We start from the raw sequence: 288,358 nt of genomic DNA, 5'->3' as shown, positions 1-288,358 counted from the left end.
ATAGGTGCCATAGCTAGCCTCTTAGTATCATCTTGGAGAGAAACAGTTGTGGTACCATCTTTTAAAAAAGGGTCATAAATCACCCAGGTTGCTATCAACCAGTATCTTTATTAGATATTACCCTCAACATACTGGGAAGAATACTAGTCGCTAAGACGGAAGACCTGGGCAGAGGGGAATCATTTATGATCTGATGTTGGTTTCTGCCCAAGTGTAGGTAGAGTTCAGCAATGCCTCAACCTCCATATCATAATAGGTAAATGCATCAAGACCAGAAAAGAGATCATTCAGATGGTATTTATGGACCTCTTCTGTGCGTTTGACACAGTGTAGCACTCTAGTTTATGAGATATTATGGAGGGGATGGGAATTGACAAAGCCCTGGCAGATCTGTTCTGTCATATACACTGGGTCACTTTGTCTAGAGTTAGTTATGGCAGCAATAGAGAACACTTCATTAAAATAAAATCTATCTTGGGTGTTCGCAAGGGGTGTGTGATGGCCCTCGTGCTGTTTTAGCTTCCTATAAATGGTTTTGATAAGCATCTGTGCCTGATGGGTAAGATTATGTCCCAACTGACAAATTGATCATTTCAGTGCTTTCACATGTGGATGACACAACATTAATAGCAAGACCTGCGGATGGGCTTCAAATGTTATTAGATGCATTCTGTACCTTTATGAAAGGTCTGGGCCATAAAACCAATTTAAACAAAATGTTCATTATGAAATGCGAACCCAAAAAATGATAAGATAAAGGGCCATATGTAGGTAATCTCTATTTACCGATTCTTAAATACCGAATTTTACCGATTCGGTATTTAAGAATCGGTAAATAGTATGTAGGTAAAAATTCGGTAAATTTTACCGAATCGGTAATATTTGGTATTTAAGAATCGGTATTTACCGATTCGGTAATTCCCATTTATTCCTATGGGCCTGGAGGCCCATAGGAATGAATGGGAAGACATTCACCATTACCGATTCGGTATTAGGGGGAACATATTCAAGGGTGGCAGGGTGTCACATTGACACCCTGTTGCACCCCTGAAACGTGCATGTGTGCACATGTGGCACCCATACATGTATGTCTGCCACATGACACTTTTAAAAAAGCACAAAATTGCTTTTTGAAAGGTTTTCAATATTTACCACCAACTTGTAGTGGTGGTAAATAACGAATCCTTAAATAAAAAATGCACTCACTTGAGTGCTCCCTACATAGGATTTTAGGATTCGGTAGTTTACCGATTAGGTATTCTAAGGAATCGGTAATTTACCAAATCCTTAAATTACCGAATCGGTAAATTATCAAATCCTAAAACCAAGCCACCTACATTAGAAAAAGCTAAATACCAGTCGGTAACGGCAAATTTACCGATTTTGGGCCGTTACCGACCGGTATTAAGCTACCTACATATGGCCGCTAGTCCTTTTTAATTGGTGGAGCTGAGGTTGCCAAAGGCCAAACATTTGCTCTTTTGGGCATTCCGTTTGACTCTGCTTAGGGAAAATCATTTGCATAAATGGGCTACAAACCAATAAGGTAAATTTTCTGTATTTACAAGAGCAACTATGTAGCAATTGGGAGTTATGGTGGAGATGTTTGGGGTATACAAATGTTGCAAGTCTGAAGATGGTGGAAAACAAGTTTTTTCACAGACTGTTCCACAGTCCTCCCACACTTTCATATGTCATCTAGAAGGCGGATGGTCTACTTGAAAGATGTAATCAAAATGAATCCCTTGCTGTTATGGTTGATAGTCCTGGGGGACTCCAGGAGCAAGTCTATTGTGGATAAATATAACTGACTGTGCATCCCTGGACAATGCGCTTGCCCATACCATGCATACGGTATGTGAAGTCAGCTTTCATTAGTCTAGGAGTCCTTCAGCTTTTTTTCTACCCAGATTGTATAACAAGATTTGCCTGGGGAAGTCAAGAAACCTTAAGACAGGTAGCCATTATTGGCTGATAAACTCAACACTGGGACTGGAGTTTTATCTTTCAGCCATTTATAATTCTTAGTAAAGAATTGATCTCACTCGTTTCTGATTCAACTGTATTCATCACTTAGGACCTGGTTATAAGTTGGTCAATATATATCGACCCATGTAAACCTCTGTTTACGTGCGGGTCAGAATTATGAGTTGTAAGGTACTTAACGCATTTTATATTTATTGGATCCATTAAATAACTCAGGGGCATATTATCAAAGGATTTATCTCCACTTTTTTGGCTTTAATAGCCAAGAAAGCGGAGATAAAATTATCTCCCTATTACCTAGCTGTCGCTAACACCAGTTAGCGACAGCTAGTAGGAAATAGCGACCATCTTGGGCCCCGCTTTGCATGTCAGAGAAATGTATCACTAATGACATGCAAAGTGTGCGTGCCAAGATGTTAGCGACTGGAAACAGTCGCTAACATCGCTATCTCCTATTACCAACTTTTGGAGATATTCGCGCTAAGCGTGAATATCTCCAAAAGCTAACACCTGACCTGAGCAGTTCTTAGCCATGTTATCCAATGGGAGGTGGATAACATGGCTAAGAGCATTTGCTCGGTAATGCATGAATATCGCTAACTTTTCAGCGATATTCATGCATTTCGGCCGATTTTTATCGCTTAGGAGATAAACCTTGATAATATCAAGGCTCCTAAGCGATAAAAATCGTCGCTACACGGCGATAAAATTATAGCCGCTAAGCCAACATAGCGATAATTATCGCTAGTTGTTGGTAATATGCCCCTCACTTTTTTTAAATTTCAGCATGCCAAGCCTGGTGAAATTGAATTGCGGAAAACTATACAGTAATTACTGTATCATGAGGTTTTTCGTGCGTTGAACATAAAAATCTACATGTTATTCCACAACAACTCGTAATAGGTGGTGTGATCCCACTCAATAAATAACATACCCGTTGGTATTGTTTTTTATCAAGTGCCACAAATGCCATATATACTCCTAATAAGGGCCTTATTGGTGTTACACTTATACCTTTCTTGGTTTTCCTTGCAACAGTGTCTCGGAACAAAGCACAGTTCACGTTATGCTCTTTTGCACATTATATACACACCTCAGAAACACTTCTTAGCCCCAATATTGCGGGATGAAAATGTTAGACAGTACAAATTAGCACGGTTTTTCTTACACCCCTAAATCCTTTGCGTACGTGACTGGCTGTAGTGAACTATATTAGATGTTCATTGTCTATCTGGAAGAGATGTGGAGTGACTCGTGTGCTAAAAAAACCTTGTTATGGTTGTTGGGGAGAACGTATCTTTTTTAGTTTGCCCTTTCATTTTTATATTGTATAGGAAATGATTTTAATTGAATCTATGAATTTTATGTTCTGTGCTTTTTTGTTTTTCTTCTTAAAAAAAAGCTAAGGAAAGATATTTGATTGATTGATTGATTGATTGACTGCCCAGCTTCCATGCCGAATTGTTTAATGTGGGAACAGCAGGATTGACCCGCAAGAAAGAGGCACCACTCACGGCTAGGCATTTAAGTGAAAGCAATGCAATGCGGTGAGCAACTGAGTCTAGAAATGGAAGTCAGTATAGCAAGATTGATATTATAAACATTTCCAGAGAACAAAAGACATTTGGTAACGTCCTTTAGTAGAATGCTATTGTCAGTGAAATCCTCCCCGCACCATTAGATCCAGTACAATGTAGTCGAACAAGGTCTACAGACTTTTCAATAGGTTTTATTCTCATTTGTTTTACTAAACACATTGATATTTTTCAGTGGTGGTTGCTTGGGAACGTTAGTGGAGGAAGGGAAGGGGTTAAAAAAAATCAAGAAAAAAAAGATCAAAGAAATCTTACCTTCGGAATGCCGGCCCCAATCTCTCTTCCATTATCCCTCGCGCCTGGCTCCCATAAGCACCCAGGCTACCCTGACCAATCACAATGCTGCCTTACAGCAGCGTTGTGATTGGTCAGAGCGTCGTGGTTCGGCGCTCAAAGATGGACTGGGGCCCGGGCATATTCTCTCATCCAGGCAGTAGTACAGCCTGTGTTAGAGAACATGCAAAGTGCGCATGACGGGTTGGCCGACCCAAGACAGCTGGCAAAAGCATTATGTGCACTTAAGGTGCCCACCACTCCTCCCATTGTTGGCTGTGATGACAGCCTAGCCCCGCCCGCCCCGTAACCAGAAAACTAAAACGATAACATAAAGTTATTATCATTTTATTTTTCCTTTTTCCACTGCTCGAAGAGCAGTGAGGCGATGCTTCACTGCCTTGGCGGAGGAGCTGCTGCTGATATTTTTACCGCATAGTGTTCAGCTACAGGAGAATACAGTACTTTTCCTTTTAAGACAAAGGACTTGCTTTACATTGATATATTAGGTGTTATACTTTGTGCTTAGTCCTAAGTCTCTAGCCCACACCACCTACTTCATAAGCCTTGAATCTGTCTGCCTAGCTACCTCGAGGGCCATGTTATAATACTGGACCCTTGGCGCTCATTTGTAGGAGAAATAGTAAGTATGGCAAATGCAAAAGAAACAAAAGTTGTCACAGGTGGAGTCATGTGACTTGTTACTACCTAATTACCTCTCACACTCCAAACCATTTCACACAATAGGCAATTGCCAAACAAGGTTTTGGTCCTGAAACACGCACCAGTGTCTTGTCTAATGATATGAGGTCCATGTAGACGAACCTTCTTCCTTCACTGCAGAGCACTCAACATCTTTGGGACTATCAACAAGGCTGGTTTGAGATCAGTGGGTAAACCTCTTTTTCAGCTTAGCTCCTTGTAAGCAAAATAAGATTGGTCCAGAACCCAACATTCCATTAGTGTTGATATTGATTTTGACTTCTTATCACTTTCTTGAGTCCTCCTAGACGGAGCTTCAAACACCAAGCGAGCTCTACCCGCAGTTTGAAGATCTGAAGACCTAAGAGCTACCGCTTGCAATATTAATCAGATAGACCCTACAAACAACATGTGCACCCCAATGTGCAGTCCATGGGCAAACATAACATCTTGGACTGGGACACAAAATGATGCTTAGCAAAAATCGCTATCTATAGTACAGAGCCAGTCGGCAAGCCTGTTTTCCTTCAGTTAGGTTTGGTGGTTCCCCACTCTAAGAAAACATTGGAAACAATTAGGTGAAACTCTGCCTTACAGAGCACAATTTTTCAAATATATTATCTAGAAATCCAAAGGTCTAGCAGGCAGTTTTTATGAGCAGCTAATACAATGTTCCATTCCTTTTGAGACTATCACAGAGGGTAGGGTAAATTGCGTAATTATTTCCTGCGAAAGTTTACAAATACGTTTTGCAGAATTATGCCTTTAGGGCAAATTAAGGTTTGTCGGTATCCCCCTTGATTTTTTCACACAAGTGTACACTTCCGGTAAAAACATCTTGCGAGGTAGCAGCTGGAAAATGAATCGAGCAAAAAATATCTCCTAATAAGAAATTTTCTGCACAAATAAGTCTCTTGTTTGCAAACATTTCTCAAAATAGCGCATGTGAAATTTTAAGCAATTTTTAGAATTTTACATAAGGCAAAATTCAGGAAGTATGTGAATTTCGAGAGCTTAATTACAATATGTCTCCCACAGCGATCTATGACTGTATACCCAGAAGTACCTTTTCTCCATAGCAGCAAATCATGCATATGCATGTGGGCAGTGCTTTAAATTGGAAAAAATAAGTGCAGGTACTCATTAAATTGAGCTAGGGGCATGGCTAGTGGACGGGGTTAGACATGATACAATAACACTTCTATTGATTTTTTATGTTGTCCTTGCATTGTCCTGGATAGTGATCTCAAACTTACAATATGTGCAGATTAAAAACTAAAACCCTGAATGAGCCAGGCCATCAACAGTACTTTTAGCTTCTCAGGCTAAATAATCAATGTGATCCAGGACGAGAGAGACTCTGGCACATACACCGGTTGCACAACAGAACAAAACATGTGACCAATGTATCAATCCAAACAAAATGTGTTAGTTAACTTGTTATACAAAATGAAGGTGAAACACCAAATGTTCATGTTTTCTTGTTTTGTCATATTTGCATCTTCTTAATATCATAATATTTCTAATGCTCCTACTTGGCAGCATTTGGCACAATCCTTAAATATTCAAGGGTATCCACACACAAACAAGCATTCCACGCATTTCTTTTCAAATACCTCCTGATTCTGTTCCTCTCAAAACACACTCTATCACATCTCTAAGCTCCAGATCCCTCCTACACTCACCTCTCTCCCGTTAGTAGGCGATTCTGTCCCACTCTCGTTACCCCAATTGTATCCTATCACTCTCTCTCATTACTCTTTCTATTTTTTATCTGCCCTCTCAGCATCTCTCTACCTCTTTCTATTATCGTCTGGATGCCTTCCATGCCTCTGTCTGCGCTTACCCCTTCTGCCTCTCTACCTTATCCTACTTTAAACTCTCTGCTCCTTCCCCCTCACTCTTCACCTTCACTCACCCCCATTTCCCCTCCTCTCCCCTCGGCAGAAGGCCCCACGGCTGGAGAGCTTGCCCTGGCAGGCAGTGAACACTGCAGGGTCCCGAGTATGTGCAGAGTCCAGCTGGGTAGAGGTCAGGGGAAGAACAGTAGCATCCAAAGGAAAGGTCAGTTGTACTCCTCCCACCTCACCTGGGCACCAGGAAGGCTGCTTAAGCCATCTTCACCACCTCATCCCCGCCCAGTATGGACTCAATGTCCCAGTGGGCAGGGTAGAATCGCAGGGACAAGTGACTCATTAGAAAGACAGTCAGACTCCAGTGGGAGGCCAAGGGGTGAAAATGGCCCTGTGTGCCTGCGTTCCTCCACGGACCTAGCATCGATGCCTTGCAGCCAGGTGATGAGGACAATGAGAGCCTCCATCTGGGTAGGAAGGGAGCAGAGACCCTATTGCCCCTGCGCAGGCCTCCAATAGGCCATACAGGCCCCATCGGGCTGCTTGCCACACCCTAATAATACATACAGCAACATCCAACATGCTACCAAACAAAAGCAGCTGACCCTCGGGTACCAGTCCAGTGCCCATCTTATTAATCCGACCCTGAGTACCGGTACTCTCCTTGGCAGTGGAGAAGTGCTGGTACTTGGCTCAGTAAATTTAAGACGTGCCGGTACTCAGTACACTGGAGTACCGGCCTATTTAAAACATTGCATGTGAGAAACCTGTGCACCTAAAACAAAACAATGCATGAACTGCGGGCATATATACATGAGCCACTGGCAAAGCAGGCCCTATCTGATACACTGTGGCCCAGTAGAAAAAACACAAAAGCAAAAATGTTGCATTAGTGGAAAAAATACAAGGCATAAATGCTGTGTCAGAACATAATGCCACTTCATCTAAGAGCAAACCATTATACCAATGGTAACCTGGGCAAATGCAAATAAGGAAACTGCAAACATTAGCTAGTTATGTGTTGTAAGTTAAGGTGATGAGGTCTGAAAGTGGACAGATGTCTGTTTCATCATTCCATCAGGGTATAGCATAGACTGAGAGTGATGAAGGTCAGCAGCATGTACCATCACTGTCACAGTATCAGAGGATAGACCATGTCCTGTTAACTTAAGGCACAAAAATAGCCAACGAGTTTGGTGAGTGAATCAATATTCGAGCCAATGCCTTGAGACATGTTACATTGGTTTCCTGTCCTTGCTACAAAAAGATGTCCCTCACAGTTATAGTTCTGACAATAACTCTCAAATAGCTATAGAGTTCAAAACGCTACCAACACTGTGCTAACGCGGGATTACTGGTTACTAATTATCTTACCAAATCCCATTTCCTGTCGACTGAATCGTTGGTACCTGTCTTGAGTAAAAGGTAATCTTGCAGTAAACAATCAATTTAAGAACTTACACCACTCTAAATGACCACTGACCAAAATTAAGTTTAAAAGATTTAATATAAAGTCAAAGATAACTGAAGATACAAACTTCTCAAGATGAGATTCAAAAGGTATATCGGAATCACTATGAACATGAACTTCTTGAATAGTCTGAGTCTGAAGAACAAAATAATAAGTACAAGTTCGAATACCATCAGGGTTGCTAAAATGGATACAAGTTGCAACCTCAAAGTCATTACAGAAAAGAAAATTAAGGTTAGTCTGTCCCTACACTGTACTAAATGACATCCCTACTTAGCAAGATCTTAACCCTCTAGGTGTCAGCCGTGGTGATTTCCTAAGAAGATCACGCACTTCTCTTTGTCTCTTCTCTGATAATGGGTCTCTCCTGATCAGCCTATCTGCCTACCCATCCGCTTCCTTAGGCTCCCAAAATCATCTGCTCTGCTCTTCTCCCGGGTCACTTTCCCTAATACCAAATCACATTTCCAATAGAAACGCCCCTTGGGACGCCCCTCACGTGGTACATCTTTCCGCGGCAAACTCCATGATGGTACTCTTGAAGACCCTCGTTAAAGTTGACCTTGGTTCCCAGGCAGCTTCTTCAGTGCGCTGATACCCCCTGAAATTCCTGGAAACTCCTACAGGCCTGCGCAAGGCGCCACTGAACAAAGTCCCTTTCATTCGAGCTGATTAGGACCCTCGCACCTGCATACAGCTCGTCCTGCAGTGGGCCTCAAATTCCAGACTTCACCATATCTTAGGCCATAAAACACTCTCAGAGCTCCATACTGGACACCTCACGACCTCTCCTCTAACGAGCACATGACGATTTAAACTACATGACATTATCGGCTCTGGCCTACTTGATTTACATGCAGCAGGTTCCTGCACTCTTAAAACGTTGACTTGATTTAAACAGCAAACATTCTTAACTAGCATACGTTTCTAAAATAACACATCTATAAAGCATATACTTTTAACCCTAAGTTCAATAGTACATTTTGAAAGAACCATGTCAACCTTGTCTCACATTATTTTAGCAGCACGTTTAGATTTGCTTGTGAATTGCCATGAGGCCTACACAAAATACTGGGTTTTAGAGTTACATTCAACTCTTACATTATTCCTTTAACATGAGAACGTGAGGTTTCCATATTCATCCCAAACATTTCTACATTAGTCTCACACAGTTATGATTATCGTTACTCTACTTAAACATTCTATGCATTTCACCACTGAATATAAGACACTCGGTGTATTTCACTTCTAAATATAAACACTCTGGTGCAAAGTACATGTTAACTAACTACGTGCTTGTAAATATGGCGTACTTATACATTTTTTTCAAACTTGTGCTCTCTCAGTCCCCCCTTTGATGACCTTCAGGGGTCATCATCACCATGACATCAAAAATGTAGAACCTTTAAAGTGAAGACAGGGCAGTACCACTTCTTTTCATACTCTCTAATGCTTTCAGACTCTTATATTGAGTGTCCTGCATCGCTGTCAACTCTTCTTCCTGTTTCTTCATAGCTCTCTGTAACCTATTTGCTCTATACCATTGATACAAACGCACCAATCCCCACAAAGTGATTACACAAATCACTACTATGATGATGGGTTTCAATATGTACCAAACGATACCCTTTCCTAAGTTGGCAAACCAACTTCCAACTTTACCCATTCCATGGCCTACTTTTTCCCACACATTTACCTTTGCCAGGTCCTCAATTTCGTAGTGTATGGCAGTAATGTTTTGTATATACTTCTCTAGGGGCTTTGAATTGTCTGGAATGTAAGTACAGCATTCCTGTACCTTCAAGGCCCTACAGACTCCTCCCTCTTTTGCTAACAGAACATCTAAAGCAAGTCGGTTCTGAAGAACCATTGCCCTAATCGATTGCATCTCCCCCTCTATCAGCATCAAGGATCTCGCAGTACTGGCAGACAGTCTATCTACGACTGTAGCTAACCTCCTGATCTTAATGTCATTCATTATCAATCCTAAGAAAGGGAATGCAGCACCTATTACATCTCCAACTACTTCTGCTGCACCCAGCCCTCGCTTCCATCTAGTTGATATTTCTTTCTTAGGCGTGTCTAAATTCTCAACATGATATATTTTAGGGAAAACAACAGCCAGATAGCATGATCCGTACCAATTATCTGGTAACTTCACATAGGCATATCTTCCACATACAAAATATACATTTGGTATTGCTTGCATCCCTTTCATGAAGTTCTTAGAGTAGTACTCCAATTGAAAAGCATGTTCGCAATTGACTTGTCCTACATAAACGTTTTCATAGTAGGAGTAACTCCTGTGAATGCACAGTTTCCCCCGTTTCTCCTTATCCAAAGCAATTGGACCAATACTACCTTTTCGTTGTTGTGCCCTTTCTTCCTTGGTCCAATCTGTTTCCCCTTGTCCTGATGCCTTCAATACCTTCTGCTTCCTGTATCTAGTATCTACCTGTGCTATAAACTTTTTCTCAACTTCTGATATTTGACAAGTCAGATTGTTTATTCGAGCATGTGAAGTATCTAACGTTCTCCATGGAATAAACCATTTGTGTAACCTGTCTTCGCTTTTGTAGTAGTCCCATTTGTTCAAATGCTTGAAATTCGGAACCTCTGGCAATGTCGAGTCGAAATTCGAGAAGTAATACTCAAATCCGTCTCGTCCATAAAACATACTTAACAATAAACTGCACGTTATTCCATATGTCAACGGGAGATGATGGTATTTGATACCCTCCTCCACCGAAATTGGTAATTGCATACATACATAGCAGTCCTTTACCTCCATGGCATCAACATATTCATAAAGCAACTTAGCATAAGCATTTGACTTGTAATTCCCCTGTGATTCATCCATGTGTAACCTTTTTACTTCTGCATCTAACAACGCTTTGTCTTTCTCATTGATGTTTCCCTTCTCCTTAATAATGGTAGTTCTCGGTGTTGACACTCCCTTATCCTCCTTAACTGTGGTTCCATCCCCTTCGTGTCCCGCTAGGAATGAAACAGTTACCACTAAAATTATAAGAGAAACCACTACTCCTAAAAATGTAACAGCTATACATTTTGCCCTGCGGTTCGGGTTGCCAGCCTCCATGTTCTCAAACAGTGTAGTTTTCTTTCTTCTAGCATTCACTTCCTCTTCTTTTCAAACAAAGTCTTTCTCTCTTGCAATGTCTTTCTTGGAACGCTTGGAAGCTTGACAATTGGTTTCCGCAAAACAGTTCAAAGTCCAGTAGAAAATAGACAACCCTAGCCCTTCTCCATCCACTAAAATGAAACCCCTATCACTTTTCTTCTTCCACTCGGCGCTAGGTTATCTTGCAACAATTCACAATTTCTTTTCAAAAGTCTTATTTTCGTCTGAAGTTATGTATGACTCAAGGAGTGACACTACTTCTTCATAAATGTCCATCCGAAGTATCATTCCCTCAGGTTCTGGACAATTCGTACCACACCATGGAAAGTCAACCTTTTCTAGGATTATTCTCCTTATTTCGCTCAAGACAAGTGGACGGACGAAATTGAGAGTTAGCGTTTTTTCAATTTCTAATCCTGGTACTATCAGTTCTATATCCACAATTACAAAGGGGTCCGTTCTAATCAAGATCACTTTCTTCACTTTTCCAGATCTGCACCCCCTTGAAGACATTTGCAATATGATCTTAGTCCACAACAATAAGCACTCCTAGCAATTCTACTACTCGTTCAAGCATTTCCAAACGAAGAAGAGTTCCCTCCAATATTGGATATCGTGAACAGCAAACTGGAAACTCAACTGTCTCTAAAAGCAATTTTCTTATTCCACTCAGGAGAGCAGGATGAACGATGTTGAGTGTCAGCAACCTTTCGGTCTCCGCTCCTGGCAGTAGAAACTTTATTTGCACTGTGATGATCGGGTCAGTTCTGATCAGTTCCACTTCCCTGATCCTCCCTGTTCTGTGTCTCCCAGACATCTGCAACAAGGTAGGTCCAGTCGGGAGTAGAGTATCTTCTGCTAGGCACTCGCACCCTACTTGATCTTCTAAGACCCTCCTCGGCTTGATCCTGGATATCTTCTTCTGGATCTGAGTCTTCGGATATAGGAGTAAGCGTTTCTTCCTGGGCCGACCTCAAACTTAGCCTTCTTCTTCTTGTTGGCCAAGTGGCAGCTCCAAGCCTTATTCTCCTATTCCTTGTCCTCTCACTTGGTTCTTGATCGCTCCGATACGGATCTGAGTCTGAGTCGTATTCACTTCTGCTCTCTCCTTCAGTTGCGTCTTCTGTCTCACTGCCGTCCTGCCTTCGCTCTTCTCCTGAATCCGATGCGTTCCCAACTTCCTCCGACACCTCCTCAGCTGCCTCAATCCCTTCTTGCGACTCTTCTTCCACTTCCGGGCTTTCGTCTGGGATGGGAGCTGTTCCTTCTAGAGGTGCTGGAACTCTTCTAGTATGGGATGCATGGATCCAATTTGGCAGCCCCCCGCACTTCACCGCGGTGTTCGTGATCAGGATTACCTGAAAGGGCCCACGCCAGCGAACATCTAGGCAGTTCTTCCGGACGTGTTTTTTAACCAGGACCCAGTCCCCTGGGTTCAGGTCATGACACAGGTTCCTCGCTGTTGGAACTTCAGCCGCATGCACCTGAAGGGACACAGAATGGATGGCGTCAGACAGTCCTTTACAATAATCCAAGATCAGATCATCTGTAATATTCAATAGAGCAGTAGTTGGAACTGTAGGAAGTCTCATGGCCCTCCCCATCAGGATCTCGTGGGGAGAGAGACCTGTCCTCCTATCAGGTGTGCTGCGCATGCTCATGAGCACCAATGGAAGAGCATCTGGCCAACTCAAAGATGTGGATGCCACTACTTTAGCCAATCTATTCTTCAAAGTGCCATTCACTTGTTCCACAATTCCTGAAGCTTCTGGTCGATAACTACAATGCAGCTTTTGATCGATATTCAGTGTGGAGCACAACATCTTCACTATTTCGCTGTTAAAATGTTTTCCTCTGTCCGATTCCAAAGAGGCAGGCACCCCGAAGCGCGGTATCAACTCCCTGAGCAACAATTTAGCCACTGTGAGTGTATCGCACCTACGTGTAGGGTACGCCTCAACCCATCTGGAAAATACGCATACAATCACCAACACATACCGAAGGCGATTGACTCTTGGCATTTCAATGAAATCTAGTTGCATTCTATTGAAAGGCCCCCATGACCTCCCAATGTGACTCAGTGTGACTGGTGTTCGTTTGCCTACGTTCAGTTGTTGGCAGGTAACACATCGCTTACATACTGATTCTGCTGCTATTCTGAATTTCGGGCAATACCAAGTCTGCCTAAAAACTCTCATCATAGCATCCCTTCCTAGATGTACTGGACCATGTATTTCTCTCGCCATGGGATTAGCTAATTCTTCAGGTAACACAGCTCTCCCATCTGCTGAAACCCAAAAATCCATTTCACTTCGCACACAGCCTGCTATTTCCCATGCCTTTTTCTCTTTTTCAGGTGCGTTCTCCTGCATTATTCTTAAATCCTCCCAAGTGTCTACAGTTTCTAACATCATACTTAATTCAGTCTTTTCTTCTGCACCTTCTATTTCCACCTTTGAGAAAGAATAACTTTGTTCCGCACAATAGCGTGCGACTTCATCAGCATATCTATTACCTTGTGACACAAAATCTGTATTCTTAGTATGAGCTACACACTTCACCACTGCAATATCAACAGGACCTTGTAATGCTTCTATCAGCAATCTCACAAATTCTCCATTTCGAATGGGCGAACCAGAGGAGGTCATGTAACCCCTCTGAGACCACAACTGCCCGAAATCATGAACCACACCGAAACCATATTGGCTGTCCGTGTAGATGGTGACTCTCTTTCCATTTCCTGCTATGCAGGCACGAGTTAGGGCAATAATCTCTGCTACCTGTGCGGAATGTACTCCTTCCAGGCAAGCGGCTTCCACAACTCCAGTAATGGTACAAACAGCATAAGCTGCTCTCAACCGACCAGTATCGTCTCTTAAACATGAGCCATCAACAAAGTAAATTTCATCGGGGTCAGACAATGGCTCATCCACAATATCTGGTCTGGGTTTCGTGCATAGTTCAGTCACATCAAGGCAATCGTGGTCTTCACATCCTTTGCCTTCTATTACCGTAGGTAATGGCATCAAAGTAGCAGGATTCAAGACAGAGCATCTCCTGAGAGTCACGTTTTCTGCGGCAAGTATAACTTGCTCATAACGCGTGAGCCTGCTATTGGTCAGATGCTGCGTCTTCGTCCTGGTCATTAACAATTCAACTGAATGTGGTACATACACCACTACTGGATGTCCCATTACAATACTTTCGCTCCTTTCAATGCTGACACCCGTTGCAGCAACGGATTTGAGACATCCGGGCAACGCTGCGGCTACTGGATCTAATGTAGCCGAAAAATATGCAACTGGTCTACGGGCATTACCGTGGGTCTGTGCCAAGACTGACAAAGCACATCCCTCTCTCTCACAGCAATAGAGTGAAAACGACTTTTCATAATCTGGCATTCCCAGAGCCGGAGCACGACATAAATCGTCTCTCAGCTGTAAAAACGCCACCAGACATTCTTCATCCCATGGTACCGGATCACTCACCTCCTTGTGCGTCAGTTTCTGTAAGGGCTTTGCTTTCAGTGAAAAGTTAACTATCCACTGTCGGCAGTAACCCACCATTCCTAAGAACATTCTAACTTCTCTCTGAGTTGTAGGCGCATTCATTTTCATTATCGCCTCAATCCTCTCTGGGGACACCTTACGTTTCCCTTTTTCTAACCTGTGCCCTAGATACTGTACTTCTGTCAGACAATACTGTAACTTGCTCGGAGATACCTTATGTCCATTTTCAGCTAAATGATTCAGTAAGGCAATTGAATCTACTTTACACGCTTCCTCTGTTTCTGACGCAACAAGTAGGTCATCTATGTACTGTACCAGAACCGAGTTCTGTGGCAGTACTAGATTCTCAAGATTCTTCTTCAACAACTGATTAAAGATGGATGGACTGTCTGTGAATCCTTGTGGAATTCGACACCATGTTAAAACGCGATCTTCCATTTTAAACGCAAAAAGGTACCTGCTCTCTTCATCCAATGGGATTGAAAAGAAAGCCTGACAAAGATCTATCACTGTGAACCATTCTGCTTGACATGGTATTTGAAACAATATTACTGATGGATTCGGTACCACGGGACAACATGAAACGACTATGTTGTTAATTTTTCGTAAATCCTGAACTATCCTAAACTTCCCGCTAGGTTTCTGCAAACCCATAATCGGGGAGTTACAAGGACTGCCCACGATTTCCTTCAGTATTCCCTGCTGTATCATTGACTCGATCACAGGCTTTATTCCCGCAATCGTTTCCTGGGACAATTTGTATTGAGGCGTTCTTGGAAACTCAACATTTGGTTTTACCAGAATTTTTACCGGTTCTACCCCTTTAATCAATCCTATATCTTCTCCTGTGAAATCCCACACCTCTGACGCCACTGCATCTCTTAAGTCTTGTGGAAGATCTTCTACAGTCAGAGTAGGATATAGTTCTACACAGAATTTTGAATTGGCCACCTTAAAGGTAGCATCATCGTCGGTAGTCTGTACCTCCACTCCTTGTGGGGTGCAGTATATGGTGCAATTCAATTTGCATAACAAATCCCTACCTAACAGACATACCGGACTCGAGTCACAAACCACAAACTGATGTTCGTTCATGTGGTTTCCAATTTTCACAGACACTGGTTCTGTCAAGGGACTAGTCATTCTTTTATTTGCGACTCCTACCACTTGAATTGTTTCCCCTGACATTGGCAAGTCTGGAACTACCGCTGATCTCAGAGTCGAACGAGTAGCCCCAGTGTCCACTAAGAACGTAGTGGGACACCCTGCCACTTCTGCCTCAACAAATGGCCCTCTCTGATCCACTTCTAGAACTGCCCCGAGGGTACAGTCTTCTTCACTGCTCACCCGTTGTCCTGTCAATGGATCAATGTAATAACATTTTTCTTCCTCGATAAACAGAGGCATTTGTTTAAAGACCTTTCCTCCAGCTGCTATCTTCGGTGGCTGTGGGAATTGGGCCCGTGGAGCCGAAGTCCCCCCTTTGGCCACCTTACTGCTTGGGACTGTCACTTTTTGCACTGGGTCTTCTTGGACCTGCTCTTCTACTTCTTGCTCTCCGTTTTCAGGGTTAAAGGGACACTCGCGTCGCCAATGCCCCACCTGATGACACAGATGACACTTTGTCGTTTTCTTTAAAGTGGCAAAGTCTATCCTAGGTCTCTGCCCTTCTTCATTATCTTTGTTCTGACCATTTGGTTTTCGTCCCATCCCCTGCTTCTGCTTGCCACCCTTCCCAGCGGACTGCATTTGCACCACCATCAATTTCTCCTTTAGATTCTTGGCTTTAGAATCTATCTCGTCACTGCAGTACCTCGCATATCGTAAAATCTCATCTAGTGGTTTGTTCTGCCAACAGATTAAATGTTGCTGTATCATCAAACAAATATCAGGTCTCAACCCCAATACAAACTTTGACACGAACTGCCCTATGTCTTTGGGATCCATTACATCTAGTCCACTGTATTGCTTGAATGTTTTCAACAATCTTTCATAAAACTCGTGAACTGTCTCCTTGGGTTCCTGCCTTGTTCGGTCTATTTTTACCCAATCTATATCCTGTGGTGGTACCTTATCTTTCAGCCATGCTATTACCCTTTCATACTTTCGCATGACTATCTCAGCTGGTCCATTAGTTCGAACATCCCTCAATGGTTCAGCATTTGGCCATTCGACACTAGTCTTACAAGGGGTCCACAAATCAGATGGGACCACGATGTCAAACAACGTGTTCAAATCTATCCACAGTACTTTCGAAATTTTAACAAACCTCTCTACCTGCTTATACCACTCGACTGGATTGTCCCGCAACTTCGGAAATGAGTTGGTAAATGCGGCTAAGTCTCCTCTACTCCAGGGCACATGTACATAATTTCCATTTGATATTTCTCGCAAAGGGAATGCCTCCATCTGCATTACCCTTCCCTCAGGGGTCATCACGTTTGTACTTCGCCTAACTGTACCCTTTTTCGACCACCTTTCTTCCCATTTATCCAGTTCTCTCCACACTCTTATCCCTGTTACCAGCTCTCTTATGTGTGTTTTTAATCCAGCAGTTCTCTTCTCATCTAGATCTTGGTCTGCGTACTGTAATCTGTGGTTGCTCTGCAATGCCCTTGTCCTAGACAAATCCACGGCATACTTGTCTGCCAAATCAGTCAGTTTTTCATGAACCGCTCTAGCTTTCCTAGTAATATCCTTTGCCATGAACAATAACTCATCCTGTTCATACAATTCTATCCTCTCCAAAGGCAATGTTCCATCTATTATCTCATCTACATCTGATTTTAAACTGGTAACATCAAGCCTTTTTGCCTTTATTTCAGCTTTCAAGACACTCAATTTAGCTCCTCCATCCGCATCTCTCCCATCCCAGCTCCGAGATCTACGTTTAGGTATTGGTGAATTATAGGGAGTCCTCCCCTGTTCCCATCTCTCTAAGTCCCATGCCTTTCCGTCTTCTCGGGGTGGGTGGTGAAACACTCCTTCATGCCTCCCAGCCTCTCTCTCTCCATCCTGGCTAGTTTCACGGGATTGAGGGTAAGATGTTCCCTTACTCCCTCTTTCTTCCCTACTTCCCTGTGATTCTTGATTACTTGAAGCATGACGGGACCTGTCATTATTCTCCTTCCTCCAATGTTGGACATCTTCCCCAAGCGTATGATGAAGGCACCTAAACCTATTCTGAAAATTCCGTACCGCCTCATCTCCTCCGTTCCCCCAGAGACGGGACATTTCCTCACATTCTACAATCCTAGTATTTTGTTCCGGCTGTTCTCTCTGATTTGTAGGACCTGCATCCCCTCTATTCTCTTGACTTTGGCCTTCCCGGCCCTGACTGCTTTCGCTGGCCCCACAATGAGATACAGTCCCGTTTCCCCTGCTTTCCCACTCTGGTTCCGTTCTTGTCCTGTTACTCGGAGATACTATGGACCCGTCCCATTCCCTCAAATCAGCTCTTAACTCTGAAAAAGATCTTGGCCGCGGTCCCCTTAGATCCATTGGTCCTCTCGGACCTCCCTGTTCTGAATTGGGACCGACAGTTGTGTCTAATGGGGTGTTCCACGTTACCGAACCTGGTAATTGTTTCCATGCATTCGTCACATTATTCCTCCTTTCCATCTCAATCCTTTCCCTATCCAATTGCCTTTGTTGTTCCCCTCTATCTCTCTCAGAATTATAGATCGAAACTATGGGTCCTATGGTAACAGGCACTTGAAGAGCGTCTGGCAATCCCACAGACTCAACCCTTTCTGTGGTTGGCGTTTTCTGCACCACAAACCTTCCCACTACACTCTGTACAGTGTTGTTTGGAGGTGTTTCTCCGCCTTTGCTAGGTGTCCATTCCGATATAGGGAGTGGTGTATATCCCTCTATCTCATTCCCATCTTCCCTTGCGAGCCCTCTATCTTCTATCAATCCCACTCTCGGAGGTGGTCTATCCATTAACAATCTGTTTATCAGATTGTCCTCCGACTCGCTTTCCTCGTCTTCTTCCATGAGGTTTCCTCCTCCTGACACCTCCCTCATCGGATACATTTTCTCCACCTCAATGGTCTGTACCCTCCAACGCTTTTCCTCCTCATCCCATTTGGAATCTCGCACTGCCCTTACCGATCGCGTCAGCCTTTGTTGACGCCTGTTCAAATTTCGGTCGTGTGCAGCCTTAATCCATGCATTAAGTGCCTCAAACTGTGTTGGTCTAGGTGAGGGTTTCAATGAGGACATGGTTGCTTTTAGCCGATGTAACACCTCTAATTTAAACGTCCCGTACTTCGGGAACTGCATTTCCTCATTTCCTTCCGTAAGCTTATTCCAAGCCCCAATCCACAATATCGTATGCAGCCCAACATTCGTCGCCATATAATGAGCTGGCGTACCCTCTGGGGGAGCCTCTTCCCCGTAATAATGTTCACTTCGTTTACGTTTAAAAATCCCTTTCAAACACTTAAAACACTTCATGATTTCTCTTTTCTCCGCGTTTGTTTACTTCCTGATGATATTCCACCAATCTCAGAGCCGTTCTCACTAACTGGCCTATCCGTACGCGGCTTTCCTCCGACGTCACTCTAGCCGCCCAACCAGAGCGCGGCTCTAGCTAACGTCACACCAACCGCTCAATCACAGCGCGGCTCTAGCCGACGTCACCCGTCCCCCTTCGCAGCAGTTCCCCTCTTTTCTCAGCTCGTCTCCTCGGTCATGCACGCATCCCATTCATACTCTGAAAAATGATTACTTCCGTCCAAGCGATCACCTTTCTTTGACTGTACGCCCACAGTCTTTCTGTAGTTGTCCCCCTAACTTGGCGAAATGTCTTTCCGTTTACTTCCAGACAATCGCCTTCTCCGATAGGTTACTCACACGCAGTAACTTTCGACCAGCGTCCGTTACTCATACACTCACTCTTACACTCCCCCTATCTTGGATCCACGGCGGTCAATGGTACCTCGTGACCTCCGTACTATGGTCGACAACTACCCTGGATGTTCGATACACCCAAAACCACTTAAGCTCTGGCCTGAACTTAAGATTTCACCAGTTCACCCGTTTACCAGGTTACCAGTTTACCAGGTTGCGCGCGCTCACAACCTTCTCTCTTTCACACTACAGGCATTCAACTCCGCAAGACATTACAATACAAATACAACACAAAACACCGCAATCTGTTCACGCATGACCCTTTTTATACTCACTCTCCGATACTGCTGCTTTTCTCGCACCGTCTGCACCTTTCGGCACACGATTCTTCCGCTGCTCGTCTCTTGACGTCTCGGGCCTTGGGGTAAACTAACCTCTCTAGATTACCTTCCTCAAGAAGATAACCATCCTCACTCTGCTACCAACTGCTAACGCGGGATTACTGGTTACTAATTATCTTACCAAATCCCATTTCCTGTCGACTGAATCGTTGGTACCTGTCTTGAGTAAAAGGTAATCTTGCAGTAAACAATCAATTTAAGAACTTACACCACTCTAAATGACCACTGACCAAAATTAAGTTTAAAAGATTTAATATAAAGTCAAAGATAACTGAAGATACAAACTTCTCAAGATGAGATTCAAAAGGTATATCGGAATCACTATGAACATGAACTTCTTGAATAGTCTGAGTCTGAAGAACAAAATAATAAGTACAAGTTCGAATACCATCAGGGTTGCTAAAATGGATACAAGTTGCAACCTCAAAGTCATTACAGAAAAGAAAATTAAGGTTAGTCTGTCCCTACACTGTACTAAATGACATCCCTACTTAGCAAGATCTTAACCCTCTAGGTGTCAGCCGTGGTGATTTCCTAAGAAGATCACGCACTTCTCTTTGTCTCTTCTCTGATAATGGGTCTCTCCTGATCAGCCTATCTGCCTACCCATCCGCTTCCTTAGGCTCCCAAAATCATCTGCTCTGCTCTTCTCCCGGGTCACTTTCCCTAATACCAAATCACATTTCCAATAGAAACGCCCCTTGGGACGCCCCTCACGTGGTACATCTTTCCGCGGCAAACTCCATGATGGTACTCTTGAAGACCCTCGTTAAAGTTGACCTTGGTTCCCAGGCAGCTTCTTCAGTGCGCTGATACCCCCTGAAATTCCTGGAAACTCCTACAGGCCTGCGCAAGGCGCCACTGAACAAAGTCCCTTTCATTCGAGCTGATTAGGACCCTCGCACCTGCATACAGCTCGTCCTGCAGTGGGCCTCAAATTCCAGACTTCACCATATCTTAGGCCATAAAACACTCTCAGAGCTCCATACTGGACACCTCACGACCTCTCCTCTAACGAGCACATGACGATTTAAACTACATGACATTATCGGCTCTGGCCTACTTGATTTACATGCAGCAGGTTCCTGCACTCTTAAAACGTTGACTTGATTTAAACAGCAAACATTCTTAACTAGCATACGTTTCTAAAATAACACATCTATAAAGCATATACTTTTAACCCTAAGTTCAATAGTACATTTTGAAAGAACCATGTCAACCTTGTCTCACATTATTTTAGCAGCACGTTTAGATTTGCTTGTGAATTGCCATGAGGCCTACACAAAATACTGGGTTTTAGAGTTACATTCAACTCTTACATTATTCCTTTAACATGAGAACGTGAGGTTTCCATATTCATCCCAAACATTTCTACATTAGTCTCACACAGTTATGATTATCGTTACTCTACTTAAACATTCTATGCATTTCACCACTGAATATAAGACACTCGGTGTATTTCACTTCTAAATATAAACACTCTGGTGCAAAGTACATGTTAACTAACTACGTGCTTGTAAATATGGCGTACTTATAAATTTTTTTCAAACTTGTGCTCTCTCAACTGTGACATGCAGACTTAGTGACCCTCTACCTCCTTTCACGCATAGCTGATAACAATGATCATATTCAGCTCCTCTGTATAAAACTTCACCTGTGTGTCTCTTGTATATAAACACTTCTATTCATGATCACTATGGGCCAGATGTATCAATGCTTTTTGCAAACAGGACGATACGCAGAATCTGCTTGTTTGCGAACGCAAACATGTGTTTGGCAATGTATGAAATATTTTGAAATCGCAATATGGGTAATCCCAATTAATTGTGATTACCTAAATTGCAAATGCATTTAGGGAATCGCAATTTGCGAATCCCTAAATGCAATTCTTGTAGCTATCGCAAATTGCAATTTAGCATTAAGGAATCGCAAATTACCACCGACTTCTAGTTGGTGGTAATTTGCACATTCCTAGAAAAATTCACTTTTTTGCATTTTTCTAAGTGCCATGTGGTGCACATACATGCCCTTAGGTCAAGTATGTGCGCCACAAGTGCACACATGCATATTTCAGGGGTGCAACACGGTGTCCTTTTGGCAACCTTGCTCCCTTGAAATTTGCGAGTACCTATTGGCTACTCGCAAATTGCGCATGAAATTCCTATTCATTCCTATGGGTCTCTAGGCCCATAGAAATGAATGGTAAGCCATTCCTTATTTGTGACTCACAATTTGCAACTCCCAATTGAGGAATGCATAGGAATCGCAAAATGTTTGGAAAAACCTACATACATTGCATTTTGCAAGTCTATAATAGCTGATCTGTAAAATTCGCTATTATAGACTCGCACAATTCAATGTTGATACACCTGGCCCTAAGTTCCTTGCTACAGTATGCTCATTGTGGACACTATTTCTGTACCATTTGCCTATGTGTTTATGATCATTCCCTATATCTGGTACAAAAATAAATCAAACATCTTTTCTATTACTTGAGAAGTTAGGTTACTGTTTATACTAAACTTATAGACTGATTGGCTATAGACATTGATTTGCTATTCACTGTACAGAAATTTCCAGCTAAATTATTCATTGAGGGAGGCTAATTTACCTGACGTGAAGTTGCCGCCAGTTGGTTTCTCGCCGCCACCACCGCCGGAGTCATTGGAGAAGACGCACTGGTCTAGTGAAGGGAGGGCAGAGACCACACCTCCCAGCACCCCAAGCGGCGCACACGCCGCCTACAGCACCAGTTAGCGCCGGGAGGCGCACAAAAGAAGCACAGGGCTCCTGCATCGCGCGAATGTGCGCGGGCGTGCCCGCCAGCGACTGACAGAGGCCGGGCCGGGCCACCCCGCTTATTTCTGGCCTGCTTTTATTTCTGGCCTGCTAACCAGGACATTGACGTTGACCGAGGAGAGTGTTATTAACTATAAAAGTCACCTTTGCGACAAGCCCCAAATATGGGTAAACGAAGTGGGACACTACCACCTTGACCAGTCATTATGAGCTAACTATAACTAAGTATAGATAGCATGCTGGAAAGGGCAGTAAACATAGTCACTAATGAAATTTAACTAACTGAAAGGCAGCTGGCACTTGGGATTGAATCATCTCAGGGTGGCACCTTGTTAGGGGAGGCCCAAGTGGATACAGCTGCTCCCCTTTTACCCCGCAATGCGCAGTCCACTAATCGAAATAACAACCCAAGCAAAACAACGTGCCCGTGCCCAGGGTCTACTTTCAGCAATAAGGGCCCTGCTATTGAGTCATCTAATATTTACACTGCCGCCCTCTGTACTAAATGAGGGTTCCTCTTCAACTTCTGGGGCTTTAGGGACTAAGCACAAAAGGAAGATAATCAAAGCCACCCCAACAAGGAGGAAACAACCACCCCATACGAGATCATCTCGCACTGTTATGAGCTCTTGGTTACAGGCGCCCTCAAACACTCAGACAGCAGAGACTGCAGAACTTGTTTCCTATGGAGACCCAAGGAGGTCTATTGGCACTCAGACTGACGCTACAGTCCTTTTCGTTTCCCATAGTACCCTGGGCGAAACTTTCATTGATACCCTTGTGGACACTGTCTTTGGTCGCATCAAAGGTTTATTTGATATGAACTTTACTAATTGGTGGAAATGGCTAAACAGATTGGACACTCTGTCAAGTAAACTAAGTTTACTACTCAAAAGTGCCAAGCATGCTACTTTAGAGGGGTCTGACCCAAATTTGATAATTGATGGCACTTCTTGCCTCCCACGTATTTCTGCTCCAATACCACTAGCTACGACTGGGCCCTGTACTACTTGTGCTAAAGCTAAAGAGTGTTTTTTCTCAAAGATCACTACTGCTCAGGGAAATCCATCTACTGTTGGTGGTAATAGTGGTTTGCCTGTTACCAGGGCCGGACTGGGAACCAAAACCGGCCCTGGAAAAGTGCTCGGCCGCCCCCCTCCCCCCCTCCGGGGGTTGGGGGTGCCGCCGAGCTATTTGCCAGGGCCAGTTTTCTGCCGATTTTGTTACAGGGCCTGTTTTGCAGCTAAGCTGCAAAAACTGCCCTGTAACAAAATCGGCCCCCAGGGGCCCAAAACCGGCCCCCACCCGTGCGGCGCACCGGGGCATTGCCCGGTGCCTGCTACAGCCAGTCCGGGCCTGCCTGTTACAGCCCTATGTATGCCATCAAATACTAGCAGAATGACACATGAAAACCCAGACAGATTAAATCCGTGGGGAGGCAAAATATGTGCGAAGATTCTAGATCATGGGAGAATTTAAACCCTTCATGCCAGCAAAGATATACTGAGCCTACCACCGGCTTGTTGCCCCTATGTCAGTCCTTGCAGGGATGCCTCCCCTCAGGAACATCCAAATAGAGACATGGCACCAGTTGTATAATAAAAGCGTTGATTGGTTGTCAAAACACAAGGGGTTTAGGGTGGCAGATGCAAACAACATCATTATGGTCCACATGGTAAGCTGGGTAGGGTCGTCCACAAAAAATGTTGAAGGGGATTGTATTCTTATTAACTTTAGAAACTCAGAGATGGTTAGACTCCTATTAATGGTGCAGGAAGAAATACCCACTGGTTCAAGTAATATTTGGTCACTGCCACTGGGTTATTTCTACAAACTAATCGTGGGTTAAAAAATAAATTATGCACCACCTTTAATGATGCATAAAAGGTTTTTACCAATGTCTTCCCTAGACAAACAAGATTGACTGTCAGCCGCTCAGACACTTAACAAGAGTATTCCTGTACCTAAGGAGTATTCGTCTCGTGGGCCGCATACTCCAACCAGGACTGATAGCGACCAAACTTTAAACATACTACGATGGAATGGCGCTGGTCTGGCATCTAAAATAAATGTATCTGACTTGATTGAAATGGTCCAAAACCAGAACATCCTGATGATGCAAAAAACCTGGGCTACGCCGGACTTTTATTTGGAAGGGTTTCAATGTTTTAATATTGGTGACCCCTCCCTAAGGTTGGCTGCCCATCTGGAAGGCTCTCAATTTGGGTGAACATCTTGACAGGTGGTACGTAAAGGCTCTGGACACAAAAAATGAAAAGTTTCAGGCTCCGATTTACACAAGGGGTGTCTCCAATTGCTTAATTAATTTTAATAACCCTGGGGCATATTATCAAGGACGGGCGATACATTATCGCCGCTTTTATCAGCAGATAACTGCCGATAAAGCGGCGATAATGGGCTTGATAATATGCTCTATGAATTCCTATCGAAGCCCATGTTAGGTGTCTTCACATCTAGCATGGGCTTCAATAGTAATTCATAGAGCATATTATCAAGCCCATTATCGCCGCTTTATCGGCAGTTTCCTGCCAATAAAAGCGGCGATAATGTATCGCCCGTCCTTGATAATATGCCCCAATGTCCTTTACACTGTTCCTAATATGAATTTTATTAATCTGTATAATGTTATCTCAACTATACAAAGCCTGAAGGCTTTTGCTAATGTAGTTGGCATTTGCTTAGGGAGCGGGGGGATTTTAATGCCAGGATTCCTGGGGGAATAAACGAACGATGTATCCACTCAACAATGCACCCCGATGCAATAGGGGGATAGAATTGTTGGAACATGTATGTAACCACAACTTAATTAATGCTATGGAAATCGCTGCAGCACTTGACGAGGATAATTTCATTGAACTGATATATAGAGGCTGGGGCTGCGCCCCAACTATTGATTATGGTTTTATTTCCTCTACTTTGGAAGATTGTTTGTTAAATGCTGAGGTTATACCGACAGTTCATGGTGACCACAATCTTATCAAAATAACACTGACAATCACCCCCAAGCCCATATACACTAAGGAGTGTGGTGCTAGGAATCTATCACCATCCACTGATAATCTAAGATTAGTTTGGCGGGGTATTGATAACAAAAATTTGTTCTGTAAAATGGTATGTGAATACTCATCACTTATTGATACCTGTTTGACACTAAAAGACTATAATTCTGAGGTAATGAGCGCCTTTGCTCAACTGTGTGAGGGTATCAAACATCTGCTATCTAGGCCCTTAATGGAAGTTCAATTCGGACCTAGATGGTTTAATAGAGATTGTTCCTTGACCAATAGAGAGCTTCACAAGGCACTTTTAATGACCCCAGAGATTTGGTACTCATCAGGTCTCTGAGGCGCCATTATAAGTCAGTTATTAGACTAAGAAAGCATGACATTTTAAAAGAGCGCTGGGATAACCTCGCATGTGCCGCTGCTCTAAAAAACGGGAATGGATTCTGGGTGGCAGTTAAAAATATGAGGTCAATTGGTCATTCAGTGACCCCTATAAGTTGCAATATAACTAGCAACTCCTGGGAGGCACATTTCTGAAAAATCTATTCAGCCCCAACTGAAAAAATTGATTCTTATGAACATCATGCTCCTACCAGGATCGAAGTAACCCTGTCAGAAGTGGAGGAAGCTGTTCAACAAAGCTTGGGCAATAAAGCTCCTGGTCCAGATGGGTTTGCCCAATGATCTTATTAAAAACAAAGCCGACTTTTGGGCACCTCTTCTTTGAAACATTTTTAATAGATTAACCAGTGCCACGATCCCAAGTACTTGTCCTACTTGTATCATTGTACCTATTTTTAAACAGGGCGACCGATCTAACCCCAGTTGCTATAGACCAATCTCCCTGATTGATAACACACTGAAAATTTTAGGGAGGATTCTTTATAACAAGATAAGGTCATGGGCCGAGGAAGATCAAGTCTTACACTCTTGTCAATTAGGGTTCAGAAGCAAAGTGAGCACAGTTGAACAGTGTCTGAACCTAAATTTTGATTCTTGGCACGTAAACTGTAGCTCAAAAATCTCCTATTTATCTTGATTTTATGGACCTTACATCGGCCTTTGACTATGTCAACAGGTAACGCTTATGGTCTATCCTTTTAGGATATGGCCTGGATGAGGTTTTAGTCCATTTCCTAGCTTATTAGCACAGGGATTTGAATGCCCGGGTGAGGATCAGTAAGGAGGAGGAGGTATCAAGAGACATCAAAATTGACAGACGTGTTAGACAGGGGTGCGTCCTCGCACCCCTTCTCTTTATTCTATACATTAATGACTTACACATCTCACTATCAAAACTTACTAATGACATCACCAGAATAAATGGCACCATACTCCTCAGCCTACTGTATGCCGACGATGCAGTTTTAATAGCCCGCTTCCAATGCACTACGCACTTTAGTACAAGGTTTTGTAGATTTTTTTGGCTGTTTTAGATTTAAAGACTAATTTAAAAAAATGTTTTTAATGTCCTGTGGCCCGAAAAAACACATTATCAATACAATCATTGTGAATTCTGAATGTTTACACAGCACTTGAACTTTCCCTTACCTTGGGCTGGTACATTTATTTATTTATTTTATTTATAAAGTGCAGCAAACGGCACCTGGATTGACCATGTGGCACACAGAAGAAGTAAGTTCTCTAGAAGTATTAACACAATCCTTGGTTTACCACAGCCTAAAAGGACAGAAGTGGTTTTAGCTATAAAGAACATTTTTAAATTACAGTGTATCCCTACCACAACATATGGTGCTTAAGTTTCGGGCTTTACAAAATGTAACAGTATCCAGGGTGAAGAAAACAGATTTTGTAGGAAACTCTGGGCAGCCCCGATTTCTTCCTCTGTGTGTGTCTGTCACAAAGGATTGAAACAGCCCTATGTTGAAGATTTACATTAGGCCCCCGCCGGCCCTATTCTGGCTGCCAATTTGGAAAAACTCGGCAGCAACCTTTACTAGAGGCATAATAATTGACTGTCTTAAATGCGAGAAGGGCAGGATATACCTTGGCTTGCTGCCGTAAGAGAGAGCTTAAAAAGTGTGAAACTTCTGCATATTATCCAAAATCCATCTGATTCTGAGGATATAAACCAAAAAGCGTTACAAGAAGCTTTGTACGAACACTATAGTGATGCCAGACATGAGAAAGACGCTCAGAAAATCTCAGTTGTCAGGTATATGACCATTGAGGACACCTCCTATTTGCCAGCCCGATACCTTTAAAACCCATATGTCGTTGGGAGAGAGGACTGTTCTTCCACCTAAGGGGTGGTACTCTGAAATTTCTATTATGTTTCCCTCTAGGATATAATGCTAACCTTGAAGAATTGTCCTGCCTGTGCGATGAACGAAGTAAACAAACATCGTCACACTTTTTATTCTTTTGTAGTTACTATTCTAAATTCACAAAAGGATTCTTGAAGCCATTTTTTAAGAAACATGCTCTTACTGATTGCAAAGTTTCTTTGAAGGAAATCCTTAGATTGGAAGAAGATTAATTAATTTTACGTGTCGGCTCATTTTTGAAAGCAGCAGTATGCATTCGTATATCTATGTGTATTCCATAACGGCTGACTGAATTGTATATTAATCACATCAAGGTAAATGTTTTTTTTTAACATTTGTATTTTTTCTTTTTTTTTATATTAATTGTATTTCTGATGGAAGATACCCCACATAACTCATGGCCTATATTATAGACTGTTTCTTTTAAGATATTGCACTACCCCTTATTGATCATGTATGGCTATGGCTTTATTGTTTTATTTTATCTGTGCTTTTATGGATATATCATATTCGGATAAAGATTTTTGATTGATTGATTGATTGAGTCATTGAGGAGTTACTGTTTTCCCTATTTGCAGGACATAACGCTTATTTGCAGTGCGAAATGCTTATTTTCATGGTGTAATGCTTATTTGCAGGGCGTAATGCTGAATCTTGCATCTATAGAGGCGTGGCTAGGATACCACTGAGAGCTGAATGAATGTATATTGAGGAGACTTACTTAAGCGGGCAAACTCCTGGAGTTGAGTGTGGCACCAATTTCTTATGTTTCGACAGTCCGCATTCACAAATTTATCTTGATGTTTCCCGCTCCTAATATCTGTCAAGGGAGCAGCGGCCATTTTAAGGGGTTTCAGTGTGACCTATGAAGAGTGCTAAGAGCCTGGAATGTGCTTTCCTGGCATGAATGTTGAGCACTCTTCTCCTTGGAGGATTAGGGAACATGCCTGTGCACCTCAATAATTTATGTTTCTAGAGACTGCTATAATTTTATAATTTTATGATCCTAAACTGTTCTTTTTTAACATGCTCCTCTTCAGAGAGACTTGGATTTCGTCTGCACAGGAACATATATAGGAGCAGATCAAGGAAACTGAAACTGTCCATGAATTCTTCCCTCTCTAAGTCTGTGACTTCAATTGTCTTACAATACTTCAATAATGTTTTTGCAGGTTACCAATAACATGATGCCTTTGGCCATTCCTAGACCTATGTCTTCGTCCTCTACTTCTATGAACAATGTGACTTTCTCCTCTACAAATAAAAGGCAAGAAACACAGTCCTCTTTCCCTGGAGAAGCCATTGTCACTTATCTCCATAGAAATGTCAGATGAAATAAGAGTTTTACAAACATTTGTGGATGAAACTAATAAGTGCATTCAGCTTTTAGATGACAAGTAGTCTGTTATTGAAGCAAGTTGTTTCTCCTGTAGAACAGAGAGTCGGTGACATTCGTGATGAAATGCATAAAATTGCCTCAATGTAAAAGGTGATAATACTTTTAAAGCAGCAGTCTGAGGATTTGCAAAATATAAATAGCACCAATAACCTATGTATTTATAGCCTTTCAGAAAAAATTGATGGTAAAGATCCAGTTTCCATCTTCACCTCCTGTTTACCGCGATTACTAGATTTACTGCTGCCTACATTATTGAAAATTCATACACCGCACAGTCTTGGGCAACACGCACCTTCCACTCCCTACTCACTAAACCTAGGGAAGTTACTATCACATTTATGCTATTCATAGACTTCTTTACAGTTCTTAATGCTGCTAAATCTAAAAAGCAGTTACTATTGTCAGGTAAGAAGATTTTCATAACACAAGATGTTTCTAAGGCTGCAACTTATAGACAAAAGGAGTTCCTTGATCTTTGTCCTGCTCTTCGTTCTCAATGAGCTCATTATGGAATACTACATCCGAGCTTATGCTGAGGGACATACCAAGACAAAACTGTCACTTATGATGAGTCTATGAATCTCAGGAAATTTCCACAAACTCATACGATGGATATCATGGATACAGCTGAACCTTCTTACTTGATACTTGTGGTAAATGTGGCCTATAACATGGTTGTTTGATTCAGCCTGGTTTTACAATACAGTTGATTACTTGAATTTGTTACTTGTTTTTCTCTGTTCTCACAATATTTTTCTTGTACACTAACTTTTTCCCCCTATCTGTCATTATGCTCCATCAGATGCTCTGCAATGTGCCTTCTTTCTTCTTTGTGGTCAACAAGCCCATTTCTTAGTTAGTCAACTTATTGAGGAATGTTATTTCAGTCATCACTTTTTTGATATGTTATTTCTCTTTTCTCTCTCTTCTGTATCTCTTACACTCTTTAATTGTATTTCCTTTACCTATGTATGCCTTCTTGCTGTTCTTCACTCCCCCTGATATTTCTTTCCCTTTTGGATGATTTCTTCTATGGAGTGTCTCCTCTTCATTCTATTATTCATGCCTATGTTTCCTGAAGACCACTTAAGTAATCTTTTTCTAAGTCTTCACAATTTCTTTGGATACTTTCATGGAATGTTAAATGTTTTATTAATCCCATAAAAGACCAAGAGTTTAAAAACACTAAGACAATTATTATCCTGATTTAGTTTTTATTACGAGAGACTCTCCACAAAGAACTTCAAGCTGTAAAGCGTAAGCGTGGTTGAGTGGGTTCTGCTTTGGCATCTTCAACATCTACTAAAACATTTGCAATCCAATAGGACTTGCATTTGGGAGAGTTAGAGCAATTGGTGTTGTAAATGACAATGCCATTTACTTGGTGAACAACCTTTACAACGAAACTTTTACAACGCACTACCATTACAACGCGGTCATTACAATGCAAACCATTACAACGCATTGCGCTGGGGGGCGCTCTAGGATAGGAAATAAGTTTAATTTACTATCCAACACCTTCCCTAGTGTCCACGGGGACTGGTGTTGGAATAGTAAATTAAACTTTTCACTATCCAGCACCCCAAAGCGCTATGCGTTGTAATGGATTGCGATGTAAAAACCGCGTTGTAAAGGCAGGCATTGTAATAGCCTGCGTTGTAACGTCATACATCCCATTTACTTATGTGTTTTGATTTGCAGTGCAGTGGCCTTCGGAACCTTATAGGTGTTTAGCAATACAGTAAATTTTCCTGGGTGCTGTGCTGCCTGGGATTGAATAGATATACAATTACTATACAGTGGATCATTAAGGTTGAATCAGGAATACATGCTTGCCCCTGGAAACATATAAAGACACATTGCAAGCAGTAGCAGCTGCCACTGAATGGGGGTGGTGAGGTCGGGTGGTGGTGAGGCGGAGGAAGAATGCAAAAAAAAGATGCACTTACATGTGTACGGCCAGCCACCGCCTCTCCGCCGTCCTTTTCTCCTTTCCGGCAGCAGGAAACACACAGCCTTCCAGAATCCCTTAGCCAATCTAGACGCTGCATGCCAGCAGCCTGGGATTGGTCTGAGCATCGTGATCTGGCGCTCAGAGAGGGCTGGGAGGTTGTGCATGTTCTCCGCCCGGGCTGTGCAATACAGCCTGGTGGAGAACATACAAAGTGTGCATGATTGTCATGCACAATACAAAGTGCGCATGACTGTCATGGGCACTTAGAAAGTGCCTACCACTCATCCCCAGTGATGAACAGCCCAGCCCCAACCCCTCATCAACTGAGCCAATACAGTAAAAAAAATTATAATAATGTTGCTTTATTATCAATTTAGTTTTCCGTTTAGAACTGCTCAGTGAGCAGTGGGGAGACACTCCTTCACCTTAGCGGAGGAGCCTCAGCTGAATTCTAGGCTTTTTTTTAAATGCACAAACAGAAAGGCAAGTGCCTTGAAGTAAGTGAACAGCACTACAACATTTTTTGTGCAACTGCGTAACAAGCGTATTGAACAGCCTGAAGAATGTGTGTGATGGGCAAGTTCTGCCTACCACAATAAGATGAGAGATTTGACACACCTCACGCTAAAAACTTTGCACTGAATTTAGAAGCACAATTGCTTTAGCAGTGCATGAACCTTCCTCTATTTCAGTTCATGGACTACCACCGTTTACTGTGTTGTATTGCATGTATTGCAGCCTTGAAATAAATGTAACTGCATTACCCTGTATCCATTTAAATAAAGGAACAGTGATGTTTAACTGAAATGCGACTCCTATGCCTCCATCCCCGACTGTAGAGGTTATGGAATAATGCAAGAATTGGCTTAACCAATAGGTCTTACCTTTGGGACCTTGTAAGTGTTTAGCTATGCAACACATTCTCCCACAGGGAAAATATCTGTAATGGAACTAGTGCTCACGTAAAGCACTTTAATAGTAATACCTTTATTTGCTCTATATAAAAATGCAAAAAACAAAAAGGAATGAAAGGAGACGTGCTTGCAGGATTTTGAGATGGGGGAGTAAAAAAGATGCACTCTGTAGAGTGATTAAGTAAAGCATATTTGTATGTGAGCGCGGTCCGGCTGAGATTGATCGGGGCGATGAAGTACAGAGGGAGTGTAAACGAAAGCATGAACACTTTGTGTAATGCTTAAAGCAACAATATTCACAGTCACTTTCCAGCGTAACTAAATACATACCAAAGATAAGCACAATGGCTTTGAAGAAGAAAAAAAGCTTTGAAGTGCTTGGCTCTGCGCACCCTACTGCTACATAATGACTAATTGGGAGCTGCCATAAAAGAGCAAAAATTGCTTTTTAAGGATGCTTTAATGTCCAGATGAGCTTCAAATATTTCGTGTTTAGATCACAATTACATATAGGTACCCTTTTTAATTGGTAATAAAGTGTCCGGTTATTACATTTTGTATATATGTTGCAATAAGCAGCTTTTCAAAAAGTATATTGCCATTAATGGCGTCAAACACATACCAACTCTTCCTCAAGAATAAAAATACCAAGCAGCACAAAGACATTAATTAAACAAATGTACAAAATGCATTATACGTGAAATCTGGAGTGTTCAGCTTGTTAATTTTCCTGAAAACTAGGCTACCAAAACCACACTTAGGGCCTTATTACGAGTCTGGTGGTCCAGGGACCGCCAGACTTGCTGGGATGTGGCGGTGGCAGTCCAGCCACTGCGGCACTGGCGATCGGACCGCCATATTATGAGTTTGGAATTTGGACCGCCATTTGACCGCTGCAACTACCATGGAATCGTGTTCCCTGGTGGTGGGGCAGCAGTCAGGGGCTCAGAGTATGCTGGTGGTGTTGCTGCAACACCGCCATGCATATTTTGAGTTTCCCAACTGCCAGCCTTACCTGGTGGTCAGCACCGCTTTGTAAAGCTGTCAGTGGGAAAACTTGCCCCATTCAGCAGGGTTACATGTTGTGCTCCAATGCGTGCAAGCACCCCCACCCGCCAGTTCCAGCATTACATGGACTTTACAGTGCATGCCGTGCTGGAATGCGCTGTGGCAGTCCCATGGTGGAAGAGTATTAAAGGCTCATTAAGCCTTTTTACTGCACAGCTGCTGGACTGCCACACTGCAACACATCAGACGATTTGTATCGTAATCTGGTCAGCTGGGAGTGTTTGGGTTTGTCAGTGCTGGAGCTGGACGGTGGTGAACTGCCCCACTCCTACACTGCCCTCAGAGGAAAGCAGAGGACAGAAGTTGTAGTATACTGAATGCATATATTTTTAAGTTCATACTTTTATTTTTAAAGCAAAATGCATGTCCCAGAATGCAATTTTCTTTTGGCTAAAAAGCTGTAGATCTATAAGAAAGGAGAGTGGCCCCACTACTCCAAGAGACATGGGGCCAGATGTAGGAGCCTAAATACCGGTCGGTAACGGCCGATTTCGGCCGTTACCGACCGGTATTTAAGAATCGGCATGTAGGGGCATTTATTTTACAGATTCGGTAAATTTACCGAAACGGTAAATTTACTGATTCTGTAAAATACCGAATCGGTAATTTTACCGATTCGGTAAATCCAAATGTAGGTGGGACTCTTCTGAGTCCCAAAGGCCATACAGATTCGGTATTTTACCACCCAATTCGATTGGGTGGTAAAATACCGAATCCAGGTGTGCATGCACATGTGTGCATGCACACCTATGCCATGTGACAGACAGACATGCCCTTAGGGCATGTCTGTGTGCCACATGGCACACATGCCTGTATTCGGGGTGCTAGAGGGTGTCAAAGTGACACTCCCTGCACCCTTGCAGAATTCGGTATTTACCGATTCGGTAATTACTGAATCGGTATTTCCCATTGATTCCTATGGGCTTCACAGCCCATAGAAATCAATAGGAAATACCGATTCGGTATTTACCGAATCGGTAAATACCGAATATTAACGATTCGGTATTTCAACATCTGGAAATACCTACATCTCCCCCCTTCATATTTACCGATTCATAAATACCGAATGGGTAAAATTCGGCATTTATGAATCGGTAAATGTATAAAACTAGCCCATGGTTCCTTGAACGAATAATATAATAAACAAAATAATTCTCTTGGAGAAGTGACCTGTCAGCTCAATCCCACTCCACTATATCAACTAACAGGAGTCACTCACTCTCAATCTTAAAAGGACCCAAAAGACAATTGAATAAAATAAGTTTAATGATACATAAATTGCAGAAACCATATCACAATAAATACAATTTATATAGTTAAAACAATTTTCCTAGACAAATATTACAGACTAAGTGCAAAACATCACAAATTGGAGAGACAACATTCCAGACATCAATGTTCATCGTTAATTTGAAGAAATCAATAAGAAAAAGTGCAAAGTGTCACAAATTATTCATTGTTTCTCAAATTTAACAAAATCAAAGGGCGTCAACGCTTTTCGGCGGGACAACAATATAAAACCACCTTGTTCAGCACAATAGTGTAAGTCTCTCTCTTATAAGGCAGTATTCACCTACATGAAAAGTAAAACAAATAAACATCAAACACAAAATTATTTTTATACAAACATAGTAAAAATTAGTTTAACAGCTTACTCATGTAGATTATGACAGATATTTTTACATAATATATTTCATTATGGAACCATAACATGTATTAGACACAACTGCTTTGGGTCCGATTTATAATTGCCAGAAGGGTCCATATCAAACCTGTGACCATTCATTCATTCATTTATTCATCATCAGACATAATGTCACATTCCTACTTAAATAATCATTGCACTCACCCGGATTCTATGGTTGTTGCTATGGGTGAGCGACCCTATTGACGGTCACAGATCTGGTCATCTGCATATAAAACTAGAGGTCAAATAAGAGACAATAAAATTATTAAGATGATGCCTCTGTTTTTTAGAACTCCTACAAATAGTCACCAAGAATGGTAGGATATGATTACCTTCTAATGAACTGGCAGCTCTCATTAATACTGGAGAGTTAAAGTTTCAGAGGTCCACAACGTGTTTCATGGGGATATTATGAGCAAGAGATTTTTATACCTGCATTCCCGGGAGCGATTCCTGAGGTCTGTGATATCCTCATGGAAGTGGGTTGAGTTTAAAAGACCTAGGGAAGGGGGAAGTGTATTTTAAATTCCTCTTCAAAAGTATATCCCCTACCTCAACCCATATTCTGTGTAACACGTACCTTAGTTAAGATCTCAATGTTTGAGTTAACAATCCAAGACGTGGTGATGGGGACTGATCAGTCCTCCACTAAGATAAAGGTCCAGGAGGTGACTACCTTCTCAGGAACATATCAATAAGCTATTGTAAGTCTAAAAGAATGTAAAAGAAATATATTGTTGGCAATAACCTAAACTAGTTCTCACAAATATAAGAAAAGATATTCATTGCCCATAATGCCTAACATATGAATAACGAGGGTGCCTACATGGGCATATTTGAAGAAGGCTTGAAGTACTTCAGGTATCTTTTCCTATAGTGGATAAAATCATAATAGACAAACAACACCGTCCAATACCAAGAACACCAAAAGTTGCCGCATTGGGTGTTAAAATATCACTATAACTTTGGTCACTAAGGGTCAGATGTACAACCACTTTGCATGCGCAAAATCGGTTGCAAAATGATTAGCGTATGCAAAAATGCCCATATACAATGTACGAAAGGCTGCGAGCAAAACCGACTAGCAAAAAAGTGACAGCTTTTTGCGTCCCCAAAATTGCGAGTCGCAAATTGCAACTTACAAAATCGCATGAACTAAGCAGTTGCAAATTTTGACTAAGTGCAAATATGCCCATTTGCGCGTGCAATTTACCACTAACCAGACGCAGGTGGTAATCAGGCCCAACCTATAACAAACAGTCCAAGAATGCATCAGAAACCTTTCCACAATGGCTGCCCTGTACTTGTTAGCGAGGAGGGGCACATCATGGCGGCCCTGCAGAGGAGTGTTGGATTCCAACCCACTTGTCCCACACCACAGAAGCGAGGATGGCCCCAGTCCTCTATCCCTATTCGGACCGCTATATGCTCTTTATCACACAGCGTAAATACAGCCAGAACAAGGGGAGAAGGTGGGAATAGTCCAACAAAGAGAGAGAGGTCCCAAGACTCTTTCGTGGCTCAGCTAAGCAGACCCAGAAGGTGTAAAAATATAGGTCTTCTATTCTGCAGAGGGGAAAAGAAAAGAAGAGACAAAGAGACCAGACTTAATCCCAAAAACAATGTCCTCTCATCTGTACCACTCACAGAACATACCCAATATGCCCAACACAACCCTGTTCCCCTCCTTACTTGTGGTGCCCAGCTGAATTGTCTGTGCAAGAGTCTTCTAGGATATCCTGGAGTTTCACAAACGACTCCTGAATCCAAATCGTGGAAAGAAGAATAACCAATGGACACCCCCTTACAAAAGATCCAGGTATAGGGGAAAAAAGTCTCCAGACTAAAAAAAACCCCGCTGTAGGTTATCATACAAAGAATCGTTATTCCTTCATAACGATTAGTTAAGATGTGGCCACAAAACTAAAGCAAAGGATTCTTAGAACAAACACGCCCGAAGCTCTGAGCTCCGTAATTGCGTCCAAATAACACACAATGAGGTGTACCGGCTACAAAAAGTCCGGAAACGGGTGATTCCGTGCGGATGTAACTACCCGCAAAACACAACACACACTCCCGTTTACTAGACAAGTTCCAAAGTAGCAACACGGTGCAGGTCAACACAGCATTCGTATGTCAGTATATTTTCCAGACAGCACACAATAGTCCGTGTGTATCCAAAAGTAGTCCGCCTCGAACCCGAGCAGAGCGAAGCCTCGCTCCGCCACAATCCAATCCAAGAATAAGCGCCCAAATCCACAGAAAGTCCTCCGTGGACCGCAATACCCAAAACCTGGAAGAACCCAACCAGGCTAGAAACCAAGCACTGATCCCGAGTGCTGGCTCCCCTGATAAGACAAGAAAAGAAGGAGGGGCTGCAAAGGGGAGGAGGCTACCTCCATGACTGAAACAGAGAGAGGACATCGCCAGCACACAAAACAGAGGAAAGGAAAAGGATGGAAAAAGCAGCTAACTCCCCTGATTCCCAACAAGGTGGAGGAGACAGGAGAGGATATTCAGTGTCAGGCTAACATTGTTGGATAAGACAGAGGAGGAGATTTATGAGCAGTTCAGTCTTAGTAGCAGTGTCATACTAGACCTTATAGACACCTTGAAGCCACAACTTGAGAGCAGAACCCTGCGCAACAATGCAATTCCCAAACATGTGCAGGTCTTGTCCTCCCTCCACCACTTGGCCACTGGTAGTTATCAGGATGTAATTGAAGTGGCTGGTGGTGTGTCTCAGAGTGTACTTTCAAGTTTTTTTCCATAATTTCCTATACGCCATGCTATATCATATCCATCAACACATATACATGCCCAGAGATGATGAGGAAGTATACCAAACAAAACTCGATTTTTACAGATTACCAAGGTTCCCACAGGTCATAGGCTGCATAGATGAGACCCATGTGTCCGTATGTCTCCATCCCGCATTGAATACGTCTTCCGTAAAGGAAAAGCAAACATTTCCTCAACGTCCAAGTTGTGTGTGACGGTAAAAACATCATCACAATCATTGTAGCCAAATTCCCTGGAAGCACCCATGATGCTTACATTTTCAGACACAGTGGTCTATACCTAAGGTTAGAAAGAGGTAAATTGATGATGGATACCTCCTAGATAATGTTGTTACCAGTCCCCAGATAAATGTGTATACACTTGTATGTCTGTAAGCATATAACCTCACCATCACATATCTCACAACAGGTGACAGTGTGTATGCCCTGCGTCCATGGATCCTCAAGACGTATCTGTCTCCCAACAATATAAATTAATGGCGGGTCAACACGGCTCACAGGTGCATAAGGACAATGATTGAGCATACTTTTGGAATCATGAAATCGCGCTCCAGGTGTTTAGGTGTGGCGCTGCGGCCAGGGCGACTGACGCTGGAATCTGGGGACCACGGTTCGATCCCTGGCTCCGGCGGCAGGTTAGCCCAGCACCATGTGACTCTGGGCAATAGCTCGCTTAATCTTCCCGACGGCCCCCAGCGCCTAGAGACCCTTACGGGTGATTGTGCGCTTTACAAATGTGGACTTTACTTACTTTACACAAGAGTCGGGGAGCTCTGAAGTATGCACCAGAGACAGTCTGTAAAATCGTGGCAACATGTGCCATGCTGCACAACATGGCCTGCAGGGGTGGAATGTCCATGGTTGTGTCTAACACAGATTTGGAGGATGAGGAGCCTGGAACACCGGAACTACATCAAAGGGATGGTAGCGCTGCAGCAGAGGGCAGAAGGCACAGGGACCAGATTGCCAACAACTATTTTTGAAAGGTATGTGCACATCAGTTAGACACTCACCTGTACATAGGACAGAACAATTTGTGACTATCAATTGGTACTTTATTGTGCAGGCATCCATAACCAAACTAAGACCAACATGTCCATAAAGTAAAAAATATAATCAGTTTGGGTCACCACAACATATGAAGGATATTGTAGAATAATATTGTGTAGTGAGCCAACACAGTTCATTTTTTGCTCCTCCGAGCAGCCTGGCCAGAGCTGCCACTGCCCAAACAAAGGTGCCGACTGCTGCTACAGCGCATCACAGGTGTCTCCATAGCTGACACGCTGCTGCTGTTTACATCAAAATGAATTTTCTACATATTAGTATGCCTTTTAAAAACAGTACTATATACCATGTAAAAAACGTGTTTTCTAAAAGGTGAAGGGTTATAAATGCAGAGAAGCATTGCCTAAGACCAAGTAATTTTAAAATTGGCTGGACCCATCTTCTTTTTTGCACAGAATACAATTTACAAAAATAAAACAACATGTAATGTATACTGTTCAGAGAAGTCATCACTGGGGCATTTTTTCATAACAATAGACCAATCATTCATTTCTGGAAAACGTTTTAGTCTCTTTAGGATTCCCAATCTGAATCTGGTCAAAGGAAATCTATCATACCCACCCTAAACAGTTTTCAAATAAGGCTGCATACTATAGGTTGTTAAAACAGACTGGTTTGCCATTATTGTGGGCTTCAAGATTTCTGTATCTACTCTGAGCTCATCTAGTAACATCAGGCATTTTTCCTTAAGAACTTTTCTTGTTACACCAGTCATTGTTTTAGGCTTATTATAAAATTCAGGGTGGCCACGATCACGATCAAGCATAAATTTATCAGCATACTTTATCCATGGTATGTTGGATACCTGTTCAATTTTAAAACAGTCTTTTAAAATGTGCCAATTAAGAAAGGTCTTTGCTGATGTCCAGATTCTATACCATAGCAAGATAGGCTCTATTTTTATAAGATCTGCTATATGTTAGACACCTAGGGGGTCATTATGATGACGGGCGGCCATAAGGGTGGGGGTCCCGATCAGGGCATTAGGATGCGCCCACCACACAGGCGGGCGCATCCTGTATATTTACCATTGCGGCGGGCGGGGCAGAAATCTCATCTCCGCCCGCCGCAATGGTAAAAGTGCAAGTTGTGCTTTTCTAAGCGCAACATGACAGGCACCGCGCGGTGCCTGCCATGTTGCACTTAGAAATGCGGGGGGTACCATAGGTACCCCACAAGAGCACCCCCCAAGCCACAGACTCCTAGGGGGCCCGCAAGCGTCCCCCGCAGGGAGTCTCCGCATGCCTTTCCGTGGCGGCATTGCCGCCACGGAAAAGCATCAGCAAAAGCCCATTGTAATATGGCGGACGGTGTCTAACAGACACCGCCTCCATATTAATCATTTTCCGCCATGGCCGCAAGGCGACCGCGGCGGAAAAAAGGCGGGTGGTATTTCACACCGCCACGGTCCCCTCCGCCAAGCCTAATATGGCGGGGGGGAACTGGGCAATAGATGTCTGGGCGGATTTCCTCCGCCAGGCTGGCGGTGGCCACCGCCAGCCTGGCGGAGGAAATCCGCCCGACATCGTAATGGAACCCCTAGTTCGGAGTGGCATACATATGATGAGGTACTGTTTGGGATTGCCAATAAAAATCCTAAAAAAGCATTCCCGACTACTTGTAATACAAGCGACTCAGAGAAACTCCAAACACCTGAGCCATATATGGCTGTGGAGACCACTTAGTCTGAAAAATATGAAATACCTCTGCTGGAGGATGTCTGCCCAGTTTTCTTGCAAAGTTAACTAAGGCCACAGTGATTTTCATAAACATTAGTTTCCTTGCTTGTATTGCCTGAGTCCAGGTTCCCTTTTGCTCAAATAAAATTCCTAAATACAAGAAGATTTTGTGAACTCAACCTTTTTCTTGTCAATAAAAATGTCCCTACATTTATAGCTGCCAGCACCACATCTCATGACATAGGTCTTTGATGTATTGACTCTAAGTCCAAGATTATGCATGAATGATGAAAAGCCACTATCCTTTGAAGGCCAAGCCAACCTGAGTTCATGACATCAAGACGGCATCGTCCGCATACAATAGGGCCGGTTTGGGCCGTCTGCTAATTTGCGGGAGGTCTTGGCACTGGTTCACCAGCGCTGGGCCTAATCCAATAATGTATCATGTAAATAGGAATGAGGCCAGCCCTCATCCATGCCTTACTCCTCTCTGCATCTTAAATGGTTCAGTGCACTCCCCCGACACCATGTTGCACCCTCGCCTTTGCGTCATTATATAATTGCCTCAAGAACTGTATTATTGGGGGTTCCACACTTAAGTCTTCCACAATCTTCCATATCTTATCCTGGATTACACAATCAAAGGCTGTTGTGAGCTCTACAAATACTAAGAACCAACTGCCCTGCTTTGCAAGTGTATATTTCCCTATGATAATATTAAAATTTAAACTCTGCTCAATAGTACCTACACCTTTGCGGAAACCGAACTGTAATTCTAAATATGATCTTGGTATCTTCAGACCAGTTCTGTAGTCTTATACGCAGGATACGCCCTACAACTTTAACCAAGCAATCTAACAAAGAAATGGGACGGTAGCAACCCGGATCATGGCGATCACCTTTTTTTTAAATTGGAACCAGAGTTGATTCTGAACAGCTATTTATAAAATGAGAAGAGCAGCTTCGTGATATTACCCGGTTCAAAGTGGGCCCCATAGCAGGAGGTTGTATTTATATAAATCTACGGGGACACCATCAGGCCCAGGAACTTCCTCCCCATACTAGCCGTTAAGGCACAGTTAACCTCATCCAGTGTAAACTGGAGATCGATGAAGCTGATGTGCAATGGAGCTGCATTATGGTGTAATGGTTGGGTTCCCGTAGATTTTTTATGTATGGGGCATTTATACATATTGGAGTAATGTTCCACCCACTGTTCTTCTTTTATTGCCATCTCAATTGAAGGGGCATCCTGGGTTGCCAAAAAAGGGACTTTAACTGCCTTCTAGCATTCTGTGCTATCTTTTGATTAGTAGGCTTTGTGCAGCGCTTTCCAACCTTCTTTTTTCATTGATTCTTTCTGCTCTCTAGGTGCATGTTTATATGCCCCCCTAGCTATTCTAATATCATTTTAATTTCTAGTGACTTTATGAATCTCACATTTTAATCTGAAGTATGCCTGAGTGCATTTAGTGTCAAACCACCCTTGTTTTTTATCATTCAGATTTTGTTTTTTCTCAAAATTTGGGCCTTTTTTACAGCTCTTGATATCTGCTGATATGAATCTAGGACATTATCATGAGCAGATTATTCATCTAAACAAGATATGAAGGGAGTTTTACATTTGGTAACTACTTGTTTTGTAATTTTGCTGGAATCTACCATCTACCATCGCAATGAGTATCCATTTGTTTTGCCTAAGGCTATCTCCTGTGACACATAAGAAGTTTTACTTTTAGAATGTAACTGTTTGTGTGGTAGAATGAATGAAATACTTAGTGGGAAGTGGTCACTTAAAGCATTTTTGTGGGTTACAAAAGACTTAATTCCATCTGAATGTCTATTTGACAACAATATGCAGTTAATAATCGTAAAGCAACCTCTTCCATTAAAGGTAGGCCTGAGGAGGACCAAGGGAGTACATACCTCATTGTCAAATCCCAAATCAGAGCCAAACATAACTTTATGTAAAAGTTCCCCATATTTGGTATGTCGAAAAAGCGGGACACTCGTCCCATCCTCAGATGTGAACCCACAACGTTCCACCCATCTCTTGGACATTGGGCAGAATTAAATTCCCTGCCTCAACCTATGAACACATCTTTTGCGGTATCATTTTGACAAATTTTTAGATCCTGATCCAATTTTTCCATTACAATTCCAATCTGTTCAGTTGGCACATTATTATAAAAATCTATCAGGACAATACAGTACAATCTATCAATGTGGAATGCAATTAATTGATAACATACCTCCTCTTTTTCATTTCAATTTTCCTCATATTCACAAGATTTGATATGTATGTCGATAGCCCATTCTTGGACCTTCCATTCTCCACTGAGATGTCTGCAGTATGATAGGTTTTATACTCATTTATATGAACACATTCTTCTGACCAGGTTTCTTGTGGCATATTATGTTAAATTATTTCAGAATAAAATCCACCCACAAAGAGTTGGTAAACTTTGAGCGAACACCTGAAATATTCAAAAAGAATAGATGACAAAAGTCTGCATTCTAATTGCCCATGGTATTTACCTCTATTATATTGTCCGGGGGATAAATAGAGAGTGTTACAGGGTTTACAGAATTGACTTGAATGGCTGTAGTATCCTCAGTTATGCCCGGGATTCCTACTATATGGTGAAGATTTGTTTGAGGTATTCTTGGGGATTCCATCTCATTTACTACATCAAAACTTATGCCTTGGTCAGTGGTGCATATACTTGGCTCAGTTGTCATTACACTGCTGCATTTTTTAGTCAGTCTACCTATTCTAAAGTATGAAGGGTGTCAAATCGATTACAAACTGGGACGTTATATTTATAGTGTGCCCTATCCATGTGATTCCTACCATTGAGTCTAAAAATAACCTAGGGGTAATGTATTAATACCCTGTGTTTCAATAGCACCGTTCCCTGCTCTCCTCAATATTGTTTGGACTAAGTATGGAGATTTTAATGTAAGAACCACACAGTCTCCTCGGAGCGTTTTACCCAGCTGAATCTTCTGGCCATCTTGAATTCTGCAAACAGTGCTTCAGTTAACCCGGTTTTTGCACCCAGCCAATGTAGAGGTTTATTCCTCAGCACATCCCAAGTTTCATAAGCCGGTCCCGGTCCTGACAATACTGGAATATTAGTCAGGATTATCGTATAGGGAGTAGCTTCTGGTGGTAAATCTAGGCGAGCCAACTCTGGTAATTGTCTAACTTCAGTTGGAGACATAATGGTAGAGACATTAGTTGGTGGTATAAGTGACTGATTCCGACCATCAGATCCCTTCACCTGTTTTTTTTGTCATTATGTACAGGAGAGGGACCAGAAGGAAATCTAGTCAGTCCAATTAAAGTATTTGTGCTGGGGTTGGTTGTACAATCCACTTGGTTAGGCCTTAATGGTGGTTTAGAGGTCTGTCTCAAAGATATCCCTTTATCCCTATTTACTATCATATCGTCGTAGCCCATTGCCACAGTGATGGAATAGTTAGTGTTACCTAGATGGTTTTTCAAAGTCGCCTAAATTATTATTAGGCTCTCAGTTAAATTCGCTAGGGCATCGCGTATGTAGTTAGCTGTCTTAGCCAACTTTACAGTTAGTTTGCTTAGATCTTCCTTCGGATTATAGGGCCGGATATGTGTGGTTAGACCCCCACCTTTCCTACCTCAGATGAAGCTAATGCTTTACTCTGCTTGGCTGTCTTATTATGGGGTCGATTAGGATGGCGGACGGAAATGGGTACTGTCCGCCATGTTCGGGGAAATTTTACTCCCGGCTGCGCCGCGGAGAATCCGCGGTTGCGATTAGGATATATATGTCACGAAACTCCGACCGCGGCGGACGGATCATAACAAACACCGTCCGCGGTGGACGGAACACATCAAACTCCGTCCGCGGCGGACGGAGCCTATTGAACAGCCACCGCCGCGGACGGAAATGACCGCGGAAAAAGACACATTTACCGCCATACCTGTGAATACTCCGTGTCCGCAATTAGAATAAATCCGCCTGTACCACGGTACGCACAGCCATCCACGTCCGCGGCGGAAAGAATGCAACGATAAACAGTGCATCACTGCGGAAGGCCAACATGCACAACATCCCTAACGTCAAACAAATGTCAGAAAGTGTACCGCAAGTACAAAGCAAACATACGAACATTGACAAGGCCCCCCCCCGGATACACCAACACCAAGCACAAGCCACCATGACACGCCCCAAGTACCCAATAATGCACACTAGTCAACACGCCCACCTACCACCTGACTGGCAACAACCATTGAGACACGACTATAAAATGACACCCACACACTACCACAATCCTTTGGATCACAGCATTGCTGCTAGCAAGAGGCCCTAATCGATATACAGCGTACTCAAATAGAAGACACACAACCACCACCCTACCACACCCACCACACAAACACCCACCACACCATTCCTACACATCACACACCACACACCTGCACCCCCCAACTCACTCAACCCACACACTGAGCACCACACACCATGGCACCCAAAAAAAAACCTAAATTCACGGAGACCGAGTTGAAGGTAATGGTAGATGAAATCATCCGTGTTGAGCCCCACATCTTCGGGGCCCAAGTCTATCAGATGTCCGTGGCGCAAAAGAACCACATGTGGGACAGGATCGTCAGTCGGGTGAATGCGTCAGGGACCGTGCCGAGGACGAAGCATGAAATTCAGAGGCGGTGGCATGACCTGAAGACCCGGGTGAAAGGCATCCGCGCAAAAAACTATGCAAGAGCCAATCATACTGGCGGTCGAACACCCCCGGAGCCCATACCCTACACCGATTGGGAGGAGAAGGTGCTGGTGATACTTCACCCAGAGAGCCTAGACGGACTTGATGAAGGAGAAGAGGCTGGTAAGTACAAACCAAGCACCACGATCAGTACGACATGGTCAAGCTCACACAACTGAGAAGACACATCTCCTACGCCCCAACCCATGCACGTCTAACACCTACTCACCAACATGTACATGGCTACCAACAAGCCCCCATGTTCACGGGGAGGGTGGTGGTGGTGGAGGGTGGGGTGTGTGAGAGGTCAAAACTACAACTCCCAACAGGCCCCCATGTTCACGGGGAGGGTGGTGGTGGTGGGTGGAGGGTGGTGGAGGGTAGGGTGTGTGGGGTGTGTGAGAGCTCACAACTACAACTTCCAACAGGCCCCCATGTTCACGGGGAGGGTGGTGGTGGTGGAGGGTGGGGTGTGTGAGAGGTCAAAACTACAACTCCCAACAGGCCCCCATGTTCACGGGGAGGGTGGTGGTGGTGGGTGGAGGGTGGTGGAGGGTAGGGTGTGTGGGGTGTGTGAGAGCTCACAACTACAACTCCCAACAGGCCCCCATGTTCACGGGGAGGGTGGTGGTGGTGGAGGGTGGAGGGTGGGGTGCGTGAGAGGTCAAAACTACAACTCCCAACAGGCCCCCATGTTCATGGGGAGGGTGGTGGTGGTGGGTGGAGGGTGGTGGAGGGTAGGGTGTGTGGGGTGTGTGAGAGCTCACAACTACAACTCCCAACAGGCCCCCATGTTCACGGGGAGGGTGGTGGTGGAGAGTGGGGTGTGTGGGGTGTGTGCGACAGGACACAGAAATGTGTACAAATCTATATGAACATGTAATGTCCACATTACTGACCAGCTCTATCTTGTCCCTCAGGTGATCGTGAACTGACTGGGGAAACCAGCACCCGGCCGCAAGCCTCGCCTCCCACACATACCGGACTCTCTGGGGACGATGACACAGGCAGCTCCGGTGCGGAGGATGGAGCGGGCCCAAGCAGACAGCCAGGGCCATCTGGCTCACAGGGACTCCCGGGCCCGACAACTGTCGCATGTGTGACTCCAGCGACACCTGACTCTGTGATCTGCAGAGTCCCCACCACCACCACCACCACCACCACCACCACCAGTACCACCAGTACCACGACTCCTGCCTGTGCCACCCTGCCTAACCCAGCGCACGTCGCAGGTCCATCGGCCTCACACCCAAGCAGGGTGAGTGGGCCACAAAGGAGAGAGGCGACGGCACATCAGGCAATCAGGCGACCCACACTCCGCCGCACTGAGGAAGGACACCTACCCCATCCTGTGGCAGAGTCCCTTGAAGCCCTAGCCAGGTGCCAGGCTTCATACGACCGTTCCCAGGAACATGCAGATCGTGCACACCAGGACTCGGTGGACAACACGAACATGTTGCGGGAAATTTCGGGGTACCTTGGCCAGATAGTGCACATCATGGGCCAGCAGACAACAATGTGGAGGGAATGGATTGGCCGGAACAACCCCACCCCCCCTCCACCAATTGTCGTAGCGCCACCGCCACCGTCACCTCCACCTCCACCGCCACCGTCACCTCCGTCTCCACCGCCGCCGCCACCACCACCACCACCTGTGCCCCTGGTGACGGATGTGGCCCATGAACAACCTGCACCCCCAGCTGACTCACTTCTACCTCAAAGACGGAGGGGCCGCCCGAGGCTGGAAGGGGGTGAGAGCAGTGTTGGAGCGCCATCCACACGCTCCAAGAGGGGCCGCCAATGACTTTGACACTGCCTGAGCCACATATTCACCCTGCAAAGTGTCCTGTCCCACATAGACAATCATTGGCACTGGTCTGCTGGACTAGCCTGACACCCCCCAATGTGGTGTCAGCACGGACATTTCATCTGCCATTACCTTCAACTCCAACTCCCTCCCCCCCACTTACTTGTAAATATTCACCATCACAAATGCACAACCTGTAAATAAATTTAACTTACACACTCAATGATGTTTTGCCTCCATGTTTATTCACATGATTGCCTTCAGAAACAGACGTAAACAGGTTCAGGGATCCTAGTCGTACATGATCATGGCGCTGCGGGAGTGACCTATGGAAAATCAGAGACAGCAAACACACGTCAGGAAACAGATTCACACACATCACAACACACTGCACAGCAACATTCCACAAACTACACTCATCACAAAAGCATGGGATGAGAGGACACACATCATGGAGACTTGTATGTCCAAAGAAATGAAGACACACATATGCAACCATCACAAACAAGAACACACAGCTGATGCACCCCACATCCACACAACACCAGCAAACATACATAAGGCATTGTCAACTGGCACAAGAGGTAGTTACTCACATTCAAGGGAAGTAGCGATCAATGAGCTGGCGCCTCTGGTCCACACCTTCCTCCTCACCACTATCCTCATCAGTCGACATGGGTGGGATGGGAGGCCGAGGAACTTCTTCGTCTTCAGGGTCCAAGAGCAGTTCAATGTCATTGCGCACGGCCAGGTTGTGGAGCATGCAGCCGGCAATCACGATCCTGCATACTTTTCCTGGTGAGTAAGGCAGGGCCCCTCCGGTCTTATCCAGGCACCGAAACCTAGACTTTAGCAGTCCAAAGGTACGTTCAATCACTCTCCGTGTCCTTCCATGTGCATCATTGTAGCGCATTTCACCCGCAGTTGTTGGATTACGTATGGGACTCAGGAGCCAGGGCTGGTTTGGGTACGCCGAGTCGCCTATGTAGGGGGATGACAGACACAAACATCACAACAAGATATGGTGGGTACCCCATGCCACACAGAGATCATAAGAGTCCCCACTGCACACTCACCAACAAGCCACGCTTGCCCGGGTCGCAGATTTGCCATCAGTTGGGGGACAATGCTGCTCCGCATGATGTGGGCGTCATGTGCGGAGCCAGGAAATCTTGCACACACATGGGAGATGATGTTGTTTGCCAGGCACACCACCTGCACGTTCAGCGAATGGAAGTGTTTGCGATTCCTAAAAATCTGCTCACGTGCCCGTGGTGGAATGATAGCGATATGTGTGCCATCAATTGAACCCACAACGTGTGGTATGTGGCCCAGTGCATAGAAGTCTGCTTTGACTGCTGGCAACTCTTCCGGCCGTGGGAAATGGATGTAGTCATTCTTGTACAGCATCATAGCTGTTAAAACATCCCGAAGTACCATGCTGAACATGGACTGTGACATCCCCCCGGCATATCCAACTGTGTACTGAAAGGTGCCAGTAGCAAAGAAATGTAGTGCTGCCATAACCTTTGCAGTGGGTGTAATAGAACCAGGATACGTCCTACGTGGCTGCAGATGAGGAGACAATTGGGCAACAAGCTCCATCAACCGACGTCGATCCAGCCGGAATTTCCTAATCACCTCCTCGTCATCCATATCCTCCAGCACAGTGTATGGCCGATGCACATTTGGAGCCCTCCTGTGTGGGAGAGAAATGTAACTTGAGTCAACTTACAAACGACGCATACATGTGCAACTCCATCACATGTAAGCCAACATTAGCAAGAACAAATTTTTTAGGGAGAATGGTCATATGTGTGACATCTCTGATAGTCAATACAATACGGAGTGGCCCTTTAACAAAGTGCAGCCACTTGCAACAGGAAGTGTGTCAACACGTACAACGCAACGTAGTCACATGTGAACATTACTGACAATACGTGTGTCTTTACCCTAATGTTTAGTAGCCACATCACAGACACACATGCAAGTGCATGCACACAAACGATAATGATACACACACACCATGTCATCATGCACCAATGCCAACACCAATAATGTTGTGCATACGGTAATTACATGCATGGTGACACAACGTCCAAAACACATACACTGAATGCATGTGTACCACCACCATTGTAGTCACCTCGCCAGAACCACACACTGACAACAGATTCATAATTTGGCCATACAGCTGTGATGTACTGTGTAGTTGTGAAGATGTAATAACGTCTGTAGGGTCACACCCGACGTCAACACGTCCAAATGCACATCTGTTGCCCATTGTGTGCCCACCGATGGGCATAGTATGGACACACATGCAATAGTGAATGACATATGAAGTTTCCCTATCACGCTCACAACCCTCATGACGCAACTGCAGACAACACATCACGGTGCAGAGTCTGACAAGATAACATAATTGGCGACGCCATGGCGGTGCACAGCTTCCGCTACTTCCCAATGGCCATACGCGGCCAGCGTCCCTCTTCCCATTGGCTGCATGTGCACGGACCGTCACGGGCACACATCGGCAACCGCACGTGCAAGCTTCAGGCACGGATGCTTCAGTTGCAACAATGTTCTATCACTGGCGCCACCATGGCGGTGCACGTACTCAGCGGGGGAGGTGCAGGCCTATACACCCTTTAGATGTACTCAATGGACATGCCAGTTCATGTCCCCTCTTACAGTCACATTGCATCATCCACCGTACACCGGCCGGAGCGGCCGGGCCTAGGACGGCCGTGCCGGCCATGTCCACAACCGCCGTGCCAGGCCATGTCCACAACCGCTGTGCCAGGCCATGTCCACAACCGCCGTGCCAGGCCGGGCCTAGGACGGCCGTGCCGGCCATGTCCACAACCGCCGTGCCAGGCCATGTCCACAACCGCCGTGCCAGGCCATGTCCACAACCGCCGTGCCGGCCATGTCCACAACCGCCGTGCCAGGCCGGGCCTAGGACGGCCGTGCCGGCCATGTCCACAACCGCCGTCCTAGGCCCGGCCTGGCACGGCGGTTGTGGACATGGCCGGCACGGCGGTTGTGGACATGGCCTGGCACGGCGGTTGTGGACATGGCCTGGCACGCCGGTTGTGGACATGGCCGGCATGGCGGTTGTGGACATGGCCGGCACGGCGGTTGTGGACATGGCCTGGCACGGCGGTTGTGGACATGGCCTGGCACGGCGGTTGTGGACATGGCCGGCACGGCCGTCCTATGCCCGGCCTGGCACGGCGGTTGTGGACATGGCCGGCACGGCGGTTGTGGACATGGTCTGGCACGGCGGTTGTGGACATGGCCTGGCACGGCGGTTGTGGACATGGCCGGCACGGCCGTCCTAGGCCCGGCCTGGCACGGCGGTTGTGGACATGGCCGGCACGGCGGTTGTGGACATGGCCTGGCACGGCGGTTGTGGACATGGCCTGGCACGGCGGTTGTGGACATGGCCGGCACGGCGGTTGTGGACATGGCCGGCACGGCGGTTGTGGACATGGCCGGCACGGCCGTCCTAGGCCCGGCCGCTCCGGCCGGTGTATGGTGGATGATGCAATGTGACTGTAAGAGGGGACATGAACTGGCATGTCCATTGAGTACATCTAAAGGGTGTATAGGCCTGCACCTCCCCCGCTGAGTACGTGCACCGCCATGGTGGCGCCAGTGATAGAACATTGTTGCAACTGAAGCATCCGTGCCTGAAGCTTGCACGTGCGGTAGCCGATGTGTGCCCGTGACAGTCCGTGCACATGCAGCCAGTGGGAAGAGGGCCGCTGGCCGCATATGCCCAATCGAAAGTAGCGGAAGCAGTGCACCGCAACACCAGGGCCAGTCATTGGCCCATTTTACGAACACGCATCCAGGGCTGACCAATTGCTGGCGACGTATGCCACTGACACGTGGTGAAGGCCCTATATATGTGTGTTGTCCAAAAGCACACATCCTACCCTGGGGACCAGTGCTGCCTGTTCACCTCGACCTGCTGCTGCTGCTGAGCTGACCACCGACTGCTGCCTGTGACCATCACCTCGACCTGCTGCTGCTGCTGAGCTGACCACCGACTGCTGCCTGTGACCATCACCTCGACCTGCTGCTGTTGCTGAGCTGACCACCGACTGCTGCCTGTGACCATCACCTCGACCTGCTGCTGCTGCTGAGCTGACCACCGACTGCTGCCTGTGACCATCACCTCGACCTGCTGCTGCTGCTGAGCTGACCACCGACTACTGCTCTAGTGCCATACTCCGTGATCTTGCCATGTCGAGAGGCAAAGAGATCTGGTCTCGTCCCTTCACCGCCACGGAGCTTGATGTCCTCGTGGACGGTGTGCTCCGCAACTATGAACGCCTCTATGGCGCACCCGGAAAGGTGGTAAGTGCAGTGTGGGACATGTTGGTGTGCATGAGGGGGCCAAATAATCCTGCCTACTGCAATCTTAGCTGTGTAGTGTGGGCTCGACATATTTTCCGGATTGTGCATGGCGGATGACAGATACGTGTTGCCCCTATCTGTGTGACAGGCCAACTGTCCACTGACTTACACCCTTTTGTCTCCCATCATGGTAGGTCAAGCTGCACCTTTGCAAGGACGAGTGGAGGAGCATTGCACGTGAAGTACGGGCATTGGGGGTGTGCAACAGACGACATACACACTGCCACAAACGCTGGGACGACATTTCCAGGCTGAGCAAGAATGTAGCGGAAGTGACACTGGGGATGATTCCAAGGACGCCACGTCTGGCCCGACGCTCCATGACCCCTCTCATGCACCGTATCATTGCAGTGACACATCCTGAACTGTCCGAACGTCTGAGTGTCGATCAACAGCAAACTAGCGGTGAGCATACTGTCTGTGTAGGAAACTTGTGAGTGCAATGCATGTATTGGTGCACAGACACAGTATTGAGTTCCGTGGTGCGTATGTATCTCTGTGATGCCATGTTGGTCCCATTGGGTGGGTGTCATTTGACATCCAGGTCCGCCATGTTGACACGCCACTTGCTTAGTAGTTGAGTGTTGAAGCACATGCCCTAGTGGTCCGTGGCCCCATGGCAGGAAATGTGTGCAGATGTACGTGCTCCTGCCCTGTCCGCATGCTGTACATGTGTCACGGCCACCAACGCTTATGTAATGTGAGGATGACTGGTAGAGGTGGGCCGTGTGCAGGATGGGGGCTACAAGAACTTTGTCAGCTATGGAATTTGGGAATCCTAGTCCTTCTGTACGTGAGTGTGCCCATGACTTACACCTCTTTTATGTGCATTTCAGCTATGACAGAGGACACTCAGCCACAGACGGAGGAGATTAGTCGAGGAAATGAGTCCGGGTCAGACTTCGCACACACGCAGACTGACACAGAGGAGAGCAGGGCCGGAGAGGGGGACAGGACCGTCCCTGAGGACTCGCATGTGGAGACACCATCGTCCTCATCTTCTGAAAATCTTGGTGAGCCAGCACTGTTGTCACAGACTGGGAGTGGGCAATCATCACCTTCTGTCAGAACACAGCACACAGGGCCCACACTTCCGCCAACTGCACCATGTACTGTTCGTGCCCGCAGGAGTAGGGGGAGCAGAGTGGCGTTCGGTGCAGGCACCACTGCCCCTGCCACGGTGAGCCAAAATGCACTGTGTGCTGAGGCCGTTGATCTGCTGCGACAGCTGTGTGTGGAGCAGACCAATATGACAAATGCTTTCCAAGACCATGATAGGAAGTTGGGGCAGGTGGTGGCATTCATGGAAGGGATGCATGGCGATCTTGCTGGTCTACACAGGACAGTGCAGTCATTGGCAAGCAGTGTGTCGTCTGCAATAGTACAGTCGCATGGACAGGGTGCTACTTCTGTTTCCCCATCTACACCACTGGATGTCTCAGGGGGTAGTGATTATTCTGAGCAGGACTCAAATACAGGTTATTGCACTAGAAGCAGCATCAGACAGCACGTCAGGGCACGCAGGGCACAGACCCCATCCCCTAGGTCAGCAAAATCTGTTCACGAAGACAACGTCAGATACACTGGAGTACACACACAGGATCCACAAGTGTTGTTGGGGGACATGCCTTCAGGAGCTACACAGGCATTCAACACAAAAGGTACTCCCAAGGCAAGGGATACTCACAAGTCCATGGACAGTCCCTTGGACAAGGCCACTCAAAAGACAAAGGCACCTCAAAAGAGCAGGGAAAGTCCCACGGGTAGGCCCACAACAGAGGAAAGGGCCACTCCCAAGGACACGGACAAGGACAGTCAAAAGACAAAGGCACCTCCTAAGAGCAGGAAGACTCCCAAGGGCAGGCCCACAACAGAGGAAAGGGCCACTCCCAAGGACACGGACAAGGACAGTCAAAAGACAAAGGCACCTCCTAAGAGCAGGGAGACTCCCAAGGGCAGGCCCACAACAGAGGAAAGGGCTACTCTTAAGGACACGGACAAGGACAGTCAAAAGACAAAGGCACCTCCTAAGAGCAGGGAGACTCCCAAGGGCAGGCCCACATCAGAGGAAAGGGCCACTCCCAAGGACACGGACAAGGACAGTCAAAAGACAAAGGCACCTCCTAAGAGCAGGGAGACTCCCAAGGGCAGGCCCACAACAGAGGAAAGGGCCACTCACAAGGACAGGGACAGGGACAGTCAAAAGACAAAGGCACCTCCTAAGAGCAGGGAGAGTCCCAAGGGCAGGCCCACAACAGAGGAAAGGGACCCTCCTAAGGACAGGGACAGTCAAAAGACAAAGGCACCTCCTAAGAGCAGGGAGACTCCCAAGGACAGGCACACAACAGAGCAAGGTCCATCTCCCAAGGCCAGGGACACACACAGAGAGCAGGTGTCTACTGGAGACAGGTACACCACAGACGACAAGTCTGCTGTCAGGAACAGGGCGCCGACTAGGGCACAGGCAAAATCCAGAGACAACACTCCACCTGAGGATAAGGCACATCCTACGGACAAGGCTTCTACCATGGACAATGGCGCAATCAAGGACAGGCATACTTCACCCCTGGCTGCACTGAGGCTGATGTTTTCGACTGAACGCCAAACAGATGTCTCCGCGGCGGAGTCCCCCCATACCTCCACTCCCATCCAGGCCAGTCAGAAGCAGAGGAGGGAGTCCCCTGTTGTTGCATCCCCCATTACACATGATTCTGAGTCCAGACGGCAGGCACACAGCAAACGACAAGCAGGCTCCAGCACGTCCCCAGAAACCCGATCCCCGGCTGCAGATGCTCCACCTATGGTGGGTGATATTTGTTTAGAGTCACCACCACTTGCCAGTCCTGTCCTGTCCAGGGTGCACTCACATATCCTTAAGAAACGCAGACACACACCATTGACACCTGCCCACCCCGATGTCGCTCAAGGTCAGCTATCCCTAGCTCCCAGGGCCACCCTGCCTCCTGGCCCATACAGCCCTGTGGCTCATCATTTCAGTGGTCCCAGTGGCGCAGGTGCAGTTGACTCTCATGTATCAGATAGTGGCACTGTGTCTGTTGTTTGCTGTCATGCATCATGTAGTGGCACAGTCTCAGTTGTGCCCTCTCCTGTTGCAGGTCCTGGCAGTGTATCTGGGTCTATGGCTCACGTGTCAGTGAGTAGATCTGTGGCTGTGTTGCACACTCCTGTTTCTGGTGCTGGCAGTCTGTCTGGGTCAGTGGCTCACGTGTCAGTGACTACATCTGTGGCTGTGTCTCACATTCCTGGTGCTGGTGCTGGCAGTGTGTCTGGGTCTGTGGCCCATGTGTCTGTCACTCGGGCTGTGGCTGTGTCTCACACTCCTGTTGCTGGTGCTGGCAGTGTGTCTGGGTCCGTGGCCCATGTGTCTGTCACTCGGGCTGTGGCTGTGTCTCACATTCCTGTTGCTGGTGCTGGCAGTGTGTCTGGGTCTGTGGCCCATGTGTGTGTCACTCGGGCTGTGGCTGTGTCTCACACTCCTGTTGCTGGTGCTGGCAGTGTGTCCGAGGCAGGTAGTTCACGAAGTCCACCTGATTCTGTGATGTGAGGTGCTGATCACTTCACTCACATGTTATTTCACATGGTGTGTCCATTGTCCATTGAGAACTGCGTTGCACTCTTGTGGTCCCTGGGACGGGTTGGTTGGGACATGTACTTGTGCTGCCTCTGATGTACCTGCTCTGTACTCCACAATGCCCTGTTGATGTTCTGATCCTGCATTCTGCCCTCTGATGTGCTGCCTCTGATGTACCTGCTCTGTACTCCACAATGCCCTGTTGATGTTCTGATACTGCATTCTGCCCTCTGATGTGCTGCCTCTGATGTTCATGCTCTGTACTCCACAATGCCCTGTTGATGTTCTGATACTGCATTCTGCCCTCTCACATGCTGCCTCTGATGTACCTGCTCTGTACTCCACAATGCCCTGTTGATGTTCTGATACTGCATTCTACACTCTGATGTGCTGCCTCTGATGTACCTGCTCTGTACTCCACAATGCCCTGTTGATGTTCTGATACTGCATTCTGCCCTCTGATGTGCTGCCTCTGATGTACCTGCTCTGTACTCCACAATGCCCTGTTGATGTTCTGATACTGCATTCTGCACTCTGATGTGCTGCCTCTGATGTACCTGCTCTGTACTCCACAATGCCCTGTTGATGTTCTGATACTGCATTCTGCCCTCTGATGTGCTGCCTCTGATGTTCATGCTCTGGTGCCCACTTTGCCCATGCTCACGCATACACTGTGATTATACCCCTATTATGTGCAATAAAGGTAGTCTATCATGTCTCGTGGTTTGTCGTTGTCATTCATGTTTGCGTACTACAAATGTGTATTTCTATTTGCTTCTCATCAGTGGTTTCGGTAACATGACACTCCCCCTCCCTGCGTCACGACCCTTGCAGGCATTCCCCTCCATGCAGCCAATGGTTTGTGCCTTACCTGCGCCAGCGTCGATGGTGGGCCAAGACTAGGACGTGGTGGATCGCGAAGAGCATCGGGAAAACGTGTAGCGCTGGGTCCATGGTGGCGAGCAGCTTGTGGTGGGTCTCTCTGCTATGTATCTTTTCTTCGCTGTGGGGAATCCGCCGTGTTCAGACAGGTTGTTTTTCTGCAGCGGTTTTATGTGTATTTTCTGCCATCTTGATTTGGGGGGCGGTCTTAGACGTCAGTACGTACGGCGGAGCCTCCGGATGTGTTCCGTCCGCCGCGTGGTCGTGTGTAGTTGGGCGGCGGTGCGTGCTTTTCCGTCGCGGACGGAAATTTGACACGTTTTCCTATCCTGATATGGCGGACGGAGTGTCCGCGGCAGGCGGACACGGAAAAGGCATTTTCCGCGTACTCCAGGGCCGCGGTAGCTCTTCCGTCCGCCATCCTAATGAGCCCCCAAATGTCTTTACACATGGAATTCTGCTAGCCAAGTTGGAATCCTCAGTCACTTTTACATCTACACCCGGATTTCTTGGGAGTTTTGGTGGTGGTTGAGTATCAATTTACTGATCATTAAATAGGAGTAGATCTGATACATTTTGTACACAACCATTGCGAGACTGAGGGATTACAGTCACAGAAGATATGCCAACGTGATCACTTTTACTTGTTTTAGGGTTATTTGTCTCTACTACCTCTGTTCTCAATTTTTCAGAGCTTAGTGTTTCTTCCACTGACAGAATCTGTTTTTCAATAGGTCCCACAGCCCCTGTTAAATAGTTCATGAGCGTGTCCGCACACCGGCTATGGATTTAGGGGTAGCCAAAGTTCTCTTGCTTTCCGCCTTTCTTTTGCCCATATGACCAAAATACCTCCAGTACCATAAAATTAATAGTAATAAACGGGGTAACCAAAGTTCTCTTGCTTTCCGCCTTTCTTTTGCCCATATGACCAAAATACCCCCAGTACCATAAAATTAATAGTAATAAACTGCTTGTCCCACTGCAATCCAGGAATTTAACAGCACAAAATGTTTCCGGACGCAAAGGGCCAGTCGAGTTAAAGGGAGCAATTGATGCAAGTATTACTTCATCAGAAAACCTTGATAAATCCACTCACCAAGACTGGAGGGAGTGACACAAAGAACTATTTGAAGGACAAAGATATGAGGCTTTGCCTGGCCTTTATTGGGCTATAACGAGCTAAAACAGGCCCGTCTTGGCCCAGCCCAGGTACACCCCGCGTGTATCCCCTGCTTCAGGATGCCTGAAGGGTTTAAGTAGCGCTCCTGCGCTCGATTTCCTGCGTGTTGTGGCAACTTCGCGCTCCACCAGGGTCAAGGGAGCAAAGTAAAATGCTCCATGCGCCAGACCAGGGAGTAAGGTTTTGACGCAGTGGTGTCCTAGAAGTGTCGCAGTGACATCTGATAGATTGCACAGCGCCACTATTACAAGGTTTTGTTGCGTGGAAACGCCCACCCTGCAAACATCATACATGATGCAGGTATAATGAGGCACAGAGCTTTACATATGCCTAGATGCGTCACTTTCTAAATATTGCGTAATACTGCAAAATTCACGCTGCAAGTATGTCAAGAAAATGAAGCATCGGCGGTATTAAACTGTCAGAAAGGGGTAATGAATAAACTTCCCTGTATTTTTCCTTTATATTGACGCACAATGGATTCCATGCGCCAATGTAGGCACCTTTGCTCCATTGTGAAAGGGTGACTGTGTTGATGAGCTGATTGATGTCGTGCAGGAAAGGACACCTATCTGCACAAAACCTATCAATCCAGGGTATTTCCTCTTTCGCTGTGTGCTCCACAATTCTGCACACATAGAAAACTGAAAAAGTGGGTAAATGAAAAGATTTATCCTCAAAGCTCCTCCCTAACGTCACCCTTGGGATGGTATTAGATTCTGATGCATTTTAAAGGTTTACGGTTTCTCGTAAAACTGGAATGCTTTCCAATGCCATTGGTTTGGCATGGGAAAGCCCACAGCAACACCCATTGAATGCCCCTTTCACACTGTTTAATGCGTGAAATGGGCACATATTTTCAAGTCCATGAATTTGCATGGCCTTGTAAACATGCTGTGGCACATTGCGCAACTGGAAAGTCAAGCATGTGATGTCACAGCGTTGCCAGAGTGCCGCTAGGACCTCATAAGTGAGGCCCTTGGATAATCAAAGAAGTCCCACAATTCACCCTTGGCAGTGTCAACGACACCATGGACCTCCTGCCATTGCAGCATGGAGCATCAAGGAGATCGCCACCACCACCCCGGACATGCATCGCTCACCTGAACAATTGCTCCATTCCGTTTTGGTGACAACTGGACCTGATCCCCTCTAAGTGCTAACCTCTGTACACCTGAACTTCAGCAACAGGGAGCTGGAGACCAGGAACTGCAGAAAACCAGAGACTCTCCGGAGCTGTCTGTAACCACAGTGGAAGAAGGAGAGATGCACAACCTGTCAATATTAAATTAGGTTATCTTGAGGAGTCACATCTGGGCACTGCACAGACTCTGCCCTGGATCACCAAGTTGCAGTAGAGCCCACGTCGCTGGGGGATTGTTCAGGGGAAGTGTCAGGATCCTGTCTCTGAGTGTGATTGCATATGGTCGCTGCCGCATGCAGCGACTTCTGCCTCTCTTGCATAACCTGCTGCAGATTGGGGTTGGCTACTAGTTGTGGCAGGGACACCTGCTCCTCCTATGCCTCCCAATACGACTGGGTCCACAAATGACAGATTGTTGCGCAGACCTTTCACTCTCTGTCTGCAGCACCTGGCGACCAGTAGATTGCAGCCAGGTCCAGACCTGTTCATATGCGTCAATGGTTTGCATGTCAACATCTGAGATCACTCGCAGCCTTTACGGGTAGAGGAGGGAGTATTTGCTGCACAACTCTCTGAGGCATCACGTAACCATAAGAGATGTGCCCCTCTGCCTCTGCACCCCGTGGCGTAGTCAGGGAAGAAAATAACGGTGGCGTTATCCACTTTAACCTTCCCGAGATTAAGCAGCTGCCCCAGGCCAGCATCATGATCCCTGTAGGAGGTTGAAGAGAAAGGGTTCAGGACCTGTCCCCAGCAGTAGGCGGCTCACCAGTACTCGATAGACCTGCTCCACAGCAAAGAATGGGGAGAGTGCACCTGCTGGCGGTAGGTTACGCAACCATGTCTCAATATGGACCACTGCATCAGCACCTTCTGCTCCCTCAGGCAGACCTAACACCCTCACGTTGTTATGCTGGGAGTGGACCTACACATCTTCCGCTGTACTTGCCAGTGACTTCACATGTGCCATTAGCAGCTACACCTCCAACGCTGTGCTCAGGGTGCTCAGGGGGACTTTGGCCAGTTCTTGCTCAGTGTGGTGTCAGCTTGTGATAATCTGTGGGCTCCTGGATGAAGTTGACTGTGATTTTGTCTATGCGGTCCTCAAAGGAAGGGCCCGTTTGTTTGAGGGTGATACACACTGCGAGTAGAGAGTCTAGTTTGGAGTCTAGGCTGTCCACTGTCACCTGCCCTGGTGGGCAGCTCAGTTAACCAACACGGAGGAGCGGCCAAATGATGACGCTGCCCCATATGCTGGTGGGCCATCGTTGTGGTAGATGGCCAGGCACTATGTATGACATGAGGTGCAGTGCAGTATGACCAGCTGCCCCCTCTCCTCCAGTCAGGTGTATGCTAGCCAGGAATCTTTGTTCAGGCGGCTCCATTGGAAATCATTCGAACACCCAAGAGCTCACTACCAGGGGGTGAGGAAAGACAACATTACACGGTCACCTATTCCCATCTTACAGTGACAACCAGATTCCATGTTCCGCAGTGCCCCAGTGAGTGATGGCAGATTAAGCTACATGCCCTAGGGCCCTGGCCTGACACAAATGTAAATGTAAATGCAAATGTATTTGAGCTTATAAAGCGCACTGCTACCCGTCCGTAGGTTTCCTGGCGCTGTATAACTCTGGGGAACCCGTCCTGGCTTTCCCTGTGGGATGGTCCCTGCTGGGAGTCCCCAAGGTGGAGCCAGGCATCCCTGGAATTGATGGGGCCGTTGTGGAGATTAGGCAAGCTAATGCCCAGAGTTGCCGAGTGGAACCCCTGATTACAGTAAGCACCGAAGCGAGAATTATCGAGTCCGCTGACCCAAGTCCACGACCCTGCCGCGTCGGGAATTGAACCCTGGTCCCGAGCCGACTTCTGCTCCCGGGTCTGCCGCCTCTAACCAGTGAGCCACACTACTCCACGACACAACCCCCGTGCACCTCGCAACCGCCAGCACCAATGGCCGTTATCAGCAACTAGAGCCAGTTAGGGGACTCTCCCACAAGTCTTCTGCAGTGCCCTCGGGATATAGGTCAGCTGCAGCACAGAGATTGCTGAGGGCATGGTGTGCCCCACCCACAGGCACTAGACCTGGGCCTGACTGGACTTCTGGGCCTCCTGCACTCCGCATCCCACCTCTTCCTCACCTGCCCATCGACACCGGGGCTCAATCTAACATGCTCTCTCCGAATCTGTGACTCAGCCAGCAGGAGCCTCAGTCAAGTGGGATTTCACAAGCCTGGGTACAGCAGTCATCACTTAGTCTGCTGGGGAACCTCCAAATGCAGGTAATGCAACAGGGCCCCCTTAGGTGTAAAGTTGCGGCACTACCACCACACAAGTTCGGTGCAGCTCAGGGGCCTCACCCTCCACTGCGTCCAGGCAATGCCACATCCTCCCAGCTGTGATGCAGAGAGGTGCGGCCCAGCATTGACAATCGCCTCCATGCACCCCAGTGTGGTGGTGGTGGTGCATGTTATGCAATGCAGACCCCCCTACGTTGGTGCGCAGGAGCTCCTCTACCAATGACAGCTCCAAGGGGTGCCAGACGGTAGTCTGCGACCTGACTTTGACACCAGGTAAGGGTGATCGCCACTGCCTCAATGTCTACCGCCACAGGCCATAGGCTTGGGCCAGATGCAGCCTGCTTCCACCGTCAGGCCACAATGACTCCACAGCACCACCACCTCCCACTTTGAGTCACGGACGTAGGCCCAGGGAGGCTTCTGGGCCCGGACACTGCACGTCCAGGCATCGGCTACCATGGTGTCACAAGAATGGCTCTATGCAAAGTGCTGCATCACTCTTTTTTCTCAGCGATGCACCTGATTCTGCATTTCCTCTTCCCCTGAAAGTCTGGCTGGTCATGCTGGCGGTTGGGGAGTTTGGTGAGGTTGTTGACCTGTGCTGAACTTGGCTCTGGCTGCTCCATTCAGCATTCCATTGTTTTTAATTTCATTAGAGGTGTATTTATAGGCTATTTTTGCCTCTAATTTGCCTTTTGTCACTTTTCTCTCGCTAACGTCAAATTTGTTATCGCCTTGACGCTAGTGTTAGCGGTACTTTTCGCCACGGCTAGCTGACACTATCGCCATATAACAAGGTATTGTAAATACGTTGATAACAGGTAGATAGTTTTCGGCGATAGACAGAATTAAGAAAATTGCTGCTAACTAACGCAAATTCTGGTTAGGAGCAAATCTTGTAAATATACCCCTTTGCCTCTTCATACACATTTTGTTGGTCATTTCCATGCAGTAGACATAGTGAAATGTTGCTGTGTGTTACTAAAGTGACAGCTTCCTCCTCATGTCGTTAATGAGGATAGAAGAGGAGGCAGATGAAGCCCATGAGAGGGAGCGAAGAGTTGCTGTTCAGAAGACAAACAAGCTGCAGGGGGCGGGTGTTGTTCTGGGAACAGCAGGGGAGATTAAGTCAACTGGGAGCAGTAGTGAGGAAACAGCGAAAGACAAACTTATGCACTGAAGGAAAATATATGGCCAGTAGTGAAAGGATTCATGTAGCAGTGGCAGACCCCAGGGTGGTAGAAAGGGAGGGATTACTAAGGGTATTCACCAATGAAAAGCCAGCATTTCTAAAGACCAGTAAGAGGAACCATTGAAAAAGACAAGTGTTTTTGAAGCCCATATCCCAGATACAACATGCGCTGCCAAGACAAGACCTAAAAATGGTGTAATTATTCTATGTACCAAAAAATTGGATTTTATGTCAATTTCTCAAGAAATCGATAATGAAGACAGATGGATTATTGTTACATTTCGTAATAATGGAATTCCAATAACAGTATTAAATGCTTATGGCTCTACACAAATAAAGTATGATTTTTTGTCAAAGTCCAGAAATTTTTTCCCAATATGGTGATTCTTATTTTATTTTAGGTGGTGATTGCAATTATTATGTTGATCCCAGTCTTAATCGGCTGTCTTCTGTTAAATTCCCCCCACATAAAAATGCATAAACAATTCCATTATATTATTTCCCAAATGGCCCTGATTAACACTTGGAAATTATGCAATCCCTCTTCAAGACAATGTTCATTTTACTCTTCTGCTCATAGTTCACTCTCTAGATTAAACCACATTTTCTTGGCACACAATTGTGCCAGTGTATTGTTGATATGAGTATTTGTCCAAATTTGCTTTCTGATCAGACACCAGTGGTTACTGATTTGGATCTGGTTCTAACTCCTACCAAATCAAATAGGTGTATATTTAATAATTCTTTATTAGAAGGTGCACACTTCTGTTCATTTGTAGTATGTATGTCTGATTTTTTTGAGATTCATAATGATTCTGTTATTTTGTCTCAACTCCTATGGGAGAATTTTAGGGCAACTGCCCAAGGTTTAATATTTGAATATGTATCTTGGAAGAAGCGTATGCAAGAGAATTATGTAAGCTATTACTTTCTATTATCAAAACATTGGGAACCTAGCTTTAGCCGTACAAATCTGAAGATAATTGAAAAAAACGAATTAAAGACAAATTACATTATAATAAAATACCATAATGTGCATTTATAAAGCACACTTTCACCAAGAACAGTATCTTGGCACTGAATGACAGAATTGTATTGTTACCCAGCTCAACGATACTCATTTTATTGACCTCAGAAGGATGAAAGGCTGAATGGACCCACTGGGATTTGAACCTGTGACCATAAGGTCGAATACAGTCCCCGACATAGGACACATTAGTTCCATAAGCCACCAGACCTGGCTAATAATAATTAACTTTCTACAGAAAGACCACTTCTATACTACTTAAAAACAGCCCTTGCTATTATGGTAGATGCAATAAAATAGGGAAATGTTATCTAACTACCTCAAAATTAGAACACAACATTCCCATTTTGATTCTATGCATAACCCTACAGGAAGTTCGCTGCTAAAATATGAGGATATTTTAGATTCATTTGTTCATTTTTACACCAATATTTATACTCCAGAAACTATACCTGCACATCTCACATCGATTCCTACTTACAACATTCTCCAAGAACGAATGTCGATGACAGACTTTTCTCCTCTAGAAGATTATATTTTCTACAGAAAATACATACTGCACTTTCTTTGCTTAAAAGGGGTTAAACACCTGCTGTGACGGTTTTACAGCTGAATTCTTTCTTCATTTCTCTAATATATTATTACCGAAATTATTATAAATATTTCAGTTTATCTCTAAATTCATTAAGATGATGGGTACGTTTCAAGAAGCTACAGTATGTCTTATTCATAAAGAAGCAAAAGAACTTACCCAATGTAAAAGTGATATACAAATTTGTCTTGTAAATGCAGATTATAAAATCAATGCCAAAGTTTCAGCAATATGCTTAGAACCTTTTTTACTACAACTAATTGGCAAAGAACAATCCAATCTTATGAAAGGCAGATTGTGTCCTGAACCAATCCTCCCTCTTTAATTACCCTCTGACAGCGATAACAACTGATGCTGAGAAAGCGTGGTACGGTTTTGCCCCTAAAATAGTTTCATTGATTTCTCTACTATAAGCCTCTTCTAAATCCCCGGTTCTGGTCAATGGTAAGACTTCCCCATATTTTACCCCTAAATGAGGGGTGCATTGCTGCTGCCTTTTATCCCTATATTATTTGTCCTGGCACTTGAATCTTTTCTTGCATCTATTTGACTAATTCACTAATATCAAGTTTTTGTAATGGTGACCATAATTTGAAGCTAGCTGCATATACAAATGATAGATTTTCCTTTCCATCTCTGATCTAGGTACATCCATTTCAGCCCTACCAGATGATACCAGATGAAATATAATAATTTCCATCTATATCAAGCTACATATTTAACCCTGACAAAACTAAAATGCTCCCCTTAAAAAAATACTGATTTAACATACCTTTGCCTCCTCTGGTTTTCAATGGAATTACTCTAGAATTAAATACATGGGAATCTAGTTTCAAAATTCCAGAAGTGGAACAGTAAGTATGAAGTTTAAGGAAAGTTTGACTAAAGTTAAAACCTTGCTTTTTTTCCCTGGTGGGGATGATTAGACGTGATTAAAATTATGATTTCATCTATGCTATTCCCAAGATTCATGGGAATATACCTTTTTCTTATTTTAAGAAAATTGATACAATTCTGTCTCAATTTTTGTGGGGGAAGAAGAGATCTAGGATTTCATTATTTAAACTCTAAAATCAAAACCAGAAGACAGAGTTAATTTTCCAGATTTCTGCTTATAGTATTAAACCTTTTGCTTCCAACAGGCCTTTCTCTGGCTCAATAAAAATTCTTCTAATTTTTCCCCATTATTGTTTAATGTAGAAAAAGATTGTTGCTTACATCCATTACATCAAAGGAAGTCATTCCTTTTTCCTCTCCCTTTTCTCCTACAGCTTCCCCGATTTTTAAGCATATTTGTATATTACTAAAGACCTGCTATTCTCCCAATGGGACTCATCGCATAACTAAAAAGTAATTAAACTCAATAATAAAATACGATGGGCCATATTTATCAAGGGTTGCATCCCTTTTGAACCACACAATGGTTGCAAAAGGAACGCAAACCTTGAGATACGATTCATCAAACTAGGCAAGGCCACCTTGCTTGGCCATGAGTGGCTTGATAAATCCAGAGTAACGCATGTACCACAAATTGTTGTGTTGCGTTACTCTGCCCTAGTAGGCATTCCATGGGTGGTGCATGAGTGTTCTCATGCAAAACCCATGGATTTTTAAGCATTTCCAATGGTAGACCTGGGATTGCACTAAAACTGATACTCCACCCCGAGTGAGGTATAACAAAATAAAATGTTTAGTTCTCCTCGTTTTTTCCTTTTTCTATGTGTGCTGAAGAATGCAGGTGTGCCGGAAGGTGTCCCTTCATGCACTAAACAATTCTACCAACAACACGGTGCAAGGGTGCCTGCATTGGTGCTAGGCAGCACATTGTGCGCTAGCACTGAGAAAAGGCAGGAATGGGCCGTGCAGGTGACTTTCTGCACTGTGTTGTGTGATATGATGATAAATATGGCCCTATATTGGGAATTCTGGAGAGAGAGAAATATTATTTGGGTTGCTGATCTCTTTCCAGATAATGCTCCCATTTCTTTCTTTCAGTGCCCTAATTCATTCCAGACTCAGGTTCGCCTTATGGTAAACATAGTGTAGGGTTTTTGCCTTTCCCTGGAGAATATGGTCCCTCCATCGTCTAACAAACCAAACTTGTTCTGTGTCCTGACTTCCTGCCCCATCTCTTCATAGATTTAGAAATATTTTTTGTCTCTCAGTTATTCGAGGACTAAGACCAAGGTAGAGCTACTTTGTGAAGCTGATCTGGACTTTACCCGGTTATTATGTTCTGGAATATATTATGGTCTGAAATTCATAAGACATTGAAAGCAGCCAACAAAACACAAAGCCTGTTTTTTTATTTATAACAAATTGCATGTCACTCTTTCTTTTTCGGCTAAATTCTCTCAAAAGAATAATTTCAAATGTTGGTCACACATTTATCCTAATAGTAATATGATGCATATGTTATTTTGGTGCCCACACACTTTAGCTTTTTGGCATAAGCGATAGAGTCAGATTAAAGCGATATTTCACGCCCAGTGCCCTTTCAATGTTTTATACCCTTTTCTGAGGAGTATAGTTGATACTGCAGTTGACCATGTTCTTTCTAACAATAGGATTATGGACTTATTGTTAGATGTTACCTTTCAGTAAATACCTTTCAATTGGAAATGGTCTCCCAATATTTCATACAAAGCTTGGTGGTATAATGTATTCTGTCACCACAGACCAGATACTGCTTTTATGTCTTCTAAAGGATATAAAGTTCATAGTGATTTTTTGGGGGGTATTCCTACCAACTTTTCTTAGCAGTGGTACCAAAATGTTTCAGGCACATTGTGTACTTTATCAACTGCCTTAAACTTTCCTTTATTAGCTCACAAACTATACAACTTGGTTATTAGATATAGCTGTTATTATCCTGTTCTTCTCTATAGGATAAATGTACGGTATAGTCTTCATTTGCTTTCATGTTCCATGTGTTTACTGATTACTCTTTTTACATTTCTCACAATCAATCCTTGGCTCCAGCGTGGGTCGCCATAAACGATAGGTGGTGGATGGGTGGACTCGCGCGGGAGGAATCGCGGGTTGGGGATTGAATATAAAAAGAAAATAGAAAAATGTACCTTTTGTCACGGGCCGCTCCAGTGTCGAGTCTCCTCATGCCGCCTCTCCTCTTCCTGCCAGCTGGTCCCAGCAGCTCCTGGGCCAGACTCCCTATCCGATCAGTGCGGGGATCGCTCCAAGCAAACAGTAAAGACACCCTGGGAAGGCCAGGGAGTCTATGGGTTTTCTCCAGCATGGCAGCTCAGTGCAGCTGGGCTGGAGAAAACGTAAGCGTACATTTGTGTTTTGTTTGGACTGAGACGGCCGGCCAAAACACATATGCCCACTTAGGGAGTGGAGTGCACTAGCACTCCTCCTTCACCCTTCCTTACCTCAGCCTCACCTGTCCCAACAGCGCTGCCTAAGAGCCGACAAATGTAAATTAAAATGATGCAAGAACATCGTTTTAATTTAAAATTTGCTGGCTCTGAGCCAAGCAGTGAGGTGACGCTCCTCTGCCATTGAGGAGGAGCCGCCACTGCTTGGTTCCTCTCCCTATCCTTCTCTAATCCCCCCAGGTAATTGTAAAATACACAAAACTTTATTGATATTAGTTGAAATTTAGCTGTCGTTCGATCTTACTATGCTTGATTTGTAATATTTTGATTTCCATCAATTATGATGACATACTAGACTTTTTGTTTTTATGGGGAATTGTAGTATTTACTACTTTTTCATGTCACTCAGTAAAGCTTTTTCAAGTTAACCGTTGTACCTATGCCAGATAATAACCCATCACAATTTATGTGACAGAAAATGGGTCCGTCAGTCAAACATAGATGAATGTATTAAACGTTCCTGGCAGATCACAATTATGTCCCTAATAATGTGATGTTCTAGAACTCAGTCTACCAAGGGCACTATTGAAATCCTTCAGTGTTCTAGCGATTTGAAAGCCTGACAGTTGTGATTGCCTTTCTATGTTGCCCATATATATAAAGTTAACTCTTCCTATGTGTCAAACGAATATTCTTCCTGTGACTTCCCTATCAAGGTAATGCAGGTATTGTATACATACAGGGCAAGTGGAAACTGACATGATTTAACGCTATACTTTACAGAGCTAGCAAGTTGGTTCTGAAAACTAACTCTTGCTGCTGCCATTTGACATAGTCGGAAGGACACATGTTTGAATCCAGGCAGAGCCGACTCAGACTTCTATCCTTCTGAGGTCATTAAACTGAGAACAATTAAGTTGTGCAACAGGAATACATTTAGTTTGCAGGACTTTGAAGCAGCAGAACTGTAGTTTGACTTGCAATTTAAAAAAAAAATATTATATGCACTTGCTATGTCTATGCCATTTTGGCTGGATGTGGATATAAAGTATACATTGCCTTGTGGGAGCTGTATTTGGCTCACAAGGTGGAATGTATTTGCTTTTCCTTACCAACGCAATCCTCTTTTGCGCTGCTGCCCTAAAGATTTCCTAAATTACACTGGCTGAAAATGTTCCTTATGGTCGTTATGTGGTTTTATTTCACATGATAATAACGATAACACAGAGGGGCATATTCTCAAGGACTCATTGCTGAGTTATCAGCACTTTATCACAGCCAAAGTCGTGATAAATATATCGCCCCATTCACAAGCTGGTGCTAACCGCCAATATCACCAGTTTACCTGCGAAAGCAGCCGCAAAAAATATCGCCACAGATTACACCGGCAACTATCGTTAATGAGATGCAGAGTAGGCATTCCCGTGCAAATAGGTGCAACAACACCACTCCACAACATTCTCAACGACCAGCCAGATCGGCGATAAGAACCCAAAACAGGCGATAATGCGCTCTAGCAGCAGAAAATAAACACCTGCTCTGACCTGGTTTAAAGTTGGACAACAACCTGCACCAGAAAAGGGGGCCCAGGCCAGGGCCACACCTGAAGATCAACAGATGCCATGGAGCCACTGATCATGCAGCTCAGAGCCCCAACAGGGCCACAACACCCACCACCACCCCCAGAACCCCCCCCCGGAACCTCGCAACCCCTGGACCACCACAGAGGCAGCGCAGACAGAGAGAGAGAACCTTCAGAAAATGCACCAACCTCACAGAGCCAACACCAGAGAATGCCATTGCCCACTACAGGCTCAGAAGGACAACCACCCTCTGCATCCTGACTGTCATTGTCCCACAGGCTGATGGTATCAACACAGTGGATAACCAATCCCACCCCAGACAAAGCTGCTGGCCGTGCTGCACTTGTTGGCCTCTGGTACCTTCCAACCAACAACCGCCAGAGTCAAAGGAGTCTCACAGCTAGCCCAATCCAAGTTCCTCACAATTGTCTTGGATGCCATCATCAGATGGGTACCCCACTACCTATACTTCCCCCAAACTGCCCAGGAACAGCTGGATACCAAGCAATGCGCCTACCCCATAGCTGGATTCCCGAAGGTGTTAGGGGGCAATTGACTGCCCACATGTCCTATTTTTGCCCCCCTGGCAAAACTGCACACAATTACCACAACAGAACGCACAGGCATTCCATCAATGTGCAGGCAACAGTGGACCACCGGGGAATCTCCCCCAATGTCGTCGCCAACTACCCAGGAAGTGTGCATGATTCCTACATCTACCGACAGTCCATCATCAACCACGCTACCAGGATGGCACCCATGGAAATGCACTGCTCGCTGGCAAGTACCAAATGAACACACCTCAACTCCATAATCATGCAACTCACAACACTGGGAATGCACACATTACAAACTCACATACAACATGCCAAACAACATGACCACTCTTCAGACACAACAGCACAACTTCCACCACAATATCGCAGACATACACAACAGCTTCAACACCCAGACCCCCCGACAGCCACCGACACCTAAGACTCACCATCCCCTAGCCACACCAGCCTCCTGCTCTCCTGGAACTACGTCAATGATGACAACACCATCAAAATCATGAACACCATCCACTAAGGCTCACCATCCGACCCCTGCCCTCACCACATCTTCAACAAAGCGAGCTCCATCATCGCACCCCAACTCCGGAAGATCCTCAACAGCTCCTTCGAGACTGCCACCTTCCCAGAGAGCTGGAAATACGCAGAGATCAACGCCCTACTCAAGAAATCCAAGGCGGACCCAAAGCACCTCAAGAACTTCCAGCCCATCTTCCCTGCACTTGTCTCAATCTGGATTACGCAGCAACTACAGCACCGAAACCACCCTCATCGCCGCCACCGACGACATTAGGACCCTGCTGGACAACAGTGAAATCGCGGCCCTCATCTCCCTGGACCTCTTGGCCGCCTTCGATCACCCCACCCTACGTACACACCTCCAGGACGCAGGGATCACGACAAAGCCTTGCTCTAGATCAGCTTGTTTCTCACCCGCAGAACCCAGAGAGTCCGCCTCCCTCCTTTCAGATCCGAAGCCACCAAGATCACCTGCGGCATACTCCAAGGATCATCCCTCAGCCCGACCCTTTTTAACGTCTACGTGGCACCGCTCCCCAACAACATCCGATCGCACAACCTCAACACATTCTCATACGCTGATGATACCCAGCTGATCCTCTCCCTCACCAAGGACCCTACCACTGCCAAAACCAACCTCCACGAAGGAATGAAGGCCGTCGCAGAATGGATGAAGAACAGTCGCATGAAACTGAACTCTGACAAGCCGGAGGTCATCATCCTTGCCTCCAACCCCCCACCTGGGATGACTCCTGGTGGCTAGCCACGCTGGGCGCTGAACTGACACCCACCGACCACGCACACAACCTGGGGTTCATCCTGGACTCATCACTCTCAATGACCCAGCAAGTCAACGCCATCTCCTCCTCCTGCTTCAACACCCTCGCATGCTTCGCAAGATCTACAGATGAATCCCCACTGGAACCAGAAGGACGGTCACCCAAGCCCTCGTCAGCAGCAGGCTGGACTACGGCAATGCCCTATATGTGGGAACCACGAGCAAACTCCAGAAAAGACTTCAACGCATACAGAAAGACTCCACATGCCTCATCCTCGACATCCCCTGCCACAGCCACATCACTACCCACCTGAGAGACCTGCACTGGCTCCCCGTCAACAAGAGGATCACCTTCAAGCTTCTTACCCACGCTCACAAAGCACTTCATAATGCCGGACCAACATACCTCAACAAACGACTCACCTTCTACACACTGAACCTCCAGCTTCGCTCGGCTGATTTCGCCACTGTTCCACACATCCACCGACTGACCACCGGCAGCAGATCATTCTCCCACCATGCCGCCAAAACTTGGAACATCCACATCCCTCCCCATCCACTTGCGTCAGACCCAGGACCTGCTGACCTTCAGGAGACTTCTCAAGACCTGACTGTTCGAGCAGTAACAGCACCCCCCTTTGCACCTTGAGACCCTCAGGGGTGAGTAGTGCGCTCTACAATGATTGTCTGATTGATTGTGGGAGCCTGGGCCAGCCATGTACATAAGACATCAACGGCGTGGCACCTCAGCCACACAATAGCAGATTGTGCAGAGAGGTGGGAACCAGGCATGTGCGAAGGAGGCAAGTGACCCATGAATGAGAATGTACACAATGCCATGTGTAGCATGGAAGTGATGGCCAGACTGCAGTATGCAGACCACACACATATCCATGTCGACAAACACTGCTGGTGTATGGAGTATAGTGGACAGTAGATGCAACCATGTCACCCCAGCCAATGGGGAAAATCGTGGAAATGTAGCTTGTTACGTCGCCCCCTGTATGTGTGAGTGGAGTGGGCTGGCCTGGCATAGGCCATGCCAGCATAGGGGTGTGAATAAAAAGCACATAGCTCTAGACATTGTTCTCTTGCGGAATGTTCAATGTCTCTGCCAGGGCGGTGCCTCTCACCCTGCCACGAGGCCAACGCCATCACTGTGAGCAGTGTTGCCTGTGATCCTGTGTGCCTGCTGCACCCCAGGCTGCTGGTCCCCGAACCCATCTTGCCTGCCCAGGCCTCACTGCTCACCTACCGACACCGGCGTATGTCAAAGAGGGCCCATCATGAGCCGGTGCAAACTCCAAACCCGAGGCCTGCTCAGACCATCATGGCCTCCATGAGCAAGGCCAGAAGTTCTCTGTTCTCGTTGACATACTCTACTGGCATACACAGTGGACAAGTAGGTCACACATTTGGAACTGAGTCTTGATTACACTATGGCAGAGTACATTTGTTATGGCAGAGTTTATATCACTATACTCCCTTCAATGAGGTGCCACCAAGGCTGGACTGTTCCCATGGGGTACAGGGTCAAGACTGATTTGCATATGGCTGGGTTCAAACTCGAATGGCATGGTGAGCAAAAAAAACGATGGATTTAGGTCCAGATCTCTGTACTGAGGTGAATGTATGACATTGTTCTGCATTCTGTCCATCAACTGTTGTTTTTGCATTTGTCACCCCGAGTGGGATGGGTATGCTCATACGTGAGTCCCGTGCTCTCCATGCCACTGGAATCAAGCTATCATGGCTGGTGAGGGCTGAAAGCCCGAAACCAGTCCTAGGATACTTGATTCCAGTTCAGGGAGGACCTGGTTTGGCAGTTCGGGCTGGACTGTTCCCATGGGGCACAGGGTCAAGACTGATTTGCATATTACTGGGTTCAAACTGGAATGGCATGGTGAGCAAACAAATAAAACAATGGATTTATGCCCAGATCTCTTTATTGGGGTAAATGTATGACATTGTTCTGCATTCTGTCCATCAACTGTTGTTTTTGCATTTGTCACCCCGAGTGGGACGGGTATGCTCAGAGGTGAGTCCCGTGCTCTCCATGCCACTGGAATCAAGCTATCCTGGCTGATGAGGGCTGAAAGGCCGAAACCGGTCCTAGGATGCTTGTTTCCAGTCCCTGAAAGACCTGGCTTGGCAGTTCGGGCTGGACTGTTCCCGTGGGGCACAGGGTCAAGACTGATTTGCATATGCTTGGGTTCAAACTGGAATGGCATGGTGAGCAAAAAAAAGGATGGATTTATTCCCAGATCTCTGTACAGGGGTGAATGTATAACATTGTTCTGCATTCTGTCCATCAACTGTTGTTTTTGCATTTGTCACCCCGAGTGGGATGGGTATGCTCAGACATGACTCCCGTGCTCTCCATGCCACTGGAATCAAGCTATCCTGGCTGATGAGGGCTGAAAGCCCAAAACCGGTCCTAGGATCCTTGTTTCCAGTCCAGGGAGGACATGGCTTGGCAGTTCGGGCTGGACTGTTCCCATGGGGCACATGGTCAAGACTGATTTGCATATGGCTGGGTTCAAACTGGAATGGCATGGTGAGCAAAAAAAACAATGCATTTATGCCCAGATCTCTGTACTGGGGTGAATGTATGACATTGTTCTGCATTCTGTCCATCAACTGTTGTTTTTGCATTTGTCACCCCTAGCGGACGGGTATGCTCAGACGTGACTCCCATGCTCTCCATGCCACTGGAATCAAGCTATCATGGCTGATGAGGGATGAAAGCCCGAAACCAGTCCTAGGATCCTTGTTTCCAGTCCAGGGAGGACCTGGCTTGGCAGTTCGGGCTGGACTGTTCCCATGGGCACAGGGTCAAGACTGATTTGCCTTTGGCTGGGTTCAAACTGGAATGGCATGGTGAGCAAAAAAACGATGGATTTATGCCCAGATCTCTGTACTGGGGTGAATGTATGACATTGTTCCGCATTCTGTCCATCAACTGTTGTTTTTGCACCAAGTCTATGTGTAGCATTCCAACCACACTTATGTGTGGGCCCTCGCGGACTACTGCCCTCGGCTCACACATTTGGAGCTGAGTCTTGATTTCTTCATGGCAGAGTTCATATCATTGCATGCAAGGAGATGTGTAAGAGGAAGACGTGTTTCAGTCAGGAGGAAAAAAGGATCATCGTTACAGAGGTGATCGAACACTACCAACAATTGCCCTGGTGTCACTAACTCTGTACATCGCGAGCCAACGACATGTGTCTGTGGGCCCCTGCTGACCGTTGCCTCCAGCCTACACTGCAGTCGAGTAGGTTGCACATCTGGGACTGAGTCTTGATTTATTCATGGCAGAGTTGATATCATTGTACCACCCTCATCGCAGACTGCATCCCTTCTCAGCCCCGGTGCCACTAAGTCTGTTTCCCGACATTCATGGACACTCCCTGGTTGAACTTTGGTGGCATCTGAGTCTCTGGACTGGGATTGTCTCCATCCTCATGTAGCTGATACCGACTTGGTGGTAATAAAGAGGCCGTAGCATTCCATTCCTCAATTTGCCACTTCCAGATGGCTTCTGCCCTCTGCATCATGCCATGGAGGACACCTTCCACTGTCCCCCGCAACCCTCTGCTACATTCACCTTCGACATCGACGAGGACCTGCTCAGTCCGCGTGGCCCTACCTCAGTGCACTGCAAGTCACTGTCCTAAGGCGGTGTGCTTGTGCCGGCCGCAGTGCATCCTGGGCCACTAACTCTGTGTAGCTCAAGTCAGGGACCCTGTCTGATAGGATATTGGATGGCCTTTGGGTCGATGGTCTTGGGGTCATCAACGCCATGTGTCTGTGGCCCTGCGCTGTCCACTGCCTCCGGCCTCAACTGCGGCCCAGCGGTAATATCAAAAATGTCCCAAAGACATATACACCAATTATGTAAGCACAATTTACCCGACAGATTGTTACACAACACAAGAGAAATCACCTATAACATAATTGTGTCAGCCAACACTTGAATAATACACATAAATCCAACAATTGATATATCAAAATACATTTGTGTTATTTATTGTACATACAGTTAAAAACAGGTAAATCTTTAAAATCGTTAAAAATCATAATCAATTATTACATATTTATTACAGAAAACAAAAAGTCGACTCGGCATTTCGGTGATATTCGATTGATGTTTCACCTTCTTCAGGACAGTTTTCTCACTTTTTCCATGGGGTTTTTACAGTATTTATGGAGCAGCCGTATTCAATAGTAAAATCGCTCCAGAGGTATATCAAATGAAACAGCTTTCAATTTCTAGGGACCTTGGTTGGAGCCACCGTTCGTTTCTTTTATAAATATAAAGTGCACCTGGCACAGGCCAAAAAAACAACTTTACAAGGAGCCTGATGGGGTCTGCTTGTCAGTCGCAACTGGATATCATCAAACATTCAAGGTGCCTTCATTGATTGTAGTGCCCAAGTTTGATATCTGGTCCTGTGATTTGAAAGACCCCGCTGAGCAGGTATTGAAATGTGTATATTTATTTCCTGAACCTTCAGCAAAATTTACGGCCTCCCTGCATCCGTCCAGAGTTCCGTTTTCATCCACAAATGTATTTTGATATATCAATTGTTGGGTTTATGTGTATTATTCAAGTGTTGGCTGACAATTATGTTATAGGTCATTTCTCTTGTGTTGTGTAACAGTCTGTCGGGTAAATTGTGCTTACATAATTGGTGTACATGTCTTTGGGACATTTTTGATATTACCTCTGAACTTACCCAGTCCCTTTTGTCATCAGTAGGGTACCTCCCTCTTTCTATGAACCTCAACTGTGGTCCACCAGGGCTCACACATCAAACCGAGTCCTCACCGGCCCGGACGTCGCATCACCGCAGGAAGCACACGCCGCCACCACCAGGACCACCTCCAAACGCCAGCTGCCAGAGTCGAAACAGTCCTACTGGCAGACTAACAGAGTTGCTCACACATATCGCGGATGCCATCATCTGCCTGATACCCTGCTCAGCACTCCAGGTGCCACTAACTCAGTGCACCACAACTCATGGACCATTTCTGATTGAGTTGTGTGCTGTGGAGAGCTCACGCAGCAATGTCACCTCAGGCAGTGTGGGAGACCTGGGTCGATGATGAGGAAGATGATGCAGTTGTAACACACCCCACTGCAGCTGCATCAGGACTATCCCGAAGGGACACAATCCTAGACATTTTCTTCACATGAGCACGCTCAGCTTTAGTGCACAGCAACTCAAGGACACTTCTGTTAGCATATTGGTTGACCTCTGTACTTGCTTTGGCTACCACCATGATGCTTCGCAGTTGTTTCCGTAATGCTGGTGTTTTCTGTTTCCGTTTTAATAGTGATCACTGTTCAAGTTGTTGCCAGCACCAACCACTCTGTGAGGGCTGGCTTGCACACACCCCACACACATCCAGCACAGACGTCACTGTACATGTGACCTTGCCCGTAGCCTGTTCCACAAACTATCTGCGTGTTCTGTGTGGTCATAATGTATGCATGAGGACCCCGGGCCCTACAACATCACATTGTGCTGTGTACAGTGGACGCAACCATGTCACCATCGTACACAGGTCCAGCGTGGGTGTGTGAATGATAATTTCAGGGTTCTGATCGTGGTTCAGTAGAGGAAATGTGCAAATGCATGTTTCTCTGTTGCAGTGTGGGTCTCCTTTGTGGAGTCTAGGTGGTCCCTGATGAGACTTAGACTATCATGGAGGTAATCTAGTTCGGCTTCCATGAGCTCTGACCCCACCCGCACCTGTTCGGCGACCTCCTTTTGGCATTCTAACACCTGGTATTAGAATGGGATGTGTGCCTCTGTGAATTATTGGGAGCCAGCCGTTGTAGTGGGTGCTTCCTGCTGTGTGGTCTGTACAGGGGCTGGGGTCTCCTCTATGTAGCTTGGCTGCCCTGCTCCTGGAGGTGGGTTGCCTAAGATGTCCATGAGCTGTTGTAGGGCGTCGGTTTCGAAGGTGTGGTGGTCCTCTCCAGCATCACTGATGAGTTGTCTGGTCTGCTCTGCTGGAGATGTTGTTTATCCCTCTGCAATGTGAAGGGGAGATGCATGTTGACATTGTGTTGACATTTATGTTGGTGCATTGATCTTGTTTACATGCAGACTGTATGACAATGTACATTGTGACTACTTGGGAGGTGCTGAATATTTGATGCGGGACAGTGGACATTTGGACTACATGATGGATGTGAGGTTGTACATGTACATTTCCATCTCACAGTTTCCTGCTATGTTAGATGTGATTGGACTGTTTCTGCACATGAGCAGACCCAGTTGTGTCTTCTGTTCTGCAGTGTCGGAGTTGCACTTTGTCTCACATTGTCGTCAGATTTACTGTTATTGCTATGTGTGTGTGCTGCAGTGTGCCACGGGGATCAGGGACATGATCCTGGGTCATTGTGGGCTTGCAGTGTGCTACACATCGTTGGGCATGTGTGCCATTGTGCCCATCTCCCCCCCGTCCCCCCAGTCCCTGGTCGTTACTCACCCTGTTGATGTTGTGTCAGGTCCTATTCAGCTATGTCCGTACTCCCAACTCCTTGAACCATCCCCACAATGATGACTGCTAGCTTTTTTCCTCCACCACCTCCTGTGGCACAGGACGCCCACTACTTGTCACCATTGCTGCCTTCCTGTTGGCAGCGGGTTTGCGCTTGGTTTGGCTTTTCACATCAGGCCAACGCCTCTTGGCCTCTCCATTGACCTCCTCGACACTCCTTCTGCATTCACGTTTGTCAACTTGACGTTCAGTTGATGGAAGTGTTCTGTCACCTCTGTGACGCTGATCTGGTTATCCTGCAGACTGCACCCTGTCTTCATCTTCCTCTTCTCCTTGGCCTACCCCGACCCAGAGGTTCCTTGCTGGTGGTCTGTGGGGCTTGTGGGGTACACGTTGACCTCTGCACTTGGTCCACGTGCATCCATGGTGCTACGCAGTTTAATTTTTTGTTTCCCTTTGTTTTTGTTCTGCTTTTATGGTGCCTTTTCCCGCTTGACGCATGGGAATTGCAGGTCGCTGGTTTTCGCTGGTTTTCTCTGATTTTTGTATTGCAATTGGTCTCATCGTAACTTTTTTTGCGTTCATGTTTCGCATTTTTGCAGCGTCGCGTTGACTTTATCGTGGACATTTGACGCGTTATTGTGAGCCTATCTCATGGTACTGCCGTGTTGAGAATACGACGTTAACATGGCGTTACTTTTCCGCGATAGACAGCGATGTGTAGAGTTGTGTTAAGCTAATTTTGTGGTAATTATCACATGTTCTTGAGAATATCCCCCAAAGTACGTTATGTATTCAGTGCGGTAAATACCACCTATTACGAGTAGTTGGGGAATATCATGCAGATGTTGGAGTTTAATGCGCCAAAATCTGCATGATATGGCAAATACCATATGGTTTCCTCCTGTTACATTTTAGCAGGTTTGATCTGCCAAAATTGAATGATGGTTGAGTTATTTAATGCGTCTGATAATTATCAGATGCATTAAATACCGGGACGGAATTTAACGAACAGCTCGTAATCAGGTCGAATGTATACTAGACAATGGTATATGTAGGAAGATTCCTACATAAGAATGTACAAAGTCACCAAACTTGGCTTTTTGCTGTAAAGACTTTGGTGGAATTTGTGTTAAAGTCAATTATTTGTCTAGTTGTGCAAACATGTGAATGTAAATAGGGTACTGATGGGTCCTGTAAATTTATTGGGACAGATACACTATTCTTCAAGGCTTACGTACTTTCAGCAGCAAATATATGATCTGACCGCTTTATTGTTCCACCTTTATTGTGTCCGTACAAGAATTTTTATCAAGGCTGCTGCTACTGCTGTCCACGTTCACTGGGGCAGTGACATCAACACTTATAATATGTGCTGCATATGTATTATTATCAGCAGAGCTGTCATATTTCAGTTCGACAGTTAGAGAACCTCAACGCATGTATGCTAAATATTTAAATGGAAAAAAACTGATAGATTCAGCAGAGAGCAATGATTGAATAGTCATGTAAACTGAGATCCACTTGTACTCTTCAGAACATAAGGACTGGAATAATAGTATGATCTACACAACACAGCATTGCTGCCATCACCTTTCTGACACACAACAGATGCAGCACTAATAACACACAGAAGAGGAGCTATATAGGTAGCAGCAGTGTAATTTTCTCACACACACTGCTACAGCAGAGACATCTTTAATGCAAGCTTCTTTACATTACAGCAAGGGAGCTATTTATTGTGCGAGCTTCCCGCTTTAGAGACAATTTGGAACATTGACAGCAACTGTGTAAATACCAGTAGCAGAGAACACAGACTAAAAGGGCACAAAATAGTTCTAGCATGGGCAACAGATATGAAAATATATTTTTCTCTCGGGAAACAGCATAGGTATCAGCTATGCTAGCTATTCCCTTCTTCCGCCTCCTGCATTTCCTTGAAGAGTTCTAACTCACACGGAATATTTCGTGGAACCTAAAAACTCTCAACGTTTCTACATTTGCCTGGCGATGTGTCTGTTTATGCTGAGCTACAGAATTTAGGAATCCAACTCCCGCCCGCACTTAAACACTGCACGCTTCTAAGTTTGTCTATTGGTCTGTTTAAGTAGGGTTACAGGACAGCTCCCACCTGCACCTTCTCAGAGCCTCAGCTTCCCTTCCAACAACAGGTACTGGGGGTGGTGTTCTAGGCAAAAGAAGGCAGCGCAGAGGGCGTCGGCAGGGAACTACTTGGACTTGTGAGCACCTACACAATCCAGCAATTTGCTTTTTGAAAAATAGTAAAGCAGTAGAAAAAAATGACTTCTCTTTCCTAATGTTGCTTCAGGTGGACACATAATCATGCCTCAGGTTCCTCACCTTATGAATACCGGCCTTTTTTGCCAACAGTTTTTCAGAGCTGCCAGATAGCACCATGCTGCTTCATTCACTACAGCCTGCTGGATCTGATTAAACTGGAATATGTTACATGCAATCAGAGAGATGTCATCAGTTTCTGGTGCTTTGTTCATGCTCCATCAAAACATGCAGAGAGAAGTTGAGGAAGAATCAATGACAAATACAGCACATAATATATTTGCGTACCTCGAAATCTTATTATTGATGGCACTCACTCATTAGGAGAGGATAGAGAGGTTGAGAAAAGATCCAGGTGACCAGCAGCCCGGAGGTACCAGGGCGGTTTAGATGCTACAAGCGCTCATCTGGTGGCTGAGCATTGAATCTTGAAACATGCTGATGAAGCAAAGCTTCGCATATTTTGCGACCTTGCCGAAGTCATGAACCTCGTCTATGTGTAACAAGGTAATAAGTGTACGTCTTACTAACGTTTATATTTAGTTTGAATAAGGATTAAGAAGCTTGTCTATGTGTATTCCTAATGATTTTAATCCGTGTCCGTAAAATATGGCCGCCGCTTGTATTTAGTTACTGCGCATGCGTCAGTCACACTCACGTGTCCTGACGGGTCTGCAGAAGTGGAGGGAAATTTATGCGCATGCGTAATTCATAGCTTTGCCTACAACGTGGTACTGCTCGTGCCACTGCTCTTGTGTATGTATATATGTAGCTAACATTTAGACTGCATAAGTATATTTCTTAGTGATAAGTTGAAAGTACAAACCCTGTGATGTGTTTTCATAACGTTATTTCTATGTATTAATTTGTTCTCGCTTACTTTTCATGTACCGCGGGGAATGGGGGTCTGTCTGTACCGAGAGCCATCTTGGAGGTCCCTTCTGCGCATGATCGCCTTTCCAGGGACCTGACAACTTTGGCTGATGGAACTTAGCCAGCTGGCAGTGATGGGCAAGATGCTCCTGAGAACTGACCTGAAAAACCCAGGAAAACGGAGCCAATTGTCCTAGCTCGGCAACAATGTTAATTGTCACTCGTATTTCTGCACAGTTTCTCATGGGAACCCCAATCTCGCTAGGCGGTACCCAAATATGTAAATGTAGCATCCAGATAGACTGTTATGATTGGTGTGTTACCCAAATCCTACCTTAGGACCAATCGAAATTGGGGATTCTGACACTTTGCAACATTTGGGGGGTGGTACACTGACCCAAAAGAGTATATCTACCCTGGGTTCACCTAGGGAATTTGTCCGACTTGTCTGGTTTAGCTGACCTGTCACTGACCCATCGTACTCAATAGGTGACTGAAGATACAGAGCGCTGCGGAGCACTCTGTCCGAAATTGACCATAGACTAAGGTTCTACTGAACCTTAAAGTGTTGGCGAAGCACTTTGCTGGGAGTTCGCTGACCCAATCGGGGTCTTGATCGATAGCTGCAGAGAGGGTGGAGCGCAGGCGTTGCTTCCAAACTGCGGGTGCGGTCCTGTCCTGAGCGGTCCTGTCCTGAGGGTTTGCTGTCCTGTCCTGAGGTCCTGTCCTGATTCCTAATCTGAGGGTATCCTGTCCTGTCCGGGGTGTCCATTCTGCACCTGCTGTCCTTTGAGGGGTATCCTTCCTTGAGGGTTTCCTGTCCTTAACTGACCCGTGGCCAGGGTTTGGTTTCCACACCAGTCTAGGTAAATACTGCTCTAAGTTCTTTAAACTTGCACCTTTCTATATTTCTGTCTTTTGCTCAAATAAAGAGACATCTTGCATACGTTGATTTTTCCATGCTTTTGCCGCAAACTATTTGAAACGTAAAGTCATTTGCATAATTTTTCTTGATATATTCCCATGTTACCTTACCTTTTAGAAATCATATTTTGCATTGCAGTTTGTCATTTTCTGATATGGTCTAGAACGGCCTTACTTAGATTTTCTAAAGAATTCCTGCCTTGAATGCATAGCATATTTCCTTTGCATCTCATTATTGCATTTTAATGATTACCCTGACTTTATTTCTCTATAGTTATGTACTTTTCATTATCTTGATTATCGATTGCCTTATTCTTGTAAATCTCATGCTTTCAGAAAACGAACTTTAGATAAACATTTTAAAACTTCCAGTTGTCCGTGGTCATTTACAACAGTATTGAATGTCATTTTGAAATTGCATTTGCTGCCTTTCCTTTTACAGCTAGGCCCCTGATCCATTGAAGTCATAGGTAGATGGTAAGTCGGGTACACTAAGTAATAACAATAGGGAACACACACAATTGGTAGCAGCCCGTGAAGTCGCCTGGTCAATGAATAGTGTGAAATGAAAGTATATGGGCCCTGAAGCCGGAAACGGCGAAATCATTGGCTGGGTGACCTCGCGCGCTCTATCAGTTTTTCTGGTAGATCAGAGGATGGTTAGGGACTAGCTAAAGGTTAGGTAGGACTAGTTAGACTAGTTAAGTCGGTAGCTGCTAGTACATTAATGCTGCTATAAGAGCGGCTGTTCCAAGGGGACTGATCACTCTCTTGTGAATACGCTGCTAAAATCAATGAATTGTTTTTTCATTATTATTCTTGTTCTTATATTGTTATATGTATTAATCCATGCGTTTGTAAATCGTATTGTTTCTTGTTGTCCGAACTCCCCGGGGAATTGAAAGGGCAAGTGGTGAATAGAATCCATTGTCCTGAGGTCACAGGCTTAAGGAAAGTTAGGTGCAGGTTAGGATAACCGGGAAGCACTAACTAGGGTTTTTCTGAATACGTGTGTGAATAAATGTCAGTAACGAGGTTCATTGGCAAAATTCCCATAGTGGCGTAACCTAGTAAGGGTCACATCGGAAGAGTAGCAGGTTCATCGGAGCTTGGGTGAAAGCAAAGGGGTCCGCTGAGAAACCTTAGACTCGGATATATCCCGGAAAGAAGTGGATGAGTTTAGGGGAATAACAGGTTCACCGATGCTAGAGTGAAGGGTAGGCGGAAGAGATCTGCCCGCAGCGCGTGAAAAGTAAATGGAAGTAGTTTACTTGTAGTAAAAGAAATCTTTCCTGTCTAGACACTTGAGCACTGTGGCGAATGTGTATTCGTTGTTAAATAACCGAGCACTGAGCACTTTAAAAGGAAAGAAAGTTTCCGTTACCTTGTGAAGGGAGGGAGTCAGCCGCGAAGCGTCTCTGACGTCACTCCGTGCCGCGCTGGGATTGGTAGAAGCAGCGGCCGGGTAGCGGGGCTGGAATTGTGAAGGAGGGGTGAAGCGCCGGAGCATGAGAACAGTCTCACGAAGGGGCCGCGCACCCATTGGCCGAAAATACTTGAACGCGTACACCTCATTGGTCGCACGGAATTGCAAGACGCGTTCTGATTGGAGGTGACTTTGTAAACAGAGTTAAGCGTAAAAATCATATGTGGCACTCGTATTGTCCAGAGACTAGACCCGATCCAAGAAACCAAGGGTTTGAAAGGGATCAGTGGAAAGCTAATAGATACGATATTATGTACGGAGCTAAGAGAAAGATGTCCCTTGTAAGTAGGGTAAAGAATTTCTTCAAAACGGACAACCCGATTAAGTCTAGAGAGGGCGTTACTATCCCGCCACCGAATACTCCTGCCTCATTCATGATGTTTGACCGAGGGTACAACACCTGTGTGTGGTTGGAGAATTGGGTAAAGTACACAAAAGATGACGGAGTATTGGCTTTTCCGTTAGACGGTACTTTTAATGGCAGAATTTTATTTAATTTGAGAACCCGAATGAATGAGTTGCATCCCAGACCGAGACTAACGCAGTATGAGGCATTAGAGGAATGGGAGATTGAGGCTTTTGAAAGAGAGAAACCCCGAATGGACAAAGGTCTGACTAAGTGGTATCCAAGGCTGAAACAGGAGACCAGGGATAAGAGGATGAAACAGTGGAGGCAGAGCATGATTGTTGAGGGTCTGTTCCCCATGATGCCAGCATGTACCCCTTCGGGGGAAGGGAAAAAGACAGAAAAATGTAAGCATTGGGGAGCCCTTGGAGAGTCAGACGATGAATTGTTAGATGACATCTTTACGAGAAGTCCGCCCCCTTATAATGAAGGAGCCCGACCTTCCAGTGCAGGAGAGAATCTCCAGCGTCCATCTATTAAGGAGGAGGACAGATCCCTATGTAGGGGGGAAGGGGGCCAGGTATTGCCCTATTTTGAGAAGCCCGAGCCCCCGGAAGTACGAAATATATATCCCAGTATGCCCGTGAACCCGGAGGAAAAATATTCCCGTGAAAAGCTCTTTTACCCCAGACCTCTTTATGAGAACGAAGAAAAGCAAGTAGGTTCAGGAGTACCCTTTTTGCAGCCTCCATATGGGGAAGAGCGCAGGTCATTTGGGACAGGAACTTTGTTCCCGAAACCAAATTATGGTGGGGGTCCAAGTGAAACGCATCCTACTGCCCCGAGTTTTACGCCTCACCTGACCCCACAGATGATACCTGACCGAACCTTAGGAAGAGTATTAGATGAAAGGGAGCAAGAGGCCATAGCTAGACAAAGGTCAGAAATAGTTCAGAAAATCTCCCAGTTAAATACCAGTCCGGAAGCTTTGACTATCCCGGTAACAATCGGACCAGTAGTTCCATTGTACGGGAATAGTCAAGGAGGTCTGAACCCTCCAGTTATGAACCCGATAATGGCCCCGCCGAGGCAAGAGCCCCTACTGATAGACGACCAGTCCAGTGAGTGCGAGTCCGAAGTTGTGTTCTTGGATCTGCCAAACAAACAAACAGGGAAGGGAGTGCAGAAGAGGCATAATCCTTTTGATACGAAAGAAATTAAATTAGAATCAGCAACAGGTACCAGGAGTGTCTCTTTGGTAACGCCGGAAGAAATTGAAAATTGGAGTCGTGAGTTAGAAAAACAGGCTCCGCAAACGAAACCTTTAGACCTCTACAAACTGAGAGTAGAAATAGAAGAATTAATGGCAGGAAATGTGGGATTAGACAGATTGAATACTTATTCCGAGGAAGAGTTGCTGTTTATGTGTAAAAGCCTTACCCGGAGTACTAGGGTGCTCCACGAAAAACTGACCGACACCGCAGCTAGTATGGGGATAGATATATCCAGATCGAAGCCCTTGCAGAAACCATACCGAGCTGAGTTCTCAGACAAGGATTTGGAAAACTTGAATGTGTCAGGGAGGAATTTGCAGATTAAAGAGTTGCTTGCAGTTTTGCAAAAATGGGGAGATGTGGAGAGGTGGAAAACGAGGTGGGCACGTAAGAAAGATGAGGCCCGATCGAGACAAGCTACCCCTGAGTTCCCTCTGAGAGAAGTAGACAAGCCCGAAACGTTATGCCCCATGCAGGAATTACCAGGTGGGAGGTATGTGCACGTTCCATGGTCCAGACAGGATATTGTGTCCTTTACTAACGATTTTCCGAAACTGCGTGAGAAGCCAGTTGAATGGTACCGGCAAGTGGAAAGGTTCGTAAAGGTGCAGAAATGCCTGTGGAAAGACCTGGATGGGTTTTTCGACATTGTGGTCCCGGTCGATCTATGGACCGAGTGTAAAATAGCCATAGCCTGGCCCAGTGAGGAGTATACCAGAGATAAAGAAACAGGGGAACCTTCGAAGGAAGTCATGAGAAAGTATGAACAAGTAATTCAGCACTTGAAACTAAAGGTGCCAGCTAAGGAAACTGATTGGACCAGGATAGATAGAACACTGCAGGAAAGAGAGGAGACAGTGCACTCCTATTATGAAAGGCTGTTGCAGGTGTTTAAAACATACAGTGGTATAGATAACATCGAGATGAAGGATATGACGCACTTCATTTACAGGTTTGTAAACGGTTTAAGACCTGAAATTTGTCAGTGGATAAAAGATAACAAAATCTGTTGGCACTCCAAAAAGGTGGATGAGGTCCTGCGGTACGCAAAGTACTGCGAGGATGAGATGGCAGAAAAGAAAAAGGCTCTCAAGGAAAAAGTGATGTGGGCTCAGGTGAAGCTCGCAGAACAGCAGGAAAAGCAGTTGAGTAACATGGTCAAAAATGCAAAGAACGAAGGCCCTGGGGGAGGGGGAGGAGGCAAGCCCCGGCCCAAAATGAGCAGGGAAGAGGCTATGAAGAAATTTCCCTGCCATCAGTGCGGCGAAATTGGACACTGGCGTAACGAGTGTCCTTACTTGCCCGAAGATAACGCCAAAACTCCTGATTTAACTCCACAGACGCAGAAAGAGAGACCAAGAAAGACTCAACCACAGGTAAAAACAGTTCAGGTGCCCCGAGCACCAAAGCAAGTATACAGGGGAAAACAGGCAGAGGGAGATGAGATAGAAGTCTGGGAAAGCAATGAGAACAGAAATGCAGCAACTTCGCAGTATCTTTTAAATGATACCTTCCTTTGTGATGACCAGTACTGACGGGGCCTGAGAGGGGAGGACGAGGAGTGCGTACTTGGCGCCTCCTTGCCGGTAGACCAGTCCGGACCATACATTGAAGGAAAGGTTGACGGGAATGATGTCACCTTTCTGTTGGACACTGGCGCTACCCGTTCTACTGTGAGAACAGTGGACATTCCAAACCTACCCCTCTCGGGAGAAGCCATCCAAGTAGTGGGTGTATCTAATCAATTGATTAGTACTCCTGTTACCAAGCCCATGGAGATCTCAATTGGAAATTTTAGGGAAATGCATAGATTTGTCGTTTGTGACACCAGTCCAGTGAACTTACTGGGACGGGATTTGCTGTGCAAAATGAACTGTACCATCTTTTGCACACCAAAGGGTGTGGAAATTCAGACCCCAGATGAAGACGGCATTTATAAATTAATGTTAGTCAGACCTGACTCGGAAATTAAACGAATGACCATGCAGGATTTGCCCAAAGAACTCCAAGAAGCAGTAAAGCCAGAGGTGTGGGACTTTACCGGGAAAGATGTAGGGTTAATGAAAAATGTGGACCCCATACAGATAGCAATAAAAGACAATGCAGTATACCCCAATACTAAACCCTACAGGATGAATGCAGAAGTGAAAGCTGGTGTTGCTGTGGAAATACAGAAATTGTTAGAAGGAAACATCATACAGGAGGTAATGAGTAGCCCATGTAACTCTCCGATTATGGGTATCAAGAAGCCTAGTGGCAAGTACAGAGTAGTACAGGATCTACGAAAAGTCAACAAAATAGTAGTTCCCTGTTGCCCTATTGTCCCGAATCCAGCAGTAATTCTGTATCAGATTCCCTGGGATGCTGAGTGGTTCACCGTGATAGACTTGTGTCATGCATTCTTTTCCATTCCCTTGCATCCAGATAGCAAATTTCTTTTCTCATTTGCCTTCGAAGGTCACGTGTATTGCTGGAACCGGGTCCCTCAAGGGTATACAGAGAGCCCCTCTATCTTTAATCAGATCTTGAAAAAATGTTTGGAAACTTTAGTCCTACCTGGGAACTCTGTCTTAGTGCAATATATAGACGACCTCTTGGTGGCATCTAAAAGTCATAAGGATTGTGTGATTGACACCATTGCCCTACTGAATCACCTGTGTGAAAAGGGACATAAAGTGTCCCCTGACAAGTTACAGTTTTGTGCAAAATCGGTGAAATATCTGGGGCACCAGATAGAAAAAGGTGTCAGAAAAGTGACATCGGAGAGAGTGAGGATAATTCAAAAGATGCAGTTACCCCGTACTCAGAAAGAGATCAGAATGTTCCTGGGCGTGATAGGATACTGCAGGCAGTGGATTCTGGGATTTGCAGTCCTAGCCAGGCCCTTGATAAAAATGACTAAGAGAGGAACACCCGAGATTGTAGAATGGGATGATGAAAGCTTAACAGCCTTCACCAAACTACGAGATTGTCTGTGTACTGCTCCTGCATTGGGAATGCCAGACTATTCTAAAGAATTTGCCCTATTCTGTGACACTCGCGATAATTGCGCGTTGTCAGTCCTGACACAAGATCATGGCACAACGAGAAGGCCTGTGGCATATTTCTCTGCCACCCTGGATCCAGTGGCTGCTGGATTACCAGGTTGTCTGAAAGCAGTAGGTGCTACCTGCGCAAGTTTAGAGCAGAGTGAGTCCATTGTCATGGGACATCCGGTAACTGTGTATGTCCCACATGGAGTGGTAATTTTGTTGACCAGAACAAAAACTCAGTATCTCACCCCTAGTCGGCTGACTAAATATGAGAGGATTCTTGTGGGTGCTGCAAATGTAAACATTGTTAGGTGCAGTATTCTGAACCCAGCCACCTTACTTCCCGACCCAAAGGATATGGAAGGGGGGGTGGATGATGAACATGATTGCATAGACTTAACAGAATTCAACACTAAGCCACGCCCAGACATAAAAGAAACGCCATTGCCTGTGCATGATAAAGAACTTTTTGTGGGTGCTGCAAATGTAAACATTGTTAGGTGCAGTATTCTGAACCCAGCCACCTTACTTCCCGACCCAAAGGATATGGAAGGGGGGGTGGATGATGAACATGATTGCATAGACTTAACAGAATTCAACACTAAGCCACGCCCAGACATAAAAGAAACGCCATTGCCTGTGCATGATAAAGAACTTTTTGTGGATGGTTCATGTCTAAGGCATGAACGAGGAGGCCTGAGTGCTGCCTATGCGGTAGTATCCTTAGAGAAAATTGAGGAAGCAGGTTACCTATATCATATCAAGTCTGCACAAGTAGCCGAATTGATTGCTATGATAAAAGCTTGCCAAATTGGGAAGAACATACGCATAACAGTGTATACTGACAGTCAGTACTGTTATGGGGTTGTGCATGACTTTGGCCAGTTGTGGCTACAGAGGGAGTTCCTGACTTCATCAGGTACCCCTATTTGAAATGGAAAGGTTGTCCAAGACCTTTTAGAGGCAATCCAGTTACCAAAGGAACTGGCAGTGGTAAAATGTGCTGCTCATAAGAAGAGCATGGACAAGGTATCACTGGGAAACGATTATGCTGATCGAGTGGCCCAATGGTGCGCAAGAGATCGGTATATCGTAAAACCAAAACGAGGGGGGCCAGGAACCAGCTGCCAACTTCAGGTGTTTGAAGAGGTGCCTACATGGGATGAAGTGAAAGAGTGGCAGCAGGCGGCACCTTGGCAAGAAAGAGAGAAGTGGAAGGACGATGGGTGTAGACCAAGACGTGTGGATGGTGTCATTTTAGGTCCAACTGGTATGCCTGTGTTACCTAGACACTTACTTAGCACAATGGCAATATTGATACATGAAGGATCACACATTGGTAGGGACGTCATGATTCTAGTGTTCCAACAGACTTGGTACAGTAAAAAGTTCAGGAAAGTAGCGGAGTCCCTCTGCCAGAGGTGCCTGTCATGTCAAAAGATGAACCCAGGGAAGAGGACTGTGGTGGAACTGGGGAAAATTGGGAGGTCCGGGGGTCCCTTTGTAAGAATACAGGTTGATTTCATCACCATGCCCCGGTGTGAAGGAAAGCGATATGTCCTTGTCATGGTCTGTTTATTTTCAAAGTGGGTGGAAGCTTTCCCTACTCCCCAAAATGACGCAAAAACAGTAGCTAAGTGTTTATTAAAAGAACTGATACCTAGGTTCGGGGTTCCAGTCACTATTGAATCAGATCAAGGCTCACATTTTCAGAATGCAGTGATCGACGAACTCTGTAAGGCCTTTGGAATTTCACAAACGCTTCACTGTGCCTACCGTCCAGAGGCTTCTGGAGTAGTGGAACAAATAAATGGAACTATCAAAAACAGACTAGCAAAACTGTGTGATGCAACTAAACTGACCTGGGTGAAGGCCCTACCCTTGGTCCTGATGGGACTCAGAAGTATTCCTGATCGCAAGACAGGCCTAAGTCCCCATGAAATCATTATGGGAAGAGTGATGAGACAAGCATGGGTGCCTGGAAGCAAACTGTTGAGTATTACTGATGATTTGGTGCTTGAATACTGCAAGAGATTGGGTGACCAAGTGCGTTCTATCTCTCGCCAGATCGGAGAAGACGCCATCCTCAATCCAATGACTCCTCTCCACAAACTGGTCCCGGGGGACTGGGTGAAGATAAAGAAGCATACTCGGAAGAGCTGCCTGGAGCCAAGGTGGGGAGAAAAACGTCAGGTGATTCTGGTTACTACCACAGCAGTCAAGTGTGCAGGGGTTCCGCGTTGGATACACGCCAGCCACACCCAGAAGGTACTACCAGACGAAGTGCCTGAAGCAGAAGGGCGTCCAGCAGAGGACTCTGCAGGAGCCAGACCAGAAGTAGCTGACGACGTACAGCCCAGTACCAGTCGAGCTACAGAATCAGCAGACGTTGGCCCAAGAATAGTTGACAACGAACTACCAGGAGTCCAGCCTGCTGAAGGGGTCCAAGAAGCTGAGCCAGAAGTAGCTGAAGACGAGCTGCCTAGCATATGGCCAGAGGAGTGGATTCCATTGATTGATCTCACTGAAGACCCCATTCGAACAAGTGAGCGACTTTGGGAAGGTAGAGAGTGGACTAGAGAGGAAAAGCAAGGCACAGGCGAAGAACCTCAGACTCTTGAGATTCACATCAAAACTGAGGAAGGAGAAGGCCAGACAGGGACAGAGCACGTGGTTGATACAGAACGAGTTAATGCTGCAGAGCCCGTGCCCGATACTGAACAAGTGAGGGATCCTGAACAAGGGAGGAATACAGAACAAGTGATTGATACTCCTCCACTGACACCTGATATCGGGAAGGGACAGACTAGACATAGTGTAATAGTTCGAGCAGAAGAAAGTCCAGAGATCGAAGTGCTTGAACAGGATCAGATAGAATTAGAAGAACGTGTTCAGGAAACAGAGTCAGAGACACTTGAAGAGCAAACACACAATTTACCTGAACAAGGCCAGATTAGTACCCAGGCAGAAGAAACAGATGCTAGCCCTGGAATTAGTCAGATAGAAGAAGAAGAAACTGAAGCAGAATTGCTACAAGCTAATGAAAATAAGAGGGCAAGAGAAGAAAACGAAGTCCAAGTACCAACCAAAAGACTTAAGAAAAGAAAGCATCTTGAGCCTAGATACATAAAGAAATTGAGATTGAGAATAAAAACAGTAGAAGAAAAACGTGCAGAAGAAAGGAGAAGTGCTCGTATAGCAGAACAACCAGAAGACACTTCCAAAAGAAGGAGTGATCGGATAAAGAGACAAAACAAAAAGTACAAGTCACCTGAATGGACACTTGTGTTAGAAGAACTTGAAGATCTCGATATCACTGACGTAAGCGACGGAGAGCCCGTCCCTGAGTACTCTGACGAAGAGGAAGAAGAGCCACCGTGAATTTGCACAAAGTAAGATACTTGTGTAGAGACACAAAGAGGGGTTGAGAAACTTCTTCTGAAGCCAAAATGTCTGATTCAAACGTGAATGGTAGACCTAGTCGCAGCGGTTGCAAAACTTGCTGCAAGGTATGTGTCTGTAGTATAGTTGTCCTGATATTACTCTGGATAGGACTAACAATTTTCATTCCCTTTGCTGTAAGCAAAGATACTAATATTGTCCCTACTGAAATTGTAAATACTGACAGTGAAGAGCTGACAACACAGAGTGTAGCTAGACATGAGAGAGCACTGAGACAAACAAAACAAGACTTAGAAGCATCAGATGAGGGAGAACTACATTATCATAGAATTAAAAACAGGACACGCTTAAATGTTTTCGCAAACTTATTAATACACTATGTAGAGACTATGGAAATTGAAGATTGCTATGTCTGCATGAAGCTACCTACCTCTGTAGCTGAAGGCGTGACATACCATCACTTACCGCTGACGTACGGAATCTCCTGTAGCATTTTAGCTAGTTTATTTTACAAAAGAGGACCGTTACAGTACTATTACTCTAATAATGACGTGATCTTTTCTGAGCTCCCTATACGTGGGAACTTGAATCCTGTACATACCAAAAGTGACGCAATACGATACATGGGAGACTACTTCCTAACAATAGGTAATATCGACATAGCTGACGCACACAGAGATAACTTGACTTGTTCTTTGCATGAGCAGGAAAAGATGTTCCTAAACATGGCAGAGAAAAGGAGAATTAAAATACAAAAGAAGGCTAATGACGAAAGTCAGAAAAGGCCAAAGTGGGCAGAGAACATGGAAGGCACCTCAACTGGTGGGGCGGGTCCTGCTCTGTTGCTGGATTTTGAAAAGAAAGGCAAGCTATGTCTTCACCGCGAGAAGACTAGCTATTATAATAACATTTTCATTGGTTCCAGTGAATGCGAACATAATTACAAGGTAATTGGAGGTTGGGGTTTCAAAAATGGGTCAGAGCCTGTGTTTCCTGGAATTTATTATATTTGTGGGGACAAGGCTTATTTCAAATTGCCGGATCACTGGTATGGAAGCTGCTATTTTGGCATTGTCTTCCCGAAAATATACCATGTGAATGGAGTTGCTTGAAGCAGTGAAAATACTAATGGCTTAGTGCGTAGTAAAAGAGAAAGTATAGGTGAAATTATGGGTAGTATTTTCAGTGCACTGATACCTGGAGTGGGAGTGGTTCTGAACACTCACAGAATTTGTAAATTGTCCACTATAGTGGATGTATTGTCTACTGAGACAGCTCATGGATTTCTGCTGGTCAATACCGAAATGGTTGCGATCAGATCAATGGTTTTGCAGAATCGACTTGCTCTTGATACCTTATTAGCGAAAGAGGGCGGAGTCTGCCGGATGTTGAAGGCGCAACATTGTTGCACTTATATTCCGGATAAAAGTGTACAGCTCAAAAGATATGTGAAAAACATTACTAATTTGGCAAAGGAACTCAGACCACTCGAGGTTGATAGTGCCTGGAAGAGACTGGTAGATGGTCTCTCAAATGTAGGTCATTGGTTCGCTAGTATAGGTAAAGGCTTATTGCTCAAAGTACTGATGCCAATTGGAATTATAGGTCTCATCCTATTTTTCATATTTGTCTGTTGCAAATGCCGCAAGCGCACCAGAAAGCATGACGTGAATGCAAGAGGGGTGAAACGAAGTGTGGATGAGCTCGAATTAGAAGAAGTGAATAATCAGATCTATAAAAAGGTGAAGAATTCTCACCCTACCAAAACTGAACGAGAAAAGCTGGAGCGATTGCTAGAAGAGATAGAAATGTATAAAGTGTGAAAGAAAAGTTGGCATCTGGTTCCATTTATTTTGTGATGATAGTAAATATCATCAAAGAGGGGATTGATGAAGCAAAGCTTCGCATATTGTGCGACCTTGCCGAAGTCATGAACCTCGTCTATGTGTAACAAGGTAATAAGTGTACGTCTTACTAACGTTTATATTTAGTTTGAATAAGGATTAAGAAGCTTGCCTATGTGTATTCCTAATGATTTTAATCTGTGTCCGTAAAATATGGCCGCCGCTTGTATTTAGTTACTGCGCATGCGTCAGTCACACTCACGTGTCCTGACGGGTCTGCAGAAGTGGAGGGAAATTTATGCGCATGCGTAATTCATAGCTTTGCCTACAACGTGGTACTGCTCGTGCCACTGCTCTTGTGTATGTATATATGTAGCTAACATTTAGACTGCATAAGTATATTTCTTAGTGATAAGTTGAAAGTACAAACCCTGTGATGTGTTTTCATAACGTTATTTCTATGTATTAATTTGTTCTCGCTTACTTTTCATGTACCGCGGGGAATGGGGGTCTGTCTGTACCGAGAGCCATCTTGGAGGTCCCTTCTGCGCATGATCGCCTTTCCAGGGACCTGACAACTTTGGCTGATGGAACTTAGCCAGCTGGCAGTGATGGGCAAGATGCTCCTGAGAACTGACCTGAAAAACCCAGGAAAACGGAGCCAATTGTCCTAGCTCGGCAACAATGTTAATTGTCACTCGTATTTCTGCACAGTTTCTCATGGGAACCCCAATCTCGCTAGGCGGTACCCAAATATGTAAATGTAGCATCCAGATAGACTGTTATGATTGGTGTGTTACCCAAATCCTACCTTAGGACCAATCGAAATTGGGGATTCTGACACTTTGCAACATTTGGGGGGTGGTACACTGACCCAAAAGAGTATATCTACCCTGGGTTCACCTAGGGAATTTGTCCGACTTGTCTGGTTTAGCTGACCTGTCACTGACCCATCGTACTCAATAGGTGACTGAAGATACAGAGCGCTGCGGAGCACTCTGTCCGAAATTGACCATAGACTAAGGTTCTACTGAACCTTAAAGTGTTGGCGAAGCACTTTGCTGGGAGTTCGCTGACCCAATCGGGGTCTTGATCGATAGCTGCAGAGAGGGTGGAGCGCAGGCGTTGCTTCCAAACTGCGGGTGCGGTCCTGTCCTGAGCGGTCCTGTCCTGAGGGTTTTCTGTCCTGTCCTGAGGTCCTGTCCTGATTCCTAATCTGAGGGTATCCTGTCCTGTCCGGGGTGTCCATTCTGCACCTGCTGTCCTTTGAGGGGTATCCTTCCTTGAGGGTTTCCTGTCCTTAACTGACCCGTGGCCAGGGTTTGGTTTCCACACCAGTCTAGGTAAATACTGCTCTAAGTTCTTTAAACTTGCACCTTTCTATATTTCTGTCTTTTGCTCAAATAAAGAGACATCTTGCATACGTTGATTTTTCCATGCTTTTGCCGCAAACTATTTGAAACGTAAAGTCATTTGCATAATTTTTCTTGATATATTCCCATGTTACCTTACCTTTTAGAAATCATATTTTGCATTGCAGTTTGTCATTTTCTGATATGGTCTAGAACGGCCTTACTTAGATTTTCTAAAGAATTCCTGCCTTGAATGCATAGCATATTTCCTTTGCATCTCATTATTGCATTTTAATGATTACCCTGACTTTATTTCTCTATAGTTATGTACTTTTCATTATCTTGATTATCGATTGCCTTATTCTTGTAAATCTCATGCTTTCAGAAAACGAACTTTAGATAAACATTTTAAAACTTCCAGTTGTCCGTGGTCATTTACAACAGTATTGAATGTCATTTTGAAATTGCATTTGCTGCCTTTCCTTTTACAGCTAGGCCCCTGATCCATTGAAGTCATAGGTACCCGTGTCGGTGGATGGTAAGTCGGGTACACTAAGTAATAACAATAGGGAACACACACAATTGGTAGCAGCCCGTGAAGTCGCCTGGTCAATGAATAGTGTGAAATGAAAGTATATGGGCCCTGAAGCCGGAAACGGCGAAATCATTGGCTGGGTGACCTCGCGCGCTCTATCAATGCTACCTGACAATGTAATCTGCGCTCTGTAGACCAAGCAGAGATAATAAGTAATAAGTTCAGTACCCAATGCAGCTATAACAGACAATGGCACTGGGCTCAGTTTTGAGGAACACGTGTGGTCCACAGGCTTACTGGTGAAGGTTGTGACAACAGAAATTTGTAATCTCCTGGGACAGGTCTGTGTTATCTGGCTATTTGTCTATGTGCTGCTGTACCTAAAAGAGTTTCTCCCAGGCACTTAGAAAAGGATCTGGAATATCCTCATTGAAGGGAGCAAATGATGTATTGCTGCGCAGGATGGTAATATGATTGCCATCAAAATGTTCGATTTAGCCTCTGAGGAGCTTAGGGTTAATTTATTTATTTATTTATTTATTTACGCAACTTTTATAGCGCGACAAATACCCGAAGGTGTCTCGGCGCTGTGGAGCAACTGAAATTCATCATCCTGCCGTCTTCTCACTGGTTAAACAACCATGTTTTCAGAAGCCTGCAATAACTCATCAGATTCGGAGCGGCTTTAATGGCCAGTGGCAAGAGGTTCCAAAGTTTTGGAGTGGCCACAAGAAAACGCCTGTCTCCCCAGGTGACCGATCTTGTGCGTGGCACCGGCAGGAGACTGGTATTGGCCGATCTTAATTGCCTTCTGGGAGTATACAGCTGAAAGGCTTCGATCAGGAACCTGGGTCCTATGCCATGTATGGCCTTATAAGCAATACAGAGGGCCTTGAATTTGACGCGGCTCTCAACTCTCAGCCAGTGAAGCTGACGAATACCAAGAGTGGTAGATTTGCGGCGAGGGATGTTAAGAAGAGTCCTGGCAGCCGCGTTCTGAATGGATTGCAGCTTCGTTATGACACGCTTCTGAGTATGGAGAAAGAGAGCGTTCCCATAATCTATTTTTGAGAAGACTAAGGTAGAAACCAGGGTCTTCCCAGCTGACGGAGGGAGATAAGGTAGCAGCTTCTTAATTCTTTTCAAAATGAAAAATGAAGATGACACAACCTTATTAGTGTGGAGGTCAAAAACCAGCTTGTTGTCAAAAATCACTCCCAGATTTCTGGCGTTTTCCACTGGGACAGGTGGATGGCCAAGCTTTTCTGGCCACCAACCGAGGGACCATTCAGGGGAAAGTCTTCCAAAGGTCATAATCTCGGTCTTGTCCGAGTTGAGCCTAAGGCAATTCAAGGCCATCCAAGTACTGACCTCAAGCATAGCTTTCTGGAAGTTGGCTGCTACAGTAAGGCCATCTTTGTGGATGCCCAGCACCAGCTGGGTATCATCTGCATACGATGTTAACTGTATCCCATAGGCCTTTATTATCCTCGCTAAGTCCGCTACATAGATGTTGAAAAGCATAGGACTTAGCGAGGAGCCTTGTGGGACTCCACAAGGGAGTGCAGAGATGGGAGAGTAAAAATCTCCCAGCCTTACTGTCAGGGTACGGTTTGCCAGGAAAGATGAGACAAGATCCTTGGCCCGACCATTGATCCCCAAAGCTGTGACACGGTCGACAAGAGTGACATGGTCGACCGTGTCAAAGGCTGCTGACAAATCCAAAAGGATAAGAACAGCCGCCCCTCCCTGATCCATGATCGCCCTGATCTCATCAGAGGCCTTTATCAAGGCAGTCTCTGTTCCATGCCCTTTCCTGAACCCAAACTGCGTTTCGTCGAGAAGTTGGTGAGTCTCGACGAACTCTGAGAGCTGCCTGTTCATCAGATATTCGCATACTTTGGCAGGAAAGGGTAGGCACGCAATCGGTCTATAACTTGCGACGGCTGTAGGATCTAAGGAAGGTTTTTTTAAAAGGGGTTTTATCACAGCCTTCTTCCATATACTAGGGAATTGGCCTGTCAGGAATGCATTATTGCCGATTTCCGTCAGAGGGAGGGAAATCACTTCTGTGAGTTTTAGCATCACAGACGGAGGGCAGGGGTCCAGGGGAGAGCCTGATTTAATAGTAGAGATGATTTTAGTCACGTCCTCATGTAAGACAGGCTTCTCCTGCTTTTCATATCACTATAGAGACTACTACTGGAGGAGAACTGGTGGGGTAAGGAGTATCCTCTAGTGGTGAAGTATGTAGGCCACTTGCATGAATACATTGAGACAGAAGTCAGCATCAGTAGTATGAGGAAAGGTGGTATCAACCTCCAAGTCATCATCTTCTGGATGGCTGAATCCCTTTCACCTATGGTGACGTTATCTGAGTCAGACCGAAAGAGTTCTTCCATCCAGGCAAATCTCTGGGCCCTCAGAAGGCACTCTCCTAAGGGTATGTCCTTTTATTTTGCTTTTTAGATAATTTCACCTGACTTTGAAGGCAGCACCGTTGTTAGCCTCAAGGGTAAAGCTTGTATCAACATCCAATACACCTAAAAAAAAGTCTGTATGGTGGGGTATGGTGTGTGTCATGGATCGCAAAGCACGTCACCTTTATTTCCAGAGGGACGGTTTCTTAATTGGGGCTTGGGGCCTTGACCCTGTATGTTTTGTTGCCCCCGAGCCCCATTTTAAATGGGTTAATAATTTTGTATTTCCTAGCCCTGTTGCAGTGCAATGCCAGCTCGGGCCAAGGTTGCCCTTTAGTTTCTGAGAGAGCGAGAGCCGACGTGGGTGGGGGCCAGGCGTATTTAACACAGCCTGGTTGAGTTCAATTGGGCATGGAGTGAAGTTTGCATGTGGGGTTGGATGGGTGCTTTGCTGTGACCAGCCCAATATGCGCACTTCAACCCTCACAATATTAGGAGTCTGGGTAATTACAGCCACAGCCCCTAAGTCTCCTAAGGAGCGCCGGCTTTACCTGACCGAGCCAACCCTCACGCTGCTCTCATGCTGTTTACTAAAATAAACAGCAAGGCAGCAGCATCTAGATTGTCACACGAGACGCGGGTTGGCTCCATTACCAATGAAGGCCCGGAGGGAGCCGCAGCTCACAAGTTAACTTCTGAGCAAATGTTTCAGTAGTAGGTAGGAATCATTTACTCTTGTCTACTGTTCTGAACAAAATGCTGTCAATCAGCACTGGCACTAACTGTTATTGGCACCAGGGAGAAATGTTATAATAAAAGTAATGATGCCCAGTCTCCACTCTCTGCCTATTTCCCTTGTCGTTTACGATCCTGAATATCTTTGCGCCACAAATAATTTGCCCCTTCTACCTTCATAACTGTGTTGTACTTAACAGCAGCATGCAGCAGGCTTCTGCGCGTTGTCTGTGGAGTGCACCTGTCCTGGTGGTGTGGCCTGCGCGTGGGCCTCTCACCACCCACCTTGGCTATACACTTTTTTGTATCTCCTCAGCAGTCACTCCATAGTAAGTACCTTACAGAGCTCTGGGGCCTTGATTGCTGGGCCCTCCTGGACAGGTGAGACCAGCACGAAGGCCAGTTTGTCACCATGTGTGTGCATGGCGCTTTGCTTCCGGGGTGCAGCATTCCCGTCAGCGAAGGCTACATTTGATGGGTCTCTTTTCTTGTGTCATGGGCATCGGGTGTGGGAGTCAACACAGCCACAGTGGTGTACATCTCACTGTGGAGCACCTCCGTGCCTTATCAGGGGTAGGGGGAGATGTATAGATGCAAATGCACTCAGCAGCAGTTTCTTCACTTGGGCGAGGGAGCGTCACCCTCTCCCCAGCCCTCCCCGCCCGCTGCGCAGATGTATTCTCAGCAGCAGTTTGCCTGCATCTTCACTCCACATAGCTGGCAGCCGCCACTGAATGCAATTCTGTTACAATGAAGTGTTTTAGAGGAAAACTGTAGGATGAATTTCTTTGGCAGGCAAACGTGTTTCCCTTTGGCATGTCAGATAGCGTCCCATTACTGGTGGGTATTTATTGGGGGTGAGAGTTTTCCAATGTGAGCTTCTTTCAGCATTCACCATTCCTTTCATCATTGTTGCCTTTTACTTCTCACTTTCACATTCATCAGTTTTGTCTTGTACTTCGCGCTGCTAACATTTCTCCTGCATGAATGACTGTACCCTATATGCGGGTTATACGCTTATTTTACAAGGAACAAGTTTGTCATCTGTAGCATTAAATGGAGGATTCATTTTTCTGCAGACATGCCCTGAAGTTATTTGTTTGAAGCTGCTCTGATGTAGGATGGTAACATTGTTTAGTGGGGCACAGAAGTCCAGATTTTCCCAGAGTTTCCATTTTCACACTGTGCAGTTTGGGCACTGGTACTTGTCTTTTTCTTTTTTTTAAAAAGTTTAAGTTTATTAAGAACAAAAAAAAAAGACCAGCTACACAATGAATATAATCAGTCCTATTTAACATAAAGATTATAGAGAAAACAAGAATATATGATGGTTATAACTATCATGCTGTGTGCAAAGAAAAATATACACAATATAGACAATAAAAGGAAGGGACGGGGAAGGGAACAATATACAATTAATTTATAATATTAAGATTAAATGATTAAACACTGTAAGCATAATAGTAAGAAAAACGAAATGATATGGTATTAATATAAAAGCATAAATATCTTCTAATAGTCTAAAGAAAGGACAACAGGGTGAAATTAAGGTGGCTTTCGTACATCATCTGATACAGTAATAACTTTAGCTGCAGAGGAGGCAGACAAAGATAAATATGTAGTTAATGAAAGCCATAAGAGATCCATCTTAATTGCCAGAGATAAAGGAGAAACATCATTGGTGTCTATCTATGATGAAAACACACAGCATTCCACCAGGATCTAAAAGTAACTCGATCTGCTTGTTTCCAGTTTGAGGTTATTAAGTGAAAATCAATAGCTAACAAAAGATCTAACAACTTAAAATGTGATATTGACTGAGGCCATTGGGGTGACAGAGGGATTAATAATATATTTATTAAAGAAAAAGCATTACTAACTCTGAAAATCTTGATTTTGGTCCAAATCAACTACCAAAACTGGTGCATAGGGGGCACTCAAATAACATGTCTTTCAATCGGCAGTAGAACAGGAACAGGACCAACATGTAGAAGACATATCTGATGAAAAAGATTCTAAAGTCACTGTAGAAAATAACAAACTCTGATAAACAAAATAAAGGGTCTGTATGGTGTTTGCCGTTCGTGAGGTTTTGTGAAGCTTAAGCCATAACTTATCCCATGTACTAGATGGCCAACATTGTAATAAGTCTATTTCCCAGGCCAATTCCATCTTCGATTTTAGTCTGTCTGAGGGCAGTTGTAAGGATTTGTATATAGTGGATGCAAAAGGGGAAGTGTCTAATAATGGTGAAAGTTAAAATTGTTCCTGTTTTGAAAATTCAATAAAAGAATTAAACCATAAAATATGATATGATATGATTCCTAATTCATAGCGATTTATTATGCCAAATTGGTGGCTGGTGATAGGAAGTAACTGAGGGGTATGATGATGATAAGAGAGGAGCCAAAAGTTTACGTATGTGGGATATGATGGGAGAAAGTAATAATGAGATAGTATTAGTGAAAGCAAAAATTGTTTAAAAATCAAAGGGGGAAATGAGAAACTTCTTCATTTTTATCCACAATAGAGGATGTAAGGGGAACTCAAAGTTGAGCCAACAGGCAGCATGTTTTAGGGATAAGGCAGAGCAAACAATTTTGGAACCGGGAAACCTAAGACCTCAGTTAGGTTTATCCTTTTTAAAAGAGGACAAAGCTATGTGAGGGGGTTTGTCTTTCCAGAGAAATGTTTTTCAGAGAGAATCAATAAAAAAAAGGAATGCCTAGGAATGTGAACAGGAATCATTGAAATAATATATAATATCAGGTCGGTGAGCATCATTTTAATCGAATCAACTCGGCCCCACTATGAGAGGAAAAGTGGATGCCAGGGTGCAATAGTATCATTTAAAGTTTGATAATGTGATCAAAATGTACCTTTAATGTCTCAGGGATTGTCAGAAAAAAACATAATCCCAGATACGTTAGTTTAGAGGTTTGCCATGAAAAACCAGTGCGAACAAAAAGATGCTTATGAAATAAAACCTTTAAAGGTAAAACCTCACACTTATTGGTATTAAACCGATATCCTGGTAAATGAGAAAAAGTAGCAACGTGTTGAAGGAAAGGAGGGAGAGAGGTTACAGGGTTAAAACAATATCAAAGAATGTCTCCAGCGTAGACTGACATTTTAACCTGATGAGGATAAATTGAAAACTTGAAACACGAGCATCCAATCTGATTTTAGTTATAAAGGGTTCCAACGCAATGACAAACAATAGAGGTGACAAAGGACACCCAGGCAGAACCCTCAAAATAAAGGAAAGTAATCTGAGATTTTACCATTGAAAAAAATTGAGGCTTTGGGACCTTAATATAATAGGAAAATTAAAGCAATCAATTTAGGTGGAAAACCAACCCATCTTAATGCATGAAACGTAAAATCCCATCCAATCCTATCAAAAGTGTTTTCTGTGATAGCAGCAATAGGATGATCTAAACATGAGGCCTTGCTGAGTACATTAAAAAAAGACTCGGAGTTGTCAGAGGCTAGTTGTCCCTTAACAAAGACAGATTGTTCAGGGCCGATAAGATCAGGCAAGACGGGGTCAATACGTAACCCCAAAATCTTGGCAAAGATCTTGTAGCCAGTATTAATTAAGGAGATGGAACATAAATTCTTACATAGGGAAAGATCCTTATTATCTTTTGGAATTAAGCATATCATGGCTTTTTGCAAAGTGCTCTGAGATGTTCCTTTACTAATAAAAGAATTAAATAAAAGTTAAAGATGGGGAAGGAGGAGTTTGCAAAATGGTCATAAAATTCGACAGTGAAGCCATCAGGCCGAGGAATCTTCCCTTGATGTAACACCAAGACTGCATGAGTGATTTCCGCTAAGGAATTATTGGTTCCAAATGAGTCAAAATCAATATGATGGGAGGGAGGTGAAGCAATGCATTGGAAATAAGTGGATACATCTGACTGCACTGGTTGTGTTTCTGGAGAATATACATGTTTTTAGAAAGAAAGCAATTAATTTAAAATATCATTGTGAAGTACTAAAAAATATACCATAGAGCTATACTTACCAATAGCCCATATACAATTATGTAGTATCCTGGGTTGTGATGATTTATGCTGTGCCAGTGGAACCCTGCCTGAGTGATGTAAGATGGAATGTTGGGAGTGGGAACTCACAGTTGAAGAAGGGCTGAGTGCCTAGCTGGGTGCTCCTGGTGGGGCTAATATCTATTGTAATACTATGCTGTAACCAACCTGAATAAATCCTCCTGAAATACTACTACAAGCGTGGACTTGGTTACTACAAATAGTTACCAAGAATAAGTCTGCCGGCAATGGAGAAGGTTCAATTGTTTCTTTTGCAAAAGCACCCTATATAGGGGAGCCTCCCTCTCGCCACAGTTCTCAAAGGTGTGCAGAGGAGACTGCTGGATTACATTCAAAACAGTGCATATATACTTTCGGCATACCTCATAGAAACCCCGTACATGGAAAAGTTCCAGTTCATGAGAAACCAACAGGAAACCCATATAAGGCACAACTGATTGATTCGAAACTCATCTTAAGTTATTCCGGGGGTATGTCAGTAAAGGTGCCTTCTGTCCATTCTGGTGCATGGGAGTATAAGCATGGCGCCTACAAGAATGTGCTCCTCCTTCAAGAAAGACAGATGCGACCTTGAGTTCCCTAAGTTAGAATCAATGGTCTGTTCATAGCCCAGGCCGACCTTTCAAGCTTTTCCATCAGCAGCATGTCACGTGTTTTCCCAACTAACAAAAGAGGCCTCAGGAAATGAAACCAAGATGGAGTTCGTTCAGTTCAGGCCAGATTCTGAGACTCTACATGGGTTGAGTGTATTTACAAAGGGGTTCTATCGAAGTAGCAATGATATATTGGATACATTAAGACATCACTATATAGTATAAACTTTATATTCCTTCAGACCGCCCTTTTGGCGTGATTTAGCCAATATATACTACAATATACGGAATTATCTAATTTAAAAATACTCCTTCATCTATTTGCATGAGGTCCCCTTCTGTACTAACTGCTTTTCAATTTTAGCCTGTCGTGATACTGTCAGTGAGGAAGTGAGCTTGGCAGCACAGAAAGAGCAACATTTTGGCCCACAATGAAGGCACAGACAACAAACAAATACCACTCCAAGTGCTCCAGCTAGAATCATGAAAATCTCCCATCCCCTAGTAGAGAGGAGGTCCCAGAACCACATACCACATACCAGTGTTCGCATGGACTTCGGCAGCTAAGTGGTGTAACTTCTGTATGGCCAAATGTATGGTTGGAGCGGAATCTGCAATATATACACAGCAGGAGCTGCTGATCACGCGGTATGCTCCTCCTCGGTCCGCTAGGATGACTTCGAGCACCATCAGATTTTGGAGCGAAACAAGCCTCGTAGCCTGAAGCTCCACTGTCAAGTTAGTCAAAATCCCAGTAGTGGTTTGAACTACATTTTCCACCACTCTAGAGAGGCGCCTTACATCTCTACTAGTAAAAATAGGACCCCAAATAGGGAAGAGACCTTTTGCTATATCTACAAATTGCTGGGAAGCAGTATCTGTCTGATCAGAACCATCAGTATAAATACTTCTACTAATTCGGCAAGAATCAGAACTCCGTTTAGTCAACTGATGTGTCTTGTGGTAATTAGAAGGAGCTATATACACCGGGGCATAAAGGAAGGACAGGTAACATCGCCCTGCCCAACCTCTGGGGAGCCAAGTATAAGCGTTCTCACCACATACAAAATATACATTAGGCGGAGTTATTAAGGGCGGGGTGCTGTTAGTATGCAAAGTGTAGGTGTAGTTACATTTACTATCTCCTACTTTAACATGACCCTGTCCTTGTATACAAAAAGAAGCAGTACTATTCAGGATAGGAACAGGAATTGCCCTATCATCAGTAACATTTCGGTCTTGGAAGTGTTGGAAATATTGCGTGGAATTAAATTGCTCCAAATCTAACATTTCTTCATTTAACCAAGTAGCATTTTCATAAGTAGTATACATATTCATACAGGCATCTGGATCTAAATATCCCTCCCCTTGGTTTCCCTGGGCATCGAATCCTTGATGCTGTTCTATATACTTTAAAACAGCTTCATAATCCTTTTCCGTATATCTTTTGGGATCAGCTACGTAATGCAGATACATGAGAGATAACATCTGAAACCAGGCTTCACAACTTGCTAAGAACGATAATGGCAAATAAATGAATAAATCATGGCGATGCATTACAGATGGCAAAAGGCCACATACCCAACAGTATGTCTTATTCGTAGTGCTATGGGCTTCGTGCAACATTTCTATGAATACATTTTTAGCATAGGTTTCTTGATGTCGCTCTTTGTGAGGAGGTAAGGTGTAAAAGAAATGCTCAGGTGGGGCTGTGGTGGTACCCAATATCTTATGCATAGGGTATTGAAATTTCAAATACATAAACACACTCATTAATATAATCATAATTACTGCAATAGTTATTACAAAGGCTATATTCACTCTGGTTGCCCAACCGGAAAACATGGGGACATTCTCTAGGAAAGGTGTGGGAGCAAGAGGTCTCTCGTCTTCGAGAGCAAACCGGGAAAAGCGATACATTCTAACTAAAAGTCCAAACTAAACTCGGAAATGAGATGCAAGCCAACTGCCAGAGGGTTTCTTCTTCCTGTGTCCGTCTAGAGCCGCACAGGCAGGCTCTTATTATCCATCCACAAAAATAATCTGCACTGTACTTTTTGACGTTGCAATTTAGGCCCTTAACATAACACAGTCTTTCTTTCTGAACAGAGCAATATAACAGTTCCGTGCTCTCAACGGGTTCAGTCCAGTGTCTTGCTCAATACCCCAGTAAAGGTTATTTTGAGCCCTACATCGCAAGTCATTCCTATCTCCTGTAATCCGAGACTGGGGTATCGCGCTGTTTTCGGGGCCATAAATTGTATCGAAGATGGCCAGGTTGCTCCTGATCATGGAACAACACAGCATCAGGGACATTTGGCACACCACGTTTTTCAGAAGCCTCAGGGGAATCAGCCTTATCACAAGATTTAGAAACTGAAGATGATTTGTCTCCTTGCGGCGTCAACAATCCTTCCTCTTGCCTAATTTCAATGGCATCCGAGAAAGGCACAAAGCTCAACCTCTGCTCTCCTTTTTGTGTCAGAACTCCATCTTGATTCTGTTGGTCAGAAGGAAGCGGCATGGGCAGTTTCTTTACATGCGACACATGGATCCAATGTTTCTTCCCATCTACTTTCACTGCTGGTCGAGTGGCCAAAAGGATTTGGTAAGGACGGCTCCACCTGGGCTCCAGACTCGATTTCCATTGGTAATTCCGCACAAGGACCCACTGTCCTGGTTTCAAGCAATGTCCGGGACCCTCCGGCAGCGGCTGCAGTACTGCTGACACCTGTTGATGAATGGAACACAGATCTTTAGTTAAGGCGTACAAATAGTCTGTCATCATAGGATAATCAAGATCACGAAAGGATCTAGGCCTTGTAACACCCCACACATTGGCTGGTCGGCCAAAAACAACCTCATAAGATCACAGCCCAGCCCGAGAATGAGGGGTTACTCTTATTGACATTAACACTAGGGACAGCGCATCAGGCCAACTCAAACCCGTGCTTTCCTGTATCTTTGTCATCTTTAATTTCAATATGCCATTATATTTCTCAACTAGTCCTGCAGATTGCGGGTGACGTGCTGCATGAAATTTTTGTTTTATCTGTAACCCTTTACAAATATATTTAACGAGTTCTGCATTGAAATGCACCCCATTGTCTGTCTATATAATTCGGGGCAAACCAAATCGAGGCAGAAACTCCTTAATCAGGGCTTTTGCAGTGGCCAAGGCGGTATTGTCTTTGGAGGGGTAGGCTTCAACCCATTTTCTAAATGCACAGACCACCACCAGTACATACTTCAGGTTGTTCACCCTATCAAATTGAATATAACCCATTTGTAGCACTTCAAACGGCAAAGAAGGGGGCACAAAATTTCCACTGAGAACAGTCTCTCTCCCACCGGGATTGTGCTGTAAACAGACCATGCAGTATTTAACCACGTGGGCAGCAGTCTTGGAAATATTTGAGTTATTCCACACTAGGTCCAATAATGCACATATACCTTTTGTTCCAATGTGAGCAGTGTCATGGGCCATCACTACTACTGCATACACCAGAGCATTGGGCAATAGCCATCTCTGCTTGTCAGTTAAGTCAAGCCAACAATCGTTTTTGTCTAATCGTACTATTTCCTGTTCCCATTTCAATAATTCAGCAGGGGTGGCTTCTTTCTGCAATTCTCTAACACTGTCCATAGTATTATCAAATACTGTGGTCTCTGCCACCCATTGGGGGTCTGCTACACTAGGAAACATTGTGGACGTTTTAGTTTGTGCTGTTTCTTTCGCTACTTGATCGGCAAAAGCATTTCCCTCTACTATGGTGTCAATAATTCTCTTGTGGGCGCTACAATTGATGATAACCACTTCCTCTGGTAAAGTTAGAGCATTTACCAATCTTTCAATCAAAGGGCCATGTTGTATTCTTTGACCATGGGAGGTAAGGAATCCTTGTTCCCTCCACAGCCGCCCAAAACTATGGACCGTACTGGCTGTCTGTAAAAATATTTACTCTTAAACCTTCGCTCAGTTCACATGCTCTTAATAAGGCTATTAGTTCAGCTGCTTGCGCTGAATGCTGAGAAACCCGAGCGGTCTCTACTACTGTTCTAAGGGTAGTTATAGCATAAGCAGCTGTTGTCGTGCCATCTGGTAACTTAAAACAAGAGTCGTCCACATACAACTCCCCTTGCGGGTCAGATAAAGGGGAGTCAGTGAGGTCTACACGTCCCTTCGTTTCTTCTTTAGTCCAAAATATACAATCATGGACTTCGTCCTTTTGATCACTTGAAGGGAGGGGTAGTAACATGGCTGGATTCAGAGTGGCACATCTTTTAATTATAATGTGGGGTGCAAATAGAGTTAATTCATAACCAGTCAATCGTGTACTCGTGAGGTGCTGAGTTTTTGTTCAATTCAATAATATGTCCACAGCGTGCGGTACCATGACTGTGAGATCAGTATTTAAAAATATCCCCTCCGACTGTCGAATGGCCACCGCCACAGCAGCAGTGGCCCTTAAACAGCTAGGAAGGGCCCTGGCAACATTATCCAATACTGCCGAAAAATATGCACAAGGTCGTTGCTTTCCACCAAAACCCTGGGTTAACACTGAAAGAGAACAACCGTCCACTTCATGCACGTAGAGTACAAAAGGTTTTCGGTAGTCCGGAGTACCCAAGATGGGTGCAGAACAAAGAGCAGATTTCAGAGAATTAAAAGCATCTCGGCATTCATCCGTCCAGGGCAAGGGTTCATGCACATCTTTGGTAACCAAATGCAACAAGGGTTTGCCAGAAGAGAAAAATTAGGAATCCATCGGCGAGAGTAAGAGGTTATGCCTAGAAAAGCACGCACATCACGTTGAGTACGGGGCACAGACATGTTAGTAATACCAGTTATCCATTCAGGAGTCAGTCTTCTCCCCGCTTTCGACAGCAAATGACCAAGATAGGTCACTTCCTGTCGACAATACTGGAATTTGGATAAGGACACTTTCTTTCCATTAGCTGTCAAATGGTGCAACAATTTAACTGTGGCCTCCTTACACCCATCTGCTGTATCAGATGCCACTAAGATGTCATCCACATATTGGACAAGAACATTACCAGGAGGCAGGACTAATTAATCTAATACTGCTTTCAGGGCTTGGTTATAAATACTAGGGCTCTCAGTATAGCTTTGAGGTGTGCGGCAGAATCTGAAGCTGCGGCCAGATAATGAGAATCCGAAAATATGACGGCTGTCAGGATGGATCGGAATACTAAAGAAGGAGTTCTTCAAATCTATCACTGAAAAATACTGGGCAGTAGGAGGAATCATAGTCAGGAATGCAGTGATATCCGGGACCACTGGGTATTGAGGAATCACTATTTTATTAACCTCTCTAAGGTCAATTACAAAACGATAAGTGTATTTATAATCAGGGTCACCATCTAAAGGGGCCTTTTTCAAAATCAGTAAAATGGGGCTGTAACAAATGCTTGCAGCCGTTTCCTCTACCACTCCTTTCTTAATTAAATCACGAATGACGTGCAATAAAGCCTGTTCACCTTCTGGCGAAATTCGATATTGGGGAATACGTGGTAGATGCGCGTTAGGTTTTAACATGATGGATACAGGGGTTATCTTCAACAATCCTACATCTGTGTCCCCCTTTGCCCAAAGAGTGTGGGGTACACCTGAAAACTCAGGAGGGAGAGGTGCATCTTTAACTAAACATTGGGACATACGTTCAATAGGGGGCTGCAATGTTAGATACACACCATCAGGAGAACAATAAATACGTACATGCAACTTCTTTAGTATATCTAATTCTAGCAAATTTTCGCCACAACTAGAAGTGAGCAACAATGGTGAGTCCACAGTGGCAGGGCAAATAGTAAAGGGAAGTGGCTTTGAAACAGGGCTTACCACGGGGATCCCTGAAAATCCCACCGATACGTTATTTTGCCCAGACAGAGCAGCCCCTGGGACGAATGTATGAGCAACAGAACTATTCATTGCTCCAGTATCCACCAAAAACTTCTCAGATGTCCCCATCAATTGCCCCTGTACATAAGGCCCCTGCTGGTCAACTGGTACTGATATATGGCCCCTGCTCTGTCCGTGGCTGTCTCATGCATAATTGTGTCCATCATATTCGTCCTCTCGATAATCCTAATTATAGTATTGCCTTCCTTGAAAATCATCAAAATAATTCTTTCCTGACTCATCGCTGGACCTTTCACCACGTCTCATACTATTTCGATCAGTTCCTCCTCTTCCTTGTCCTCGATTAAAACCACCCCGTCCATACAATAATGGACACTTGGCTCGCCAGTGTCCCTCCTGTCTACAATTGGAACACTGATTAATCCCTATATTAGGTCCCTGACCACCTCCTCCTCTCATCATTCCACCTCTTGGGAAAGAGCCCCTTCCTCCCCTTCTACCGTTTTGCCCTCTGCTGACTTGCTGTAGCAGTACTCGGGTTTTCAACTCCTTAACCTTTTTATCCGACTTATCTTTGCTCTCATTTTCTCGATGTTCATAGTACTGAGCCATGCTAAGAATAACTGAGGGGGGTTAAGTGGTCCAAGTGCTTTCAGCAGCCTGTAAACTGGTCTTTATTTCTGGTATCAAATTAGTGACAAATCTATTTACAAATAATCGTATGCCTCCTTCTGTGGACAAATCTTGTCCGCTGAAGTCAATAAACACTTTCTCAAAGCGAGTATAGAAATCAGACACATTTTCATCCTTCTTTTGATTGCAAGCTGTTAACTTATCCCAATCCACCTTTCGTGGAGGAATAAGGGTCTGCATATATGTAATGATTTGAGTCGGTATAGCTAAAATCTCGTCTTTGGGCTTGTCGCCCGGTATTCGATCTTTGTCCCATGTCTTAATCTGATCCCAGGTCCCTCCAAGTTCGGCTGCATGATCTGAATCATGCACCTGTCTCCATATATCTACTGGAATCAGAAGACCAAAGAATAACTCGATGTCAGCTAAAGTCATAACAGCCGAATTTGCGGCTTCTGTCAATTCTTTGTAATAAGCTGTAGGGTTTTTTCGGGGTTCAGGGAGTTGGGCTTTCAAGGTAAGAACCTCGCTCCGCTTCCAAGGGGTATAGACCAGTAGCGGTCGGCAGTAGGAGTTACTGCAGGGCGGTGATGTGGGCAGGGGGAGGGGCAGGGTGGGGGGTAGTAATGTATGGATTTCTGACTTTTACAGGTAAGTAAACATTTAAATAAATAAAACGAATTTCGTTGCGCCACTGCATCACCAAATGTGATGCAGTGCGCGCAACAAAATTCGTTTAATTTTTTTAAATGTTTACTTACCTGTAAAACTCCGTAATCCATACATTACTACCCCCCACCCTGCCCCTCCCCCTGCCCACGTCACTGCCCTGCAGTAGCTCCTACTGCTGACCGCTACTGGTATAGACCTATTGTTCTTGGAAATGTGCCTCTACACTTGGTCTGGTTATCTGACCTCCTCCATCTAACACTGCAGGAATCTCTGGATGAAAAAGAGGGTGCACTTCTCTCATGGGATACTGTGCCCCTACATCCGGACATTTATTATTCATTCAGTCCCTATATCGTATCAAAGTTTCGACATTTTGGAATACTTCTTCGACCTGTAATTCGAATTTAAAAGCTCGATCCTTGATATCACATAATATCTGGGGAGTCAGCCCTTCCTGAAAACATTGCTCCCATAAAGAAATCAGTCTTATTGCCATATGTTCCAATGCTAGTTGTTGCGTAACTGGTTCAAAATCTTTCATAGTACTCCAAATGTCCTCCAGAGTATAAATTGGATTCTGCATCCATTGGGATGCCTGAACCACTACAGCCCGTCTTTCTTCATCTCCTAAGGATGGTCGAGTAAAAACTTGTTGAACTTCCATCCCTCCCATAGGGCGTTGTGGCGTGACATCCAATGAGGTATCGGTCAGTCCCATAGGGATGGCCATTGCCCCTCTAGTTGGGGGCGTTAAAAATACCAGGGACAGGGGGGAGGCGGCACCTGCCCCAGGCATCAAAGTAATTAAATCTGAGGTAGTTGGACGAAGGGTAGGAGGGGCGGGTAACGGGGCCGGAGGATGTACGGCCGCCGGTGCGGTAGCAACTGCAGGCACCGCTGCTCCTCCAGTCCGGTCCACAGGGACCGCCAGGTACAAACCTTGGGGGCATATGGAGGCGGAGGGCGAACATCTAATAATTCTTTTATTTCATCTGCCTCGGGTCGGGTCACATAACTTTTATCTGTTTGTAATCGAAACTGTCTATCTAGTTGCTCAATATTCTTTTCTACTTTTTCCTTTTCATATGCCACCGCTTTTTGGGTTACAGTCTGTCCTGCTTTAATCTTTCCTCATTTTTCCTCTCGTATTCGCCGTCGCTTCGCCTCCTTTAACCATAAGGTCAAGGAGTCAAACATAGTCTGACGGCTCCTTCTTAAAAACAATTTATTCTGTAAGTAATTCATTTTTCTTTCATCAAAAGACCCAGTTAAAGGCCATTGTAATTCTGCATTGTCCTTAGCATATTTATTCCACAGTGTATTAAACAAAATGGGGGAAATACCATGTTTGCCGTACATATCAAAGCTAGGACTGCCTTCCGGGGGAGCAGGCTGTCTTTCTTCCAGCTGTCCACTTCTCTGTCGGCAGCATCCAAAACACAGTTTACTGAAACACGACATTTTTAAGAATTCAACAAATCATACCGTTCCAACTGAAGTTACACTCATGGACGCATCCACTTCACCACATACTTTTCATTCTTCAACTCAGACAATTCCATTTACATAACATACATAGAGTGCATACATTTCGGTCGATAAAAATACTCTGGTCATGAATTCACAATTCGATACGACATGTCTTATACATGAACAGAGCCCGTCGACTCCTGTTCGGGGAACCGATCACCCTGGATTCCGGACCACTAAAAGAATTCACAAAAGAGGCAGTCCAAAGACTACCCTGGGATCATCAGACAGGCGCACCACAAACCCTCTTACAGACTATCCCGCAGTCCTGTGCTGGTTGGGCCGGGCGTTATGGGCGCAACCCCAGACCCCGTGCTTACCCAGTTGCTCCTGCGGGCCTTTCCGAAGAGAATTCAGCCGAGTGAGCACCCACCGTGCAACACTAAGGCGTCCGATGTTGTCCCAACTAATCACCGAACAAGTCTGTGAGGCATCTGCCTGTGCAGTCACACCTCTGTCACGTCAGACTCCCAGATTCCCTGTGGTTCACTAACCACTACATTCCATACTCAGTTAACTGTTCTTCTGAGCACTTCTCGAAAGTGCTCGTTCCAAAGTCAACAAAGGACTTATAATACAATTCACTCACCTGGTGCACTCTGGTCTGATTGCGCGTTCTCCACTGCCGACTTCTTTTATAGACCAACACGGTCAGATGTTCCCGGGTTAAGCCCGAAGGACTCCGGCGAAGGGTTATTTAGCAGCTGGGAAGGTCACTGGGCCGGAGAGTGGAATTTTCCTTTTCTACCACAAACTGGTTTCTCAATTAGGATCCTTTTTCAGTCCACCCCCTCGACCAGAACCCCTCCCTGTCCCTCTTCTCCTACTTACAGGAGGGGACAACCCTATCGCGGAGTCCCGGCGGAGTCGCCAACTGAAGTACTAAAAAAAATACAATAGAGCTATACTTACCAATAGCCCTTATACAATAGTTACCAAGAATAAGTCAGCCGGCAATGGAGAAGGTTCAATCGTTTGTTTTGCAAAAGCACCCTATATAGGGGAGCCTCCTTCTCGCCACAGCTCTCAAAGGTGTGCAGAGGAGACTGCTGGATTACATTGAAAACAGTGCATATATACTTTCGGCATACCTCATAGAAACCCCGTACATGGAAAAGTACCAGTTCATGAGAAACCAACAGGAAAACCCATATAAGGCACAACTGATTGATTCGAAACTCAGCTCAAGTTATTCCGGGGGTAGGTCAGTAAAGGTGCTCCCGTCCATTCTGGTGCACGGGAGTATAAGCATGGCACCTACAAGAATGTGCTCCTCCTTCAAGAAAGACAGATGCTACCTTGAGTTCCCTAAGTTAGAATCAATGGTCTGTTCATAGCCCAGTCCGACCTTTCAAGCTTTTCTATCAGCAGCATGTCACGTGTTTTCCCAACTAACAAAAGAGGCCTCAGGAAATGAAACCAAGATGGCGTTTGTTCAGTTCAGGCCCGATTCTGAGAATCTACATGGGTTGAGTGTATTTACAAAGGGGTTCTATCGAAGTAGCAATGATATATTGGATACATTACGACAACACTATATAGTATAAACTTTATATTCCTTCAATTGTCTTTAAAAAGAGGAATCCCAGCGTGACCTTGTAAGGATTCTATTCTAGTTCTGTCCCTTATTAAATTTAAATAATTAGCCATCAATTTCCCCATTTTATTTTGACCCCCATAATAGTAAGTACTACTTTTTAGTAAATAAGAGGAAGCAGCATCCGTAGATATTTTTAAGTGAGTTTAGCATAAATAAGATTTTTCAAGGAAAGGTAATTGTTGGAGTAATAGTAAGTGTATTCTAGTTGTTTAATTTTATTAAGTAGCTGAGTAGTGTGGACATCTGTAGATTTTTTCTTTTGCAAAATTTAGGCTCTAGGAGTAAGGAATTATTAAAGCGCCATCTACCCGTCTGTTGGGAAAAGGGTAAAAGGCCAGATGGACATGAACTTGAGCATGATCTGATATTAAAATTGATCCTATTTCAGACTGAAGTACATGTTGAGCTAAGGATTTACTATATAAATGTAGTCAATACAGGATTGTGAGTGGTGTGGAAGCTGAGTAAAAACTATACTCTCGGAGGTCTGGGTAATTAACGATATACGCCATATAGTGGAAAATAATTGTGAGTGCATTTTGGTATTAACAAATATAACTGTCGAGTACATGTCTAATATGAAATTGTGAATTTAATTGCAGTCACCACAAAATATATTGTAATCATCATCATATAATAGCAGTTTGTCCGAGATTTTTGTCCAGAAATCTTATCAACAGAGACTCGACCATACACCTTAAAAAAAACTAAAGGTACATTATCAATAAGGAGTTTAACAATAACCCAACGACCTTCAGAACCAGATGCCTGATGAACAACTGAAACATGCATCTTTTAATGGCAGAGAATTAGGACCCCATTTTTCTTTCCTTCAGCAGGAGAAGTAAACACATTACCTACCTAACATTTCTTCAGCTTGAAAGCCTCAGGCTCAGAAATATGCGATTCCTGAAGCAAGGCAATATCAGTTTTCAATTTAGCTAAATGAGATAACACCCATTGCCTTTTAATAGGGTTACCTAACCCTTTAATATTCCAAGTAGTAACCCAGAATATAACATGAAAATAATAACATGAACCATCAATATGCCTACAGTAGCAAGATTGAGATCAGGATAAAACAAATATGGAAAGGCAAAGAGATATAAAGCGAGCTCTTGTTTGATGAGAAGAAGAAGGAAACAAGTAGTGTTAAAACAGATAATAGGAAGAAGAAAATGATAGAAAAATTCATATAAGGAAACACCAAAAAAGGGGAAATTAAACAAGAAACAAAAATACAGTACAAGTCATACAAATGATAACTGAAGAACATACCTACAAAACAAAAAGACGAAAAGGGGGTGGTGACACCAGAAGATGATGACAACAGCATTCAGGCTCCAGCAAAGGCCAGGGCAGCCTTAAATTGAATAAGGACATCGGTATACAAAGGCGACCATATGGGAAACAGGAAGTGAGAAATACACCTGTATTAGAAAGAAGAGAGACAGTATGAATATATATATATATATATATATATATATATATATATATATATATATATATATATATATATATATATTTAAAGACAAGAGAAGAAGCAACTTAAAAAATAAACAAGAGTGAAACAAACATTCAGTGAATTATACAGAAAGGAATTTAGCCAGAAAATAGCAAAATAACAATCAAGTAGACTTTGAAGCATCCATGACATCTTCTCCATTTTGTTGAAGGAAATCCAGCTCCTCATATGTGGTTGTGTTCTCTTTGTAAGTAACCTTAAAAAGGCAAGGGTGAATTAGGCAGTTTCTGGCATTTATAGTTCTTAGTTGAGGACGGAGATCAAGGAATTCTTCCCCGGGATCTGCAGTGGCCTTAGCTACATCAAGAGAAAAGAACAATCAATGATCCTCCCACAAGATTTTTTTTTGGATTTGACAATCAAAATGACTTGTAGCAGGTCAGTATATTGCATGAAAAAAACAAGATGACACCACGTGGTTTAGTGGAAACTCTGGGACCAGGTCTGTGAGCCTGTTGCATGTTAAGTGGGGCAGTAGTAGACATATCCAGAAGCTTTGGCAAAAAACTTTGAAAATAAACTGTCGGGTTAGAGCCTTCCATGTTTTTAGGAAGTCCATAAATGTAGAGGTTGTTCCTGCGGTTTCGATTTTACAAGTCTGCAGTGTGCTTCTTGAGAAGAGTTATTTCTGACTCCAGAAAAGAAATACGAGTGCATGCAGACTGCAGAGATTCTGTTTTTTTTTCCACAATGAGAACGTGTGATTCCAAAGAAGACCATTTGTCATCTACATGTTGCAATGTCTTATTAGTTTCCACCATGAAGGGCTTTAATGCACACATTTCCTCAAGAATCATATCCTTGAAAGCTGCAGAGGAGTGCACTGGAGACGGGGGATTTTTTTGGTCGTTTAGTGGATCCCACAGGAATCTTTCTTGAGAGCTGCGATTTTGGAATGGTGCCTGGTAAAGATATAGATTTGTAATGAGAGTTGTCTTCAATGTCCTTGTAAATAGAGTCTGAGTCTGAATGTGCAGTTGGTTTGGAGGAAACTGAAAGCTTAAGATTCCTTAATCTTCCCATATAAGTGAAAAGGAGGTTATGTAGAACCCCGCATACGTTGTAAAGCAAAAGTAGAACCGTCAATGATGCAAGGCATTTTCAGTCATGCAATGAGAAGTAGTAAAACACAGCTCTGAAAGATTGCAGCACATAGAAATATATAAAAAACCGCAGGGTTGACCTCCCTCTCAAATAGTAAGAGTGATGGATCAAAAACGGTGTAAAGTATCTCTATATTGAATGCTATTGACATATCAGTTATACGCTGAAGTAAAACACTGCACAGATACAAGTTACTGAGAAGAAAAGGTTCCCAAGACACGAAAAGTAATGCTTCTTTGGCCCAGAGTAAAGTCAAAAGGTAAAAAAAGAAAAAATATGTAGACATGAGGCTTGATGAATAGTACTGTTTAAATTGCCTATAAAAACATGAGTGCAGCATAAGTAAGCCGCCTCATAAAGAAAAGGAACACGCTCGCCATTCAGAATGGTGGGCACAACTCTATTCATGGGGAGAAATCCCCTGGGCCATTATGGCCAGAAAAAGACAGAAGTGGGAGTTATACAAAACTCCAGCGAATCACCACATCATGAACAAGAGACGCCGTGAAGTCTCTGCCCTTGGTGATCGCTGCAGTGGTCTCCGGCAGCAGAAAGGCTCCCCGGTCCATCGGAGCATAGCATGGTCCCGCCATCTTGGATCGGCGTCAAACCATGCCCCATACTTGTCTTTTTCTGACATCAAGGTTTGGCTCTTTGTCCTTGATTCTTGGATGATGGGATTGAAGTGTCAGAAAGGAGACACATACAATTTTGCATTTTTTTACACAGGGAGATTTGTTTATATTTGGGGCTTCTCCCCTGTGTTGCATGGATGGCGCCTGTGTCCACTTGATCACATTGACTCCTGTGGTTTGGCATGAGCTAGAGACATGCCCCCCTTATCAGTCCCTTCACCCTTATGATGCCAATGATGAGCTGGTGGGAGATCTGTTAAGATACACACCATGTGTGGCCTAGATTCTTGTTATAAATGAATCATCATTATAGTCCATTGGATGGATCAAACACAGGAGAGATTTTTGTGTGGCGTTTATCTGGGCTCAAGTGTTTGGGGTGCTTATGACTCACCCTTGCCTTAAAAAGGCAAGGGTGAATTAGGCAGTTTCTGGCATTTATAGTTCTTAGTTGAGGACGGAGGTCAAGGAATTCTTTTCCGGGATCTGCAGTGGCCTTAGCTACATCCAGAGAAAAGAACAATCAATGATCCTCCCAATAGATTTGTTTTTGGATTTGACAATCAACATGACTTGTAGCAGGTCAGTATATTGCATGAAAAAAACAAGATGACACCAGGTGGTTTAGTGGAAACTCTGGGACCAGGTCTGTGAGCCTGTTGCATGTTAAGTGGGGCAGTAGTAGAAATATCCAGAAGCTTTGGTAGAAAAGTTTGAAAATAAACACTCGGATTAGAGCCCTTCATGTTTTTAGGAAGTCCATAAATGCGGAGGTTGTTCCTGCGGTTTCGATTTTACAAGTCTGCAGTGTGCTTCTTGAGAAGAGTTATTTCTGACTCCAGAAAAGAAATACGAGTGCATGCAGACTGAAGAGATTCTGTTTTTTGTTCCACAATGAGAACATGTGATTCCAAAGAAGACCATTTGTCATCTAGATGTTGCAATGTCTTATTAGTTTCCACCAAGAAGGGCTTTAATGCACACATTTCCTCAAGAATCGTATCCTTGGAAGCTGCAGAGGAGTGCACTGGAGACGGGGGATCTTTTTTTGGTCGTTTAGTGGATACCACAGGAATCTTTCTTGAGAGCTGCGATTTTGGAATGGTGCCTGGTAAAGATTCAGATTTGTAATGAGAGTTGTCTTCAATGTCCTTGTAAATAGAGTCTGAGTCTGAGTGTGCAGTTGGTTTGGAGGAAACTGAAAGCTTAAGATTCCTTAATCTCCCCATATAAGAGAAAAGGAGGTTATGTAAAACCACGCATACGTTGTAAAGCAAAAGTAGAACTGTCAATGATGCAAGGCATTTTCAGTCAAGCAATGAGAAGTATTAAAACACAGCTCTGAAAGATTGAAGCACATAGAAATATATAAAAAAAACGCAGGGTTGACCTCCCTCTCAAATACTAAGTGTGAGGGATTAAAAACGGTGTATAGTATCTCTATATTGGATGCTATTGACATATCAGTCATACGCTGAAGTAAAACACTGCACAGATACAAGTTACTGAGAAAAAAAGGCTCCCAAGACACAAAAAGTAATGCTTCTTTGGCCCAGGGTGAAGTCAAAAGGTACAAAAAAGAAAAAATATGTAGACATAAGGCTTGATGAATAGTACTGTTTAAATTGCCTATAAAAACATGAGTGCAGCATAAGTAAGCCGCCTCATAAAGAAAAGGAACACGCTCGCCATTCAGAATGGTGGGCACAACCCTATTCATAGGGAGAAATCCCCTGGGCCGTTATGGCCAGAAAAACACAGAAGTGGGAGTTATACAAAACTCCAGCGAATCACCACATCATGAACGAGAGACGGCGTGAGTCTCTGCCCTTGATGATCGCTGGAGTGGTCTCCGGCAGCAGGAAGGCTCCCTGGTCCATCGGAGCTAGAACGGTAATGCCATCTTGGATCAGCGCCAAACCATGCCCCATACTTGTCTTTTTCTGACATCAAGGTTTGGCTCTTTGTCCTTGAATCTTGGATGATGGGATTAAAGTGTCGGAAAGGAGACACATACAATGTGGCATTTTTTGACACAGGGAGATTTGTTTATCTTTGGGGCTTCTTCCCTGTATTGCATGGATGGTGCCTGTGTCCACTTGATCACATTGACTCCTGTGGTTTGGGCATGAGCTAGAGACATGCCCCCCTTATCAGTCCCTTCACCCTTATGATGCCAATGATGAGCTGGTGGGAGATCTGTTAAGATACACACCATGTGTGGCCTAGATTCTTGTTATAAATGAATCATCATTATAGTCCATTGGATGGATCAAACACAGGAGAGATTTTTGTGTGGCGTTTATCTGGGCTCAAGTGTTTGGGGTGCTTATGACTCACCCTTGCCTTAAAAAGGCAAGGGTGAATTAGGCAGTTTCTGGCATTTATAGTTCTTAGTTGAGGACGGAGGTCAAGGAATTCTTTTCCGGGATCTGCAGTGGCCTTAGCTACATCCAGAGAAAAGAACAATCAATGATCCTCCCAATAGATTTGCTTTTGGATTTGACAATCAACATGACTTGTAGCAGGTCAGTATATTGCATGAAAAAAACAAGATGACACCACGTGGTTTAGTGGAAACTCTGGGACCAGGTCTGTGAGCCTGTTGCATGTTAAGTGGGGCAGTAGTAGAAATATCCAGAAGCTTTGGTAGAAAAGTTTGAAAATAAACACTTGGATTAGAGCCCTCCATGTTTTTAGGAAGTCCATAAATGCGGAGGTTGTTCCTGCGGTTTCGATTTTACAAGTCTGCAGTGTGCTTCTTGAGAAGAGTTATTTCTGACTCCAGAAAAGAAATACGAGTGCATGCAGACTGAAGAGATTCTGTTTTTTGTTCCACAATGAGAACATGTGATTCCAAAGAAGACCATTTGTCATCTAGATGTTGCAATGTCTTATTAGTTTCCACTAAGAAGGGCTTTAATGCACACATTTCCTCAAGAATCGTGTCCTTGGAAGCTGCAGAGGAGTGCACTGGAGACGGGGGATCTTTTTTTAGTCGTTTAGTGGATCCTACAGGAATCTTTCTTGAGAGCTGCGATTTTGGAATGGTGCCTGGTAAAGATTCAGATTTGTAATGAGAGTTGTCTTCAATGTCCTTGTAAATAGAGTCTGAGTCTGAGTGTGCAGTTGGTTTGGAGGAAACTGAAAGCTTAAGATTCCTTAATCTCCCCATATAAGAGAAAAGGAGGTTATGTAAAACCACGCATACGTTGTAAAGCAAAAGTAGAACTGTCAATGATGCAAGGCATTTTCAGTCAAGCAATGAGAAGTATTAAAACACAGCTCTGAAAGATTGAAGCACATAGAAATATATAAAAAAAACGCAGGGTTGACCTCCCTCTCAAATACTAAGTGTGAGGGATTAAAAACGGTGTATAGTATCTCTATATTGGATGCTATTGACATATCAGTCATACGCTGAAGTAAAACACTGCACAGATACAAGTTACTGAGAAAAAAAGGCTCCCAAGACACAAAACGTTATGCTTCTTTGGCCCAGGGTGAAGTCAAAAGGTACAAAAAAGAAAAAATATGTAGACATAAGGCTTGATGAATAGTACTGTTTAAATTGCCTATAAAAACATGAGTGCAGCATAAGTAAGCCACCTCATAAAGAAAAGGAACACGCTCGCCATTCAGAATGGTGGGCACAACCCTATTCATGGGGAGAAATCCCCTGGGCCGTTATGGCCAGACAAACACAGAAGTGGGAGTTATACAAAACTCCAGCGAATCACCACATCATGAACGAGAGACGGCGTGAGTCTCTGCCCTTGATGATCGCTGGAGTGGTCTCCGGCAGCAGAAAGGCTCCCCGGTCCATCGGAGCTAGAATGGTAACGCCATCTTGGATCAGCGCCAAACCATGCCCCATACTTGCCTTTTTCTGACATCAAGGTTTGGCTCTTTGTCCTTGATTCTTGGATGATGGGATTGAAGTGTCGGAAAGGAGACACATACAATGTGGCATTTTTTGACACAGGGAGATTTGTTTATCTTTGGGGCTTCTTCCCTGTATTCCATGGATGGTGCCTGTGTCCACTTGATCACATTGACTACTGTGATTTGGACATGAGCTAGAGACATGCCCCCCTTATCAGTCCCCTCACCCTTATGATGCCATTGATGAGCTGGTGGGAGATCTGTTAAGATACACACCATGTGTGGCCTAGATTCTTGTTATAAATGAATCATCATTATAGTCCATTGGATGGATCAAACACAGGAGAGATTTTTGGGTGGCGCTTATCTGGGTTCAAGTGTTTGGGGTGCTTATGACTGGTGAAGAAAGAGGAGAGGCTTTGTTAGGTGGAGTGTTTTCCTAAGATCCCACTTTTGGGGGGAGCGTGGGGGTTGGTATTGGTCCCACGTTTTCTGCTCTCATATTGTGTGGTTCGGCCATTAAATGGGAGTTTCTTGCTCCAGTTATGCAACGTGGGGTTGTGCTTCGTGTTTCAATATTGGAGTGTGGGTGTCAGGCAAGGGCCACATAGGGATCGTTTTATTTGGGCTCGAGGGTCAAAGAGGACCTCCTGCTAAGTATAGCATCTACCTGAGGCTTGCAGTGGGGAAACAACCTTTACAACGCAACTTTTACAATGCACTACCATTACAACGAAACTTTTACAACGCAACATCCATTACAACGCATGCATTTACAACGCAACCATTACAACGCATGACACTACAACGCACACCACTACAACGCATGCCATTACAACTCAGTCATTACAACGCATACCATTACAACGCATAACATTACCATCCAACACTTACCCTACTGTTGCACCCCCTGGAGTTAGAATAGTAATTTATACCCCTACACTATCCAACACTTACCCTACTGTTGCACCCCCTGGAGTTAGAATAGTAATTTTGACCCCTACTCTATCCAACGCTTACCCTACTGTTGCACCCCCTGGAGTTAGAATAGTAAATTTTACCCCTACACTATCCAATACTAACCAAACATGCAATGTAATGTAATGCGTTGTAATGGTATGCGTTGTAAAGGTATTATGCGTTGTAATGGAATGCGTTGTAAATGTAGTTTTTAAAATTTTGTTGTAATGGCATGCGTTGTAATGGAATGCGTTGTAATGGATGTTGCGTTGTAAAAAATGCGTTGTAAAAGTGTGCGATGTAACGTCATACATCCCTTGCAGTGTCTCTACCACTAGCTGTATTTTTATGACAAAGTGTGCAATGAGTGTGATGTTTATTTTTTTTCTTTATTAGCCAGCTTTTTTGAAGAGAGAGCTTAGACTAAGTAATTCGCACCCCACCATTTTCTAGATTCACCAGCTGCCTCTCTGTATTTCCACATACATGCCTCACTGGCTTGGTTCTAAGCTGCAGTACTTTACACTTCTATGTCTGGATAGCTGTGGCCCGTGCAGGTAAGAGCAGTGGGGCTGTGGGGCCCAGTGGGGGGGATTTCGATGGACGATGATGAGGGAAAATAATTATTTATTTAATTTCCCCCTTCATCGTCCGTCAAAATCCCCCACACCCGGCCCCACCCGATCCTACCTGCATGGGCCACTGCTTGGGCTGGATGACTCAGTGGTTTGGCAAAGCCTTTAACCTGATTGGTTCGGCAATGTGTCACAGGGTTGCACACCCTGTCAGCTCTAGGGCTGAATGACTAAGCAGTTTCCCATGGCTGTATAGTATCTTTTATCATTGAGGCTGGACGACTAATCAGCTTCGCAGAATTCAAACTCCTGGGTGTAATGATTTATTTGGATTTCTGCCCCCTTTTGTGTGATTTCTCATGGTTTTGCCTTGCTTTACTGACTTCTTTAAAAGTCGGTGCTTGATATGCCAATAAGGATATTAGCGGTTGTCTTTATTTGTGATCATATAGCTACAACCATTTCTCCATTTTTCCTTTCTCTGGGAGTAGACTGCTTTTAAAAACTCATTGCTTGACTTATGATGCTGTACACAGGGCACAAGTCCTAAAAATAGAAGTGGGAGGACTAACCAGTTTACAATGATAAGTCTTAATCTTTAGCAAGCAAATGTCATTAGTAACAGAAAAAGTTCATAAGACAATATTTGTCCAAATCCAAATCTTCTTTATTTTCAAGAAGTCATCATTTCCATTTGATCTTTGTTGTTTTTCTTTAGATTATTGTTATAAATATATTTTAAAACAACCAAATGAGGATTGCGAGATGCTCTATTAACTATATGGTGAGCCATGTTGTTTATATTTTGAATAGGATTACGTTCACTTCGAAATCTGTCTTCTGCGATCAACCTTTGCACCTTAGGAGTCTCTTGTACAATTTGCTTGATGTAACGCACCTGATCTTTTTCAGTTACACTGATCTTGATTTTTTTTGGTAGATGATTTGCACTTGGCCTTCGATGTATCTTTGTCTGTTATCACTTTGGTTAGGCCATAGGTTTTCCTGTTATCGGATCACTGAAATAATATCGAGGGACAGAATATCGACCAACAAAAATATCGTTGACAAAATATCGAGAGACAAAATATCGAGTTTCTATCTACAAACAGGTAAGTACAAAAATATCGAGTTAAAAATATCGTTTACAAAAATATCGTTGTAAAAAATATCGACTTTAATAAAAACAATGTTTAATTACATTAATATAAAAAATTAATTACTAAAATATACTTAACAATACTTAAAATAACGTTTAATAATTAAATAATTAATGAAAGTAAAAAAATAATATTTTTTTAATCATATTTCTTAAAACATATATATATATAGTAACAAAATTTTATTAAATAATAGCCAATATTATTAACGTACAAATACAATAGAGTAAAAATTACTATTCCCACTCCAGTGGGTGCAACAGTAGGGAAAGCGTTGGATAGCGTAGGGGTTAAAATTACTATTCCCACTCCAAGGAGTGCAACAGTGGATATAAGACGTTACAACGCAACTTTTACAACGCACTACCATTACAACGTAAGTATTGGTAAGTATATAATAATTTTTATAATTTAAATTATTTAAAATTAATTTAATATAATTTAATTTAATTTCATTAAATTAAATTAATGTAAATTTAATTTTACTTTATTTTTACACTGTACCCCTGTACCCCAAAAACCCAAAACTGACCCTGAACCCTAAAAAAAACCCTTTACCCAAAACCCCAAAACTGACCCTGAACCCTAAAAATACCCCTTTACCCAAAAACTAAAAACTGACCCTGAACCCGAAAAATACCCCTTTACCCAAAAACCCAAAACTGACCCTGAACCCTAAAAATACCCCTTAACCCAAAAACTAAAAACTGACCCTGAATCCTAAAAATACCCCTTTACCCAAAAACTAAAAACTGACCCTGAACCCTAAAAATACCCCTTTACCCAAAAACTAAAAACTGACCCTGAACCCTAAAAATACCCCTTTACCCAAAAACTAAAAACTGACCCTGAACCCTAAAAATACCCCTTTACCCAAAAACTAAAAACTGACCCTGAACCCTAAAAATACCCCTTTACCCAAAAACCAAAAACTGACCCTGAACCCTAAAAATACCCCTTTAATTTAACATAATTAGCAATTAATCAATTAAATTAAATTAATTACCAATTACATTTTAAATAATTAACAAATATTATTTAATTACCAATTAATTAAATATTACTACCAATTAATACATTTACATATTTAATTAATTATAATTAAATTACTTCCCACCCTATTTCCCTATAAACCCACAACCCGCTACAGGAAATAAATTATTTTAATTTACATAATTAGCAATTAATCAATTAAATTAAATTAATTACCAAATACATTTTAAATAATTAACAAATATTATTTAATTACCAATTAATTAATTATTACTACCAATTAATACATTTACATATTTAATTAATTATAATTAAATTACTTCCCACCCTATTCCCCTATAAACCCACAACCCGCTACAGAATAAAATTACACAATAATTACAAAAAAATCATTAATTAAAAATAATTATAACATAAAATGACACTTTTCACACATATTATAACATAAAAACACTATAAAAAAATTATTTATTATTTAAGAAACGATATTTTTTACTATCTAGATTATATACTTGGATATTTTCACTTTCTATATTATTTACAGTCGATATTACTTCACTTACCTTAAAAACGATATTTTGACTGTCGATATTCTGTCCTGTCGATATTTTGTCCAAACGATATTTAAAACTCGATATTCTGTCGAAACGATATTTTGGAGTCGATATTATGTCTGTGCACCCCTGTTATCATGTCTCCATACACGTTCTGCCGTCCTTTTGTACTTTTTGGCACTACTGAACTCTCTTTGGCATGTTTAAATCAGTGTGATGATTGTCTATTTTCTATTCCCTTTGGTTCTCTCACTATTAAAAATATATTTTTTTAACTCCTTAACAATTATGTGAGGAATCATTTTCTGAGTGTATATACTTCTATTGTCATTGTAGCCCTGAGGAAGTCATTGGGTGATACCCCGAAGACGAAATACGTATTGGCTATGTCCATGTGATCATCTGTGAATCACCTGTATCAAATGGAAGTGATGACTTCTTGGAAATAAAGAAGATTTGTAATTTGGACAAATATTGTCTTATAAACTTTTTTTCTTACTAATGACATTTTCTTGCTCAGGATTAAGACTTATCTTTGTATTATTTTCCTGTGAATCATTGTCCGCAGGAATATTTGAAACAAGGGTGGCCGTTTCCCCATTTTCCTTAGTGCAATTTATGGAATTATTTGATTGACTTGTCACTTTGATGGTAATGCGCAGACTCTAACCCAGCCACATTTGTATTGTGACTAACCAGGTTAGGCAGTATGCAAGTGAAATCATGATGCGTGGCATCACAGCGCAGGATGTCAAGATGCGTGATGTTTAACGTGACATCACAGAAAGGAAATCACTTGAAGTGACATAGCAATAAGTGAAATCAGATATTAAGACCTCACACATGTTAATCAGGTATATCATAGATATGTAAGTGCATTATGAGATTTAACAAGTGAGATTTGGCATTGGGTTGTGCCAAAAAAGTGCTGCAATCCCAATGCAAAATCTGGGCCTCAATTAATACATTTATGTTTTTTAAACTCTGACACAAAGAAACTGTCAACAAGGAAAAGCGTGGTAGTAGACCTGTTATGCTTCATTGGTTGCAAAGTCTACATTTTAAAATATTTCATTGTGTTAAGGCATCTGCTCTAAAGATGCCCAGTATATCGCAGGGAATAGTATTAATGGTGAGATAACTCTGAGTTTAACACATTTGTTGGAGAGATCTGTGATTTGTGAAGTCCCAGATTTGAATCAACGTAGTATAAGATTAATGTGCTCCTGCAAAGCACATCACGTACCATGCAGATGACAGATTGTTATTTTATGTAGACAGTAAAGTGGGTTATTTCTTTCAACACAGAGATCCTTTTGTTACTTGCTGTTCATAAATTGTAATTCTTGTAATATTGCACAATGAGCTATGAAGAACATGTGACTCATAGTCCTTATAACCCTGTCTCATGTAACTCATCTTGTACATGAATGTATTGTCAATGTATAATGTGTATGTTACATAAAGAGCTCTGACACCCTGTATTGGGTTGTGTAGTGCTATAAAAGAAATAAAATAGTGCTATTGAAATTGTTGTTCATGCATATATTGGGACAGACCAACACATCTGACATTCTTACAGTGCATGCATCTCTTATAAACAGGGACTGAACAAAGGCAAAAGCATGCCTCTCTTAAGTACCTCTGAAGAGATAACAAGCTGTGTGCCGTTATTTCTCATCCGTGGCATTTACGTTAAAGTCTGAGGTTCAAGGCTGCCTACAGTCAGGATATTCAAACAAAAGGAGGCCTGATGGCCCCTTAACTTCAGCCCAGCTTGAGGCTGAAAAAAAATCCCTCGCTGTTTGCACATTGCTGCTGGGAATGGAAAGCAGACAATATACAGGCACTGCTGAACGTTTCTTGGTGTCTCAAAATTACACCAGGTCAAGTTCAGCATATTTCTGTGGGGTCCAACTTCTTGGCAGAGGGCACGGAGTCCACCCTGTGAAAATAGTGGGTGGATGCTGTGTACCTGCGTGTACCCCCGACTTGTGCCCTGGTAGTACATTAGGGGATTTTAGACTGGAAGTTGCTCATTTTGGGTGAATCAAAAATAATATTACACCTGTTGATGCTCTGTCATGATTTTTAGGTTTGGCTTGAAATGCAAATTAACCTACACATTATATTCTCATATATAATGTGTGAGTTTCATGTTAAGATTGACCATAATTAGTATTTTTCACATTACGTTACTCACAGTAATTGTAGGCATATATAAAAGAACAAGGGGCAACCCAGTAACCCTGAGACCTGTGTAGTCAAGTGATAAAGAAAAACAATGGTCCCTCAAGGGGCAATGTTAACCTGTACTTTCTCAGACATTATTGGTTTAACAAACAACAGATTGGTTCTATTTCAAAACAAAACGGTTTTATTCAGTTTGTTCAACATCAGAAGAAAAATCATTGGAATTTCATAATGAAAAAATGCAAAGATAAAAAGGCAATACCAAACATAGCAATGATACAGTGCAAGTGAGATAAGTAAGTGTAAAGTGCGCTGGTGCTATACAGTATATATACATAAATAGTGACTGATTGACAAAGCAAGAGTGGTTGGTACATGCTCTGACACAGAGTGAGACGCTCCAGAATTCAAATATTAACAGAGCACTATAATTGTACAGTGTTTCGACCCTATGCTTTCAAATTTACAGGGTCATCATCAGGACGCAAATTGGAAAGCGCCTACCCAATATGTGAGATTAATGTAGCGAAAAGTCTATATGTTCTTTCGAAGGGTGCCATCACATTGGGTGATTCAGATGTGGGAGAAATTATCCGAACCCCCAATTTTTCTTTTTTTCCGGGGTCCTCATGCTGCCAATACTCTTATTGGGATTGCTCCTGTATCTCCTTTTTGACCTGTGCCAACCCTCGGAGGAAATAGAGAGAAGACAGAGCTTTCCTGCAAAGATATTACTGTTTCCATTCCCAACTCCTGTTCACTTTGGGGGCTGTGGGATGTTACTAAGGAGGCCAGGACTAACAGTAAGCTCGGCTTAATCATAAGACTTACTTTTCTTCTCCCTCCAATCTATCAACGCAGACTAAATCGTAGCTTTACTTCTTTGGTCACATGCCATGTCAGATTCACTAGTGAAAATAATATTCTTTAACCATTCTGCAAAGGTTGGTGGAGTTTCTAACTACCATTTCCTACATATCTCTCGTCTCGCGAAGATTATCACATGAAACATAAACATTGCGCTAAATGCATTTTAGTGGTAGTCATTCGTGAGACCAAAGAATATCAAAGTGGTACTTACTTCTATTGGTATCCCCAGCACTTCTTCCAGAAAGTTACATACCCCCAGCCAGTAGAGTTTGATTTCTGGACATTCCATGAACATATGCATATCATCTGCTGCGAGATGCTTGCATCTTAGACAGCTATACATGTTACCTGTAACTTTAGATAACTTTTATGGAGACCGGTATACTCTATAGGCGGTGTATAGGTGATTGCTCTTGAGAGATGCTGGTTTTTTACCACAGCCTGTAGCATTACAAACTAATCAGACCAGAATTTGTTAATGTCTTCACTTCTTTATTCTTTCCCCAAAGATTCAAATTTTCACTTTCTAGATTGTCCTCTGCATCCACTAGGGCCCAATACCAAAACAATATTTCTTTTTTCCACTTGTCTGTTCTGAGTACTTGATCCCATTTCGGATTTTCCTCCTCCTGAGGCCAGCTCTGTGATGCCCACAAATAGGATATATGATAATATTTAAACCGTGTCAAAGTTCCTCTTGTGAGATTGTTAAATACTTCCCAGCTGACTAGGTTAGATTCCTTTTTTAAGTCTCCCCATTTGTTTAAACCTCCCATTCTCAACGGCTGACTAAGTTGATCCCTTAAATTTTAAGGAGTACCTGGGGAGTCCCAAATTGGGGCTTGTACTGCGTAGTATGATATCTTCATTTTCTTCCTGATATAAACCCAAGTCACTAAGGCAGCTCTTAAAACCTTTTGCCTTACTGTCTTGTAAAACTGCGGATCTCCATATTTGTATAGAAAATGATTCTGACCTTGCACCACATGTTTTAGCATGGAACTCAAACAATATCCCTAATGATGAACTGTTGGTCTTGCTAGTTAACATTAGAAATGGTTTGAAGTGGAAGGCATAACAGTAGGTTAGTAAATCAGGTAGTGCCACCCAGCCCACAGTGAGCCTTTTTCTAATTTTTTCCCAGGCTATTCTTGGGCCTTTCATTGCCCAAATAAAGCTGCCTATTTTACCTTGCGCCTTGGCTATATCTGCCTTCCTGAAAGAAAGTGGGATAGAGTTATATAGGAAAGTGATTTTTGGTAGAATAATCATTTTCAGGGGGTTAACCCTCCCAAAGATATTTAAAGGGAGGTCTGCCCATCGTAGACCCATTACCTCCTTGTTTAGTCTCTTCCAATTAACTATAGGGATTTCCTAAAATTTCTGGGTAAGCTGTATCCCTAAATATCTCATTTGATTTTGGACCTCTTGGCTTCTCACCTCCTGATTCAATTCCATGGTTTCAGTCTTTTCCCTGTTGATTTTGTACCCCGAGACCTAGCCAAATCTATCCGCCTTTTCCATTAACCTTGGAATTGTTACTTAAGGATTTGTCATATAAAAAAGCAAATTATCTGCATATAATGCAATTTTGATTTCTATCCCGCAAAGCCTGAAAGGCGAAATTGAGGTGTCTGCTCTAAGCCAGCTAGCAAATGGCTCAATATATAGGTTGAACAGGAGTGGGGACATAGGACACCCCTGCCTTGTGCCCCTTGTGATATCAAACCAATCTGTCAAGTCCCCATTTGCCACCACTTTTGCTTTAGGACTAAGGTATAGGTTTTTCACCGTCCTAACTAGATTATTTGGAAAAACAAAACTTTTTAGGGTCTCCCACAAGTATGCCCAATTTACCTGGTCAAATGCTTAAGCAGCATCTATTGCCACTACAGTTAATAAGACATTTCTTACTTCAGCCAAATCAATGGCCCCCATTACCTGAAAGCTTAGTTCATTTAACTCCCTCCCTGGTATAAAGCCTCTGATCTAAACGGACCACCCCCTTTATTACTTTTGCGACCGGTGATGCAACTATTCCTGAGAAGATCTTATAATCCGTATTTAATGAGGATATAGGTCTATAGAACTCAATCCTCTGGGGGTCTTTGTTTGGTTTTAGAATCAACGTAACTGTGGCTTCTGCCCATGAACTAGGTGGATTTTCCCCATCTACATAGATCTTATTGAACAATATTTTTAAAATTGCCACCACTTCGTCGAAGATACACAAGTAGAACTCTACTGGCAGCCCATCTGGGCCTACGGCTTTTCCTCTTGCCATTTTTTTTACATTGCGCCAGTATTTCTTCCTCAGTGATGCCTAGTGCCAAAAATGCCTTTTGTTCCTCTATCAATTGGGGAAGTGTTATCAGTTTTAAAAACAAAATGTTTTGATTGAATACAAAAGATCATGTGCATACGTTGCAGTAAATCCAACATACAATTTCAAACCTGGACAGTTAGCTACCATCAAGAAACGTAACATAGATTCAGCACTTTCTGTACTATTATACATTGCTAATTCCACCATTGGGGGCACCACAGGACCTCCTTGATACTTATTCCAACTTGACCATTTCCGGTCCAATTTTTTGGGCCACCCCCTAGCCACAAACACATCCGTTTCCGCTAGCATGCATCTGTCTAGTTCTTTCGTCCATACCTGAATGCTCGGTATACTCGTTTCCCCCACCCTCTAGCTATCTCCCGCTTTACCAGCGTGTAACCCCAGCATCACAAACTGCTTTTCCACTTCCGTCAAATCAGTTGCCTCCCAGATATTCAACTATCCTAATTGCGGCTTCAGAACAATCTCCTTGTGTAAGGCCCTGCGCATGTGTTCCGAGGCTCCCTCCCATAGGACACTCAACCTCGGATATCTCCATAGTATATGGTAAAAGGTAGCCTGTTGGCCACAACCCCTCAGGCACAGGTCGTCAGGTCTAGAACCAATCTTTGCTAAGGTCTGTCCCGTCATGTATGAGCAATGTAATATTCAGAGCTGGATCAATCTAGATTTCAGTGTTATGGCAGCCTCGCAGGGGGACATCAGGGCCTCCTGCCACTCCTCATCACTAATACTTCCCAGGTCAGTCTGCCACTTCTCCCAGTCAGTCAGCCTCAGAAATGAATCCGGGAGATTATTACATAGTTTCTTGTACGTGAGAGAGATCGCTTTTGAATCCAAAGGCCCGTCTAATAATCTGTCTTCAAGCGGGGAAGAGTCCGGAATTTCTGCAAATGACTGGAAAGCCGTCTGAAGCGCATGCCGAATCTGCAGGTACCTACATGTTTCTCCTCAGGTCAGTTAGTATTGTTTCTGGAGTTCCTCAAATGTGAGTAATGCCCCCTTTTTGACCAGATCTTTGCCGCTGAGATGCCGATAAGGTACCATTTGTCAAACCCGGGTTGATAACATAACATACCCAATTTCTGCGCATACCAGAGTGGAGCAGCCTTAGTGAGGATGCCTGCCCATCCCAGGCGAGAGTTTACTATGCGCCATATCTCCAATGTATGCCTGGTGGGCCCAAAAAACCTCCCCTTGTTCTTTTTGTCATAACGTAGAGGGCCCCCATATACCCGGAGCGGTCAGTTTGGTAACGATCAAGAGCGTACGCAGGGTCATCCGGAGGACGATAGATCCACCTATTTACGGTTACCAGTTGTGCTGCCCAGTAGTAAAGCTGCAGGTCGGGGAGCGCTAGGCCCCCATCATACCAACTATTCATCAACTTCTTCACGTCACCCTTGGGGCCTTTCCTTTCCACAGCAGCGTACGGACCTCGCCCTCGACCGCTCGAAAATACGAGTCTGGGTCACTATGTGGGCAGTTTTGGAGGAAAGGGCAAGCATCTTAAAAAGCACTGTTCGGGCAATCAGGGACAGCGGGAGGGTACGCCAATGTTTCACATCCGCCTGCAATCTAGCCAGTGGTGGGGCCAAGTTGGAGCTATAAAACAGATTAGGGTCCGTTGTGACATAAATCCCCAAGTATCTGAACCCATCTTTCGCCACCACTATGGAGCAGCCCGCTGGGAGTCATGGGACCGGTCCCCACAGCATGAACAATACGGACTTGTGCCAGTTAATTGCATATCCTGAGTATTTGCCGAAGTTTGTAAAGATATCGAGTACCACAGATATGGATTTGTATGGGGAACCCAGGAACAACAGTATATCATCCGCATATAGAGAAATGCGGTCCTTTACGTCCTCTGCCCACTTCATCCCTTGTACCATAAAATCCCGGCGTACCCAAGCTGCAAGGGGTTCCAACAGTAGGGCAAACAACAGCGGGGACAGAGGGAATCCCTGTCTGCCACCTCGACGCAACTAAACGTCCTGGAAGTATGAACATTTATCCTCACTTGACCCAGCACATCGTATACAACAAACGCACCCATGCTATAAATTTGGTCCCTAGGCCCACCCTCTCCAACACTTCAAACATGTATGGCCATTCTATGGAGTCAAAGGCCATGGAGGCATCCAGAGATAACAACCCGGCATCCTCCTCAATACGGGCCAGCACGCTGTGGAAGCGCCTGAGGTTGAGGGCCGTATTTCTGCCAGGCATTAAACCAGACTGATCCGGGTGAACTAAAGTCGTAATGACCCCCCCAATCTGTTGGCAAGGACTTTCGCCAGGACTTTAGCCTCAACATTACTCAATGAAATATGCCTGTAGGAGCCACAGACGCTGACGGCTTACCCGGTTTATGAATCACCACTATAGTGGCTAATCTCTGATCTATTGGTAGCCGTCCCACCTCTAGACTCTCCTCATACATAGCCTTTAGATGTGATATCGTCCGGGAGGCAGCGACTTTCAGGAATTCAACCGGTATACCATTTGGTCCCATCGCCTTTCCCAATGTGACCTGTCCTATAGCTTTACCCATCTCCTCACCCGAGAGATCTTCCTCTAAGTCCTCTCTGTCCACCTCTGAGAGGGTTGGGACGTCACTGTCCCGAAGGAGCTGGCATGAGTCCTCCTCCGTGTAAAGAGTGGAGGGAGAATAAACCTGTTCTAAGTGAGCGGCGAACTTCTCCGCTATATCCCTTGGGTGCGTCACTAGACTCCCATCCGATGTTATCAATGCATGCACCCATCTCAACCCCTTTTCTCTCCGCACTAGCCAAGCCAGTGTCTTGCCCGCTCTGTCTCCCATTTCGTATATTTTGTGCTGGGTATGGCGATACTTAGCCACCATGCTTTCTCAGGTTTTTATCCTATATTCGTCTTGCTTCAGCAGTAGTCTATGGGCGGTATCAGGCAGAGGATTCTGTGCATATTCCCTTTCCAGGTCGTGAAGGGCAGCTTCCGCCTGCACCAAGAGTTCTCGCTTCTTAGAGATATATCCCATCTTCAGGGACAGAGCCTGCCCCTTCAGAACTACCTTGTATGCTTCCCATATTGTTTGAGCGGACAAGACCGACCCCACATTTTCAGCAAAGTAATTCGCTGTCAGTGTACGGAGTTTCTCTCTAATGTCAGGTATGTGCAAAAGCAATGGGTTAGGTCTATAGTAGCGAGTGCCTGTCTTTCCCAATGTGTGTTTTCCACCCAGACCGGGGAGTGGTCAGATATACCCCTTGGTAAAACCTGAGGGTTGACAAAATTCCCCACCGTCAACTAAAGTGTTATCAGTTTTACCCACTTCTGAATATATTTTCTTTTCCAGGCTTTATATCCTCTCTATACAATTCGCTCATGAAACTTTGAGCCTCTTCGGGGATCTCTTGGTCCGCTTGTGTAGTTACTCCTGACCCTCTTTTTATCAAGTTCTTTAATCGTATTCCTTGCCCTCTCTGACTTGGCCTTCCACGCCAACAAGGAGCTGCACTTCTCCCCATATTCAAAATGTTGGAGCTTGCTTGCCTTCCACCTATCTAAGAGCTTCTTATCTATTTTTGCCTGGAACTCAGCCTGCAAGCTCTCCAACTCTTTCGCTAATATTGAGATTGTACTTAAGCCTTTCATTGATGCAGCCTTTAATTCTCTCTCTTTTTCCTTAATCTCATTTATTTTCCTTGCCTCCTCTTGCTTCAAGTTTTCCGTCTTCCCGCTGTTATAGCCTTCATCATCTCTCTTAAGTACTCTTTAAAGGCCTCCCATACTGTCTGGTCTTTAGCTGTTCCCGTGTTAAATTGGAAATACTCATCAGTCTTTTCCCCTAGATCTCTAATCACTTCTTCGTTTAAGAACATCGGCCTATCTACTGTCCACCTTCTCTGCACCTCTTTTTGCTGCAACATCAAAATCATAACTACTGCTGAGTGGTCTGATAATATGGCGAGAATATGCAAACAACACTTGGTTTATGAGAAAATAATCAATTCGTTAATGATGCCTGTATTTTTTACTGTGGAAAGTGAAATCTCTAGTTTCCCCATTCTAACTTCACTAGATATCCACCAAGTTAAACTGTCTCATCATATTTTTTAAACTAGAAAAAAATTTAGGGGGGCTATTATATTTGCTTTAGAGGTGCGATATTTTTCCTTATTGAAAACCAGGTTGAAATCGCCCCCCCATTATGATTAGACATGTAGTGTCTAGCATACTAGCTTCAAGTTTAGAGAGTGCACCCGGATTATCTTTGTTTGGTCCATAATATACTGCGCAGACCAAGGGCCTATCCTGAATCGTTATGGTGGCCATCAACCATCTCCCTGATTGGTCTCTCTCATACTTAACTATTTTTATACCTAAATTGCATCTTATGAGTAATGCCACTCCCCTCGTACTTCCTCTTTGCTCAGGGCAGAAGACTTCCTGAACCCATCTTACTTTGCTAAAACTCTGTTTTCACTCATGTGCTTCAAAGTGGGTTTCTTGTAAAAAGATGATGTGTGCTTCAGTACTCCTTAAATACTCTATAACCCGAGAGAGCTTACTCTTCCTCCTCAGCCCATTCACGTTCCATGTTATTAGTTTAAGTTTCTTGGATTTGTTAATTTTAAAGCTGTTGTCTCTATACCCTCCTAGCTTCTTCCAACATGAATATAAAGCATGTATGAGGACTCATTTTTTCCTTTTTTCCCTCTTGCTCCCCACACCCTGTGCTCCCCCTCCCCCAGGAAACCCTCCTGTTTCTCCTTTGGTGGTTCAGAACCACCATTTGAGATCCTCCCATTACCACAGGAGGCATCAACATAAATGAAAAGTTGAAGAAAAACCCATTATATCTATTTCCTCATATTTTCCCAATTATATATACACCTTATCATTCCTACCAACAAAAATCTAGCTTTCTGGTCTCTTTTTATCCAGGTCAAGCTCATGTCTGCATCTGTGCCAGAAATATGTCGACTTCGTCTGGACTGCTAATATTATGCATCTTATTTTGCCACATTATTTTGAGCATGGCTGGGAATTTCATTTGGACCTGGGCACCCTGACTTCTCAGTTCCCCACTGCCTCTGAGCCATTCTTTTACCGAGATCTGATCTGATTTGGTAACTAAATGCCTCATGTGTTAATAATGTTTCTTTCAAGGCTCTCCCCAATAATAGCTCCTTGACTGCGTACGCAAGAAAATTAATTATTATTTTCCTCTGAGCCTTTCTTGCAGGATTTAGCTTGAAGGGGTCTCAGTGGACTCTCTGGATCTCTTTCCCCAACTCTATGTCCGGCCTATCCTTCAGGATTCCTATTTTGAACATTTTGCACATGAAAGCCTTAATGTCTCTACCTTCTGCGCCCTCCAGAACTTTAAGGACTCTTAAATTGTTCTGCCTTGCCTGCATCTCTAGCCTCTCCAAATCCTCCTGCAGGATTTTATTTTGCGCTTTTAGTTTTTCTAGGTCCTTGGTATTTCCTGACCCTGTTTTGGACAAACTCCTTACCTCGCTCTTCAATGCCCCAGTTCGAGTGGAGATATCGCCCAGCTTCTCTTCAAGGATGTCACATTTATCTCGTATACCTTTCTGTTTGATCTCAGAAATCTTGAATTTCGAGAATGTGTCTTTTCTTAGACTCAAAAACATAATTTCAAGCTGGCTCTTACCCCCATCTGCTCCTTGTATTAAATCTGTATTTTCCCCCTCCAAGGTACTGCAACTACCTTGTAATGGGATGACACCTGAAACTGGAGCCATCGATGTTACAATGGGAGAAACAGCTGTAATATTGAGGGGTTTGAGTATCTGAATGCTTCCTGAGTCCCAGACTGGTCATTGCATTGGTCTTCCCCACCTTCCCCGCTTCTTTCGTCAGCTAGTAGTGCAAAGTGATTTTCCAATTTAACAGGGACAGCGTTTGTCTGCACAGGGTTTATCTGGGCACCTTTTTTCCCCCTCCTTTAGGGGCTGCAATCTGCTCTATTATTTTAAAGTAGGAGGTTAGGGATGGATCGGGTTTTATCGATATTCACGCTGTCTTATCACCACTCCGCTTCTGTCTTCCCCCAGATTTTGAGGTTTTTATAGTTTTTTTCTTAGATGTAGTAGGTACCTTCCCCCCACGTATTGACTTTACACCCTCTGTTTTTAACCTTGGGTGAGATCTCAGCTGGTATCTATTTCTTGTCTGAAAGACGGGGCTCCTTTATTGGCTGATATAGTTGTGGTATCCTTATCTGACTCCCCTAGTGCCTCCACCCCAGATTGGACACCATTTGCGCATTCTGTGGCTATAACACCTTCCCTCTCTTGCTCCTTCTCCCTCTCTTTATCTGGCTTCTAAATCGAAAATGCGGAGTCCTTTTCCATCGACCAAGCCTGTTTCTTTGGTTTGCACTCCTCCCCAGCTCCTACTTCTTACACACTCTGTCTCTGTCTGTGAGTGCGGGCTGAGCTCCTCACCGCTCCGTCCTCTTTTGCTTAATTTCACTGATTTCACCTCCAGTCCTGCCGGCCAGTGCACTGTTCTGATACTGCTCCCCCGACACGGAAGCCGATCAGCGCTACAACTGACCTCGTCTTCCTCCAGAGGTCTGCCAAGTGCCTGCATGTCCCGCGCTCAACAGCCATGTCCTGACTCATATGTCCGGCCCGATAATTTTCAAATTTTTACACTTTTAAAGGTAATGCAGAAACTCCCTGCTGCGTCTCACATCTCAAATGGGCTACTTCTTCCTGTAAACACCGCTTCATTCCTTTGATGCCTCGCCCTACACCGGGAGCTCAGGCGACCGGCGTCAGCTTGCCACCATGTTCCCTGCTCCTGGTCCTAGCTCTGTTGGCCACCGGCCTGAACCCCTACTGTGAGGCACAATGTATAAACATGTATGGAATAGCATTGAATTCCAGGCGGGTTTTTTTCAATGATTAAGTAGAAGGCCCACCAGGAAAAAGGTCCTCTTAATAGGGCATATTATATTAAGTAAGCCCTCAAGCGTGAAAATCCACTAGAATTGCCATGCTCAAGGAATACATTGTAAGACAAAATGATTGCTTGAGAGTACAGAATGCAGCTGCCCGCATTCTGGTTGCTCTCCTGAAATCTTGCTCAGTTTCTCATGTGCTTCGTAAACTTCATTGGTTGCCTGTCGAGAAGCGCATATAATTCAAGTCGCTCTGTGTGGCGCATAGGATCCTGACGCTTCAGGCACACTTGGGGCTAGCTGGTCTGTTAGAGTTCTACGTGCCGCTGTGTCCTTTGAGATCTGCCGACTCAGGGCTTGTGTGTACTCCGCGCGTCTTGAGAGCCAGAGCAGGTGGCTGTTCCTTTCGCAGTCTGGCCGCGCAACTTTGGAATGCGCTTCCCGTTGCTATCATAGTCATCCAGAACCATCTTATTTTCCGGAAAGCCATAAAGACCTGGCTTTTCCCTGTGTAGCCTGCTTTTCTTTCTGGTTCTTGTCTTGGAGTCTGTGGTAGCGCTGGGACGCCCCGTCGCTGGGGCAGCTATGCGCTTAACAAATCCGACAAATAAATAATGTAGAGTCGATCGGGGCATATTACAGGTTGACTGAGCTCCGGCACACTCGTCTAGCTGCAGTAATGCCTATATAAGAGTAATTGTAGGCAGAATCAGTTTAAATGATTAATGCTAAGAATGAAAATGTTCTCAGGCTGCTGTGTTTTCTCACTTTTTATCTCACTTCAGGAACTGAGCTGCAGTAGCCTAAATTAACTGGATTGTTGCAAATGTTTGAGAACTGGTTATCTTTGTGAGTTTCACTGACAGCTGAATAGTGAATTTTCCACACCTGTCCCTGGGACAAGCTGACCGCTATATAATATCTTCTTATGAGGTATCTGCTGAAGGTGGTGTAAGCTTTCTTTGTGCAATGTCTATTATGAAGGGCAAAGCCACGCTATTGGAAATGCCTGATCTTGATTGTTCCCACTCCCTTGGAATTGGGGGTAGTGTTTCAGACTGTTGAAAATTGTTTTTTTAATTGTGCATTGCTGAGATAATTAGATGCTCATTTCAACTCTCTTAAGACAATATGTCTTGTTCTGCTCCTGCTCATAGAGTTAGACTAGTGAGCAAATCTATTATTCTTTAACATACTGAATCTTTATTTGATTCTGCCTTTCGAGGTTTTACTTTCTGACACCTGCTTCTTATCTTTCCCCAGCCTCATTTCAATCCTTAATTTAGTACTAGGGAACTTCCCTTCAGTGGAAAATGAACATTGACCGATTTGCATATGACAGTCTTTAAATAGCTTGCCTTTGTATTTGCTATTTTAGCTTTCTTTGGTTTGTAAAGAAAAATGCTTTTATACGGTGGTTATTACTCTGTGACTACTATGAATGACTACGTTTGTTACTTTGCTAATCTGATAGTAAACCTTCATGGTTTGCAAATCTACTACTCTCTGTCATCTTTGCGGGCCCAAATGTGCTTTGCTGTTATTGATGTATTCTGATTTGAATGATTTACGCCTCAATTTTAGTCAAATGTCCATCCTCTCGAGAGTAGCTTGTACTTGAATTTGCACTGATGATTTGTACGTTATAAACACCATTCTGCGCTGCTTCACATCTGTTCTCCAAGTTGAGAACCACAAGTTCAAGAAAGGGTTATCTGTTCATTCTTTGGCTGCTGTAGAAATGTAGAAATCAAGGCCCATTTTCATGTTTTGAACACCAGGAGCAAAAAACTATGCTGGTATCACAAGTCGAGTGGACCCTAGGCGTGGTACTTATGAAATAGTGTGCCACTGTAGTTATTATAGAAAGTAAGGAACACTGATCTTCTTTAATTAAATTGATACTTCACAAGAAGTAGCATAGCAGTCTTGGTGGAACTGGAGCTAACTTTTTTGCATGCACAAGAGCACCTTTGATACCCATCTCTCTGGCCCCATTTTCAGGAGTCTTGCTTCTGGCTGTGCCTTGATGGCATCAGAGCCCTCATCATTCTGGATTCGCACATGGCATTCACATCATTTATCTGCAGGAAATGCCATGGTTGATCATGGCACATTTTTAGATGGCCGTAAGTAGGCTCTGAAAGGAATGAGCTCCTGGTAGTTGGGTGGACTCAAAGACCAAAGCCTAGAACACACACATTAGTAGCAAGAGATACTACAACCTAACCACCACTGCAGGGTTGTACAAGCACAGCACAGTCAAGATTTGTCATGTTGTGCCGGGCCACAGGTGAATGGAGCTGCTGTCTTTGGACTAGACCAAACGTGGTTATGTGCTGCAATGTGCACCACTTCAAATGGTGCTGCAAATTAGACTTCTCTATATGCTTTTGAGCATAGCTATCTTTATTTCAAGCTTCTACTAAATCATGACTAGGCTATCCTGTATTAGGTTTAAACTTATAATAATCTATAAAACCTCACTGATAGGGAAACACCCCTCATTGATGTAAACATATAAACACTGAAAAACACCTGTACATCTACAATCTAAAATTCTAGTTAAAGAAAGGAAATTGAGAGAGAATGAGTATTTTGTTTTTATTTCTGAAGGGGCCTACACAAAATAATTTGTTATACAAGATAGCTGCAAGAAAGACTGATCTAAGATTGTTCTTTCAGACGTTTGCTCTTTAGCGATGGCACTAAATTATTATGTCTTCTTCCTTTTGTTTCCTCCCGTTTTGTGTGCTTGATTTAAAGATGCTGGGTTTAGAAGCGTGTTTTATTTCTGATATAATTAGTTTATTCATTATAGAGAATATGGAAACATTAAAATCATACTTGATAATTTGGCAGCGTTTAATTCTTTGAGTGATTGGTAAAATGCTGGCTCATAAGAATGGGTAAAAATCTTTGAAATATCAGCCCTCTGTTCTAACAAGTCAGCATTATTAACAATTCACCTGCCAAAACCCCAGACTTCAAACGTTCAAATGTAAGTTGTAGTGACAGGTACCTGTGAACAGAGTACGGTCACCATGCACAATTGATAGTACTGAAAGCATGAATCAAGACGGTCTGCATACCAAACAAATTCATAGCTGTAAGGTGTCCCATTGTTATGTGTGATACCTTCAGATAATTCTGTCATTTTTCCGAATTGCACTTTACTACAGGGGTTCTTTTAGTCCATAGTTAAAATGTAAAGTCCTAGAATACCATGTGATGCCTGTTAAAAGGTCAGGACTGATTTAAAGTGAGCCATTTACCATGGGGAGACCTGGCAGCTATGAATGTCCACCCAAACAAGAGCACAACCTTAATGTAGTCAGGAAAATAGTACACAAAAGCAATGGTGATCATGCATAAAGCATCAAGTGTAAATTCATCTGCTGTAATTCAAAATTGTAAAGGTTTCACAAGGTGCTATGCTGTTGGCAGAGTTGCCCACCCCTACAATGTGCTAATATTCAGTAAGGAATTAGTGAATGAACCCCAACTGGGACCAGAAATGTATTAAAACATTTGAATATAGCACTCTTACATTTTAATCCATTAATAGTTTTGTAAACCAGACAGAGTCCTGGCAGAGTGTGAGAGGTAATGAGATGTAGGACAAAGACCTGGCTTTTGGTCCCCAGGTGAGCCGGGTGACGGGGATGTGCTTTGGGGTCCTAAGAGCCTTAAGGAAAGTCTTAGATCTGCTTCCCATTTCCGCTCGAAGGACGCTGGTGCACGCCCTGGTCACCTCACGACTTGACTATGGTAACCTGCTCTATCTGGGGGCCACGAAAAAGGTCATGGGCCGCCTTCAAGTCCTTCAAAACGCCGCAGCACGGCTTGTACTCAGGCTCCCCAGGAGATCACCATCAATTCCTGCTCTTCAAGCCCTCCACTGGCTTCCTATGGAGGAGAGGATTGAGTTTAAAACCCTTTCCACATGTCATCGGATCTTGAATGGTAAAGCCCCTGTACCGCTTCAGAATCTGGTGTCCCACTACGAGCCTACCCGTAAGTTACGGTCGTCTCAGACCGGACTGCTGACGGTTCCCAGGGTTAGGAAGGCTCGTATGGGAGGGAGATCTTTTAGATTTCTCGCTCCCAAATGCTGGAATATCCTGCCTCCAGAACTACGTCTTGAACCTTCTGAACCCTTTTCAGAAAAAAGCTCAAAACTCACCTTTTCAGCAGGTAACTTCTTATGGGCGGGAGGGCGGTCATTTCTCACTTACTACAGCGCGGGGACACGCCAGTGGCGTCACCAGGCGCTTTACAAATGCCCAAAATAGAAATAGAAATAAGAGAATGTAATAAGACATGAGGTTGAGTGAGAGTGCAATACACAGACTTTCCATCCTTAGATCAGACTAAAATAAGTCCATTGGACACACTACCAATGGTAAGAGACTGCATACCCTGCAGCACTGAAATCCACCAAAAATAAACACTGAAAAAAAGGCCACCTAATCATGACAATCTGTAGTGTCTGATGTATTTGCATTGCAAATGTTTTGTATTCCACAGTAGTAGATTACCACTGACTGAAATATATTTTAATAACTTATTTTGATAGAATTGCATTAGATATCAACATTTAAAATACATTTATAGTTATATTTATTTCATTTAGACTGAAACATATTTTAATTACTGATTTATATATATTTGTTTGCAGTAGATTGGTCTGTGCATGGCTTGGATTTAATTGGAGAGCGCCAAATCTCTGATGGATGTAGGAAACATGTCTATGGAGTTTTCTCAGGATTTCAATAAAGCTGCAGTTCCTAATTTAGTTCTCGGCTAATAGTAGGATTAGTTGTCTGTTACCTATTGTTTCCAATGTATTACATTTATTTAGAATAGGACTGTGGTCTGCCCCTTGCTCATGGTTTTTGTCTCTGATGTCTATTGCATTTCCCTTCTCATATTTTGATTGCTTTCTCACAGTATATGTGTTTGTCCTGTCCATGAGCATTTAGGTCTCACAGTGTTCTGGTTGGATGAGGTATCCTTCCTTTGCTTATGTCAGACCTTACTCTGACTATGTTCTGTCCTTCTCTCTCTCTCTACTTCCACTTCTCCTCATCTGACTGATACCCCCCTCATCTGCCACTCAGCGCCCTCTTGCATCCAATTCCCCTTTTTCTTCCATCAGCTTTTGCCACCTGGCATGCTATTAGCAAGTGGGCATCTAAAATGTTTTTTACTATTTCAAGATTACTGCCCCTACTTGTATGGGTGTGCCTGCATGTGGGTAAGCACCTTTGAATAAATTTCTTTTATTTTAACAAATCCCATTGAAAGATGGCCATCCATCTTTGAACAGGGATTATTGCCCAAATGGATGAAAAGATGGTTGCTGTGTATGCTTGAGAATCTGTGGTGACTATCTTTGAAAAGCATTTGTTAGAACTTTACAAATGATTAAACAATGGCTACAGTGTATGCACACATATCCTCGGTGGCCGTCTTTAAATATATGTGATACATTTTTAAAACCTATTTCAGGATATCCACTGAGTGTACAGGGACTTTTGTGGTGTCTTCCTAAGCCCAAAAACTCATTGGAAAAGTCAATAGGTTTCACTGTTGGTACCTATTCACTTTGCTAATGTTTGTTTTGCCCCAGCAACTGTATTGCTGGACCTGCAGCACTAACATGCAGAATGCTGTTTTCCGAACCATCCACGTATATGTTTCAACACAGTTAAAGAGCAGAAAAGCAGTAATGCAAATCCTTGCACGCTAATCAGGGTCAAACCATTGCCTCTTTGGGGAATTCCCTCACTTGCTATCAATCTTTAGCGATGCACCTCATCATCATCCATCCACATTGATTATCAATACTTTTGAAATTTACTGAGCATTACAAATACATTACTTTTTTCGATGCAGCTTCATGATATTTTTTATTTCACACTTGCTATGAACTTCACTAGTTTGTCATGTTCAAAAACTAATATCAGGATAAACTTTCAACTAAAAATAGGTTTACCCAAGTGAACTTTAAAACAAGTAGAACAATTCACTTGAAACAAAGTTTTAGCTGACCCTGCTCTTGCAAAAACAGTTTTGGAGTCAAATGTAAGAAATGTTGGGAAAGTGAATACATTCTGTAAACTGTAGGACTGGCAAAATCAGTGGTGTGCAAAGTTGTGAAGTAAAATCCTTTGCAACTGTGCATATTTTTTTAACTCTGTATGTTTCAGGAGAATTGCGTTTACATCGTTTAAAAATAGAAAGAGCAGCAACTTAAAGTTCTCGTGCTGTCATCAGGACTACAAGCAGCAGAGAATGTACTGCAACCGCTCAGCAAGTATCATTACCTCCTCATCTCTTTCCTTTTTGCATTACTAACTGACTAAAGAGGATCTGCCTTCTCAGGACCTGTACCCTATATAAAACTGGTAGCTTTTAATAATATTTCCTAAATCTACCCATGCCCTTACTCTGTCCACCCCAATACATTGGACATAAAGGGCAAGTCCACCCACAAAATTCTCAGTTTTGCTAACATGCATCCTTCTTTGGCCCGTGCACCCTTAGCTCTTGATATCTCACAACTCCATGTGTTTTGTTTTAAGCTATTGATATGTCAAATCTTAAGTATGTTTTGTCAGAGGTTTTGATATGTCCCTTCCTTGTGTTTTGATGGATTGTGGGGTGGACAGTTGATAGTTGCAGGGACGGAACTCTTTTGGACCCTGATGAGCTCCGTAGAACTGTGACAAAAGCTTTAGAGAATTATGAAGTGAATGCAGGTTTAGAATGTTGGGTTTGCGTTTGCATGCAGAAGAAAAAAAGCATGTCATACTAAGCTCTGTATGTGGTTTAGTCTTTGGTGAGTACCCAGGCTGGAGAGGACGCTACAACTCATGATGAGCTAGGGGATAAGTAACCTGAAGTTTGACAGTGCTCTCCCAGAGAGTTTGCCGTGGGCCTGCAAACTGCTCGTGTGTGCCAAATGTGTCCCTGTCGAAGTGCAGAATCAACGTTTGGCATATGTGGAGCCAAAGCGCATCTCCAGCCTGTGTGAAGCATTTGATGATAATGAAAGCTTCACTGAGAAGTCTGCACATCATTGGGCAAAAACCTGCTGGGAAGGCCGCAAAGAGAGGTACTGGGCTACAATGCAATTGAAAGCCTGACATCACATGGAGTGATATCGTGGTGAAAAGAAATGCTGTGAGGCAGAGATCAACTAGGTGTCAGACATTATAAAGAGATATTTACAACCAATGCAAATCAAATACAAGAAATGATCATCTGCTTACCAGAATTGAGTAAAGAGACCCCTCTTGCCACAGCGATGGGTAAGTGACCCCAGAGGAAGCACTCTGGGTTGTGCTTGAAAAGATGTCCTTACCTGAAGTGGCACACCACCAAATCTGCTGTGTGGTGACTTAGAATATCTCCTGAAAGCAAAGGGCTCCCATGCAAAGAGGGAGGTCAAGTTTGCACTGACGGTCCCAGATAACCCAGGGGCCAGCACACTACAGGGCCTTAGAGATGGTATGGATGAAGCAGTTCCTAGGGGGCAGTAGACAGCGACAGAGAAAACTCCACCTAAGTGTCAGCAAACCTTGTAAATGGTTACAATGCTGCTGTCTACTTGAAACTACCACTGGCATTTAACACTCCCAAAAAGCTGAATAATGGTGATAGATGGATTGCCTGGATAGAGACAATTGATGATTTCATTGATGCGATAGAGGAAGCCCATAACAAAAAGATTATCAAGTACATTAAGAATCTTGTAGGTGAAGGTGTAAAAGAAGACAAAGAAAATGCTGCAAGCTGAAAAAAGTTCAGGCAGTCTAACCAAAGCAGCCTTGAATTTCACGTTCAATTCAATGCAGAATGTAAATTTCCAAAGGTACATCTTCAGTCAAGAACGTCAGAAAGCTGCTAAGACCATCAACAATTTTCATGAGAGTCTGGATACACTCATCAAATACTGTAAGTTCAATTAATTCAATGATGAGGAATCTATACGCCTCAGAGTGATTGACTGATGGGATTCGTTCAGACAACGAATGCGGAGTGAATTCCACACAGAAAAGTAGTGCTTAAGGTGTGGATTTTGTTTCCACATGAAGGCAATGTCCCGCCATTGGGCAGATCTACAAAGGTTCTCTAAAGGAGAACCCTTTTGTAATGATCTACAAGGCGATGGTAAATGTGAGTGCGTCACTGTACGAAGATAATATGGCTTTCCGATCATTCCCGAAGTGATGTTCGATGTATACCCACAAGGCCAAGCAACCACATCAGCTGAGACAAATCGACACCAAATGAAGTTGATCATCATCTAAATCTTTGTCAAACAGTTCTTCAGTATCAATGTCAAGTGAAAGTGAAGAAGATGTTTGCACCTTATCGATGTTTACCTCGGAGAAACATGCGCATGTTGGCGACCAAGTAAACATTTAAATATTGTCCTAAAACCACATTAAAAGTCAACAGGTGCTAAATACCTTTGATTATTGATAGTGGTGCATCAATAAATATTATGCCTGAGGAGAAATATAATGAACTGTCTTCATTGCCCTTGTGGGACGGGCCTTACTAAGCCCACTGGTGCAGGGGTTCGCCCTTCTTATCGCACTAGTCCTTTAGACTGACAAAGTAGATTTGGCATGGAAGCTGTAATATTAAACAAGAACTTTACTAGACCTCATGAGGTGGAACTACGTCTATACACAACCCTCAGGCAAAGTAAGAGGCAACAGACGGAGTACAGAAACCGTGGCATATTTATACCATAATATTTGTAAAGTAAGCATGGAAGCTCAAAAACAGGCGGTACATGTGTTCACACAAATAGTTATTCGTACATACATTGACACTTAAGAATTGCTTGTTCTGCAAGGTGGGAGGAGCTACACCACTGCTGAAGTTAGCTAAAATAGTCTAACAGTTACGATTACAACAGGTGTATTCCAACAGCTACAAGTCTTTCTGAGCATGCGCAAGGCTCTAGCTCAGTGCTGAAAAAGTTAACTGTACTTGAAGACTCCAGCAGAATACAAGGGCAGACAACAGTGAGGACGGAAAAGCAGGGGGTGAGCACATGGCTAACTAAAATGGCTGCCATGAGCAAAATAGCTTCACCTCATGCTAACAGCGGTCACTGCCAACTTCCACACCCTGACTTATGTCATTGAAAACTAAAGGCCCTCATTTATGAAGTGACACACAGCGATGCGTCACTTTTCATTGCGCCCTCCTTGCGATAGCAATGATGCGTCATATTTACAGTATGATGCATCATGTCGCAAGGAGTTACAGATACGGCAGTATTTCTGACGTATCTTTAGGTGCAAAAATGATGCATTGCTGGAGTGTGTCAAAAAAGTGACGCAACTCCAGCAATGGGTCATTTACACATGGGCAAGTCCCATGTTAAATGTGCCTGTGTCATTTTTACGCCTGCTATGGCAGGCGTAAGATATTGACGCATTTGCGTCCTAGGAGTGGCGCAGTGAAATCTCATAGATTTCACTGTGTCACCTCTACGACCCTTTCTTGCATCGGAACGCCCCCCTGCATATATTATACCTGGGGGAGCTATAATGTGATGTAGGGGTTTACAAAGTGACGCATCTACATAGATGCGTCACTTTGTAAATATGGCGCAACATGGTGCATTTTTTACACCGCTGGTGCGTCACAAAAAGTGACGCACCAGCGGCGCAAAAGTGATGCACCAGCGGCGCAAAAGAGACGCAAGGGCCCATAAATGAGCCCCAAAGTGTATATGTGTGCTGCATCAATGTCACTGAAGTCAAGGTTAATTTGTAGCAACGAAGAAAACAAAAGTACAAGCACCCCTCCATGTACTTCAAAGTACGTAGTCAAGTACTTGTTTTCTCAGTTTCAGCACATGATATGGGACTGACATGAGTGAACTATAATATGAATGCTCATCACGAAATAGTGAGTCAATTCCCTCTGTTGGTTCATGGATTGGGAAAACTCAAGACTGTAAAGTCCAATGGTACAATAATGAGGAAGTCTGTCAGGCCAATGGCCTTGTCGTACTCTTAAGAAAGCTGTTCAGCATGCGGTACTGGATAAGCTCGACCTTAAGACTGTTTTGAATTCTACTATTAAAGCTTGCTGTTTGACCCCTCACTCCACCACAGGTGAAAGCCCTGCTGCAACCTTGATGTTAAGGAGATCCATGATGACCAACTTACCTCAATGGACCAACAGAAGATCAAATACTGAGGAAGAAACCTGCAAGAAATACTTGGATCGTGAAAGGAAAATGAAGTCACATCAGGCAAAAGAAGTTATGTTCACTATAAGAGATCGAGTGCTTGTTGCTCAGCATAGAAAACAGAAATCTGATGCTCCTTTCGATGCTGAGCAATTTTTTGTTGTGCGCATGACTGTTTGGCTTTTCTGTCTGCCTCAGGAGTTGGTGTGTTTCGATATGGGCCATTTAGCCCTGTTTCTTTCTTCCTGGGCCTGTGGGCGGCGCTGTGTTGGTGACCTCATTGCTCCCATGCTGGCTGAGGCTGTTCTGGCCTTTTTGGTGTCGGGTTCTGGCTGTGTGGGCTGCACAGGGGCCTTCAGCTCCGTTCCCTTCTTCCTGGGGTGGTTGGTGGTGAACCTGCGGCCGGCTTAGGGGGAGGTCACCTGAATTTCCTCTGATAATTGGCTTGGGGGTTCTGGGCTGTTGCTTGTTCTCCTGGGCTGTTGTTGGCTTTCCTCTCTTGGGGTCTGGCTTTCTGGTGGCCGACGGGGTTCCTACTCCGGTCTCTGCTGGTGGGTCTGTGATTCTATCGCCTGGGTTCTCGGGGGCCTGTGGGGTAGTCCGCGGGTTGGGCTGTGGGCCGCCCTGCTTGTCTTCCCTGTGCTTGGCTGGCCGCTGTTGGTGTTATTCAGTGTGGGGCTTGTCTCCGGTTGATGGTGGGTTTTCTTTCTCCAGTGCTGTTTTTGGCCTTCAGTCACCCCTAGGTTTGTGATTGGGGATGCCGTACTTGGTCTGTGTTGGTTGGGGTGGGGTCTTACCTGGTGGTTCACTGACAGAATATCGATGTAAAAAATATAGAAGTAAACAATATAGATGAAAAAATATATAATGCAAAATATCAACTCCCTATACTTAAACGGGTAAGTACAAAAATATCGAGAAAAAAATATTGATGTAAAATATATAGTTCTACAAAATATCGATTTTTATATAACTAAAATGAAATAGTAAATATTAAATATGTTAAATAATAAAATACAAATAAAAATATAAAGTATATATAATATAAATTCTAACAAATATAACAAATAAACTAAATTAAAAACGTTAAACACACATACATAATAATTAATATACATATTTACTTTAAAACAATTAATAAACTAGTAATTTTAATTTATTTTATTATTTTAAAATTATATACAAATTTACAAATATATATGTACAATAACATAAAATCTATTTAAAAAATAATTCTATTACAAAATAAAACATTAAACTATTTATAAATCTTCAAACTTAAATTTCCCACTCCAGTCAGTGCAACAGTAGGGAAAGTGTTAGATAGCGGAGGGGTAGAAATTACTTTTCCCACTTCAGTGAATGCAACAGTAGGGAAAGTGTTCGATAGCGGAGGGGTAACAATTACTATTCCCACTCCAGTGAGTACAACAGTAGGGAAAGTGTTGGATAGTGGTGGGATAAAATGTACTATTCCCACTCCAATCACGGCAACAGTAGGGAAAGTTAGCGGAGGGGTAAAAATTACTATTCCCACACCAGTCAGTGCAACAGTAGGGAAATTGTTAGATAGCGCAGGAGTAAAAATTACTATTCCCTCTCCAATAATTGTAACAGTAGGGAATGAGTTGGATAGCGGAGGGGTAAAAATTACTATTCCCACTCCAGTGAGTGTTAACAGTAAGGAAAGTGTTGGCTAGCGGAGGGGTAAAAATTACTATTCTCACTCCAGTCAGTTCAAAATTAAAAACAAACAAAATATTAACAACAAAAATATTTAAAAAACAAAATAAATTAAAACATATAAATATGTTTAAAATGAAACACAAATGTATTTAATATTAAAATGTCTAAACATATTACAATGTTAAGTAAATATGACAAACACCTACAAATAATATATTAAATAAAATAAAAAATAATTTTCAAACAAATACATATTTTTAATTTGAAATTATTTAGAAAAAAATATTAATTATTACATCAATGTAGTTTTTTTATTTCCTACCCTATAACACCACATAATTCACAACCCACATCTAATTTTTAAAAAAAATGCACTTTCTTAATTAACATAATTAATTACCAATTAAAGAAATATTATTAATTTAAAAACAAATTAAAACTTATAACATTTAAATAACTTCCAACACTTTACCCCTAGAATCCCCACAACCCACAGCTAAAATTAAATTGTAAAAAAAGTATTACACGATTAAAACTTTCAATTAAAAAACAATAATATTTAACAACTAATTATAAAGTAAGTAAAATGAATGTACTTCCCACACTGTACCCCTATAAAAGTAAAATCAACACACAAAGAATATAAACAAATACCCTAATTAAATATCAAGTAATTAATTATTATTGATGATCAACTAATTATTAAATAATTAAACATGAATTACTTCCCACCCTTTCCCCTATATACTCCACAACCTGCACCTAACATTAATTACACAATTTCCAAAATTAATTTTCGATCAATTAATTAATATACTTTAACAACAAATTATTAATTTTAACAACAAATTATTAATTAATCAAACATTACTTCCCACCCTTTACCCCTATAAACCCCACAACCCGCCCCGAAAAAAATACAAAATTACCATAATTAATTGCCAATTAATTCATTTACATTAATTAACAGCTCATTATTAATTAATTACAAATACAGTTCTTCCCACCCTTTACCCCTATAAACACAACCCACACCTAAAAGAAACTAGACAATGACCATAATTAATTACCAATTAATTAATATGAATTAACAACCAATTAATAATTAATAACAAACAAATTACTTCCCGCAATTAACACTATAAAAACTCAATTAAATAAATATTATTAAATACAAAATAATCATTAATGTATTATAATTAAATTACTTCCCACCCTATTCCCCTATAAACCCACAACCTGCTACGGAACTAAAAAACGCAAAATTTACTTAAAATAAAATTGATAACTACAAAATATTTACCAAGTGTATTAAAAAACATAAGCAATACTTATACAAAAAATATACATCACATACATTTAAAATATAAACCTAAATGCATAACACTAAATAGAAAATCGATATTTTAAACAATTATATTTTTGCAAATGATATTAATAACTACTATATTTTTGAAAACGCTATTTCTTACCTTAAAATCGATCTTATTGACCACGCTATTCTTGCTGTAGATATTTCTGTGTGACTATATTCCCAACTCTATATTTGTGTAAGTCGACATTTCCAACTCAATATTCTGTCTGAATACCTACCTGGTCTGCCTGTTTGGTTTGGAGACATTTTTTAACTGCCATGTTTTGGCTTAATGTACAATACATAAATTTGACCATGCTAAAAATTTCTTCTGAAAGGGTTAACAGTTAATGGTTTTTCATGGGGAAAGTCAGATTTCAATTATCGTTCTGAGCAGTTCAATTTGTAACCATCCTTAACTGCTTTGAACTGTTTTTAGTGACTTTTTAGACCATGTGGCCTCACACATTAAGGGTTTGCTATTTGATTGTCAATAGTCCTTTGTGAGCCCAAAATCTCATAAAAAATGTATAACCAGCTCCACATTAAAACTTAGTAAGTGAAACTCCAATTTCCATGCATAATTCTTCTCCAAGTCGACAAATCTTTGCCACTGTGATAGAACGGAGCATAACCTGAATATTCATATATAACCTGAATATTCAGGTTCATGCTGTAAATTGAATATTCATCAATTTACAGCATTTTTTTGTTCAGTCACTGATGAGAGGTTTGATGATGTTTTGAAAGCTTTATTTCTCATTAAGAGAATTAGTTTATATTTATATTTATTCATTTTAAAGTTAGTCAGTTAAGTCTGTTTATTGTAAAATTAGAGAAATCATGTATAGAGAGAGCATACAAAATAACAGTGTGTTCCATAAAGGAATAGCTCCTATCTTAATCTAAAGGACCTAACCTAACCCTAAATGTGTTCTTTTGGAAAAATAGCAAACAAATTTTGAGCAAAGTTAATAGCTATGAAAGGTCGAACTCCCCATAAAGAGTAGTTCCAGAAACTCAGCATAGTTCCCTAATGGCTGCCACAGCAACCATTAACACAAGTAGGAAGAAGTAATCACAGCAGTAGCTATGGCCAGCATAAAGATAAAAAGTTTCCTCACAAAAGGTAAGGAAACAATAAAATCACTGTTAGCAGTAGCTACAGCAATCTTAGGCAAGCACAGTCAAGTCTAAGGGACATTGCAGGTAAGGAGTGCATAGAATGCATTATCTCTCTAACTAGGAACACGTAATATATAGAAAAGCATAAAACATGTTGCAAACTCGATAATGTTGAATCATCCCTAGTCAATGGGAAAGGATCTTCCTATGATCCTCTCCTTTACTATGACCTGGTAAGCAAGAATTGTAGTGGGGGACTGCTAGATCCACCACTTCTGCGACTTTGGGACTATAGGCCCGCTTCTGTAAGTAGCCATCTTTGACTTCTTTATTAGCGATTGACACTGTGCACAATGGACTCCCTTTGTGGTCCGTTTCTCAATCAAACTTTGATCATGACATTGCTGTGTTAGGTATCTATTCTATTGCTGACTGGTTCAACACTGCTATTATCCTGACAAGAGTGCCTTTTTCATCTTTCATGTATCCTAGCATGTTGGGTTGTTCATTATTAGGTCCTATTTTGTACCAAGTCTTGTAGCCACAAATGTTTCCTCTGATGTAATACATAGTGATTTGGTTTTGGTTTACTGTATTTACAGACCTTGCATACTAATAAAATGCAAAGATAATTTAAAAAAAATAGACAAAATAATATATATTGTATGCCCGCTGCGTGCAGTTACCGTGACACTGGCAACTTAGATGTAGTGATGGCCATACAGGTAAAGCACATGCAGGGGTAATAAGGATCAAACATGTCACGTCTCCCGACAGCACAGCTCTCCCCTATTAAAAGACTGGAAATGTTCAAGTCCATACAACATTTAGGCCCCCATTAGGATGACCATCCCATCGGAAAAAAGGACCGTCCGCCTAAACGGCGGGGGTCCCAATGGAGGCATTAGGATGCGCCCACCACAGTAGCGGGCGCATCCTTAATTTTTAACATTGTGGCGGGTGGTGCTCTCTGCACCGCCCGCCACAATGTTAAAAATGCATGCATGCATTTGCATACACGAAGCGGCAGGCACCGCGAGGTGCCTGCTTCTTCGTGTATCCAAGTGCTGGGGGGTACCAGAGGTACCCCCCGTTTGCACCCCCCACCTCTCCTTCACTCTGGGGGCCCTCAGGGGGAAGTGAAGTGAAGTGAAGACCGCATGCCTTTCTCGCCACGAAAAGACATCTCACCACGAAAAGACATCTCACCAAGCCCATCACAATATGGCTGGCGGTGTCTAATAGACACCGACACCATATTAATCCTTTTTCGCCCCGGCCGCAAGGCGATCGGGGCGGAAAAGCAGCGGACGGTATTTCCGTCCGCCGCGGTCCCCCCCGCCATACTAATATGGCGGGGGGGAATTCAGGTGCGGATGGCGGGTGGATTGCCCCCGCCAGGCCAGCGGTGGCTACCGCCAGCCTGGCGGGGGCAATCCGCCAGCCATCCTAATGGGCCCCTTAGTCCTGAACACTGGATCGATTACATAATATTGATCCAACAAATATCGAGAACCACAAATATTGTAAATTAAATATTGAGTACAAAAATATTGACTCTTTATACATAACTATAGAAATCACATATTATCGAACAGACAAATATCGTTAACAGAAATATCTATTTTTGCCTACATTAATAACAAAAATATCGGAAACACAAAGATCGTTACCTATAAATAAACATAACCATGTGAAAAATATATATGACCACAATATTGACTACAAAATGATTGTCAGAATAACAAACAAATTCAATTAAAAAAACTCCCCAAACCCTAAGAAAATGCTAATCTGAAAAATAAAATTATAATTACATTAAAATATATTACATCACTCACAAATGAAACATTAAACCCATAAAAATAGTGTACCTATAAAATATACAATAAATACACCTAAAACATGATTATTAACTATAAAAATGTAAATATAAATAACACTATAATGCTATAAACAACTTTAACCAATCAAACAACTCACGCAATTAAACAACCAATATTAAAGGCACACTAATTAACCCCTTCCACGCTCATGACGAGCTGGGCTCGTCATGAAGTAGCCTCCTCGCACGCTCATGACGAGCCCAGCTCGTCATGATGGGTGGGATTTCCGATTTCTCAGCACAGCAGGGGAATATGCTGAGCATCCATGGGGTTAAAGCAAATAATGACTCCAAAAACTACTGCAGAGGAGGAAACTCAGCCAGAGTCTCACTACAAAGAATTATAGAAGAAAATATACATTTCTACAACTACAAATACAAGTAAGCAATACTTACATTTAAACTAAAAATTAAATATTACTAAACCAGAATATTGTTAATTAACAAGTAATTAGTAACACACTCTGTAACTTTTATCATTTTGCACAGACTACCTGAAAGAAAAGAAATCAACTTACACACCAACATGACGCTACAAAATCTCAACTTTAATTCTGCACCAATTTATAAAATAAAGTAAGTGTACATAAATAATAAATTAGAAACTCACCCAAACACTGCCCAAAAAGAAACCTAGCTCCCGAAACCCCAACAAACTAGCAAAAAATATCAATTTAACTTACCCCTTTCAGTAGAAAACTAACAACTGCTTCAAGTTTAACCAAGCTGAAAGAAAAAGCTACAAAACTGTGCAAAACATCTCAACAAAACAGTCAAGTAAGTAAATAAAATAAAAGTAACTGCATTTTTAAATATATTAATAACTAACATGCAAAATGTAACTCTGATATACTTATATGATTAAATGACTTACAGATATAATGACAGATAACACCAACATCACTTCACAAAAAGGAAAGCAATTATTGAGTCATATGACCTATACCTGCCTCCAAGAAAGTGCATCGCCAGAAGCTATAAATTAAAAAAGTGCTAAATATCCTGCTAATGCATGCTTTAGAAGAGCAACTACAGAAGAAAATGTTTAATTCAAGTAAAAGAGCACAACCACCTACCAACTGTTAGAGGATTAGAAGTGAGAGAAATTTACAAGACAGGCAAGTACTAGTTCTCAAACCTCACAACCAAAATCCTTAAAGACATATTACCCAAAGTCCCTGGACAAATAACTGGCCAACTACTAACTAGCACCATTTTAAACGGCTAATTACACACACTATAAAAGCCATCAGCAACACCTCACCTGCCCCTAGAAGATACCTGGATAGAGACATACCAGAATATTTAACAATTACACATACAGAGGAACTCTTCCTTTTGCATGATAATAAAAACAATGAAAAACGAATGCTAATCTCCACTGGAAACAACTTAATGAAGCTTACCCATTGCCAAACCTGGTTGACTGATGGGAGCTTCAAAATGTGTCCCAAACCATTCACTCAGATATACACCATACAAGGTGAATATTAAAACACCAATATCCCTTCCATGTATGCTTAAGGTAGTAGGTACTATGTACTCCTAAGCTATATAAAACAACAAACGAACAACTACTACCCCCAGAAATTAATCGACTTTGGCCAAACTATGATTCAAACAATAATAAAAATATACCCCCACAAATCCATTCAAGGCTGTTACTATCACTTTAATCAAAGTATACGGTGACAAGTCCTAAAATCTACACCAAGGGCCTGATTACGAGTTTGACGGTCTAAAGAGCACTGTGGTGTCGGATCGGCCGCCGCACCGCTGGCGATCCGACCACCGTCTTATGAGACATGCAGTTACATAGATGTGAGCCTGCCATTTTGCCACTGCCCAGGCAATTCCAACCAGGGCGGCGTAAGAATAGGCCATTGAGACTGTCAGAGGCTTGACCTGCCAGTGCAGCAGCCTGCACAATTACAAGTTACCTTACAGCAAGTATGAACGCGGCAGTCCAACCACCTTATCAGAGCTGGTGGAATGAAAATGATTCAAGGCCGAAACTCACCTCTATAATTCTATGCTGCCATGGAGCTGACTGTGCATGTTCTGCCGCTGCTGTACCTGCTTGATCATGTCCAAAACCGACATTGTCACGGACACAACCAACAGCAAGTGATACTACTATCTGCTTCCATGGACTCCTCAGCAAACCAATGCCCCCCATGGACCTGGCAAGAGGGTAGGGGTCCCTTGCTCAAATATATCTTGTGGGACCCTATTTGGCATTATTTCAAATGTATAACCCAAATACATTTTTATGATACCCACCTTGGCCAAGTCACACCACTATAAAGAATTAAACACCAGGTTAGGAAATAGAGCTTAATTTAATACATAAAAACAAGACCAAAGTGACAAAAAGGAAATCAATAGAACCGGAGAAAATAATTTTAAAGAATAAAGTGTAAAAGTATAAAGCCCCAACTTGGGATATCTGGTCTCGCATTGTTGTGGGCATTCTGCTCATACACAGAACTATACACAGGAAACCAGGACCTTAGTAAATAGGGGTGTACCTCCTTCCACATTAGTACCCAAAATCCCAACTGACTAGCAATAGTGTCTCATTTGGTCTCGTACAAATATCAAGATGCTACGAATGTTTAGACAACCCAGAACATGAGCACTCCTGACTCACCTCAGAGTCGCGGGAACAAGACAATCTTTCTCTCTCTCGTACTTGTCCACAATAAGAATAATCAGAGTCACTTAATAAGGTAAAAATTTTTATTTTGACTATAGTGATTCATAAAACAGTATGCGAACTACGACCAGCAGCAAAATGCATAAAGCTAGCATCATTAGCATTGTTGCAATACCATAGAATACAAAAGAAGTTGTCATTTTATAAAGACTGTGAAAAAGGCATAACAACTAAGCCTAATCACCCTCCCCTTGGCAGTAAGAAGTTATTTTATACAGAAGGTATCTAGGCGTTGTTTGCAGACTCCCTATGTGAAAGCCTAAACGCAAAGGTTTACATCATAGGAACAGCAGAGCTCCACTCCATGGAACGGCTTTCTTCAAGTGTGTTTTAAAAACATGCAACAACGCTATACCAAAGCACGGTTCTTTCATACTGCAGCTGTTAGTAACATATTTTGTCTAGGTGATAGGGACTGACCAGAACAGAATAACAACATACAAAGTTGATCGACCTTTCACATTATCTTCAGACAGAATTGAAGGGAAACCTGAGAACGTGAAAAACAATCTGTTATCATGTACGGGACAGCAGCAAAGTGTTGCGAAGACAAACTCTAGCAGAGGCGTGCGCAAAAGCAGCAGCATAGGGCAAGCAAACTCATGCTAACTTAGCAATGTCGAAAATGTATCCTAAGGTCCACATTACTCCATATAACAGCTGGACTGGGCCAAAGTCAAAACTTCAGGCTGACCACGATGGAGCGCAGGTTCAATACAGTCCCAGATTAGTCTTGCTGATGTTTTACCTTCTCAAATGATGTGCCAAGAGTTCTGTTTGCATTGGAGAGGGTAGTAGAAAGCAAGGAGAGCATCACAGGTAGTGGTTGGCATGGCACGAGGCTGTAACTTCGTGGTGGCGGTCCTCTGTGGGCTACCGATGCTTGCTATGTGAAGACATGGGCTGGCGGCAGCTCACGCTGAATTTTTGTCGTGAAGAACCCAAAATCTTGATCTCAATAGCCTGTGAGCCACACCAAGGGTCTAGGACCCTTGAGGTACCAGTTGGGGGCCAGGAACTTGCTGCAGCTCCTTCCAGGAGCTGGTTGGGGAGCCTTTTTTTGTCCCTGAGGCTCAGATTAGGAGACTAGCAGACTAGCCCTTCCAGCCACTCTGGGGTCCTGGGTTGAAGATGTTTGCAGGTCCAGTTCTCCTTCCCAGGGCGAGAGGGCAGAATACCAGTGCAGCAGGGCAGAACTTCTTTTAGAGTAGCAGTCCAGCAGAGTGACATTCCTTGTAGCAGCACAGTAGTCCTTCTTCTTGGCAGAGTATCCACAGGTTGAGAAGTGTATTGAAGAATATGTGTGTGAGGTCCTTCTTTTATACACAGTTGTGCCTTTGAAGTGGGGAGGAGCTTATAGAGGCTTACCTTTGAAGTGCACTGTTGCCCTGCCTTCCCTGCCCTGGCTCAATACCAACTACAGGGGGTATTCAGCCCCGATGTTTGGAAACAGGACACAGCTTATTCAAATGTAAGTGGGGTTGTGCCCAGCTCCTTCCATCCTGCCAGTGATGGCCCATCCAGTCACACCTAAGCTCACATTGTGTGTGTGTGTCTAGGAGGAATACATAAAGCTCAAATATCAGCTACACCAAGTCATATGACCAGAGTCAGGTTGTAGGCACCAAATGGCCAAGGTAGAAAAATGCCAACTTTCCAATAGGCTCACTGTGCCACTGGAATCAAGCTATCCTGGCTGAAGAGTGGTGAAACCCCAAAACAGGTCCTAGGATGCTTGTTTCCGGTCCAGGGAGGACCTAGCTTGGCAGTTCGGGCTGGACTGTTCCCATGAGGCACTGAGTCAAGACCGATTTGAATATGGCCAGGTCTAAACTGGGGAGGCATGGTGAGCAAAAGAATGATGGATTTAACCCAGATCTCTTGACTGGGTGTGAATGTTTTGATTTGTTCTGTATTCTGTCCATCAATTGTATGTCTTTAACAGACCCTCCAGGATTTCGCGATACCACGATTTGCCGCGAAATCAGCACTTTTGTAAAAATGCCGCGATTTTTACAAAATTGCCCGCGAAATCGGCCCTTTTGTAAAAATTCCACGATTTTGGCAAAATTGCCCGCAAAATCGGCACTTTTGTAAAAATTCCGCAATTTTTGCAAAAGTGCCTGATGAAATTGAGGAATGCCAATGACAAAACCTTTTTATTCTGTATTATGTTGCATGCGCTTTCTAGTAATTCCATCCCATTCGTACTGTATAAATACCCTTACAAACATGTCATTGAAGTGTTGTATCCTCACAAGTCTATCCAAAGAGTAAGGAATCCTGGGGGTCTGGCTAAAGGAAATGCCCTGATTTTAATATGGGCGAACAAAAGAAAAACTGCTGGAAATGCGCTTAACCTCCATAACATGAGCGTTGATTGGAGGAAGGAAAAGTGGGTCACGCTTCAGCGCTGAGAGCTTTCTTTCAATATCTAGACCAAAGCAGGGACTGCCCACCCGGGCGCATCTGGAAGATGCTGCCCCAGGAACAGAAGTGTGCATGCATGGAAAAGATAGGGCTTGACCGATATACCCCAGAGGCGCCCTTCCGGTGACATCATAAAAACCTCCGGTGCGTTGCTGCGCATGCGCATCGAGAAAGTAAGGCTTGTTCAAGTTGGTAGCTTCCGGCAGAAATTCATGGGTCATTGGGAGTATAAGGGACTGCGGCGGAGAAGTAGGGTGACAACTGACCATCCGTTCTTAATTTACACAGACTGTCCTGTGACACTGATGTCACTTGTCCGTGATCATTGTTTCAGTCGACAACATTTGTCAGTAATTTTAGCCTTTCTGTTAAAAGACAAAAGGTTAATTCTGACAGTTGAGATGGCTCAACTGAAGTGGGAGGGAATCTCCTGTTCTTTAATCCCAGAGAAGGGCAGACAGTTTGACAAGAAACAATCCGTTCTGCCCATGTGCCTGCTTCCTGAAAGAATTGTGAATGTGTGTAATTGGTTAATCTGCACAAATAAAGGCTGCTTGGCAGCCATATAGGCATTAATTGATCAAGTCAATTTAAGGTTCCTGATTACAAAGATTTCTTCTTTTTGAGAGGTATTGCAAAGGTGTTCCGGGCTGAACTGTGGCGTGCATGCTTTTAATGGACAGTTATAATAATATTTGCACTGGGTACAATCTATACTTTAGAAGGACATTTCTCATCATTAACCTAAATGTATTTGCTCAATTTGTGGCATGCTATCTTATTCTATGTGTAATTCTAGCTAAACATACCCAAATGAAAATTCTCTGCTGTACCAAACAGGATTCAGTTCTGGGAGACTCTGGTTACACACGTAGACATCTCCAGTGATCACATTGACCACTTGAGGTTTTGTAACATAAAGTAGTGAATTTCCAGCTAATTAGTTTAAATTGACTTTATTTTTCATTTAAGGTGTGTGTTATTCTATATGCACTTAGTTACCTGATGTTGAAACATCAACAAGATGGTTACAGAATATGTTTTCTTTTTAGCCACGCATTCGAATCCGCTTCAACACTCGCTGCCTTCACCAGCATTGCACACGAGATCGCAGTATTCTTACATTTTTCAGTGCAATACAGTTCTGCGTTGAAAAGCTATTTAAAGTATGAGAAAGCCAGTGAAATTAGCAGATAAGTGTCCTACCTTCCTTTACCTTCACTATATACGTCCTTCTTTAGAAATAATGCCAGATTAAACCGTTATCTGTATTTATTTAAATATTCATCTGACACAGTTGTACAACAACACAGACCTCTGGTTTCAAAGGGGATTGAGAAAAATAAATGAATCTATTCAGTGACATAATTGCACTATATGTGACCAGGAAACGTAGGTTAACATCCCAAATTCCCTGAATAATTAAATTTTGTAATCTAAGTAAAATAAATTTACTTCATCTGTCTAATTTACTTGACATTATCATTTGAGAGCACTTTCAAGTAAATCACTACAAGATGTATCTTGTACAAAAACCTCACCTGTATTTATATGTTTTAATAACCTGTGATGAATGATTATGAGTAAAATAAAGTGCCGCAAAAATGCCGCTAAATTTTCATATTTGTGCCACTAAATTTCCATATTTGTGCCGCTAAATTTGCTAATCCATGGCGCTGTATCCTGGGGGTCTGCTTTAACTTTCCAATAGTGGCATTTTCAGAATTGCAATTTAAAATCAGATTTCACCAGAAGTGAGGATTTTAAAGTGTGATTCCGGAGACACCAAATATGAACTGTTTGTCTCTTCCCATTTGGAATTTGCAGTTATAAAATGTAATAAGGCAACTCCAATTTTCTCCTTTGGGAGAGAGGGGCCTTGCAGTAGTGAAAAACAGAATAATCGTGTTTCATTACCAGAACAGGTGAAACATAAAAGTACATGTCCTACTTTTTAAACGCATTGCTCCCTACCCTCTGTGCTGTCCAGGGCCTACCTACGGGTGATTTATATGTATTAAAAACAAAGGGTTGGGCTTGGCAAAAGGTTTATTTTACCAGGTCAAAATGGCAGTTTAACTGCAGTTTTAGCAGTGGTAAAGTGTGCAGAGTCCTAAGGCTAACAAAAGCAATTTCAGCAAAAATGAATGAGTGAAGGCAAATAGTTTGCGGATGTCCCTGTAGAAAGGGCCAAGTCCAACATGCCAAATGGTCAGAGTAGTTAGCACTACAGTGTTTGAAAAAGTTATATCCTTGTGCTTACAGGCCACCGTTTCTCAGATAGCCCACAAGAGATAGGTTTAACTCAGTAATTCACTGAGTCAGAGTGAGCATTGTCCAAAGGCGGGCCATTGGAACATTGACTTGTTTACTCTGATTAAATTGAAGGAGAACAAATCTCTGAGGCTGCGGTGGAGAGGGATCTTCCAGAATAGATAAGATGGTGTGTTATTGGGGATTAAGAATGAGGATTTTAAGAAATATTCTAGCTTTTACAAATAGTAAATATATGGCATGCAGAACAGAAATGTGCTCTGCTTTCACTATCAGTGAGGAGTGTATTCAGAGAGCTTTGGACCTTGTGAAGCATTTTGTGAATTGTATAAGGAGGCATACAAAAAGTTACCAATCAAATAAAACATGTAACAACACTAGTTTTTAAAGTCACACCAATGAGTCCAAGGAGGGCTTAGTGTACTGAAGCAAAATTCCAGAAAAAATAATGTAGTAATGATTGGTGGTTACTTATGTGTGATTCAAATCATAAGTAGTCTGCAGATGACCCATAATAATATTCACTTTATTATGTGCCTGAAGTACATAGGTCATAGGAAATGGTAATTGGTATTGATTTAATGAAAATAACTAGAGAACAGGGGAAGTTAAGATATAGAACGCTCTAGGTGAAAAATGGAACCTGAGAGAAAGTGTGCCATATATATTTTCCAAAGTGTTTCTTCAAGGTAGGTTGTTTCGCTTTTGACTGAGGGATCTGGTGAACAGTGATGCTTTTAGGGAAAGTCAGAACATGGACAATGCAACTGACTTTTTAGAAGTAGGTATATGTTGATGTTTCTTTCAGCGCAATGCATTTATGGCCTTTTAATAGGATCTGATCCCCATTCTGGCCACCGGCATGATCTTGAAGCAGATCGAGTTAACAAAAATTACCAACAGTGTCAGTCCAGTGATGGACTTGACAGTGAAACTCCAGTTTTCAAAGAGAATTGGCTACTTCAGGAGAAGCAGGTATGCACATCCTCTGTTTGCGGGGAAGGAAGTTAAAGCAAGTCCACATTCCAGTGGAGAAGCGTGGCTCAGTGGTTAGAGGCGGCAGACCCGGAAGCTGAGATCGGCCGTGGACCAGGGTTCGATTCCCCGCCTCGGTGGGTCTCGGGCTCAAAATTCCACGGACTCGACAATTCTTGCTCCGGTGCCTACTTGACTCACATGGTCACACTCTGCGACTCTGGGCAATAGCTTGCTTAATCTCCACTACGGCCCCTTGCGGCGGGATGCCTGGCTTTCACCTTGTGGATACCCTGCCGGGGTATCTCACAGGGGAATACCAGGACGGGTTCCCTAAGCAAGCGCCTTGATACCTTCGGGTGATACGTGCGCTATATAAGTCGCAATACATACATACATACATACATTCTCTACCGTCCCTTTATATGTGGGCCAAGCAATTGCTCTTGAATGGCAACATAAGGAATTGTGACATCCATGATGGGACTAGTGTATGTTTGTAGTAAGAGCTAGAAAGTATAAATTGGATGCAAGGCACATGGAGTATTAACTATTACTTTGAATGGAAAATAGAAGTACAGGTACTCACTAGAGTACCAGTTTGATCACGAGAAGTACTGATACTCTTCTATTAAATTTACTGTGGCAGCTCTAAGTAGTGAAGGCACGCTATCCATTAAACTTCTGCCCATTTAAAGCACTGGCATAACAATACGTGTCAACAGACCATAATGAAAACAGACAGTGCTTTTAATCCCTGGTCATTTATGACCACGTTGGTGAACAAATAACTTGTTCCTCCTCAGTGTTTACGAGAAACCTGTTAGCTCACACGGTCTGTGCCATGTGACCTTAGTGAATAGCCAAGAGAACAACAATGCAGGCGGATTATGATAAAGTTGATGGTATTGTGCACTGACTGTAAAAATCAGACATTTTTAGCTGTTGAGATAATCCTCCCTGCCCCTGCCATAAGGGTACACTCTGTGATTATCTCTGGCAGAACCGAGAAGGGTCTCAGGACATGCTAGCATATGTATTTATGTACTATTAATTTTCATCTTGATTGTGCTACAAGCAACCCCCATCACAATATTTTCTCCCTGATTGTTACTAAATGCCTGCGGCATCATATTGCTTTTTAACGGGGTGTTGTGAGCGATGTCAGTTCTACAGAGAAAATAATGTTTTGTTATAATATGTGCGGAGATCTTGTGCACTGGCTGTTTGTGTAATAAAAGAGCCTGTGGCTATACCACCGAATTACATTTTGTTTCATTACTGTGTGATCTCTCACTCTATAAGGGCCAATCAAACCTCCTCCATCTTTGACCCACCTTCTGCGCCCCAGTGAGGATAACAAAACACCTTTACAAGACATGCATGTGACAGAGACCCTGTCTGCGCAGACCACCGAGACTCACACAGGTGGGTTGTCCCATTCAGATGAGCAGCGAGGTAATTGATTCCTGAAGAGAAGCTGTCAAGCACATGTACCTTTACACACCATTTAAAATTCTACCCTGTGGTCCCACAGCAATCTGTGGAAGGTTCTCAGCTCCTGACACCTGCCCCTGCCTCTTGTCTTTGCCTCAAGTCAGCAATCTATATATACTTTTTTTATCAGTACCTCATTAGGTCACAGCAATTTTTTTAGGTTTTGCCTGCACAGAGGTTACAGTGTGCTTGTGATATCTATTGTATTTAATATAAATCTTAAAAGGGGCTTACTTCCTGCCCTTACTTTTCTTTTTTTTTTTTTATTTATTTATAGTTTCACAGCAGCAAGATTACATAAATCCCTGTATAAACAAAAGAAAAAAGGAATACATACAATACATCCATGCATAAAAAGGCAGCTTAAGCCAGTAGTCTAAAATTTCATAAATAGCCAATACACAATTCCATTCATTTCGAATCAAATCTCATAGTATTCCCGAAAAGCCCCCCAAATATTTATACCAATCTGTCGCTTCCTGAGGCCTTTAACAGAAAATAAACCCCATTCCACTTTATACAAATTATACATTCTGGCTCGCCAGAGTTCAAATATTGGAGGATCTTTCTGCAGCCATTCAGCTGCGATGCAGAGACGAGCAACAGTCATAGAGAAAAAACCAAGTATCGATGTTGATATAAAACGTTCATAGAACTGCGTGTAGGCGTCTTCCCCAATAACATCATAGCAGGAGTAATGGTCACAGGAAAGTTTATAACCAAAGACAAAAACTTTTCTATATCTGTAATAAATCTATGCAATTTATCACATCTAAAAAAAATATGAATACTGTCCGCATCATCCTCCCCACAACGAAACATTTCCCATCATTCCCACTCCCCCACTTAGCCATCCGTGCGGGGGTATAATATAAATCAAATAAAGTGTTAAAAAACTGAATTTTCACATTTGCGGGCATTAATGATTCTCTAGACATACCTATGAGTTCCTTAATCGCAATATCTAGATCTCCCAGGCCCTCAGACCATTTACTATTAAGCTTGTCGAGATCATCTGGCCTTCCAGAAAGCAAAAGCTGGTATAAGGCTCCAATTTTAAGCTGTCGTCTGACCCCCTCTACAACAGCATCAGGTCGCATATTAACTTTGATCCGAAATTAAAAATCCCTAATTTGCAAGAATTTAAAGAACTGTGCTTTGGGGAGAGCATATTGTAAAGCTAATTCATCAAATGATTTACATAGTTCATTAGTAGAGTACAAATCCCCTAAATGCCTAATGCCTTTCTTTCTCCAACTTTGAGAGATATTATCCCCAAATATTCCTGGAAAATGTTTTAACGCATTCAGGGGAGTATAATATGAGATTTTCCCCAATGTCTGCATCTTACGTATAGATTTCCACACTTTAAACACACTATTCAAGTCTTTAAATTGTGTTCGTTTAAAGTAGCTGCCATCCAATTCCATAAATAAACATTGTCTGGCGATTGGGCCAATAAGGATTTCAAAAATTGTGGGTGCCGTAGCGTTATTAACAGCTCCTTCCCCAGTGATTAACACCCGCATTTTCAACAAAAAACATGTTACAAAATATAATGCAAAATCAGGTACCGCAAAGCCCCCTCTCTCAAGGGGTAAGGTCAGAAATCTCATTGCGCGCCTGGGCCTGCCCGGACTCCATATGAATTTCTCACGGATTGATTGCAAATGTTGTAATCGAGCCTTTGAAACTTCCAAGGGTATTGAACGAAATAAATAGAGAACCTTGGGAAGGACATTAATTTTAATAATCTTACAGCATCCGATTACTGTAAAATACAAACGATCTCACCTATCCAAAGAGGCTTTCACTTTATGAATAAGCAAATTCCAATTTGCATCCATCAGCTCAGACATAGAGACTCGAATTTGTATATCCAGATAGGTCACCTCTCTGACTACCCGCTCATCCCTCCATAATATGCTATCAGGGCATAAGATTTGCGTTTTTGACTCATTAAGTTTATACCCAGCAAACAAGCCAAATTATTTGGCTTACCGCTCAATCTCCTTGATTGCAAGAGGAGGATTCACTGTAGTCACGGCTATATCATCCGCATAGGTGAAAACTGAAAATTGGTAATCAAAAGCCTGAAACGGAGGAATACAAATATTATGAGATAATTGTTCTATGAAGGGGTTAATATAAAGGGCGAACAAAAGAGGGGAACAAGGGCAGCCCTGTCGGGTGCCCCTAGTTATAGTCACAGCATCCAATAGCAAACCCATAACAGAAATCTTGACGGTGGGATCTCTATATAATGCCTGCAAACCTTTAATACATTTTTTGCAGAAGACAATTTTATCCAACAGTTGCCACATATAATCCCATTGAACGCGACCAAACGCTTTCTCTGCGTCCAATTAAATCAATGCTAAATTCCTCTTTTCAATCCCTGCAATATCAAATAATGTTACGACTCTGTTCACATGTGCCACCATGCCCCGTTTGGGAATAAAGCCATGTTGATTTAGTGAGACCAGGGGTGTGATAACTTTAGACAAATGGTTTGCCAAAATTTTGGAATAAATGTTATTATCGCTGTTCAATAGAGAAATTGGACGATATGATCCCACTAGTTCCGGCAGTTTACCCTTTTTACAGAACACAGCAATCGTAGCATCTGTCCGTCGCTGGGGCAATGCTGGTAAAAAAACGTGTTTGTTCCTTAAACATTACTTCCAGCTTAGCTGGAAACATTAAGAAAGCTGAGGCCCCCTTAGACTGTAACTCCGGAATTAATTAACGAAATTGCCATCGGAGCTCCACTGAGCGTTGACACAAATCTGGGCGCACAAAGAAATCCACATCCCCAACCTTCCCCTTCTTATCGGGTCTAGCACGGGCAAAGACTTCCTCCCATGCCAGGTAGCTATTAAATTATGCCAGCATCGCTCTAGGTTTAGTTTCCTGCCCAGGCCTCAACCGGACTCTAAAAGGGAATCTATGTACATGCTCAATTTCACGATCCCAATCCCACCGGGTCATGTCAGGGAATGCTTTCTTAAACAAATCCACCATACACCTCCTTGGTTCCCGCCCCTCTTTCCCCTCCGGGATCTGAAGGACCCTCAAATTATTGCGGCGAGCCCTGTTCTCGATGTCAGATAGTTTCCAGATCATGTCCTCTTTAGTGGCCAGGCTCGATTCTGCAGTTGATTTATGTTGTGCCAGCTCATCTTCTAGTGTAGATATCCTTGCCTCTACCTCATTACATCGGGATGCAAAGTCTGCATGTGGTTTTACCAGCCGCCTTACAGAATTCTGAAGCTTGCGGCATGAGTTCTGTACCCTTTGACTTTCCTCCCACGTTTCGTCTCTATGCTGCATAATAGAGCGGTATATCAAGGCCAGAGAGACTTCCTCCTCCTCAGGCCATCTATCTTGACTCAAAGTTTTCAAAGTGAGATCTTTTCTAGTGCACAGATCCAGCTTCCTAACCGTCTTAGGCTGTCCATCCTCCGACTCCTCAAGTTCCTCTAGCACTGAGCTGCTGTGATCACTGCCATCCATCATTGAAAGCTGAGCAGAATACTGTATAGCCAAGTCCTCACAGAAAGACATAGATTGTTCAGAAATATAGTAAAAATCTCCAGAGTCTGCTTCAAGGTTAAATGCACCTTGTCCTGTCTCTTCCACAGACAGACAACTGCAGCAGTACTTACTGGTTGTACTGTGGCGTCTACCAAACCGCTATCCCTGTGGCCCCCATTAGATGCGATAGATGCAGGAGCCATCATAGCACTCAAATGACGCGTATCCATAGTAGTATCCGATGAGGTAATTAGGTCATTTTCGATACAACCAATGGGAGAGTCATTAGCTAAATCCCTAGAGGTGCCAATCTCACCACTTGAGGCAAACACAGCTTCAGACATTACAGCAACCTCCGCTTCTTTAGCTTTTCCCTTCTCCTTTTCTTTTTGCTTTTCTTTAGTATTAGCGAAAAATGCAGGTATTTTCTTACCACTCTGGATGCCCTTTGACTTAATTCCCACAGAGGCAGGTTCTTGGGCTTTACTATTGAAAAAGTTAGTGTCCCCGCTTTGACCCACCTTCTCCCTCGACAGGGCTGCTCCAGATTCAGTCGCCTCTACAACCTTTTGGGCTTTACTTGCAGCTTTTGTAACATTAGTCTCGCCGCTTTGTGCTGTCTTCCCCCAAGCTGTTTACTGTTGTTTCTTGTATGTTTCTCATATCAGTGTCCCATGGTCCAAGTACTCATTTTGATCTGCATTGGAAGGTGGAACTTCTTTTAGTCGATTTTGCTAGATTGTTTGTTAATCTAATCTCTCCCTGCCTGCACTCATTTCAAGGGTGCTTGTTGTCTGCATTTCTTTTTGTTTGTCCAAAGTCTTTGATTTAATCTTTTTTGTGTTATCACACATTTCAAGCGTCTTTGGTTTAATCTTTTTAGTGTTAGCACGTATTTCAAGCATGCTCATACAGGATGTTAATCAAGTAAAACAATTGGTTCTGTCCGGAGGTTTACAATTGCTTAGGATACTGTTTTTAATGCAATAAGCAAACATTTATTTATAATGCACACAACAATAGTTCATGAAAGAAAAGGAAAGGAAAACACACACCAAAATAAGATTCATTAGTATATTCGAAATGAGTATCAAATACTTATGGCTGTCACAATTACAAATTCAATTGCAACAAAAACAACAAGTGGATGCGGTGAAAGAGTGACATGCAGTGTAATTAGTGATATAGACAGTACACTATATATATGACGAATACACGTAATGTAATGTGTATACTTGTAAAGCACACTGTTGCCAGCCGGCGTCCTGGCGCTGTATACCGCTGGGGAACCTGTCCTGGCTTTCCCTGTGGGATGGTCCCTGCTGGGAATCCCCAAGGTGGAGCCAGGCATCCCCGGTGTTGATGGGGCCGCTGTGGAGATTAGGCAAGCTAATGCCCAGAGTTGCCGAGTGCGACACCTGGTTAGAGTAGGCACCGAGGCGAGAATTATCGAGTCTGCTGACCCTGGCGCGTCTGGAATCGAACCCTGGTCCCGGGGCAACTTCTGCTTCCGGGTTTGCCGCCTCTAACCAGTGAGCCACACCACTCCACCACGTGAGATGGATAGGGGGGGGAGGGCTTTTTTATGTTCTTGTTGTGTCTATTTTTGCACATGTGGTGCAAGATCCATTGATTAATTAAATCGTGATCATGAGGACTGTGCGGACATATAGAGCATGTCGACGTTTCGACCCTGTAAGCAGCGCAAAAATGAAGTACATGAGAGAGGGTCTTCCTTAGGACTATGAAAGGACGGTTGCAAAGCCTATAAAATGAATTACAACGAATGATCAGGTTTGTGTTTTAGAGAAATACATTTAAACTGTTTAGTAGCCAGAGGGAAGCTTACCAAAGCGCAGAAGCCTCAGTGGATGGGATCTGCAAATAACAAGAGCCTCTATTAGGATTATGAAAAAATATGTAAGTGATGACTTTTGAATAATATTTGTAAACTTCCTTACCAGAATAGGGTGGTTCAACTGCACCGATGAGTAATACTTATGGGAAAATCAGGAATTGCAAAGAGGTCTCCACCAGCCGGTTGGAGCCTAAAAGGAAATAATGGGGACTGTTTAGGTCGAATGCAGTATGTAATTCTGCACTATAAAAATGGTAACAAGATTTTAAACATACCTCATCCATAGTTTCACTCCACTTCCATAAGCCGGTTGGAGTGAAATGCGTTAATTAATGTATTTGTGTCAGATTGCTGTGAAAACAAAAAGACTAATTATAGAATCACTGAGGTGCGATGTAGCGCGCTGACTCTGGCTATCTAAATTATTGTCAATAGTTTTCACCTTAATGTGCAGAAAGCGCATCCGTCCGGCAGCTACTCAGACCAGTTAGTGAGGCCGTGAAGAGAGGAGCAGCTAATAACTGTGCCTTTACGTCATTCTCAGCTGGTGGGTGTGACGTGCATGCTGGGATGCAGCAGCTCAATTGAGCTGTCAGGAAGGAATTCCTGTCCATTACTCATTTCGTATACGTCATTCTCAGTTGGAGAACGTGACGTGCATGCCGTGGTGCAGCAGCTCAATGGAGCTGTCATGAAGGGAAATGATAGTGGTTATTTGTGTAGTTTTCAGCTGAAAAATGCAACATGCACGCAGAGATGCTGCAGCTCAGAGGAGTTTTCAGAAATCGGAATACCGAAAGTCTAAAAGTTAGGATTTTTCTCAGTTTAGGAGTAGTAAAGTTAGACTTTACTACTCCTAAACTGAGAAAAATCCTAACTTTAAGACTTTCATTATTCACAGAAGACATTTAGGAATCCTAAAGTTAGGACTCCTAACTTTACTACTCCTAACTTTACTACTCCTAAACTGAGAAAAATCCTAACTTTAAGACTTTTGGTATTCACAGAATGCATTTAGGAGGCCTAAAGTTAGGACTCCTAACTTCTGTGAATACCAAAATTAGTAAGTGCCTTCTGTGAATACTAAAATGGTAGCAAGCTTCGGATTTTGTCTTAAGTTAGTTCTGTGAATCGGGCCCACATGCTTTGCAATTGCTGCATTTAAAATGGCCAATCATAGGAGGTAGATTAAGTTGTTGTCGGATATCTGGTGTCTTCTTAGTTTCTAAATAGCGGCTGACAGCATAGTCCTTGATGTTTCTGGCTCTCTTAAAGGCAAAAAGAGGTTTCTCCTGGACATTGATCTCAGTACTTATCAGGTTCCAGTATTTTAGTAATACTTTCTTGATCTCATGACTGCATGTTGTGAACGTCATCACGCAAACCAATTTCTCTATATCTTCCACTGTGAGCTGTATCTCAAGAAGAGTCTCTCGTGGGCGATACCAAGCCCTTTATCCGGAACGGTTTAACAGGGCTTTAGGATATCCACGACCCCTCAACTTTGTGATCAGGACATTCGTCTCTTTGTAGAAATCACTTCATTTTTTAGCAAATCCGTCGCAGTTTAAAAAATTGGCCATAGGGCAGATTGTCTCCGAGGCTTCTCGGGTGGTACGAGTCGTACTTCAAGGTGGTATTCCGCTCTGTTGATTTCTTGTATAGTGTAGTAAAAATTTTAAGCTTATGGCTTCATTGCTGTATGTCATGGTGAATTGTATGTCCGGTCATTGTCCGTTCAGCCATGTTTTAAATTCTATGAGGCTTTGTTCAGTCCCTGTCACACCATCAGCACATCATTGGTGTACCGCTTCCAGATGGTGATATTGTCCAAGAAGGGATTTGTGAGCTCATACAGGTAAGAGTCCTCATAATAATCCATGTAGAGGTTCGCTAGACTGGGGGCGAACCCAGCCCCCATAGCTACACCTTTACATTGAAAGTAATAGGTGTTCTGAAAGATAAAATAGTTCTTTGTCATGGCTAGTTTGAATAGCTCCACCAGGAAGTCGTTTGGAATCTAAGTTGGTGCTGGTCGTTTCTCCAATGTCCTACGTATCACATAAATTGCCTGTTCCTGGGGTATGCTCGTGTTTAATGAAGAAACGTCTAGCGTTGCCCGGAAATGTATCTGATTATCAAAGGGTTGGGTTTCCATTAATTGAATAGTATGCATGGTATCTCTTAGAAACAAGCGGGTTTCCAGAACAAATGGTTATAGAAAGCTGTCCAGAAATTGATAGATCCAGATACAATCGGTCGACCAGGTGGCCGTTGCAAATCTATGGTTATGTGTAGATGGTAGGTATTCTGGGGTCTGTTTTGTTCAAAAAGTTGTACTTATGTTCAGTCAGGAAGCCTTCTGTTAATCCATGATGTGTGAGTGATCGCATACATTCTGAGATTTCTTGAGTAGGGTTTTTTCTTCTCTGTTGGTAACTTTCTGTAGAACTCAGCTTCTGATTAATCTCATTGATGTAATCTTTGGTGTTTTGATTGACCACAGCACCGCCTTTGTCGGCCGACTTCAACACAAATGGTGCATTATTGCTTAGTGAGTGTAGAGCGTGTTTCTCATCATTGGTAATGTTGAATTTGATGAATTTTTTGTTGTTAAGAAGATCCATCACCTCCTCAATTATGATCTTCTCGTATGCAAGGAATTTTTCTCCCATCAAGTAAGCAGCAGGAAGGAAAGTCGAAGCAGGTCTGAATTCTGTGGCAGCTGAACGTTTCTTCCAATGCTCATTCTTTGTGAAATAGTATTTTAGATGTATTTTCCAGAAACATTGTTGGAGTTCCAGCTTAATGTTGAAGTTATTGGGTAGAGCTGTTGGGATAAATGATAGGCCCTTTGCCAGAACATCATGTTCACTTGGTGTAAGTACGTAATCCATGTTGAGCTTATGCCAAGACACAAACCCGGTTACCCTTCACCAAAGTTGGCAGATTTGGCCATTACACCACATCCTTTGTCCTGCGAGAAATGGCCAAGCATAACAATCAAGCATTATGCATGTTTGCATGGTAAGTATAAGCAGAGACTTAAACCATATTGAGCTTCTTGAGGTGTGCATGTGCGTTGATTCTGAAAGAATGTTAAAATGTCTGCATCACTCTTCTGTGTGACCTAGAGCCTTGGATTTCAGGGTTCAAGGGGTAGGGGGCAGGTCCTAGGGACTCGCATCACTTGGGCACCAAGGTACAAGTTAGAAACTGGAGGTCAGTTAGACACAGTGAGAAGGGCGGAGGGATACTGGAGTGAAAGTCAGTCTATACTCCTTACCTGCCTCTTATTTGTCAGGTGCAACTCCCACCATAGTTCAACTCACTACGAAAGTCATTGCTGCAGGATGTTCCGAAAAGAGAGACAGATTGTCTTGAATTGTCCTGCAAAGTTAAAGATTAGTGATGGCATTACTCTACCCTACATGTAGAATGGAGAATCGTCTTTAAACTAGACAGTATACACTCACTTGACACAGGATAATATATGTACATATATATATGTTCACTAGATCTGCTTCATAAGGCTGCTCTGAGCAATATTTAATAACATTATCATTAGTTTAGTTTATTTAAATTTAGTATAGACCTCAATTGAGGGCAACAAATACACATACATTGTTTTAAAACATTAATCATGATACCCTTAATATCAGCTTTAAGCATTTATAATTTTAAAACATTATCAAAATAGAGTTTAAAACAACTTTAGAAATCTCTTTGAGCTGCTATAAATATATATTACTGCTGGACTATGCTGAATCATTCATGCGCCGTTGTGTATCCCCAGAATGCAGCAGGGCTGAGAAGGACAGGCTTGGTGCAGTGACCTTGGAGCTGTTGTATCCTGCACCAGGATCTTTATGAAGCACCCAGCTGACTCATGGGGGAATGTCCTAATCAGCCCAGGCCCCCTGGTGATTGCACTACTTGTCTCTGTGTGCTGCTGGTGCAGACGGTTGCATTCACTTAGTGACTGATGAACTGCTATGCACTCTGAAAACACATGTTGACTTGCTGTGCCTTACCATTAGTATACAGTAGGTGGACTATAAGTGATTAAAGCTGCAATGACGTTTTATCTAGATACATGTGAGTGCCACATGACCCGCAGATGTCATAATCAGTGCCAGGTGCTGCAGCCCTATCCATAAAGGGCTGACAGAATCCACCTCTGTAATGTAAATGAAGCCAGACTGGACCTTTTACAAACCCTGTGGACAGAGCCACAAAAGTGCTTTGCATATGTAAAGACAATGCATCTCAAATAAGAAATACAAAGGGGCTGATTATGATGTCAGTCGGAAGTGCCTCCACGGTCCTGTCGGGGCGGTCTGACTGACCGATGTAGCTTCGGAGGCGGTCGCCTTGACTGCAGTATTATGATGCCTAAAAAGACATTGCTTACTGACTGAAGCGGTTTATCCTACTCCAACTGGAAATTCCGCCCGTGACGCTTTCGGAAAGGTCGAATGGAGTCGATCGGAGAAAGTTCCGGCCCTGGAACTGGCTGCACTATTACGATGCATACTTCTGATGCGCTGTCTGTGTCGGTCCAATCACCTTGTCTGAGCAGGTGGAAGGGGAGTCTTTTAAGTACATAATTTGGCACAACACACTTCCTAAGACATCTGCTGTGTAGCTATGGAGGCCATCACGTATGTCATCCCTCTACTATACTACAACGAAGAATATGAGAATATGAACCGCCATGGACGTCGTCGCCAGTAAGTTACACACCTACCCCTACAAATTAACGTAATGTCTCCTGTAGCATTTTTGAGCATGATTAATGATGGAATATCATCACCAAGTATCCACAGCATGACTTTGAAATACTGGGATAAACTCAAATTTAATGTCTGATTAGAAATGGCCATAGGTACATATATATGTCTGTATACATCAATGTATGGATGAGTACAGCGCAGTACAAAACGCAATATTTCATGGCAACAGAACATCAATGCGCACACAAAAGTATGTCCACAGAAGCATATGCACTGGCACCAAGCCAGCTCCTAGAATTATAAGTTCCCCAGACAGAACCAGAATATATGAACCACGTATAAATTCCATAGGATGTCATGTATTAGAAAGTCACATTACAGGAAGTGACTCCAAGTTACCATAAATTCCTTTCCATTGCTAAACCAGCAATGTAACAAGCACTTTATCTAGTGTGGATATCTGTAAATTGCCCAGCAATATATATAACAGCACATAAAAATGTCAAAATATATAGCAGATTTGTCAAGGGTAAATACAATACATCCATCCCATTGAATGTAAAAGCCAGGCCTAGGTTGTTTTTAATCTTACAACTTTCTTAATCTGAAGCACCAGTTCTTGACAGATTAATGCATGATTCAGAACAATAAACTGATTAATATAGTCCAGTATGGCCTGCCACTCCCCCATCAGCCCAATCGCGCAGTCTCAGATCCTGTGACCAGATGACATTTGCAGTGTTAGAGCAGGCACCTACCAGAGCCTCCAGTCTTCATGATCTCAGCCTCACAGCAGGGCAAGTAGCCAGGTCAGTATAGGGAGCCACAATCAGCATTGTATGATGTATGTGTCAGTACTAAAAAAGGTTGAACGATCCAGCCCAATTCAGAAACAGGCCTGAGACATTTGACTCCCTTCCATACAATTCTTATTATGCACCCAGGTCTGTTTGCATGCAAACCTAACTCCAATACACTGGGCCACAACTATCTTATGGAGCAGCACGCTTTGTCTGGCCAGATTTACATATCTCCGGTAGACCTGTGGTGTTCCACCACCACTGTTTACTGAGGTCATCCAGCAGGGCATGGGCTATGATCTCTACCTGTCCATTCAGGACATGGTCTCAAAATATCCCACTTGTAGCTACATTTCTCAAAAAGGTCTAGAGTATTGAGTCCACACAGAGCAGGCTTGAATTCTGCAGGCACATAAAGGATGGTTCATGATACAAAACCTTTGAAAAGGAAGACACATATTTCAAAATGAAGAAAATGTCTAACATAGAAAATAAAGAGAGAGGGAATTGAGTTTGGTGGCATATGGGTCAATGTATGTAGCTGCATATGAGTTCCAAGACATTTCAACATCACATCCAATCTCTTACTTTCATTTCATGATCATTTTTTGGGAACACATTTGTAGGGATCTAAATCATCTTTCATTAAGCAGACAATGCAGAACTGGTCGGCCGTGCATAACAAACATTTATCACGGAGTCAAGTATACCACAACAGGAGCATATGGTTCAATACCGATCAACTCCAAAAACTCTATAACCATAACAAGATAGCTGATCTCAAAGGGGTCCTGGGTATTTAGAGAGTCAGCATCCCAGATACCTTACAGTCCAGACACTGGGGGGGTGAGACTGTGGCCTCTATTGCAACAGCCATTGTTAACAGTTGTCATTTTTGCATATGTGGATTCTAAGAACCCCCTTGATCGAAGGAGGAGAAGTCAGTCAGCCAGTATGCCTTACATGACGGGGCAGCAGCTTCATATAGCGATGTCAGGACCACCTCTGATAGGTCAGTGATCACGTGTCCGTGCGTCTAGGGCTTTAAATTCATTCACCCATCCAGTTGCTCTTTCTGTATATCCTGTACGTTTTGTAACAAGTTGTCCTACAGGTTAGCAAATGCAATCCTGTGGAAGCACTCAACTTCCTCCATGCATAGAGCGGTTGCCTCATCCCTATCACATTTGAGAGTTGCTGTGTCCAAGTGTTGTAGTGTTGGGAGTGCAGTAGCCTTCCAATGCATGGAAATGACACGGCATGCTATGAGCATAGCCAAGTCTATGATTAGATTGGATACCTTTTGAGGCCTCTTCTGCCTGAAAATCACTAGCAGTGTCTGCTCTAATGGAAGGAGGTTGACACAATCTTTCACTGCTGCAGGTACATCTGTGACTCTGGACCACAGGTTTGCTGCATCTAGCCATGCCCAGAACATATTTATCAAATCCTAAATAAGTGCATGCCATCTTGGGCAGAGAGGGGAGGACAAAAACTGTCTGTGTAGGACAGCAGGGATGAGACATGTCCCGTGCTTGAAGTTGAATTGAATGTAGTGGAGTCAGGCATTACGAGATACTTCACATGGGTAGTAGATAGTGCATTCCCACTCCTTGGGCATGAGGGCTCATCCTATATCAGTGTCGCATAGCCAGCAACTGGGTGACAGAGGGTCAATCGTCATGTGCGCCAAGGCATTAACAAATAAGATCACCAGTTTCCAACCTGCACCCATGATGTGCAGGGCATGGGTTAGTGGGTGATGCTCTGGTTCAGTGTCTGTGTCCCTCCACAGACATGCCATCTCAGCTGTTAGTGTTCCATGTGCCAAGAAATGGCCCACGGTAATGTCATGATCTTCCTGCAACTGGCCAAAGGGTTTGAGCTCTGGGACCTTGAATAGTTCCCCCACTGAGATCAATCCCATGTCTCACCATGCCCTCAGTCCTTCCCTAACAAAGCTTGTATGGAACAGTGGTATGAAGTGCAGACTAACGGACAGAGAGTACAGGATCATGACCGTCAGTAGCCTCAGGCTCTCATCATAACTCCAATAAGTCACTTTCCCCAGGATGTCACAGTGGAGCATTGATTCCACCATTTCCAGTGCCCTGCATGTTGGTAACATGCCCACTTCGTACAACTGCCTCCCAGCCAATCATCATGCCGGCTATTGCAGCAGTGTTGCCATGTAACACTTTTCAAAAAGCGGCACACCCAGGACAACCTTTCCTACTGGCAGTTGCAGCCTCTGCATAGCCACACTTCTCCTGCTCCTATTCCAGATGAGCACTCCCAGCATGGTTTCCAATTCCTTGGAGGTGGCACGAGGCACAGCCACCGATAGATGATGAAAAAAGCACATTATGGAAGGGAGCATTCCCATCTTGGAAAGTCATATACATCCTTGGAGAATGCAACAAAAAGCCATCTGTGTGCGTAAGGAGGTTTGGCCCTGGTCAGATTTCCACAATGAGATCATTTGTATAATGATAGGTACAGAACCCTAAGTACCAAAACACCCGAAACTCCCACATCACCCTCTGCTCTCCTGCCATAACCTCTTGTGAAGGATAATCCACACAGAGGGGAAAAGGACAAGACTTGGCCCAGTTAACACCCAAACTTGACACACTCTGGAAATCTGCTAGTATCTCAGAAATATCCGCAGCGGATATACTGAATATTGAGCAGCATGTCATCTGCATCAATGGATACTATATGTACCTCACTGCCTAGTGGAACTCCCCATGATTCCCACCCCTAATAAAGGTGCTGGGTAGGTGATCCATTGCCAGGGCAAAGAGCAGTGGGAAAAGGGGACAGCCCTGACGAGTGCCCATGCTCACTGTCAAAGAGGATGATCTGTATTTTTAAAACCCGACTCGGGCAGTCGGCTTGGTAGAAAAAAGCAATATGTCTTGTTGCAGCTGCCGAGCAATGTCCAGTTTTAACAGAGTGGTAAATAGGTATTCTCAATCAACGGTATGGAATGCCTTCTCTAAATCCAGCACTAGACAGGCTACGTAGGGCCACCTCCCCCTGGCCAGCTCCAGCACCCTATTAGCCTCCAAATATTAAGCGTGGTGAATCTATCAGGGATAAAAAACAATTTGGACCCTATGCACTAGATGCAGCATGTGTACCAGCAGGCAGAGCGTCCCTACCTTACTAAGGTTTTTAAAATCCATACCTAGCATGGACAATGGACGGTAGGAACTTAGTTCCGCCGGGTCACTGTTGGGTTTTACAAGTGAACCCATCAAGGACTTTTGTATGGATTGCGGTTGTCTCCACTTACTCAAGGTGGCCTGATAGAGATACAGTAACCTGGGGGCAAGCAAATACGCATAGGCCTTGTAGAGGAGGGATGGGAGGCTGTCCAACCCCGGAGTTTTTAATGTGGCAGCTTTCAGAATCACTTCGCGTATCTCCAGTTCCAGCCAATGGGGTGTTAATCTCTGCACGTTCTGCAGGATTTAGTACAGGCATATTCAATCTAGTCAGGAATTTTCAAATATCTACCTGCTGCTCAGACTGTGGGGATCATACAGGCCATGACAATACACCATGAAGGCTTCATGGATGGCTGCCTGACCAGTGTGCATCTGGTTCCGGTGATCCTTAATCATTGGAATGTGCTGGGTTGGCATTATACCTCAGAAGAGGCGGGCCAGGAGTTGCCCTGACTTATCTCCCTCCGCATACATCTTAGCTTGTCATGTTTTAAAGCCAATGCAATGCAGTTGCTCAATGAGATGGCTGATGTGCGTTTGAGTTCCCGTCAGTGTGGGTAACATCCCAGGCTGTAACCAGACCACAGTCTCCTGCTGACCTAGTGGTGCCTTCTTTTACATCAAAGTCCTGCGGATATTGGCCCTAGCCCCCACCCAAGCCCCAAGCACCCGCCACTCAGGACTGTTTTCAGGGCTTTCTGCTCCAACAACCTAGATGTGCCTATGTCCCAGTTGAAATAATTGGAGATGGATTCCCTCAATAATTCCTAAAATGCATGGGGCAACAACAACGTAGGCTACAGTTACCATGTGTAGACAGGAGGTTGTGTCACCTGATACCCAATGTGTATGAGCATAGGGCTATGGTCCGAGAATGTTCCCCCCACATATTCAGCATCTAGCACCTCAGGCTGTAGTGTGTACTGATAACAAATATTATCAATGCTAACGTATAGATTGTGTACTGCATAGTAGTAGGAGTACCCCTGGGTCTCCGGATGTATGATCAACCAACAGTATCGAGGAGAGTAGGTTTCAGCCCATTGTGAAAGGTACGCTGTCGCTGCCAACACTGGAGAGAATAACAGGGGTGAGAACGATTAAGCCGTAGCTCTTGGACACAATTGAAATTGCCACCCATAACCCAGGACATATGGGCGCACCTCCTGAGGATGAGGGATGGGTGCAGAAGAAAGGGTGGTTGGACTACATTCAGCACATTGTCACTGCCCAATAATATTGGTTACCATCAAAGAAACTCTCTACAAAGACAAAGACATAGGCAGGGTCTATGGCAGTATCTAATGGCCTAAATGGGACGGGAACCCTGGATGGAACCACACAAAGGCTCCCCTTGCAAAACAAGAGTAGACTGTGCGAAAAGAATGACTCTTCAAGCACTTCTAGAATTGGGTCTCCTGCCCCCATGACACGTAGGTCTCTTGTAACAGTGCTATTTGTGCCCTGTGCCTCCTGATAATGCGTTCATCTTCCTTGTCTTCCCTATTTCTCTGACATTCAAATTCATAATGCCAATAGTACCCATGTGTGTGTAGTGTACTGGGAAGTTTGGGGAGGGGTGTAGGGGTTTTGGGAGTAGTCTGCCCCAAGGTGGGCCAGCAACACACATCCTGGAGTCTCTCCTTGGGGTGCTAAGGGCCCCAATCAATGGCCCGATACTCAATGGATCTGTATCAGGCAATAAACCATGAACCCTCAATACCTCCATCCTGGGGCAGTATCCAAGGGAAAGACTGTCCAGTCAGTGACAAAATCTACCTACAAAGAGAAACTTAGCAGTTATGCCCACACGCAACTCTGGCAAGGTATTCGATAGGGACTTGCCCTGTGATGCTAATAGGGATTGTTGATGCTCGTGGTCTCCTAGAAGCAATTTCTGCAACATGAACTTAACAATCGGTGATGGACAGCAAGCGGCACCGACCCCTAACTACATCTCTTACTTTCATCTGGCAACAGATTTTGCATACTTACATCTACCTATCCTTATTTATTTATTTATGTATTTTTTTATTTTAAAAGCTTTATATACCGCTGGCTAGACCCAGAGGTATCAGAGCGCTTTACATGATTAGGATAGTATAAGGCAAACATGGTATAAAAGCATATAAAAGGTAAGGAAACAATAAAGTGAAATATACAAAGTAAAAACAACATGAGCATTATACAAATCAAGATAGATAAACAGGATCTGGAACTATACATTTCAAGTAATTAGGAAGAAAGACATATATTACTGAACAAATACAGTATGGTGATAAGAGATCAGCTGTAGGGCACAGGCTAGGATCCCCAATAGTGATTGAGGAGGTGGGTTTCGAGGTCTTTTTTGAAACTGGAATAGGAGGGATTACAGAGCAGGTATTTTGGGAGGGCATTCCAGATCGTAGGGATATTGCCAGAGAAGAAGCAAGATTGTGTGGCTTTCTTTTTATGCAGAGGTGGGATTAGGAGCAGGGTGTTGGTGCTTCTCAAAGGACGAGTGGTGCCAGCAATGAGGAGTTTCTTGGAGAGGTACTGCGAAGTGTTTTGGTGGAGGGCTTTATGAGTAATGCAGGCAGTTTTGTAAGCAGATCTGCCTTCGATAGGGAGCCATTTAAGAGATTTGAGAGCTGGGGAGTTATAATCGAAGCGTTTTTAGTCTGTGATTAGCCTGGCTGCAAGGTTGAGCACAGCTTTGATTGGAGCAAGGTGGACCTTGTGGATTCCAATGAGAATGGCGTTACCATAATCAATAAGTGAAAGAACAAGTGACTAAACTGCAAGTTTAAAATCATCGGTGGGTATGAATGGTTTGATTTTCTTGAGGTGACGGCGAGTGAATAGGGCTCCTTTGGCAGAGTTTCTGATATGAACGTTAAGGGTTAGGGTGTTGTCGATAGAAATGCCAAGAGATTTGACGGAGTTGGACAGTGTGAATGAGCAGTTGAGTGCATTAAGGTTAGAAATCCATGATTGAATGGGGAGAGGGTTATTTTTAGGGGAGAAGAGAATGATTTCGGTTTCATTAGGGTTAAGTTTGAGATGATTTGAATGGAACCAGGTTTGGATCTCGGTAAGGGTGTTGTTCAGGTATAAGATGTCAGCATGAGTTTTAATATAGTAATAGATTTGGGTGTCATCGGCGTAGAGGTGGACTGTTTATTCCTTACTTTTGCTGGTTTTACCCCTTCCACATCCACCTCAAACTACATGTTCATCTCTTAACCTCTCCTTCATCCATAAGCTCCCAACAACCACCCTCTGGTACTGCCACTCTAAAATCCATCTCTTTCTTCTAAGCTCTATCCTTGAACTCTTACCATTCCACCCAGACTCTCACCTTCTCATTGTGTTGCTGCCCTTCTTCATCCACACCTACATTCCTTGCACCGCTCTTCACCTCTATGTACACAACACCTCCCCCCTTCATGCTGTACTCAAGGTGTCCTGTACTTATCACCTCCTCAGCAGCTGCTAACTATATCATGTGTAATGGGCCCCTCTCATCCCCATCTCTACCCTTTCCATCGGCTTTGTTGCACTCATTTTTGACAAGGTGCACCATTATACCCACCTGTTATTCACTCTTAACACCTCACCACATCTCTCATCCTGACCCTTACATTGATTAAAAAATCTGGCCTTATTCATTAGCCTCTCACCATTCACTCACTCTACTCTGCTTAAGGCCCACTAATAGTCATTTGACAAACTAGAACATCGTCATATTTAAACACACCATCCATCTACTGGCCAACACCTCTCATCTCTCCATCCAGCATCTTAATTTTCACAGCTGGTATATCCCCTTGAAAATCCACCTATCCACTTTGTTCCCCAACAACCTGTTACCTTGTCTCACTGTGGCTCTCTTACATCCACATCACAGTTCCGTGTTCCAAACCTCTAATAATTTTGCGAATTAACAACTACTTTTCTCACTGAATCTGTCTCTATCACAGCCAACTTTCACCGTACTGCTACATACTCCATCTCTCATCTCTTGCTAGCCTCTAACCTTGTCTAGCTGGTTCTTCCTCTTTCACATCTACCTCTTCCAAAAAATACCTTGCCCAGGCTTTAACGAGTTTTTCAAGGTCCGACACTCTGATACCAACATCCCAACATTTCCTCCAATCCCCATTTTAATAATAAGGATACTTTATGTATCCTATCCAAGCACTGTCTTTGACCTTTACTCCTTCCTTCCACTCTCATCTAAGTTTTACTGTTCTGCCCCTTTTGCGTCTGAGTCTCCCCTCCATGCACAAAATGTTATCACAACTCTCTCTCACCTCTACCGTTATTTAGCTAGCTCAGCCCACAAACATGTATTTCTCCCTCAACATGTGCAGCTATGCATCGCAGTTCTACACCCACCTCTTCCGTCGTCTGTCAATTTGGTGCATAGGTGTAAAACAGATCCCTGTAGCCCCTGCACAGCAGATGGGCCCCCAACACGTCTGTGGACTCACAGACCACTGGGGTGACCACATGTAGCACAGGGCAATCCACTAGGGTTAACAACTTTTCCAGTTCATCTTTGTTTGATCTGGCCCATCATCAAGCATTTCTCAACTCTCCTTCATTATTTGCAATACACAAAGTACTAAATACATAGCTAACATATGCTCAGCTCCAAATGATGTGACTTTAGTTTTTTGGGCATCCCACAGGATCACCTGCTTTACCTTCAGGCAGCGGCAGGTGCAGGTCTCATCTATTGCACCCTCAAGTGCTGTGGCTATTCGCTGCCATTATGCAGATGCGTTGTTTAGGCATGGTGAGGGGTGACAGCAAGGCAAGTCTGTCAGAAAAAGAAACTCAAATTAAATAAACTCTTTACAGTTTGTATTCAAAAGGCTGTTTTTGCTAAACATTTTGCCATTTCAGGCCTTTCCTAAGGACCCAGGTGAGGGGTGCTGTGCGTTAAATATGCATCACATTGCTGCACCATGGATTCAAAACCCACGGGAGGTGGCTGACCATCTTGTGCTTGAAACACTGACTGCCTCCTAAAGGCAGTGCTCTGATGCCAGACCCTGTAGTCATTAGCATTTGTGAGGCCATGGGAATCTGTCCACGGACAGGCCCAGCCCAGGCTGACACACAGCAACCACGCTGGACTCAATATCCTCTACAGCACTGCTGTTACTAAAGAATGAGATTTCATCTTCCCGCATAAACTGGGATAAAAAGGAGGGTGTTGCTGTGCAGCGTCACGCAGAAAAGGTATATCCTCAGCTGCATCAAATGAGGGGGTTCGAAGGGGCATTGGATGACCAAGCACAGATGAATGTAGATCACTCCTAATATACTAATAGGACTTGATAGAGCCTAGCATTCCCAACATGTCAATTTAATGTTCATAAAAACTACCCTTTGAAATAAATAGAGCTCAGCGAAATGTTTGATAAAAAATTAACGCACTTAGCCCATGCAGCACCCACCAGTGGCCCAGACAAGTAGATGAAATATCTTGGACACAACAAGCACAATCCACTCCTGTCAGTATTGTGAGAACAATTGAAAGCAAAATCCCTAGGCAGTCAAACAGTTCAAATGCTTTAACAAGCCATCACAACAGAAACAACATGCTATAGAAAAATCAGTGTAGGTACTATGAAGCTGTATTAAAACATATATACATTTTATTTAACTTAGTTTAAAAACAAAAATCCATTAGAAAAATACTCAAACAATTCATAGGTACAATACAACATATTTTCACTGAGAAACAAATCACATTAATCTCAGAAAAGAAATGTAATCTAGGAAGGTAGGAAAAAATATCATTTCATACATATAAACATAATGAAATAGGTATGGTGGCTATAAGATGGATCTTCTCAACGCGCGTTTCAGCACTTAAAGTGCCTTCATCAGGAGGGCCACAACTTTATCCTACGGGACAGATAAAAACTCTATAAAACACAATTCTTAAAAACCACACTGAGTTCTATATTATACTAAGTGCTACCTTATACCAAGAGTAAAAGCCCATGGATGGGTAAGTAGCTCAAGTTAAAACCTTCACCCAGTGTTGGAAATGACGTAGATCCATCTTAAGTGCTCTGTGGTTTCCAACAGTGGTATATGAAACCAAAAAGAGAAGCGAAAAAGGAGAAACAAGAAAAAGAAAAAGAACAAAGGAAGAAAAAGGAAAATAAAAGAAGACTTAACACCGTGGGTGCTTTAACTTTTCTCCTCCTGTGCTGAGGGGTCTGTAAATGCCATTGTTGCTCGTCATGAGCACACGAGCAGTGTACTGCATGACGAGCTGAGCTCGTCATGAGCATGGAAGGGGTTAAAGACAGATGGAAAACTAGAAACAGACAGAAAAAGGGGAGAGGGGATAGGGAGGGGGAAAAGGGGGGAGGGAAAAACATGGAGGGGGGTAAAGACTGAAGAAAAACATACAAGGGATATCGGAATCACACTATTTTGTAAAGGGTGAAAGGCTTATGTTATGTATGTGATGCGTCAATTATTACGTATGAATTGATGTTTTGTCCTACCTTCCCAGATTACATTTGTTTTCTGAGTTAAATAAAATTTATACATGTTTTAATATAGCTTCATTGTACCTACACTGAGTTTTCTATATCATGGTGTTTCTGTTGTGATGAGTTGTTTAAGCATTTGAACCGTTTGACTGCCTAGGAATTTTGCTTTCAATTGTATTTTTGCCCTGTCCTAGGAGTTCTAGATTAATTGCAGAGGGTCCTTGATATTTGCAGTATTGTGACAACCCCACATCTCTATGAAGCAAAGTCACATGCATGTCACATGACTAATATGACTATCACAGCCTTTAACGAACACAAACAGTCAGGCATCTTAGGTACAATGTTCTGTGTGGCATATTCTATCCCAAAATCATCATATGCCTGAAAGTACAACATTTAGAACGTGTGCCTTTTTTGTGAAATGCACTATCAAGTTGCTCAGAAGGTTGAAAAAGGTAGCCACATACTCATGATAGACATCCCTATGACTCTCCACAACAAAACCCTTGTCAAACTAAAATACCCAACATGATGTTGTGAGAAAAAACATAAACCATTTCACAATGCAAACAAACACTAGACTAATCCACTAAACCACAACTCAGAAGTCCTAAGCCTTGTGTCTTGGGCACAATTTGCATGTCACACATTCTCTCTGGGCATATGGACACCCTCAACTTCACTTATCTCACAAACACTCTTTAAAAAGCTTGAACAACACAATACAACTAACATTACCCTTGGATAGGTCATACATCCCATATCCTGCTGCTTACCATTCTCTACTATAGTGCATTAAATTTCAGGATATAGAAGCAAAGGCAGGGCCATGTGTGTACCAACACTGATTCTAAAGGAATATCACATGAGCATGACGTGGCTTAAGTCCAGTTCACAGATTAGGGAAATGCCCAGACTCTCATACTCCAACTGTTGCATAAGCCCAGAATGATAGGTACATTACAACGCTATGCACTGTACAACTCTACAAACACACCATGTCATAACTAGCATTCAAATTGTCTGCCAACGATTCATATAACATACCCTGAGTCCACATGCAACTAACACACACAACAATAGTGTCTTTGTAAGGAAAAAAACACATTGTAAGCCATTTCATGGACCAACAAACATCATTCATGTGATATCCCCAAATAATTAGAATGTAAGGACTAACATCCAAATTGTATGCACTGTAGGATACAGACCATAGACACCTTGCCTAACAGGAATATCTAAATAAAGGGAAGTCCTGGAAGGAAAAAGGGCCAGGACATTGTCAGATTCAAACCTATCTCACACTCACCATAGGCACAGGACATGTATAATATGGGTCAACTACCTTGAAAGGGTACTGGCCTAAAGTGGCAGCCACCTGTGCAATGTTGTCATTGCTACTATTTAATCAAATCTATAGAAGTCACAGACAGTGGTCCAACACTATCAAGTCACATATATAAATTGTCCCATTACTTTGTGTGCATATATGTGGCTAAAGTTACTACCTTGGAGGAAGAGTCCATATGCATCCAGGTTTATTGATAAGACCGTTGTCTTTCAGCCCATTAGATGCATATGCAGCATGCTTCTCCAACATTGTTGTACTTTGCCACACTTGTACTATGTTGACACCTGTAAGCAGAAACAATGAGGAGATCTAATTTCAAATGCAAAGGTTTGTGACTTCATGCCTCACTCCTAGACAAACCTAATATTGTAATTGACACTTAGCCAATATAGGCACACCAATCTATACTACATCATAACAGAGTGCTCAGACTCCACGGACCATAAGCAATCCATGTCAATTGCATACACTTGTCCTGCAAAGGGACACCTCCCTGGAACGTAAGGTCCCCAGTGGACAAGACTACGGAGGACTGGGCTGGTCTGTGGGAGTACTGGAATCATGAGGGGGGTGGTGCAAGGTTCGTAGGAGGCCTAGAAGGAGGGGGTAACAACATCATTGGGAGGGTTAGATGGAGTTGGTGGTGGGCTGGTCTTCAGGGATTTGGGAATTCTATAATGCTGAAGGTTTGGAAGGCAATAGGGAGGGGTGTTGTTTTTTTAGATTTGGATTATTGGGGTTTCGAGCTACTGGGTGGGTTTAGTGCTTAGATACACCCAAGGTGATTGTCGCACTTTATAAATGTTTATTTTAATTTCAAGAGGGGGTGTGGACTTTTTTTAACTGGGAACTTTCCTCTTCTGGGAACCTTGGGGAGTAATCTTCTTTTTTGTAGGTAGCTGGGTTGGTGTTTGGGGGGATGTAGAATGGTATGGCAGGTGTGTCATGGTCTTCTTCTTAGTTTTGGGAGGGGGTTGGTCTGTTTGGGTAGAGAAGAGGTCAAGGACAATAAGGTGTGGTTGTTGGCCAGAATGGTATGAGGAGAGGTAAGGTTAGGGGCTGTGGAAGGCTGAGGGTTGTGAGGTATGCAACCTTTCTGTGGATGCTAGTGTGATGTCTGTTGTGTCTGTGTGTGATGGTGTGCTGTCTGCCTGCTTTCTGGTTTGTGTGACATGTGACATGTGGTGCAGTAGGTGTGTGTCTGTTGCCATGTCTGTGGTGGTGCTTGTGTCGTCTGTCTCTTGCATGTGTGTATTTTTGCCCTTCTGTCTGTGTGTTTTTGTGCTGCGTGTGGATCTTGATGTGGATGCATGTTTATGTTTGTGTGTGCTCTGGTCGGAGAGGGAAATCACAACTGTGGATGGGGAAGATGCAGGAGGAGGGTGGAAAAGCTGAATTTGGGCTACTGCTGCCGTCAGTGTGGAGTCTGGAGCCTGATTCCATCTCTTTAGGGAAGATATGTCAGAGTGAATGCCCTTATAGAAAGATACCATCTGGGAAAGGTGATTGGTATGTACCTGGAGGACATTCAGCACTGTTATCTGCCCCACAGAGATCTGCCTCAGGAGGTCAATGGCCTCCACACAAGGACAGCAAGGGAGACAGAGGGAGGGGGTGGAGTGTCTGGTGCAAAGGTGATGCCTCCCCTTCTAGGGGATTTTTGAAAGACAAGGGAAACCCAGCGGGTAGCCAAGAACCATGGGTATAACTGCGTTATAGAAACAAGGGTTCCTAGCTTATTTAAAATATTCACAATACAGTATAGCACACAATAGACTACTATACGATAACTTTCCACTGCCCAGCCGGGCAGGAAATTTATTTTTTCAATCAATATCAATTTCAACACAATATTTTTCAGACAGAGAGTATGACACAAGCCTGTGCCGTACTTTGAAAGGGAGAAGATAGAGAAAAGTGAAAGGGGTGTTTTCAGGCAAGGAAAAAAGAGCAAAACAGGGCACTTATAATTGAAAAGAAATAATGACAGTGTCGCCTGGAGTGAAACAAACAATATCAAATTTTGAAATGCTACATGTATGTACACTCATAGGTGTCGACGTTTCGATCCCTTCGCTCAATTAGTTAATTGGGATCATCATCAGGACTTAAAAATTAGAGTTGCCTGAATGTAACAAAGCCTGTTGAAAAGATAAGAAAACAAGCACAAAGAAAAATCTTTAGAGAAATTGAGGAGAGCGGTCAACGCATGCCTTAAATTTCCATTATACATCTGAAATCACAGTTTGTGACATGTGCTGGGTGACAGTGCCATTTGTGAAGTACATAGTCACGTTGCATTTACATATTAACACTGAGCCTCGGAATCGCAGTGACTCAAGTGCAGAAAATATTGGGAGTTTGTGCACAACAAGTGACTGAGGGGATTGTGCAGCAATGTGTTTAGTGAATGGGGGATGCCCATAACTCAGTGAGCTGGTGTTTGAGCCGGGCCACATGCATGTCTGGTCTTTTTATGGTTTTTGGACCTTTGAACGCTTACTGGTCAGCACAGCACGTACCTCTATGTTGTGAGGTATTGAGTAAGGCGTCAGACTTGCTTCGCGCGCCCAGGGGTAGCGTCCAGGGATACAGTACTGGTCCTGGTTGAGGGGTTTAGATATTTCCCATCGTGGTTTTAAGCCGGGCTGTGGGAAAGATGCACTTTAGTATGCGTGGTAGGGGCGGGACAACGAACGAGTGATTTATTTAGGTTACCTACCCATTGTGAGCTCGTTTTAATACGTATATGTTTCCAACTGAATCTTGGGGCGAGATGGCTCAATTTCTGAAAGCGCCGATTTTTAACGGGCTGAAATAAATTATGTTCAAAGTTATGTTTTTCAAGAATACAGTCCGGAGGGTCTAAACGGACAATTGTTACGGGGGTTTTTACCTTATTTAGCGTTCTTGAATGGTACACTGAGGGCTCGATGGCCACTGGTAAATGGTGAATAGTTGTGCACTCTATACTCGATCAATGTCGTCAATGTTGCGCTGCAAATTAAGGAGGGAGTTTACAAGGCGCCCAATCTCTGAGAATTAGTCAGGATCAGACTGGAGCCAACGGCGAAGAGCCACTTACCGAGTAAAGATGGAGCTCGCGTCTGGCCGGGATGCTTCGTTTCAATGCCGGTTACCGCTGGTATTCCCGGGCTTACTAGTCATAGTGTAGCGGTCCGGTCACGTGGAGGCGACTTCGGGCGCCATCTTGGAACAGTGTCCACGTCATGAATTGCTGCAGAAATGGAAGAGGTTCTTGGGCGCTTGCATGGGCGCCATCTTGAAATGTCCCAGAGTTAAGGGGTACTATGAAGTTGGGAAGTATGGGAACCCATAGCTTAAAGTTGCATGGGGACCCAGTGAAGGGGATTAGGTTAGCGCAAATTGCTTATCATTGGAATTACTGGACAGAGAGCCACCTAGTCGGGTGAGCCCAAGGTCTGCTGCAGGGGTAGTATAACGCAGGCTGTCGCTTGGCAAGATACATAGGGGGTGGGTGGAGTGGGGGGAGTGCATGCGTACCAGTGTGGTCAGTGTGAGTGAAACAATTGTGACACATATATGTTCATTAAAAACTAATAGATGAGACCCCTAAGTCTTTCTGCTTTACAGTTCCTTAATTCGATATAGTTTATTCACAAGAGAGTGGTCCAGTCCTCACTCCGGTTCAATCCCGTGTGGATGGTGTTAAACTGTATAATAGATTTCAGTTCCTCACGATTCAGAATTTGTTGCAGATTGCCGCCTCTTTGTGGTAATTTCACTGATTTCAAGACTGTCCATCTTAGGTCGTCAGCCGTGTGTTTCAGGGATGAAAAATGTTCCACTAGCGGGGCATTGAGAGTCCCACATCTTATGCGGCTCCGGTGTTGGCTTATGCGTGTCTTCACCTTCTGTGTGGTTTGCCCCACATAAATTTTTGGACAAGGGCATAAGACCCCATAAATTACATTGCAACTATTACAGTTTGTTAAGACTTTCATCTCATTTGTGACATTATTGTGACTGAAAGTGCGCCCCTCCAGTGTCAAATCACACACAATACATTGTCCACATTTTACATGCCCTGTCACAGGTGGTAAACCCCAGTTGGATTCAATCGTGTTACTTACGGGTGGTGTGGGTAGGGCCGCCCGGACAAGATGGTCTTTTATATTTTTGCTTTTTTTGAACGCAAACAATGGCTTTTCAAAATTTAGTTGGCCTGCGTTCAGAATTGACCAATGCTGCAGGATTGTTTTTCGAATTTTATTCGAGACTGGGGAAAAAGTGGTTACACAAGCAATTCTTTCAGTCCTCTCCCTACTTTTTGGTTCAAGTAAGACATCTCGGGGGCAGTACCATGCTCGTTTAGCGGCATTCCTGACTAATCTCTTTGGGTACCCCCGCGCTTTTAGTTTGGATGACAAAATATCTGCCTCTCTGAAATAGTCAAGTTTTGATGAACAGTTGCACCTTATACGGAGGAATTGTGAGTAGGGGAGAGAATCTTTAAGGGCTTTAGGGTGGTTGCTATCATACCTCAACAACGTATTGCGTTCGGTTGGTTTCCTATATAGTCGGGTTAGCAATTCACCCTCCTCATGGTAAATTGTCAAATCAAGGAAAGGGATCTCTGTTTTATGATGAGAGAGAGTAAACTGCAGGTCATCACAGTTATTGTTTAGCCAGTGTAAGAAAGATTCTAAGGTCTTCTCGTCCAGATTCCAAATCAAAAAAATATCATCTATGTACCGTCGCCAGATGGCGATCCCAGAACGAAATGGATTGAAATCCGATAGGATCGTGCCCGTCTTGAGCGCGTCCATAAACAATATTGCCGGGTGGGAGGCAAAAATAGCCCCCATAGACGTACCCTTTACCTGCTGGTAGAATACCCCATCAAAGACAAAAAAAAAATTTGTGAGGCACAATTCCAATAGCTGTAGTATGAAGAGTGTCGGTACTCTGTGGGGTCTGGGCCTGGAGTCAAGGATTTTTTGAATGACCCGTAGAGCCGCTCCTTGAGGGATATTAGTATAGAGCGACTCTACGTCCAAGGTACAGAGTGTCTGGGAACCAGGGTCAAAAGGGTAATGCTCAACCAAGTTTATCATTTCCATGCTGTCACGGACATAACAGCTGGTAGATGGCACAAAATCTTTGATGTGAAAATCCACATAGGAACCCAGTGGTTCCAAAATTGAGCCACAGGCAGACACTATCGGTCTTCCCGGTGGTTTCTCAATGTTCTTATGAATCTTAGGGAGGGTGTAAATCACAGGTAAGCGTGGACATTTGACATTCAGGAAGTTATATTCCTTCTTACTAAGGTAGCCTTCATCTTTGGCATCTGAGGTCAGCTTTTTAATTTGTGCTTGGATATCACTGGTTGGGTTGCGTCCTAGTCTTAAATAGTGCTCTCTGTTGTTCAGTTGACGATTAATTTCATCTTTATAAGAGTCAATGTTCTGTAGCACAATTCCTCCGCCCTTATCAGCACTTTTGATAATCAGATCAGCATTAGATTTAAGTGTGCTGATTGCTTCTTTCTCACTCTTGGGGATGTTATAAGGGATGAATAGTTTTTTCTTCTCCAATGACTCTAGATCTTTAATAATCATTTTTTCGAAAGTCACGATTTCGGATGGGACCATACTAGCAGATGGCAGGAAGGTGGAAGGAGGGCTGAAGGGTGTGTTGCGGTTGGACTGAGGTGGGGGGTGCAGCTGAAAGAAAGCCTTCAGACGGATAAGTCTGAAGAATCTGAGTAATTCAGTCTGGAATTCCATGAAATTTGGACGAATGGTGGGGACAAAGGACAGTCCCTTCTTCAAAAGTTCTAATTCAGAGTGTTGTAGTATGTGGTTGGACAGATTGAAGATTGGAATTACCTCAGGAGCATTTTGCAGGGAGGGGGCTACCATTGGTAAAAGTTGTTGCGGGTTTTCCGCTCCCCTGGGGCGTTGAACCATCTGCGCGGTTTTTTCGCTCTCCCTCTCTGAGGAGTTCCTGATTGGCCCCTGGATAAAAAATTCCCTTGGGGGGCTCCTCCACCTCTTCTTGAATTACTCCCTCCTTCTCCGGGGTCTGAGTGGTCAGATGAATCTTCCGAAGTATCGGAGAATCCCACTATGTTTTGCCGTTTATTATAACGGCCCCACGGTCTATTGTGGGGATTGAAATTAGGTCTGTTAGTATAAAAATCTTTATTAAGATAGGGATAAGTATTCTCAGCACTATAGTTCTTGATATCTTTTTTAACTTTATTTGCCTTTTTGTTTTGTTCTATGTAGTTAAACTCTGCTACTGCCTTTTCGACTTGTTCAAGCAGTTTCTTACATTCAGGTGTGGGGTCTGAGTCATTAATCTGTTTTAGGAGGTCACTGATTTCAATCTCCAGTGTTTTAAGTGTCTCAGTGGCAATATCAATGCCCAATGCTAACCATTGCCTGGAACATGTAGTTCCAATGTAGCTAAAGTTTGTCGTGTACTTGGGATTATCCGTAAATATGCATGGAATGTTCCGCACCTGTAATCCTACTGGTATGACACCCGATTTGAGATAATCTGTTAGCATAAGTACCATTAGTTGGAGCCTGACCTGTTTCTTCTTCAGTTTTTCTAGTTGTTCCGGTAAACTGGAGACCGCTTCTAGGGGTGCATCTGGAGTCTCTGATAGTAATGACGGTAATGAACATAAATGTTTGATATGATCTACAGTATATAAAGGGGCATGGTCTGACATCTCCTAAGGAATAAGGACAAGGGCTTAAAAGGGGAGGTAAGAACAGATTCAGGATCTGTAAGTACTATGGCACTAGGAAGGCCAACCTCGAGAGTGAGGTATTTTGAGTTTAAGACAAACCCTGCAATCTAGTGATTGCGCTCAAGTATTTTTGAAAGACAAGGGAAACCCAGCGGGTAGCCAAGAACCATGGGTATAACTGCGTTATAGAAACAAGGATTCCTAGCTTATTTAAATTATTCACAATACAGTATAGCACACAATAGACTACTATACGATAACTTTCCACTGCCCAGACGGGCAGCAAATTTATTTTTTCAATCAATATCAATTTCAACACAATATTTTTCAGACAGATAGTATGACACAAGCCTGTGCCGTACTTTGAAAGGGAGAAGATAGAGAAAAGTGAAAGGGGTGTTTTCAGGCAAGGAAAAAAGAGCAAAACAGGGCACTTATAATTGAAAAGAAATAATGACAGTGTCGCCTGGAGTGAAACAAACAATATCAAATTTTGAAATGCTACATGTATGTACACTCATAGGTGTCGACGTTTCGATCCCTTCGCTCAATTAGTTAATTGGGATCATCATCAGGACTTAAAAATTAGAGTTGCCTGAATGTAACAAAGCCTGTTGAAAAGATAAGAAAACAAGCACAAAGAAAAATCTTTAGAGAAATTGAGCATGCCTTAAATTTCCATTATACATCTGAAATCACAGTTTGTGACATGTGCTGGGTGACAGTGCCATTTGTGAAGTACATAGTCACGTTGCATTTACATATTAACACCGAGCCTCGGCATCGCAGTGACTCAAGTGCAGAAAATATTGGGAGTTTGTGCACAACAAGTGACTGAGGGGATTGTGCAGCAATGTGTTTAGTGAATGGGGGATGCCCATAACTCAGTGAGCTGGTGTTTGAGCCGGGCCACATGCATGTCTGGTCTTTTTATGGTTTTTGGACCTTTTAACGCTTACTGGTCAGCACAGCACGTACCTCTATGTTGTGAGGTATTGAGTAAGGCGTCAGACTTGCTTCGCGCGCCCAGGGGTAGCGTCCAGGGATACAGTACTGGTCCTGGTTGAGGGGTTTAGATATTTCCCATCGTGGTTTTAAGCCGGGCTGTGGGAAAGATGCACTTTAGTATGCGTGGTAGGGGCGGGACAACGAACGAGTGATTTATTCAGGTTACCTACCCATTGTGAGCTCGTTTTAATACGTATATGTTTCCAATTGAATCTTGGGGCGAGATGGCTCAATTTCTGAAAGCGCCGATTTTTAACGGGCTGAAATAAATTATGTTCAAAGTTATGTTTTTCAAGAATACAGTCCGGAGGGTCTAAACGGACAATTGTTACGGGGGTTTTTACCTTATTTAGCGTTCTTGAATGGTACACTGAGGGCTCGATGGCCACTGGTAAATGGTGAATAGTTGTGCACTCTATACTCGATCAATGTCGTCAATGTTGCGCTACAAATTAAGGAGGGAGTTTACAAGGCGCCCAATCTCTGAGAATTAGTCAGGATCAGACTGGAGCCAACGGCGAAGAGCCACTTACCGAGTAAAGATGGAGCTCGCGTCTGGCCGGGATGCTTCGTTTCAATGCCGGTTACCGCTGGTATTCCCGGGCTTACTAGTCATAGTGTAGCGGTCCGGTCACGTGGAGGCGACTTCGGGCGCAATCTTGGAACAGTGTCCACGTCATGAATTGCTGCAGAAATGGAAGAGGTTCTTGGGTGCTTGCATGGGCGCCATCTTGAAATGTCCCAGAGTTAAGGGGTACTATGAAGTTGGGAAGTATGGGAACCCATAGCTTAAAGTTGCATGGGGACCCAGTGAAGGGGATTAGGTTAGCGCAAATTGCTTATCATTGGAATTACTGGACAGAGAGCCACCTAGTCGGGTGAGCCCAAGGTCTGCTGCAGGGGTAGTATAACGCAGGCTGTCGCTTGGCAAGATACATAGGGGGTGGGTGGAGTGGGGGGAGTGCATGCGTACCAGTGTGGTCAGTGTGAGTGAAACAATTGTGACACATATATGTTCATTAAAAACTAATAGATGAGACCCCTAAGTCTTTCTGCTTTACAGTTCCTTAATTCGATATAGTTTATTCACAAGAGAGTGGTCCAGTCCTCACTCCGGTTCAATCCCGTGTGGATGGTGTTAAACTGTATAATAGATTTCAGTTCCTCACGATTCAGAATTTGTTGCAGATTGCCGCCTCTTTGTGGTAATTTCACTGATTTCAAGACTGTCCATCTTAGGTCGTCAGCCGTGTGTTTCAGGGATGAAAAATGTTCCACTAGCGGGGCATTGAGAGTCCCACATCTTATGCGGCTCCGGTGTTGGCTTATGCGTGTCTTCACCTTCTGTGTGGTTTGCCCCACATACATTTTTGGACAAGGGCATAAGACCGCATAAATTACATTGCAACTATTACAGTTTGTTAAGACTTTCATCTCATTTGTGACATTATTGTGACTGAAAGTGCGCCCCTCCAGTGTCAAATCACACACAATACATTGTCCACATTTTACATGCCCTGTCACAGGTGGTAAGCCCCAGTTGGATTCAATCGTGTTACTTACGGGTGGTGTGGGTAGGGCCGCCCGGACAAGATGGTCTTTTATATTTTAGCGGCATTCCTGACTAATCTCTTTGGGCACCCCCGCGCTTTTAGTTTGGATGACAAAATATCTGCCTCTCTGTATAAGGCGCAACTGTTCATCAAAACTTGACTATTTCAGAGAGGCAGATATTTTGTCACCCAAACTAAAAGCGCGGGGGTACCCAAAGAGATTATTCAGGAATGCCGCTAAAAGAGCATGGTACTGCCCCCGAGATGTCTTACTTGAACCAAAAAGTAGGGAGAGGACTGAAAGAATTGCTTGTGTAACCACTTTTTCCCCAGTCTCGAATAAAATTCGAAAAACAATCCTGCAGCATTGGTCAATTCTGAACGCAGGCCAACTAAATTTTGAAAAGCCATTGTTTGCGTTCAAAAAAAGCAAAAATATAAAAGACCATCTTGTCCGGGCGGCCCTACCCACACCACCCGTAAGTAACACGATTGAATCCAACTGGGGCTTACCACCTGTGACAGGGCATGTAAAATGTGGACAATGTATTGTGTGTGATTTGACACTGGAGGGGCGCACTTTCAGTCACAATAATGTCACAAATGAGATGAAAGTCTTAACAAACTGTAATAGTTGCAATGTAATTTATGCGGTCTTATGCCCTTGTCCAAAAATGTATGTGGGGCAAACCACACAGAAGGTGAAGACACGCATAAGCCAACACCGGAGCCGCATAAGATGTGGGACTCTCAATGCCCCGCTAGTGGAACATTTTTCATCCCTGAAACACACGGCTGACGACCTAAGATGGACAGTCTTGAAATCAGTGAAATTACCACAAAGAGGCGGCAATCTGCAACAAATTCTGAATCGTGAGGAACTGAAATCTATTATACAGTTTAACACCATCCACACGGGATTGAACCGGAGTGAGGACTGGACCACTCTCTTGTGAATAAACTATATCGAATTAAGGAACTGTAAAGCAGAAAGACTTAGGGGTCTCATCTATTAGTTTTTAATGAACATATATGTGTCACAATTGTTTCACTCACACTGACCACACTGGTACGCATGCACTCACCCCACTCCACCCACCCCCTATGTATCTTGCCAAGCGACAGCCTGCGTTATACTACCCCTGCAGCAGACCTTGGGCTCACCCGACTAGGTGGCTCTCTGTCCAGTAATTCCAATGATAAGCAATTTGCGCTAACCTAATCCCCTTCACTGGGTTCCCATGCAACTTTAAGCTATGGGTTCCCATACTTCCCAACTTCATAGTACCCCTTAACTCTGGGACATTTCAAGATGGCGCCCATGCAAGCGCCCAAGAACCTCTTCCATTTCTGCAGCAATTCATGACGTGGACACTGTTCCAAGATGGCGCCCGAAGTCGCCTCCACGTGACCGGACCGCTACACTATGACTAGTAAGCCCGGGAATACCAGCGGTAACCGGCATTGAAACGAAGCATCCCGGCCAGACGCGAGCTCCATCTTTACTCGGTAAGTGGCTCTTCGCCGTTGGCTCCAGTCTGATCCTGACTAATTCTCAGAGATTGGGCGCCTTGTAAACTCCCTCCTTAATTTGCAGCTCAACATTGACGACATTGATCGAGTATAGAGTGCACAACTATTCACCATTTACCAGTGGACATCGAGCCCTCAGTGTACCATTCAAGAACGCTAAATAAGGTAAAAACCCCCGTAACAATTGTCCGTTTAGACCCTCCGGACTGTATTCTTGAAAAACATAACTTTGAACATAATTTATTTCAGCCCGTTAAAAATCGGCGCTTTCAGAAATTGAGCCATCTCGCCCCAAGATTCAATTGGAAACATATACGTATTAAAACGAGCTCACAATGGGTAGGTAACCTGAATAAATCACTCGTTCGTTGTCCCGCCCCTACCACGCATACTAAAGTGCATCTTTCCCACAGCCCGGCTTAAAACCACGATTGGGAAATATCTAAACCCCTCAACCAGGACCAGTACTGTATCCCTGGACGCTACCCCTGGGCGCGCGAAGCAAGTCAGACGCCTTACTCAATACCTCACAACATAGAGGTACGTGCTGTGCTGACCAGTAAGCGTTAAAAGGTCAAAAAACCATAAAAAGACCAGACGTGCATGTGGCCCGGCTCAAACACCAGCTCACTGAGTTATGGGCATCCCCCATTCACTAAACACATTGCTGCACAATCCCCTCAGTCACTTGTTGTGCACAAACTCCCAATATTTTCTGCACTTGAGTCACTGCGATTCCGAGGCTCGGTGTTAATATGTAAATGCAACATGACTATGTACTTCACAAATGGCACTGTCACCCAGCACATGTCACAAACTGTGATTTCAGATGTATAATGGAAATTTAAGGCATGCTCAATTTCTCTAAAGATTTTTCTTTGTGCTTGTTTTCTTATCTTTTCAACAGGCTTTGTTACATTCAGGCAACTCTAATTTTTAAGTCCTGATGATGATCCCAATTAACTAATTGAGCGAAGGGATCGAAACGTCGACACCTATGAGTGTACATACATGTAGCATTTCAAAATTTGATATTGTTTGTTTCACTCCAGGCGACACTGTCATTATTTCTTTTCAATTATAAGTGCCCTGTTTTGCTCTTTTTTCCTTGCCTGAAAACACCCCTTTCACTTTTCTCTATCTTCTCCCTTTCAAAGTACGGCACAGGCTTGTGTCATACTATCTGTCTGAAAAATATTGTGTTGAAATTGATATTGATTGAAAAAATAAATTTCCTGCCCGGCTGGGCAGTGGAAAGTTATCGTATAGTAGTCTATTGTGTGCTATACTGTATTGTGAATAATTTAAATAAGCTAGGAACCCTTGTTTCTATAACGCAGTTATACCCATGGTTCTTGGCTACCCGCTGGGTTTCCCTTGTCTTTCAAAAATACTTGAGCGCAATCACTAGATTGCAGGGTTTGTCTTAAACTCAAAATACCTCACTCTCGAGGTTGGCCTTCCTAGTGCCATAGTACTTACAGATCCTGAATCTGTTCTTACCTCCCCTTTTAAGCCCTTGTCCTTATTCCTTAGGAGATGTCAGACCATGCCCCTTTATATACTGTAGATCATATCAAACATTTATGTTCATTACCGTCATTACTATCAGAGACTCCAGATGCACCCCTAGGTGCGGTCTCCAGTTTACCGGAACAACTAGAAAAACTGAAGAAGAAACAGGTCAGGCTCCAACTAATGGTACTTATGCTAACAGATTATCTCAAATCGGGTGTCATACCAGTAGGATTACAGGTGCGGAACATTCCAGGCATATTTACGGATAATCCCAAGTACACGACAAACTTTAGCTACATTGGAACTACATGTTCCAGGCAATGGTTAGCATTGGGCATTGATATTGCCACTGAGACACTTAAAACACTGGAGATTGAAATCAGTGACCTCCTAAAACAGATTAATGACTCAGACCCCACACCTGAATGTAAGAAACTGCTTGAACAAGTCGAAAAGGCAGTAGCAGAGTTTAACTACATAGAACAAAACAAAAAGGCAAATAAAGTTAAAAAAGATATCAAGAACTATAGTGCTGAGAATACTTATCCCTATCTTAATAAAGATTTTTATACTAACAGACCTAATTTCAATCCCCACAATAGACCGTGGGGCCGTTATAATAAACGGCAAAACATAGTGGGATTCTCCGATACTTCGGAAGATTCATCTGACCACTCAGACCCCGGAGAAGGAGGGAGTAATTCAAGAAGAGGTGGAGGAGCCCCCAAGGGAATTTTTTATCCAGGGGCCAATCAGGAACTCCTCAGAGAGGGAGAGCGAAAAAACCGCGCAGATGGTTCAACGCCCCAGGGGAGCGGAAAACCCGCAACAACTTTTACCAATGGTAGCCCCCTCCCTGCAAAATGCTCCTGAGGTAATTCCAATCTTCAATCTGTCCAACCACATACTACAACACTCTGAATTGGAACTTTTGAAGAAGGGACTGTCCTTTGTCCCCACCATTCGTCCAAATTTCATGGAATTGCAGACTGAATTACTCAGATTCTTCAGACTTATCCGTCTGAAGGCTTTCTTTCAGCTGCACCCCCCACCTCAGTCCAACCGCAACACACCCTTCAGCCCTCCTTCCACCTTCCTGCCATCTGCTAGTATGGTCCCATCCGAAATCGTGACTTTCGAAAAAATGATTATTAAAGATCTAGAGTCATTGGAGAAGAAAAAACTATTCATCCCTTATAACATCCCCAAGAGTGAGAAAGAAGCAATCAGCACACTTAAATCTAATGCTGATCTGATTATCAAAAGTGCTGATAAGGGCGGAGGAATTGTGCTACAGAACATTGACTCTTATAAAGATGAAATTAATCGTCAACTGAACAACAGAGAGCACTATTTAAGACTAGGACGCAACCCAACCAGTGATATCCAAGCACAAATTAAAAAGCTGACCTCAGATGCCAAAGATGAAGGCTACCTTAGTAAGAAGGAATATAACTTCCTGAATGTCAAATGTCCACGCTTACCTGTGATTTACACCCTCCCTAAGATTCATAAGAACATTGAGAAACCACCGGGAAGACCGATAGTGTCTGCCTGTGGCTCAATTTTGGAACCACTGGGTTCCTATGTGGATTTTCATATCAAAGATTTTGTGCCATCTACCAGCTGTTATGTCCGTGACAGCATGGAAATGATAAACTTGGTTGAGCATTACCCTTTTGACCCTGGTTCCCACACACTCTGTACCTTGGACGTAGAGTCGCTCTATACTAATATCCCTCAAGGAGCGGCTCTACGGGTCATTCAAAAAATCCTTGACTCCAGGCCCAGACCCCACAGAGTACCGACACTCTTCATACTACAGCTATTGGAATTGTGCCTCACAAAAAATTTTTTTGTCTTTGATGGGGTATTCTACCAGCAGGTAAAGGGTACGTCTATGGGGGCTATTTTTGCCCCCCACCTGGCAATATTGTTTATGGACGCGCTCGAGACGGGCACGATCCTATCGGATTTCAATCCATTTCGTTCTGGGATCGCAATCTGGCGACGGTACATAGATGATATTTTTTTGATTTGGAATCTGGACGAGAAGACCTTAGAATCTTTCTTACACTGGCTAAACAATAACTGTGATGACCTGCAGTTTACTCTCTCTCATCATAAAACAGAGATCCCTTTCCTTGATTTGACAATTTACCATGAGGAGGGTGAATTGCTAACCGGACTATATAGGAAACCAACCGAACGCAATACGTTGTTGAGGTATGATAGCAACCACCCAAAAAGCCCTTAAAGATTCTCTCCCCTACTCACAATTCCTCCGTATAAGGCGCAACTGTTCATCAAAACTTGACTATTTCAGAGAGGCAGATATTTTGTCATCCAAACTAAAAGCGCGGGGGTACCCAAAGAGATTAGTCAGGAATGCCGCTAAAAGAGCATGGTACTGCCCCCGAGATGTCTTACTTGAACCAAAAAGTAGGGAGAGGACTGAAAGAATTGCTTGTGTAACCACTTTTTCCCCAGTCTCGAATAAAATTCGAAAAACAATCCTTCAGCATTGGTCAATTCTGAACGCAGGCCAACTAAATTTTGAAAAGCCATTGTTTGCGTTCAAAAAAAGCAAAAATATAAAAGACCATCTTGTCCGGGCGGCCCTACCCACACCACCCGTAAGTAACACGATTGAATCCAACTGGGGCTTACCACCTGTGACAGGGCATGTAAAATGTGGACAATGTATTGTGTGTGATTTGACACTGGAGGGGCGCACTTTCAGTCACAATAATGTCACAAATGAGATGAAAGTCTTAACAAACTGTAATAGTTGCAATGTAATTTATGCGGTCTTATGCCCTTGTCCAAAAATGTATGTGGGGCAAACCACACAGAAGGTGAAGACACGCATAAGCCAACACCGGAGCCGCATAAGATGTGGGACTCTCAATGCCCCGCTAGTGGAACATTTTTCATCCCTGAAACACACGGCTGACGACCTAAGATGGACAGTCTTGAAATCAGTGAAATTACCACAAAGAGGCGGCAATCTGCAACAAATTCTGAATCGTGAGGAACTGAAATCTATTATACAGTTTAACACCATCCACACGGGATTGAACCGGAGTGAGGACTGGACCACTCTCTTGTGAATAAACTATATCGAATTAAGGAACTGTAAAGCAGAAAGACTTAGGGGTCTCATCTATTAGTTTTTAATGAACATATATGTGTCACAATTGTTTCACTCACACTGACCACACTGGTACGCATGCACTCCCCCCACTCCACCCACCCCCTATGTATCTTGCCAAGCGACAGCCTGCGTTATACTACCCCTGCAGCAGACCTTGGGCTCACCCGACTAGGTGGCTCTCTGTCCAGTAATTCCAATGATAAGCAATTTGCGCTAACCTAATCCCCTTCACTGGGTCCCCATGCAACTTTAAGCTATGGGTTCCCATACTTCCCAACTTCATAGTACCCCTTAACTCTGGGACATTTCAAGATGGCGCCCATGCAGGCGCCCAAGAACCTCTTCCATTTCTGCAGCAATTCATGACGTGGACACTGTTCCAAGATGGCGCCGAAGTCGCCTCCACGTGACCGGACCGCTACACTATGACTAGTAAGCCCGGGAATACCAGCGGTAACCGGCATTGAAACGAAGCATCCCGGCCAGACGCGAGCTCCATCTTTACTCGGTAAGTGGCTCTTCGCCGTTGGCTCCAGTCTGATCCTGACTAATTCTCAGAGATTGGGCGCCTTGTAAACTCCCTCCTTAATTTGCAGCGCAACATTGACGACATTGATCGAGTATAGAGTGCACAACTATTCACCATTTACCAGTGGCCATCGAGCCCTCAGTGTACCATTCAAGAACGCTAAATAAGGTAAAACCCCCCGTAACAATTGTCCGTTTAGACCCTCCAGACTGTATTCTTGAAAAACATAACTTTGAACATAATTTATTTCAGCCCGTTAAAAATCGGCGCTTTCAGAAATTGAGCCATCTCGCCCCAAGATTCAATTGGAAACATATACGTATTAAAACGAGCTCACAATGGGTAGGTAACCTGAATAAATCACTCGTTCGTTGTCCCGCCCCTACCACGCATACTAAAGTGCATCTTTCCCACAGCCCGGCTTAAAACCACGATGGGAAATATCTAAACCCCTCAACCAGGACCAGTACTGTATCCCTGGACGCTACCCCTGGGCGCGCGAAGCAAGTCTGACGCCTTACTCAATACCTCACAACATAGAGGTACGTGCTGTGCTGACCAGTAAGCGTTAAAAGGTCCAAAAACCATAAAAAGACCAGACATGCATGTGGCCCGGCTCAAACACCAGCTCACTGAGTTATGGGCATCCCCCATTCACTAAACACATTGCTGCACAATCCCCTCAGTCACTTGTTGTGCACAAACTCCCAATATTTTCTGCACTTGAGTCACTGCGATTCCGAGGCTCGGTGTTAATATGTAAATGCAACGTGACTATGTACTTCACAAATGGCACTGTCACCCAGCACATGTCACAAACTGTGATTTCAGATGTATAATGGAAATTTAAGGCATGCGTTGACCGCTCTCCTCAATTTCTCTAAAGATTTTTCTTTGTGCTTGTTTTCTTATCTTTTCAACAGGCTTTGTTACATTCAGGCAACTCTAATTTTTAAGTCCTGATGATGATCCCAATTAACTAATTGAGCGAAGGGATCGAAACGTCGACACCTATGAGTGTACATACATGTAGCATTTCAAAATTTGATATTGTTTGTTTCACTCCAGGCGACACTGTCATTATTTCTTTTCAATTATAAGTGCCCTGTTTTGCTCTTTTTTCCTTGCCTGAAAACACCCCTTTCACTTTTCTCTATCTTCTCCCTTTCAAAGTACGGCACAGGCTTGTGTCATACTATCTGTCTGAAAAATATTGTGTTGAAATTGATATTGATTGAAAAAATAAATTTCCTGCCCTGCTGGGCAGTGGAAAGTTATCGTATAGTAGTCTATTGTGTGCTATACTGTAATGTCCCCTTCTAGGGGAGCGGCCACGGACATGTGGCTGGGAAGCAGCTAGGAGGGTGGAGATGGTAGGGGTGGTGGTAGACTCAGATGGAGTGAGGACAGGTTCGGAGGCATCCACCACCACCTGGGAGTCATCACTGGAGCTGGAGCTTGATGTTTATATCACAGATGCTACATTGCTCATTCCCTCAGTGATGCTCCTGTCACCCTCTATGCCATTGGTTCCCTCTGGCAGCACAGGAACCACTCTGAATAGCTGCTTCCCCAACATCCATGGTTCTGTCTCCTTAGCAGCCCAGGTCTGATACTGTAAACAAGAGGTAAAATGAATCACATGAGTTGTTCATATTGACTTGCCACATAGGTTTCATCGCAACTCTTCCAAGATTACACCACTACAATAGACCTTGTAGGTAAAATACTGTTCCGTAAATTCCACATGTTTGTATGCAAGAAAACCTGTGCGCCCTCACACATGATAATGTCAGCAACATTGTGTGCTACAACATCTTGTGAACCTCATTCACAATATATTGACCATAACTATTTACCAGTTGATGTATTGTCTCTCACTACCGATGGCCTTGTGTCATAACATACTTGTCTCATGTAATCCAAGGGAGTTTAGACCTCATAATGTGAGAACAGGAGTCACATACTACATTTTAGATATGGTATACAATATGAACTAGGATAACAGCAGGTCTAGTGTTACAGATTACATATCTTGATTATTGTACATCAAGCTGGTGAAGTTGCTCATATGTCCAGTTGCAGATGTAGTTGGTTGCAGTGTCACATGGGTTTCTCTTATCGTGGACACACAAAGGAAATAGGCATAGCTAGGGTGAAAGGTATTTGACCACAAGCCTTGTGTCATTTATCACAGTGTTACAAAGATGAATCAGGTTGTTTCCAGATTGGAAACATTATACCAAATTGGTATGTAAACACAGCTTAGCACACTGCCAGGTCCAGTTACTGCATCCTCCTTATGCTTCATGTGGATCACTATACCACCTGGCCAGCTTGATGCATTGTCTGTACAAAATAGTAGCCTTGAACCGCTTATTTGAAAATGTGTATTCAACACTTCTTACCATTGTATCAACACTGCAGATGTCCACATTAAAAAGGCCAAGTCAGCATATCCCCCCCTTATTTCTTGCACCATGCACACAATGAATAGCTTAGATGCTATTGCTGGTCATCTAAAATTATCAGATACCTCAAAATGATGGTCATGTGACTTTTATAAATCTACCATTAAGGCAACTAAACAACATGGTTTTCAAAGCATAATGTATGACAAATAAAGAGCATTTACACACATACTAACCTTTGGTAATGTTTTTTTCATCATCCCTTTATCTAAAACCCTGCTTCCACCAAAGACCTACTTTGTTAGTCACTCAATGACATGTGTTGTCAGTTCAGTTCAGTTCATAAACTTTATTTCAATGTTAAAAATCACAAAAGTTGGCACATTACATATGTAGCGGTGAAGTTAAAAAGCAACTCAAACATTTCAAAACATGCGTACAATACAGTTATTCAGTCAGTTCATAAATATGCGAACAACTGATCTAAAAAGATAAAAATTATACAAATACTACGTTAAAACTTATAAAAAAGAAGACCCCAGCCAGATAAACAATTGCAATTTCCAGTTTTATCGGTCAACAATTAGGAGTTACAGCTTTAGAGGTGCACAATACCAATAATATAAAGTGCAACGTGCAAATTGCAGGTGCAAGTAAATCTAGACATCTACTTTTAGCTACTAGTTTTCGAGCGAATTACCAAAACCCATCCCAAAAACTTAGCGACAGCGACGACAATGGACTCTTCTATTGATGAATTTAAAATCCGAAGAGCCTTGTTGCTGGACCTGGTTCCCATGTTAGAACATACGGGTTTCAACCATCCAAGCCTAGGTTTTCGATAGGCTGGGCAAGCAATGAAAATATGTATCACTGTCTCTTGCGTGTCTGGACAATGGGGGCATACACTAGTGGTCGTGCTACTCCACTTCTTCGTAAATACCTTAGTAGGGAGAGAACCCACCCTAAACTGGTGGTATAGTTTTCTGTCTTTTGGGGTGGTGATTAGGTCCCAATAGCCTTCATAGTTTGCTTGATGTTTTAAACCAAGAAATGCTCTAGACAGAGAAGGAGCAGTAAGGGCCGCAAAGCGCCTAATTACAACCATGTTCCAGTATGCTACCTTAAACTCTGCTTTAGATGGAAAAACACTGTCACCAGGGGTAGTCCATAAGCCGCTCATACCCATCTCACTAAGTGTATTCTTTACACAGTTTAGCCATGAAATTTTATTAGAGACATCCACCTCCTTAACTTCTTTTAGTGCCAGTGCGTAGTGTTTGAGCTCTGGAGTTATCCAAACCCTCCTCCAATACGCAACTGGCCTATAATGTGCTACATCCCTAATGGAGTGGCAGCCCATATCCAGATATAGTGGTAGTAACGGGGTGGACTGTGGGAGGCCAATTAAGGACCGCAAGAACTTGTTTTGCGCTAGCACCAAGGAATCCAAATTAACATGTGTTGTCACTTTTACAGAGTCAGAAACATGGACTCATCTTTGGAGTAGATACAATGATATCTGACAGTCAATCATGAGGACGACCAGAGTGAAATGTAACATGAGTAAGCAAAATTATCATTTTGCTATCAGATACATTGGAGTACACTTAGCACCAGTGCAGGGAGCTATCATTGCCACACTGAACAATCACTACACAACAAGCCCTCAACACAGATATTACCTGCTACCTGGGTGTATAGCATGGAATTTCACAGTTAAGTGACCCAACATCAATTTACTTTATATTGGTGTTGTGGCCACACACAGAACAGGCCAAACATTTGTTCATGTCCTGACCCATGTTGAGCAATAACAAAAAATAGTGACGGTTATCTCCCTGCTCATGGTGTTCTCATGCATTCATATTACAACAGAATGGCACTACTGGCAATACCTTGACTATTTTAGCCTCACATGTCCCAGATGAAAGGGACATAACCATGCATCTACACATTTTGTTGCGTATGCATCTTTCTAACACTAAACAGTGATTTTGGGCATCTCCCAAAGTAAAAAATGGAAGCCAGGCTCAAATACTTGCAAATGCTTGGGTTAATACGTTGTGCGACAAGGCACATACTCACCCCCTCCTTGCTGCTGTCTGGCTCTCAACTACCCATTAGGTCGGGATAGGCCACCGCAAGGACACGTAGCATTAGGGGGGTCAGGGTACGGCGCACACTCCTCCTGCCTGGAGGGGACAGGACAGGCTGGACTCTTGTGATCTTCTTGGTCCAGCTTCTCAAGTGCTGCATCTGTTTCCTGCAGTGGGCACTGCGCCGATGTGTGACCCCACGGAGCGCATATTTCGGGGATCGGCCCTCCACTGGAAGACCTTCTGACAGGAGTTAACCTGTAAGGATGACATGATGACAGGCCCTTAGTCCACTTGCAACATGTACATATGCAAATACTTGCATATATAGCTTATGAACAGCTTTCCCAAGCAATCTAAAAGTTAGCATAGGGGTATTCTCAGCACTTTACCTGTGGTCAAGAGGACTCTTTCCCATGAGAACAGTGATATAATGTTACAACCAGTACATACACATCTACGGCAGTGTACTTGCCTAGAACAGTTACATGCACACTTTGCAAGCTTTAGAAACAGGTTTCAAAAGGCGGTCTCTGTGATAGCTAATGCCAGATGTGCATGATATTTGTTCATGTAAACTAACAATGCTGTCTGATCATCACTCACCTGCTCCTCTGGTGTGCCATATAGCTGCCTGTACAAAGGGAGCACTGTGTCGACCAGTATCATGAGTTCCTTAGCTGTAAAGACCGGGGCCCTGCGCCCTGTACAGCAAGACATTGTAGCTTCCAGTGGATGTGGACAGCAGCAGAGAGATGGGGAGATCCTAACATAATGCAGTTGGTGAAGGCAAGTGAACTCTCTTAGTAACTGCAAGATTTATATCTAGAACGCATAGGCGATCTTCAGTCCCGGCAGCCAAATCGATAGCTCTGCGTCAGTAGCATGCTTCAAACTAGTCCAATGTTTTACACTGATTACTGACACCACGCCTATGGTGCATTCCAAAAATATCTGCGGTCTGCGAGTAACTTTGATACATGATTGATTGGGAGTTTACCGCATCGGTTTACACATGAGGCTAACACAATCCAAGATCCGCAAATGTCCCCTATTACCTAACAGCCTAAGGCTATGTTCGATTCAGTTCTGAACCTCCTACCGTGACCTTTAAAAAATTGGTCTGCATTGCAAACACTTTTGTAAATGTTGTGAGTTTGTGAAACTCCATGCCTAGATGCAGCATATTTCTTGTGATAGGGGCATCTAACTGAAACGCACACACTCCCATGATGACCTAACCTTGAGAGGCACATGACACACTGATTGAGAGGCTAATACCAACAGGAAAAAGCCCACATCATTTTGGTACTTAGGAACTATATCAGTCAATCTGCATCTCAGGTGCTTTTCAAGTAGGGATTACACCTAGTCACTGCATTACAAGACAGTGTGACCCAGTGCGCGATCTATGTGATGTGCAGGTGAAAAGGGGGTGTGTGTTTGAAGTCCTGGATACTACATTCCCAGTGGAATGACAACACTCTAATATAAAGCAGCCTGTAGATGCTTTGCTCTGATATTTGAGTTTATAGGACATCTTTGTGTGCTACACTTAAGTGTACAACAGCATTTTATGACACTTCTACATTGTAAATGGTGTGTGTGTGTAATTGTTTGTGGAATGCAGACTTGACTATGTCCTCCATGTGACATTTGTGTACATATATTGCATTGTAATATGCTAGATGTATGGGGTGTGCCAGATGTCATGCAGTACATGATCCTATTGTGTGTACAGATGAACTATATAATTATATCATCATCATCATACACTTTATTTCAGTCATTATGACCTCAAAAGTTCAATCAAAAAATAAAAATAGATAAAATTACATATTTTTGTAAAAGCAACGCTATAAATGAGTATCAACGAGTGTGAAAAAATAAAAATAAACATACAACAATACACACACCTGATAGTACGGAATGGCTAATCACAACGTAAGGGGAATGGACTGAACCATAAGCAAGAATGCATAGATGGAAAGTGCATAGTGCAGATAATAATAAGTAAATAAATAAATACATTAGTATAAAAAGTTCATAAAAAGGTGACCAGATCTTACCATTTAAAAATTAACCTAGACCTCACATTAAGTTAATTGTATCACAAACATAAGTCCAGGCTTCTTGGCTTGTGAGTTTTGGAGTATGTCCTGCTTGATTGTTTATGAGCAACAAGTGACACTAGTGACAATTACACTACTACACTATCATTGCTGTGTCGGCAAACATTTTATCCATGTTAAGCAATGATATGTATACTGTGATATGTATCTAATAATAATATTTATCAGTGAAATGTGTTTTTTACTGACATGAAGTGTTATGTGTGGTTAATTGCTCTTCGCTGTTGGTCTAAGTGCATGTTGCTTGGTATATTGTGAACTGACACCACTGTGTATACACTCTACACATAGGTATCACAGGGGAGCTGGAAGACAGCCTCCTGTGTACAGGCCCTTTCACCCCTTCACTATGGCACGAATTTCGCCGCAGCGTGGGGGCTAGGGGGTGAGCGGAGCGATGCCGTGCTCATGACGGAACCACGCCATCATGAGTCACGGGCGGCGTGTGCTCATGATGGCGTTGTTCTGTCACGGCCCCGACCGCTCATTAATTCGCCCTCACAAAAGGGGTATTAATGCCACGTGGGCGGAGCGGCAGCCGCATGACGGAACCACGCCGTCATGAGCACACGTCGCCCGTGACTCATGACGGAGTGGTTCCGTCATACGCACCAAGGGGTTGAAGACCTCCAAACAATGGAAGAGAGAGACATAATCAGAAAATACCATCTCACAAGGGCATCAATTGATGATTTGTGCAAACAGTTGGCATCTTATCAGCGGCCTCAGTGCACTGATCCAACAGCACTAACCCCCAGGGTGAAAGTGATGGCAGCACTGCATTTCTTTTCCGCGGGAACATTTCAACACACAGTGGCAACATTGAGTGGAATGTCCCAGCCCATGTTTAGTAATGTTCTTCATGATGTGTTGCAGGCATTGACCTGATACATGGACCACTATATCACGTTTCTGAATCCTAGAGAATTGGCCGCCATTCAGGGTAATTGTTATGCATTTGGATGAATACCCCATGCAATTGGAGCAATTGATGGCACTAATGTTGCTTTGATGGTTGTCTGATGGAACAACGCATGCCTCAACAACGCATGCCTGAACCACGCAGTCTTAACCACGACTGCGTCTTTACCACGCATGCCTTTACCACGTAATTTTGTGGTAAAGACATGGTTGGTAAAGGGAAATGTGTGATAAAGATCACACTCCTGCCCCTCTGCGCTGAGCACTAAAATCCGGCCCTCCTGTGGTCTATTCTACCCCCCTAGCCCTATAAACTTCCCCTACCCATTATCCTGAACCTTAATACTCAACCCCCAGCCCCTAAAAATGACTCTGACCACAGCCCTCCTCCCTGAGCACTAAAACCAGTCCCCACCTCCTAAAACGTAGTCCCACACCGCCCTGCCCCTGCCCAACTGCACCGCCAACCTGAAAACTGTCCCTTTCCTGTCCCCGGATCCGACCACTAAAACCCAGCCTCCTAAAAACTACTCTAACTCCAGGCACCCTCCATGAGCCCTAAAGCCAGCTACCACCTCCTAAAATGTATCCCCACTTTCCCCCTGCCCCAGCCCAACGTCCTCCTTAGCCTTTAACTGCCCCTTTCCTGTCCCCTGCCCTGAGCCCTAAAACTCTGTCCCCCAGCTCTCAAAACTAGCACCCAACCCAAACAAACTACCGCCACCCCTATCCCCTGCCTGAGCCCTAAAACTCCCCACCCTCTCCAAGCCCTGAAAACTACCTCAACCCCTACAAACTACCCCCAGTGCCCAAACCCCCACTTACCTCACGCCTCGTACAGATCTTTCCTCTTCCTGCTCTTCCGCCGAGCTGCAGCCAGCAACTAGAAAACGCTTATGCCATAACCACGCATATGTGTAGTTAAGGCAAGCATGCTTATGCTTATGATGTTGGAACACGCATGGTTGAGGTCACAGTGTTCTGACTATTTCCCTGCTTTTATGCGACCACAGCCCAATGAACAATTGTATCGCAACAGGAAACACTTCCACTCCATCAGTGTCTACGTTGTGTGTTTGTCTGACATGTGCATTTCACAAGTCTGTTCCAGGTTTCCGGGGTTGCACATGACCCATATATCTTGCGTAACAGTATCATCCTACATTTGCAGTCAACTGCAACCTGGACGCGCCGGGCTTGTTGGTAGGTGATGTTGTATATGAATGTTGTGGTGTGTGTTGTTTGTATGTCAGATAGGAATATGTTGTTTGACAACTGAACTCTTTTCTATCTTCAGCGTAGGAGACTTTGGATACCCAAACCAGCCATGGTTACTGACAACACTGTGCAACCCAGTCACCCCACCAGCAGTATGCTTTAATGAGGCCCATGGCCAGGTAAGGTGGATAGTGGAGCAGACATTTGGCTTCCTGAGTCAAGATTTCGCTGTCTGGATAAGACTGGAGGAGCCCTCCAATATGCCCCGGGAAAGGTGTGCTAGATAACCATGGTTTGCTGCAAGCTACACAACGAAGCAATTTGCAAACACATACCTCTAACTGTGGACAGAGAAGACCAGCAGGTGCCACCGATGGAGGATCCAGGACAGGGCAATAATGACAGTGATGATGATGATGATGGAGTGGTTTGAGACAAAAGTTTATCAACAACTTTTTCACATGACTGTAAGTATGCAATGAGAGGTGGTTACTAACCACCATTGCTTGTTGTTGTTTAGCTGTGTGGATAATGTGGATGTATGTTTAAGAGTGTTGGATAAGTGTCCTGAAGTTTGTGGGAGACTTGTTTTGGAAATGTTTAATTTTACATGCACAGTGTTTCAGTGAAGTCTATCTAATGTTAACAATGCCATTGTTGTGGCTGAAATGTCATACTTCTATGTCTTGTGAAACATTATTTATGACTGCTAATCTCTGTTTTTTATGACTGTTTTCCAGTGTACTTTGCCATGTAATCTACAGAGTGGAGTTACTGAGTTGTAACATCACCAGGCATATGATGCTGTAATAAACACCAACATGGACGTGGAAATATTGATGAAATACCTGGCATGCACTTCCTTCTGACATTTTATTCTGGTATTTTTGTTATTAGTGCTTTTCACTACTGTGTGATATTAATGTAGTTTGTGTTCAAGTACCAATTTGTGTCTGCACAATAAAAATTGTGTTCCACATTGAGGTGTGCATTGTCTGATAGCACACATACAAACAAGTTATAATCTAAATTTGAACATGATGAAATAGTTGACTAACAATATTTGTTGATCGGGATGGCAACTAGCAATGATTGTGTATATAATTGATTTTCTGCGAATATGTTCTGTGGACTACAGTTTGTCTGATACTCTGATTGTGTATATCTATATTATTGTGTGAAAAGTAATTAACTTAGTGGCACTTAAGTTGCAACTTATAAGTACTTGATTACCTAGCTTGGTGACACTTTCATTGGTGTGATAAAAAGGGAGATAACAACATTTTGAGATTGAAGTAAAAGTCACAACATGAGCTAGTACTAATGTGTAAAGTGGTGTATTTTAACATGGAGCATAGGTGATGACACACAAGTGATCTACTCATAAAACAAAAATGTGATGATTGGAGTTGACAGTGTTTTCTGATGAAATTCAAAAGACCCTGCCACAGTTGTCCAAGTCCAAATTTCAACTTTTTGCCTCCATCAAAAGTGGAACCGTTTGTATGGTCAGTCAACAAAGTGAACGCTAAGCACACAACGGAGGATATCATGGGCATCTTATTTTTAGAGGCTGGGGTGGTACTTTGCAATCTGAATCTCCCTTTTCCTTCTGTGGATGACCCTTCCCACATTTGGGCGGGGGGGCCACAACTGCAGCCTCCTGGGGGTACTGGGGAATCACATCCTGGCTCAACGTCCCTCCCTGTGGCTTGTGCAGATGTTGTTGGCACAGATGGAGTAGGCACACAGATGGGGGAACTTTGATGTTAAGCTAACTGGCGGAGGCGGGTACTGATATCCCTCAGCACCCCTATGACCTCGTCCATTTGTTGGTTATGCCGTTTGACTCTTTGGTCTCGGGAGCCCTGCAGCTGTTCAATATTCCAGAGGTATTCTTCAACCTGGCCCATTATACCCTGGTACCCCTCATAGGCATTGAGTACCCGAGAGACGTTTGGGTGGGCATCTGTAGCACTAGCTCATTGACGCTGTGGATCCTCGAAACCCCCTCCCACCACCCCTACCCCCAGGGGCATGCACCGTTGTTAGTAGCACAGTCAAACCTGAACCTCCGTCCTAACTGACTGTGTTGTCTGTCAACACCAGACTGTTCAGTGTTGCTGTGCTGGTGTTGTTGCCCGTGGTGCTGTGTCTGTCAAGGTGGGGTCAGCTGAGTGTTGCTAGCTGAGGTGGGAGTTGTCACTGTGGACCCTGCTGTACAGGCTGGTGCTGTCTGCCAGCCCAAACCTGATGGGTCTGGTTGCTCATCCTCGTCCGAGGGTACAGCAGAGTCCCCAACGCCAGTGAGCTCATTCTGGCTTGGAGTCTGAGCCGGGTTGTCTTCTTCATTGGCCATGTAGGTGGTGTGTCTACGTTTTAAATTGATATGTAAAGTGTTTTTGGGGGCACTGCCCATGCTTATTGTTGTGTTATTTGGCCTTAGTTTTTCATTTTTGCTCTTGACATGTGGCACACAAACTGCCATGGGTCCGCAACTGCTTTGGATGCATCATAATATGCTCAGTGGGACAACTGATGCATGTTCGTAATCGGAATCCCATTGGAACAGTCTTTCCGACCAAAGCGGTTGGATCAAACTTGTTTCCAACTGACACAGTCATGTCAGAATCGTCTCCGATCGACAGGGTCAGAGATTTGCCAAGTATACATCATAAAATGGCAATCGGCGACATCGTGGACTAGTCAAACGGAAAGTATCCGTGGCAGCGTCATTTGGACGGATTTTCCGACCGTCATCATAATAAGGCCCTAAGTGTCAATTCACAATGTGCAAAATTGCATTGCAATTCAAGTGTGTTTGTAGAGGACGAAGAGCTGTGAAGGACTGGGCTATTTAAGGCCCAGCGGTGCCAGGGGACAACACCTGAAACCTTCGTGGGTTACCTGTTCTGGCGTACAAATGACAGAGACACGGGACAATTCCTTCGGCGTCAAAGATCAGCGTTTATTACTGCAGGGATACAGAAATCACGAGAAGTACAACAAAGTGTAGGTTCTGAGAGTCTGCTTCAAATTGCAAGAGTGAATCGCTCCTTTTATACACATTTTCGTCATTTCACGACATAACAAACAAAAGGTTACAACCCAGTTCCCACAGTAAACTTCAAAGGATTTCATTCATGTTTTCAGAAGCCCGGAACATGATTACAGTAACATTGCCGGTTCCCAACTGTAAAAGTACACTATCCCTCCATTAGGCTCATTCCACTCTAGTTGTAAACAAGAAGAAACAGCAACAGGTGCAAAAAAGACAAAAGGCAGACAACAGATTGAGAAGAGTGTGGGGGCAATATCGGAAGCATGGTCACAGGATCAAAGGATTCGAGCCTAACACATGCAAGGCTGAAACAATAGACCAGCACGGCAGGATGAGCCTCGAGCGGAGCCATCTGCCTTTGTCGTGTCATTCCCCCAGAAATAAAGACGAACTCAAAGAATATTCATCTTCCGCAAGTGCTTGGGAATCCCAGGGTCACGAAGCAGACATTTTCCGTTCGCTGGCTACGTGAGGGCAAGAAACAACATGGATGCCTTATCTAAAATGGAACCCGAGGGTTCAGATGGAAAAACCCGTAAATAAGACGAACCCTTCCAAGTAGTGTAGCGAAAACGCGCACAACCACTAAACTCGTCATTTACGGTTCATAGATACCAAACTCGTCCATATCCGAGCATGCCCAAAGCATCGTTATGATTCTCACGGAACCTCAGACGCTCCTTTTGCCCTCATGTAGGCAAGCACTAGTCGAAATCAGAATCAATTTCGATATACATCAGATCTTTCAGGTGTTGCTGGAACATTATCCTATCCATCAACGTCTCTTTGGTAACAGATGGCCTTCTTATACACGTTGTAGCACAAAGGCCACATAAGGCAGGACCACACTGCACGCAAAGACAACATGTGAACAGAAACGTCACAACAACCCCTATAATCATCAGAATCTTCCAACCCCAGGTTGACATCAAACCCCAAAACCATCCTAGGAGCGTCCAATCTCCTTCGTCCACGTGTATGGACTCTGAGATTTTATGCAACTTTGAGATGGCTTGATAAACAGTTGGAGCGTTATCAGGTATGAAAATACAGCAGCTCGAATGGATCACCTTGCACACACCACCTCTATCTGCAAGTACAACGTCTAGAACCATACGGTTCTGCAGCGTCATAAGTCTATCCGCTTGAAGCTCTGCTGTCAGGTTACCAAGGGCGCTTGCAGTGATATTAGCAGTCGATTCCACCACACGAGTTAACTGTCTCAAGTTCCTACTATTAACCATAGGACCCCAAAATGGTAGAAAACCCTTAAAGAAGTCTCCTGCCTCTTGACCGGCAGTGTCCTCTTTGCTGATAACGCCTCTCACAACTCTAGTCTTGTGATAGTCTGAGGCAACTGTGAAAGTCGGTGGTAAAAGATTGGCGATATAGCAGGTACCCGAAAAGTCACGAGGCAACCATGTATAAGCACGATCGTAACACACAAAATAAGTACCCTTGGCAGTCAGGAAGACAGGGGAAGAGAGCATCGGCAAAACATACGTCTCAGTACAAGCACTCCTCCCAAGTTGAGTTCTCGGATTTCGACCAAGACCTTGCAGACAGAAATGACTGAGATGGGGAACGATCCAGATTGGAGACGAGCTCTTAAGCTGTCTATCACTCACTGACATACTATACTCAACCTCACTCAGATCCTTGTAAGCTCGCACCTCTTCCTCTGGAATGATTGTTGCATCAAAAATATCTTTATTTAAATCAGCAATTGCTATCGCCAAAGGCTTGTGGTACGGGCCAGACCCAAGGTCTGTGGAGCGCGGTTCTCGACGGGGGTAGGAATCTAGTGCACTACGGAACATGGTTTGGAATGCTCGAGCTGACCCCTGGGAGCTGTAGGGAAGAACCAAATACGGAATACCCTTATCCATGGTATGTGGCATTAACCCACACACCCAACAATTGGTAGTATTAATTACCAACTGATGCTGATGCAGAAGTTGGACAAAGGAATTGTTCATAAATTCCGCACGTCTAACTTGTTCATGTTGGGGCAGAAGATGAAAGGAATGTGGAGAAATGGTGGAGACAGAATTCAGATCATGGGAAGGAGGAGTAGGTGAAGTGGAAGGCAAAAATAACTGAATCCCAAAGTACACTCCACCCACTAGTAGCATAGAAACAGTTAGGAACAACATGAAAACCTGAAACAAAAAACATCTTGTTCGCAAAACCTTATGCAATTTAAATCTCTGCGCCGACATCTTCTCCATTTCCGACAATTTAGAGAACTCCATCCTCTAAAAAAAAACGTCCGTGACGTTCTTGACGCACCTCGTTCTGAGTAGCGATTATCAATTCCCAGGAGTTCCCAGAAACCGACAAAAGCAACCGACCTAGTGTCAGAAACCTGCTAAACAGAAGTAGGTACCCGCACGGCCCTACGGCCAACCCAGATGGAAGGTTTTAGTCAGTGTTATATTTAGTTCAATATAAGTCTCCTAGCTGTACGGAAAAGGAAAAAAGAAAAGGTAATTTTTATTAGTCCTTAATCACGTGATCGAAGAATATATCGACATTTTCCAGGTCGAGTTTGCTCTTCAAACAACGGTTCAGATGGCAAAAGAGTGTTCGATTGTTCAGGTGACAATTCAGAACTTGAATTTTCAAATGTTGAAGACGAAGGTACAGTTCCAGATGTCTCAACAGGTGTATCTGACTGGATTGAATCGTTTTTTACAAGTTGGGCATCACTAAATGGCACGTATTGTGAAGTGGTATCGGTCTCAGTCGGGGCAAATCCTTTCTTTATCCAATTATCTGCTGGCAATGGAAGCGGGACCTTCTTGGTGTGGGTGGCATGCACCCAATGCTTCCTGCCTTCCAGCCGAACTGCAGTCCTCGTTGCCAGCAAGACTTGGTAGGGTCCCACGAACCTTGGCTCAAGATTACGTTTTCTCCCAAAGTTTCGGGTTACCACCCAATCGCCAGGTTGGAGCCGATGACCAGGACCTTCTGTTTGTGCCGGTAGAGCCTCAAAAACCTGTTGATGAATCAAACTCAATTTAGCAGTCAGATCATAAAGATAGTCAATCAACATTGGATATTCAAGTCTGTTAAACTCCTTAGGCCTCGGAACTCCCCAAATGTTCGTAGGACGGCCAAATACGATCTCATATGGGCTAAGCCCTACTCGAGAGTGTACAGTCGCCCTGGTCGATAAGAGAGCTAGAGGCAAAGCATCAGGCCATGATAAACCAGTCGTTGCCTGGATTTTGGCAAGTTTTAGTTTCAGGGTACCATTATATCCTTCCACTAAACCCGCCGACTGAGGATGATTAGCACTATGAAATTTCTGACATATTCCCAAGCCACTACACACACTCTTCATCACACTTCCCACAAACTCACTTCCGTTATCTGACCATACAATCCGTGGCATGCCATATCTAGGGAAATATTCCTTGAGCAGAACTTTTGCTGTGGACAGGGCAGTATTATCATTAAGAGGGTAAGCCTCAATCCATCTGGAGAACGCACAAACTACAACCAATACATACTTCAGGTTATTGCATCTCTCCATGTGGATGAAGTCCAACTGAATAATTTCAAAGGGACATGTAGGAGGAGCAAAGTGACCAGGTGGAGTGGGGGTGCCCTTACCAGGATTATACATCAAACATACCATACAGCTCTTAACCACTCTCTCCGCACACTTAGTAATCCCACCATTCTTCCATACGGGAGACAACAACTTACATATACCTTTCGCACTAATATGTGAAGTGCCGTGAGCCATAGTAACAACGGCAAGCACATATGCATCCGGTAACATCCATCTCTGCTTTTCTGACAAATCAACCCAACATCCATTCTCGTCTAACTTCCCCGTGCTTTCTTTCCACTGAGTCTTTTCCATCTCAGTAGCCTCATTCTGTATCTCCTTCACACTCTCAACTGTGTCCTCACACATACTAGTCTCCGCCGGCCATCTTACTGAACTCGTAACATACATTCGATTTGTCAGATCTCTGGCTGTCTCCTTAGCAATCTCATCCGCAAACGCATTACCGCGGCCAACATCATCTGTCACTTTCCGATGCGCACTGCATTTAATTATTGCCACCTGCTTAGGCAATGTAAGTGCGTCCAAAAGGTCATTCACAAGCTGTCCATGTTGGATCTTCGTGCCATGCGACGTAAAAAACCCTCTTTCTCTCCACAATCGACCAAAACTATGCGCTACGCCAAATGCATACTGACTATCGGTAAACACATTTACCCGCTTTCCTCTAGACAACACACACGCTCTCATTAACGCAATTAGCTCAGCCGCTTGGGCCGAGTTCTGACTCAATCTCGCAGATTCCACAATCGTATTCAACGTCACTACAGCATACGCAGTCGTCACATCACCATTCGGCAACTTGAAGCATGAACCGTCAACATACAAAGTACCATCGGGATCTACCAATGGAGTGTTTTTCAGGTCAATACGACCCTTCGTCTCTTCTTCAGTTCTTAAGTAGCAATCATGTGGTGCTACATCACCTGATTCCATGCTAATCGGCAACAATGTTGCTGGGTTCAACACGTTACAACGTTTTATCCGTATATGACTTGCCAAAAGTGTCAACTCATAACCAGACAACCTTGCGCTCGTCAGGTGTTGAGTTTTTGTTCGATTCAAAAGAGTGTCAACTGCATGCGGAACCATCACCGTAAGCATATTATCCATGACCAGACCTGCGGACTGTCGAATGGACACCGCAGCTGCTGCTGTTGCTTTTAAACAACTCGGCAATACTCTAGCTACTGGGTCTAAGGTCGAAGAAAAATATGCACATGGACGTTGTTTGTCTCCAAATTGTTGCGTCAAAACACTCAACGCACAACCATCCCTCTCGTGAACGTATAGTGTAAACGGCTTACTGTAATCGGGAGTGCCTAACACAGGAGCCGAACACAACGCATCGCGTAATTCCGAAAAACTTTTCTGACACTATTCAGTCCAAGGCAAAGGAGTCGGAACATCCTTGCACGTGAGAGCTAACAATGGTTTCACCAGCAATGAAAAATTTGGAATCCACTGTCTACAGTATGACGTAATACCTAGAAAGGCACGTACATCTCTCTGAGTTTTTGGCACAGTCATTCGAGCAATTGCTGCAATTCTTTCTGGGGTCAACCTTCTCCCCTCCTTTGACAATAAGTGACCTAAATAGGTTACTTCTTGACAACAATATTGCAGCTTAGAAGGTGACACCTTGTGATGTAAGTCACATAAATGTTGCAACAACGATACTGTAGTAGTTTTGCAAATAACCTCGGTATCAGCAGCTACCAACAGGTCGTCAACGTACTGACTCAAAGCCGCACCCGTCGGTAACACAAATGCATCAAGTTGACTTTTGAGGGCTTGACTGTAGATCGATGGACTCTCACAGTAGCCCTGTGGTGCGCGTTTAAATCTAAAACTGCGACCACCTAATGAGAATCCGAATAAATCTCTGCTTTCCTCAGCGATCGGAATACTAAAGAAAGCATTTTTTAGGTCGATCACCGTGAACCAGGAGGCAGAAGCTGGAATCAGGGTCAATAAGGCCGTGATGTCAGGCACCACAGGAAACTGTGGGATCACGACTTTATTCACTTCTCTCAAATCAATTACAAAACGGTACACAGGAGGTTTAGATGGATCGGTTCGTTTCAGGATGGGTAATACAGGACTATTACACACATTTCCCCTAGTTTCTTCAATGACATCCTTTTTGATCAGGTCATAAATGATCGCTAATAGCGCTCGCTCACCATCAAGAGAGATACGATACTGAGGTATACGTGGTAATCGCACATTTGATTTCAACTGGACCACATAAGGTGGAATGTCCAACAGGCCCACATCATTGGGGCCCGTGGCCCATAACGACGCAGGAAGGGAACTCAGTTCCGGTGGGAACTTATCGATTGACAAGTACATAGGAGATATTACTCTCTGACCTAATGTAAGCTCCACTCCCGCAGGAGAGCAGTACAAAGTCGCATATAACCGTTTTAACAAATCCAAACCCAAAGGATTCTCACCACAACCAGTGAATAGAATCAATGGAGCCTCCAGCTCACGAGGACCAATCGTAAGGGACAAAGGGCTAGAGACAGGATTGCGAACAGGGGCGCCAGAGAATCCAATGGAAACATTCGTTAAGCCAGACAAAGGTGCGCCAGGGAGTTTTGAATGCATGATGGAACTTTTTGCTGCACCAGTGTCCAACAGAAAAGGCTCAACTACGCCAGATGTGGCAACTGCTACGTAAGGCCCTCTCTGATCAACCGGAACTGACACTACTCCCTCTCTTTTTCGGTGGCTGTCCTAGTAACGGTCGTCTGCAACAATCTCATGTTCAACATAATAATCGTCCACATGGTACTGTGCTGATTTATCGGACCTCGCATTTCGCTGGTCAAAACAATTATTCGCATCCGACGAAGTAGTAGAGCGCTCATTCTGATTTTGAAAGGTGCCACGACCTCTACCTCGAGATGCCTGTTGGGGACCACCACGGCCCCCTCGGGCCGAAACACCATTAAGTCGGTCACGTAAAGCGGGGCAATCATATTTCAAATGGCCCTCTCCCCTACAATATGCACACTGATTATACCCAAGCATAGATCTAAATACAGAGGAGTCAGAACGTGACTGTATCCTAGAAGACTGTGCTTGTGGTCGATACTGCCGTTGCGAATCATTTTGAATCGAACGCGGAGGATACGCTTGCTGCAACAAAACCTTTGTTTTGAGCTCCTTCGTTTTCTTATCTGAACGATCACTTTCTTCTTTTTCCCTATTCTCGTAGTATTGAGCCGTCGCTAAGATTTGAGCCGTGGTGGAAACAGCCCAGGCACTTTCTGAATTTTTCAATTTGTTGGATAGCTCAGGCAACACATTTAAAACAAACTTATCAACAAACAACCGCTGGCCTCCCTCAGTGCTCATGTCTTGACCACTATGATCGACAAATGTTTTCTCAAATCTAGTAAAGAAATCTGAGACACTCTCGTCTTTCTTTTGCTTGCAAGCCGACAATTTGTCCCAATTCACCCTCATCGCTGGCATAACTGTTTTCATGAGCGTAATGATTCTTTGGGGCAGATCCGTAATTAACTGCTCGGGCTTAGCCCCACCAATTTGTCGTCCATCAGCCGCTATTAGTGTAGCCCAATCACCGCCCAACTCAGCTAAATGATTCTCTTGGCGGATTTTCGCCCAAATCAGTTGCGGTACGACATTACCAAACAGCATATCGATGTCAGCAAGGTTCATAATAGAAGCATCTACCAATTGGGATAACTCCTTATAATAACCTGCCGGATTCTTGCGTGGATCAGGCAAAGATTGCTTCACCTGCAAGACTTCTGATCGCTTCCATGGGAGGTGTATCCAAACTCTTTGGAAGTATGGCGGAACCACAGGATTAGCAGCAGGATCACCTGGCATCCATACCGGCGGAACCTCCCTCATAGGATACTGACCGGAGTTCGCTTGCTGATTATCAGAGTCGTCATCAAACGACACTCGGGAAGGCACTTGGGACCTAAAGGCTAACAGTCGCTCTAATGCACATCGTACATCTCCACCTACGATCATACCGTTCGAAAATTGACTCTGAAGTTCAGTCATATCGGGCGGTACATTATCTAACTCATCATTATCCCACTCGTCTCTCAAAGAGTTACACATTTCCTCGAACACGAATCTCTGTGTGGGCTCATTAAACTGAGAAAATGTATCAAAAACTATGCGTGAAGTGTATTTAGCAGGGTGTCTGATCCACCTACGCGCCATAATTACTAACGTCGCTCTCTCCCTTCCACCAGGGATTTGGCTTCGTCTCTGGGGAGTGTCAGAGACATCAGATTGAAATAACAATCCAGAAAGTGGGGAATAGAGGGTAGCAACAGAATTAGGGATACGATTACGAACGGAAGGAGAAGAGGAAAGAAGAACAGGAGCAACACCATTAGAAGCGACCGTAGAAACAGTGGGGGTAGCAGGAACAATAGACTGAGAAGGTACAGACAAAGGAGCAGGAGGAAGAGGAGCAGGGAGAGGGACAAGAACAGGACCAACAACAGGCTGACCAGCAGCCGCCAAAACAACAGGAGGGGGAACAGGAGGAACTACAGGGGCTGTAGCACTCTGTGCATAAGGAGGTGGCGATTTTAATAAATATGCTAACAAAGGATCCTCTTTCGAGTCTTCTTCCTTTTTATCAAAACTTGACGATAAAACCGGGTAACATTTATCCACCATCATGTGATGCAGTCTGGTAGAAACTTCCTTTTCTTTATCTGCTTTATCTCGCTGGTGTTGTTCTGCACCTTGCATTATCGTAATGATACCCTCTCTTTTATTTTTCTTAAGCTGTTTGATTTCTTTCTGCCTGGCCTCTTTGCGCCATAACCGAAAGGAATCGAACATAGCTGGCCTAGATTTCTTTTTAAACAATTTCGCTTCAAGATTATCTAAAATTTTAATTTCAAAACTTCCATGTGGTGGTGTCATGTATTCCTATAGGTTCTGAATCGATCCCCCTATTCCTGACCCTATTCTAGTTAAACAAACCAACAAGTTAACTAGCAGTCAGCCCATGAGGCAGAAAACCCCCATGATGCAGATACCGTTATCTGACGCAGTCACACTACGGCACAGGAACGTGTTATCTGATTAGGTCATAACGCTTGCGATCTAATTAGACAAGCGATATTCCTCCAGCCCCTGATAAGGCATACAGAGTTCTCATAACAAATCAAACCTATGACAACCTGGGCAAAACCCTGCGGCCATTGTTTTGATTTCACCGAGAACTTCAGTAAAAGAATGTGCTAACGAGCAAGTCGTATGACATCCTTATTGACGTATCTATGTCCATCCTTACGTCAATCTCGGCACCTTAAAGGTATAAATATTACCAATCTTGCCCTATGCAAACACACGCGTGGTGACGAGACGGAGCAGCCATACTTGCCGAAGCCAAGAGCAGAGCAGACCCCGCTGACAGCAGCCCCGCCTTCCTGACGCGCTGAGAGACGCGCTGCTTTCTCCTGCCGAGAATCCAGCACCGGCGTTTCTGGGTAGCCCTCGCAGGCAGCCTGGAATATCGAGACCAGAGAGAGAGATACCATCCCTCATTCATCCTAACTTCCAGGTACAGAACTGAATAACCCCTCACAGAGAATTCTTTAGTTATTGACTTGGCAAAAACAAACTTAACTTAAACTGTAACTTTCTATTCCCGCCCTCGTATTAGACTTAGGTCAGGTACACGGGGTAGGCGTATCTAGAAACACCAGTTGAGCACGTTTAGTCAAATGTATATGTGTATGTAATATATTTTATTCATTTTAAAACATCTTATGGCTTAGAAACCATATCAATGTTACAGTATTATTTTATACTATTGCTTTTAATGTATGCACTTTACTTAGCTATAAGTATTGCAATAATATCGATCCATTTCTCTTGTATGAGAAAAGAGACTGATCAATAAATAACACCTTTTTATTGAACACGCCCGTCTCTTCCTTTTCTCTACATTCTGATGAGACTAAGAATGCACGTACTGACTGAGTAAAAAAGATTGCCTTTTGTTCACACGACTCTCGAGATTTACTCTTGATTAGGGGAGAGCAAAGTTGTCATGTTCTATGGTTGTCAGAAACTAAATCCCTTCTTGTCTAATCAGGGAAGTTAAGTCCTCCTTGAACATTCGAGAAAGTTTCTAGTGAACTCTGAGCTAAGCTGGCAAACCCAAAACTTTAAGTCTAGTATCGACAGTAGTAGACCTAGTTAACGTCTGGCCTAGGCCTTTACTGCTGTAGGTATTATTCCAATGCGCAGAGCCTATTGGGATGATAGGAACTACACTACATGGCGCCCAACGCGTTTGGAAAGGGCGATAAAACTAACGTAAGACATTTAGAGTAACTCAGTCGTGCTTTCTCACTCAGACCCCTTTTCCCAAATACTCCAAAGACGTCTGGAGTGGGTGAAAGGTTATATCCGCCAGACCTCGCAGGAGGGAACTCCTATGTATGGGTCTTGGTATAGTCAACGTTGAAGGATACACAGTTCCAAAATATTGTGCATCTAATCTTTGTTTCCATAAGAAACCTGATCTGCAAACAAAAGAAATAACCTTCAGGACAGTAAAATGTCAGACAATGAAGAAGAAAGAGAGGCAGTTAGATTAGCAGCTGAACTCGCAGCGGCTGATGCTGCAGCACTAGATGCAGACGAGGATATAATACTCATCCCGGTCATCAAAAGGAGATCTATAACCCTGAAACTTATAGAAAATGGACTGACACCTAGAGGTGGCACAGTCATATTCGTAATTGAGGCACACGAATATCGGCAGACAGAGGTATACTATTCATGGATACATTTTCCAGCAGCAAATGCTGTAACAAAGAACTTCCACTATTACAAAATAGAGGAACCTCCTAATGAGTACACTCCTTTCGAGGAGGTGGAAGTACCACTCAAATTTCAAGAGCATTTGCTCTTATTTGATGGCGCCCTAAAACATAACAATCACATCACCAGGCTCAGTCCTTTAGGTAGACCAGGAGCAACGTGGCCGGTCCTAGCCGGATACACACCACATCCAGACATCAATGGGATGTCTGCAGCAGAGCTGTTAACACAGCTAAAACAATTAATAAAAATTCATAGACAATTAGTTCAGTATGTGATGAGGACGATCAGAACAAAGAGAAGAGCACGCCAAGTCCAAAGACAAGGAACCTGCTCAACTAAAAAAGAAATTACAATTTCCAAAAAAGAAGGTAGCCAGTATCAAGGTAGTTAACAATGCCGAGAATACTGAGGACACAACTGAAAAACGGAGAGTGGGCTCAGACAATGCTAGACAGCGCAGCAGAAGTGAGCATAGCTCGCAAAGTCCTTATGAATCATCCGGAGACAGTGGACACGAATGAATATCTTCAAGTGGAAACTGCGGACACCAGAGTTAGCAAACCTCACAAAATATACGAAATAACATTGCGTATAGAGGGGGATAAGACTAGGAAAATAAGGGGACTATTTTGGGATAATCTCTCCAAGGGCTATGATATCCTTCTAGCTGAAAAAGACTGGCCACCAGAGTTTGTCAGGGAGTGCCCTCATGGCGAAGAAGTAATAATGCCTGCCTTCTCAAATCAAATTCCAATTCATAAAAAATACACACTTGCCAGAAAATGGGCAGTGGCTCTAGCTCCTGCCTTATATAAAAATCATGTAGGATGGGATGAGGACTCTCCTCCTCACAAAATCCAGTTAAAATCACAACCAACTGCACAAAGGCAGTACCCAATTAAGCAAGAAGCTAAAAAACAGGTAAATGAAATACTAGATCAGCTAGAATACCAGGGGGTGATTGAAACTTGCACCTCACAAATGAACAACCCTTTGTTTCCGGTCTCCAAACCAGACAATTCATATCGTCTAGTTTTGGATTACCGACACCTTAACACATGTTGCAAAACTTTTGCAGTGCAAAACTCACACAGTGCTGCACTAATGAATAACATAGTGCGCAAAAAATACAAAACAACCTTGGACATCTCTAATGGATTCTTTTGTCAAAACATAGCACCAGAGAGCAGATATTTAACTGCATTCTCAATAAATGGCACTCAAAAACAATTCTGTCGGTTAGCCCAGGGGTACAAGAACAGCCCGGGGGTATTCTCAGCGAGAGTAACAGAATTACTACAACTATATGATGATGAAGCATTATCTTATGTCGATGACATTTACTTAACAGATGATGACTTGGAGACTCACTTGAAATGAGTGAACACCATAATACTTGGGTTCGCTGCAGAGGGTTACAAATTCAACTTTAAAAAATCCAGAATTGCCCATCTGACAGTCCTGTTCTTAGGATATGAGTTATCAAGTGAAGGCAAAAGCCTGGCTGACAATTTCCTAGAGAAATGTGCCGTAATCCAAGCACCTAGAACACTAAAAAACCTACAGTCGATTCTAGGCTTCCTAAATTTCGGAAGAACATACATTGCAAATTACGCAGAAAGGGTCAAACCCCTTTATGATCTGATAAAACCAGATTTTAAAAGATCCAATTGGACTCAAATACACACAGAAATTTTGAGATCCCTACAAACAGACATGCTAATTAAAACAAAATTAGAAACACGTGATAACACACGCAATCTTGTGATTCGACTCATCCCAGGAAGATGCGGATTCACATACCTGACCTCTAATGAGGGAGAAAAGGTACCAATTGCATTCAAATCACACTTGTACACAGAAGCTGAACAGAAATCCAGCAACAAAGAAAAAATTGTTCATGCAGTTCAAACCGCAATAGCTAGAGAAAAAGATCAAGCTGACGGTAGACATATCACAGTCAGAACAGCAGACTCAGCCTTTGAGGCACTAACAACACCGTGTAATTTACCAACAACAACATTGAATCCAAAGTGGATACAATGGGTGAATTCAATCACAACGGACAAAGTATACTATTACCTTGATCCAGAACTAGAAGAGTTGAAAAATCTAGAATATGAAGAAACATATCCTCTGCCAATCGATATTCTGCCTTTACGACATTACGCCTGTGTAATTTATACAGACGGACATGCTCAACCTCCCGTTTGGGGAGAACAAGCATACAACCCCACATGTGGGATTACAAAAGAAGTGTGGCGCGGAGGTAAACTAAAACCTCTATTAACAAAAACACACTCAGTAGAAACTAATTCTGAACAACAAACAGAAATAATAGCATTGAAAATGGCGCTAGATAATGCGGATCGCGAATTCCCGACACTTATAGTGTCAGATTCATATTACTGCGTCAAATCATATAACAAGGATTTGCAGACATGGATTCAAAACGGTTACAAAGATGACACAGATGCACCAATAAAGCAGAAACTGCTCTGGGAACAAATAGCTCTTTTACAAAAAGAACTACCAAAGACTCACGTGACACACTCACTGAGTCATCAGCGTGATGGCGTTCACGTTGCAGGGAATTCATTGGCTGAAACAGCCACAGCGGCAGCAACTAAAACGGCTCCCGTAGATCGAAAAAAGCGTACATTAAAATACATTGACGGTGAAACAGTGCTGGCAGTGAAAACGTCATCAAAAGGCGACTGCTCAGCGTTACCGATCAACTATCCACTCAATTATACATACATAATCGATGCAAACTCCGTCCCTTTTGCTCGAATCCCTGGAGTGGGGGATAGAGTGATTCCAAACATGGACAGGAGAAACTTGTTAATCGCAGACGCACATATGGGCGAGGGTCTCAGACACCTCAAACTAAAAGATTCTCTGGAAGAATTACAATCGCGGTACTGGTGGCCAGGCATGAGCCTGCGTCACACCATGTTTGTAAAAAACTGCCCAAACTGCAACAGAGATCGCAGTGGGGAGAGAAACAGTTTAATACCTCGTCGGTTTACTCCAGGAAAAAGCAGGAGTAAAAAGGAAGGGTTGCGATTAACTTATACAGGCTAGTTCCACTTATAATGTAGATCACCAGCACTCGGCTGACGTCCGGACTGTTATACAAAGATTTGCGAGTCTAAATGGCATATACGCTAAGAGCATGCTATGTTTGACCATTGTCTCCACTCTAGCCCTCAAGCATGGGGGGAAACATGGCCAAATGAGCATAGCCCAGCGGGAATCTTCTCACTTCCTTCCTGAGGGTACGGGATGGTGTAAAGAAAAAACCAAGGCATAAAGCAATCTATAACGGAAAGGATATTAGGTACGGGAGCTGGGTGGGTCAAACATCTAATAAGTATCCAACGTAGTCTCAATAACTTGCCAAGAAACTCTCTGAAGGGATTCAGTCCGTACGAATTATTATTCGGAACTAGGATGATTATCTCTGACCTTGACAGTCAGACTTCAGTGGTGAAAGAAAAAAGCTTTGATATCAAAGACTGTTTGGCTATTTTGCAGGACTTAAACAAAACAAGAAGAGACCTGAGCAACATAAAGTTGAAACAACAGCCAACAACCACTGAAGAACCACCACCTGTCTCAGCAAGACCTGTCTGGATTCCTAAAGTCGGGGATCTAGTCAGGGAGAAGATCGCGGTAAAGAAGGAATTTGGGCCTTCTTACAGAAAAGCAGTTCCTGTCTTGTCTGTCAACGGGACAAGATCAGTTGTACTACCGCCACTTGCTGGTAAAAAGGAGAACCGAGTTGTATCCATCGACCTGGTAAAACCACAACATGTGGCCGATAACAAACAGTAGGCCAAGTGGACTCCCAATAAGTAGCAGAACACCAAGGTTTGCTACCAGTACAGAGGTCCTAACGAAGAGGCTCATCACATTCGAAACGCCTACAAAAGAACAACAAGGACTATGCAACAATGCAATAGAACTCAGACCTCTGAAAACCCAAATAAAAACATTTAGCAGAGACACACCAATCTATAATGAAGTACCAAGTGAAAATGCAAGAAACAGTAATCCTGAAGCAATTGGAACAATTGACAGAACAGCATCTGGCTACTTCATAAACTTCGATGATTCCTCTGAAGGCTTCAGTGAATCAAAGACACAGCCATCATCAAAAACCTTTAAAGATAAAGCCAAAGAACTTTTGAAACAACTGAAAGAAACATATCTGATTTCTCCTTGGATTGAATTTTGGGTGGGTTTTGGTGCATTTATCCTCATACTTTGGCTCATCATGATACTAACATTGGGACGCTTTATTGAGGGAAAATATGCAAAAATGGACACAGCAAGTCAGAAAATCAACTTGATCCTCAAACCACACACATCTTCACACGTCGAGAAAAGAGAACTCTCTTCAGCCAACTTCACAGCCAATCCGATACCTGGTGGGGTAGCCTGGGACAACACTGACTATGAAATTTATGGTCCGGTCGAGATCCTGAAATATCCACACCAAATTAAGATCTCCTTGAGTGACTTTGTAAAACCAAACTCATTTGCTGATGATTGGGACTTCGAAAGCATTAATAATATGATGTCTGATTTAGTAATGTCTGCTAAATTTACCAAACATGATTATTTGCAGGGTTCTACCAATTATGATAGTATGTACTGTTATAACCACTATGGTAACCATTTTTTACATAGATCTGCACAACCTAGAAATGTTTTAAACTATAATCAATGGGAACATTGTGCAACACCTCCAAAAGGGAGCTCAAGAACCGTTTACGACAAATATTCATATTTTTCAGGTTTTAACACAAGTAATGCTGAAGCATTTTATGCTAAATTATCAAATAAGACAGGGACCAAGACCATGATAACCAACACAAAATTGTTATATTCAGACTCATTCTTTGAAAAAATGAATACCTTTGGATTTGATTATTGGGACAAAAATGTTGAATTGAAAAGTGTTTGGGGTACAAAAGATTGGCAAGTACAGGGTATAGAAGCTTTGTTTAGAGCCTGCATGATCCCAGAACAAATTATATTTTTAAATGACACTGTTCAACAGACCACCTGTCTTGGCTTAGCCAAAATCAAAGATTTAAATAAACCGTCTATTCCAAAGCCAACAATGTTTAGCAATAACTCTGATACAGATGAAGAGATAGACGTAAACCATATATTAAACCAAAACAGAACACATCCTGATTGGAAACAGTGGTTGATCTGGCCCACAGATACTAATAACTGTCAAGACAGATTCATGAACAAAACGCAGGGGTTCAAAATGACCAGGCCAGACCCTAGATATCCTCAAAGACATCACCCAGGGATAATAACCACCTACAGTGTGGGCAAATTATGCCTTCAATGGCTACAAACTTCCACACTGGCAGAAATTAAGCAACACCTAACTTTACTTACTGATGGTGCTGACTTGCGTGATTTCACTATGGGACCACGCAAACAGCGTCAAAAGCGTTTCATAGCAGCCTCTGTATATGCAGCATACAATGAGGCCTGGAAGGTTACTCAAATTGAAACAGCAGAGAGAATACGGGAAATTGACCGTATTAATTTGGAAAAATCACTTTCTGTAGTGGACAATGGGTTAATGACTCTGTCCTCCAGAATTTTTTCTTTGGACAGCATTGTGTCTTCAGCAATCGATATATTATCGCAAGACTTACTGTTATTACAACACGGTCAGTCACAATTGCGTTCTATTGTACAGCTTGGCTGGACGTTACAAAATCTGCGTTCAGGCTATGTGCCTTGGCGTCTAATCAACACAACGTCATTATTCCAAATCTTTAACCTTACTGATAGACAAATCAGTATGGCACAAAAGGGTGCTGATTATACAATCTTGAGCATTGAAAAACTCGAAAGATTACCAGTGACAATGTCAGAACGACCTGTCAGTGAATGGATTATACATGGGATAATAAATATTCCAATCTCAACCTTCAGGTTTCAATACTGCCAAAAATATATACAGGCTGGCATGTACGAGAAATTGGGAAAGGGGTACCTTAAAACAACATGGAACCTGCCCTATTCACATGCATGTGTCAGTAATAAAGGACAGAAAGTGTTTCTTAGTGGCAACAATTGTGCGATGTCACTAAGTGGCACACTTCTGTGTAACGGAATTAGTTTGCATGGAGCCTGTGAAGGGAATTCATACAACCTTTCATGTCACCAGCAAGGCGCACCTGCAACAGAAATAGAACCATTCTTTCAAAGACTCTTTAATGGGAGTTACATTCTAATTGTAGACCGCAGATGTTGTAGTCTTATGCCCGGGACTCCTTATCTAGTAACTACCACTGCGAAGGTCAAGTGCTGTGGACGCTCGTTGTTCCCCAGCTCCTTCCCAGACAGGGAGGCACGGGCATGGCCCGATTTGAAAATTACTTCTATTCGAATAGATCCTTTAAGCAGAATGAAAACAGTGCTTCTTCAGACGCCTACCAGGCTCTCGTCATCAAAAGAAACGTATGATCTACAAGTCGCAAGGACGACTGCAGAGATACATACATTATTATCAACTAATTCCCCCGTACATTTCGCGGAAATCCTGAATGAAATCTTAAATATTTCTGATACCAATGGGGTCTCAAAGGTATTTAAGACAGTATTTTCAATGGCATTAACACCATTCAAAGCCATACTGGGTATTTTTCCAGATTTCGTCCATTCGATTTTTGGCGGACTTCCCCTGATCTTGGGACTAATTGCAGGAATCCTATTCTTAGTCCTTATTTTTCGTTATGGCAACCCATGTCACAGACAAAACTCTGGCGACAAGAGAAGAAACAATCCTAGCCATTGGATACCGAGACCGGATCTCAAAAATCCTGGGACTCTCCCGGCTTAGAGACCTGAACATGACTTGGTTTCTATCATTTCGACCAATGTGGCAAAGATGTGTTTTACCTGTATTGAGGTGTCTGCTATGCGGAGAAGAATGCGTGTTAGACACATGTCTGACGCTACAATCGGATGCGCCGATGGATGCAGAAACATTGTTGAGCCCAATCAAGGTTCATGCTTTGTGCTGCCCTCAAAGGCTACCAATCCTGATGACGGCATTCGTGGAAGCTTCACCACTACGATTGATGGGTAGTGAAGTTCAAGATGAAAGCAGCATCGAACAGGTACGACCTTCTGTCAGCAATGCGAATCAGAATGTCAATGGAGACAATCATGCACAAGAATGCATGATTACACCTATTTCCGAGTTAGTAGAACTTTCCCAGGAAGCTGTTGACAGTTTTTTCGAAAGCCTAAATGATATGATGTTCTCACCCGAACAGAAATAGAGACTTTTGAGCAAGCTCGCACACCGCGTTCCCTGAATTCGGCCTTCAACTTTAAATAATAAAGTCACATGAACTATTTTTCACTCCGGTTCACGGACAGCAACTCTTTCAGAAGCCCCAATTCATTTTTTCGGTTTTTCGGGACACTTATCTTCTGCTTAAAGTAAGAAACTATTCCTAAAGAACTAAGATTTCTATTTTTAGATACTTTATAGACTTTAGCTGCCCGCTGGTATGTTCACTAATATTTTATTCTGTGATGGAATGGTCTCGAAACTTTTTTCTGTATTTAAGAAACCATTTTATGTGTAATTCTCATATACCAAATAAGCAATAATGTATACAAATGCGTGATTACTTTAGCATTATTCCATAGCTTGAGTGCATACAATATATATGTCTGCAAATTTTCCGTATATTTGAAGAATTTCAAAATGCATTTATGTATTTTGGGGTGGTAAGGTATACACACTACTCTATAGTATGTTGTACTATGTTATACTATGCCTAGATTAGTAAATATGTCCATAGTTAGCGTGGAGTGGGTGTCATGTATTCCTATAGGTTCTGAATCGATCCCCCTATTCCTGACCCTATTCTAGTTAAACAAACCAACAAGTTAACTAGCAGTCAGCCCATGAGGCAGAAAACCCCCATGATGCAGATACCGTTATCTGACGCAGTCACACTACGGCACAGGAACGTGTTATCTGATTAGGTCATAACGCTTGCGATCTAATTAGACAAGCGATATTCCTCCAGCCCCTGATAAGGCATATGGAGTTCTCATAACAAATCAAACCTATGACAACCTGGGCAAAACCCTGCGGCCATTGTTTTGATTTCACCGAGAACTTCAGTAAAAGAATGTGCTAACAAGCAAGTCGTATGACATCCTTATTGACGTATCTATGTCCATCCTTACGTCAATCTCGGCACCTTAAAGGTATAAATATTACCGATCTTGCCCTATGCAAACACACGCGTGGTGACGAGACGGAGCAGCCATACTTGCCGAAGCCAAGAGCAGAGCAGACCCCGCTGGCAGCAGCCCCGCCTTCCTGACGCGCTGAGAGACGCGCTGCTTTCTCCTGCCGAGAATCCAGCACCGGCGTTTCTGGGTAGCCCTCGCAGGCAGCCTGGAATATCGAGACCAGAGAGAGAGATACCATCCCTCATTCATCCTAACTTCCAGGTACAGAACTGAATAACCCCTCACAGAGAATTCTTTAGTTATTCACTTGGCAAAAACAAACTTAACTTAAACTGTAACTTTCTATTCCCGCCCTCGTATTAGACTTAGGTCAGGTACACGGGGTAGGCGTATCTAGAAACACCAGTTGAGCACGTTTAGTCAAATGTATATGTGTATGTAATATATTTTATTCATTTTAAAACATCTTATGGCTTAGAAACCATATCAATGTTTTTACAGTATTATTTTATACTATTGCTTTTAATGTATGCACTTTACTTAGCTATAAGTATTGCAATAATATCGATCCATTTCTCTTGTATGAGAAAAGAGACTGATCAATAAATAACACCTTTTTATTGAACACGCCCGTCTCTTCCTTTTCTCTACATTCTGATGAGACTAAGAATGCACGTACTGACTGAGTAAAAAAGATTGCCTTTTGTTCACACGACTCTCGAGATTTACTCTTGATTAGGGGAGAGCAAAGTTGTCATGTTCTATGGTTGTCATAAACTAAATCCCTTCTTGTCTAATCAGGGAAGTTAAGTCCTCCTTGAACATTCGAGAAAGTTTCTAGTGAACTCTGAGCTAAGCTGGCAAACCCAAAACTTTAAGTCTAGTATCGACAGTAGTAGACCTAGTTAACGTCTGGCCTAGGCCTTTACTGCTGTAGGTATTATTCCAATGCGCAGAGCCTATTGGGATGATAGGAACTACACTACAGTGGCCAACTAAGGACACCATCGTTTTTCGTATAACGGATCCAACATTCATTATATATAATAGGGCCCACACCATGTCGACTATAGAGCTCATATATTGGAGTTCCAACTGGAGGTATCGGACACGAATCCTCCAACCGGGAATCCATGTCATAACATTTAAAGAAACCAAGAAAACCACTACGGCTAGGCATCGTGCACACTAACCAAATACAAGACCCTCGGCTTTGGCAATTGCAACTGTCAAATAACAACTAAGGACCAGCAACTAAGAACCAGAAAGGTCTTCAACAACAACCAAGGACTGGGAGCGACCCACAAATACTTAACTGAGAGCACAATGGCGGCACCAGGAAGGCCCGTCTATCGTCTCGCCGTACAAAGGACTACGCCAGGCGCCAAAAAACAGGTCGACAGTCAGAGCATCGGTCCGTCGCAGCCGTCAGGAGGCGGAATCTTCGCAGGAAAAATCTTCGGACCACTTATTTCGACAACAGGATCGATGAAGCGGGGTGCACCTTCCCTCGGAGATTTCACACGAAGTTCCTCACGATCGTCAGGCTTTGGACCGGTACCACTGATGTCGCCCCTCGTTGGGCGCCAACTGAAGGACTGGGCTATTTAAGGCCCAGCGGTGCCAGGGGACAACACCTGAAACCTTCGTGGGTTACCTGTTCTGGCGTACAAATGACAGAGACACGGGACAATTCCTTCGGCGTCAAAGATCAGCGTTTATTACTGCAGGGATACAGAAATCACGAGAAGTACAACAAAGTGTAGGTTCTGAGAGTCTGCTTCAAATTGCAAGAGTGAATCGCTCCTTTTATACACATTTTCGTCATTTCACGACATAACAAACAAAAGGTTACAACTCAGTTCCCACAGTAAACTTCAAAGGATTTCATTCATGTTTTCAGAAGCCCGGAACATGATTACAGTAACATTGCCGGTTCCCAACTGTAAAAGTACGCTATCCCTCCATTAGGCTCATTCCACTCTAGTTGTAAACAAGAAGAAACAGCAACAGGTGCAAAAAAGACAAAAGGCAGACAACAGATTGAGAAGAGTGTGGGGGCAATATCGGAAGCATGGTCACAGGATCAAAGGATTCGAGCCTAACACATGCAAGGCTGAAACAATAGACCAGTACGTCAGGATGAGCCTCGAGCGGAGCCATCTGCCTTTGTCGTGTCATTCCCCCAGAAATAAAGACGAACTCAAAGAATATTCATCTTCCGCAAGTGCTTGGGAATCCCAGGGTCACGAAGCGGACATTGTCCGTTCGCTGGCTACGTGAGGGCAAGAAACAACATGGATGCCTTATCTAAAATGGAACCCGAGGGTTCAGATGGAAAAACCCGTAAATAAGACAAACCCTTCCAAGTAGTGTAGCGAAAACGCGCACAACCACTAAACTCGTCATTTAAGGGTTCATAGATACCAAACTCGTCCATATCCGAGCATGCCCAAAACATCGTTATGATTCTCACGGAACCTCAGCTGATGCTGACACGTGAACCCAGCTCCAAGGTCAGCAGTTCTAGCTGTTATGCCACATCCTATATCTTGTGAGAAATGGCCAATCATAACAACATTGCCGCCAAAGTTGACTTACAAAAAAGAGCCTTTGCAATGCAAGCCCTTCAGGTATTTAATTTGAAAGCTCTTTAGCTGTGAGCTTCTGGGGTGAGATCGTAGTGCTGGATGAAATGTATCTCTCACTGTTGTGTCTTTATTTCTTGATCTAGGTTTTATGTCTCCCCCGCCCTCTCTCCTACCCTTCTCACATTGTAGGATCTGACCCCCCTCCTTCCTCTACTATTGATGGAGGGTTTGGGGAAGAGAACCAGTCTAATGCAAGGGATGCTTCGTTACTAGAGAACCTCTTATCTTTCTGTGCTCAGTGGTAGCCTGGCTCGCCTGCTCCTTGAAATGTGCTTTACAACTGCAGGCGAAGTGCAAGAAACAGCATCAGTAAACTGAAAGAGTGTCAGTGCCACCGTGGGATCAGTTTGACATACTGCCTTTCAAATATATTTGGAAGAGATGGGCTGTCCGTCGGTTCCTGAAAGTCATAAGGGGGGAAAGAGCTCTGTTCTCTGAATCATAAGTAAGATAATAGCAACAATTTATATTTCTGCACAGTTTCTTTTTTTTTCAACCAGCGGGTATTGGTGCACTTTACAGGAGCACCACTCAAATTACGCACAATCAGATAGATTTTTTTAGACAAGGAGAGATTGCATGATTTGCCCAAAATCACAGGCTTGTCAGTCGACGCCGGGACTTGAACCTTGTTCCCCGGTTACGAAGGCGACAGATCTGGTCGCAAATGCAGTTTTAAAGAAAGGCACTATAATGTTTTGTGCAGGGGCGCAACTAGACCTGAACTTAGGGGGGCGGGAGGGCTAACAATCCCTGCCAGGGCTGGCCTTAGTCCTGTCGCATACGGTGCAACATTTTTTTTTGGGGTGCCCCTCCCCCATTTCCTCCTTTTCCATGAATTACCTCAGTACCACTCACCAACAATGCACCTCATCTTTCTATAGCACCTTTCTGACAACCATTTCATTTTTTTATGGCGCTATTCATAGTACACATACATTTCTGTGATCTGCATGGTACACATCATTTGTAGCAGGCACATTAATCCTCTGCACTGTGTGGGTGGCAGGAGAGCCCATGTGAGTGCACTGTGAGCGATGCAACAGTGTGAGAGTAGGGTAAGAGGAGTGACTGCAGGGGGAGTGAGGTGACCTTATGGTACGGATGTAAGTGCAGAGTGGGATGAATGAATGCATGGTTAGTGATGGGCTTGTTTGAGTAAGATTGCAGATTGAGCAGTGAGGGGGACAGGTGGGTGAAGTGTCACATGAGTGCGGGTAAGTAGTGTGTTCATGTGACTACAGTGTGAGGTACAGGGTGAACAGCACAAGTGCATTGTGAGTGCAGAGTGATCGCTGTGAGTGCAGGGTAAGCGGGTGAACTGTGTGAGTGCATGGTGATCAGTGTGAGTGTGTTGTGATCGCTGTGAGTGAAGGGTGAGTGTGAAAGTGAAGGGCGAGAATGGGGAGTGAGTTGCCTCAATGCAGGGTGCTTTCCCAGACACTTAAAGTAACTCAGCATGCTAATGATGGCGGCATAGAGTTTAAGATATAAGTTAAACTATTGCTGTTAAGCAGGGCTTTAAGTGGGATGAAAAAACTGGGGTGTGTAGGAAGCTGGGTTTCTGTTGCAGTAACCCCCCCCCCCACTTTTTGCTAGACATCTGATGCACTTTGACTTGATGTGCCCTGGGTCCCTGCCAATCAGGCAATCAGGTTGTCAGGGCCTGTGTTCTTTCCCAAAACTGTACCTTGGTACCCACATTTGGCACAACACTCTGGCCACATGTAAGTCCCTTGTAAAAGGTACCATGGGTATCAAGGGCACTGTGACCAGGGAAGGCCTCTAAGGGCTGCAGCGCATATTGTGTCACTCTTGGAGGTCTTGTATCTTAACACACACATACTGTCATTGCAGGCTGCATGTTTTGGTGCAGATAAAAGTGAAGAGTCGATATGGCACACATTCCTGTGTGCCATGCCTGCAACCCACTGCCTATGGTATAGGTAAGACACCCCTCTAGCTGGGTGCACAATACCACTGGTGAGAGTACAGTTGCATGAGCACTGTACCTGTACAGTGTCAAAGTCAATTTTTAGACATTGTAAGTGCAGTAAAGCCATAAAGAGTATATGGTCTGGCAGTTTGTCATTACAAACTCCACAGCACCATAATGGCATTACTGAATTCTGTGAATTTGGTAGCAAACTTCTCAGCATAATAAACCCACACTGATGCCAGTGTTGGATTTATTATACAATGCACTCAGAGAGCATCTTTGAGATGCCCCCTGAAAAACTGCCAGCCTCTGAAGGGTTCCCTGACTGGTACACATCAGTCTGCCACCACAAGAAATTTTTCTGGACCCCTGGGGTGGGAGCCTCCCTGAGCCCAGAAACAAAGCCTTTCCTGGGCAGAGGTGGTCACACCTCCCCTAGGCCAGGAAGATCCATCTGTAGGAGGGGAGCTGCACAGGCCTTGCTGCCTTTATAACGCAACCACCAGCCTCTCCTGCTATAAGGAGCAGGCCCCCTTCCTGCCTCCCCTCCTTTTCGGATGGAAGGCAGGCGGAAAAACAAACACAGCCCAGAAGGTGTGCCCACCTCTGCCAATCCCACGCCTAAGTGGGGGCGAGGTGAAGCCCACTCTTTAGTGTTCGTCATCTTGCAGATGGCAGGCACTCTCCAATCAGGATTGGGGATTGGGCCCACTCCCTGACAAGGGGTGAACACACCAAGGGTGTAGTCACCCTAAGGCCAGTGGCCCATTGGCTACTGACCTCGAGACCCATAAAATATCCCCTAAATTCAGTATTTAGGGCAGCCCTGAACCAAGAAGACAGATTCCCGAAATCTAAGAAGAAGAAGGACGAAAGAAGACACCCAGCAAAGGAGACTGCAGAGAAGAACTGACTTGGCTCCAGCCCTACCGGCCCGTATGCAGTTTCCAGAGATCCTGCGCCAAAGGTTGCCTTGTCCTGCAGCCAGTGACCTTCAGAACCCTTGGGAGAACAGATTGCCTTTAACAAAGACGGGATCTGCTGTGAACAGCAGATCTGTTTAAAAGAAACTCCCAAGACAGACTCTGAGCCTGAGGGCAATAAACCTGATGCCTGGAACCACCACTGCATCCTACGCCAATGGCCCGAATCTGGGTGGCTCACCAGCCCAGCGATGTCCCCCAGCACTCCAGAGTCCAAGTCCACTATGGGTTGACCCCTTCAGGACCCCCTATGTCACCTGCAGTCTCTGCACGGAGACCCCCCCAACCGCCATTGGCCCGGTAAGGTGAATCCGACCTCAAAAGACACTCCTACATCCAGCCGCCCTGCGCCCTGGAGAAGAGAACCCGAGGTGCATCTACGCCATCGAGCACTCCAACTTACCTGCCCAGCTGTTGGTTCCTCCCGGAAGTCTTCCTGGACCGAACCTCCAGCCAAAAACCAAAAACAGCAATCTCCATCGAAAACAACATGCCACCCGATGCCAAAACAGCACCCTGCACCCAGTCCCCCCTGTGCTGCTGTGGGTTCCCCTTGTGTGCTAACTTAGCCCCCCTTTGCCCGGAGCCTAACACCAAGAACTTTGCTCCCACAACCTTTTTGAGCAGCCACCAACCGGAGGGCCATTGTCCCCCATTGGATAACATTGGGCCCCAGCACTCTGCACCTGGCCGCCCTAGTGCCACTGAGGGTGTTCTGAAAGTGCATCCTCGAACCTGGGGGAACCCTGGTTCTAACCCCCGAATACCAAATCACACAAACCAGCACTTACCTGCAAAATGATAACTTCATTTCCTCCCATAGGATTGCAGTGATGCTTTTACTTGAAAATTCTTCTAAGTGTGGAGTTGGTTTGTATGAAACATTGAAAAACTGCATATGTGTAAAAACTGAATTACTTACCTTTTGTCTAGGAAATGTCTCAGTGTTATATCCAAACATATCACACTGATTAGCAAAAGTAATCTAAAACATAAGGTGCACAGCAATCAGTAAAGTTACTGAAAAGTAATTTTGTTCTGTTGACTTACCTGTAAATCAGCCTACTGGATTTGAACCTGTATTCAACTGTAAATCACTGCATACAATTTTGCAAAGTATTATTTCACTTACCTGCACCACGTCTGGCTTGGTGTTAGAAATAAAATAACTAAATTTTTTTTTTTTACGCACCAATTGGTCTGAGTTCAGTCTTTGAGTGTGTACAATAAATCCTTAACACCACCCTCTTAAAAGCCATACTGCTCACCCACACTATCACAAATAGAGAGTAAGGTGCTATCTACTTTTACCTCTGCCTTCCTTCACTATTCCACTGGACTCTGTGCACACTATACCTCATTTTGGTATAGTATATACAGAGCCAGCTTCCTACACGGGGTATCTCAAAGGGGCAATATAATTAAGGGCGTTGCTTAAAACATGTATGCTAAAAATCTGTGCTCAGCATAATGTGCCCCGCCCGACTGGTATTACGCTGCTTCTGTTATCGCCTCCCCATATGTTACATTACACCTACAACAAGCCAGGACTATTGGCCTTGTCCAGGGCCGCTGGGAACCACAACCGGCCCCTGCAAAGTACTCGTCCAGCCCCCCCTTCCCACTCGGGGGGTTGGAGGTGCCACTGAGCTCTTTGCCGGGGCCGGTTTTCAGACGATTTTGGAACAGGGCCGATTTTGCAGCTATGCTGCAAAAATGGCCCTGTAACAAAAATGGCCCCCAGGGCCCCACATCCGGCCACCACATGTGCGGCACACCGGGGGATTTCCCGGTGCCTGCTATGGCCAGTCCGGCCCTGGCCTTGTCAAAGGTTGTTAGTTGCATAAGATAAATATACTACATGCATTGCATACATATAACTATGGCTTTGTTGTATATAATATTGAAAATGCTTTAGTTCTTGTGCAAGACGTTGTGGCGCAATGGCTAGAGCTGCCGATTTTGGTGCTGAGGAAGCAGGTTTGAGTCTCAGCGTCGGCTCAAAATCCTGTGTTTCTGGGCAAATCACTTAATCGTCCGTGCCTACCAAAAAATAAATGAAATATTATACATTTATGGTAACCAGGAATAAGAAAAGGGGGCTCAATCTTTGTCATGGGTAAGCATACTAAACCAATAAATCTAAATCCAAGCGGTGCTCTAAAAGGAAGAAAGATAGGTTACCAATTCTATCTTATGTTAATCCTCCAAAGAAGACTCATAGTACATTCAAAAACTCCTCCCTGAGCACACTAAAAGTACATTGAAGAGTCCATAACGTATCCGCTGAGTCCAATGTCCCAAAAATGTTTTATTTAAATATTCTGATATTCACATGAAGGTAAGTAATCGTTTCTAGACGCAGCTAGATCTTCAGAGAACAAAACAACAGCAGCTAACACGTGTTTCGTCGTGCCAGTTATTGCACATATGACTTCCTCGTGGATGTTATAAGCAGTTCTTAATTTATCCGACTATTACAATCCAAATCCTAGATTGCCAAATTTTCATATAAACTGATTTATATCTCCAGATTCCTGTTTCAAATGTAGTACAAAGAAAATAACCCGGAGACAACGTTTCCCAAAAACTGAGACAGCGCACAAGAATATTCTTATGTAGATAAATCAACATGTATCTTCCTCACCACTCTTATGAACTAGAGTGTGGGAGTCACATAAAGAGACACTAGTCGTTAGTCTATAAGTACAATTTTCGTTAAGTCAATACTCCAACAGCAAATATAAATAGAAAGCACTTTTAATTGTGTTCTAGAGAAGCCCATTCAGCCCAATGGGCGTTAAGCGCCTGGTTTTGTTTGTAGATGTTTTTCAAGTTCACTAAACTCAAGGGCTCGTATGCAGCCTTCTTTTCACCAAAGCCCTGCACCACCTTGCCTTGAGCGCTCCATTATGCTCCCCATTTGCTCCCTCTTCTTCTTGTGCTGCATTTTATTCCTCACGCCTCCGCCTGCTCTGTGTTGTTCCCTCCTCCTGCCCAGTGCTTTTCTATCCTTGTCTTTCTTTAGATTTTTTTTAATTCTCCTCCCCACCCCCGGGTCCGTTCCTCTGCCACCCGTTGCTCTTCTCGCTTGATACCCATTGCTTCCCTCCCAACCGCTCCTTCATTGCTCCCCCATGGCCCCGCAGCTACCATTTGTATGCAGGTTGCTTCACATTTAAACAAACACTGCTAAAGCCAATAGCTTCACCTCTGCGAAATCTATTGGTTTTGTCAATGTTTTTGTAGACATGTTGCACAGCCGCGCAAGCACACCAGCTCGCGCTGCTGTGCAACATGTCTAAAAAAACATGGACAAAACCAATAGATTTCACAAAGGCGAAACCGATTGGCTTTGCCAGTGATTGTTTTTATGCTAAGCGGTAACGGGATATACTTGAAACACTGTCTATTCACGTCACGTATTCTATTTCACGCAGAGTATCAGATGAGCAACGCCAGGATAACCAAACGAGCACGTTACAGTTCGCTGCAGAATAGACCTGTACTTGCCTTTCCAATTTGCTTTCCACATGCACAGATACGCTTTACGCCGAGTCCAAACATCAATACAGTAAGTAATATCCCGACATTGTTCCGCCACATTTACTGCCAAGAATCAATTACCCGTCCTCCCCTGAGCTGCGCGCGAGACACAAGCCATTGTCTGTGGCCCGAAGATGTGCACGTGGAGCGACTCCTTTCGTAAACCCAAGATCACGTAGGAAGAGAGTTTCGATGATTGAATGCTAATTCCAAGCTCCCACCGGGAAGAAAGATGAACTGCAGTGTGGTTAGTGCGTTGAGCTAACAGCTGCGTGCCTCCTTTACGGCATCCTGCTCAAAGGCATCTCTGGGCCCTGGCGTCACGCTTAGGGAGGGAAGAAGGCCCTGGGGACAAAGTAAGCGAGGGAAAAACCCAGAGTCAGGGGGGAAGTGCCTCGTGTCAGCCCCATGGAGGGGAGCCTTAATTGTCAAAGTCGGATTGGAAAGATCCCAGAGTCAGTGCTAGGAAGATAAGCCTTAAATATCGAAGTCAGTATTTATTTTGTGTTTTAATAATAAATGGAGTCTGAAAATAAAAAAAAATAAAAATAAAAAAAAGGAAGACACAAGTGTCAAAGTCAGTGAGCAATGGCCCAGGTGTCAGTTCCTGGGAGGGGGCTCCCTGTTATCGAAGTCAGACAGTGAAGACACGGTGTGAGATTCAGGGGATATTGACCCAACTCCTGGCAGTCTCCAGCAAGATTGAGAAAAGTGCAAAGATTTACCATTCTAATGCCTTTATTATGAGATCTCTGGGGATAAATACTTGTGACACTGTCACCAATGTCTTTCAACGTTGTAGTGGCCCATGAGGCTGTGAATGTAGTGAGACATGGGTCATCGAAACAAACGACAGATCCAGATGAAACTCTAAATATAGATGAACTAGCCAGGCATCCTGCCGATTCCTTTGCAATTTTTGCATTGGGTGCATACATTTGATTTAATAAGCATTGCAAGTTTCTTTAATTATTACGGTTAATTGAGAGATGGACCAATTTATACTGACAAAATGGATAGATGAAACAGTGGTTGTAGAACGGATGAGGGTATAGTGCGTGCAAATCGCCACTTACACCATCTTTACACTCCCCATTGCAGATGCTCTAGAAAGGAATTAGTCAGTATGTGGTTTGCCCATGGCAAAGCCTTTTATTCACATCAAACACTTGTATTTTTAACTTTGCTCAGAAATGGAATGTCATATGTACTTTTAACGATTTTATATCCTGTCTAATTGTATTCATGAGTCATTTTAATATAGACTAATTTGAATGAGTTTTTCCCATTGCAAGGATTTTAACTAATCACACAATAAAGAATTTTGTACCTTTTTTTTGTTTTGGTAACATGGCAAACTAGTATTAGTCTATGGGAGGCTAGCTTTGACACACTGAAAAAAAGTCTTTGGAGGTTTTTCTCTGCCAGGACATGTAAAACATAAAAGATACATGTTCTCCTTTTTAAATGCCATGCACCCTGCTCTTTGAGCATTCAGGGCCTACCGAATGGTTCACTTATTAGTATTAAAGAGGAATGTTTAGTCTTAGCAAAAGGTATGTTTTGGCAGGCCAAAATAGCAGTTCAAAACTGCACGGCAGGCTGTAATAGCAGGTCTGGGACACGTTTCAGCGATGTTATATGGTAAGTGGCACAATGAGTGCTGCAGACCACTGATTGCATTTAACTTACAGGCCCTGGGTATAGGTAGTACAATCTACTAAGGATGACCCTGCAAACAGGGCAAATATCCAACAGTAAACACTTGGATGATAACATCCCAATAAATTGTGTCCAGTATATGTGGGGGATTGTAGTTTTAGGGTTCAGGGGTCGTTATGGGTGTGAACTGTCAAGAGGGCGTCACTATAGGTATTTCCACCTACCATCATGTAAATAAGTACTTTTTCTTTTTTTTTTTTTTATAGGTCAAACAACTTAAATCTGTTGTTCATTTGTAAGAACAGTCGAGTGACAAAGCCAATTAGCAGATGCAATGAGAAAGCCGGATAGACCAAAGAAATTGACATAATCACATTTTTGCCACTTAAAAATGCATTGAAATGAGCTTTGCTGTGTGCATTGTGGCAGAAGGCTCCATCATAATATATCTCCCGAGGTCTCTCCAGTGGCAACCATGAGCAGTTTCAACGAAGACATACGATAGGCAAGATTAGGTACAAACATCTCCACAATCTCTCCATCCCAAGGCAAGCTAACTCATACCTAGGGAAGTTCATAGTGCACTGGAGTTGCTGGGATACCTCACTACAGGCACAGCCCCCAATAAATTACAACATACATCACAGGGAAGGGCAGGAGGATCCAGAACCACCAATAGGTCAGTCCCCCATCCCGCCAGTATGTGTAAAATTTGTTTTTTTCTAAGCTAAATTTCAGGTTTGCAGGGTATTCTGGGAAGGGAAATATTGGGAGATGCACGCAAGCCATACCTCGCTGGAATCCCCCGGGTGTCTAGTTTTCAGAAATGTGTGGGTTTGGTAGTTTCCCAAGATGGCTGCTGAGTCCAGGGCCAAAACCTTGCAAAACCAGGTTGTTTTGTGATATGTCATTTTGATGTCTCCTCAATACATTTTGGGCCCTTGCCTGTTGTGGGTACTTGACCCACCCACGCGAGTGAGTGTTAGAACCGGGGTCTCTAGTTGGCAGGGGTATGCACCCTAGTCCAAGTAGGGACCACCGCTTCCGACCTGGTAGCTTGGCGCAGAGCAGCAAAGGTGTAACTTCAAAGGCAATGTGTAAAGTATTTGTGCAACACACAACGGCGATGACACAGTAAAAACACTCACAAAAGGAACACCACACCAGTTCTGTATAAGAATAAGAATTTATTTATCTAAAAATTATGCGAGAACCAAAAGCAGGTAAATCCAGCTCCAGGCAAGATCAATAATAAAAAGGATTCCAGTTTCCAAGCAAGATCAATAATCAAAAAGAATGAATCCAGTTCCCAGGCCTGATCAATAATAAAAAGGATTCCACTTTCCAAGCAAGATCAATAATCAATAATAATGAATCCAGTTCCCAGGCTTGATCAAATCACCAAAAGCTCATGTGTGCCAAGGGATCCTGCTGGTAATGTCTTTCTCACAGTGTCCTTGGATGGCAAAAGTTCACTTGAGGTAGGTTCCTATGGTCAAAATTCACTGGGGGAAGGTTCTTAGGCCAAAGTTCCCTTGTAGCGTAATAAGTGTGCCTCTCATAGAAATGATGCTCCCAGCGTAGGAAGTGCGGCTGCCCAGGCGCTGCTGGTAATGCTAAAAAATGCCCAAGTGCCAATTACCAAGTAATTATGCCCCCGTAGGCCGGTCAGTGAAGGACGGTTCCCAGCCAAGCACAAAGCTCACACTCCAGCTACCCGGCCAACCCGCACCCGCCCCCTCGCAACAGCCTGGTTGCACTGAGGCGTTACCTGGGGTGGTGGTTGCGGGCGCGGGTTCGAGGCTCCTCTCCCCCTGGGGCCTTCGGCTCAGCAGGCGCTGCACGGGTGGGGGTCACAGCCACACAGCGCTCCTTTAGCACAACGCTTAACAGTGCCTCCAAGTCCTGGGCAACGACGGAGCCTCCTGCCACACAGCGCTTCGCTTCTCAGCGCTACACAGCGTGCTCCGGTCCCAGTGGCGGTGACCTCAGGGCCAGTTTCAGTCGGCTTGCGCCAGAAGCAGAGGCAATCACAGAGCCCTCGGGAGGATCACGGGGCAAGCAGTGCTGAGGGCAGGCACAGCGTTGCAGGGCAAATCTTGAGAGTGTTGTTGCTGTTCCAAAGGGCAGTCTTTAAAACGCTGTGGTCCAAGGACAGGTAGTTTCCTTTAGCTTAAAAAGGGTGCAGTCCCAAAAAGGCAATCTTTAAAAGGTTGAAGACTCTTTAAAATGCTGTTCAAAGAAAAGTAGTTCCTTTGGGATGTTGTGGAGACACTCTGGTGGTGATGTTGCAGTCTCCCATGCAGGGCAGGATCAGCAGACAGTAGGGCAGCTCAGCAGGTTGTGGGGCAGCAGTTCCTTGGAGCAGTCAGCCCCCTTCCCAGTGGCAATCCTCTTGCGCAGCAGTCCTCACTCCAGCAGGGATTCTTCCAGGTCCAGCAGTGTAACAAGAATGTGAGGCCAGGACCCTCCCTTATATATCTTTTTAGTCTAAGGGCTAGAAAGTGGTGGAAGTCTCTGGAAGGGTCTGGGGGCAGGGGCTTCTGGAAGAGTCCAGGGTGTTCTGGTATGTTCCCTGCCTTCCCTGACCTAGCTGTCACAGTGACGAGAGACAGGCCGTTAAGGCTACAGTGGGCAGCCCGTCACAGCTCATCCCAGGGAAGAAGGTGTGAATCACCACTCCCACCTCCCAACCCAGGCAGGCTATCAGTACGCAGAGGGGAGGGGGGAGTCTGCAGCCTAATCTAAGTGTAGGCAGGAAAAGGTCCCCTTTATAAAAGTGGGATGCCTAGCGTAGTAATGCCCAAACCCTATATATCATTGGAAAGGGTTCCCCGCCCCGAGTCCAACAAGACCAAACATGATAGACTTATTAGGTCCCTGTCAGAAGTTATTCCATAAGGGGAGGTTCCCAATGTTAGCCTATTGGAGGATTAAACCTTACTGCGGTAGCAGTGGCTTGTGGCAGATATGCCAGCCTCACAAGGTTTTAGGGAAGAGCACCTGCACCTCAGCACTGTTTAGCAGTGGTGAGGCGCCCAGAGTCCTAAGTCCAACAAAATATAGGATAAAAATGGGAGGCAAAAAGGGCAAAAATGTAGGGGAGACCACCCTAAGGCTGACAGGTCTAACAGTGAGGTATCATTTTTATCGGTAGACCTGAAGGAACACCGGGTGGTAGGAAATTTGTGAATTCACATAGATTCCAAGACTTTCCCAGACAGAAATTAGAGAAAAAAGTGTTTTTCCCGCTAAATTTGAGGTTTGCAGGGGATTCTGGGTAGTAAAACGTTAGGGGACCCACGCAGCCATATCTCACTGGACTCCCCCAGGTATCTAGTTTTCATAAATGTGTTGGTTTGGTAGTTTCCCAAGATAAACGCCGAGCCAGGGGCCAAAAACTCACGGGACCCCCCTTGCAAAACCAGGTTGTTTTGTGATAGGTAATTTTGAAGTCGCCTCAATAGGTTTTGAGCCCTTGCCTGTCGCGAGTACTTGACCCACCCACACAAGTGAGGTACCATTTTTCTTGGAAGGCTTTGGGGAACGAGGGTGAGTGGAATTTTGAGGATCCACACAGATCCCAGAGCTTTCCACCACTGAAATGTGAGGAAAATGTGTTTTTTGGACAACATTTGAGGAATTCAAGGCATTCTGGGTAACAGAACCTGGTGAGAGCCAGACAAATCATGGATTTCGCTGGGTGTCTAGTTTACAAAAATATATAGGTTTGCTAGGTTTCCCTAGGTGCCGGCAGAGCTAGGGTTCAAAATCTACAGCTAGGCACCTTTCAAAAAAACGGCCAGTTTTCACTGTGAAATGGTGGTGTGGTGTCCACGTTGCGTTTTGGGCCATTTCCTGTTGCAGGTACTAGGCCTACCCACACAAGTGAGGTACCATTTTTTCTCTGAAGACTTTGGGGATTGCGGGGTGAGTGGAATGTTGTGGATCCATGCAGATTCCAGAACTTTCCACCACATAAATGTGTTTTTTTACAAAGTTTGAGATTTGCAAGGGATTCTGGGTAAAAGAACCTGGTGAGAGCCAGACAAGTCACCCACTTCTGGACTCCCCTTGGTGTTTAGATGTAAAATAAGTACAGGTTTGCAAGGTTTCCCTATATGCCAGCTGCACTAGGGCCCAAAATCAACAGGTAGGCAACCCCCACGCATAAAAAAGCCAGCCTAATTGCTGACACCTAGCCAGCCCCCACCCCTACATTAATACAAAACAAATCCCTGGTTTCTAGTAGTCTTTCTGCCCCCCAGGGGAGCAGAAAGACAGACTGGATTTTTTGTGTGCAGGGGGCGGGGGCATTGGCATGCCCATTTAGAGCAGCCCCCACCCTAAAGAAAATTTCCCCAAAAAAATCCCTGGCGTCTAGAGGGCTTTCTGCCCCCCCCCCCCCCCGGTGGGCAGAGTAGGGTCTACTCCCCCATCTGCTCCCCAGGGGAGCAGAAAGACTGTTATTGTGGCGGGGTCATTGGAATTCCCATTTCTGGGCAGACCCCACCCTAAAAACAAGTGGGCCAAAAAGAATCCCTGGCATTTAGTGGCCTTTCTGCTCCCCCGGGAGGGGCAGATTGGGGGCTGAGATAGCCCCCTAGGCACGTAGAAAATGAAACTGAAATGAGCCCAAAGGCTCATTTCAGTTTCGGATTCTGTGAAATGACGTCTGATCGTCATTTCACAGAAACGGGAGGGGTGGCCTCGGGAGCGGGGGAAGCTCTTCCCCAGCTCCGAGGCTTTGGGGGAGTAAAAGAAATCCCTCTGGTGCTGCACCAGAAGGATTTCATGTGCAATGGCGCTGGACACGCTGGAGCTGTCCGACACACAATGGCATTTGTGCGTCGGTCGGCTCGCGGGCGTCTGAAGCATAGAAAAGGTTAAATGAGTCTAGCATCTTATTGTTGTGAATTGATGCATGTTTTAACAATCTCACTTACCACATTTTTTCCACTCTTTTGTGAGCACTAGATCATGATATACAAAGATACAATTTTTTTTCTCGATAATATGCAATGAACAAATTAATTTCATTACAACGTTAAGTAGTGTCCTGCTTGTATACTTTCTGTTGGTTTATTACGGAATGTTTGGTCTTCAAAAATTGCCCTAAAACTCTAGGTGTTTTTTAAACACTCTTGAGACCAATGATTTATTACCCCAGGTTCTTGGAAATTTTGGGGTCCCCTTGTTTCATAATATATCGCACTTACTCCAAGCAGTGCACTGAACATGCAGCAAAAAAATGTGCATATGTGAGGAAAGCTGCATCCAGGAGTTTCTTATAAAACCCACAGACCTGCACACATAGAAACGCAAACAGACTGGCAGCCTTCCAGCCTTAAGACCCCTGCACAGTGGGGACGCAGTTGAAGCCTCCTAACCCATGCCCACTCTCATCAGCACCTACCTGCAGACTTCGGTTCACAGCCTGCGAGTAAAATCAACTGCAGCTCCGACTGCATGAACATGACGAAGGAGGCACAAATGGGCTTCTCCTGGGGTGCCTGGGTATAAATGTCCTAGTACTCTTCTGCAGCTCCTGATGATGTCACAAGCTCTTCCGGTAGCAGCATGGCGGGACCCCTGCCTGTGGTGCAACTAATGGCACCTGTCCACAAATTGCGGGGGGCACCCATCAAGGAAGATGGTTACATGGAGGTTTTAGGGTGGGATGGATATATGAGTGGATGACTAAATGGATGCATGCATGGAATGATGGATGGATGGTTGGATGGGTCAATCAATGATTGGGGGAAGGGATGTATAGAGGGCTGGGTGGGAGATAAATTAAATGTTGGGTGAATGAAAGATGTATAGATGGACGGACGGACAGACGGACAGACATCCAGATAGATATAAGCTTGCTGGATGGACAATCAAACAGATATTCTGTTGTATGGCAAAAATTTTAGCAGCCTGTTTACCTCTCAGGTACTAGGCACTGTGAATATAAGAAAGATAACAACAAGCATAACGTATGAACACATGACTGTTATTGTACAGAGTTGGTCAAGTTTTATGGTATATGTAATCGCACTATGAGAGAGGATAAAGAGTACGTTAACACATTTCAAACAATCCATTTGACCTGACCATTTGCTTTAATTTTTTATAAATTCAATTTTCAGCTAATTAGAAATGTACATATACCACTGTAAATTCTCTTCCGTTAATGTTGTTCTTTAATTTTCCGCTTAGCAGGAACCCCGTAACTCATCCACAGTCCTCATCTTCTGAGTTACTATGGACATGGGGTGGATGATGGCTGACATAAGCTAACTGACTCCTCAGCTTCATTAAACACTTGGGGCCTGATTTATTAATATTTCACGCAATGCAACGTAGCACGGTGTGAAAGGGAAAGGGGAGGAATGTGCCATATTTACCAATATATGGCACAATCCTGTTCTCTTTTTGTGCTGTTGCACAATCTGCTGCCTAGCACCAACACAGGCACCCTGGTGCCTTGATAAAAGCAGGATTGTTTTTGTGCAGAAAGGGACAAAAACATTCCTTAGAACCTTTTTCCTCTTTCTCAGTGTGCTGCAGAATGCATGCAGTGCACTTAGAAAACGGGCACAACAAGCAGAAACAAAGATATTCCTCCTTGTTGCGACTCCCCTGGGAAGGTGTAGCATTTTGACGCATTCCCAGTCTGGAAATGTGCCAACATCCATGGGGGGATGTGTGGGAAGATCCAGGCTCCATCCATGGAACGTCTCCCCAAGAAAGAGTAACTGAAGGCAGCAAATTGTGCTGCCACGCATTACTCCAGATTTACCAAGTAAATCAGGGCCATGCAAGGTGGCATTGCCTTGCTTGGTAAATCTGACTCAAGTATTGTATTGCCCTTGCAACATTAGGCTTGGCGCAAAGGGGATTGAAATATAATGATAAATCTGCCCCTCTACCTTTAGGTAGTATTGCCATTGTAGAGTGCTATTGTAATCCGCAATGGGGTGAGGATGTGGCGTTAATGCTAGAGCTAGAGACCTCCGAACTGGGGAAAGAGACTCGAATCTCAGAGTCGGCTCGACATCCTATGATTCTCAGAAAATTCCTCATTCTCTCTGTGCCTAAAAAGAAAAAGCAAATGTGACTTGTGTAATGTAACTTGCTAATTGCTCATGTAAAGCATTCCTATGCCTTTGGGTTGAGTTTTCGCTATATAAAACTGCAAAACAAATTTTAATGGCTCATGGAGCACTGTGTTTTGCAAATTTTAAGAGTATCAAAACAGCAGCTGCAGAGGTCCTTTTGTGTCAAGCAATTTTCTGGCAACAATAAAAATGTCATGATACCTTTGGTGATTAATGTACCTCCTGGAGAGAGATGGAGGTGTGTCTGTCTGCAGTTGTGACTTATCATTAAGTAGTGCAGAGGATTAATATGCCAGACACAAATAAAATACACCATTCACATGACAGAATTGTATTTTATGTAGATAGCTTTTTGGGTTACTGTTTTTGCCAGAGAGATCGCCTTGTTACTTGCACTTCACAACTTACAATCATAATATAGCACAGTGAGCTTTGAACTGTCATCAAAGAGCAGCATGCAAAATGCAAGTTCGAGGTTAGAACGTAATGTTTTTTTCCCCAGTTCTTCATTATCCTTATTTTAATGAAAATGAGTTCATTATGGAAAAAACACATTCGTTGTTAGTAAAGCAACCCCAACAACTATGTCACATTTTCAATCCTGTGATTGTGCTTCTGCAGACCAAACACTCTTAAAATATATTGCTTATGAGTCTAAATGGCATGTAACTCTTAGCTCCTTGTAGTCCTCATTGTCTAATATGACATTTCCTTCACACTGATTTACCCACATATGTGACACATTATATGTCTCTTATAATGTGTGCGTGATGTAAAGTGCGATGGCAACCAGGGCCGGACTGGCAAACTGTTCAGCTACCCCCCCTGGAGTGAGAGGGAATGCAGTCGAGCAGTTTGCGAGGGCCGGTTTCGGCCGATTTCGTTACAGGGGGCCGATATTGCTGACCCCCGGTAACAAAAACGACCCCCCAGGGCCCAAAACCGGCCCCCACCCTAGCAGCCCACCGAGGAAACGCCCGGTGCTCGTTATGGCCAGTCCGGCCGCCCTGATGGCACCCTATAATGGTATGAGTAGCACTATAACACAAATGAAATACATGTGAGAGAGTGGCTCTGGAGAGATGAGGGGAGCTGCTGGAGGACGGTAGTGAGGGAATCCATAGAGAAGGAGATCACTGGGGGCACCAAGAAAGATTGCCACACCGGGCTCCACCGGTGCTAAAGACAGCCCTGGTTGGAAAACTCCCCAGCATTCTAAATATACCGATTTCTAGACGTTGTGAATGTAAAAAGATCTCAGGTCATTTTCATTGATGAAAACATTAAAAAGCGGTGTAAATACCTCGGTGGACAAGGCAACCTGTTTCTCTAAAGAGGTCATTAAACTAGGAATGCTTCATTTTTTGTAGCATTGTTTTTATACCAGAATGATGTGAATTATGATATCAACATTATTATAGTGCTGGGGTCTTCAAAATGTTATTACTTATTCACTCTACCCAAAATGTTTTAAAGTCGGGTCTCCATCCAAAACTTTATGGAAAGACTTGGGGAAGGGGCAAGGCTGAGCGCAAGGGACGCTGAGTATGAGATCATAACAGGGGTACCTTTTCATTATCTCCTAACGCACATTACATGTTAGAATTATAAATGAGAAAATACATTAGGAAATCTGAAATAGACAAAAATACTACTCCCAATATTTGGGTTTTGTGAACCCCCCACACACCTCGGCCCCAAATGGAACTACACCATCTGCATTAATGATATCTGCAGCCCTGAGTGGAAGGCTATTTCCTCAAATGCTTTAACCCCTTCCTCACCAGCCTTAGCCATCACTTACATCTTGAAACAGTCCTTTTCAGAAAAAAATTATTCTCATGTGCCACTGCATCTGCTCAGTAATGAGAGCTATTGTTGTGAGGCCAGCAGTCTGCTCTGCCCCTTGTTAAACCGCCGCATCTTCCTTTCTGCCATCTCTCTGTGGCTCAAGGTAAGGTGTATCCTCTGCTTCATTGCTCTCTTCTCTTGGGCCTTTGGTTCAATGCCCAAGGAAATACTGGAACAAAAAGGGTGCACAGAACCCTAATACAAGCAAGGAATGATGGTAAAACAGCCATAATAGGGGTTTCGTTGGGCTCTCCTTATACACCTGGGCCTTGTTGCCACTGCACATTCACCACCAATCATACCTACTCCTCTAACAACTCTATTGGGGCATCACTCATAGACCTGAGGCCCAAAGCAGGATGTTTGCATCAACCCTTTGTGTGAAGAACAGGAAAAATGCCCCACATCTCAACTCCCCTGTTACTTGTGGTCTGTTCCCAGTGCAGCATTGAGGGCTTGAGCCCCAATGCAGTTGTGGCTGCTGCCAATATGCAGGGGGGAGGGGGGAGCGGAAGGACCGCGACGGGGAGAAGGGTTGAATAAAAAAACAAAAACTTACCTGATCCTGCGGCCCCCTCGCACTTCGTTGCTCCTCCGTTCTCCTGCTGCTCCCGACAGTCCCTGGGACAGACTTCCAAACCAATCCAGATGCTTCTCTCATACTATCAGAGCAACACTGGAATTGGCCTGAGTGGGCTGGTTTGACACTCCGCTCTAGCACAGGTAGCCCGTGCCATTTCTTTAGAATACAGCCAGGTTAGAGAAACCTAGCTGTGCATGTCTGTTTGGCTAGACTAAGATGGCCGACCAAATAGGCATGCGCACTTTTAAGTTCATCAACCACTCCTCCCTGTGACTACAGTCCCTCCCCACCCTACACATGCTGGCTCACCCAGCAGCTGAAAACGATAATAAATATTGTTTTATTTTTCAGCTGCTGACTCTGAGCCAGTGGAGTGACGCTCTCTGCCATTGCAGACGAACCCCCACTTCCGCAATGGTAACAAGGAAACTGGCTCACCACCCCCCCTTTTTTGCTAGTAACATTTCCTTAATTGGGGTGCAGTAGTCCCTCACACCGTTGCCCCATTGCCAATGCACCTGTTGCACTAATTGTACCGATGGCATTTGAAAAGAAAAAGAGTCTTCATTTTTCAACACCTTCTTACAGCCATCTCTGAGGAAGTAGGGAAGCTATCTTTGTAAATTTCTGAAATGAAAAGAGTAGACCTCATGTAGCACCCCATTATCGAGGCCAACTCTTTGACGCTATCCATGGACTTTGGTCTATAACACTTTCTCCTGGGACATTCCTCCCAAGCCCCAGGGGTCAGGGCAATCAGCACTTTGAATATGATCCTTTTCACCTCCTCCCTGACACCCCCTCATCTCACTTGAGAGACATGTGCACATAAACAGAGGTCAAAGTTGGCCAGGTAAGTGGAGACCAAGGGTTTTTTAATTTTACAAAAACAATTCCCATACATTTTGTTAAAATCAACCATACCTGAATTGTTAATGGGCACCTGGAGTACTTGGATGGTGCTGACAGGGAGGGGTCTCTAAAGTGCTTTAATTACTTAAATATTTAAAATGCCTTCTGTAACTTTCTGGGACCTCATGGCACTATAACACCAGTCACTATTTTGCACTTCAACAAGCAGTATTCAATTCTTTGACTCTTGTCTCACAAACAGACATCTGCAGAGGTGTATTAACCAATTCATGTTTCATATTGTAAAAGAGTGCATTTCCCATCAAATAGTTTAATTTGCATTTATTTCATATGCAGTTGCCATGAAAGTAAAAACACAATAAAATACTTATAGAATTGTGTGTTGTTTTTAGCCATGTCCTTGATGGTATTTTTCCTGTTATCGGTGCATACTTTAAGCAAAAAATGCTAAAGCAAAACACTTTGAAATGCTTCCTACAACTGCCGTGATGACCCCTAAGTGATGATTAAAGTAAACAAAGCAAGAAAATCCATGTTAACAGTGAATGGAATGGAATGGAAAGATAATTTATATAGCGCGGTAGCTACCCTGAGGCATCCTAGCGCTGTTGAATACAGAGGATTCATACTAAATTCTACTTAAACATGTCTGAGCTTTTGCAAAGTCATACAACTTGAACAGATGGCTGGCATTTCCCTCTGTGAAAGGTGACAACCCTAACTTCCTTCCCTTCATGTAAATGAAGACTGCCTGGAATGGCCAAAAATAAACAAAGTTGCAGTTCATGGCCATATTCATTTATAGATATGTTACTGAGGCATTTGAGCCTCTCTGGGAATGTATGCCACGGGGGGATTGTGCCCAGTAGGGGCTACTACCGGACCCAGTAGGAGGGCGGGACAGTGGGATAGGGGGGCCAACAAAAAAAAAACTTACCTGTGACGACCGATCAGCTGTCGCCTCTTCTCATTCTTCCTGACTCAGGTCCTGCAGCAGGATTTAGGAAGCAGCAGGAAGCACCCGGCTCCCAGCCTCCTGCAGCATTGTGATTGATCTGAGTGCCGTGGATCTGCACTCAGCCATGGAATAGGGGCCTGGGTATATTCTAAATGCAGGCTGTAATGCAGCCTGCATGGAGAAGATGCGAATTGTGCATGTTAGAAATGGGGGTCTTTAGTTGGCAATGGTTTGCACCGTTGTCCAAGTAGGGACCCTTCTTCCTAGTCAGGGTAAGGCGGGATACACTTCTAAAACACTTGGTAGCTTGGCACGAGCATACAGGTTTATCTCAGAGGCAGTGTGTAAAGCATTTGTGCACACACAGTAATACAGTGAAAGCACTACAAATGGACACCACCCCAGTTTAGAAAAATAAGTAATCTTTATCTAAACCAAGACCAAAATGACAAAAATTCACATTACAGCAATCCAAAAATATACTTCTTAAAAGGTTAAAACAGTTCTGTCCATAGGCAACTATAGATGTGACTTTCAAAACTATGGGGTCTAGTATGATGTTGGGCGGATCGCCACCGCGCGCATGGCAGTGGCAATCCGCCTGACATCATCCCCCGCCCTCCTCCCATTTCCCCCGCTATAATATGATGGCGGGGGAGACCGTGGCAGACGGGAAGACCGTCTGCCGCTTTTCCGCCCGGTCAACCAGTCGACAGGGCGGAAAAGGGTTGAATATGGTGGATGTGTCTGCTAGACACCGCCATCCATATTATGATGGCAGCTGGAAGCAGCCTTTCGGTGGTGGTGTTGCCGCCACTGAAAGGCATGCAATTTCCTCAGTTAGGGGCCTGTTGTGGGCCCCCAGGATGTTGGGGGTGGGGGGCACATGGCGGGTACCTGCATTTGCATGGACGACCCAACAGGCACCGCGCGGAGCTTGCCTCGTTATGCATGCAAAATGCACACATGCCTTTTTTGTATTGCCGCGGTTGCTGCTGACAGCACTGCCCGCTACAATGCAAAAAATTTGGAATGCGCCCGCCAGTGTGACGGGCGCATCCTAGTTGCTCATGCGGGACTGCCGCACCCTTAGCGGGCAGTCCCATTTCCCGGAGTGTTGGTGGGCGGACAAAGTCCGCCCGGCATCATAATAGACCCCAAAGTCATTTGGATGCGTCAAAATCATAAACAAAAACAGCTGCAGGGAAGGTGATGCATTGGTTCCTTACTCCCAGGGAAGGTGGTGCGTCAGTCCCTTACTTCAAGGGGAGGTGATGTGTCGGTTCCTTACTACCACGCAGGGGATGTGATGTATTGGTTCCCTACTTAAGGGGAGGTGATGCGTCAGTTTATTACTGTGCGGGGATCGAGGATGCGTTGGCTCTTAATGTGGCAGCAACAGAGCTGCATTGGTCTCTCCAGCCGCAGTCCCACAATGCATTGGTTCTTGCAGCCACACAGCAGGGCCTGTGTCAGAGTGTGGTGATCTCAGACTTCGTAGATCGGTGTGCGCAATGCGGCATGCAGCGATTTCACCAGCCATGGGCAGGCGCTGTGTTGGTTTCTACAGAGCCATGATGGCAATGCATCGAAATCCTTCCCACGCAGCAATGATGCATCCAAACAGACTCGTAAATACAGTGGACAAAGTACCAGGTAAGCCACAAGAAGCACAAACCTCACTGACACGTAACGATTAATGGAGTAAACTACTCACGATGGGAGGGTGCACTTTAACTCCAACAGTTCATGTGTGCGTTCCGGTTATGAAATTAACTCTCACCCTTTTCCTCTTCCTCAAAGCCACACCGAGATCCAAGATCCCATCGTTGTGTGTGTAGAACGGTTTACAAAATCATCCAGTAATATTGCTCCTCTCAGGTGGTCGATATCCAAACAACACAAAAACTTTTCTAACTGATAACATGGTAGCAAAGAGGAAAGAGGTGGCACACATGGGTGGAGGCATTAACATCAGTCCTTGTCGCTAAATTGAAGTAAACAGGCTGACACCAACTGTTCAGTAGACCCTTAGTTTAATGTCTGTTAGCCACCACACCTCCCAGGATACTGGCAGGCAGAAACAGTACAGCCAGCATTCAAACATCAACATTCTGTTGCCATAGGGATGACATCATAGGTCCTATGTAGAGAGATTACTACAACTTCTTGTAGTTGCATCTCTTTTCTAGCACCCAACAGCAGGAACAACCTCCAGAGGCCCAACTCAGCAACAGGCACCTCTTTGCAGTTCAGAACTCCCAGCAAGGAAGTTCAGGGGAGCTGGTGGTAAAGTCTTTATGTCCCTGAGACTTCAGAACATGAGGTAAGCTCTACTTCAAGCCCTTGGAGATCTTCCTCAAGCAGGACACACAGCACACAACAAAGTCCTTGTCCTTTCCTTGACAGAAACAGCCACTGCAGCCCAACCACAGATAGCACAGAGCAAAGGGGCAGTACATCTCCTTCAGTTTCTCCAGCTCTTTTCCTTGGCAAGGTCTCCTCCTAAATTCCAAAAATGATGTAAAGTTCAGGGGTCTGGGCCCCAACACTTATAGTCCATTTTGCTTTGTTCTCTGGTATCAGAGAGGCTCTGTGCTCAGTCCAGACCAGATCTGCCCTCTCTGGTGCAGCTTCCTAGCAGGAGGTGGAGACAGCATTATGTGAGCCAGACCAGGCCTAATCAGATGAAAGGAAATCTCCTCCCCCTATTCTAAATGTAGCCCAGGTCTAATCAGCTCAGCCTTGAATGATCTAGGAAAGGCAGGACACTCCTCAACCCCCCAAGTGGCTGTCTACAGTGAATGCACATCCCCAACCCCTGTCACTCCAAAGATAGACAGTCAATACACAAACCAGCTGAGGCACACAGGATAGCTAAGAAAGAAAATACCGACTTTCTAAAAGTGGTATTTTCAAACACAGAATGTAAAATCATCCTTACTAAAAGATGCATCTTTATCTTCTGAGTTCAGGCATACTAAACGTTACCTTTATCAATAGTCCTAGTGGGAAGTTATATTTATAAGATGTTATAAATAAACTCCAAGTCTATCCTATGGGACACATAGCCTTTTAATGGTGAAAAACGAAATTCACTGTAGTTCACTAGCAGGACATGTTACACATTTCAGGAAATGTCCTACCTTTCATATACACTGAACCCTGCCCGCAGGGGTGCCTTAGGCATACCTTAGAGGTGACACAAGAAAGGTTATGGCCTGGAAAGTGGGTGGGGGAGGTTACTGCGAGCAGTAAATACCTGACAGGGTGGTAAATATTATTGATGCACCAGGTTTTAGAGTTCGCTGTTTGACATCGTACGTATTAATTAAGTTACACTTTCAACAATGATTAGGCTGACATGTATTTCAGTTGTATCTCTGTAAATGCCACTGAAACATCCATACAGTATACTAATGGAGGTTTTGTTTGTTTTAACTTAAGCAGCTACCCCTGAAGAAGGGTCAAAATAAAAGGGCCCGAAATGCATTGGGATTATTGTTAACTTGAGCTGAATTGTATTGCCCACGTGAACTGGTAAGAGGCCTGGATTGGCACCATTGCTTCATTTGAAAAAATTGGGACTACGAACAGCCTCAATGTGACATACCATGAAAAAACATGAAAAAATGTGAGAAATTTGGAAAATAAGGAATAAACTATGTGAAACATAAGAAGTCTGTTATCACGTCTATTTGAAGCTGTGCGATTGGAATGCAGCATCGTACTGTTGCAACTTTTTTTGAGATAGACATTCGTGTTTCGAGGTGAGGCACGGGTCCAATCTGCACGCAAGTTGGAAGAAAATTGTAAAACCACATAAACCTTGAGAAATGGGATTACTGTAGGTGTGCACCTGCTACTTCACTTTTGTAAGTGGGTGCACTTGCCAGGTCGAAATGGCAGTACCAGACTATGCACAAACACTGAAGTGGCAGGTCTGGGAACCTTTTGCTGGGCTAATTGTGTGGCTGGCACTATCAGTGCTGCAGGCCCACTAGCAGCATTTGACTTACAGGCCCTGGGCACACACAGAGTACTGTACTGGCAAACAAGCCAATCATGGAAACACCAATCCATATTCACAATTAAAAAGAGGGAGCACTTGCACTTTGGCAGCAGTGGCAAAGTGCCCAAAGCAGTTAGCCCAGCAAAAACGAAATTCTGCACACAGTAAAAGCACAGGAGGCAGAGGCAAAAATACAGGAGAAAACCACACCAAGGGTGCCAGGTCTAACAGCGCATGAATGTCTGGCTGGCGAGAGAGGGCCGGCCAAACAGTCATGTGCACTTAGGAGTGGGTAACCCACTACTCCCTTGCACCTCTGTCATTGGAGCAGCCCCACCCCAAACGCAAAGCTGCAGCAGAAGGAAACATAAAATTATAATAATGCAAGTTATTATCAGTTTACGTTTCCTTTACTTCACTGCTGCGAAGCAGCATGAAGAGGCTCCTCTGCCTTAGCAGAGGAGCCGCCACTGGTCGTGCCACATAGTTTGAATACCTCTCTTTAGTGAGACAGTATTCAATGTAGTTATCTGCTGCTTGACAATGCCAAAGACACTTTCCAAGATGGATTGATGAATGGATACACTAGATGGATATACAAGTGATTTAGCAAAGGTGTCAGGGCTTTTTGTCTAGGCAGTCTGCAGGATCCCGTTTGGGTCTTATACCTTCTTCTATCGTCACTTTGTGAATGGCTGTGGTCATTGTCCCAGCCTGAGAAGAGTAAAGTTCCCTACCTCATGTCCATATTAATTGTCCACTGATTGGAAACTAGCAGTATTAATTGCTTCAATCCGATGAACTAGCGTTCACAGTTTCCCCAATGGCTTTGTGTGTAAAATTAATAAAATGCAACACCATTGTGCAGTCGAGGATGCAGGACCATGTTAAAACCCCAGTTTCTCTTCAGATGAGAACGTTTCGGGATTTTGCTTTGTTAAATAGTGTCTATTCATCTAAATATAAGGTTAACATGAGCAAAAAGAAAATCACAAGTGTCTTAGAATGTCCGTAACACAAAATCATTAATAAAACATATCCTTTTAATATACCTTTAAATAACAAGGCTATTGCAGGTTATTTTAAGGAAATATGTTGTAGCTCATCCTATTTTGGTTGAGCAATTTACGGAAGAATTTCTACCACTAACCTGGTAACTTTCCCTACAGGATAATCCAAATGAATAGGAATCAACTGCAAAGAAGGCACTGGTTCACCAATTTGAGCCGTTTCTGGCAATTAACCCATAACAAGTGGCTTCAAGTTATATAATTGGTTTTTCCTACTCATAATTAATTAATAAGTCTTTTATGTAGACTCTGCAATAATTGAAGATCACACACCGCCTTTACTTGTGGTAATCTGTTCTTATGTTATTAAGACTAAGGGCCTAATTTTGGATCTGGCAGTCCAAGGACCACCATAATAGTGGGGGCGCAGAGGTGGGGGCCAGCCACTGCCACACAGGTACTCCGACCACCCTATTACAGGTAGGGCGGTCAGACCTCCATAGTACCTATGCAGCAACCAGGGAACCGCCATTCCCTGGTGGTGAAGCGGAGGTGTAAAGGCAGCAATATGTTTGGCGGTACCGCCATGTTCCCATCAAGCATAATACGAGTTTCCTCTCTACCACGGTTTTCATGGGGGTTCCTCCTCCATGAAGCTCATGGACAACCTCTGCCTCTTTCCTTTTTCAATCGTCACCAGAGGTGTGCTGCAGACTTCTACCTTTGAGCCATTGTTTTATAGTTCCTTCCGTGTAATACGTAGCTCCACTGCCATTACTACATAACCTGCAGATCAAATTTGGTTCAGCAGCCTGTGGGAAATAGGTCAAAGCTGCTGAAACCAGATCTTTTCCAAAAGATAATTGGACATCGATCTGCATCTGGAAAATAGATGCACTCTCCGCTTTGTTTAGAAGAAGAAAGTGTAATTAAATCAAAAACATTTACACATCTACCCATTGTTTGCAAAATATAAGCAGTACCAAACATAAGTACTAATGCACCTGTATCGTTTTCCCACAACAGAGTTCTATCTGTACGTTTCTGACACCTGCTCCAGGATATATTTTCTTTCCTGCAGCTTTGCATAGTCTCCAGTCCAAAAGGCTTGTTTATTGCACGAAGACAGCATTTGAATAACGATCTCTTTTCTAATCGTAAACACACAGTGCTCTCAAAATTTCCATTACATTTCTTCACAGCGAAATGTCTTTCCTGTCTTAGTACCTAATGTTCTCTAGTTTAAGTATTCCTCATATGGTCTTTGCTTCAAATGTTTTTGAAAAATATCTAATACTGTGTTCTGTATGCAAAAAAAGTCATTAACCAAGAATTGCATGTGTTGTGGCAAAGGTCATGAAGAAAGCAGTCCATGTAGGCAGTACCTTTCAGAACACTCGTGTATTCTCTAAGACTCTGCTGAGAAGATCTTCAAGTACGCCCAAATGTGAGGTGTGTTATGTGTCAGGATCTGGGAAACCCAGCACTCGCCTAGGGCATGGGTGCGGTTTAGGACGTCATCACTTAAAATGGCTGCCACAAACTCTTGGTACTTTCACAAGAGTTGAAGCTCTCACTGAAATAGTTCCACCGCCTGCAGGCGTATCACTCCCTGAGTGGAGACCCGAGGAACAGGATGGATGTTGGGCCCAAGGAAGACACAGACCGTTTAGGGGGAGAGTGGCAGGACAATGTCCATTTCAAGGTGCATTACAGACTAAAGGGGCATGACAGGTGTGTTTTGAGCTATGAGCAAGCAAAACTAGATTGTACTCCACAAGCAGCTGGAGCCACTGATTGTACTTAACATTGACCTTGCAACACAATAACTTTACAGAAAGAGTCTGACAGAAGCCTGAGATTAGAACTGGCAGACTTCTTATTCCCATTATCCTCCAGTTATAACTATGTGTGTTGTTTTGCCCTATGCATTTCATGTGCATCATTTCAGAGGATATAGCATTTAAAGTACTTATTTTACATAGAAGAACAGGATGAACTATGATTTATCAACTGTGTTTAAAGCCTTGTTTCAGTTCTGAGTTTCTACCTACACCACCACCCTTAGCAAGTGCCACACCTTGGGTGCACTCCCTGAAATTGTATGTTTTTTTCTTCCCAAAGGTTGGAATTTTAAGGAGAGGAGTGTCGGAGTTCTGAAGATTGGCAGCCAATCAGACCAGTTTCTGTGCAAGAAACTTTGGTGTTCCAGAGTCCGCAGTTTTACAGGTAATGTATGCACAAATCTATGAGATACAGCACATTCCTGTCCTTTTCCCCTGCCCTGGCGAACAATCGGCTGCCATGCGACAACGTAGGTACCCTTTAGCCATAGAGCAAGGGTGTCTGCTTTGTAGTGGTGATTATTTTTAAGCAGGAAGGGACACCTTCCTGCCCAAAAACAATAACGAGAGGCGTTTCTCCTTTCCAAAGGTGCTGCAAATGTAGCACACATAGAAAAAGGAAAAACTGAGGAGAATTAAAAGTATTTCTCCTCATTGCGCCTCCCGTGTAGGCATCTGATTCATTACCAGGTTTACATAACATAACCTTGTAAATCTTGGAATGCGTTGGGTTCTATGGATGTTCTGTGGGAACACCCACAGCAGCACCCATGGAATGCCCCTTTCACAGAGTAATGCGTGAAAGTGGGTCATATATACAAGGCCATGAAAAGCCACACAAGGTGGCTTGACGTGGCCTTGTGAATATGGTTAGGCACACTGCCGCCAGTGCGTCAAAAAAAAGTGAAGCACCAGCTGTGCAATGGGCTTGTAAATAAGCCCCTGTGTATTTATAGGTGTCGAAGGTAAGTCTATATGTTGTGTGCATTTACATCCTGTTGTATTTACAATTGTAAGCCCTTGTAGCACTTTACTTTCTGTTGCCACTAGACCTGGTGGGCTTGTGAATTGAGTGCTTTTACCATTCGTCTCTGTTCGAGCGAGCAAGAGGGAGGCATGTTTTGGACTTCTGCCTCTGGAGGCATTTTGCCATGAACTAGTCTAATTTAGTCTCAGCATGCTGTTTTCATTCTGCCCAGCCGTGTCTGCGTGAATGCAGATTAATCCTATTAGTGCGCAGGGTCCACGTTGGCTGCTGTGAATCGAGTGTTCTTGATATTTCATCTTCTGATTGCTTTCACTCATTACAAACACTTATGTGTTCTTCTTCCCGTGGACAAGTACTCCTGTCCCTTTCTGAGTTTTTCATTGATTTCTGCCAAAACGAGCAGCATCTAATTTTTATATGGTTTGTTTTTCAGTTGTTTTTTAATTTAAATATCTCCATCTCAGCTCTCCCTCTTTCTCCAAGTTATTTTTATGTCTGTCCTAAAGAGTGCTTTAGATGTGTTACATGCCTCACGTAATTAAAAACACAGTCATAAATGAAAATAGCAAATACAAACTTAGCAGGGATTTGGGTTAACCCTCTTTACCCACCGGTTGATTCAGCTGTCATTCGCATTTTGCTTCTGCCCACCACAGCTCACAGCAGGCAGCATTGGTTCAGCCCACTTCAGCCAATGGCTCTCTAAAGTGATAGAATTTTCTTCTACTTACATACAGTGGTCGAAGTGGGGAATAAAAAGTAGGGTAACTGTGGGTGGAGAATCAGGGGGCGGGAATAACCGAAGTTTGGATCGGTGGGCGGAGTCAGGGGTGTGGCTAGAAATCACAAAACATACCAATTTTTTGTACGTTTAGCATTTCACTGACCAGTTACAGCTTATAACGTTATTTAGTTCAAGCAATGGATAAACATGTTTATTTGAGGTTTAATTCAGGAAAAAGCAAATACTCATAGGGAATACAGGTTTATGTAAAGCATGCAAAATATAAGCAGGAACAATGGCATGAGCACAAATTCAGGATGGTGAGTGTAAAAATTCAGGACAAGGGGTCAAAATTCAGGACAAAAATTCAGGACAGGAGGTCAAAATTCAGGACAAAAATTTGGGGCAACAGGTATGCTTTGCAGACACATCAGTATATGTCATGCAATAGTGTATAAATAAATAGGCAAGGAACATAAGTACAAGTCACTTCTCCTACCCCGTCACCACTCCTTCCCTGTCATTTCCCCTGCCCTGCCACCATTTCTGCCCATTCACCACTCCTGCCCGTTCACCGCTCCTGACCGTTCACTGCTTCTACCCATTCACCACTCCTGCTCATGCCTAATCACTGCTCCTGCCCAATCACTGCTCCCGCCCAGTCACTTCTCCTGCCTCGTCACTTCTCCTGCCTGTCACGTCTCCTGCCCCATCACCGCTCCTGCCCCGTCACCGCTCCTACCCATTCACCGCTCCTGTACCATCACTTCTCCTGCCTGTCACTTCCCCTGCCCCGTCACTTCTCCTACCCTGTCACTTCTCCTGCCGCGTCCACTGCTCCTGCCCCGTTCACTGCTTCTGCCCATTCACCTCTCCTTCCCCGTTCCCTGCTCCTGTCCTTTCATCGCTCCCGCCCGGTTACCGCTCCTGCTCATGCCTAATCACCACTCCTGCCCTGTCACTTCTCCTGGCCCATCACTTCTCCTGCCCCGTCACCATTCCCACCCGGTCACCACTCCTGCCCGGTCACCTCTCCTTTCCTGTTGCCTCTCCTATCCCATCATCGCTCCTGCCCCATCACCGTTCCTGCCCATTCATCGCTCCTGTGGTTCACTGCTCCTGCCCATCACCACTCATGCCCAGTCACCACTCCTGCCTGGTCTCCTCTCCTGCCCGGTCACCTCTAATTCCCAGTCACCTATCCTGCCCAGTCACCTCTCCTTTCCTGTTGCCTCTCCTGCCCGGTCACCACTCCTGCCTGGTCACCTCTCCTGCCCAGTCACCTCTCTTTTCCTGTTGCCTCTCCTGCCCCACCACTGCTCCTGCCCCGTCACTGCTCCTGCCCCGTCACTGCTCTTGCCCCGTCACTTTTCCTGCTCCATCACTGCTCCTGCCACATCACCACTCCTGCCCATTCACTGCTCCTGCCCCATCACTGCTCCTGTCCGGTCAACACGCCTGCCCGATCACCGCTCCTGCCCCATTTACTGCTCCTGCCCGTTCACTGCTCCTGCCCGTTCACCGCTCCTGCCCGTTCACCGCTCCTGCCCGTTCACCGCTCCTGCCCCGTTCACCGCTCCTACCCATTCACTTCTCCTGCCCCGTCACTGCTCCTTCCCCATCACCGCTCCTGACCCGTCACCCCTCCTGCTCGTTCACTGCTCCTGCTCGTTCACTGCTCCTGCCGTTCACTGCTCCTCTCCGGTCAGCACTCCTGCCCGATCACCGCTCCTGCCCGTTCACCGCTCCTGCCCCATTCACCGCTCCTGCCCTGTTCACCGCTCCCGTCCTTTCATTGCTCCCGCCCGGTTACCGCTCCTGCTCATGCCTAGTCACCACTCCTGTCCTGTCACTTCTCCTGCCCCATCACCTCTCCTGCCCCGTCACCTCTCCTGCCCCGTCACTTCTCCTGCCTGGTCACCACTCCTGCCTGGTCACCACTCCCGCCCCGTCACCACTCCTGCCCGGTCACCGCTCCTGCCCGTTCAACGCTCCTGCCCGTTTACTGCTCATGCCGTTCACTGATCCTGTCCGGTCAGCACTCTGCCTGTTCACTGCTCCTATCCGTTCACTGACCCTTTCCGTTTACTGCACCTATCCGTTCACTGCTCATGTCTGTTCACCACTCCTGCCCGGTTACTGCTCCTGCCCCATCACTTCTCCTGCCCCATCACCTCTCATTTCCTGTTGCCTCTCCTGTCCTGTCACTGCTCCTGACCCGTCACCACTCCTGCTCCGTCACTTTTCCTGCCCGGTCGTTTCTCCTGCCCGTTACTTCTCCTGCCCGGTCACCTCTCCTGCCCGGTCACCTCTCCTGCCCCGTCACCTCTCCTGCCCCGTCACCTCTCCTGCCCCGTCACCTCTCCTGCACCGTCACCTATCCTGCCCCGTCACCTCTCCATACCTGTTGCCTCTTCTTCCCTGTCACTTCTACCTGCCACTTCACTTCTACTGCCCCATCACTTCTCATGCTCATTACTTCTCCTGCCCGGTCACCTCTCCCGCCCCATCACCTCTCCTTTCCTGTCTCCTCTTCTGTCCCTTCATTGCTCCTGCCCAGTTGACTCTGTGTATAACATTGACAAATTTCACATGGTGGCAAGTTCCCCACAGTACTCTGTCTGGGGAAAGCTCCTCTGTAATCACTAAGGAAGCAGGCGGCGCATTGTCATTCGAAAGGGAATAATCAGCCTCAATCGGAATGACAATGGGTCTGCCCTCAGTCTGTGAGAGCTCAGGGAGGGGCTGCTGCAGCCTCTGGAGTTCAACAGAGCAGTGCGAGCTGCCCCTGAAAGCTGAAAGAAAAAGTTATCGTTTTTAAGTTGACTATTCTTGCCGTCCCGGGATGCTTTTTTGAAAGAAAGAAGTAGGGGAACGGATTGAAATAATTTTTAAAAGTAGGGGCACGCTGTGCCCTTCCAATCCCGCCCACTTCTACCACTGCTTACATATGCACATCCACCTAAAAAGAAGTGCACCTCGTTGCCTGAGTCAGGACTTTTAATTGACAGTATTTTCTTTCTTTTCATTCTTTATGTTTTTATAAACATTTTCAGTGATGCTTGTGTGTTTAAACTATGTCTTCCAGTTGCAGTAATTCAAAGACAATAGTACCGCCTTTTCGCATCAGTGAAGGCCATGTTATCAAGTGATGTGCTTTAAAACTATAAAAGATTTCTAGACCTTTTCTTAATACGTCTGCCTGCTTGGAAGATCCTTCGCTGTCCTATTAAACTTATATGCAAAGTTGAATTCTTTTTTATATTTAAATTGGACATACAAGTACATGGTGCCAGGTTGAGGCAATTATATGTTTTTTCTTCCTTTTGCTTTTCTGGTAAAGGCTTGCAATTAAAAAATGTCCTGCCAAGGCCTGACTGATTTGTTTTATCAGTGTATGTTTAATAGGGTGTTTGGAAGATCTTGAATCACTCCATTCCTTTCAACCAGCAACCAAATGCTTCTCTTTTTGTTTTTGCTTGATTCATGGAAAATAGACCACTTACGTAGCCACTTTACTTACATTGCCCTTTGAACTCTTCCTGAATTTCTTAGACAATCTAAAATGTTATTTTTGTGGGAACTGTACGCTTTTTTTGCATTTTATGCCTTACCAATTCTAAATTTGGACTATAAATGTAGTATAAAGTTAATTTTCTATAGACTAGATTGTTATCTGTCCAGATAACCCACTGTAAGCCTTCGGCGGCTCTACATTTTGATATGTAAGTAAATCATTGATACAGGAGACCTTTGCACATTAAACATTAAACATTACAGCTCCAACCATTGTCTTATATAGTCTACACAGTTGAAAACTGTGATATCTTCCTTTTTAATACTTGTAAGTCACCCCTAAGATAGGTCCTAAAGGCTGGTAGGATAGGGTGCATGGTATTGTATTGTATTGTAATTGCATTTATATACCGCTGATGAGGCGTCGAAGCGCTTTTTCAGCGGGTAGCACGCTACTCTGGGACCCATAGAGGATTAGTGTTGAGTTAGTGTAGTGAAACATGCAAGTACATTTTAAGTGGTGGATAGCAGAAGGATAGAGGAGGACAAAGGTTTGTATGCATTAATCGCTTGTTGACGCACGCTATTCCGAAAGCCTATAAGGGATTAGTGGTGAATTATTATGGTGAAATATGAGGTAATTTCAGTGGTGGATATTAGTCTGTTACTTGGAGTGAGAAGGATAGCGGAGGGATAAAAGGGGAAGAAAGATTAGCATTCATATAGCACTTGTTACCCCTGATCGGTGTTGAAGCGCTTTTCTGGCGAGTAGCACGCCACTCCGGAACCCATAAAGGATTAGTGTTGAAAATTAGTATAGTATAAATATGAAGTAATTTGAGTAGTAGATATGTTTTTCAGTTATTTGGGCAGTATATTAGTATAGTTGAATATGGAATTTGAGAAATGAACATGTAAGTCTGTTAATTTATTTTTATTTTTTTTAGGTCTTAGCAGTAGGAAGAGGCTTTTGGATGAGTAAAAAGGAGTTTTGGAGGAGAGGAGTCAGAGGGGAGAGTTTAGAAAGGTTTGTTTTAGGGGATCAGTGTGTAAAAAGAGGTGTCAGATGATGCAAGGAGGGGTAGAGCAGGAGAGAGTCTAGAAAGGGTTATTTTGGCAATCATAGTAGTGGTATGGGGTATGGGATAAATGAGAGAGTGGATGTAGAGGATATATTGATAGATGTATAGGATGAGAGATAGGGTAGTGCATTGGAAGGAGTAGTAGAAAGAAGTTTGAGATGAGTCAGAAGGTTGGGCTAGAACACGGGTACTCATAGTATGGCCCGGGGGTCAACAGCGGCTCGGCAAGCCTTCCCTGGCGGCCCACGGACCGTCCAAACATCGTACCCATGTTTTAATATATATATATTTTTAAAGTGTGTCAGCAAACACCCCTACGGCAGCGCGACTCAAAAGAATCTGCTGCTCTGTGGAGGCGGGCGATTCCCGCCATAGTCAGAGTGGAGCTGCAGGGGCCTAAGAGGTGAACAAAGCCTCATTAACATGTGAATGGTCTTTTAAACACCTGTGAAGTGCTCGGGGGCTGCTGTGTGTGTGTGTGCCCAGAATCTGTCTAAGCCAGGGCACACACAGGCAGGGTGAGATGAAGAGGGTGACAGAGGGAGAGGGAGGAGGTAGAGGGGTAGAGAGACAGAGGCAGACAGAGGGACAGCGAGGGAGGGAGACAGAGGCAGACAGAGGGAGAGCGAGGGAGAGCGAGGGAGAGCGAGGTAGGTAGACAGAGAGAAAGCGAGGGAGAACGAGGGAGAGGCAGACAGAGGGAGAGCGAGGGAGGGTGAGCGAGGGAGGGAGGGAGACAGAGGGAGAGGCAGACAGAGGGAGAGCGACGGAGAGAGCTAGCAAGGGAGGGAGACTGAGGCAGACAGAGGGAGAGCAAGGGAGGGAGACAGAGGGAGAGCGAGGGAGGGAGACAGAGGGAGAGCGAGGGAGAGGCAGAAAGAGGGAGAGCGAGGGAGACCACAGGAGAATGCAGGAGAGCGAGGGAAAGCGAGGGAGGGAGACAGAGGCCGAGGGAGGGAGAGCGAGGGAGAGGCAGAGAGTGGGAGAGCAAGGGAGAGCGAGGGAGGGAGACAGAGGCAGACAGAGGGAGAGCGAGGGAGGGAGACAGAGGCCGAGGGAGGGAAACAGAGGCAGACAGAGGGAGAGGGAGGGAGACAGAGGGAGAGCAAGGGAGGGAGACAGGCAGACAGAGGGAGAGCGAGGGAGAGCGAGGGAGGGAGACAGGCAGACAGGGAGAGCAAGGGAGACAGAGGCAGACAGAGGGAGAGCAAGGGAGAGTGAGGGAGAGCGAGGGAGAGCGAGGTAGAGCGAGGGAGGGAGAGTGACGCAGAGCGAGGGAGAGCGAGGGAGAGTGAGGGAGAGCGAGGAAGAGCGAGGAAGAGCGAGGAAGAGCGAGGGAGAGTGAGGGAGGCAGACAGAGGCAGAGCAAGGGAGAGCAAGGGAGAGCAAGGGAGGGAGACAGAGGCAGACAGAGGGAGAGCCGGGGAGAGCCGGGGAGAGCGAGGGAGACAGAGGGAGAGCGAGGGAGGGAGACAGAGGCGGGCGGAGGGAGAGCAAGGGAGATCAAGGGAGGCAGACAGAGGCAGACAGAGGGAGAGCAAGGGAGAGGGAGGGAGAGGGAGGGAGACAGAGGAGCGAGGGAGAGCGAGGGAGGGATACAGAGGGAGAGCGTGGGAGGGAGACAGAGGGAGAGCGAGGGAGGGAGACAGAGGGAGAGCGAGGGAGACAGAGCGACAGAGGGAGGGAGACAGAGCGACAGAGGGAGGGAGACAGATCGACAGAGGGAGGGAGGGAGACAGAGCGAGGGAGAGAGACAGAGCTAGGGAGGAGACAGAGCGAGGGAGGGAGACCGAGGGAGGGAGACCTCAGAGTGAGGGAGGGGGAAGGAGAGAGAGGGAGACAGAGGGAAGGAGGGAGAGGGAAGTAAAGAGAGAGGGAAGGAGAGAGAGGGAGAGGGAAACAGAGTGAGGGAGAGGGAAACAGAGAGAGGGAGAGGGTAACAGGGAGAGGGAAACAGAGAGAGAGGGAGACAGAGAGAGTGAGACAGAGGAAGAAAGGGAGTGAGAGTGGGGGAGACAGAGGGAGAGAGGGAGTGAGAGGGAGTGAAACAGTCAGAGTGAGTGAGACAGAGGGAGACAGAGAGACAGAGGGGGAGAGAGAGGTAGAGAGAGGGAGGAAGAGGGAGGGAGAGAAGGAGGGAGACAGAGAGAGAGACTAAAAAAGAACGAGAGAGAGATGTGTGTATGCCGGGTCTGGTGGCTCAGTGGACGAAAGCGTCCGCTGCAGTGACCAGTGATCAACCTCATGGTACCAGTTTTTTTGTTGCTCTAGCCCCGCCCCCCAATGACCCCGCCCTCAACGGTTCGGCCCTCGGACACAAACCACACTGTAAATTTGGCCCCCGAGAGAAAGTTTGTGAGTACCCATGGGCTAGAAGATATATTGAGCGAAGTATAGGCTGAGAAATGGGCTAATGTATTGGAAATACTAAATTAGAGGAAAGTGATAAATATATAGATCCATAAGTACATTGAAAGTATATAGATACATAAGGGAAGGAAGTATATTTAGATTAAATATATTGATAGAGGTACAGGATGAGAAATAGGGTAGTGCATTGGATATGCTTTTTCAGGAGAAAAGTAACAGACACACAGATCCAAGTACAAGGAAGGTACATAGATGCACAATGGAAGTATGTACATGTAGACCAAAGATGATTTTTATTTATTGACTAATATTATTATTATTATTATTTTCTTTTTTTCTTTTGACAGCATAATTATTTTTCATGTTTTATAAAGTAATACACAAAGATAAGTACATATCTATAGTGAAAACAAATGCTTATATACAGAGGGATATGCTGTAAATTTCTGTTTCTGTATGGTGCTTATGTGGGGAAGAGCCAAATCTTGAGTAGTTTTCTGAAGATAAGGTGGTTGTCGGTGGATCTTATGTTGGGGGGTAAATTGTTCCATAGTTTGGCTGCTTGAACAGAGAAGGATGTGCCACCCATGGTTATTTTCTTGTAAGGTGGGATTTTGAGGCGAGATGCTCCTTTAGAGCGGAGGTTCCTTTGTTGAATGTGTTTGGTGATTTTATTCCTGATGAAGAGTGGTCCTATTTCATGTATTGCTTTGTGGGTAATACAAAGCAGCTTGAACGTGGATCTTCTGGCAACCGGCAACCAATGCAGGGCTTTCAAGGCAGGGGAGATGTGGACTCGAGGTTTGATATGCAAGAGTAGTCTGGCAGCCGAATTCTGAATCGGTTGTATACTTTTCATGGTCGTTAAAGGTGATCTGTGGTAGAGGCTATTGGCGTAATCGAGTTTGGATATAACAAGGGAGATGGTAACTTGGAACTTGTGTGGAAATCCCAAATGAGGGAAAATTCGTCGCAGCTTTTTATGATAGCAAAGCTTGATCTTGCTAGTTTATCCACTAGGGCATTCATCGACAGCTTGGAGTCCATGGTCATTCCGAGGTTTCTTACATCCTTCGATACTTTAGGCAGTGATCCCAGTTCATCAAGTCATCCGGCAAGCGGGTTGTAATTTTTCCAAACGCCACACGTGAGTATTTCAGTTTTTGAAGCATTCCATTTTAGATGGCTCCAACTCATCCACTGATCCACGGCTCTGAGACAGCTGAAAATTGGTGATTTTCCAATGTCTTTGGGGCATTCCAGTTGAAGGAGTATTTGCGTGTCATCTGCATAGTTGTAGCACGAGAGGTGAAATTTATTGATCAGTACTGGTAAGGACTTCATGTAGATGTTGAAAAGCATGGGCGAGATGATAGAACCTTGAGGGACCCCTGCTTTTGTGGAGTACGGTTTGTATGAGAAAGGTGCAGTATGGATGACATTAGTTCTGTTTCGAAGGTAGGACACGATCCAGTCTAGAGCAGTTCCCTCTATGCTGGCTTCATAAAGTCTTTGTTTCAGAGTGTCATGGTCAACCGTGTCAAAGGCAGCTGAGAGGTCCAAGAGGAGTAGCGCAGCAACCCCGTTGCGTTCAACTGTATTCTTTAGGTCATCCCAGATGGCAAGGAGGGCAGATTCAGTGCCTCTTCCCAGACGGAATCCTGTTTGGAAATCTGAAAGTATGTCATTCTCTTCAATGAATTGTGACAGCTGGGCGAACGCTGCTCTTTCTATCAGTTTGCCCAGGAAAGGTCCATTTGTAATGGGTCTGTAGTTGTCAGGGTTCAGCGGGTCCAAGTTTGTTTTATTCAGTAAAGGGCGTATGTATGACTTTTTGAGTTATTCTTGAAATATTCCAGTAGTTAAGGAATTGTTTATGATTCTTCTTACTGGAATAGTAGCAGAGGTTGTTAAAAGAATTGTCTTGAAAGTTTGTGGCGGACAGGGGTCAGAAGGGCTGCCAGCAGGCCTGCTTGCTTTGACCAGGTCCATAAATTCATCATGTGAGATGTGTTTGAAGGAACTGAGAGGCTTGATTAGAGCATTCTTGGATAGTTGTTTTGTACAAGGGTTAGTGCTGATGCTTTGTTTCAGTTTTAAGTACAAGTCCAACATGTCTGCTTTGTCCGTGTAATGATTTGCCAGTTTGTCTGTGAAATCTTGAGTAACAGGATGAGTTCCTTCTAGGCAATTTGTTTTTCGAAATTCATTGAGTATTTTATAGAATTCTTTATTTGCACATTTAACGTTTTGAATTCTGTCTGCATAGTACCTTTTCTTAGCTTTTTTGATAGCCGACTTATATAATCTGTTAATTTTCTGTAGGTGAAGTTTGTCTTGTTTGGCGTTTGTTTTGAGCCAGGTAAGTTGCAGCTTTCTAATTTGTTGTTTTATGTCTTTTATTTCGATGTTTCTCCAAGGCGCTTTTTTTCTTTTGTTCTGTTGTGTGGTTTTGAGTGGTATCAGGATGTCAAAAGCTTCCTGTAGCCACTCATATAGATTCTGAACAGAATGTATGGTTTCCAGATTTATTCTAGATGTTAGTTGTGTTTCCAAGCTATCTCTCCCATAGACTAGCACTGTGATAATTTCATTTTCAAAACAGATCGAGAAATGCTTCTTCCACTTATTTGAATTGCAATCTATAATCCTCCTTGTTGGTAAAGTCTGATTTTTACATAACTATTTTCAAAATGCCACTGTTAAAAATATGAAAGAACTGTTCAGGTTGCACTCCTTCCCTTAATTAAATTTTTCATATTCATGCACGAAAAAGTAGTTGTCTGTAAATGTGTGCGATCAGCTACTGTGAATCGTCCCACGTCACAGCTTTAGTTAATATGATTCCAAAGGGGACCTTACTCGCGCACCAAACTGTCGCACTGCGAAATAGGAAATATTCCTTCTCAATTAAACACATCTTCTTGAATTTGTCCATTTGAACCACTGTATGCCAACATTTTATGATTCTTTTTTCACCATTAATCCTTGTATTTTTAATCACTGCGGAGACAGCGTAATTGACCATCATTATTTATTCAACTTAGTTCTTATGCCTCCTGAATGCCCATCCAGGCTTATACAGTGACACACCAAGGTCAATCATCCAACGGAATAGGCCCATTAGAAAATACCCAATGCATTTCAAGCCATAAGGCTCTTCGTCAGGGGTCTCTGAAACAAATAAAAGAAACAGCTCAGCTGACTACTCCTTTGAGAACCTTCATAATACGAAATACAAAACAATATTACAAAACCCAATACCTATACCCTCACCACCCTCGATACCCCTCCTCTCTAATCTCAAAAACAAAAAGGCATTAACTGAATGCAAACCCCTAGCCCTCTCATAACTAAACCCTCTCTCACTAAAACATGCCTCTGTTGTATAACATTCTGCTGTGAATGATGCAAAAAATCTTGTGTGTAACACCCAAACTACTGAAACCACCATTCCCCTATTCAGTCCTCCCTGATTCACAATGCTGCTTAAATTAACACCAACACATTTGTTATCACCCGATCTACTAATTCTCTATCTATTTCACTCCCCACCAAAACCACTTTTCACATGCCTCTTTACAATGCAATGAATTACCTTGAAAAGCTGTAACCGGCAGCCTAAACTCCTCATGTTTTACACTCCATTATTGCTCGAACTGCTGTCTGTCTCCCTGCCTTTCAGCCCGTTATTTAAACTGTTCTCACACCCGTGTCCCCAATCAATGATACTCTCTCCCTAATTAACTCTAACCCCGTGACTTGTACCTTCAGTGAATATAACAGAAACTCAATCTCCCACATTTCATCACTTCGGAGACAGTGAAATACAGGAGTTGTGTTTAAGGCAAAGATGGATGAACAAACATGCAGCATGAATAGTAGTTGCTGATTTTAGAGACCGTTGCACTTTGAATGCTTCGTTGGTTGCCTTCATTAGCACAAATTTAGTTCTGTTACAGTGGATTTAATTTCGTTTTATTTTGCAGGTGCATGTAATTATTGGGCACAGCGTAGAACTGTTATCTGTAACTTTATCTGCTATTCATTTTGTAGAGTCAATATAGTGTTTTGTTTAGTTTACACATGGGTTTATTTGAAGGGGGGAGTACGAGTGTAAAATTCTGTTTATTTCTTTTTAGGCAATGGGTGGTGCAATGTGGGAGATTGAGTTTCTGTTACATTCACTGAAGGTACAAGTCACGGGTGTAATGTTGGGTCACAGGGACCAACCCATTGAGCAGTGTTTGGAAGGGCGGGTCCCTGCAGTTGCCCACGATGTCACCCCAGTTAGGCTGGCCCAGCGTAAGCTCGTCCAGCAGGTTTGTTGAAGCAACAAATAGCCCGGCCTCCTGGGCGTGGTTCAGTGAGAATCTGGCCACCACACTAGCAACGTGTGTCCCGTTATTGTGTCCCTGTAGGCCCGGCCCCTACGACACTACATTGGCGACGAGAGTGGTCTACTGTCCACCCCGTGTCCCGTGTGCCACCATCTGTCACCCTTGTGCCTGCTGCTGGCACCTTCAGCGGGGAGCGGCTGCCGCGCGGCGCCTCGCGAGCCCGTGCCTCGCCGACTCTCACCTGCTCTTCACCGTTCAGCGCCCGCGCCCTATGGGTGGCACCGCGCTGCTAGCCGCCGTCCGAGGAGGTCTGCTTGGCCTGCCCCGTTATCGCCAGTGATCGCCGCTGACCCAAGTGAGAGCTTCCCCAGCCGCGCACTGCCTGTGGCGGCCTTCGTGCGGTGTGTGGAGTTCGCGCATGCGCAGTCGGCGCTGCCGAGCGTCTTCCGCAGCCTCTGTTCAAGTGAGGCCATCCCTCTGCCCGCCGGTGAGTGCGCCCTGCACATGGAGCATTAAAGAGCGTTTGGGAGACCTTCTGCATTCCGCTGTGGGTGCCCCTCCCCCGCTGGGACCTGCTTTGTGCACGCTATACAGGATTCCCCTGCACCCAGCCTGCATGGAGTCTGGTCAGTGCTGTTGAAACCTGTGTACCCCTCTCAGTGACCCGCCAGCTGCTCCCAGTGCAGTCCCCTGCCTCGCCGGCCCTGCTTGTACTGAGCTGCCGCCCGCTCCACGTGCTGCGCTATCCGCTGACTCCAGGTGTGGCGCAGAAGGTGCGTGACCCCACCCTTCATCGCACAGCACGTACTTGTCAGCTGAAGCCCAGCCGGCCGCCACAGTCCTGCCCTCAGCACCCGATCGTGCCCGGTCGGAACTCGCCAGCGGCCCCGCAAGTCAGCGCACCATGGCTACGGTGCCACCTTTAGAACCCTTTGATGTCACTGGACCCCCACCCTCTCAGGCGGCATGCTGGAAAGAGTGGATTGAGCGCCTGGAAACTTTCTTCGAAGCCGCAGAGATTGCCGCCCTGAGGAGGAGGCACATGCTACTGCATCTAGGTGGGGCAGAAATCCATAAGATTTCCAAACAAGGAAGGGAGGCAGGCCCACCAAGAAACTACGCCTCGCTACACGATGCCATCACAGCCTACTTTGAGCCGGTCACCAGCCCCGACTACGAACGCTTCCTGCTCCGGCAAGCCCGCTAGCTGCCCGAGGTATCCATAGACGTCTTCTACACAAGGTTGAAGGAGCTAGCAAGCACCTGCACGCCCCCCGATGAAGACGACGAGATTCGTGCCCAGTTCATCCAAGGCTGCGCGTCAGTCAAGTTGTCCTGCAGGAGGACAACATGCCGATGAGGGACATCCTGAGGCTCGGATGATCCAAGGAATTGTAGAAGGCCAGAGCTGCGCACATGGACCCCAAATCTGCAGCTGTCTTCAAAGAGGAACCTGTGTGTGCTATTTGCACGGATGTCCAAGAACAGCGGCCCAGAGCCACCCGGCCGAGACCCGCCACTTCCTAACAGCCCTACCGCAGTCGCCCCTGCGGTTGGTGTGGTGGCCCATCACCACACGACGGAGTATGCCTGGCACAAGGAAAAACCTGCAGTGCGTGCGGCAAAGTGAACCATTTCTCAAAAGTGTGCCGGTCCACACCGAGAAGGCGACAAGGGGGTCCACCAAGATGAGTACGCACGATCGAACCGTCACAGGAAGGTCCCGCCAGTAGTGACACGGATTACGACGAGGCCGACGCCGCTACGGTACACGTGGTCCGGATGCTAAACACCCTCGCAGCCACCCAACCGGCCACACTGATGTGTTTATTTTATTTATTTTTTACACTTATAGAGCGCACTGATACCAGTCGGCGTCCTGGCGTGTGATGTCAAAGTAGAGGACCAGTCAGTCGCCGCCCTCATAGACACAGGAGCCACCATCAATCTCATGGCGGCGAGCGGGTACAGGAGTCTACCAGTCCTCCAGCGCTCCACCCCACCTGGGTGCAAGTCTATGCCTACGGCACCAGGTCTCCGCTCCGGCTATGTGGGGTGTTCCAGGCCGATCTGTCCCATGACGACACCCAGCAACACGCCAAGGTGTATGTATCCCAGGAGGGATCAGGATTCCTGCTCGGCTACCGAACAGCCCAAGACCTCAATCTAGTCCGTTTCGCATTCGCCATTCGCGCTCCAGGTCTGGACAGTCTGCTGGACGGGTTTGAGAGCCTATTCGAAGGAATCGGATGTCTAAAGGGCCGAGCGACCCGCCTGCACATTGACCGGTCCATCGCTCCTATTGCCCTCCGCCACCGGAGGATCACATTCCACCTCCGCCTCAAAGTCGAAGCGGAGCTGTGCCTGCTATTGAAAGCCGGAATCATAGAGCGGGTGCGAGGCCCCACTCCCTGGGTGTCGCCTATCGTCATTGCGAAGAAGCCGAAGCAGCTGGCCGCTGTCCGCATCTGTGTGGACATGCGGGTCCCCAACCTCGCCATCAAGCGGGAGCGTCATCTGACCCCTACAATCGACGACATCATCGGAGAGCTGTCAGGCTCCAACTGGTTTTCGAAGATGGACCTTTGCTCCGGGTACCACCAAATACCGCTACACCCAGACTCTCGCCCCATAATGACATTCTCCACCCACGCGGGGCTCCGGCGGTATACACGACTGAACTTTGGGATCTCCGGTGCGGCGGAGGTGTTCCAAAACATCATCAAGAACATCCTCCAAGGCCTGGATGGCGTTCTGAATGTCAGTGATGACATTCTCGTGCATGCGCCGACCCTGGAAGAGCACATTCAACGCCTTAATGCGGTATTCACCCGCCTCCGAGACAGTGGCCTCACCCTCCACTTGGACAAGTGTGAGTTCCTACATAAGGACATCAGTTTCTTTGGGTACCGATTTTCAGACAAATTCATCGGCCCGACCCAGAAAAGGTAAAGGACATTCAGAACGCACCTGCCCCGTGCTCCGTGTCCGGAGTCCGCAGCTTTCTGGGTATGGTGACGTACTGCGGCCGCTTCTTAAAGTACCTGTCGGACCTAACAGGCCCTCTACGAGACCTCACCAAGACCTCCAGCCACTGGACGTGGGAGGCCGAACAGGAGGAGGCGTTTCAGAAGACCAAGATGGCCCTATCTGCTGATACCACTTTAGCGTACTTTGACCCACAGCACGATTCCCAGCTAGTGGAGGACGCCAGCCCCACGGGACTCGGAGCCGTGTTGGCCCAGAAACAGCCCTGTGGAGAATGGGCCCCGGTTGCCTATAACAGCAGAACCCTGACTCCTGTGGAAGAGCGCTATTCGCAGATCGAGAAAGAAGCGATAGCGATCTTGTGGGGCTGCCGCCATTTCCACATCTATCTGTACGGACACCCGTTTGCGGTCATCACTGACCACAAACCTCTTGTCCCGCTATTCCAAGGCTTGTCCTCACGGCCCCCTCCGAGGATCGAGAAGTGGGTGCTACAACTGCAGGAATTCCAGTTTACGGTAGAGTACAGGCCAGGCACACGTAATCCTGCTGACTTCTTGTCCCGGCACGCTCGACCAGTCACCGAGCTGGAGGCAGCAGAAGCCTCAGCCACAGAGGAGTACCTCCGGATGATTGTCGAGATGTCCCGGCCCCTCCCCATCTCCCTAGAAGAAGTCGTGCAAGCGACAAGAGGCGACGACTGCCTCCAGTTGGCCATCGAGGGGATATCCTCAGGAGAGTGGAAGTTGCTCCACAGCCCGTCGTCATTTAGGACCGCTGAGGCTCAGGACACGCTGAAAGCCCTATACCATGTGCGCCACGAACTGTCGGCATCTCCGGACGGCTTCCTCCTGAGAGGTCCTCGCCTTGTGCTACCAAAGGGCCTGACCCAGCAAGCCGCCATCCTGGCGCACGGAGCCCACCAAGGGATCGTGAAATCAAAGAACTGCCTGAGGAGTAAAGTATGGTTCCTGGGACTGGATCAACTAGTGGAGTCCATCGTCCAGCGATGCCCAGTGTGCCTATCAATGAGCCTCCCCAGCCGGCCGGCTTCAGTAATCACCGAGGCAGGCCCCTCATTCCCGTGGAAAGAGCTAGCGCCGATTTTGGCAGTCTCCCAGGAGGGAGATACATTTTGGTCATCGTAATTGATTTTTCAAGGTACCCTGAAGTCGAGATCGTTGCTTCCATGGCGGCTGGAGAAGTCATCCCGAAGTTGGCGAAAATAATGGCAACCTTTCTAATGAAAGAGCTCAAGACAGACAACGGGCCTCCTTCCACAAGCACAGAACTCTCTGAATATCTTTCATCTCAAGGAATCAAGCATCGCCGGATAACCCCCAAGTTGCCCCAGGCAAATAGAGAGGTGGAGAGGCTAATGCTGACACTCAACAAGGCCATCCAGATAGCCCTGTCGGAAGGTCGGAGTCTGGAACATGCGATCTATCAGTTTCTTCAAGAGTATCGCCTCACGCCTCACTGCACCACCGGGATTTCACCGAGCCGCCTCTGTTTCGGCAGAGCCATGACTGACACCATCCCGCACCACCTGGTGTGGGCCCAGCACCCAAATCCTCCAAATCAATCGATGGCATGGCGCACCAAAACCAACCAGGAAGCGTCTAAGCGGAGGTGAGCCGAAGATAGCCCCCTCACTGTAGGGGACCAAGTACTGGTGCGTAACCGCCACCCAGGAGGCAAGTTCAAGATGCCTTTTGAGGTAGAACCATGGACTGTGACGGAAGTCAAAGGCACCATGGTGGTGGCCTCGAGAGGAACTGAAAAGGCAACTCACAATGTCTCCTTCTTCAAGAGAATCCTTGTCGACGATTTGGAAGAACTCCCAGCACCCGACGCGGTCCACACATCAGGACGGGAGAGTCCCCAGTAACCGGGGGTATGTGTCAGCCCGCCTCCAGATTTGTAACGCGAGGACCGCCCAGCTTCAGCTGCGCCTGAGAGACCTCCTACCCAAGAATCCCCCAGCAGCCAGTCGGGGTCTCTGGAGGAAGACACCCCGAGCGCAGTGGGGACCCCTCCGAGTCGAGGCAGTCAAGGCCGGTACATGCTACGGCCTCATCCCATGCCGTCCCAGAAGTACCAGGACTTTGTAGCCCGCTGCCAACCCCGGTGAGACGAGAGGTAAGACGATGATCCCGGCTGACCAAGTAAGACTGTTCCTAAGTGTTTCACTATCAGATATCAGAGACTACTAATCCACAGTTTAAAGTGGACTGTGTTTTCCTTGGTGTTCTGTTCTGCTCCTTAGGTAAAGGAGGAATGTAATGTTGTGTCACAGGGACCAACCCACTGAGCAGTGTTTGCGAAGGGGTGGTCCCTGCAGTTGCCCACGACGTCACCCTAGTTAGGCTGGCCCAGCGTACGCTCGGCCAGCACGTTTGTTTAAGTAATAAATAGCCCGGCCTACTGGTCGTGGTTCAGTGAGAATCTGGCCACCACACTAGCAACGTGTGTCCCGTTATTGTGTCCCTGTAGGCCCAGCTCCTACGACACTACAACGGGGTTAGAGTTAATTAAAGAGAGAGCATCATTGATTGGGGACACGGGTGTGAGAACAGTTTAAATAACGGGCTAAATGGCAGGGAGACAGACAGCAGTTCGAGCAATAATGGAGTGTAAAACATGAGGAGTTTAGGCTGCCGGTTACAGCTTTTCAAGGTAATTCATTGCATTGTAAAGAGACACGGGGAAAGTGGTTTTGGTGAGGAGTGAAATAGATAGAGAATTAGTAGATCGGGTGATAACAAATGTGTTGATGTTCATTTAAGCAGCATTGTGAGTCAGGAAGGACTGAATAGGGGAATGGTGGTTTCAGTAGTTTGTGTATTACACACAAGATTTTTTGCATCATTCGCAGCAGAATGTTATACAACAGAGGCATGTTTTAGTGAGAGAGGGTTTAGTAATGAGAGGGGTAGGGGTTTGCATTCAGTTAATGTCTTTTTATTTTTGAGACTGGAGAGGAGGTGTATCGAGGGTGGTGAGGGTATAGGTATCGGGTTTTGTAATATTGTTTTGTATTTCGTATTATGAAGGTTCTCAAAGGAGTAGTCAGCTGAGCTGTTTCTTTTATTTGTTTCAGAGACCGCTGACGAAGAGCAAGCCGGCATCCCTTCTGACCCCTGTCCGCCACAAACTTTCAAGACAATTCTTTTAACAACCTCTGCTGTCATTCCACTAAGTTGAATAAATAATGATGGTCAATTACGCTGTCTCCACAGTGATTACAAATACAAGGATTAATGGTGAAAAAAGAATCATAAAATATTGGCATACAGTGGTTCAAATGGACAAATTCAGGAAGACATGTTTAATTGAGAAGGAATATTTCCTATTTCTCAGTGCGACAGTTGAGTGCGCGAGTAAGGTGCCCTTTGGAATCATACTGTTAAAAATATGCCATTTTTCTCCCTAAACCAAATGAGCCTTTTTGCCAGTGACCAGAGTCATATGACGGCGAATGGCTCCATTGTGGCATGTTGTGTTGTCCTTGCAGACATGGGAAGTTGGTTTTTAGGAAAGTATGCGGGGGAGGAGTAGTACCCTGCCCTGTTTACACTTCAAAGGGCACTGACTGTAGCAGACACAGAGGTACCTAACAGCAAGCCTGCCCTTGCCTTTGTCCCCCTAGACCATTGAGAGTCAAACCCAGGGCAAGAGGAAGAATTGACCAAAACCAGTTTGGGAGTAGGCCAGGAATTATCCCACACACAAATGCTGGCACACGGTATAAACGTGACACCTTCAGAACCTCTCAGAAAACTAATCCTGGAACTGTGGAGGATTTAGAAGAAGGACTGCCCTGCTGTCTGAAGAAGGAAGATTGGGCCTGCTTTTTTTTAACCCAGGCTCCCTAGAAGTGACTCCATGGGTCAGTTGCCAGACCTCCTATTAGAGCTACATGGACACAACAAGCGTACAGAGCCCCCCCCTGGAACTGGATAGCACCAACTAGACCTCCCTCTTTCTGCCTGAGTCCTTCTGCTGGCCACCCAGGTCCTGTACCTTTGGCTGGCATCAGAGAGTACTCCTTCTGAACTTCAGGTGAAATCCCAGAAGGTTTGGACTTCTTGAGACCGCAAGAGGACTTTTCACACTGAGTAGGACTATCAGCAATGCCCAACAACATAAAGCTCCAGCGACAACCTTATCTTCACAATGGCAATGAACATCCATGACCGCAACAACCATTTCGACCTCCCCCACTAATGTCAATCTCCAGCAACGATCTACTCTTCACGCCAAATAGTGACCTAACACTTCGACTGCCAACTTGAAGCTCCAGGGGCCTCCTACTCCCACGCTAACAATGACCACCTCGCAACCTCCGACAAATGCAAAGCTCCTACTGAGGTTCCACGTTTGGACGTGGATTCTGAGAAGGTAACTTCCTTACTCGAGTAAACCTGGTCCATGCTTCCGACCCACACACCATCACAGTTGGACTGTACTTGCGACTTTCTAGTCAGTTCTCCCTACACTGCTCGAGGAGTATTTTAGAATAAAGCACGTCTCACAATGTCTTTTTTGTAAAGTGTGTGAACATGTGTGCAGCTTATATTATTTCAGTAGTGGTGGGGGCCATCATTAGGCATAGCATTTATGAATAATTGTCATTTGAAAGGAAAAATACATTTAAATGTAAATGAATGTAATACTGTGAATGCTATATTTTAGCGTGTGTGTCTCTGCCTGTACCGTGATGGCATTCAGCCAGTAAAGAGACACTTTTATAATAATCTCAAAAAAATGCCGCAGCTGTTTTCTGAACCAGAGGTCTTTTCTTAAAAATGTGCAAGAAACAGAAGAAGCACATGATGTTTTGATACACTGCAATCCACTGACATTTTTTGGGAACTGTGTAAGAAACAAAGACTAGATGAGGTCTTTGTTTAAGAACTAAATCTGTCTTGGGTGACATCACTGGACACAAAAAAGACTGTAAACATTTGACTCATGGTTCAGCAAAACATGTTTTCTCTTTTTGAAAAATGTGAAAAAAACAAAAGGAAAGCTACATTTTATTTGTCCTCATCAACAGCAAAACGGCTTTGAACGCTTAACTTATGTGCTATCTGAAGGTTAGATCCTTTTTGAGTGTACCCTTACCATTAACACTGCCTAAGGTTCGCAGGCTTTTGAAATGTTGATACCATTGGTAAAATCATTGAGAAGAGAAACACCACGAGATCACAACATGGATTCCAACACAGACAGTGCAAGGTATACACGACTTGTGTGTTTTAAATCACAAAATCACCCCCAACAGGGTATCTTGGCACTGAATAACAGATGCTTATTGTTACCCAACTCAATGGTACTCATTTTATCAAGCTCAGAAAGGATGAGAGGCTGAGTGGACCCGCAAGGATTTGAACCTGTGATCATGATAGCAAACACAGGCCCCTGCTGTGGATGCATTAGTCCACTAAGACACCAGAACCAGCTTTGTAGATGCATTGCATTTAAAATGACAGATGTTACATAGCCTTGAACCTGACTTCTACTCTTTCATAGAAGGCTAGTTGTTGGTGTATGTATTTCTTACTAGCGAGCTCTCTGTATAGTAATGTATGTTCGTCAAGACAACTGGGTTAAACAGAGCAAGGCTCCTATTAAAATTCCTGGAAGCAACTTGCACCTTAATGGGGCACATTGTAGCATGAATTACAGGGGTGGCAGACGTATGAAGCCTTTATGCGATCTGAGAAGACCCATTGAGGGTATAAATCAGGACTCCTCAAGTGTGACTAGAACTGCTGATTGGGAGTGGAGGAGAAGCAAGGAGCACGAAGGCGCACAAAAGGTGCACAGAGGACAGTGGGCCGAGGAGCAGCTCCAGGAGCCTGCAAGGTGGCTGCAGAGTTGTAGATTGCGGCACCTGTTGTACCAATGCAGCACCATGACCCTTGACAAGGCTGGAGAGCGGGAGGCAGCGAGGCATGATCCCGGCGCAATATGGTGTTAAACGGTGTGGGAGCAGCAAAGGCTGCAGGCTTCTCACGGAGGACGAGGCTGCCAGCATTAGGCTGGTGCAGCCTGTGCCTGGCTGAAGTTCTCACCTCCTTTGCCTCCCGTCAGGGAAGCCTCTGCTAGGCGAGACGCTTGTCAAAGAATGATTACTGCCTTTGCATTTCGGTACTTTCGGAGCCTATTCCTCTGTTTGGCTCCTTTGTCTACTTACATTGCTGATTCTCCCGTCGTTCATCAGGATATCGAGTGGCTGGGAGTGCCGAGTTCGATGTGACCCCACTGCCCGGCGGGAGAACGAGCACCTTAGAGTTCACCAAAAGCGTGTCCAGCTGGCAGGAACCGCACCGCTGGTGATTGGGAGGGAGGAAGGGGGCAAGCCACACTGACAACCATTTGTGTGTATAAACGGCCGCTTTATTGAAACAGGTGCACATCACAATTTATTTAAACTGGCACTTTGCCTTACAAAACTAAAACCTCTCTAAACATCGATTTACCTGACCCCTTGACATTCCTCCCCCCACCCCTACGATCCCCACATGATGACAAACCCCCACCCTGCAACATACAATGCATAACTTCCAATACATTAAATAAGACACAATCTTATCACATAACATTAGGGGCCAGATGTAGGTAATTCTATTTTACGACTCATAAATACCGAATTTGACCGATTCGGTATTTATGAATCGGTAAAATAGAAGTTCCGAGATTTAGGTAAATCCAGAGGTTGATTTACCGAATCGGTAAAAGTCGGTATTTACCGATTCGGTAAATACCGACCGGTAATGCCCATTCATTCCTATGGGCTTTGAAGCCCATAGGAATGAATGGGCATTACCGATTCGGTATTTACCGAATCGGTAAATACCGATTTTCACAAGGGTGCAGGGGGTGTCACTTTGACACCCTCTAGCACCCCCAAAACAGGTTCGGGTGCCATGTGGCAGGCATACCTGCCCTAAGGGCAGGTCTGCCTGTCATATGGCACAGGTGTGCATGCACACATGTGCATGCACACCGGAATCGGTATTTTACCATCAAATAGAATTTGATGGTAAAATACCGATTTTGTAATGCTTGTGGGACTCAGAAGAGTCCCACCTACATATCAATTTTACCGAATCGGTAAAAATACCGATTCGGTATTTTACAGAATCGGTAAATTTACCGATCGGTAAATTTACCGATTCTGTAAAATACAGGGCCCTACATCTCAAATTGCATTTACCGGTCGGTAACGGCCGAATTCGGCCGTTACCGACCGGTAAATGCCTACCTACATCTGGCCCTAGAACTCCTACTCTCCCAATACCTACAATCCTATCTGCCTACCTGCAACTGTAACTAACAAACCTCTAATGTAAACTTCCAACCGGCTTAACCTTTCCCCGCTCCTGATCACCAACTCCCCAAACTTAACTATAAACTACCAAACTTTGCCAAACTTGGCCAACTTCAAAAACAACTCCGCCAGCACCTGTTCCAAGCGACAAAATACAATATTATTATTACTGTTACTATTACTGTTCCAAATGCAGCCCCTACTAAAAAACCTACCCTAACCACCTCCCACAAAAACCTTGCACCCAGGGAGGGAGGGCAGGGCCAAAAAACCTAACCTACAGCTCTCCCAGCCAACAGGTCACCAGAACCTAAAATGGTGGCTGGGCAAGCGCTACCCCTCACTAAATAACCTTGGACTACTTTTCAAAATTGGGCCGCCTTTGGGCTACTCCCAAGGCAGCCCAAAGCCACAAAATGGCTGCTCCCTTCTCACCCCCTCCCCCTCCCCCTCCCAATCTGCCCAGGGGGCAGACCTCTCGGTGCTCGGCTGCCCCCAAACCCCACATAACATTAGAACTCCTACCGTCCCAAGACCTACAATCCTATCTGCCTACCTGCAAATGTAATTAACAAACCACTCATGCAAACTTCCAACCTGCTTAACCTTTCCCCGCTCCTGTTCACCAACTACTCAAACTTAACAATAACTACCAAACTCCAGCCAAACTTGGCCAACTTCAAAAACAACTCCTCCACCCAGGAAAAGACGGGAGGGTAGGCAACTACACCGCCTCCCCCTTTTCCTGCCCCCCCCCCTGCCCCACCTTAACTCCCTGCCCTCATGAACCTTGCTAACTACCCTCTCACTCTCTGTGCACTCCCAGCAGCCTGGAAAGCACTTCTCGCATTTCTAACAAGTAAAGATCCATACCAAGGCGTAAAAGGTGAACACCGTCGCCCCTAAACAACTCCGGTGCATCATACCGAATGTCCCTATGCCATATCCTTGAAAAGCCTAAGTGCCGACAAAACTGAACCATTTCCACATTCACCTTCCTCCTGACCTTATCTACTGCCTGAGGCTTCACTGACCCTCTCCACACCCGATGCAGAACAAACTTCGTCCAGACCACCATGCACCCTGACCACCATCTCTTAATCTCCTCCAGATCCCTTTTCATGGCCCTCGTCGGGGAACAACCTTTACAACGCAACTTTTACAACGCACTACCATTACAACAAAACGTTTACAACGCAACATCCATTACAACGCATGTCTTTACAACGCAGTCATTACAACGCATGTCACTACAACGCATACCACTACAACGAATGTCATTACAACGCAGTCATTACAACGCATACCATTACAACGCATAATATTACCCTCCAACACTTACCCTACTGTTGCACCCCCTGGTGTTAGAATAGAAATTTTTACCCCTACACTATCCAACACTTACCCTACTGTTGCACCCCCTGGAGTTAGAATAGTAATTTTTACCCCTACACTATCCAATACTTACCAAACATGCAATGTAATGTTATGCGTTGTAATGGCATGCGTTGTAAAGGTAGTATGCGTTGTAATGACATTCGTTGTAAAGGTAGTTTCACAATATTCGTAGTAATGGCATGCGTTGTAATGGAATGCGTTGTTATGGATGTTGCGTTGTAAAAAATGCGTTGTAAAGGTATGCGTTGTAAAAGTATGCGTTGTAACGTCATACAACCCCCTCGTCAACACTAAACCCGTCTCTCTGACCATGTCGTTCTCCCCTAAATGGAGGACCAAAACATCCGGACACCTACCCGCCACCAACAGCCCGTTAAGCGTCACCATCAAGTCCTTCCAAAACATACCCCCTTTACCTGAGCAACACACATTAAAAACATTAGGAATAAACCCCAGGTTTTCTCAAAAATAACTGTCTTGTGCTTGCACCTGGGCCCTTTTTACAAATGAATGGCCCACGATCCACACTGACATATCCCTGGCGAGGGGACCCGCCACCGAACCTGAAACGAAAAACAAGAGTAAGTACAGGAGCCACATACCCAACCGCACCATCATTGGCTAGCAGCACCGCGTACGTATCGCCTGTAGCATTCAGACGACCACCTGCCCAAGCGCATGACATCCCCTCGCCCCCACCCTCGGCTGTACGCCTCCGACGCCACGCCGATCCAAAAGAAATGCATGCCAAAGGTCCTCCCATCCACCCCCAGCTGGGCTAAAGATCTTCCGCAATATGGCCAGCAGCTGCGAGCCTGTAGCCTCCAGCCCATCTGCATGCCTAAAAAACATCCCTTCCGCTGGCTCTCCAGCCCTCAGTCTCAATCCCCACCGCACAGGGCATATCCCCTCCAAATCCGGGGTCGGCAACGCTGCCCACCGACCCACGTTCCTCTGGTCCGTCTTTGACTTTCGTAGCCAAAGGCATACCTCGGTCCCTCTAAAAGAAACCTCGGACCACAAAATCCCAGCACCTCCCCTGGAACCCAGCAACTCTGACACCCGAAAAGCCCCCGCAAACATCCACGCCATTAAAGTGGCAAACAGGCAGTGCTCTCTAGCATCCCTGCAGACCCGAGGCAAGGCCCCCAACACCCGTTCCAACAAAACCAACGACAAAGGTTGCTTGACCCGACCCAACTGCCCATTCTCCCGGGCCTAACCCTCGAGCCTCCGATAACCGAGCTCTCCTGCAGACGGCGCGTAACCCCACAGGAGTTTACACATAAAGGCAAACCCCGCCAGCTTTTCCGCTATCATGATCCGTGTGAGTCCCCTCTCAATTAGCCACAGGATAAACTGTATAACATCCTCCTGCCTCTCCCTCCCCAAAAGCCGACATCTCGCCCCAGACATGATGAACTCCCCCCATGTTGTCACATAGGTCACCCTCGTCGACTCCGCCAAGGACCCTAAAACCAGCTGCAACATCCTGTGTTGCCTACGTGCCACAGTTGCGGCGGTATGCCAGTCGGGTCCCGATCCGCGTCCTTGGCTAACCCACGGAATCTCCTCTACTGCGAACGAGACAAAGCATTAGCTATGTGATTGTCGACCCCAGGCACGTGCACTGCGCGAAAAGCAATGTCATGGCGCAGGCACCCCAGCACAAACACTTGCAGCAGCTTCAGCACCTGCTCATCCCTGGCCGATAGCTGATTCACCACCTCCACCACCGCCATGTTATCCACATGTACTGTCACTCATCTGTGGGCCAGCAACTCTCTCTAAGCAAGATTGCCACCACCAAAGGTAAGAGCTCCAGAAACGCAATGCTCCTACCACCCCCCGCCCACTCCGGGGGACACTTCTCCTCACACCACCGCCATGCCAGTACAGCCCGAATCCGTGGCTCCACACCGCGTCCGAAAAGATTTGGACATCCCAGACCAGGTCATCCTCCCACTGCATGGGGACTCCATTAAAATTCTGCAGAAAGAGTGCCACATCCGCAGTTCTCTCGCCAATGCACACCGGCAGCCGCACATGATGATGCGGTGGCCTCCGCCCAGCTAAGGCCCTGCCCAATCTCCTACAGAAAGTCCTCCCCACTCGCTTCACTCTACAAGCGAAATTGAGGTGACCCAACAGCACCTGTATTTCAAAAACCGTGACTTTGTGTCGTGCCAACATGACCTCCAGCAGCCCCAACATTTGCTGCTTCTTCGCCGCTGGTAAACGGGCCTCCATGGGCCCCAAATCCAGCTCTATTCCCAAAAATAACAGGGGCGTGCATGGCCCCACTGTCTTCTACGGTACCAATGGCACGCCCAACTCCCCCATTATCTCCTGAAACCTGTCCAGCGCAACCTGGCAATCCGTGGAGCCTGGGGTGCCGACCAAGAAAAAGTCATCCAGGTAGTGCGTTATTCCTCGGTGACCCGTCCGTTCCGTGAACAACCATTGTAGGAACGTACTGAAACATTCAAACAGTGCACAGGACATCGAGCAGCCCATCGGCAACGCTTTGTCCACGTAGCAGCGGCCCTTAAACTGGATCCCCAGTAGGCCCCAATTGTCTGGTTGGACTGGAAACAGCCAGAAATCCGACTTGATGTCACACTTTGCCATCCTCGCTGTTGCGCCCGCGGTCACCACCAAGGACATGGCTGCGTCAACAGATGAATAAGACACCATGATCTCCCGTTCATTAATGTAATCATTTACAGAGTCACCTTCGGGCCACGACAAATGTTGAATGAGGCAAAACTGCCCCTCTTCCTTTTTTGGCACTACCCCAATGAGGGACTCAATCAAATCCACCAACGGCCAGTCTTCAAAGGGTCCAACCATGCGGCCCTCACTGACTTCCTTATCTGATTTGCCCTGCACCACCTCCGGGAGCTCCTTGGCAGACCACAAATTGTCAGCCCACCTCCGAACCCGTGGCCCCTCGTAGCCCAGCCGAAACCCCTCCCGAAACCCTGTCCTTAAACGATCAGCAGCCCCTTTATCCGGATAGTCCAGCAGAGCTGCTACCAAACGATCCACCCTAACTGGAGTACGAGCCCTTGGGCTCAGGCCCCTTGGCCCCTCTACCACCTCCAGATTGCTGCTGGATTCCTGACTGAACACCCCCTGCCTGCCCCTGCTGTCCCCCATGCTGCTGCCCCGTGGCTCCCCAACACCTGACCAGGGGGTGTCCATATTTCCCGCAACTCGAACATTCATGCCTAAACCGGCAATGTTCCCTAGCGTACGACCCTTTATTGTAATCCCAACATGTTCCTGAGGAACCCGATTGAGCCTTGGCCCCTGCCCCCACCCCTCCTCGGGTGGTACGGCCCTGAAAGGGCTGGCAGATAATAGGCAGCCCGCTTGCAGTAAAAATGGTCTTTCCCCACCCAGCCAGCCCCATCGTTTGCTGCCACAAATCGGAGTCCAGCTCGCCCCATTTCACTTCGGGGTCCCATGCCATGCGGGCCCTGAACTCCTCATCATGCTGGGCCCACGCATAGCCTCCCCCCGTAATCTGGGCCTCCCTAATGACATCCATATACTTAAACATGGACACCGACCGATCAGGGAACTACTCGCAGTACACGCTGGCGAATATTAAAAAGGTTGCCGACCAATTGTCAATGGTCAGAGGTACCTTCTGCCTCTTCTGGAGTTCATACTCCTCCTCCTTGGAACTTTCCTTCACCCTCACTTCCCGGCGTAAGAGTTTTAATATCTCCACATACTCCCCCTTCCAGATGCACTCCTTAGTAGACAGCATCAAATGTGCTCCCAAAGGCTTTGTTACCCCCATATACAGCAGCTGCTTGATTTTCAATTCCTTACTCTCCGGTTTTACCTCACCCTCCCCGGTGGCACCATT

Source organism: Lissotriton helveticus, chromosome 3_1 (assembly GCF_964261635.1).
Source record: "Lissotriton helveticus chromosome 3_1, aLisHel1.1, whole genome shotgun sequence".
Classification (NCBI taxonomy): Eukaryota; Metazoa; Chordata; class Amphibia; order Caudata; family Salamandridae; genus Lissotriton; species Lissotriton helveticus.
This window is presented reverse-complemented; position numbering follows the sequence as displayed.